General features: G+C 46.9%; 2 protein-coding genes and 1 long non-coding RNA gene across 10 annotated transcripts; 2 read left to right on the top strand and 1 right to left on the bottom strand.

Annotated features, from left to right (window-relative positions):
- Nucleotides 1-56,206: 56,206 nt before the first annotated feature.
- On the top strand, nucleotides 56,207-91,781 carry PITRM1 (pitrilysin metallopeptidase 1). Of its 2 annotated transcripts, XR_010159734.1 has the most exons (28): nucleotides 56,207-56,413; nucleotides 58,925-59,027; nucleotides 62,420-62,526; nucleotides 63,148-63,299; nucleotides 64,009-64,123; nucleotides 64,202-64,298; nucleotides 65,655-65,815; nucleotides 69,221-69,347; nucleotides 69,615-69,703; nucleotides 70,515-70,643; nucleotides 71,399-71,512; nucleotides 72,021-72,117; nucleotides 72,488-72,622; nucleotides 73,819-73,957; nucleotides 78,185-78,301; nucleotides 79,798-79,930; nucleotides 81,273-81,393; nucleotides 81,504-81,580; nucleotides 81,826-81,991; nucleotides 82,313-82,413; nucleotides 83,860-83,980; nucleotides 85,213-85,287; nucleotides 86,075-86,187; nucleotides 87,848-88,065; nucleotides 88,764-88,889; nucleotides 90,451-90,596; nucleotides 91,164-91,266; nucleotides 91,377-91,781. XR_010159734.1 is itself a non-coding variant. In NM_001280465.1 (27 exon segments), coding segments are annotated over 27 exon segments (3,114 nt in total). In that variant the 5' UTR covers nucleotides 56,351-56,357; the 3' UTR covers nucleotides 91,471-91,781.
- Nucleotides 91,782-92,720: 939 nt separating this feature from the next.
- Nucleotides 92,721-164,467, bottom strand: PFKP (phosphofructokinase, platelet). 6 transcript variants are annotated; one of them, XM_054660656.2, is made up of 23 exons: nucleotides 164,210-164,446; nucleotides 149,636-149,709; nucleotides 132,651-132,728; nucleotides 130,417-130,606; nucleotides 128,340-128,505; nucleotides 127,125-127,169; nucleotides 126,783-126,891; nucleotides 124,148-124,243; nucleotides 122,672-122,764; nucleotides 121,982-122,107; nucleotides 119,236-119,300; nucleotides 118,320-118,389; nucleotides 117,990-118,136; nucleotides 112,776-112,846; nucleotides 110,735-110,822; nucleotides 109,561-109,713; nucleotides 104,268-104,420; nucleotides 99,530-99,694; nucleotides 97,050-97,111; nucleotides 96,171-96,282; nucleotides 94,924-95,023; nucleotides 93,717-93,819; nucleotides 92,721-93,075 (listed from the first exon to the last, which is right to left on the bottom strand). In XM_054660656.2, exons 1-23 carry the CDS (start codon nucleotides 164,319-164,321, stop codon nucleotides 92,946-92,948), a joined length of 2,508 nt encoding a protein of 835 aa, XP_054516631.1. In that variant the 5' UTR covers nucleotides 164,322-164,446; the 3' UTR covers nucleotides 92,721-92,945. The 6 variants fall into 6 exon arrangements, with proteins under 6 accessions (XP_054516631.1, XP_063637370.1, XP_063637371.1 ...); XM_063781300.1 differs by lacking the exon at nucleotides 104,268-104,420 and adding an exon at nucleotides 162,544-162,659 and having other exon boundaries at nucleotides 164,210-164,443; XM_063781301.1 differs by lacking the exon at nucleotides 109,561-109,713 and adding an exon at nucleotides 162,544-162,659 and having other exon boundaries at nucleotides 164,210-164,410.
- LOC134807123 (uncharacterized) lies at nucleotides 163,763-180,874 on the top strand. Of its 2 annotated transcripts, none has more exons than XR_010146770.1 (3): nucleotides 163,763-164,000; nucleotides 179,461-179,597; nucleotides 180,236-180,874. It is a non-coding gene; the product is annotated as an uncharacterized LOC134807123 (long non-coding RNA). The 2 variants fall into 2 exon arrangements; XR_010146769.1 differs by lacking the exon at nucleotides 163,763-164,000 and adding an exon at nucleotides 164,990-165,170.
- The last annotated feature ends 83,032 nt before the right edge of the window (nucleotides 180,875-263,906 follow it).

The raw sequence follows: 263,906 nt of genomic DNA, 5'->3' as shown, positions 1-263,906 counted from the left end.
GCACAAATTCCCAGCCCCGGAGTTCCATGTGCTGAGGTGCAGGCAGAGACAGTGGGTTTGGAAGGATGTTTTTATCTGAGAAACCCAGTCTCCCCCCCACCTCCAGACTAACTGTGTTTCCCTAAATGGGAGGAAACAGAGAAAGAGTGTCCTAAGTGGGGAAAGGACACTCAATGCCACTGGGCTCCTGAGAAGGGACTTCGGCCCCGTTGCCCACCCCTGAGGACCAGAGAAAATGATGGGATCCCCGACAGGTGTGGGAATCCAGGCACAGAGAAAGCAAGGCTGCCATCCCAGGGAAGGCCCCGGGGAGGCCCTGCACAGCACAGAAGCACCCACATGGGTGGCTGGTCTGTCCAGACGCAGTCCCCAAGATATTCTGCGTGCCCAGGTGGAGAGGGAAGCTGTGGAGTCATTTCCTCCATACCCCAAATAGAGGCTAGACTGGGAAGGAGTCGAGAGAGAGATGTGGAAAAGCCTTTTGACAAGAACAAAAGATAGTGGTGTTGACCAATGGCCTGGCCAGAGAGGACCCCCATAGAGAAGATGCTTCCAGCAGAGGCCAGGTGACAAATGACAGGAAAGCACAGGCTGGCCCTTCCCGCAGGTGAGACACCCTGGAGACGAACCCAATTCCCAGAAAGGAGGGGAGGGGGAGACAGAGTCACCAGAGCATTGGCTGAAGTTTGTCTCTCCCGCCAGGCAGATGGCTCACACACCACAGACCTGGGTCACCTGTCAACGAGGCACCTGTTTCTCTGGCCTGAATTCTAACCAAATATGGCTTTAAAAGTGAACCTACTCTCATCCCAGGTGCCTCCCCCGTGATGGGGGCACACTTTGGTTGGGGTCCCACATCTGGCTGAGACAGAACTCCGAACAGACAGAACACCTGTGGGACGACAACAAGACCTCATCCCCATAGGCCTTCTTAACACTGTGTTTCTACCTCATGCCCACTTCTTATGCAAGTCAGAAAAGTGTCCCGCGTCTCCAGCAACCACACTGCACGTGGCTCGCCACTAGAACGGAAGCCCACGGGAACAGAGGCCCTCCTGGCCTTGTCTACCACGGTACCTGGAACAGAGTAGCTGTTCAATCACTGCTTTAGTCCATGAATGAATGACACACATGTGGATTCACGGCCTGATGTGTAGAAACCCATACGTACACGCAGGCAGGCATGAAGCTCGCTGTTGAAAGAGTTACGTAGGTCAGTACTTCTTAGGGAGACAAATATTCCCTGAGCCTCTAGATAGGCCCCTTAATTCTCATGACAGATATTCGTTTTGTTTGTTTGTTTTGTTTTGTTTTGAGACAGAGTCTTGCTCGGTCACCCAGGCTGGAGTGCCGTGGTACGAGCTCAGCTCACTGCAACCTCTACCTCCCTGATTCAAGTGATTCCCCTGCCTAAGCCTCCTGAGTAGCTGGGATTACAGGCATGTGCCACCACACCCAGCTAATTTTTGTACTTTTAGTAGAGGTGGGGTTTCTCCATGTTGGCCAGGCTGATCTTGAACTCCTGACCTCAGGTGATCTGCCTACTCCAGCTTCCCAAGGTGCTAGGATGACAGGCGTGAGCCACCACGCCTGGCCACAATAGATATTCTTAAATGTAGGCGACAAATGACAGAATTTTGCTTTTTGGAAACAATGTGCTACTTTCAAAAACCCTAGCACAAGAAACCTTGAGACGACAGCCTCTGGGGAAGATGAGTCATGCAGCCACAATGGGTCTTGTGGTTTCAGCAAAGCCAGGGCAGTGCTATAGGAAAACTCAAAATGAGCCATATAAATCATTGTATTGGGTGATCTTCTTATGCATCCTTGGCACACACACAAAAAAATCTTCCTGGGATTTTCTTTTAAATAATCACAGGGGAGAGAGGAGTTAGGACTAAGCCGAGCATGGATGAAAGAATTTCAGCCACGAATTGGTAGTTCAGAAGTCTGGGTGATACGAACACGGTGATAGAATTTGTCTACTTTTACATATGTCTGAAATTTTCCACCTAAAAAGTTTTTGTGTTTTCAATGCACATCTGTCTCTGGGGCTGGGCCAGCGACTCCCACCCTGGAGGGAATGACATATCCCATCTGTTTCCTTGTGGCTTGTCAGAAAGAATGTTCAGGCTGCTGTATTCTGTCTAAATTCCAGAAATAGTCAGGACACTGCGACTTCCAAGCCTCATACCTGAGATAATTAGAACAAGAAGTCTGTGTTCGTATGTCCAAGATCATTAAAGAATTCAAGAAGCAAGCCAAAGAAAAAAATTATTTTACTAAAATTAACAACTGTAATGATCCCAAATCCATGTTATTTGTATATATGAACTTTCTGAAATGAATGATATTTATAACCAGCAAAGAATGTCTTTTCTTAGCCCAAGAAAAATAAGAAGAGTGAAGTCAAGCTGGCCAGGAAACAGTGGAATGGGTCTGTGTGTTCACCCAGACAGCGTGAGTCAAGGAGGGTTCCACGCTGGGATGATTTCTGACCTACTCATCAATCAGACCTAAGATCAGTGGCCTCAGGTTACTGTTGTAAAAATGCTAGTAGCTACAGAGCAGAGCCTGCTCCAGGCTTTGGGAAAAAGCTGCTGGAACTGGCTGGCTTGTATTTCCTTCCAGAGCCCAGATGCCTCCTGGGTTGTTCCGGTCTGCTGAGCAGATCCCCGAATTTCTAGAAAAATTAGAAACATGGAATCAATGTCATTACCTTTGCAGGGATCAAAGTAAATGGTGAGGCAAAAAATGAATCTGGGAGAAGAAGGTTTTCCAGGTTAAGGAATGGCATTTCCAGATGACAGGGACGTGAGGACAGCACATTTGATCAGGGGCTGTGCTACTTCTGACTCGTCTTTTTCCTTGTCTTATGTTCCAGCACTGAAGTTAGTTTCCCATACTTTTTTTTTTTTTTTTTTTTGAGACGATGTCTCCCTCTGTCACCCAGGCTGGAGTGCAATGTTGTGATCTCGGCTCACTGCAACCTCCGCCTCCTGGATTCAAGTGATTCTCCTGCCTCAGCCTCTAGATTAGCTGGGATTACAGGCACCCTGCCACCACACCTGGCTAATTTTTGTATTTTTAAAAGAGACGGAGTTTCACCATGTTGGCCAGGCTGGTCTAGAACTCCTGACCTCAGGTGATCTGCCCGCCTTGGCCTCCCAAACTGCTGGGATTACAGGCGTGAGCCACTGCACCTGGCCAGGTTCCATACATTCTTTATCCTCTTATTCTTTGTCTTTTGCAAGAAGGGTTTAAAGAGGCTTATAACAATATATGGACTTTAGAAAAAAGTAAATGTTGGTAACTCAACAGTAAAATATCAAAAATATAAATTATTGATTTTGAATATGCTTATGCAATTTTAATGGCATAAGGACAATATCTGGAAGAGAATAGGTAAGAATGTTAGTAGTGTGTTAGGGTGGTAAAATTATACGTGAGTGTTTTTATTTTATTAATTAAAATATTTTTATAGTTAAATACAAAAGAAAATTAGAGGCTTGGAGTTACTTGCCATATTCTGCTGAATTCATCATAACAGGCCATCTATGAAAGAGGAAGACACATTCATCTTTTAAAGTGAGAAAAAATTTAAATATCCAAAGCTTATTTGTGTCCTTATAGTAATTTAGTGTTGAAACTTGAAATATAATATTTTTAAAGATCTACTTCATAATTTTCAGACAAATGCAGGCTGAGATCCTGCTCCTGCCATTTTGACAGGAAGAGCTACTGAAATGCTGGTGCTCCTTCTTACTTGTGATATGAGGATGATAATAAAAGCGACCTCACTGTCAAAAAAAATGAAGTGAATGGTGAAATCAGAACGCGAGGAAAGGTAGGGAAAACAAGAAGCAAATAAGAAATACTGCACATTCATTAGAGACGAGCCACAGATTGGGCTCTGAGCTGTCAAAAGATTCTCCAGCCAGGAAAGCATACCAGAGACAGGCCAGGAGTGTACATAAGATGAATCCAGACTTGCTTCTTGGGAGACACATTCCTGGAACAAGATCATAGAGAAATTCCTCTTGGAAGTCTGTTGTTAGAGTAAGGGGCCATCTTATCTTCCAAGGAGTCTGCTTTGCAGTGGAAGAACAGGGCACAAGATCGACAAAGTTAATGATACAATGTAAAAAATGCAAAGCAATTTTGAGTTACCATAACTATTTTTATGGAGAGGAATGCTTGTGAACAGTAGCACATAGAGCTAAGCATTGACTCTATCTTCTTTAGGAAATCAGTGTACCCAGTCTTCAGCCTTCTTCTGGGATATACCTTTTTTGATATGCTCATGGGCACCTGACCTTCTCTGTTCCTGGGTCCTGCTCTGTAAAAGGAGCCAAGTACCACCCATCACCAACACCATCATCCTCACCATCATTATAACCATCACCATCACAATCAGAAACACCATCACCACCATCACCAGCATCATAAGCATCACCAACACAATCAGAAACACAACACCATCAAAAATGCCACCAGAAACACTATCAACAACAGCAAAACTATCACCATAATCATCACCAACACCATCAGAAACACCACCAACACCATCATCACTGTGACCAATACCACCATGAACACCCACACCATCATGATCAACACCATCACCAACACCATCAAAAATGTTGTCAGAAATACCATTGCTAAGAGCAAAATGATCATTACCATCATCAACACAATCAGAAACACCATTATCATCACCACCAACACCGTTATTATTGTACTAGTCCATTTGTACACAGCTATAAAGAAATACCTGAGACTGGATAATTTATAAAGGAAATAGGATTAATTGATTCACAGTTCCACATGGCTGGGGAGGCCTCAGGAAACTTACAGTCATAGCAGAAGGCAAAGGGGAAGCAAGCCTCTTCTTCACAAGGTAGCAGGAGAGAGAAGAGCAAAGGAGGAACTTTCAGACACTTATAAAACCATCAGATCTCGTGAGACTTATTATCACGAGAAAAGCAGGGGAGAAACTGCCCCCATGATCCAATCACCTTCCTCCCTCAACACGTGGGGATTACAGGTCCCTCCCTAGACATGTGGGGATTACAGTTTGAAATGAGATTTGAGTGGGGACACAGAACCAAACCATATCCATCATCAACACCAATAACATCACCAATACCAACAACATCATAAACCCCATTAGAAACACCATCACCAGCAATGAAATCATCACCATCATCATCACCAACACCATCAGAAAAACACTATCAAAAACAATGGACCAATCACCAACACCATTATGGTATCATCACCATCACCAGTACCATCACCAGTGGCATTACTATCACCATCATCACCACCATCATCATCATCTCCATCATCATTACCAACACCATCACCACCAACACCATCACCATCACCACCCCCATATAACCACCCGCAGCAACACCATCACCATCACGAACACTATTTAAGGCACTTAAGTGGGGACTAAACATCTCAAAAATCAAGCCAGTGAGGAGTCAGACATTAGCTTATTTTGTTATAACGTTCTAGAAAATAAAGTCTCCTAAATTACCCAATACTGTATCTGAAGACAACCGTAAGAAGTTTTCTATTTTCTTTAGGAAATCTTCACCAACAAGGAAATTAGTAATGGCAATTTACTCAAAAGTAAGGTTGTTAATAATAAAGTTTTAATGTTAGCTCAAAGAGATATTGAGCCAAGGAGTAAGGTGAAAATGAAGATTCTTTGTCAGAGGATGAGAAAGAGCCCATTAAAGGCCAATAAGAGTGGCACTGACAGACAGGATCAGGCCACACAGATGAAGCTGTCACCTAAGTCGCCCGTTCACCTTGTTATTGGCAAAGGCAGGTCTTCCCGCATTTTATTTTGCACAAGAATAAGTTAAGAGAGAACAAACAATATAAGGCCTAAAAAAAAAAGAACAAAAAATGTGTGTGTGTTGCATGTCAGGGCTTGAGGGCAGTGCAAGGTCTCGTCTCTGGGAGTGATGTTCAATGGGACGCAAGAGAGGCACCGAAACCCCTCAGTAGAAGGTGACAAGGTCATGACCTCATGAAGGAGGAGCAGATCATCAGAAGGGAAAAGGGAGGGTCAAGAAGAAACTATGGAACATGAGAGTTAAAATAATTGTGTAGAATGGACTGAAAGAACCCTTTTTCCAGAAACATACCTGAACTTGAAAACAGACCACTGCATAACTGGACCGAGAATTGAATGTAGGGCCCAAAACATAAACAACATAAAGACAGAAGAGTTGAAATGTGTTTGGAGCCATAAATAACATAATTGCTGCTGCTGAATCATGAAACCAGTCACTGGGTGATAAGCTTGACAGTCAGAGGAAGAGGATGAAGAGATGAAGGGTGGGCAAAATGGCTCTGCACTAAATGACAGGGAGCAGAGGGAATACACGAATAAATAGCTTCCTGGAGTCGATTCCAAAATGAATAGGGAAAAAGCAAAGAAAATGTGAAAAGCAAACCTCACAGGGTACACAAGTTCCATGCCCACAATGTGTTAGGCAGATCATTCTGGCAACATTTTTAAACTAATGAATGAAAAATAATATTTAAACAAAAATTCCTGCAAGTATGCAGGTGGTTGGCATAGGGTAGAGGGGAGGACAGAAAATGTAGTAATAGAATATTAATTTCATTCATATACAAAGAAACATGCAATACCAGCTGCTGTAGATGAAGGGCAATGATGCTGAGTGTTTGGTCAAAATGACTATCTTCATGGTGAAGATGGCAGAGAGATGACCTCAGGGATGCAAGACATCTGAAAGTATGCCAGATGCTCTTTCTAAAAGAGAATACTTCAGGCTCCTTGTAACTGAAAAACTGACAGAAGGGAAAGAACTCTGCAGAGGAGGGCGGAGGACAGAGCCTGGAGGAGGAAATGCTCCCTGTCTGCAGGAATCCAGACACTGACACTCAGTTGAGCAAAAAGAAAACCATCTGAGTGGCTGTAGAGATCAGGGTTGTTTTTGTAAGCTCCTTTCCATTGTTTTATATTAGGAAGTTCAGTTTACCCAGCCAGCCTCGCCTACATCACAGGACAAGTCCATTTTTCAATCTCATCTCCAAAGAGCAAGGTTTATTTAAGTTGTTAGCAATGTGCAACTTAGTTTGAAGGAAAATGTCAAATGCAATTACAGTAGCACCGAAACTGACCTATTTTAAAGGTGATTTCATTTAAGAACGATCTACTGTTTCCCAAACTACTAGTATCTTAGCAAGAAATGTTGAAATAAGAAACACTTCGGAAGTGACATTAAAAAAAGCCAAAAGAGAAACCATAATTTTGGCCCACATTTCTAGACCCGGGGTTTACCTCAGCGATGACAACATCTGTGGGCTGAGAACAAGGGCAAAAATAAACAAGAAGAATCTCACAGAGCACCACAAGATCACGGAGAAATTATGAAGGGAAAGCTCGCTCTCCAAATAGAAGACACATGACAAGTTCAACAGGTTCAAATCATTTAATGATGACCCAACTCGGAGTTACTGAAAGATCAAGGGCGCCTCCTGCTGTTTATTAAAGTAGAATCTGACTTAAGTGTGTGCTGTCTTTGCTAGGGGCATGCTGGGGGAAGGCAGTGTCTTCCTCCCCGCCGAAGATGGTCCCAACCTTGGAAGGGGTTTCCTGAGGCCTCCCCAGCCATGTGGAACTGTGAACCAATTAATCCTATTTCCTTTATAAATTATCCAGTCTCAGGTATTTCTTTATAGCTGTGTACAAATGGACTAGTACAATAATAACGGTGTTGGTGGTGATGATAATGGTGTTTCTGATTGTGTTGATGATGGTAATGACCATTTTGCTCTTAGCAATGGTAATTCTGACAACATTTTTGATGGTGTTGGTGATGGTGTTGATCATGATGGTGTGGGTGTTCATGGTGGTATTGGTCACAGTGATGATGGTGTTGGTGGTGTTTCTGATGGTGTTGGTGATGATTATGGTGATAGTTTTGCTGTTGTTGATAGTGTTTCTGGTGGCATTTTTGATGGTGTTGTGTTTCTGATTGTGTTGGTGATGCTTATGATGCTGGTGATGGTGGTGATGGTGTTTCTGATTGTGATGGTGATGGTTATAATGATGGTGAGGATGATGGTGTTGGTGATGGGTGGTACTTGCTTTCTGCTTGCTTTAACCCTCTTTGCCTCCAATCTTACTTCAGGCCATCCTGCCGCCCATTTACTAAGCCCCTTTGCTCTCCCCCTATTAAGCCTATGCAGAGAGAACAGCTTGAGAGCTGCAGGGATCCCTTGCCTTGACTTCTTTTCTGCCCCATTATTATTAGGTCCTGTTATTCTAGTTATCACCACAGCCTAAAAATTAAGCATCTGCTCTCTGGAAGGGGTTGCTGTGGTTCACCTAATCAGGCCAGAGCCCCACATGGGATTCACATCAGGAAGAGGTAGATTCATGAGTCCTCCCTGGAGCCAATGTTAGTTACTCTGAAATCACAGCCCAATGACTATGGGCTGCAATAGGATCTTCTTCCTCTAAATACTCATCTTCCCTTTCCTACTCCTCCCCTTTCTCTCTTCCTGCATGCACACCCCCATCTATGCCTCTCTGATGACTCAAACCATACAAATGGTCCTTCCTGTGCTGAGCAGTCTCTGGGAGGTCTAGCTTCTATCTGCTGAGGTTGCATCTGATAGGCTCCCACAACATCTAGCACTCTGATTGACATGCATCAATCCCTGTGATTGACACACATCAATCCTTGTGATTGACACACATCAATCCTTGTGATTGACATGCATGTGATAGGCTCCCATAACATCTAGCACTGTGATGGATACACCATAAACATCCAACCAAATACATCCAACAAAATGCATTCACCTGAATGTGTGAGCTGAAATTAATTAAATTCCTGGAAGCTACTTTGCAGAGAAAGTTTATTAATTCATAATTAATATCACTTCTGGTCATTTGCATTTCATTTGATGTACCATTATTAATGAAAGACTGATTGAATGAGCATAATGTGATTGAAATCTGAATTAATATATTGTAATAATTTATTGTTTCCCTAATTCCAAGTCAATCGGAGTGGAATGGACCTACATTCTTAGACTGGTGACATTCAAAATGAAAAACCCATTTTACCTTCATATCCATTTAAGTCTCTTGGTGAAAATTTGATTGTCTGACTACAATAACTTTCCTTGATGGTGACAAATAGGTAAATTTTCTGGCTCTAGTCAAGGAAGCCATGCTTTTCTAAGTCCACATGCTTGTCCTTGGACATTATGAATGACCATACATGCACTGCAATGGGCTAGTGAAGCTCTAATTCGGTCTTGAGACTCTATTCCATGTGTGAAGTTTCTCATGGTTCACAACAGCAGCAAAATCTTTAACTGAATTATGCTTTCAATCTGGCCATTGCAGCTGTCCTATACATTTCTCCTGTGTAAACAGCATTAAGTGTATAATGTATGGGCTCACTACTATTTGCCGCTGCTGTACAATAAAACATCCATTTTGTTTTTTATTGTAAACAGATGGAAGCTGCACAGAATGAAATTAGAATAATAATTCTAAGTAAATCAAGTTTAATTATAATTTTCCTAATACACTGAGTGTTAGAAAATCCGTATTAATGTGTTGAGTCTCATGGACTAAGTTTGCACATGGACATTATTTTAGTCAAATGCACTTCAAGTTGTAAATTATCTGATTTGAGAATTTTTACATGTCATCAACTAATTTAATTCAACTAAAAAATGCATTAAGTTTGTGCAAAACCTAGTATGAGACTCTGCCTTAGGCATAGTGAAAAATGAAAAATTAAACTTCAAGCACCTTCACAAGGAGAAGGCTGGTATAGTTTCTCAAATGTATACATTTAAGACTTTGTCCACCATGTTTATGTTAAAAAAAAAACCTGCAACAATTGTTTTCACACTGAACCACCATCCAATCACTCAGCATGTGAGTTTGGCAACGTGATGCGAAATCACAAATCAGACTATTGACGCCTTTTATTGGTTGATTTAAATAGATTGGTTTTACTCTTTGACCAAAACGGTGACTAGAGGTGGTGAATATGTTAATTAGCTTTATTCTGGCAATCATTTCACAATGTATATGTATACCAGAACATCACATTGTACACCTTAAATATACACAATTTTTCTGTCTGGTAAACCTCAGTAAAGCTGGGAAGATAGATAGATAGATAGATAGATAGATAGATAGATAGATAGATAGACAGACAGACAGACAGACAGATAGATAATCAGATGGATAAATGGATGAAGAGATGGATAGATATATAGATGGATGGATGAGTAGATGGATGGATGGATGGATGGATGGATGGATGGATGGATGAATGGATGCATGGATGGATGGATAGATGGGTGGATGGATGGATGGAAGGATGGATGGATGGATGGATAAATGGATGGATGGATAAATGGATGGATGGATAGACGGGATAGATGGATGGATAGATGGGTGGATGGATGGATGGATGGATGGATGGATGGACAAACAGATGGATGGGTGGGTGGGTGGATGGATGGATGGATGGATGGATGGATGGATAGATGCATGGATGGATGGGTGGATGGATGGATGGATGGATAAATTGATAGATGGATGAATGGATGGATGGATGGATGGATAGATGGACAAACAGATGGATGGATGGATGGACAAACGGATGGATGGATGGATGGACAAACGGATGGATGGATGGATGGATGGATGGATAAATGGATGGATGGATGGATGGATGGATGGATGGACGGATGGACAGATACTTGCTTTAGGTCAACACAAAGACTATACCAGACCATATGCACAAGGTGTTCATAGTCACAGAAGTCTGAACTGCAAACCACAGAGAGCACATGGAACTTGGAAGTATACAAAGGAAAGTCAAAAACATAATGAATGGCCTTTAAACTGAGCCATAACAAAGGCATAAAGGAGCTAGAGGGCAAATACTTCCTGCTTTACGTTAAGAATCTATTATTAAGGCTCGGCCTGTAATCCCAACACTTTGGGAGGTTAAGGTGGGCAGATCACATGAGTTCAGTAGTTCGAGACCATCCTGGGCAAAATGGTGAAACCCCGTCTCTACCAAAAATACAATAAATAAATAAATAAATAATTAGCCGGGTGTCATGGTGCGCGCCTGTAGTTCCAGCTACTGAGGGGGCTGAGGTGGATCACTTGAGCCCAGGAGGTGGAGGTTGCAGGAAGCCAAGATCGCACCACTACAATCCAGCCTGGGTGACAGAATGAGATCCTGTCTCAAAAAAATAAAAATTAAAAATTAAAAGAGTTTATTATTAAGCTACAGTCGTCTATCACAGCAATAGTCAAAATTCTTGGTAAAAATTTAGATGCCTCATGATATTTTTACTATTAGCTATATTAATAGAAAGAAACTCTGTTAAAACTCTGTAGTTACTACTGTCACAGATTATCTTCAAAGCCAGTCAGAGCCACGCTCCGACATAACCCCTTCCTTGCTCGGGGTGGTGTTTACCGTTATGGGCGCTCCCTCCGGTGGCCGCTGCTGCATGTGGGGGTCACTCCGAGGGCGGCTCAGCTTGCCCACACGTCTAGGTGGACACTGCAGCAGTAGGCCTTCTGTAAAATGCTGCCTCTGCATTATCCCAGGAATCCATGGACTCCAAGGACACTGCCTTTTCAATCCTATCATTTTGGTTTTTTTTTTGGATAAAATGTTATTTTTGATCCTGTCGATAATAAGGAAAATTGGTAGAGAAAGCATATACCAGATGGTTAACAAAAACTAATTATTGATCAGCTTATGTTAGCTATGTAAGGACTATTCTTTCATAGTTATTTGTTTACTTTGGAATATTCAAGTATACTCAAATATACACACAGTACTTTGAATATATACACAGTACACAATTTCCATACATTAAAGCAGGGGTGTCCAACCTTTTGGCTTCCCTGGGCCACACTGGAAAAAAGAGGTATTGTCTTGGGCCACACATAAAACACACTAACACTAATGATAATGGATGAGCTAAGAAAAAGTCCATGCATACTTTTCAAGATACTCACCACCACAGATAAGCCAAAAAGTCCTCACATTCAAAGGACTTGACTTTGACATGACTGTATTACAGTATATTTGGGGAAGATTGAATCTTCTACTCACTCATGCTTAGCAGTTTCTGGTGTATCCCTCCAGATAATCTGGCTTATCTGCATTTATTTTTATTATTTATTTATTTAGAGACAGAGTCTCGCTCTGTTGCCCAGGCTGGAGTGCAGTGGCATGATCTCGGCTCACTGCAACCTCTGCCTCCCAGGTTCAAGCAATTCTCCCTGCCTCAGCCTCCCCAGTAGCTGGGATTACAGGTGTGCACCACCACGCTCAGCTACGTTTTGTATTTTTAGTAGAGATGAGGTTTCACCATGTTGGCCAGGCTGGTCTGGAATTCCTGACCTTAAGTGATCTGCCCACCTCGGCTTCCCAAAGTGCTGGGATTACAGGCATGAGCCACTGCGCCCAGTCTTATCTGCATTTATAATTTTTAGTTTTTACTCAGTGCTGTTGGACTGTTCTGGGCCTTGCCTCCATCATAGGTTATGCTTTCTGGAATTTTTAATTTATTTTATTTTATTGATTTACTGTTTTTTTGAGACAGAATCCCTCTGTGTCACCCAGGCTGGAGTGCAGTAGCTCATTCTCGGCTCACTGCAACCTCTGCCTCCTGGGTTCGAGCGATTATCCTGCCTCAGCCTCCCGAGTAGCTGGAACTGTAGGTGCCCGCCACCACGCCCAGCTAATTTTTATATTTTTAGTAGACACAGGGTTTCACCATCTTGGCCAGGATGGTCTCGATCTCTTGACCTTGTGATCTGCCCACCTCGGCCTCCCAAAGTGCTGAGATTACAGGCATGAACCACTGCGCCTGGCCTATACATTATTTTTAAACTGAGACTAGACAAGAAGAGAACACCGCATATTTATATCACCTCCAACCATGCCTCCCTCCCTCTCACTTCCATTTCTGTGTTATTTCATAGCATCTTATTTATAACATTTGTCATTATAATATCCTCTCATTTACCATAATCCTATAGGAGCTTTAGTCTTATTCCTACATTAAATGTCTTCAGTGCTCATGGCTCACTTTTTATCTGTGTCTCCATCTGTTTGGAGACATCCAAGTTTGTTCTAGAGTCATCTTCTAGAAATCTCTTTAGGATGGCTTCACCAGCCCTGCATCCCCTGGGTCTCACATGCTTTAAGAGACTTTACTCTTACAGTATTTTTAATAAAGCCCATGCTTTTTTCATTTCTCATTAAATTATCTCAATAAATTGAGTCTTTTCTGGATCAGCTATTTTACCCAAGGTACAAATTGGGGAGAGACTAGGTCAGAATTTCCCCAGCTCAAAATGAAGCTCCTTGTGACTCAGAGCCTGTGTGCATGTGTGTATACATGCAGGTGTGTGTATGAGTGTGAATGCATGTGTGTATGCATTAGTTGTCATTATGTCTCCCCAGCTAAAAGAACATGCATTAGTTGTCATTATGCATTAGTTGTCATTGTATGCATTAGTTGTCATTATTTCTCCCCAGCTAAAAGAACGTGAGGCTGTGCCTGCTTCAACCCCAGTCTCTTTCCCACCTTGCTTCCCTGGCAGCCACCTCCTGCAGGAGTCGCTCGCTAAAGTCACCTCTCACAGCCTCTGCACAACACCTGACACCTGGTAAGTGCTCAACACGTGCAGGGTTTCCTTTCCTCTGTGCAACGTCTCCTGTCCTTCAGTGACACCCTGGGTCATTTCTACAGTAGCCTTGCATCAGACCCCCTGCTCCAAGCAAGACACGTGGATTCTGCCTGAGGCTGTGGCGTCCCTTCAGGAGTCTTGGCAAGTTGGGCGCTGTGTCTGGGAGCTGCTCTGCTCTCCAAGCCGTCCCATGCCCCGGTTGGGTCTTCCCTCCTTCCACGCACTTTCACGCGCACTGTAGAATCCATGGTTACGCTGCGAGCTCCATGGAAGCTTGAGTTTGCTTTCTGGCTTTTGTTCTTATTCTCTGGGGACAACTTTAGAAAGAAGAAGAAAATAGAGACGTCTTTACCCTGCTGTCTTAAAATAGAGACAGAAAGTAGGAGAGTTGTTGCCAGGGGCTGACGGGAGGGGATCAGGAATGAGTGTTGAATGGGGCAGAGCATCAGTCTGGGACGATGAAAAGGCTCTGGAGGTGGATGGTGATGATGGTTACACAACAGGGCTCTAACGCCACAGAGCTGCACACTTAAAAATGGTAAATTTGGCCGGGTGTGATGGCTCATGCCTGTAATCCCAGAGCTTTGGGAGGCCAAGGTGGAAGGATCACTTGAGGCCAGAAGTTTGAGACCAGCCTAGGTAACGTAGACACACCCTGTTTCTACAAAAATTTTAAATTAAAATTAAATTTTCTAAATGGTAAATGTTATACGTATTTTACTACAATTAAAAATAAGCAAAAATAAGTTTAAAAAGATAGATAGATAGATAGATAGATGATAGCTAGATAACTACATGATTGACTGCTTGTATTTTGACTGTGTCAATTAAGCAGTTGATTGAGGGCCTCAAGGCCCTCAAACCAGGAAGCTGACTCCCAGGAAGCAGCTCTTGCTGCAGTGCCGACTCGGTGGCTCTGAGAAGCCCCTTGTCTTTTGAGAACCTCAATGTTTATGTCACTAAAGCAGAGGATGGTTCTCACAATCTCTAGGTTCTGTGACATCTAGGCTTTTTTAATCTTGCACCCTTAAAATGGCCATAAATATAACCAAGTCCCTATCACAAAACCCAGGACTTCTGATGCACAGCTCCCCTGCAAGCATGGAAAGCTTTGTGCATAAGACACAGCCCGAGATGAGAGGCAGTGGAGCTGTGGGGGGTGCCAGGGTCGCCCCGTAGCCTCACAGCCATGGCTGCAGGGGCCAGGATCATGTGGCCGGTTCCCAGCAGGCCTTAACCTCCAGTGGCCAGTGCTTTCTCAGGAGAAGGGTTCAACGCAATCGTACACGAGAGAACCCAGGCTTGATATTCAAAAGAATCCGGCCCCTGGGTTTGCTGTGAACACAGCCAGACCAGTGCTTGGAAAGACCGAGCGTGAGAGTGCACCAGGAGCCCATAAACCTGTCAGGAGACTCGGCCTCGGCCTGCTTTACCACATGGGAGCTCAGGGCAGAGAGTGGGATGAAGAATGAGTCTGGGAGTCGGTCTGCAAATGACCAAGCTTGTACTAATTTACATCACTTTTGGCCTAAGCACTTGGCTGTGACAAGAGGTTTTATTTCTGCTCCATGAACCCCTCCTCAAAAGGCTTTTTTCTCTGATCATGAATAGATTTTGGAAAAGAAAAAGGAGGAAAAGAGGGAGGTTAGGTGTCTCACTTCAGTCTGGCCCAGCTTTAGATGGTCATGACTCATTGAAAGTGACAATAAATAGTTCATCATCTGGAGAGTGAAGAAAATAAAAAATACAGCACCGTGTCCCTTGGACGCCGACTCCGGCCCCATGTGTGAACCCTAGAGTGCCTGGGCAGGAGCTCTGGAGCTGGGCTTTGAGGAATGAAAGAGGCTCCTCAGTAAAAAATGACCCGCCTGCACCCCGGGCACACGTCACCTGCCCACCACTCAGAACCTCGGCTCCTGACACAGAAAAATGGGGCCTGGGTCCATGACCCCCTCTGCCTCCAACAAACAAAGTGGGCTTGAAGGATCCCTGGATATCACAGCCTCAGTTCATTCAGGCACAAAATTGAACCACTCATCGCTGTTCTGTGCCATGCGTTGGCAGTTTACAAGAGTTCAACGCAATCATACATGAGAGAACCCAGGAAAATCATAGCTCCCATAGCTGAGCTGGCCCCAGGCATGCAGGCCACGTGCAGAGGACTAAGGACCACCACAGCGTGGACACTCACCAATCACAGCAGACACGTGCTGGGGCATATGAGCTGGGTCCCCAGATGGACTGGGAGTTAGCCTTTTAAAATCCGAGTTTGGGGGAGATGGGGATCCAGGGGAGGAATGTGTGGGGTTGGGCAAGTGGGGTTAGTGTAGGGGCCCTGGGACAGCTGCTATTTACTAACCAGTAGGAAAGTCTTTCCACATTCTAGAAAGCAGCTGCAGCCCTCGTGGGAACGGCTGATGTTGCCTGATTTGTGAGGCTCCGAGCCCTGACCTGGCGAAGTTCCCAGCCCCCACTTCCCACAGAGAGATTTGAAGCAGCTTGTAGCTCCCAGCGCACATCACACCGTTCCATTCCTGCTCCTCTTTGGGCCTCCCACCTTCTGTCAGGTTTGCCCTCCTTATCTCAGTGTGCAAATTGGCCTTACCTCAGTGGGGTGGGGGGAGGGGGGAGGGATAGCATTAGGAGATATACCTAATGTAAATGACGAGTTAATGGGTGCAGCACACCAACATGGCACATGTATACATATGTAACAAACCTGCACGTTGTGCACATGTACCCTAAAACTTAAGGTATAATAAAAACAAAGATGTAGAAGGAAATATCACTGAAGAGAAGTAGCCAGGGAAAAACACCCCAAAGTCCTTGCCCTTCCCTGCGTCCTGCAACATGTGAAAACAGACCATCCAAACACTTCATTTTAGTCAACATTAATTGGGTATTTCTTCCAGACAGGACTTGGAGGTTTTTAGTTTTAATTTTTTATTTTTGTGTAACTAGATTTGGTGCAGTGCCTGGCACACAGTAGGTGCTCAATAAATTATTTAAAATATTTTCAATAAGTTTTATTCACCTGTTAGTTAATAGGAGAATTCATGTTGGTATAATTATAATCAGATATCTTAGTGAAAAAAGTGAAAACTCAGGTGACAAATAAGCAAACCCTGAAGGGACTCTAACCAGCAACAAATCAGAAAGCAGGGTTTAGTGAGAGTAAGTTTCCTTGTGGACGACATGCCTGTGAACAAAGGTGCTAAGTGTGCACTTCTGTTTTTAAATGAGCAAAAATGCATACATGCAACTATTAGAAATTTAAAATGAGTTGAGGAACAAGAAAACTGATTAAAGAAAAAAAATTGTTATTGAATTCATAGATTGTATGCAACTACTAAAAGGAAACTGGGTATATCAGCCTGAAAGTTTACTTCAAAAATGAAATGTCAATCAGGCGCAGTGGCTCATGCCTGTAATCCCAGCACTTTGGAAGGCCAAGGCAGATGGATCACCTGAGGTCAGGAGTTCAAGACCAGCCTGGCCAACATGATGAAACCTCGTCTCTACTAAAAATACAAAAAAATTAGCTGGGCATGGTGGCGGGCACCTGTAATCCCAGCTACTTGGGAGACTGAGGCAGGAGAAATGCTTGAACCCAGGAGGCGGAGGTTGCAGTGAGCTGAGATCATGCCATTGCACTCTAGCCTGGGTAATAACAGCGAAACTCTGTTGCAAAAAAAAAAAAAAAAAAAAAAAAAAAGGTCTCCTAAAGGAAACAGGACCAGATGTGCTGGACACCTGATCAGGTATGGTAGACACTTAACTCAGTGTGGTAGACACCTGACCAGGTATGGTAAACACCTAACTAGGTATGGTAGACACCTGACCAGGTATGCCACACACCTGACTAGGTATGCTGGACACCTGACTGAGAATGCTTTATCCTGATGGACAAGAGTTCATTCCCCAGAGTCCATCTTCCTTCTCAGAGCTGATCCCCTGGTAAGGCATTTAAACTGTGTTTCTAAGTGGATAGGGTATCTTCCATGTGACTTCAGAAAAATCTAAAATGATAATAATGGCTGGTATTATTAAGCATTTGCTATGTGTCTTGCTATGTGCCAATGTCACAGACATTGTTTTGTTTAATGCTCACAATACTTGTATGAGATAATTTCTTACAAATGGGGAAACAGATTTGAAATGGGAAAACAACTGCTTAAATTCCCATGAACAATAATCAATTGATCTAAGCCCAGGTCTGTCCCAAGTCTGGCTGTCAGCCCTGTCACCTCCTGTCCCAAACAATATCACTGGTGTGAGCCCAAGGTTACACCTGTATAACAAGACCCTAAATAAGAATGTTGTGAGCTATACAACAGGAGGCAATTTGAGGGGCTGGTGTTAGCAGTTCTGCAGACACTTGGAGACAATAGTCATTGGTGGCATTGTGCCACAGGTAAGCATTTAAAGGTTTAGAGATGCGTTTGCTTGATTGATAAGGCAATATTCTCAAGCTTGATCTCATACACCATACTAATACATCTTTAGATCAGTATACCCGCACATCCATGGTACACATGTCCAAAGTGTGTTTTCATAAAATGCAAACACTGAATGTATTCTTGAGGCTGAAGTTGTATATGCCTCTTCATGAGAAAAACAGGATATTTTTTTCTCTTTAGTGCTTGAGGCAAGCTTGAAATACAAGTTAATAGGACCCAAAGTATCTCTATTTTATGTTATTAAAGGTAATCTTCTTTAATTAACATAATCAGAGGAAAATAGTATACTTTGGAGACCAAAAAAAAGTGTCATATCTTAGATCAAAGGTTTTTCCTGGTGATTGTGTTTGATTATCTTTTGAAACATGCATCCTAAGAGTTTCTAGAATGCAGCAGTTGGAATTTTTACTTTATTTACTTTACATACTTCTAATACTGACTTTTAAATCATAAGACAATTGGTGTGTCTGTTTATAATGCTGGGAATGTGGAAGGGGAAAACTGTATATTTTCTTAATTTTTCATGAATACATTTATCTCTAGCACTGTAATTACTGTTTTTGAACAGCTTCACTGAGAACATAGCATGCCACTGGCTGGCCCCCAAGTTTCTGGTGCCTTCTCAGCCTCATCTATGAGAGGATAAAATAAAAAGTCCTGGGCACCCAAGCGCATGATCCTGGTGTATGCGTGCTTTGAAGAACAGCAGAAGTCCAGTAGAAGTTGGACTTCGCATACAAATGTGCAAGGTCTGTCAAATGAGGCTTTTCTCTCAGTGGTGCAAAGAAAACCCTTGTGAAAATATGCATGATATGCACACAAAGGGCTTGGCGTGGGCCCAGCCTGTGGTGCACCTGGTAGGGAACAGTATTACTGCCAATACTGCACCTGAACAAAGCCATACACTTCCGTGCATGTCTCAGGAGAGCCGCTGTCATCTACAGAGAGCAGAACCTGAATGAAAATAAGGCAGAGGAATGGAGAAGTATTTGTGGGCATGGCTTGTGGGGTCCAAGGGCAGTGGGGTCTGGAGGATGACTGTAAAGACGACTGCCTGGGAGGCAGACTAACTGTTGAATAAGCTCACTGAGGCCGCCCACCCCCCCCCCCCCCCAACACACACACACATTGCAATGATTGGCTTGATTTTGAGCTGGAGGAACAGGAGGCTGCCATGATGAAATGCCACAGGCTGGGCGGCTCGAACGACAGAGGTTCATTTTCTCGCAGCACTAGAGGCTGGAAGTCCAAATCAAGGTGTCCTTAGGGTTGATTTCTGGTGATGACTGTCTTCCTGGCTGGCAGATGACAACCTTCTCACTGTGTGCTCACATGGCAGAGAGAGACAGAGATGGAGACAGAGCTGGAGAGAGACAAAGATGGAGACAGAGACAGAAACAGAAAGACAGAGACACAGAGATAAAAATAGAGACAGCTAGACAGAGACAGAGAGAGAGACAGAGAGAGGAGACAGAGAGAGGAACACAGAGACAGAGATACATAGACAAAAATAGACAGAGACAGCTAGACAGAGACAGAGAGAGGAGACAGAGATAGAGAGAGGAGACAGAGACAGAGAGGAACACAGAGACAGAAATACAGAGACAAAAATAGAGAGACAGAGACAGCTAGATAGAGACAGAGACAGGGAGAAAAACAGAGAGACAGAGACAGGGAGAATAACAGAGAGACAGAGACAGGGAGAATAACAGAGAGACAGAGACAGAGAGACACAAAAATGGAGAGAGACAGCAAGGAAGAGATGAGACAGAGAGCGTTACGTAACCTCTTCCTCTTTTTTTTTTTTTTTTTTTTTTTGAGACAGAGTCTCACTCTCTCCCCAGGCTGGAGTGCAGTGGCGCAATCTTGGCTCACTGCAGCCTCCACCTCCCGGATTCAAGCAATTCTCCTGCCTCAGCCTCCCGAGTAGCTGGGACTACAGGCACGTGCCACCACACCTGGCAATTTTTTTTATTGTTAGTAGAGAGGGGGTTTTACTATGTTGGCCAGGATGGTCTCGATCTCTTGACCAAAGACTGCAGTCCTATGAGAATTAGAGCCCCACTCCTAGGACCTCATTTACCCTTTATGACCTATTTAAAGATCCTGTCTCAAAATAAAACCCCACTGGGGTTAGGGCTTTCACTTATGAGTCAGGGGACACAGTTCAGCCCACAACCAGGTGCCAGGGACACAGCCATCCACATGGAATTTGTTGTTCTTCAGTTCTGCTTCTGCTCCCAATCTTTTGATAGACGGAGGACCCCTCCTCAAAATAAAACCACCTTGACTGTCACGGAGAAACTCTGTGCTGCATTATCTTTACTAAACGGTAGCTCCTTTTGAAAGGAGAAGTGATCCCCTCTCTCTGTGGGAACCCACCCTAAATACACGAGGGGCACGGCGAGGAAGGCCGGCGCCAGCTTCCTGTGTATCCGTGTGCACGGCGGCCACTCAGGCTCCAGCCAGCTCGTCAGAATTGGGGCCGTAGCTTCAGAAAGGCGAGAGGTGATTGTCCCCGCCTCTGCAGCTGACCTCGGGGTCCTCGGGCCCAAGCCTGCCAGCTGTTGCTCTGCCCCAGCAGAACCACGCAAAGGGGTGTCGTCTACACGCTCACCACACACACAGAGGATGTGGGGGTGCTCAGGGTGAGGCACAACCAGGAAAGTCACGCCCTCGGAGGACACTGAGTCGTGAGACCTCGAAGGGACCCAGGGCACCCGTCAGAGGCTGATGCCCTGAGAGAGGAAGCAGCGCACCCGCAGAACAAGGCCGAAGCGCCAAGCCTTGCACTCAGCCATCAGGCCCCTCTCACCAGGGAAAAGGAAGACCTGTCACAGAGCAGTGTAGGGCAGCGATGCTGTTTCCAAAACAAGTTCCGGCCGGGCACGGTGGCTCTTGCCTGTTATCTCAGCACTTTGGGAGGTTGAAGTGGGAGGATCCCTTGAGGCCAGGAGTTTGAGACCAGCCTGGACCACATAGCAAGACCTCATCTCTACAAGAAAATTTAAAAATTAGCCAGGCCTGGTGGTGCATGTCTATGGTCCCAGCTACTGGGGAGGTTGAGGCAGGAGGATCACTTGAGCTTGGGAATCGAAGGCTGCAGTGAAGATGATTGTGCCACTGCACTCCAGCCTGGGTGACACAGCAAGACCCTATCTCAAAAAACAAAACAAAAAGTAACTTTTGAGATTTGGTCTTATATTCAGCAGCCAGGTGGGCACGTTGCTGTGGCGTCACGCACAGTCTTACCGTGTGTGTTACTGACCTGCCTGGCCACATAGGACCATGTGAGAGATTTTGCTGGAACACAGAAACCCGGCCTCAATCTTGGAATTCAATCCTGTGAAGTGGGGCAGGAGGAACAATGACACGTGAAAATGGATTTCAGCAAGGATCTATTTTACACTGGAAATACTGGGTACGCACAGACGCACTCTCCGGAGGGCACCTGAGGGCAGTTTCTGAACCACGGCAAGGCGTTCCTTATGGACTTCCCGACCCTGGTGCTGCTCGCAAAGGTGAGGGACTCAGGGAAAGAGCAAGGCTTGGGCAAAATCATCACAGGGAGAGAAACACAGGCTTTGAAGCTGTGCCTCTCCCTGACTGTCCACCTTGGCAGTGCTTTCTCCAGCAGACTGACTCAGAGTAGCGTTTTATGGCAAAATGAAGTTGAATGGCAAACCAAGTCAACAAAGTGACCTTAGGAGGCAGCAGCAAGTGACAACAACACAAAACGGGCTGTCACTCTGACAAAGGCCCGGGGAGCTGTCAGGGAATCCCAGGTGCCCCTGCAGCATCCGTCTCAGGCAGGCAGAGAACGCCGGCAGGGGCCAAGGCCAGGATGAACTGACCGGGGGAGGGATGCATTTCCCAGGGCCAGGGGCAGGGTTAGGACCCATCCCTCAGAAAGATAAACCGATGGAAAAGCACATGAAGGAAGTCTCTGGGTTGGCCAGAGTGCAAATGTGGTAAAGGAGGGAATTTTAGATTTAAAGGGGGTGGTGGGGAAATATATTTCTATCCCATAGAAAAATGGTAAAAATTCATTACTACAGATATAAGCTAAAAGTACAGATGTTCTTAAAGCGTGTTTGTATAAAATAATGCCAGATTACTCCATAACAGACTCTTATGACAATGTTTGGGATTTCAGAAACGCAGGAGAAAGAAAATGGAATCAGTACAGACAGTTCCTGATTTATGGTGGTTCAACTTACATCAATGAATGACTTGAGACGTTCAACACCTTATTATAAAGCAGGCTGTGTGTTAGATGACTATACCCAACCGTATGCTAATGTAAGTGTTTTGAGAATGTCTAAGGCAAGCGAGGTGGACCCATGGCATTCTATAGATTAGGTGTATTGAGCACATTTTCAATTTACCATATTTTTAGGATGCAATGTGCTTATCAGGACGTAACCCCATCATAGCTCGCGGAGCAACTGTTCTGGACGAGACTACCCATTGGTTGGTTGCCATGACCGCCTCCCTCCACCCGCCCACTAGCATCACAGCAGAAAACAAACTTGTTTAACTGGACATTGTATCGAATACCACAGTAACATGTGCCCAGACTGATAGGGGCAAAACAATACATCCATTGCATAATCCCATATGCAGGACAGGAGTCAAAGAACAAGCTTCTATTTCATCCCTGACACATATGGTAGCCACACAGATGTGGATTTATGATCCACGGGGGATTTAGGAAATACTTCTTCTAGAGTCTTTTTTCTTCTGCAGTGAGCCTCTCTCACCTCTCATTCATCCTTGGCTTGTACATTCCTTTTTTCTCTCAAAGGAGTTCTAATATTTTCTTTGTTGTTTTCATAAAACTTTTAGTAGAACATGACCCCAGAGTTGAAAGCAGTAAAGGGTCGATCAACATCTGTCTTAGGGAGGAATAGCTGGATTTCCTTGTGCTGGAATTTCTGAAGAAAGGGCCCACCTGGAGAGCTCATCCTCTCCGCCCATGCCTTTGGTCGGTGGCAGTGCAGTGCCCTGTGACCTGGAGAGCGTGCTCATACTCTCCACCTGTGCCTTTGGTCGGTGGCAGTGCCCTGTGCATATGGACCTGCTCTTCAGTGCCTCTCCAACAAGCAACAAGGTCTCCAGGGCAGGGAAGTGCTTCTAACAAACACCGCTAACACCTTCCCAGGACTCCAACAACCTGCAGGTGAACATCGTTTGGGGCTGCCGCTGCTGCCCTAGGCATCCTTGCTGTTGTTTGCCTGGGATGAGTTGCAATCTACTTGGGAAGTTTGTTTTTCTCTCATTGTCTGAAATTCCCACCGGAATCCCCTATTGTTGGTCACACACCCTAGTGGGTCCTTACAGCACTGGTTTTTGATAAAAAAAAAAAAATAATGTGATTAAACCTATTTGACCCTCTTCTCAGAAAAAAATAAATGTACATTTATATATACATTTATATATATAAATATATATATACATATAGATCTATATAAATCTATATCTATATGTATATATAGATGTATATGTATATATACGTGCAAGAAAAATTTGCAGCTTGGGTTAGGAAGTTTAAAAGCAACTGAAGCTTGAATGATTCTCAAGATTTCCACATGGGAACAATTTGGGTAAATACATTATAACCCCCCACAAAAACGTTTGGAAATTTTTTTCTAAGGCGTTTGTGTGGACTAGCAATAGATTACAACAAGGTGATTGCTACTTATGTGTTTATCTTCACTCCCAACACTGTCTTGGGGGTATTAGAACCACCTCCTGTTAAGAATTCTATCCATGAGCAAAATGCACTACTATTGAAATATTGGCCGCAGCCGCCGTGGTTCATGCTATATCGCTCACAACATCGATTGGACGTTGGAACATGTTGGTGTCCCAGGAAATAGGTCTATGCCTCCTTTGGCTTTGGCTTTCTGCAGCCAAACCTGCATGGCTGTGAAGTTTTCAGTCCTCTATTTATGTCCTTAAGATAGTCTCAGGTTGAAAGCCAAAAAGCTTGTGGGGGACAGTTGGGTCATTAACTAGCAGGAGTTTTGAAAACAGTTCTCCCAGCCAGGCGCAGTGGCTCATGCCTGTAATCCCAGCACTTTGGGAGGCTGAGGCAGGTGCATCACAAGGTCAGGAGTTCAAGACCAGCCTGGCCAACATGGTGGAACCCTGTCTCTACTAAAAAATACAAAAAGTAGCCAGGCATGGTGGCGGGCGCCTGTAGTCCCAGCTGCTCAGGAGGCTGAGGCAGGAGAATTGCTTGAACCCAGGAGGCAGAGGTTACAATGAACCGAGATTGCACCACTGCACTCCAGCTTGGGTGACAGAGCGAGACTCTGTATCGAAAAAAAAGAAAAAAAAAGAAAAAAAATATTTCTCCCAACCTAAGTAAGCGTGATCATAAATAATATTCTAGTACAATGTACATGCCTGGATCCTGAGAGAGATTAGGCCTTTGTGTGTTTTTAAGACTATAGTAGTAGTCTCATTTAATGATATATTTATTTTTAATAAAACTCAATAAATATATTGTCTCAGCATCTCCAAGGATATTATTTTATAATTTGCTGCATTTGGATTCTTAATGTTCTTTTTATGGGCCAGAATGACAAAGAAAAATCTTTTATTAGCAGAGAGAAAATAAGACAGATAATCCCTGCCTTCCTGGAGGTTCTGTAAGTCGGACTGGGCTGCCCTGCGAAACAGCGTTGTTCACTCTGTTTATCTTCTTTAATTACTGCTCTGCTAATCACAGCTGACTTCTGCTATCAATCCTGCGGTTGTATCTTCTCAGGGTTTTTAATGTGGTCAGAGGCTTCCATACTCTATTCTTATTATGAGAAAGAAACATTCTCTTTATCAGACCTAACGTGGGACATAGAACAATGAAGAATTTTTAGAAAGGAAGGAATCTAAAAGATATTCAGCTCTTGTATCTTTTTACTTTGCAGACTTTTTAGTAGCAATCCTGAGAAATGGTACCTACCTAGGTGACAGGAATTAAAGGGAAAAACAAAACAAAACCAAACCGAAAACAGACAGAGTCTTCGGGACACAGAGAGGTTGGCCACTGTGTGTCTTCCGTGAAGCTTGGAAATGTGCCACACCAGGACTCTTGCCTCCTTCGGGGACCATGTGGATGTCACCTAATTATCTGCAAGGATCGAGGTCGTCACTTGGGCTTCTTGCTTGCGATCTTTTGAAGAGCAGGGCATTATTGCATGTCAGCCTTCCTGGCAAATATTTTCAAAAGCAATGTGTCGGCTCATCTGTGCTTACGCATCAGACACTTTATTCACATATGGGTTGAAAGCGCGTTGTGTACCAGTTAAATATGAATTCCATGAGGGATCTATTCAGGACATTGAGAAGCTTGGTAAATGGTAATGCACTCTGCAATGCTTGCTCTGCTGCTCTCTAACACAAGGCCACTCCTGGCTTTTTATGGAGAACAGTGTAGAGGTGGCTTTCTCTGAAGCAGCGTGCAGGTATTGCCATGGCTGTGTGAATGACAGCCATCGTCACAAGCAGGAGGTTCATGAGCACACGCGCTTTCTCTAGGAGATTCAGCTTTGAGTTCTTTTCTCTGTATTAATCACAACCTTCTCTGGGCTTTCACAGCACTTGACATGCACACTAATGCAGCAGCAGTCACAGTTTCCCAGTGATTATCACCTTTTTACAAAGCGACTCTTGCTCTCCTGCTGGAATGAAAGCTACTTCAGGGAAGAAACTGACTGATTTATGTCTGCATTTTCAGAGCTTAGCACATGGCCTGGTCCCATTCCATGCCCTAAATAAATGTTTATGGAATGAATTAACACAGAAACAGAAAACCAAGTATCCCATGTTCTCATGTATAAGTGGGAGCTAAACACTGGGTGCACAGGACATACAGAGGGCAACAGTAGACACTGAGGACTCCAAGAGAAAGGAGAGAGGGAGCAGCCAGGATGGAGAGACTTCCCATCGGGTACCGTGCTCACTGTGTAGGTGATGGGATCAACAGAAACCCAAACCTCAGCGTCACAAAATAGACCTAGGAAACAAACCTGTGCGTGGACCTCCTGAATCTAAAATAAAAATATTTTTTAATTAAATACAATTAAATTTTTTAAAAAAGCATTCTAGGCCGGGCACGGTGACTCATGCCTATAATCCCAGCACTTTGGGAGGCTGAGAGGGAAGGATCACTTGAGTCCAGGAGTTCGAGGACAGCCTGGCCAACATGGTGAAACCCCTTCTCTACTAAAAATACAAAAATTAGTTGGGCATGGTGTCACATGCCTGTAGTCTCAGCTACTCCGGAGGCTGAGACAAGAGAATGGCTGGAGCCCAGGAGGCAGTGGTTGCAGTGAGCTGAGATCACACCATTGCACTCCAGCCTGAGCGACAGAGGGAGAACTTGCCTCAAAAGATAAATAAGTAAGCCAACAAACAAACATTCTAAAGCATAAACATCTTCAAGCAGAACATTCTTGAGGCAAGCAGAGAAAGTTCCCAGAAACAAAAGGCTTTCATTAAAGAAAAACAATCTATTGAACTAATGAACCAACGAATGAATGAATGAAATGTAAAATGTTATTTAAGTGTGAGAGGTGGGCACACCCACCAGGGCAGCTCATCCATGTGTACCTCGCTGCAAACCGTGCCACAGATCAGGCTGGCATCCAGCAACAGCCCGCCCACCCTTGGGTTCCTTCTCACCTGCTGCCGCTCTGATTTTCCAGTTCTTTGTTTATTCGAATGTTTCTGGGATGCTGTGTCTCCCTCATGGCCCCCGCCCTCCCTCCCCTGACCCGAATTTGCCTCCCCCAGTCGCTGGGATCCCAGCACAGCTCTGACTTCCAAGTTGTGCTGGAAAATTCCAGTAGAGAACTCAGACTGAGCTGTTCCCTGTGACCTGATCTTCACGGCCCAGTGATTCTAGTGTTGCCCGGCTGTGGGGGCTCCAGGTATTTGCCTGTCAGGCAAATCATGATGGGGACGCCTGCCTTTAGACCCCAAGTCTGCAGCCACTGACCCGCCTGCTCTGCGCCTCCCTCTGACACCAGTTCTCAAAGGCAGTCACCCTCCCCCAGCCCCTCAGAAAGAAAGTCCCGCTGAAGAAGTGAAGGGACTGCAGGTCACAGCAAAGAGAAAATCCCTAAACTTCTTCTGGCTTCTCAACGCAAACACGTTGCACATGGCATGGCTCAGCGTGTCGCGTTCCATCCCAGAACTGCTCATCCTCACTCAGCATCACCGTGAACTTCCCTCCAGGCCCAACCCAGGACCCCACGGCCCCCAGTGCCCGCCATGTGCTCCCACATTCACAATCGGGAAGTGTAAGCCAAAAGGAAAATTCTAAGTCCCTCAAGCCTCATTACACCCCACTCTTTTGGGGTTTAGGCACAACTGACCAGCATTTACGTTAGAACAGAGACCACAAGACTGACAGAGAGAACTCTGTGGCAATATAATACCAAATTTTACACAGGCCCTAAGGCAGTACCAGGCAAGGGTTAAGTCACACACCCCACACTTAAAGAATAAACTGTGTTGTAACTCTCATAAGGTGTTTCTTTTTCTCTGGCAGCTAAATAAGCCCTGGCCCCGAGATGAGCAATGTCGCAGCAGTTAGAGCTCACCAACCATCAGACACCGCCCAACGGAACCCTATTCCAGCAGCCACCACTACTGCTTTGATTAGGCCAGAGACTGATTTCAGTAACTTTCTCCTAATTAAAAGATCCCCAAGCATGGACTGGTTCCAGCTGCTTTATAAAGGCTGAGCACTTGAGTGCCTCTGTGTCCTGAAAAGAACATTTGATGTATATGGCCCAACCGTAACTCATTTAAATGTTGGGTTTACACCCCAAGGTGAACTTGGGTCATATGTAACAGGCATGTTTGTGCATTATGCATGTGCCAGCCCCCTTCATGAATATTCATAGCTGCTCCTATAATCTGTTGAATATGCATGCTTGGCCAATCCATTCAGCATGGACCCCTGTTCCATCCTCCTCTCCCTCGCAGGTGCCTGCCTCCCAGGCTCCAGGCTGGGCAATGCTTCCCAGCCTGTTGGGATGGCCACCTTGCAGCCTGTAACCCTTTGGAAGGAAGTTTCCTTTCTAAATGTGTAGGTTGTGTGATTTTGAGTTAACAAAGTTCTTGAAATCTCTCTTTCATTCTTTAACAAATATGAGGGGGTCATCTATCCCGTGCCAGGCGCTAGAAGAAGTGAACCAGACAGAGTTTATCTCAAACTTTAAGGAACTCTCAATCCAGTGAGGTTAAACAGGCAGGGAAAGTGGCAAGTTCACAGGCAGGGCTAAGTGCCTCATAGGAAAGCCCTCCCCAGGTCAGTGATAGGGTTTGGCTGTGTCCCCACCCAAATCTCATCTTGAACTGTAGCTCCCACGATTCCCATGCATCATGGGAGGAACCCAGTGGGAGGTAATTGAATCATGGGGGTGGGTTTTTTTCTGTGCTGTTCTCTTGATCGTGAGTGAGTCTCATGAGATATGATGGTTTTATAAAGGGGAGTTCCCCTACACAAGCTCTCTCTTGCCTGCTGCCATGTAAGACGTCCCTTGCTCTTCCACCATGATTGTGAGGCCGCCCCAGCCCTGTGGAACTGCGAGTCCATTAAAGCTCTTTCCTTTATAAATTACCCAGTCTCCAGTATGTCTTTATTAGCAGCGTGAGAGCAGACCAATATAGTCAGAGTCCTCAGTAATGAGCAGGGCAAGTTCGACAGCTGGGCCGAGCACTACGCCGGGAGCAGTGCGTCTGGCTTCCTGGAAAGGTGGGCTTTATGTCTTGGCCATCTACAAGGATCCCCTGCACAACCAGCTACCTGGAACCCCTTCCCTCCAGAAGAATCCACCCTTCTGGCTGATGAAGGATGTCTTGTTCATGTGGATGCTTTCAACCCCAAACAGACCACCGGGCACACAGTAAGTGCTCAGTGTTTACTTGTTTTATAAGACTTGCAAGCATCAGTTATGATCAGATGGGACAGGGCTCCAATCGTTTGCCTCATTCGCAGGATGGTGGCCTTGAGCCTAGGGAATGAGCCTGCAGCCATGAGTCCTGACACCTGGGGACCTGCTTGCCGCCAGGTCTGGAGAGTTTCCAGCGGGCTCTTAGAAGGCTGTAAGGCAGCCAGGAGCAGCCAGCAGCACCTGAGCCAGGGCGAGCAGCTTTGACTCAGTGGGTTTCCTGAGGCATGGTTGAGACCACACACACGACTCATCCATCCTCAGCCTTCCAGAAACAAGCCCGCAGATACCTCTGTGTGCTGCGATTTGCTTCCTCATTTACTTCTCTGTGTCCGAAGTTCCCCTTCTGCCTTACCTGCTGGTCCCTGCAAGCTGCCCTCCTCACCTCCCTGTTCACCTGCTGACACCACAACCTGAATTCTCACTCTGGTCCCGGCCCAGACACACAAATGGGCCTCACCTGCCTTGGCAGTGGAGGAGACCCTAAGCAGCTGGGGACCCTAACCAGCCAGGGACCCTAACCAGACTGGGGACGCTGGGGCTGCGCTGGGCAGGTGAGGCCCGTGTATGTTTGTGCTTCACTTTGCCCCGCGACATCCGTGCATGTGACCGTCTGTTCTGTGTTTGTTCTGCCTGAATGTCTGTGAGAAAGCTGCCCCGATTTCTACTAAAACTAAACCCAGGCTGAGAGAGACCTCCAGGTCAGCAGGAGCTAAGGGGGTGCAGAAAAGCTGAGGCCAGTGGCTGGATCCCTTCCCCACATCTGTCTCCATCTGTGTGATCTCTCTGCTGCTTCTTCAAGGCTGAGCCACGCTTCCCCAGCCTGGTGACTCTGTGCACGAAGGCTGTCGCCACAAAGCACCTCAGACTGGGGGTTTAAGTCCCAGCAAGGTATTTCTCACAGTCCTAGAGGCTGCAAGTCTGAGATGATGGTATGGGCAGGGCCAGTTCATCCTGAGTCCTCTCCATGGCTTGCAGACGGCGTCTTCTCCCTGTGTCCTCACAGGGTCGTCCCTCTGTGTGCACCTGCATCCGAATCTCCTCCTCTTATCAGGACATCAACCCTGTGGTTTAGAGACTACCCCGATGGCCTCATTTTACATTAATTACCTCTTTAAAGACCCTATCTCCAAATACAGTCATAATCTGAGGTCCCAGGGGTTGGGGCTTCCACGTAGGATTTCCTGGGAGACACAATTCGGCCATCACATGACCACCAGTGTCCCCTTGGGCATGCATTGAATGCTTGTGTTCACCCCAAAAATTCATGTCAAAGCCCAAGCCCCTCATATGGCAGTATTTAGAGGCAGGAACTTGGGGAGACAATGAGGGTTGGATGAGGCTATGACTTGGGGCCCCATGATGGGACCAGCGCTGTAAAAAGAAGAGGAAGGGGGCAGAGCTCTCCCTCCCTCTCCTCTCTCTCTCCCCCCCACCCCCATGTGAGGATACAGTGAGAAGGTGCCCTCTCTCAACCAGGAAAAGGCCCTCATCAGCGAGTGAATCTGCCAGTGCCTTGACCTTAGACTTCAGTCTCCAGAACTGTGAGGAATCCCTGTTTGCTGCTGAAGTCACTCAGTCTTCGGTATTTTGTCACGGCCCGAGCTGGCTAAGACAACCAAGCACTTCTTAAGTAACGAATGGGCCCTTCTCAGAGCCCAAATTAGCCCTAAACACGATTCACCTGAAACACTGGGCATTCCAATCCTAAATCATGAGAATCAGCTGAGCTTCAGACTGGTTTAAATGCCAAAGAATAAACAGGAGAATGCAATATTCAAAAAGACATTAAAGTTTGAATTATCTCAATCACCTGCATATATCCAATTGGCTAGATTTTCACATTTTCAAATAAATATTGACTGCATTTGCACTCAGTGGAACTATATTCCTAAGTAATATTCTGGGAGTTGTATACAAGACAATTTTATGAAGCCTCTTTAACATCACCTCGTTTTAGAGTCTGTGTCACATAATTGACACCTGCCGTGCTGGGGGCAGTGTGGTTTGCCACAGTCGCAATCACTAGTGAATGAGCTAATCCCGAAAGTTGTTTTATGAGCTTCTTTTCACCAGTGACACCGAAGCACTGATCCCTGTCCCTGATAAGCCTCGTGTAATGACTCAACCCTAAGAAATCCACAAACAGGCAGCTATTCCTTAAGTGAAAGCATTTTTGAGAGATCCCAGCGAAAATTCTGAGCCGCCGTTGCTGGAAGACCTGATGGGGACGTCTCCTTTCGCTGCTCCATGTGGTAATGCAATGATCAGAGGTCACTCCCTCCTGATGGAAGGAACCAGCACCTGCCTGCTACCAGCTGTAGAATGAGGGAGACTGAGTGGGAGACGTTCCCAGAGTCTCTCGGCAGCGCCCGGCCCGGTTCAGCCAGGCCTCTGCTGCCCTCCAGTGGCCTTCGGCTGGAAGCAGCGGACAGAGAGTCCCGCTGCGGGAGCCTGGGGCGCAGAGCATTCCTGGAATTAATCCCTGGACTGCTGGGAAAGCGGCCGGGGTGTCTGGGGTGTGCAGGACTAAAGCAAACCACTCAGCCCTCGGCCTGTAACTCTTTGCTTCCCCCAGTGCATTTTTCTCCTTGGTAAAATCCAGATGAAATGAACCAAAAGAAAAAGCAGCCTCCACGATGAGAGGTCCCGGAAGGAAGCCTTGGAAGGAAGCGAGGGGACGCCCCTGGCCTCGGCCTCATTGCCTGTTCCTTCTCCTCGGCAGCTCTGCATGGCCCCCCAGCAGGACAGCTCATCCAAGGACACCCCTGCCTGGGGCCTGAGGACCCACCTGCAGGGCCAGACCCCCCTCCCCACCCCGGGGTGAACACAGCCCCCACAGGCCCCAGTGGGCGGGAATGTTCCCCGTGGTGGCCATTCACATAACAGGACAAAAGAGCCCCCACGTTTGCTGGGATGACTCTTGGGAGACCGCCAGCAAGTTGCAGACCACGGCAGAGGCCGAGCTGAGACGGGAATTCCATGCCCAGGTCTCCCTGGACTGAGGGAACGTGATAGAAAGCTGAAATAGAAACAGAAACAATAGCGACACCTCTTTAGAAAGGCTACAACTGAAAACTGGTTCCCAGTCTAGCCTGATGGACACACGATCTGAAGAGATCCAAGACCCGTTTCTGAGAGGAGAGAGAAGACCGTGGCCGGCAGACAGGGGTGATGCTCTCAGCTGCCCTTTTCCAGCCAAGGCCAGAAATGTGGTGTTGCTTTGGCTGGCTTTACGCCCAGGACCCCAAGCGAGCTTCCTCCCCAAAGTGGGCTGTCCTCCGGACTCTGGGTTGGGGACATCTCTGAGCCAGCTGGGAGGTCAGAGACAGGTTTACAACCAGGAACCCCCTCCCAGGCCCGGCATGAAGCATGGGCTGTGTACCTTAAAAATGTGGCTTTAGGAAGTGAAATGTTGGCCGGGCGCAGTGGCTCACACCAGTAATCCCAGCACTTTGGGAGACCGAGATGGGCGGATCACCTGAGGTCAGGAGTTCAAGACCACCCTGGCCAACATGGTGAAACCCCATCTCTGCTAAAAATACAAAACTTGGCTGAATGTGGTGGCGGGCGCCTGTAGTCCCAGCTACTTGGGAGGCTGAGGCTTGAGAATTGCTTGAACCCTGGGAGGCAGAGGCTGCAGTGAGCTGAGATCGTGCCACTGCACTCCAGCCTGGGTGACAGAGTGAGACTCCATCTCAAAAAAAAAAAAAAAAGAAAGAAAAGAAAAAAGAAAACAAAGTGAAGCAGCGTCAACACCAGCCAGGCTCAGTACCCTGGAATTACATATTCAGTTTGTGGCCTGATGTGGGGTACGTTGGTTTCAAAGAAACAATAAACCTGTAATTTTAACAAATTGATGTTTGGCCAACTAGACATTCTAGAAGGCAGTCGTTCAGAGGGCAGCTGCTGGTGGCTGGACACCTTCTGAACGGGCAGCCAGTGTCCATGGCCAGGTAGGCAGTATTTGCTTCTCAGTTCCAACTGGAATCATGACTCCAAAGCGACAGCTGCCACGAGCAACAGAGAATGGAGAGAGACACACCCAAGCGTGGCCACACAGCAATTCACAGTCAGGAAGGAGAAGCCGGAGAGGGACTCAGCCGATGACCCCAGGAGTCACAGAACTCCCACTCACTGCAGGCGAATCTACCCGGGAGAGAGGGGAAAAGAGGTTCCCCGAACACCACGGGGGAATAGGATGATATTCATAGCAACAAGCATTTATATGATACTCTGTGCTGGGTGCTTTACCTGTATGTACTCATGAATCTTGATAACGCTTGAGCCAGGAGCTCTTCCATGAACATTGTCGTTTTGTAGAAGAAGAAACAGAGTCACAGGGCCCCCAAGGGACCTGCCCGGGTCCTACAGCTTTAAGAAGTAGAGCTGAACTTACACCCAGGGCCCTGGCTCCAAAGCCCACCCTGGTAATCCATGATGAATCACCCACCTCTGCGTTGGCCTCACCAATAAAGCTCTGATCCAAAGGTCCAGGCTCGGTCCCCGTGGTGGGCTGGTGGCATAACCGGACAAAAATGCCCCAGCGTTTGTTGGGATGGCTCTTGGAAGACCGCCAGCAAGTGGGAGAATACGAGAGAGACCGTGCTGAGATGGAAATTCTAGGCCCGTATTCCAATGAACTGAGAAAAACAACGGGAAGCTGAAATAGAAACAGGGGTGATAGTGACATTTTTTTCAGAAGGACCTCCTGGGAAGATGGAAGTGAGGCAGGCATGGCCCTTCTCCCGGACACTAGAGCCTGCACAGGCCTTCTCGATGGGTGAAGGGAAGCTGCTCCCCCGGCCTGAGGCCAGCGGGGGAAAGTTCTGGAACCTGAGCCCCTGAGTGTCTCCTGTGATGGGCAGAGCCCTGTGTGGTGACAAAGACAGGTGCTAAGTGTCTGCTGGCTCCTGAGCTTCCATCTGACTCTTCAGGACACAAACTCTCAGGTTTCCACTCCATTTCCCAAAGGGGTCTGTGCACACAGGGGGCCCTAGCCCAGCCCAGGAGCCACCAGGGCCTCCAGTCAGAGGACAGAGTAACAAATTTCAGTGAGGACAAATAGAAAAAACAGTAAGAGGGTAGAAGTGGAGTTAATCAGTTCATTGTTCCCTGTTTCCCTGAACAGAATTTTTTTTTAAGAGGGAGCCTTGCTCTGCCACCCAGGCTGGAGTGCAGTGGCGCAGAGCAGCCTTGAGCTCCCGGCTTCAATCCATCTTCCCGTCTCAGCCTCCCGAGTAGCTGGGACCACAGGCATGTGCCATCACACCCAGCTAATGTTTTGTATTTTTTGTAGAGACAGGGTTTCGCTCTGTTGTCCAAACTCATCTCAGACCCCTGAGCAGAAGCAATCTGCCTGCCTCAGCCTTTCAAAGTGCTGGGACTACAGGCATGAGCCGCCGTGCCCAGCCAGGATACTTGAAATTCTCAATATCATGAATTCCTTGCATATTATTTTGAATTCGTGTTAAACTGAACTATAGTTATTCAGAAGATATTTTCGTTTTTCTCTTTTTTCTTTATTTTTAAACTTCTCTTGTTTCCTAATAAGGCTTTATCTCTCAATACTAAACATTGGCAATGCACTTTGTGGGTGGAAACAAGATTCCTGTTCCCTGGAAATTGGAAGGCAGACAGTGGCTTTCCAATGTCCATCAACTGCCAGGAGTTAAAGTGAGGGAGACACAGACAGGTGACCCCAGAAGCCATGTTTCTCCACATGTAAAGGACATATTTTCGGCTTCCCTACTCCCCTTTCTCTTGATGTGTCTCGCTGCTATTTGTGGGGTTCGGGGTTGTCTGGTGATGCAAAGCCGCATTGCATAAACCTCTGTGCAGTAACACACCTTTGGGTGGACATGAGAGGTCCCTTAGTTTACTCTGTGGTGCTCATGGACACCATGTCCATGGCGTCCACTAAGAAAGCATCATTCAAACCAGCTGCTGTCACTCTTCTCTTACCCAGGACACACCAGGCACCTGAAAACTACAAAGTGAGGGAAGGTTACTGGAGGGGTAGCCCTTCTACACAAAAAGTGGTTTGTCAAAACTATAGCTAGAAGGTAGTCCAGTCAAATGGCATTTGCCTTTTGACTTTATATCTTCAGGAGTTTGGGCAGCAAGTGAAAGAAAGCAGCTTAAAGCTATAAAACTGGAAAATCCAGGAGTAAAGATGGCGTAAGGCAGGGTGAGTAGAGGGTGCAGAGCGTGGGACCATCGTCCTTCCCTCTCCTGCCCTGCCTGGCTTTCCACGGCTTCATTTCGGGGATGCTTAGTCTGTCTCTCAGAAACCCAAGTGAAAAATAAAAGTAACTTTCCTAAGAGCCCCCCAAAATTCTAGAATTGAGTTTTTGCTGACTTAGTCATTTGTTCATTCCTTATCCAATCACTGTAGCCTGAGGCAGGGAAACGCTCTGATGGGCCAGGCCTCGAGCTCAGAGGTGCGTCCACGCCACGTGCTATGAATGGAGAGCTATTGTCTGGGGCAGGAGGCAGAGGCAGGAGGGCTCGCGCCAAGTGAAACGAAGAGGGGAAATGAATGAATGTCTCGGAAGCAAAAGCAGCACACACCCACTCCAGACGCCACGCCCAGAGCTCCAATTCCCAACAGGGGCGCCGCGCATTTCTTTACAAATTATTTACAACAGGGCACCGCACAAGCTCCCTGTCCTTTTAGAGAGCACCGTGACGTTCCGTCCATTTCCAGCGACAGTTGCTCTGTTTCACTCTTCCTGTTTAAAATGCCAGCCTAGCAGTATGAATTGGTTGTGAGTTTGAATAACTGTCATGAAAGCAATTTTAGTAAAAATAAATAAACCATGTAAAGGACATATTTACTCAACGCAGAGCCCTTGCCAAGGAAATTGTCAAAGTTAGAAGAAAGGCAGCCATCTAGTGGCAGCATCCTGTCATAACACTGCTAGAGTTGGGGAATTCAACTCTATTTAGGGGGAAACTATTGTATCAGTGAGATGAAATACAATTATTTTAAAAATATATTATTTGCCCCATTTTTGAGACTGGGTCTTGCTCTGTAGCCCAGGCTGGAGTGCAGTGGTACGATCATGGCTCATTGCAGCCTCTACCTCCTGGACTCAAGTGGCTTCCAGAGCAGCTGGGACCACACGTGCGCACAACCACACCCAGCTAATTTTTTAAATTTTCTGTAGAGACGAGGTCTCACTATGTAGTCAGAGCTGCTTTTGAACTGCTGAGCTCAAGTTTAGAGGAAGGCTTTCAGTGCAGTGAGAGACTTTTGTGGGGGGGGTCCCTCAGCCACCTGGAAATGACTGTCATCCAGGAAGTTATTTTCTACCCACCTCAGCCTCCCAAAGTGCTGAGATTACAGGTGTGAGCCACTGCACCGGGCTTTATTTGCCCCTTTTAAAACAAAGCCAGCCGGGCACGGTGGCTCACGCCTGTAATCCCAGCACTTTGGGAGGCCGAGGCGGGCAGATCACGAGGTCAAGAGATCGAGACCATCCTGGCTAACACGGTGAAACCCCGCCTCTACTAAAAATACAAAAAATTAGCCGGGCGTGTTGGCGGACGCCTGTAGTCCCAGCTACTCGAGAGGCTGAGGCAGGAGAATGGAGTGAACCCGGGAGGCGGAGCTTGCAGTGAGCCAAGATCGCGCCACTGCACTCCAGCCTGGGCGACAGAGCAAGACTCCGTCTCAAAAAAAAAAAAGCCAAATTCCATCTATAAATTCACTTATGGAATAGTTATACAGAAACTATTTTCATTTCATTTCATTATGCCTATGTCACGTTAAACCCTGCTCCTGGCTTACTCCCTGAACCTGGGATTTCTAATACATGTGGTAAGATTTTCAACTGCTGTATTTCACTGATTCTAATACATATGCTTTCTCTTCACATTCGTATGACCCAATAACAACACTATTGGTTTGGCATCCAACGATGTGAATTCATCTTAGTAATGGATCATACTATTAAGTGGAGAGAGCAAGTCCCAAACATTTACCCAACATATGCTATTATTTTATAAGGTGAAAATCAAGGAAAATAATAAATACATGTATTTTAAGAGAGCATGCACATATAATAAACATATATGAAAAGTAAAGCAAGGGCCAGGTGTGGTGGCTCACGCCTGTAATCTCAGCATTTTGGGAGGCTGAGGCGGGCAGATCACCAGAAATCAGGAGTTCGAGACCAGCCTGTCCAACACGGTGAAACCCCGTTTCTGCTGAAAATACAAAAATTAGCCAGGCACGGTGGTGCGCACCTGTAAAGCCAGCTACTCGGGCAACTGAGGCAGGAGAATTCCTTGAACCCAGGAGGCGGAGGTCGCAGTGAGCTGAGATCATGTACTGCACTCTATCCTGGGCAACAGAGCAAGACTCCATCTCAAAGGAAAAAAAAAAAGTAAAGGAAGAAAATAGTTAACTTGGGTCAGGAGGGCGGGGTGTAGTTTGGGAGAACTAAATTATTATTTTCAGTATTTCAAAATAATATAAAATATACAAATATAAATATATCAAATATATTTCTTTAAGTCCTACCATCAAAACTCTGTAATCTACTCAGTAGTCTATTCATCAAGTCTATTTCTCAGCAGAAGTTTTATTGCATCTGATGTTAAACCAGGTTTCAATGGCTGCAGGAGAGATATTGGCAAATAGGGGGTCAGAGGGAAAGAGAGAGAGGAGGGATGAGGGCTGCATTCTCCACGAATGCTTACAAGTTTCAAAGAAAGGTAGTGATGCTTGATTATAAGTGGGTGTTGTTCCTTGTGTCATCATTACTGTATAACTAACTCATGGAATAACAGAATGTTAGAACAGAAAAGGAATGTTGAGGTCGGCCTGAAGCTCTTTGTTCTGCAGAGAGGGAAATTGAAGCCCAGAGAAGTTGTGTGAGTTTCCCAGAGCCACACAGCCCAGCAGCAGCACAGCATGGAGTTGAACTCCCAGCACTCCAGCACCGTACTCAGTGAAGCGCACCTTGCTGCTGGCTTCCCACTACAAGCCAAGATTGGAATTGTGACCATAGTTTCATATGGGATTACTTTGTTAACATCCAATTCACACACGCAAAATACCTGCCAAAAACCTGGAGAAGAGTTTACCTATGAAATCACAGAAAAGACAGATGCTGTTTGTGGTGTAGCCTTAATATTTAAGGAAACTAAGTGAAATCTATGGTGCATAAATTGTTAAATTTTTCGTTAAAATATTTCCACTTATAAATCAAGCCATGTTAGATGGCCTATATTTTTAGATAAATGAATGTTTATCAATAATGTGATATGTTTAAATATTCATTATTGAACTAGGACAAACACGCCTCTTTAGAAAAGAGATAAAACAGCCTATCATAGCATTCAGGAAAAACAAAAGAATATGATACCAAACCTAAGGAGCCCTGTAGTATGTGATCACTATTAATATAGACCTGCCATTTACATTTTTAAAAAGCATGAGACTAAACGTTTTCTTGTAAAAGGCATGCAAAGATTTCATAAAGTAGCAAGCATTGATGATTTGCATTGCCTTTGTCTCGCTAATCCTGCAACCCTTTTTATTCAAAATGCAGATGATCTAAGCTCCGCGTTCCATCTGCTGATACAGCACTGACCTTTGATAGTTGGTTCAATTTGCCAACGTGGAGTGCAGGGAATGCAGAGCCACTCACGCTAGATCAGGCGCAGAGGGGTCTGTTCTTTTTTCCTTTATTTTACTTTACTTTTCTCACAAGCAGACAGAGGGGTCCATTCTAAGCATATGTGTGAGGTGATGAGGAAATGGAATCTCAGGAAAATGTTTTAAAATCACAAGAGGGTCAGTTTTTATGGAAGTGAAGGGTATAGTGCATCTAAGACCGCTCTGAGGTGCTGAAAGGGGGGCCCTAGGACCCCACTATTAACAGACTTTAGCTACACTATGTTCTGATATGCTTCTTCCCACTTCCTATGCCGAGTCTTTCTTTGATTTGCAATTTAAGTTATTTAGAGAGAGGGCTTTTGATTGGCTCGGCTAAAAACTATTGATGAGTACATCAAGTCAGTCATAGACTTTGGCCACCTGTGAACAGAATGCTGGTGGTTCCAGGGGCCCATTTCTAAATCAGTGGGAGCCACAGGCTGTGTCCTGCAGCCCATAGTGTTGGTGACCGAGGCTGGAGATGCCAGCAGGGAATGTGAATGGAAGCCGATTTGGGGGAAGGGGCTGTGGATACATCAAGCACTGTGATTGATTTGTCTAACATGTGCATTAATGTAAAGAAATACATTCTGCAGACATGATCTAAATGCAGAAATAAGCCGTGTCAATCAGCACTTAATACAGGGCAGGGCTTTTCTGTTCTTTTCACTCTGAGCCCTGGCAGGGTAGTTGTCTTGTTCAATCAGTGTCTCTGCAGTTTAGAAATATTTCTATATAATGGCACTTTAAATGGTGTGTAGTAAAGAACTAACCTTTGATTGGGCACAGTAGCTGATGCCTGTAATCCCGACACTTTGTTCTATGGAGTTCTATGGAGGCCAAGGTGGGAGGATTGAGCCCAGGAGCTTGAGAGCAGCCTGGGTAGCCTAGCAAGACCCCATCTCTACAAAAAATATCTGGGCGTGGTGATGCACACCTGTGGTGCACACCTGTGGTCCCAGCTCCTCTGGGGGGAAATCACTTGAGCCTGGGACATGGAGGCTGCCATGAGGTATAATCACACCACTGCACTCCAGCCTGGGCAACAGAGAGAGGCCCTGTCAGGAGAAAAAGAAAAAAGAAAAAACTAACCTTACCCAAGGAGCACTCTGGCCTTTGCCTTCAGCTCCTGGGAGGTCACGTCTAAGCCGCAGGCATGTCTTGTCTACTAAGAGTGTTTTTGTCTAGCTAGGGCCTTGGGCCATATGCAGAGCCTAACAGCGTGATTCACAGTGGGGGCTTTGGATGGTGCATATTGGCGTGACTTCATGAAGGACTGGTGCTATGGTCTGCATGCTGATGTCCCCCCAAAAACTCATGTTGAAACTTACTCCCCAGCGCAGCAGTATTAAAAGGTGTGGCCTTGGGGAGCTCGTTAGGTCATGAAGGCCCCACTCCTGTGAATGGAATCAGTGCCTTATGAAAGGGCTGGAGTTTGAAGCCAGCACCCTCTTGCCCTTCTTTCCCTTCCATCCTATGAGGATACAGCATTCGTACCCCCCTCCGGAGGACGCAGCCACAAGGCACCAACCGGAAGTGGAGCTCAGCCCTCTCCAGCCCCTAAACCTGCAGGCTCCTTGATCTTGGACTTCCCAGCCCCAAGAACTTGAGAAATACATTTCTGTTTTTTATAAACTACCCAGTCCGAGGTATTTTGTGATAGCAGCACAAACAGACTAAGGCAGCTGGGGCCTACAGGTCAGCCAAGTGCAGTCAACCATGTCTCTGTGACCAGGTCCAAGGGAAGCCTCTGGACGCAGGCTTGTGGAGCATCCCAGCTGCCTGTGCTCCATGTGAGCTGCCACACATTGTTTCTGGAAGCAGCAGACTCAGCCACGATTCCACCAGGACAGGAGGTGGCAGCTCTGTGGATCTCTCCAGGGCTCTGCCTTCAGAACCTCTCCACTTGACTGATTTTACTCTGCACCCTTTCACTGTAATAAATGCTTCTGCTGAGTTCTATGGGTCCTTCTAGTGCATTATTCAACCTGCAGGTAGTCTTAGAGATGCCCTAACTCAGCAAAGAATCATTATTCTTTATTGACCTTTTATCATTTAAGCACTTAACTGAAAATAACTTCAAGAAAGAAGCATATACAATGTAGCAGGATGACTTATACAGGACCACTGGTGCACAAAACACCACAAACATGTATTACTGGAATTATCTTCCAGCTTTACATCTTGGAAGTACTGCTGAGCGTTTCTTCAAGATGATTCTGGGAGAAGGCTGGAGAAACATCCTAGACTTTGCCCAGTCCTCTCAACATTCCTTTGCCCTCGTTCTGGCTTGCCTAAGTCCTTCTCTCTGTGCCCCACTCTTCTGCATGGACACAGTTAGGTCCTTGCATTTGTCTCTCTGTCTGCAGTCTCTCTGAACATTTACCATGACCCGGGGGTGTGCTATGCTGGCTTACGCTGGATCCAAAGCCAGTTATTAGCATCTCTGCTTTGCAGGACCTCACACTAGTCCCCGGATCCATCCACAGTGGGAGTATTTACACCAAGGGGATTTGCAAATGAGAAACATCAGCATTTTCCCTCTCCTGTCCATACTCCAGGCCAGTATTTACCTGCTGAACATGATTCTTTAACAACTCAACTTCCACATCTCTTTGCTATATTTTGTCAGCAGCTGTAAAACACTGGCTATGGTTGCCTTCTAGACTAAAATCCCTGCCTCTGCTCAACCCACCCTCATCTGGGTCTTTGCATTTTTCTGCTCCAAGCTGTGCCTCTCGGCTCACATGATATAGAAAGGGGATCTGTAGCCCCTGTCTTTCAGTGGAAAGAAAATAACAACCCAAATGTCCATCAGTGATAGACTGGATTAAGAAAATGTGGCACATATACACCATGGAATACTATGCAGCCATAAAAAAGGATGAGTTCATGTCCTTTGTAGGGACATGGATGAAGCTGGAAACCATCATTCTGAGCAAACTATCGCAAGGACAGAAAACTAAACAGCACATGTTCTCACTCATAGGTGGGAATTGAACACTGAGAACACTTGGACACAGAGTGGGGAACATCACACACCGGGGCCTGTCGTGGGGTGGGGTGTAGGGGGAGGGATAGCATTAGGAGATATACCTAATGTAAATGATGAGTTAATGGGTGCAGCACACCAGCATGGCACATGTATACATATGTAACAAACCTGCACGTTGTGCACCTGTACCCTAGAACTTAAAGTATAATTTAAAAAAAAAGAAAAGAAAATAACTTCCTGGATGAGAGTCATTTCCAGGTGGCTGAGGGACCCCCACAAAAGTCTCTCACTGCGCTGAAAGCCTTTCTCTAAATCAGTTCTTCCCACACTATTTGTGAGGAAGAAACAGCTTTGTTTTGTTTTAAATCTCCAATCCTGGTGGACTGATACTTTTCTAAAATACAATATAAATTAATTACTAGGAAAAGAAAATACAACAAATATTAAATAAGAACTCCACATTTTATCTTAAATGTAAATAAATAACATTTTTGCTAAAATGTAGTAAAAGTTGCTACACTTTCTAAATTCAGTTTCTACACTCAATTTCCTCAATTTCTGAACTTCTAAACTCTTAGTTTCAGAACTTTAACCTCTTCTCAGCTCTCGGGTTTCAACCTCACCTCATGGTAGATCAGAAACAAACTGTTCTGAGACCATGTTGAGTAGCAGAGATCTGAGACACTACTCCGCCACAACAAAAGCATGACCGTATCTGCAGGAGCGTGATCGTTATTCACTTCCGTGAAGGTGACACATTTCTACTTCATGACACTGGATAGCAAGTCTTGTGAGTGAAAATAAATCGAAATTCTAAAACTCAATTTCATTTCATATATGAATGATTTGGAACAAGCAGTTGAATCCTAGCCAGGTTTTCCAATGAAGTGAGTTTGTCAACAAATCCCCTACACACTGATTTGGAAGCTAAATCTTTCCGATGCAATGAATGGACTTTGTTGGGATTCATTTGGAAGATGATGAGGCAATTAATCAGATCACCAATTAGTTGGTCCAAGTCAATTATACTGACTGCCAAGACAGCGCAACTGAAACGGGATAGGCCGGGCGTGGTGGCTCACGCCTGTAATTCCAGCACTTTGGGAGGCCGAGGCGGGCGGATCACAAGGTCAGGAGATCGAGACCATCCTGGCTAACATGGTGAAACCCCATCTCTACTAAAAATACAAAAAATTAGCCGGGCTTGGTGGCGGGCGCCTGTAGTCCCAGCTACTCGGGTGGCTGAGGCAGGAGAATGGCGTGAACCTGGGAGGCGGAGATTGCGGTGAGCCGAGATCATGCCACTGCACTCCAGCCTGGGAGACAGAGCAAGACTCCATCTCAAAAAAAAAAAAAAAAAAGGGATAATTAATTCCCTTGACCCCTTCACGGGACTCAGAAAGGGGCTGGCTCATTTACTAAGCTTGCAGCTCTCAACCTCTTGCAGGATGGGGAGCACACAGGTGAGCAGGTACAGAGGCCAGGATGTGTGCTTCTGGGCAACTGGCAGGAGCGGAACTCTGTGTGGGCCCACGGCAGCATCTAAGGGTTGCCCAAGACCCCCAGAGCCTCAGAGGATGTGTGTTACACTGTGCTCTTTTAGCTTTGCGTCCGTGGGTGGCTTAAGTCTTAAACAGCTCAGTGAAGGGGCAGTGTGACAGCCTCTTGCACCCATACACAGGTTGTTGTGTGGGCTCCAGGAAGAAGTGGGTCACACAAACCAATTGAAGGGTGGTGAGTGTGCAGGATTTTATTGAGCAGTGGAAGGGGCTTTCAATGGGATGGGGAGCTGGAAAGGGAATGGAGTGGGAAGGTGGTCTTCCCCTGGAGTTTGGCCATCCCCAGTGGAACTTCTCTTCAAGGTCCCACCGTCAAGCCGGCCCTCTGAAGTCAAGCTATTTTCTCCAATGTCTGGCTGCTTCTTCTCTTCTCTCCTTCTCTGCTGCTCTGCCAGTGAGGCCTGGTGATTTTATGGGTACAGGATAGGGGGCAGGGCGGGCCAAAAAGCAACATTCAAGCAGGAAAACAAGAATGCATGTTCTCACTTTGGGCCATGGTTCCAGGTTTGACGGTGTGGCCCTCCCTGGGGACCACCCTTTTCCACCCAGTATTTTCCTGCCTTCTGTCCATATCACAGCTAGGTTCATGGATGAGATGTATGTTTTCTCTAAGTATTAGGTTTAATGTTCCTCTTCATAGTACTCTAAGAACCTGAATATTCAAAATGCCTTCTAAAAACCAGAATCTGTGTTTAAATAGTTTATGTATAGTTTATGCTGAAAAAGAAGAAAATCGAAATGATATATATTAATTCAACAGTTAGTTTCTCTAATACAAATTAACATATAGACGCACAAGAACAAGCATGATGAGATCATTATACTGACTATATATTTATTCTTAAATATGTAGTGGAATAAATATGTAGTGGAAAAATATTCATTGAAGCAGGATACTTTTCTAAATACAACTTTCTATGGTATCATCATAACTAAAGTGGCAGTTTATGTTACCATCATAACTAAAGTGGCAGCAAAGAATTCAGAAGTGCTGATAAAGGTGAACTGCATCTGGGCCGGGTACGGTGGCTCACGCCTGTAATCCCAGCACTCTGGGAGGCCAAGGCGGGCAGATCACGAGGTCAGGAGATCGAGACCATCTTGGCTAACAGGGTGAAACCCCATCTCTACTAAAAATGCAAAAAATTAGCCGGGCATGGTGGCGGGCACCTGTAGTCCCAGCTACTCAGGAGGCTGAGGCAGGAGAATGGCGTGAACCCATGAAGCAGAGCTTGCAGTGAGCCGAGATCGCACCACTGCACTCCAGCCTGGGCGACAGAGCGAGACTCCTCCTCAAAGAAAAAAAAAAAAAGTGAACTGCATCTGTTGAGTGGGTACCTCCTAGAGAGACTAAGATGCTGTCAGTGAGGAGGAATGCGATAGCCCATGGGCAGCTCTCCTCTCTTTATTGTTGCAAAAGCTGCCTGTAGGGCACTGGGAGGAGCACTTCCAATGCATTACTGCCTTCACTGTTAGCAACATCCTGTGTCACGAGCGCTATGATTATTATCCCCCATTTCATTTTGCAAACGAGATAGTAATTTCTTATAACGCGATTTAAGGGTCCTGAGAAGTCTATAGCTATCTCTTCCTTTGGGTTAATTGAAACTATCCCCATTCATTTCAAATTTAAGTATTTCTAAGAGAATAAATGTTTTTAGTGTTTATTAATACTGTGAAGAAACAACAGATTATAAGTAGGTTAAATAAATGTGTGTTCATATGTACTTCAAAGTGGCATTGCTCAAATAAGGGATAGCAGAGCAATCTTTAAGAACCCTTTAAGAAATCTGTTTGCAGTAAGGCGATTGTTAGAATAACTATTATTATTATGATGGTAGTAATTGGTAATATCAGCTTTAAAGCTTTTAAAGTACCATTTTTTCAGTTTCTATTAATGTCAAAGATACTACACTAAATAGTTTATATATTCTATGAGATAAGAAATATTACTCCTATGTTACAGGAAACTAAAATTTAAAGAATTTAGGTAAAGTGCTGAAAGTCAAATAGCCCAAAAGTGCTGAAACTGAGATCCAAACCCAAATCTTTCTGACGACAAAACTAGTTCAATACGACCACTTCTTTTCGATTCAAAGGATAACCCTAAGCAATCTGGTAGAAATCATATTTTACACATATCATACAAAGAGCAGTAGAGTCAGATGAGGAAATCCTGTAGGAATTAAGACCAATTGAAGGATTTTAGGCAGGAGGATGCAGAGCATCTGATAGCTTCTTTTCTGTCTTGAAGGATGCAATAGAGGAGCCGGGGGAGAGGAGTCGGGGGAAGAAGGAGGAAGGAGGAAGGGGGTGGAGAAGGAGGACAAGGAGGAGGAGGAGAAAAGGGGAAAGAAATTGTCATCTGAGAGACCAAAATAGGTATCCCTTTACCAACTAAGATGGACTCTAAGGTTAGGGAAATAAAATTTACCTTAAGTCTAGGGTTCAGGACTTGGCTGGCATGACAACTTCCTAAATTCCTAAGGCTGCAAGAAAAGCACACTCTAGCTAAACTTCCTAAGAATAGGAGTTATGAGAGCCCTCCTAATTCTGATTTAAAAGCCAGAGCACAACAACTCTGACTGGGCAGAGGGCTGGCCTTACAAACACCTTTTTCTGATAAGCAACTGCAGACCTTAAGCCAGTTTCAGCAACTCATAGAGGCTGTGCAAAAACCGTCTTTGTGTAGTTCACCTTTTGATGTAGAGAGCCACATGCCACCTCATTTTAATGCTAAAACCCACTCCAACATGAACATGAGAGGTATGTTACATATATGGTATCCATTGCACGTGTGCTCAAACCCCTCGTTAATATGTATAGCTTTCTCCCGACACCTGCTGAGTATGCAGGACTCTATTGTATGATGCGGACCCTGTGAGGCAGAAAACCCAACCTTCTCTCCCCCTCTTCCAAGAGAGGGCACCCACAGCGCACACCAGAAACTGTCTCTTCCCAATTTGCAAAATGGAATCGCAATACAGTTCTCCTTCCCACTCTTCAGTCCTCCTGGTGATCTTTTCAATGATGAAGAAAAAGAAAAAGAAAGAGATTAAGATTGAGGAGAGAAACGTAATTATCTTTTCTGCAAAGCAAAGCGTGTAGAGTTGGGGAACCGATGAACTGACTCCAGCTCCAGGTGACATTTTCAGGGACTGGCAAGAACAGTCAACAAAAAAGACAACACAAAATGCTCTCTACACACTAGAAATGGTGCCAGGAGTGGGAGATACACTCTTAGGGCTTAGAAAATCGTAGTATGATACTTTTTAAAAGATGATTATTTTATTTATGTACTTATTTATTGTTTTTTATTTATTTATTTATTTTTTGTAGAGACAGGGTCTCTGTGTCACCCAGGCTGGAGTACAATGGGCAATCATAGCTCACTACAGCCTCCAACTCCTGGGCTCAAGTGATCCTCCAACCTCAGCCTCCCAAGTAGCTAGCGCTACAGGCACGCGCCACCATGCTTGGCTAATTTTTTTTTTTTCAATTTTTGTAGAGACAGAGTCTCCCTAAGTTATCCAAGCTGGTCTTAAACTTCTGGCCTCAAGTGAATACAAATACCATAAACTGGGCAGCTTAAACAACAGAAACGAATTGTCTTGTAATTTTGGAGGCTCGAAGTTTGAGATGAAGGTGTCAGCAGGGTTGGTTCCCTCTGAGTCCTCTCTCCTTGTTGTGTAACTGGCCTTTTCCCCTCTGTGTCTCAAAAAAAAAAAAAAAACAAAAAAAACCTCCTTCCTCTTCCCACTTCAGACAGCCTGTGGCACATAATAAACCTGGATTCTTACCCACCGGGACCCATCCTTTGGCACAAATTTGTTTGTCTCATACCCAAAAGATCCTCACTGTTCCCCAAGAAGGGGGTCTCATTATCAAGGAACAGTAATTTTCACGATTAGAATGTCGGGAGGTGTGTTACAATAAACCAACTTTTGGTGATGATGTTGTCTGAATCAGAAAAGATGAACTGAGGAGTGGAAAAGCAGTGTTTCTCCCACTGAGCTTTCTATTTTACAAATGTGACATTACCTCTGGCTTGCTTCCACTGAAAAGACATTTCAGGAAGGAACATTTATTTCACTGCCACAAACAATACCGCACAAAAGTGGTGCATAAATGCTGTCATGGGCACCCTTTTCCTTCCTCCATCCCCTGATATGGACCCATTCATTCTTTCTATAACTGACAGGAATTTCTCTCAAAGCTCCAAAAAGTGATGCCTGAAAATTAAATTATAATATGCAGTTTCTATCATTCTATTTCAGGCATATCAAAATTTCTCATTCATACAAATGAGCTAGAATATTGTAGAATGCTTTGCTGAAAATACCAACAATTTACAATAAAGCCTTCACATTTAATCTGTACAATAATGATTTGACCATTAATGAAACTGAAAAAAGAAGCTGAAGAAAAAATGTGGGAAAAAAAGGGGCTTATGTCAATAGACTACCTCTTTTTAGGAATATAAATCTGATAATTTTATTTTAAAATATTAACAGGTTGGTAAAACATTTTGTTTTATAAGCAACTAAATATTTTATTTTTAAAAGTTCTTCTATTTTACAATACAGAATGGAGATTTTATTTATTTTATTTATTTATTTTTTTTTTGGAGACAAGAGTCAATTGAGTCTCCTGCCTCAGCCTCCTGAGTAGCTGGGACTACAGGCATGCATCACCATGCATGGCTAATTTTTTTTATTTTTTAATAAAGTCGGAGTTCCGCCATGTTGGCCAGGCTGGTGAAAAAAATTCCTGATCTCAAGTGATACACCTGCCTCAGCCTTTCAAAGTGCTGGGATTACAGTTGTGAGCCACTGTACTTGGCCAGGAGATTTTATTTAAACATTGTAGTATGCGGAATAATGGCCCCCAAATATGTACATATTCTAATCTCCAGAATTTGTGAATATGCTATGAGAGGTGGAAGGAGGAATTAAGATTGCAGATGGCATTAAAGTTGCTAATCAGATTACCTTAAAATAAAATTATCCTGGATTATTGGGGCGGGCCTGAGGTAACTACAGGGGGTCCTTAAACAGAGAGGAGGAGAGCAAGGCAGAGGCACCAGAACCAGAGACTGGCATCAGGGAAAATGGGCCAGCCACTGCCAGCTTCAAAGATGGAGGGAGGGCCCCCAGCCAAGGAGTGTGAGCATGCTCCAAAGGCAGGAAAAGGCAAGAAGCAGATTCTCCAGCAGAGCTTCCAGAAGGGAATGCAGCCCGGCCCACACCTTGATTTTAGCACAGTGAGATCAGTATCGAACATCTGACCTCCACAACAGCAAGTTAATAAATCTGAGGCCAGGCACAGTGGCTCACCCCTATAGTCCCAGTGCTTTAGGAGGCAGAGGCAGAGGCAGAAGGAGCACTTGAGATCAGGAGTTTCAGGCCAGCCTGAGCAACATAGCTATAGTCTGTCTCTACTTAGTTAATTAGTTGATTTGTGTTGCTTTAAGCTACTGGGTTTGTAGCAACTTGTTACAGCCGCAATAAGGAACTCCTACACACAAATTAAACTGTTGGGAACTCATAATTTTTGGAAAGCCTCATCTGATCTTCTCCAAGAAGTCTTCTCCTGAACCACAATTTTGTGATAAGATCTTCACCCCTGCCCTCCCACAGCATACTGTGTGTTTATCTGTTACAGAATGTGTTAGACTGCACAGTGATTTTTCATTTATTTTTCTGTAATCTCTGCTAGACCAACAGTTCCATAAAGGTAGGGACAATGTCTTTAATTTCCACCTGAAGTTCTCGTCCCAAAACATTTATCCCTGGCCAGGCGCAGTGGCTCACACCTGTAATCCCAGCACTTTGGGAGGCCAAGGCAGGTGGATCACGAGGTCAGGAGTTCGAGACCAGCCTGGCCAACATGGTGAAACCCTGTCTCTACTAAAAATATAAAAATTAGCTGGGCGTGGTGGCACACACCTGTAATCCCAGCTACTCTGGAGGCTGAGGCAGGAGAATCGCTTGAACCCAGGAGATGGAGGTTGCAGTGAGCCAAGATCAAGCCACTGCACTCTGGCCTGGGTGACAGAGCAAGGCTCTATCTTGAAAAAAAAAAAAAAAAAGAAACACACACACACACAGACACACACACACACACACACACACACACACACACACACACTTATCCAAAACTTAGCAGCAGCAAACTATATAGCTTATCCTGGGAGCTTAATATTTTTTCAAACAAAGAGTGATGATTACAAACCCACCTGCACTCTCACCCATGAAACCAATGATAAAAGTATTTTAAAGCATCACAACTATTACAAAATGGCTTGTCTCATAAAGAATGCAATCCATGACCACAAAACAGATAACAGGGCAAACACAGAGCTTAACTACAATTGTTCTGTGTTGTAGCAGAGTGGACTGGCCTGTCCTTCTCCAAGCTGTCAAGTCATTTACAGTGAAAACAGTGGCACCTTCGGTTACTGTTAAAAAGTCTAAACGTACTAAACAATTGGAATTTGCCCAATGGCTAGCCTTAGAAAATAAACAGTTGGAGAAATACATTTTGTCTTTGGAAGTTCCCAACATTTGTTTTTCTCTCCCCGTTTAATCATTTCCATTGGTGATGATGCTCTTTTCTGAGGTCCTCAGATACTTGCCAGCTCTTTCCTTACAATAATTTCCCTTGGAACATTATTCACTCTTAGTGTGAATTGAAGTAAGTGGGTCTTTGCATTTTAAGCATTTTGATCAATTTGGAACACAAGATATTGCCTCCTATTAAAGTATTTTCAGTGTTAGCAAATACATGTTAAGGATGCCATGTGATTAACACATGTTTAGAGTGACGCACATGTTAAGGGTAAAACACACATTAAGGATAGCATGTGATTAATCAGTGTTAAGGATGACAAACATATTAAGGCAGGCAGAGGTTTTTTTCTCTGCTTAAACTCCATTCTAAGCATTGCGCTGTGAGTTAAGGTCCAATCTAACAACTTATTCCGAGGTCATTTTTGTTTTGTTTTGTTTTTTTGAGATGGAGTCTCCCTCTGTGGCTCAGGCTGGAGTGCGGTGGCGTGATCTCGGCTCACTGCAACCTCTGCCTCTCAGGCTCAAGCGATTCTCCTGCCTCAGCCTCCTGAGTAGCTGGGAATACAGGTGCCCACCACCGCGCCCTGCTAATTTTTGTATTTTTTTAGTAGAGACAGGGTTTCACCATGTTGGACAGAATAGTTTCGACCCTCCTGACCTCAGGTGATCTGCCCTCCTCAGTCTCTCAAAGTGCTGGGATTATAGGTGTGAGCCACCGCGCTTGGCATATTCTGAGGTCATTTTAAACTTCATGACTTTTTCTATTACAGAAAGCAGAAATAAAGTTCACACCATGTATATTAAAAGCATGGGTAAGAGAAGTAAAACTTGCAAACCCTTAGAAGAAATAGAAGATAGTGTCACTGTGGCCTTAAGGTGGGTGGGGGGAATTGAAGCAGCAGTTTCATTTCCTCCCATATGCATTATGGCATTGATTGAACCTGTTCTCCAGTGACCTGCCTCAGTCATACCTCGCACCTCTCCATACAAGTGTCTCCCCTACATGGGAGCGTGTGTACTGCTGACTGTTCCTATTCTTCCTTTTGACCTCTTTGCCTCTCTCGGTGCCAATACCACACTGTCGTATGTAAGATAGTTTTGTAAGACTTTCTAAGTCTTTAAAAACATGTCCTTAGTAAGAAGGCTTGCCTTAATAGCAGGGAGAAGAAGTCCTCTACCCGGATCTTCTTCAAAGCTGACTTGCCCGTTCCTGAATCTTTTCTCCTTCGTATGTATTTTAGGCTCACTTCATGCATGCTTCTGCTCTTCTGGGCTCTTTACTGGAATCATATTGCATTTTTAGTAAGGACTGACCACTTTATCATATTGAGTTTCTCATTTATGAACGTAGTATGTTTTGCCGTTTATTTAGATTTTTGTAAATGTCCTTCATTAAAGTGTTTTTGCTAAATTCACAATTAGATACTCCCATGGATTCTTCCCATTCAAAAGGGAATTGATTTTTTCCCACTCAGGTGAGAGCTGCAGCTTGCATGTAGAATGGAGTTGCTGCTACCTGTTTTGCTTACCAATTTATAGTATGTGTGTGATATACGAAAAATGATGCATATGAGTATTTTAGTATATGCGTAGCATTGAATTATATAAATATGTTAAATTTTATTTAAGAAAACTCTTCCTGATAGGCTTTTATGTTGTTCTATATTTGTTTGTAGTCAAAAAATGCTGCAGGGAACATTTATACTTTTATATCACTGTGCCCTTGTGAGAATGCAACTGTGGGAGAAATTTCATGAAGTGAAATGTCTGGTAAAAAAGTGCATGCATTTACAATTTATGTAGATAATGCTGAAGTGCTTTAAAAAAAAAAGGCAAGAAAAATATAGTGCTACACAGTACCCAGAGGATGAAAATACATAATTACCATCACTTCACAAACCTCACTAGCCTGTGTTTTATGAAACAGTCTTATCCGATAGATAAAATAATAACTATCCCATCATTACTGTGACTTTTCTTTAGTTATAAGTAACCCTGGGTTTTTTCCTTACATGTGTATATACATTTGTAAAGTTTTAAAAAATTATTAAGGGTCTGAGCCAAGAGAAAGTTAACACTTTAGGCTTTCTATAACAACTTAAAACACCCAAAGTTAAACTAAATTTAAGGAAAGAGCTGATCTCCCTCAAAGGTGGAAATCAGGGAACATACCTAGAAGCAAAAGTTAAATCACAATCAGCCTAACTAATTTGAATTTCTCAATGGGTGATTTTAAACAGAAAACACGTTGAAAGCTGAACTCAATGCTGTGGCTGCTGTCACAAGTAAGACCTGAGATGATAAAATTATGGAATTTTAGGGTGGAAAGTAAACTTGAAGAAAATCTGGCCTCATCTTTTTTGACAGGTGAGTCTGTCTTTGTAAGTTCAACAGAAATATGAAATGTTTTATTCAAACTCATAAGTAGCAAAGTTCAGTGGCTAGCAAATAGGTAACACTATAATCATTTGTGGAGTGAACAAGAATGAAGGAATGAATGAATGAATGAACGGTACTAGGATTGGCACCTGGGTTTCCAGAAAGTAGGATGCTCTTTCTCCTTATGCTTTGCCATTAATAGTCAGTGTGCTGACATTCCATACATTTCTATAATCCTACATTTAGAGGCACTGAGCTAATCCCTTGTTTTTAATTTCCGACAATCATCACTTTTAATTTATGATGAATTCAGAAAGAAAGGGTTTCCAAAAGCATGTATTATGTTCATGACATGTAACCTTGGAAAACACCATATTTGGTTAAATCACTGCATATTTTTCTTTCAGAGGTAAAAGTGCTTTGACATCTCTGTATTTGTTTGCTAAGGCCAGGGTAACAAAGTACTGCAAACTGGGTAGATTAGAAAAAAAGAAATTTATTATGTCACCGTTGTGGAAGTTAGAAGTCCAGGATCCAGATATCGCAGGATTGCTTTCTTCTGAGCTTGAAGGCTGAGTCTGTTCCATGCTGCGTCCTGAAGTTATGGTTATTGACTGGTGACCCTTAGCATTCCTTGGCTTGTAAAGGTTTCACCCCCAATATTTGCCTTTATCTTCACATGGCATTTTCCCTGTGTGTGCATGTCTGTCTCTGCATCCAAATTTTCCCTTTTTATAAGGACATGAACCATCCTGGAGTGAGGCCCACCCAATGATGTCATTTTAGCTTAATTATTTCTGTAAAGACCATCTCCAAACAAAGTCACACTCTGAGATACTGGGGGTTAGGACCCCAACATATCTTTTTGGGTAGGCACAATTAAACCTTTAACACTCAATATTCACTTGATTGCCCTTCTAAGTTCCAGTCACAATCTATTCTGATTTTTTTAAAAATTGCTTTCTAATTTCACTAAAACAATGAATCTCACTATAACATAGGATATGTTTTTGTAACATAGCAAATTGCATAGACAAGTTCAGATTTTTAATTTCTGTGTTGGAGTCATTTGTGTTAATATAAACTGAGACTACCTGTAGGTGTTAACATTAGGTTGAATGCTACTCGAAATAATTATTTGTAAATGTTTGGGCGTTTGTTTATCTAGGTTATCCATCAGTGACATTTGAATGCTATGGGAACACACTCTGAAGCCTTAATTATTAGACTTACACAACATCTATTTTCAAAGAAATAAAAACACTATAACCTTCCAGTGTTTCATTTTCCTGGCCACTCACAATAGGGTTAATGATACCCAACTGTCTCCCCCAAGATCAGAGATGTTATGATGACCTACTAATATGTATGACCCATGAAAGGAAAATATCTCGGGAACCCAAATCAGTAAGCTAAAGGGAAAAATCAAGCTGGGAACTGTCAAACCTGCCTCCCATTTTATTTCTAAGTAAGACAGCTAAAAGGATTTTAAAAGCCACATACTTTTCTCACAATTTGTCCACAAGGAAATTCCTTGTGGACCAAGGACAGGAAGAACTCAAAGTCATCCTCCTGAGGCTCACGGGTGAGACAAACGCATATCTGATCACTTCCTCTGCCCCATTGTTTCACTGAGTCAGACTAAGGCATCAGTGACTGTTTCTCTACCCTCCTCTCAAATGTAAGTTGTGTGTTCAGTGAAAGTCTAATCAGAGACTCAAAATAATGCAACCATTTCCTTCTTATCTACCTACAACCTGGAAGCCCCCACTTGGAGTTGCCCTGCCATTTCGGACCCAACCAATCTACATTTTACATATATTGGTGGATGTCTCATATCTCCCTAAAATGTATAAAAGCAAGTTGTGGCCAGGCACGGTGGCTCACGCCTGTAATCCCAATACTTTGGGAGGCGGAGGCGGGCAAATCACGAGGTCAGGAGTTCGAGACCAGCCTGACCAACATGGTGACACCCCGTCTCTACTAAAAATACAAAAAAAAAAAAAAAAAAAAAATTAGCTGGGCATAGTGGTGGGTGCCTGTAATCCCAGCTACTCGGGAAGCTGAAGCAGGAGACTCGCTTGAACCCGGGAGGCTGAGGTTGCACTGAGCCAAGATTGCGCCACTGCAATCCAGCCAGGGCGACAGAGTGAGACACCGTATTAAAAAAAAAAAAAAGTTGTGCCACGACCATGTTGGCCACATGTCATCTGGACCTCCTGGGGCTGTGTCATGGGCATGCCCTTAACCTTGGCAAAATTAACTTTCTAAATTGATTGAGACCTAGATCGGATATTTTGTGTGCGCACACCCAAATTCTCCCTAGAAGATGGGTGATGCCCAGAGCGTGTTTGTGTCTGTCGCTCCTATTATTGCCTGTGTTCTGGTTCCTTTGGGCTCTTCAATAAGGAGGTACGTGTTTACCTGCAGCCCAGAACTGGCTGCCCTATGGAGAGTTTGGGGTAGACACATTGGGACTTTTTCCCACAGTATTACCTTCCACATTGCTTCCAAAGTTTTAGCTTGTTCAAGCCGACTGCAGCCATCTACTTACCATTTATTATTTTTATTTTTTTTTTCAGAGCCCATTAGGAGACAGAGGGAGATTTGAGCCTGTTTGTATTCGTGATACAAGGGGAAGAAAAGAGGGCGAAGGTGAAGGGAGGAAGGAAGAGAGGCTCTGAGAAACCCAGAAGGTCAGACTTGGTGCGGACTTCCTCCAAGGGCTACCCCACCCTCTCCAAGCGTGGCTAATCCCAGGGCCCCTTCTGGCCCACAGTGCAGAGCCACCCACTCCTACGCGGGCCTCCTTCAGCCTCTCTGGGGGTTCCCAGAAGGGCCCTTGGGCACTTGGGCAATGTCAGGGGGCTCAGGTGCATCTTCCTAGACACGAAACGAAGAGGAAAGCGGAGGCAGCAGCGGGGGCCACAGGTTCCCATGCAGCAGCTCGGAGCTGTGCTGTGCTTCGCTGGCGGCCATCCGTGATACGTGTGACACCGTGGGGCCCTAGCCCTGGGACCTGCCATGCAGCCTTGAGATCTCATCCAAGAAGCACCCAGACCCCAAGGTTCAGGCCTGGCGGGGCAGCAGAACGCCTTTGGAGCTCAGCACAGCCCCACAAACAGGACCAACGCCCACACCAAGGCCAGAGAGGGCTACCAAGTTTCACCTGGCCCAGCTTCCGGCAGCCCCCAACCAGGCCACTACCCTCACCTGAACACCCCGGTCCATCACCAAGCCCCACCCACTTCTGCCAGCCCTGCCCCCACAAGGCCCCACCTCTCGCATGCAAGCCCCGCCCCCAAGGCGCAGCTCACCTGCAGCCCCGCCCCACCAGGCTCCACCCCATCGCCTGCAAGCCCCATCCCCAAGGCCCAGCTCACTTGCATCCCCGCCCACTAGGCTCCACCCTATCACCTGCAAGCCCCGCCCCCAAGGCCCAGCTCACTTGCAATCCCCTCTCCCACTGGTCTCCACTCCTCACCTGCAAAGAACCACCCCTCGCTAAGCCCCTCCCCTCACTTGCACAGCCCCGCCCAACACAGCACGCCCTCCCAGGAGCCCCTCTTTTCACCAGCGCAGCCCCGCCCTTCACCAGGCCCCACACCATCTGCATAGACACTCCTCTCGCCACGCCCCACTTCTCGCCTGCCCACTTCCCCCTCCTATCATCTGTCCACATCCTGCTGCTGGCCGAACCCCGCCCCTTTCGGCAAGCCAGCCCCGCCCCTTTCTACCAGTGACCACGCCCCTCGCCTTGCCCGCCTCCTTTGGCACGTCGGCCCCGCCCCTCCCGCCCATCTCCGTCCGCACCGCCCTCCCGCCCGTCCCAGAGCAGTGGAGGCCTACCCTTTTCACCTGCAGCCTATCGCAGAGGACGTCGCTGTTCGCGTTGACCAATAGGAGTGGTAGCCGTCACGGCAAGCCCCGCCCCGCGCCCTGCGTCGGGTTAAGAGGGGTTCCTCGCCAGCCAGGTGCTCGTCATACGCCATGTGGCGCTGCGGCGGGCGGCAGGGCCTGTGTGTGCTGAGGCGACTGAGCGGCGGGTGAGACGCTGCGACGGGGGGCGCTCGGCGCGCTGGTACCCGGGAGGGGAGGGTCCAGGGCAGGCCGGAGGCGTAGGGGTCCTCGTCCCTGCGCCCGGGGCTGGCAGCTCCCCCAGCTGTGGGCGTCCCGCACCCCGAGCCCTTCCTGGAGCTCCCGCATCCGAGGCTCCGAGGCCGGAGGACCTCGGAGCTCCTTCCCACTCCCAGGGGCGATGCCCCGGGCTGGGGGCCGGGCCTGCCCGCTGCGCTCCCGGCGGGGCCCTCCATTAGCGTGGGCTTTAACGGGGGTAGTAAATGGGGTCGGCAGTTGCGGTTCTCGCTGACAGCTTTGCTCCTAGTTCATTTTTGTTGGGAGGCCGAGTCCTTAAGAGAACCGAGGCGCCCACAGCCCACACTTAAAGTCTCGCTGTGTTCAGAGAACTGAAGCCTCCCGGAATTGAACTGTTTTTTTTAATGACTCAATTTATGGGAAAAAAAAATGACGAAGCGGTTTAGTGTTCATGGTAATCCATGAGCCCGTGTTTAATATAAGGTAACAGTTCAGCGCTGCCGGCCCAGGCCGGGAGGCACGGGGCGTCCGTGGCGTGAGTTTGGCCTGGCCTTACCGCTCAGGAGTTTCCTATCATGTCCTTGATAAGTAGCTTCTTAAAACGCTTCTGTCCCATAATTCTGAAATTTGCTAAATCAGTGAGCAAATGTTGGTTATAGCATATCTTCATAATATTGCCAGTGACTGAATAGGTTTTTTTTTCCTGTACATATTATCTTTAAAATAAATATTTCGGTGGGATACATTAATGTAGAAAATCCCATAAGACATATAATACAATTGGAGAGAATAATAATTACGTGTTTTTTAAGAGTAGGGATCTTGCTCTGTTTCCCAGGCTGGTTTGATCCCCCTCCTCAGCCTCTCGCATTGCTGGGGTTACAGGTGTGAGCCATCTCATTCAGGTGAGAATAATTATTAGAAATAAGTAGGTTGGGCGCGGTGGCTCACACCTGTAATCCCAGCATGTTGGGAGGCCAAGGCGGGCAGACCACTTGAGGTCAGGAGTTCAGGACCAGCCTGGCCGACATGGTGAAACTGTCTCTACTAAAAATACAAAAATTAGCTGGGCGTAGTAGTGAGCACTTGTAGTCCCAGCCACTCAGGAGGCTGAGACAGAATTGCTTGAACCCGGGAGGTGGAGGTTGCAGTGAGTCGAGATTGCACCACTGCACTCCAGCCTGGGCAACAGAGTGAGATCTCTCTCAAAAAAGAAAATTAGTGTCCCTGTGGCCAAGTTGAAGATTCCCCTGACTGCTCGTAACCCTCTCCCTCCCTCTTAGATTATCACCGTCATGACATACAGAAATGTCCTTGCTTTTTTTTTTTTTTTAATATTTTACCATTTTTATGCGTTCTGACAATATCTTGTTACCTATTTGAATAATACCTGTTTAGGATAATACTGTATCATGTGTATCTTTTGTTTCACGTTATGTGACCCATATCTTTGTTACATGCCTCTGTAGGCCCTTTTATTGGTAAGGTTTTTTGTTTTTTTTTTGTTTTTTATTTTTTTATTATTGAACGATTAGTCCGCACCTTATCCATTCTCTGTCGATACGCCTCCGGGTCAGTTGAGTTTGGGACTGTCAGGGTTCGTGCTGACATTTTTGTCTGTGAGTGCTGGGGCAGCAGCGTAAGGTGTGGACGATATAGACCAAGAGGTGAATGGATTTCCAATCTTCAGCTTTTTTTTCTTTTTTTTCCGACAGTCTTGCTCTGTCACCCAGGCTGGAGTGCAGTGGCGTGATCTCGGCCCACTGCAACCTCCACTTCCTGGGTTCAAGCGATTCTCTTGCCTCAGCCTCCCAAGTATCTGGGACTACAGGCGCCTGCCACCAGGTCAGGCTAATTTTTGGCCAGGCTGGTCTCGAACTCCTGACCTCAGGTGATCCGCCCACCCAGGCCTCCCAAAGTGCTGGGATTACAGACGTAAGCCACCACTCCCGGCTTCTTCAGCCTTTCTAAAGAATGCCAAGTGCTTTTCCAAAGTTATTCCACTTTGTACTCCCTGTAGCAGTGTATGAGAGTTCCCTGTAATATTAGGCTTTTTAAGTTTTCACCAATTCAGTAGGCATGTAATGGGATTTAACTGTAGTGTGAATTTCTTGCTATACTGTGAAGGCTTTTGAGGATTCTGTGAGGGAAAGAAGCCCTTTTGTTTAAGAGTTGTTTCTTAAACAAGGGGAATTTAAACTGTAATTGTATTATAGTTATTTGTGAACATGTATAAAGAAAAGATTTCCAACATTGAAGCTTTAGTTAAGATAAAGATCATTAAAATGGAAAGGACCTTACCAGAAATCAGTTTTCTGGAATGTGCAAGACTTTGGAAGATGCAGTATTTAATTTTTCTTTAATAATCTTTATTACATGAGAGTATTTTCACTATGTGGCTGAATAATGTTAGCCAGATAATTTTCCTGCAACTCATCTAACTTAGATGACTTTTAATCTAGACATGCACACCACAGAGCGTGGCGATGGAACAGTAACCGGGCTTGTGAGAGGGCTCTGCAGTATAAACTAGGAGACAAGATCCATGGATTCACCGTAAACCAGGTATGGGTCGTCCTTGGCACCTCCTTTTAAATCCACATACGTTGCAGGTGTGGCTTCTGGCCTATGTACGGAGCCCTTCAGGGCGGAGACTAGCGTTTTTGTCCTTGTGTCCCAAGGCCCTGGCCCAGCTCCTGTTGTGTGGCGGCTACTCGGCTGAACAGAGCTTGTGAGTGAAATGACCCCCAGTCCCTTCCTGGAATCCCGCAAAGCCTGATTCTTGTGAGATTTTAGAGAGTAACTCTTCCAGCTGGGTCTCTGTAATCAGACACACTAGCGTTTCTGCAGCCAAACCTGATGTTTCACTGAGTATGAGCATGAAGACTCACTGCCCTGATCTGTTCAGTCAGGTTTTGCCATCAGATAGCTTGCTCTAAACTTCTGCAGAACCTTTCAGTTTTCTGAGCCATTCGGGTTTCAGAATGATAAAGAAGAAATTGTGGACCTGTACTTACTTGGGTCTATATTAAAATAGGTTCATTTGTTTTTTGTTTTGTTATTTTGCCTAAACCTTTTGCATTGTTTCTATTTAGCATGGTAACTGAAAATGACACGCTTCATGTATTTGGCCAGCTGTTGGCTTTGTGCTGTGCTTGATGTTACAGCAAACGTGAAAGACAAACAGCTTACTGTCTAGAAAGACTGCTGCGGCTGTGACCGGAGGCACATGGTGGACGCCACGAGGAGGGCCAAGGACAAGGGCAGGAGGAGGAGTGGGAGCTGCTGCTGCTGGGGGCAGAGGGAAGAGCTCCTGGAGAGGGTGCTGTGAGAACGTGGCTGCCTTCGGGCAGGGCTCCAGCAAGGGAGCCAGGGCAGTGACTAGGGTGCGCCAGACAAGGTCCAGGCATGGGAGTCATGAAGACAGACTTGGAGCGTTTGTGAAATCCTGCGAAGGCCAGGCAAAGACAGGTGTATAGTGCAGGTTACTGTTAATAAGGGCCTCACCCACAGTGGTAGATTCTCCTCCTTTATTTCTCAAATTTTATAGAAACGTATTTTTGAGACTGGGACTCACCCTGTCGCCCAGGCTGGAGTGTGGTGGCATAATCTTGGCTCACTGCAGCCTGGAACTCCTGGGCTCAAGCGATCCTCTCGCCAAGTAGCTGGGACAAGGTGCCACCACGCCTGGCTAATTTTGTGTGTGTGTGTGTGTGTGTGTGTGTGTGTGTGTGTGTATGTAGATGGAAACTTTGTTGCCTAGACTGGTCTCAAACTCCTGGGTTCAAGCAATCCTCTTGTCTCGTGTATTAGTCTAGTCTCACACTGCTATGAAGAAATACCCAAGACTGGGTAATTTATAAAGTATGAGCTAAAAAGTGAAGAGGTTTAATTGACTCACAGTTCTGCATGGCTGGGGAGGCCTCAGGAAACACAATCATGGTGGAAGGCATCTCTTCACAGGGCGGCAGGGGAGCGAATGGGGATCAAGTGAAGGGGGAAGCCCCTTATAAAACTGTCAGATCTCATGAGAATGTGCTCACTGTCATGAGAATAACATGGAGGAAACCGCCCTCTTGATTCAATTACCTCCCACCAGGTCCCTCCCACAACATGTGGGGATTATGGAAACTACAATTCAAGATGAGATTTGGGTGGGGACACAGCCAAACCATATCACTTTGGCCTTCCAAAGTGCTGGGATTATAGGTGTGAGCCACTGTGTCCAGCCATAGAAACTTAAGTCATGATTCTTGTTTGAGAAATAGCTACCATGAAAGCTATTATTATTAAAGCTATATATTATTAGAAAGCAGGCATCTCACTGTATCTGCTGATTTTAAAAGCATTGATCGTCTGTTACAAAGTACAGTAAGCTTGGAAACAGAAGTAAGTTAGCAGCGGTAGATGATGCAGGTCGTAGTGGTCCGCTTTGTGCATGACTGTTGCGTGGCAGGCTCCCTAGATTGGGCTGAGGAGACCCGAGGTCTGACCTCGGCCAGCGACTTGCTGTGTGCGCTTGGCCAGGTGACTCATGGCACCTGGAAGGAGGGGGTGGTGAGTGGTGTGGTGATCACAGGGACGTGGTGTGTGATTGAGGGAGAGGGCCGGCTGGCATGACTGGAAGAGAAGACAGTTTCTTTCATACCGAGGAGTATGGTCACTTACCAGGAGGCTTACCTAAAGTAGGAGATGACCTTCCACGCCGCCCCAGGAGTGGGGAGTCTTTCGTCTTTCTTTTGGGCATTTCTATCCTCCCGGCCCCTCCAGCTGTTCTGGAAGCCACAGCTTTTTGCTTCTAGCTACCACTGAGAACCCATCCTAAACTAAGAGAAGCAAAGGCCGATCCTAGAGCCTCTCCCCGCTGTCGCAGGCTAGCCCACTCTAGCATTTCCCCTCCCTGCAGGCCTGTTCTGCGCACTACAGGAGATGATATGCACAGAAACAGACACACAGCCAACGTTGGAAGGGGTGCTGTGTTACTGAGGCACAGCACACAAAAGCAGGACAGGAGGCACTCAGCAGACATTGGAAGGGGCGCTGTGTTACTGAGGCACAGCACACAAAAGCAGGAGGCACTCAGCAGACATTGGAAGGGGCGCTGTGTTACTGAGACACAGCACACAAAAGCAGGAGGCACTCAGCAGACATTGGAAGGGGCGCTGTGTTACTGAGGCACAGCACACAAAAGCAGGACAGGAGGCACTCAGCAGACATTGGAAGGGGCACTGTATTACTGAGACACAGCACACAAAAGCAGGACAGGAGGCACTCAGCAGACATTGGAAGGGGCGCTGTGTTAAGTGCAGCACACAAAAGCAGGAGACACTCAGCAGATTGTGGAAAGGGCGCTGTGTTACTTAGGTGCAGCACGGTACCATGGGAAGGGCAGACACCAGGGTGAATCCTGGCTCTGTGATTTAGGCAGCTTATTTCATCACCCTGAGCCTCGGTTTTTTCTTCTGTAAATGAGGATGAGAATACCTCCCTCACAGGATTATATGTGACATGATTAGAAAATGCCTAGCCAAAAAAAGAATAAAAAATTAAAAAAATAAAAAAATCTAAAATACCTAGCCAGTAGTAAGCGCGTGCGCGCTCGCTCGCGCTCTCTCGCGCGCTCTCTCTGGCTCTCGCGCGCGCGCGCGCTCTCTCTCTCTCTCTCTCTCTCTCTCTCTCTCTCTCTCTCTCTCTCTCCCTCTCCCCCTCTCCCTCTCCCCCCCCCCCCCCCCCCCCCACACACACACATTCTCATCTGCTTTTTTAGGTCTGTGTTTCCTCCTTTGTAGGATAAGGGACCTGGACAACATGGATCTCCTCTCCAGCTCTGAAATACTGCCTTCCCGGCATCATCTAATTTCAGGCAGAAAAGCCAGTTTTCTCAGTGTGTCGAACATAACCATTTCAAAGGCCATTTTGTCTAAGTTTAACTGGTCGTGTTTTTCTTGTTAACTCAGGTGACATCTGTTCCTGAGCTGTTCCTGACTGCAGTGAAGCTCAGCCATGATGACACAGGAGCCAGGTATTTACACCTGGCCAGAGAAGACACGAATAATCTGTTCAGGTGTGTGGTGCATTGTAAGAACATGGTCTTGAATGTTTTTATTTAAATCAGGAATGTCCATTCTTTTGGCTTCCCTGTGCCACAGTGGAAGAAGAACAACTGTCTTAGGCCACTCATAAAATACACTAACACTAAGGACAGCTGATGAGCTAAAAATAATAAAGGACCTCAATGTTTTAAGAAAGTGTATGAATTTGTGTTGGGCTGCATTTCAAGCCATCCTGATCATGCGGGCTGCAGGCTGCGGGTTGGACAAGCTTGATTTAAAACATGGCTATACATTACGTGGTTTAAAATATCATCTCTCTAGTATTTTTATTGACAGAGCATCTTGAAAAATAAGGAAAAGCTTACACGGACTTATAATCTCAACAAAATACAATTTTACAGTCTGAATCGATGATTTACATTATAGTTGGAAAACCCTGTGCTGGAGGATTGTGGTGTCAGAATGATGATTTCTAGTAGCCTGAGGTGATGGCGCATCTGGGAACTGTGTCCGCAGCACTAAGCTGAACCTTTTGCGTTCTGGTCATTCTCCTTCCCTAGCGTGCCATTCCTCCCCCTTCCCTAATGTGCAGTTCCTCCCGCTTCCCTAGCATGCCGTTCCTTCTTCCCTAGCGTGCAGTTCCGTACCACTCCCATGGACAGTACTGGTGTTCCTCACATTCTTGAGCATACCGTCCTTTGTGGGTCTCAGAAATATCCGTGCAGAGACCCTTTCTTCAAAATGTTGAACCGGTCCCTCTCCACGTTCATGAACGCCTTCACAGGTAAGACCAGCATCCTGAACAGAAACTGCTTTTGGGTTTGCCAGGCACACCCGCTGGAATTCAGTTAGTTTCTGAGAAGGAATGAGGGGAGTGGGCAATTCATGTTCTAGAATAATTTTTACCTCTCTCTAGTTGAAGGACATTAGAAATTTAATCCTTCAGGAAAGCCACATGGTAGCGAGATTGTAAAAACTAGCGTTTTAAGAAAACGTATGTGAACTTTTCCCAGAAAAGTTCAAAACAATTTTCTCTTGGAGATATCGCTACAATGCCAGGCCTCCAGAGTTACCACTAATGTTGATGTTTGACTTTTAGTAAGACTGACGATAGTGGATAGGGTGACGATGAACAGTGCATTCTGTGGGGGAGTGACATTGAAGAGCGGGTTAAATCCATGCTGTTACAGAATGAGGTCATCTTTGTAGATGTATGAAAGTCTCTGGAGAAACTTGAGAGAGTTTAGATGTTCGCTGAAGAAAGCCCTGGTGCCCGTCGAGTGCAGATCCTGAGATGGGATGGGAAAGCTGGCACTTGGTGTTATGAGCTGGGACAGCTGCTGAGGCCAGGGACCAGAGCATGGGGCCACTGCCCCATCCCAAGAATAGCTACAGCTTACTGTCCTAGGACAAAGGGGAAATGAGTCTTGAGAGTCAATAATTTTAGTAGAAATCTGTTATATTTTACAATTTCACTTTTCATTTGTACCCAGCTAGTGATTATACTCTGTATCCATTTTCCACACAAAATCCCAAGGACTTTCAGAATCTCCTCTCGGTGTATTTGGATGCCACCTTTTTCCCATGTTTACGCGAGCTGGATTTCTGGTATGTCATGAATGATTAACTAGTTGATACAGACTTTAGTATTTGAGTCACTATCAGCTTATAATGATTTGTCCTCAGGCAGGAAGGATGGCGGCTAGAACATGAGAATCCGAGCGACCCCCAGACGCCCTTGGTCTTTAAAGGAGTCGTCTTTAATGAGATGAAGGGAGCGTTTGTAAGTTTTCTTCCTTTTTTATGTTGTGTTCAGCTTACCTTTCCCATGTACAATATCATGATATAGACACATCTGGAAGATTTTATTTAATATTCTCATTATAGGTGATATGTTCTTGAATTAGCTGGGGTCAGTGCTGTGAGCAGAAGTCGGGGTAGCAGGGCCAGGCTGCTGTTCTTCCCAGCAGGTCTCAGACCATGTCTGGGGACCCCGGTGTATGATCTGCAGCAAGTCTGTGAGATAAAAGCTATTTTCATACCACTACCAAGACATTGTCTTTTTACTCATTCTTGCCCAAGTACACGGTGTACTTTCTAGAGGCTGCATGGCAAGGTGTGTGACACACAGCGAGCTGGACACAGAGCAAATGGGGGAGTCCAGCTTCACCTCTGAGCCAGACGCTACAGAGATTTGCAAAAAAGGCAACACAGCACCACTCTAAGTAATCAGTTTTTTACTTTGTTATGAGAAGTATTTTTCAAAAATATTTATATCAACATGTAATGATGGCTTACCTTAATGAATAAGTATTTTTTAAATGTCTCAGCTTTAATTTAGAATATAGAAAAATTATATAAACACACACAGGCACCTACACAGGCAAAAACGCCCACATAATCAAAAGCTGTTTGGGTCCTCATTAAAACGCATTTATGCCTAGTGTTCCATTATTGGAACCCTAAGCTTGTGGGAGTTATTTATGTCCTACAGCTCAAGGTCATCGCCAAGGTCAGATTTTTTACAAAAAAATTGCAACCTCAGGCATAAATGGGTTACTTTTTCAGAGTGTAAAGGATTCTTGAGACCATTTTGGATTAAGAGCTGCTGTCCTGGACCCGTGTCTTCATGTCCCCTTGTGACTTGGACAACCTGCCTGTCCTGGTGTCCCTGAGGCTCATGGGTGGCCTGCTCTCGATTCCCGTAGCTCCTCTCGGCTGGTGAACTATTTCTTACGTTTTCATTCTCAATTTGGTGGTCTTTTCTTCCAAGGAGTCTTCTTGAACTCAAGTTGGGGTGACAGCTTCTCCCCACTTCCCTCACGGCTGGTGGGCAGACCTACTGATCCGTCCCGATTTACAGCCCTCAGCTATGCGTTTGTTGCACCACACATCCAAAAGACCATTGTTCTTCTCAATCCTTGGGTCCTGTGTGTGGGTGATGAATGATTGAATACCGTGTTAAACAACGCCTGCGTGGGTGTTTTTTTTTTTTTTTTAAACCATTAGAACAGCTTTATTTGCAAAGTATTACAGGTGTATGCACCAGAATGTGATCAGTTGGCTATATTGTAAGTAATGTAACGTGTGTGTATTATTTTACGTGTATACTTATGATTTATTTATTTTACGTTTCAAGACAGACAATGAGAGGATATTCTCCCAGCACCTTCAGAACAGACTTCTTCCCGACCACACGTACTCAGTGGTCTCCGGGGGCGACCCACTGTGCATCCCAGAGCTTACATGGGAGCAGCTTAAGCAGTTTCATGCCACTCACTATCACCCAAGCAATGCTAGGTAATATTTTGTTGGAAAAGTTTGATGGTGGATTGTGAAAAGTTGACTTGTTTGTGTTCTTAACACTTTATGGCATTGGCTTCTCTCACATTTAGCAATGCTTAAGAAACATCTAAGTCTACGTGAGATTCTTGGCCTAAGTTTGCCTAGCTTACTTGGACGTTGATTTTGGACATTTACAATAATAACCTTCAGGAGGCTCAGCATGGTGGTTACAAACACAGCGTTTAGAGTCCCCCACAGGAGGGTCCTGGCCCCGCAGCCTCTTGCCTCACATCTAGCAGCCTCTTGCCTCACATCTAGCTTGGTTGCGTGGAAAGTGGGGGTGCATGGATGGTGCCCACCTTGACACGGGGTGTGAAGCTTCAAGCCCTCTCCTTGGCACGGAGAAGAGCTCTTCCAATAGTGGATGCAGTTACTGAACCTTAATTACATCCTCACTTTCTGATACATTGCTTGTTCTTATGTCACTAATACAAGGTCATTATAATAATAATATAGTCATATATCTTATATAAAACACTAATTGTTTTTACATATAAATGCTAATGTAAAAACATATTTGCAAGATTATTTTATGTAAAAATAATTATGAAAACTTGAAGCATACAGAAAAATAGACTAGAATAATGAGCCCCTAAACACTTATCATGTAATAGATATCCTTTCCCTTGCCGAAGTTTTTGGAAGTAAATTATAGACGTCATGATCATTTGCACGTAAATGTTTGAATTTGTGACCCTAAAACATGAAGATTTTTTCTTACATGAGCTAATGCCATTTTCAGTTTTAATAGAATAAAACATACTTTCTTAAAACTGCCTATTTCTTATTCCATATTCAGATTTTCTAGTTGGCCCCAAAGTGTTTGTTGCACGGGGTCCCACAGATCACACCTGGTCGGCCCGGGTTTCTCCTGGGCACCCTCTAGGGGACGGCAGAGGAGTGTGCAGGCCCGGTTTCTTTCCGGCGCACTCACTTTCCAGGTGGCCTGGCTGTTCCCGCGTGGTGTTGGGTGCCATGTTCCTGTGTTTCCTGAGCACTGGAACTTAGATCCAAAGACTTAGTTTGAGTCAGGCTGTGCCTTTGTAAGCAGAGTCCCTCATGGGGAGCTCTCCATAGACGGCCACATCCTACCGTCATGTGAGGTCTGCTCGCCTCCACTGGGGGTCTCACACCAGCGGGGTCCATGCTGAGAGTCAGCCACTGCCTTGGGAAGATCTGCTTTTTCCCTTCAGCCACAGGCCATCTGGCGGGCTTGAGTTTCTGGTGTCCTGTGATAATGAGTTCCTCATCAGCCTATTAATGGTTTTCATATTCATTGAGGATTATTGCCTGAATCAATTACTTTATTAGAGTTTGCGAAGTTTTCTAATTCTGTAATTTCTTCTTCTTTTGTTTGCTGGACTTCTTCAAAGAAGAGCTCCACATCAGCTGGGCTGTCGGGTTATCTTGAAATATGGTTCTGTGGAAAAGGCAGGGCCGGCTGCTCTCCCTGGGAAGTCCAGTTTGAGGAGGAGGGGTGGTGCAGGAACTACTTCTAATGGTGACAGAAGAGGCTGTCTTGTTTTGTTCTGTTTTGTTTTTAAGACAGGGTCTGGTTCTGTCCCCCAGGCTGGAGTACAGTGGCATGATCTTGTCTTACTGCAGCCTCAGCCTCCTGGGCCACCTCAGCCTCCTGAGTAGCTGGGACTACAGGCGCACGCCACCATGCCCAGCTAGCGCTTATATTTTTTTGTAGAGACAGAGTCTCGCCATGTTGCCCAGGCTGGTCTCGAACTTCTGAGTTCAGTCTGCCCACCTTGACCTCCCAAAGTGCTGGGATTACAGGTGTGAGCCACTGCGCCCAACATGGAGAAGAGAGTTCTTCTTTTTTTTTTTTCCCCCAGTCTTTTGTTTTTTAGTACCACTCTGACCTCACAGAAATATTTCTGTATATGTATATATTTGAGATTATGTGATCAGATGGAATTTATTCATTTTTATGCCCACATTTGCCCCAGCTGTGGGCCCGTTTTGGTCTAACTTCTTTGGTTTCTATGCCCCCACCCCCACCTCCCTAACGCACGCACAGCCAGGCCCTCCCTGCTGCAGAGGTTCAACTGTCTGTTTCCCCAGGGAGCTCTGATTTCTATGGCTAATGGGGAAGGGCCTTTGGAGAGCAGCATCTGGACACTAGGGGTGGTGATTGCTCCTGGATTCTCTCAACCCCGAGTGTGTAAAATTTGTTTCTAAATTCTAGAGTGAGAAATTTCTGAAGGTTCTGTAAGATACCAGTTTCCCAAACCTTAACCATAGCTCAGGCTATATAGTAAAGAAAAAGATAAATTCTGTCATTGTAGCCTTTTTCCTCTGGTTGAATAAATGTGTTATCTTTATAAACGTGTATAACCTTGAATTTGTTGCCAAAAATTGAGTTTTGTGAAATTGTCAGTTGGATTACTATATTACTGTACCTAGGGTTATAAAGTATTTTAACAAATAACCTCATTTGGTTTTTGTCACATCTCTAGATGAAGTTTAAAATGAAAGATCGATTTTTGGCTAGGTGTGGTGGCTCATGCCTGCAAATCCAAGCACTTAGGTAGGCAAAGATGGGAGGATTGCTTGAGGCCAGGAGTTTGAGACCAGCATGGGTAACATAGTGAGAACCCACCTCTAAAACTTAAAAATTAGCCGGCCAGGTGCGGTGGCTCACGCCTGTAATTCCAGCACTTTGGAAGGCTGAGAGGGGTGGATCACCTGAGGTCAGGAGTTCGAGACCAGCCTAACCAACATGGTGAAACCCTATCTCTACTAAAAATACAAAAATTAGCTGGGCATGGTGGTGGGCACCTGTAATCCCAGCAACTTGGGACGCTGAGGCAGGAGAATCTTTTAAACCCGGGAGGCGGAGGTTGCAGTGAGCTGAGATTGTGCCATTGCACTCCAGCCTGGGGGGACGGGGCGAGACTCCGTCTCAAAAAAAAACCCACCAAAACCAAGTGTGGTGGTGTAGTCCTGGTAGTCCCGGCTACTGAGGAGGCTGAGGCTGGAGGATTGCTTGAGGCTGCAGTGAGCTGTGATGGTGCCACTGCACTCCAGCAGATGCCCGAAGCCAGGAATAGCACCATGCCCTGTGAATGAACGTTGAATTTATAAATTAGGCACAGTGAGAGGTTAACAACAATAACTAATAATAAAATAGAACAATTATAACAATACACTGTAACAAGTTACATGAATTTTGGTCTCTCGAAGTACCGTGATATTTTTGGACCTTGGTTGAGTAAGGGTGACTGAAACCGAAAGGCGAGACCTTGGGTAAGGGGCACTCCTGTGCACTGTGTTTCAGTGAAACAGACAGCACTTGATCTCAGATCTTTTAAACTAAAACAGACTAATTGTATTCCCTCAAAATTTTAGGTTCTTCACGTACGGTAATTTTCCATTAGAACAGCATCTGAAACAAATTCACGAGGAAGCACTGAGCAAATTCCAGAAAATTGAACCAAGCACCGTGGTGCCAGCTCAGACACCCTGGGACAAGCCTGTGAGTGCCCCACCGTGTTTGTGTCCTTCCTGGTAAATATGTTGACATGAGGACTTGGACTGGGTGTTCACGATGGGATTTCAGATGCTGTCATGTTTGGTACAGAGTATGGGAGAGCTTTTCAAGCTAAAAGAATGGTAATTTGTTTGAAAGGAAAGTTAACTTAGTGGAAAGCATGTTTCGCTCCATTTTATGTATCCAGATAACCTAGAGTAGTTGACAACCGTCAGACACTGTGCCTACTCACAACGTCACGTCATTTTACAGAGGGAATTCCAGATAACATGTGGCCCGGATTCATTTGCTACAGATCCCTCTAAACAAACAACCGTCAGTGTTAGCTTCCTCTTACCGGAGTAAGTATATGCTGTCAAAGCTCATACAAGACAAAAACATGAGGAAAATGTTCCTATTAGAAGGTTCAGAAGTGAGTTCTACAATTGAATGTTAATTAATATACGGTTAGGATTCAGGGGTTAAGTGGACTTTAGGAATAGAGAACAAAATGTCGAAGTTTTTAATAACATCCAAAATGGTTTTTGAGGAAAATCGTTTTTGATAGCCCTCTGGAAGAAAAGTAATTTACTTATTGTATTTCAAAGCTTTATCCCTACAGAGAAAAGACTGCCTCAGACCAGCAGTTGCTCACATTTTGAGGTCACAGGTCCCTTCGAGTGTGAGAATGGTACTATGAACATGCACCTTGGCAAAATATACCACATACAAAACTTTGTAATTCCGGTGGTTTCACGAGACTAGGTCGGAACCGTGCCAGGGGGTGTTCAGGAAGGGAAGGCTTGGGCTCTGGGCCCTCCCGTGCTCAGCCTGCAGCTCCGTGGCTGGCACCTCTCCTGGCTTGTTCCTTGTCTCCTTAATGGTGCTGCCACTGTGCCTGTGATTTAAATCACGTGTGAAAAGTGCTTGGCAGGCTGTCCCATGGTGAGCATTTCCTGTGCAGTGAAGTTAATTTTATGGTTTGTGCCCCGCTTCAAAAATCCCGATATTTAAGGAAAATTCTCTTTTGCTCATAAAATTGTTAAATGTTGAAATGCAAGAATTTCTAGAAAGATGTGTAGTGGTTTTAAGTAAAATGTGCATAAGGGCCAATAATTTTCCCTTTACTCTTTTCTTACCTCCCCTTTCCTTTTTTTTTTTTTTTCAATGCAGCATCACCGACACATTTGAAGCCTTCACATTAAGTCTTCTGTCTTCACTCTTGACTTCTGGGCCCAATTCTCCCTTTTACAAAGCCTTGATTGAATCTGGCCTTGGCACAGACTTTTCTCCTGATGTTGGGTGAGTTTATGATTAGATTAGATCAGTAGTTCTCATTGGTTGGGGGCAGTTTTGCTCGTCCACCTCCACACCCTGTCCCGGCCCCAACACTTGACAATGTCTGGAACATTTTTGAATTTTTGATTGCTATAATCGGAAGATGGCAGACCAGGAAGTTGCTGAGTGTCTCATGGTACACAGGATGGCCGCCCCCATCAGGGAACTCTAGATGAGATCCTGGATCCAATGCCAGCCATTTGTGTCCCCCCAAGGGGGCATTTGTCCAAAAGAAAAACACCCAGCACAAAGACAGCTTTTCCAGGGCCTCAGAATGTCATGCTGTTGTCTCTTACAGGTCAGGTCATTAAGTATTAGAATTTTTTTTTTAGATGGAGTCTCTGTCGCCCAGGCTGGAGTGCAGTGATGCGATCTCGGCTCACTGCAAGCTCCGCCTCCCGGGTTCACACCATTCTCCTGCCTCAGCCTCCAGAGTAGCTGGGACTACAGGAATTTTTAAAATTTTGTAAATCTCAGCAGTTCTGTTTTGATATTTATCCTGCCATAACTCAAAAGTTTAAATTTTATTTTTAAAAAATGATGTAAAAATGACATGGATGTACACAGAACCAGTTACTTGAGAACACTGCTTTTATGAGCTTTTCAGTTGGGGGGCTGGAGTTTAAGGCGCTTCGTTCTGATCTTTAAATCAAGCATATTACGAGGGCATGATGAACGTGCCCGGATTCCAGTGCATCATTTCTGGTTTTGTCTTCTAGATATAATGGCTACACGAGGGAGGCCTACTTCAGTGTCGGCCTCCAAGGGATTGCGGAGAAAGATATTGAGACCGTCAGAAGCCTCGTAGACAGAACGATTGATGAAGTAGTTGAGTGAGTGTAGCTTGTTTATAACAATCTGCTTTCGCTCCTCATTCCTGCGTGCTTTTTGGGAGGAGCTGAGCCTGATCCATTGCTTCGGCCTTCCTTCTCTGTCATATAACATGCTTTTGTTCATATTTAGTTGTTTAAATATTATCTCTGCTACCTTCTGTTACTAAAACTCTTCAACATCTTAGGTTTTTGTTTTGTTTTGAGACAGGGTCTCGCTTTGTCACCCAGCCTGCTGTGCAGTGGCGTGATCTCAGCTCACTGCATTTTCCTCCCCTACCAGGCTCAGGTGATCCTTCCACCTCAGCCTCCCAAGTAGCTGGACCTAGGGTGCACACCACCATGCCCAGCTAATTTTTGTGTAGTAGAGATGAGCTTTCTCTATGTTGCCCAAGCTGGTCTTAAACTCCTGGCCTCAAGCAGTCCTCCTGCCTTGGCCTCCCAAAGTGCTGGGATTACAAGCATGAGCCATTGTGTCTGGCCCATCTTTGTTCTTCATTGTATTCTTTAGGAAAGGATTTGAAGATGATCGAATTGAGGCTTTACTTCATAAAATTGAAATACAGATGAAACATCAGTCTACCAGCTTTGGGCTGATGCTGACATCAGTAAGTGATTTCTCAACAACTTTGTTTTTGTTTTATAATAGACATTTTGTCTTGTTACTAGCTTAACTGGCTTTTTGATATTTTTATGTGAAATAGATTACTTTAAATGGGTAAGGGTTTATAACTAGTAATCTGTTGGTTATTTCCTAAACATTATTTCAGCCTGTGCTTTTTATTTTATTAGAACAAAACCGGGCTAAAGTAAGTTTTTTTGTTTCTCCATCCAAAGAATTACATGACTTTTGTTATAAACAATCATCTGTGGTATATTTAAATATAGAAACTAGGATCTTAATATCAAGTCTGGGCTGTTTGTGGAGGTTGTACTGTGGTACCAGCTGCATTGTGGATGTGGAAATCTTCCTTCCAGTACATAGCTTCTTGCTGGAACCACGATGGGGACCCTGTGGAGCTCTTGAAGTTGGGAAATCAGTTAGCTAAATTCAGACAGTGCCTGCAGGAAAATCCAAAATTTTTGCAAGAAAAAGTAAAACAGTATTTTAAGGTAAGAAAGTTGGATAATTCATTTCTCTAATTTTGAAGTTGAATTTTATACTAATGAAAGGAATATTAGGAACATAATCTATACATATAAGTAATTTCTGTTAATGGGTGACTTAATTCTAATTAAAAATTTAAATGCTTACATTAACGTAATTATTTTCCAGATTGTAATGCAAGTTGAGTTTTTTTAGATGAATGTATATGTGCATTTTTAGTATGTGAATATATGTATGTTTGTGTGTATGAACAAAACATCTGCATATATTGTTCTTTTATTAGTAGAAGAATATAAAATATGTGAACAGTCACCCAAATGTAATGAATCTTCTGGTTTTCATGAGTGAATTCTTCTGATGCTTGCAGGTTTGTTTTCTCAGATTTTTAGGCAGTTGTGCTTGGTTGCCTGTTCTTTGCTTTGTACTCATTACTGTGGTAGAACTTTTAAAAAGGGTTCCCGTGGTGGGAGAGACTGTTGTCTGCTGTGAAGGGAAACTCTCCAGTAGGTTCCATTGTTTTAGACATGAGATATGATTTAATAATTTGACCTGCAGTTTCTCTCAGCTGTTGTAAGTTATTTTCCATGAACTGATGTCTTCTAGTTATCTCACCTGTTTGTAGTATTTTATATGGGAGCATTTTGTGCATGTGTAGTTTTTTAATTGTTGAAACAAGGAAAGGACATGAAATCACCTAATGTTCATTTTTATATTACGTCAACATGTATTTTGTTCTAATAATTTATGAAGTATTGAATGGGAAATGTAGTTCTAGCCTTTTAGAGGTTAATAGTAGAATGAACGCTAGACAAAAAATAGAATTCTATATTATCTTCAATTAGACTAAAATCCAAGATCTGTAGTACTTGAAAGTGCAAACCTTCTTACAACTAAGATGTAATGAAAATGTTTAGTATTGATATGTTTAAGACCTAATGACCATAATAATAATAGTAGAATAACAGCATATGTGAATTCTGTGCTTACTACATAGGCAGGTATGTATGGTGGTAAGCATTTTATAAGGCTTGGGTACTTGCATCAGCAAAGCAACTCTTGAGGTGCGTTCTATTATTACTATTTTTAAAGTGGGAAAGCGGAACCACAGGACCAAGAACACACCAGCAGAAGCTTGTTGAGTGTTAGGATGTAGTAAGATCTTGTTTTCACTTGGCTTTTGTTGTTGCTGTGGTTGCTGCAGAATAACCAGCATAAGCTGACTTTATCGATGAGGCCAGATGACAAGTATCACGAGAAGCAGGCACAGGTGGAAGCCACGAAGCTCCAGCAGAAGGTCGAGGCTCTGTCCCCAGGAGACAGGCAGCAGATCTACGAGAAAGGTCAGAGGCTTCCTTCTGAGCTGGCGAGTCCCTAACCTGCACTCGGGCCTAGTGGACTTGTTAGTGAGTTAGTAGTTGGAGGCAGGTATTATTTCAACCAACAGGTGTCCGCTGGGCGCCAACAGAGCTCACGTTCGATGCATTGAGTTCAGATATTCTCAGAAAATCGCCCGTGTAGCTCAGTAGGAAACTCAGAAGTCATTGAAAAGAAGTAGCTTGAAAAGATGTATTTATTTTACAGATTTTGTAAATACTTTTATCAGGTGCCGTAATATGCCAGTACCATTGTACTGTTGCAGTGCGTGTTGCCTGGCCTGTGAGCAGAGTGGACAGTGAGAGCTGTGTGTTGGGAAGAGGCCTGTCTCAGGCATACAGGGTTTGTGCCAGCCGCAGAGCGGCACCAGGATTCTGTGGGACAGGCGTGGGGCACACAGGGATGGTGGAGCGGTGGGCATGGAGGGAGGACAGCGTGAGTGGGGGAGACAGGTGTGCCCTGTGGCTCTGGGGAGGGCCTGTATGGAAGACGGGGAGCACACAGGTGCTTAATGTATTAAGGCAGGAGAACTGCCGGGTCAGTGAGCAGTGTAGCTGCAGCCTCATTCAGGATAGTTTTGCAGAAAAATAGAGAAATTGGATGGAGAAAACTGCTGAGAGGCAATTAGACACCTAAGCATGACATGACGACCTAGGCCAGGATGGTGGGAGTGAAAAGAAAAGTGAGACGGGGATTGGCAGCCGCTGGGGGAGCAGCCGGGTGGAATGAAGGAAGGGACGAGGCCACGGGAGAGAAGGGGACCCAAATGGATTCTCAAAGGTATTTTGGCCTCTGGGAAAAAACATTTGCAAAAATGTCTGATAAAGGCCTGTATTCAGAATATACGAAAAACGAACAATTCAGTAATGAGAACACACAACCCCATTAACACATGGGTAAAAGATTTTGACAGATATCATCTAAGAGTTCCTAATGGCAAATAGGCACATAAATCATTACATGGGAAATAATCTCATTACTTTCTTAGGGAAATGTATCATAATTATTAGAAAAATGCAGATTAAAACTACAGTGATATACAATTATACACCTACTAGAATGACTAACATTTTAAAAATTACTGCCAGCACCAAATGTCATCAATCCTGAGAGGCAGGGGGAATGCTCACATGCTGCCAAAGGAGCCAAAATGGTGTGGCCACCTAGGAAACAGGGTCACAGTTCTCACAGTGCCAGCCAACATGCACGGACCAGGAAGGCCCCGCTCCTAACGTCCCTTCAAGAGAAATGAAAACAGGTGTCCGCACAAAGCTTGAAACAACCCAGATTTCCATCAACATATACATCGTTACAAAGAAATGCCACTAGCTGTGAAGGAGCGCAACAATGATGCACGCTTGGTATTGGTGCATCTCGAAGCTTCCCACAAAGGGAAAGAAGCCGGGTGCAAGATGACATCCCGAGGCCATTCATGGGAAGCCTAGATGTGGCAAAGCTGCAGGGACAGAGAGCAGATGAGAAGCTGCTGGAGGCCCAGTCGGGGTGTGGTTGACTGCAGTGGGGATGGGAGAGTTTTGGGGTGCTAGAAAGGCCCAGTACTATGATGTGGTGGCTTCATAACTTGCCACAGTTTTCAGAACTCAGTTGAGTCTTTAAAATTGTAAACATTATTGCTTGTAAGTTATGTATTAACTCTTTTAAAAATAGATGCAACACATACACACATGCACTTACTTTTCCTGTTAAAAAAAAAAAAGCTAATTGGGCTGGGATTCTGTGAGAAATTGTCAGGTTTGTCAGGAGGGTAAGAGTGGACGTTAGATGGAAAGTAAGCAACTCCATTTTGATCATGCTAAGTTTGAAGTTACATCATGTAAAAAAAAAATTAATGTCAGTTTGTAACCTGCTCTTACTCTTGCTATCTGAATTCTTGTTTAGAGACAACTGTTTTTTTTTTGTTTTTTTTTTTGAGACGGAGTCTCGCCCTGTCACCCAGGCTGGAGTGCAGTGGCACAATCTCGGCTCACTGCAAGCTCCCCCTCCCGGATTCGCGTCATTTTCTCGCCTCAGCTTCCCGAGTAGCTGAGAGTACAGGCGCCCACCACCACGCCCAGCTAATTTTTTGTATTTTTAGTGGAGACTAGAGACAACTGTTTTAAGCTCTATTTTTTTAACCTTACTCTTTTTTTCCCCCTTATTAAGCTCTGTTTTGTGACAAGCTCCAATCTTCCCGCTTTTAATTGAAATTATTCATGAGTACACAAGATGATTCCATGAGTAGGCAACAGGTTGTACGTTTCCTAAATTACTTCATATTCGTGGCCTGGCCTCAGAGCTGTGCTTTAAGAAAACCCCGTATACTGTAGTCCAAACCAGTAGGTTAATGAGCAGTGCTCACACTACAGATTTCTCCTTTACACACACACTGTGTAGCTCTTTGAAAGGAGGGCACAGTGCTAGTGCATTGAATGGTTATTTCAGGTCAGTAAGTCTTCAAGTGTGCACGGCAGTGTTAGGGTTCTGTGAATTAAAAGCCAATCTGTAGAGAACAACAATGCAGAAAAGGGGAATGGGAAACTGTGTAGTAAAAGCTTGAATCTTCCGATTTCTGGTCTTGTGTGTGTCTTAAGCACTGTGAAGAGGTAAAGCCTCCACCATCAGGGAGTGTGTGATGTGCTGAAAGAAAACAGAGAAGAGAAAGTGCCAGAGGCTTTTTCTACCAACTGTGAGTGAGTGCATTCAGAGAAGGAGCCCTGGATGTCAGGGTAGCTGTGGCGTGCTCTAGCGCAGGTGGGCCCAGGGACCATGGGGGAAACCGGGTCAGGGAAGAGGCAGGAGGGAGCTTTGTGGCAAAGCCACAGATTAGAAAATCTCTGCGTGGCGTGAGGTCGGGAAAGTCAGGATGTTAGGTAGGCGGCGAGCAGGCAGGGGAAGCCTGCAGAGCCCAGGTCTGAGCTCTGTGCCATTGGGAGCCTGGGCTCCACATGCTGCTGGGAGCAGGGGTGGTTATTGATGGCAGTTGCGGCTCCAGAGGTGGACAGAAGGGCTGGAGCCCACAGTGGGGCACCTGTGGAGGGATGACACTGCCTGAGATGCTCACTGCACCCCAAGATCCCGTGTCTAAGTGCGCGGCACGCTCTCGGGGAACTTCAGAAGGTGGAAATGGAACATGGGGGAGGTCAGCCCAGCAGACACCAGGAGTGCTGTCTGCGGGGACTGAGTTAAAGTGGGAACTGGGCACAGCCCTCCCCGGGAGTCGTGGAATCAGGCATTTGTATACTTGCTTGGCTCGCTGTAGCACTGTGAAGCCGCTTCACTGATGGCCATCAGGGCGGGGAGCACGCCTGGGTCTTCTGGATTCTCCACATAGGCTGTGGCTCAGTGGAGGAGTCTACTGTGAAGGTGCTGCCTCCCTCATTGATGCATGGACTGTCAGGCCCAGGAAGTGTCTTTCTAAGCACCACTGTAATTTGTGTGATTTATGCGCTTGTGTAAGTCTTTTGCTGAAATTAGTGAAAATGAAACAATAGAAAACAAGTATAGGGCCAGGTGCAGTGACTCATGCCTGGAATCCCAGCACTTTGGGAGGCCAAGGTGGGAGGATCACTTGAGGTCAGGAGTTTGAGACAGCCTGGGCAACATGGCAAAACCTCGTCTCTACAAAAAAAAAATAAAAATAAACAGAAACAGAAATCAGCCAGGTATGGTGGTCTGCACCCCTAGTCCCGGTCACGTAGGAGGCTAAGGCAGAAGGATCACTTGAGCCCAGGAGGCAGAGGCTGCAGTGAGCTGAGATGGTGCCACTGTACTCCAGCCTGGGTGACAGAGCCAGACCCTGTCTCAAAACAAAAAGAAGATAAGTATAAAGATCACTAAATTTCAGTCCAACAAGAAATGGTTTGAAAACTCTAAAAACAAGTTGAATCTATTTAATGTAAACTTTGGAGGGGTGCAGGAGAAGCTGCTTGAGCAAACCACCACTCCCCAGCAGAATTGCTCAATAATTGAAAATGAGAATTAGGAAAAGGGCTACCCACTAAGCAGGTTATTAGTGCGTCTAAATCTGGTCAGCCTGGGAATAGGAGATACTTTGCAAACCACAGTGCTCCTGTACTCCCCACACTTGGCGTGGACGGCTAATTCTGGATGTTAAGATAATAACATAGGAGATAAGTTGCATCAAACCTTTTAATTAGGGCCCTGAATATTCCTTTTTCTTGTTTCTTTTTTAGGTTTAGAATTACGGACTCAACAAAGCAAACCTCAAGATGCCTCCTGTCTGCCAGCGTTGAAAGTTTCCGATATTGAACCCACCATACCTGTCACAGAGTTGGACGTGGTCCTGACAGGTCACTGTGAATGCTACGCTTTTCCTGGGTCTCGGGTTCCTTGGGGAATTAAATCTCACTCCTCACAGAAGCAGTAGAGTCACGTCTTGGAGGTTTTCCCTGAAACATTTGAGCAGCCCTGTGCGTTCATAGTCTCGCTCTACACGTGTCTTCTGCCTTGTTCTTAACTCTCGGTGGTGATAGCCTCGTTCACTCAGTAAGAGCCTGTGTGTGTGTGTGTTCCTGAGAGGGGTTTGATAGGGCGCTCTGATTTCCTGCTTCTAGAATCAAATGAGGATTTGGGTTACGCTGTGACTGTGTGAAGTGCAGTTTTAAAAATAGAGGCATCCTCAGAGCCCTTTTTCCCAACTGTTTACCCTGCCATCAGCATAGAGGAAGCAGAGGGACAAGAGCCCCTGGAAAGGTGAGTGCTGAGTTGAAAGGAAGTTGGAGACCAGGTTTATCCCCCTGCTGTGTCCTGGCATTTTGTTCCGTGACATGTTTCGTTCCGTGGCACGTTTCGTTCCGTGGCACCTTTCGTTCCGTGGTACTTTTTGTCCCGTGGTCTGTCACTGCTTTTGAATTCTCAGGGTACCCCCTTTCTCTCTGGCTCCTGGCTGGTAGCAGGAGAGGCACCTTTGGGGTAACCTCACCTATGACAGTGTTGATGCTGAGCTTACCAGCGGGTGTGGCTGGACGTGACTGAGCTGAGGGCAGCATGGCTCTCACTTGCACCTCGAGGACGGGGATGGGATTTCACCCTGGGCATCCCTGTGTCCTGTGAAGCGTCTCCAGCCCACCTTTTGTCTTCTGACAGCGCTTGTCGTGTTTGTATCTCGTTTATTTTCATGTGTGTGTGTGTGTGGGCGCATGTGAGTGGAAATCGAGGCTGACGTCCCTCTGATCTGTTAACCCTGGCAGTTTTTGTCCGTGAATCTCATTAAGTGTTTGCTAAGAGTGAGAATAAATCAGTCATCCTTCCGCACCTTGGTCCCTCCGCTGGTATAAGGCGCTCTGCTAGGTAGGGACATGCGAAGCTGAATGCCCAGCCCTCCCCTTGAGGTCAGGACGGGTGGGTGGGGGACACCAGGAGCCTTGTTTGGGGCCCTGGGGCAGCCTTCTGTTGTGGGGCCAGAGGGTGGCAGGAGGGCCTGTTGGGGAAGATGAGCAGCGCTGAGGACGGGTGCGATGTGGGCCCAGGGGTCTCGGGGGCACCTGGTCGGAGTTCCCTCTGGTTGACGGGGAGAGGTTGGGTAACTGGAACTCGCAGTTATGAGACCAGAAGGTCGTGGTTCCGTCCTTCCTTTCCCATTCCTTGGAGAGCACGGGTTGCTTTGCTATTGAAGACAGTTCCAGTTTTTAGTCATGAAAATACAATAGGGAAATTTATATAAACTCTAGTATAAGTCTTAAACCTCCATTCTTGAAAAAACAATAAATAGCATTGTTTTTAAACATTATAAGTGGTTAAAATTTTACTGGCAACAATCAAAATTAAATCCCTTTTGTTTTTCTAGCTGGAGATATCCCTGTTCAGTACTGCGCCCAGCCCACCAATGGCATGGTGTATTTCCGGGCCTTCTCCAGCCTGAACACACTCCCCGAGGAGCTGAGGCCCTATGTGCCCCTCTTCTGCAGCGTCCTCACCAAGTATGAGTCGCAACACACCCTTGTGTGTCTTACTAACATCTGCTTTGTGTGCGTATCTGTATTGTTCTAATGCATCAGTAGGAATTACCTTCAGTGAATCACAACTTACAATGTTAGTGTGTAAGTATGGTGTACAATATATTGGTTTAGAATTTTTTATGAAAGTAACATTTTCTTACTATATTACATTGAAATAGTTATGAATCTACGGTATAATATAAGGAGATACTTTTAGATCTCTATCTCAGCCTATGAATCTATGAAGCTTTAGAAAGGATTGATGGTTTAATCCGAAAGTGTAAGTAATTGGATGTGCAGTGTGGCCCGGGGCTGCCTTAGGAACAGGTGTGCCTGCTGCCTGCGTGGCTCCTCCTCCAAGCCGACCCTGCAGTTGCCGGCGTCCTCCGTAGGTGGGGTATGCACAGATCTGGAAACACACACACGAGTGCACACATCAACACTTGACTTTTTGCCCAGCTCTGCCGTGGCCGAGGTTGCAGGGCAAGCAGTAGACAGGGCTGTGGGCTCCCGTTCCCATCCAGAATTAATAGGGCGACAGGGAACCCTGCAGCCAGCTTCAGGGACCACTGCCCAACCTGACATGCAGCTGGGGTCTTCCCTTTGTGGAGATGAAGTTGTCTGCGTGCTGCAGAAAGCTATGTGGCTGTGACACCTTCTGCACCCTGGCTGAGGGTCCACTCATATGGAAAAATGTCTTCAGGGTTTTGAAAGTTCCCTGCCTTTCTTTTTAAATAGAGCTGCCACTGTTCATCCTTTTGTAGCAGTTTAGAAAACACCTCATGGTCATTCCCTTGACTCAATTATTGCTGGCATTAGCAGTGTCACTGTGAATGTTTCTTTCAAAAGCATGAGTGCTGAGAGGAAACTGCTTTTCTTAAAAACTTAAAAAACCTTTAGTCTTCGGACTCCCCCGCCCAGGCTACCAGACATTTGAGCAAAACAAAGGAAGTATGTATCACGGTGATCTGGGTGAAGAGAGTAGGGAGTACTCATAAAACATTTATTGAAAAGCTTACAACTGGAAATGCCTATTTTAGAATGGTGTTTTAAGTGCAGACACTGGCTGCCCAAGTGTCTTGTGCCTCTGGACACTGACTTCCTAGGCGAGAGAAACTGGGGTCTCCCTGGGGAAGGGGGCACATGAACTCTCGAGGGCGAAGGCCAGAGTGCACCTGCTTGATGACTTTCGAAGTGTAGAGAGGTTGGCAAAGCCGCAGTTACTGAATTAATGAAAGCAACTTGTAACTCAAGATGCACGATTTTAAAAATGATTCAGTAAAGACTGCCTTGTAATCGGGGTGATGCTTCTCTGCTGTGTCAGGCTGGGCTGCGGCCTTCTTGACTACCGGGAGCAGGCTCAGCAGATAGAATTGAAGACCGGAGGGATGAGTGCTTCTCCCCACGTGCTCCCTGACGACTCGCACATGGACACCTACGAGCAGGTAGCCTGGTACCATCAGACGACTGCTGCGGTGGGAAGCTTTTCTCCAGTGTCTGTCACTGTTCGATTCGGCCCTAATTCCTTTCTTCTTCTGTGTTTTCTTTGGTTCAGGGTGTGCTTTTCTCCTCTCTCTGCCTGGATCGAAACCTGCCAGACATGATGCAGCTATGGAGTGAAATATTTAACAAGTAACTTTATTTGCAAGAGTTGTCCATTCTTGGGGTGTACTAGAGATCTTTGAAGTACTTTAAAGGAGACAGTTTTACTCGTGTGTGTTGTTGACTTCCAAGTCTGACTTTTACTTGTAGTTCATATGGACTTGTAAAATTTCTTTGGTTGCTAAAGTACTCTGAAAACTTAATCAACTTTCCATGATACTGAAGGGATGTGAGGAATGGGTCTCCAGGAATTTTTTCTTCTCCTTTTTCCATAGCCCGTGCTTTGAAGAAGAGGAGCACTTCAAGGTGCTGGTGAAGATGACCGCCCAGGAGCTCGCCAATGGAATTCCTGACTCTGGGCACCTGTACGCGTCCATCAGGGCAGGCCGGACCCTCACGCCCGCAGGGGACCTGCAGGAGACCTTCAGCGGGATGGATCAGGTGGGAAGCTTGGAAGGAACCTCTATTACTCCGGTTTAGCCACATATTCCAGAGTTACTGATTTCTTTGGGAATACATTAATTTATGTCCCAGAAATGCTAACTTTCTAACTGACTAAATATGGGGAAGAATTGGTTGGTTGGTTTTGACTCATCTTCCTCTTTGTACCACCCTGCACCCCAGTTCCAGCCCTGCTCAAGCCGTGCACTCGCACACATAACCCCTGCCCAAGCAGGGTTCTGATGTCACAGGTGCTTGGTTCAGACTGAGCGGGTCTGTTGTAGCCTCTGCCTCTCTCTGAGCGAGTTTCCTCTGGCTTAGGTGCGGCTGATGAAGAGGATTGCAGAAATGACAGATATCAAACCCATCCTGAGGAAGCTCCCGCGTATCAAGAAACACTTGTTAAATGGTGATAATATGAGGTGCATTTGTGATTTGTTTCTAAATATTTTATGATTCATTCTATTAAGTATAGTTTTTAGGTATTTCTTACTTGTAGAAACTTCAAGATAGAGTGCTTGGTAAAGGTAAAGGTTATAGAATTTATTGTAAATGTCAAGTGTTCTAACAAACTAAGAAAATATTTTAAGCCTATTAAAAGTTGTAGGAGATGGGGAAGAAAGCAGGCTAATTTTGTTCTAGAAGTGCAAATAGGTTGAGGGCAAGTAGTTATATTGCTTCCAAAAGCACATAGTCCGTAACTGAGGTATCTGTAAAGGTGAGCTTGCTGAAGACCAGAGTAAAAGTGCAGTTTCTTATAAAATTATGTGATGCTTTGAGGAAACATCTGGCAGCTCAGTCCTATACCTTCAGTTGGCCTTAGGCCCTCAGATGTGTGAGCATGAATAAAGTTTAAAAATGATTAAGTTTATTTTCAGCATCTTATTGTCAGTGACATTGATGTATTCGTCAGTACTTAACAAGAAAATGTTTGCTGAAGTCAGTTGTCCTTCTTCACAGAGAGTCCTGATGCCTTTCCCCAGTCATGTCCTGAGAATCCCTGGCAGATTCTACAGGGCGGTCTGTGGGTGGCCAGAGGTGAAGCCTGGCGATCAGGGTCTCTTGGCATTGGGCTCAGGCAGGCCTGGCTTCTGGTACCGCCGGGTCAGCACTCACGCTCGCTCCCAGGCGGTCCTGGGCAGCTGACCCACTTGCGTCTTCTGCTTCCTCCTCCATAAAACCTTCCTTCGCAGGTTTATCATACGGAATAAAAGAAAGAATATCTGCAAGGCAGCATACATGCCTGGGATATAGTTAGTATTAATATAATGGTACGTGCTGTTACTTTAACTAGAATAAGTTTAGGATTTACAGCCAAAAGGAAAAAATATACACTCTGTCAATATACTGTAGAGTTCAAGTAGCTTTTATATGATAGTAGTATTTGCAATTCTGTGGAATTTGGAAGAGTTCTATTTTCATGTAACTTTGAGAGCATGGTAATTTTTTGCAATTTATAATGTTCTGCTTTAACAACCAGTTCACATTTTCAAATTGATGACTTCTGGACAGTAATTTTAAAAGTTGTCAGTGTTTTGATAGTGTAATTCTGAAGGCATGGTTAGCAGATCTTAATAGTCTCTGTATTTTCTTTGCTCTTCGGAAGAACTAGAGTTTAGAGTCTCAGGCTCCGCATCTGGACGGCTTCATTAGCTGCCACATTGAACTGTGCGGAAATCTCTTGATAACCTGAAGCACTGCAGAGCAGGGAGGCGGCCGTGGCATTTCCACATTTGGCTACTGTTTCTTTTAACACTCTGAACAGTATTTTCTATAAAAACAACATTATTGAGTTATACAAAATGTGATGAATTACTAAAACTGTTTTTTCTAACAGTGGTTTTATGTATACGTAATTTTTCAAACAGGTGTTCAGTGAATGCGACTCCTCAGCAGATGCCTCAGACAGAAAAAGCGGTCGAAGACTTCCTTAGAAGCATCGGTCGGAGTAAGAAGGAACGGAGGCCTGTGCGCCCACACACGGTCGAGGTATGCACTGGTGGTGCTGGCGCCCGGTGAGCGCCTGGCAGGTGCCAGAGCAGCTCTCATGTTTTACACACATTAACTCAATTCTCAGAGCAGTCCAGCATGTGGGGGTTCATATCCCCTGTACGCAGATGAAGAAACTGAGGTTTCTTCAGGAGGATTAAGTATCTTGCCCAGTGTTGGCCCAGTTAAGTGAGTTCAGACCCTGCAGTGTGGCCTTGGATCCTGCGCTCACTTCTGTGCCTTGCAGTGAGTAGTCTGATAGGAAAACAGACTTTGGCTGGAATACGCTGGCAGAGGAATGGCCCAAACCGTAGCCTGAAGGCTGTTCACTGCTGTTTCTATGACTCATGAATCCATGGATCTGACATGGAACAGTGATGTCGGTGATAACTAACTTAGTAAATTTGATTAACTTAGAGAGTTGTAGTTTAGTTCATGGATGTCAGTAGAGAAGCCGTGCTGCTCCGTGGAGGAGGTTGACGCTCATGTCTTCTCCATTGGTGTCTGCGTATCCCTGGTTCAATTCTGGATGTGGTCTCTCTGTTGGCCCCTGGGAGTGGAGCCTTTGGGAGGTGGCCTCCTGCTGCTCCAGGCCCCTCTGCCTGCAACCCTTTCACCTTAAATGTCCTCTTGATTTGACAGATTAATGACAAGAAAGTGCAGAAAGAAAGGTTAAAATATTTTCTTTGTACCATATAACAAGGCTACCTTTTCCTTGACTGTCTGAAAATTTATTTTAAAATTTTCTTAATTTCTTTTACTCACTTTATTTCTTTTTTTAGTTTTTGTTATTTTGAGACAGGGTCTGTCTCTGGCACTCAGGCTGGAGTGCAGTGGTGCCATTACAACTAGCTGCAGCCGTGACCTGGGCTCAAGTGATCCTCCAATCTCAGCCTCCCAAGTAGCAGGGGCTACAGGTGTGCACCACCATGCCCAGCTAATTTTTAAAAATTTTTTGTTGAGATGGGAGCTCACTACATTGCCCAGGCTGGTCTCAAACTCCTGGACCCAAGCAATCCTCCCACCTCAGCCTCCAAAGTGCTGGCATAGGCATGAGCCACTCTGCCCAGCCTATTTTTATTTTATTTTTTTTAAGCGTTTATTATTTAAAACACTTACATCTGCCCTAACACTTGTTGTTAGCTGTGTGAATTTTATAAACTCTGTTACTTCTTATATATTTCAAGTGAGTTCTGGATTTTTCTGTTTTCTCTTGGAAACTTGATTTTCAGAAACCTGTGCCCAGCAGCTCTGGTGGAGATGCCTACGTTCCCCATGGCTCCCAGGTCATTAGGAAGCTGGTCATGGTAAGAACCACAGCCCATCCAGGTTCCCAGCGGGTGGGTGCTTCCCTCCATGGCTGTGTCTGCCGCTGATGTTCGAATGTTCCTCCGTCCGCCTGTCCGTGGGGCTGGCGTGTCCCTAGAGTTGCGAGTTCAGTGCATCCTTTGTCACTGCCACCCTGAGCCTTTTCTCTCTCAGTGCTGAGTGAAGGCCCTGGCGGGGGTGTGTCCTCCTGTGCCGAGGAGGGCCCTAGTATGGGGTGCGTCTTCCCTGTGCCCAGGAAGAGGGCTACTGCTCTGGGTGGTCTCCTCCCGGGCAACTCACCCTCCTTTGAACGTAGCTCCCGAGCTGAGTTGATGCCAGTGGAGCGGTCTGACAGATCCTTTCCGCGACTCAGCCTGGTGCTGATGCTGTTTGGTTTGGTTCCTTGTGGAGTAGAGTGATTTAACACATTCCTATGATATCATATGATATGAAATATAAATATGTAACTATGATATAAACGGCGTAGAATGAAATGTTTTTAATTGAACAGTATACGTTAAAGCATCACGTCAAGATTGGAGGACTTCATGTCAGTTTTACAGTGAGAAATTCTGTGGAGTGACGGAACTGCAGTGCCTTGCTCTCGCGCCCCAGCACCTGGCTGCGGAGTGTCACGGAGATGGGACCCCTGAGATGGGTCCAGTCCCAGTGCCGTGGGCGGTGCGTGGCAGCACAGCCGCCTCTGACCCCTGAGATGGGTCCAGTCCCAGTGCCGTGGGCGGTGCGTGGCAGCACAGCCGCCTCTGACCATACCTTGTCCCTCAGGAACCCACCTTCAAGCCCTGGCAGATGAAGACTCACTTCCTGATGCCCTTCCCGGTGAATTACGTGGGTGAATGCATCCGAACTGTCCCCTACACGGACCCAGATCATGCCAGGTAGGAGGGTGGAGGTCGGGACCTCTCAGGCCTGAGCCTTACGGAAGAGCTTGTCAAGGCTGTTCGAGTTCACAGGGCATGTTTTAGCACAGGAAAAGTCTGTGCTGACTCTGAGTGTTGGACCTGGAGCTGTGTGAGTCTACGAGTGCTCCTCTTTAAACAGCAGTCTTCGTGAACAGAGACCCAGCTTTAGAGCCAGTCATTTTTGTAAACAATTTCTATTATTGAGGAGTCCTATGAACAAAACAGATACCTATGACCTTAAACACAGACTCCTTTCAACATGCCCCATGTACTCACCTCATCTCTAGGTAAAAATCGAATGAATTTAGGCTGAGACTTCTGATAGACATGGTAGGTTAAGCCTTCATGAGGGGACAGATGCGTGAACGACAGCAAAGGCAGATCAAGACAGGAAGCTACAAGGGAAAGAGTGGGAGGTGACCCGGAGAGCCATGGGGGCTGCAGGAGAACCTCGTGAGCCAGACTGTGGGTGGGTGGGGGGTGCCTGACCTGGGGCCACAGAGGGACAGGGCAGTGGGGAGAAACCAGGTGGTCCTGCAGAGCCCTGCAGATGGCAGGGCCGGAGGCCGCCTCACAGTCCCTCTAAGGAGTTTGTCTCCCCTGTCTCCCCACCAAGTCAGAAGCTCAGGGAAGGAGGCCCTGGGTTGAGCAGCCGAAGCCACAGCCAAGAGTCAGGGTCAGGCCTGTTCCCAAAGTGGTGTGGGGCGAGGGAGTTTGCCGCCTACAGACTGGCCCTCCAGCCCCTTCTTCCGAACTGTGGCTGCCCCTTGGCTGTGTTCATCCCATCTGGGGAAACTGGCCAGACCAGGACAGACTCACAGACGTGCACCTTTGGGGACCCGTCAGTTGGGTGTGTATGACACAGATATGTGCAAACATGTTATATCCTGGAAATTCACTTCCTGTGTCCTTGTCCCAGGCAGCTACCCCCATGAGGGACTAAACCAAGGAGTGAGCCTGGTAGAGAGGTGGAAGGCAGGCTTAGGCCTGGGCAGCCTGTCCTGATTGGAGAAGGAGCCAGGCCTCCGGGGTGCACGTGTGTCACAGAGGGCCACAGATGGGGAGTTGTGTAGGAGGCAGGCGGGAAGAAACGTGGGGCTGCAGTGGGGGCCCAGAAAGAGCTGGCTGTAGAAAAGAAGTATGTGGTCAGCTGTTTTATTTATTTATTTCCATATTTGTAGAAGATGAACAGATCTGTCTGCTATGCCGGCAGAAGAGTGGTGTCTGTTTCCACTATCCAATAGGAAAATGTAGACAGAAAACACTAAAAATGTGGAGGTTCCCCCTGGGCAGTGGGATTCCAGATCTTTTTTTCCTTGTGTTTTGTATTTTATAATCTTTCAGCAGTGAGCATGTGTTTTTAATATACAAGTAATAGAAATTTCTCAAGAAGGATAATGCACGGACGGATGGAACGCCATCCCTGCCGGTGCTTGTGGAGACTCCGTCCCCCAGGGTTGGGCTCCAGCCTCACTAGTCCCAGCTGACGGCGCCCCAGCCACGCGAGAGGCGCTGGGTTTCTCCTGGAGGACCTACACGAGATGGTCGTGACTTCTCCCACCACAGCCCCTGGGAACACGCCCACTCCTTCCTTGATTTCCCACCTGGCCTATTTGACTCCCTTCATCCACTTTAGGAAAAGGCCCGTCTGTGGAAGCGGCGACCTGGGGCTGATCTCGCCACGGGCGTCTTCAAGGAGCCTGTGTCTTTGCTGCAGACTCTACCATCATTGTCTGCCCTGCCTTCTGTCGGAGGTGGATGTGTTCTAGAATCAGCTTGAATGTGATGTTACCGTTCACAGTGGAAGGCAGAGGAAATTGGCCCTGTTCCTAGAAACGCGCTTTATCGGAGAGTGTGTGTTTTCTTAAGGGATTCTTATAAAACTCCTTTTTTTCCATATTCTGATGTGAGACATTTAAATAAATGTTCATTTGCACATTTGCCTTTATAATAGAAATAACCTCTTTCTACTTCACGAGATTTTAAAAATGCCATATGTGCATTGGAACAAGTTAAGCACTGTGGTGCTGGAAGTGTTAAGATTCCCTCCCCACCACCTCTCCCTTCAACCCTGTAATCTAAGCCAACTGTTTGAAAATTGTGCTTCCTTGTGCTTTTTAGTTTTGGTTAATTGAAAAAATCTCATGCCTGTAAGCCCAGCACTTTGAAGGCAGGAGGATCACTTGAAGCCAGGTGTTTGAGACCAGCCTGGGCAACAAAGCTAGACTCTGCCTCTACAAAAACTGTAAAAATAGTCAGGCGTGGTGGCCCACACCTGTAGGCCCAGCTACTCAGGAGGCTGTGGTGGGAGGATCCCTTGAGCCCAGGAGTTCAAAGCTGCAGTGAGCTGTGATTACACTAATGCACTCCAGCCTGGCGACAGAGCGAGACCCCATCTCTTAAAAAACAAGACCAAAATATGGGAAGATAATTTATGCAGCATTATTTTACAACTTGATTTTATTTTCATTTTCACTTAATCCAACAATTACTTCATTGTCTATGCTTTTTTATCAGCCATGGTGTTAACTTGCATTTTTTAATCATTTCAGTCTTAAAATCCTTGCACGTTTGATGACTGCCAAATTCTTGCATACAGAAATTCGAGAAAAAGGCGGTGCTTATGGTGGAGGCGCAAAACTCAGCCACAATGGGATTTTCACCCTTTACTCTTACAGGTGAGTTTTGCTCTAGTTCACACATTGGGATGCACATGTCGTTTTAGTCTTCTACTCATGATTATCAGTGTCATTTTCTTCTACTGCAGTGAACCTTTAGACAAAAGTTGTTCTGTGTGCTTCTTTTCACTTCTTGGGCACTTAGCCACACCCAGCAATGTCCTTTCTGGCGCCAGGATTAGGGCCAGCAGCCTAAACAGGAAGCATTCTGCCTTCAGTAAACCCTGGCTTCAGCCAGCATATTTTGGCAGAACACGGTAGTGCCTCCATCCGTGGGTTTGCCTTCCACGGTTTATTACCCACAGTCACCCTCGGTCTGAAAATATTAAATGGAAAATTCCAGACATAAACACTTCCTAAGTTTTAAATTGTACACCATTCTTCTAAGCAGTGGGATGAAAGCTGACGCTGTCTACAGTACCTGCCTGTTGGTCACTCAGTAGCCGTCTAGGTATCAGATATGCTGTGGGTATCCAAGAGCTTCTGTTCACAGAACCTTTGTTTTACTTAATAGTAGCCCATCAGCGTAACTTTTATTACAGTATAATTGTTGTATTTTGTTAATATCTTGCTGCACCTAATCTATAAACTTTATGGGCCCCAGGTGAGGGGGCTGCGATACAGCCTGAGAGCGTTCTTAGCTCATTTCAGTTGGAGGTGCCTGATGTGGATGCAGTTCTGTTAGCTTTCATAAACATAACACCGTTACTCTAAAGCAATATTCTTGATTTTCTATGGCTTTGCTGCCTAAGAGAACATGTATTCCAACAGTTTTTAAGAAGGAGCCGGCCGGCTGCGGTGGCAAGTGCCTGTGGTCCTAGCTACAGGAGGCTAAGGCGGGAGGATCCCTTGAGCCTGGGGAGGTTGAAACTGCAGTGAGCAGATTGCGCCACTGCACGCCAGCCTGGGCGACAGTGAGACCCTGTCTCGTGGATGCATAGCTAGATTAGGTAGGTAGGCAGGCATGTAGGTAGATACGTAGGTAGCCATTGCCACTCTGATGAGTTCTCCCCCTTGCTGGGCTGGAAGCCATGCTTCTAGACAAGGATGGGGAAGCAGCTCACAGCCCCTCTGCAGCTCAGGGTGGAGGGAGGGCTGGGCTCTTTGCATTTACACGAAGGGAAGTCTGGATTGGCCCCCTCAGGCTGATTCCTGTACTACCCTGGGTGTGTCTTCAGGGAGATGAAAGGAAAACCTTTGTTTGCTTAATTTTTCCGTGTAAGTCTTCTGTAATTTCCCTGTAATCCTGACCTGCCCCTACCCTCCACTGACTTTCCTCTCTTGATGAGGTCACAGAGAGGTGTATTTAAATAATCTAGGGAGGACTTTGTGCAGACAGACCTTGTCTAAGAGGGAGAACGTGTTGAAAGGCTTATGTGATCGGATTTAAATTTCCATTGAGAGTAATTGAGCGATTTGTCAGTGGGCTGTTTGGACTAAATCAGATGTAAAATAGAGCTGTTAACCCATAGAAGATGTTGAATTGTTAAGTCGACAGAGGTTTATCATAAACTCGTCCATTGGTAAAATGCTTGCCCGTTTATTTCTCTGGGTTTCCTAGGGACCCAAATACAATAGAGACGCTCCAGTCTTTTGGGAAGGCTGTCAACTGGGCTAAGTCTGGAAAATTCACACAGCAAGACATCGACGAAGCCAAACTTTCTGTCTTCTCAACCGTAGATGCTCCTGTCGCTCCTTCAGACAAAGGTATTTTAAGTATAACAGTGAGAATCTCAACCCACAGCCTCACAGATGACGTTGCTGTTTTCCAAGTTCCCGGCATGTATGGGCAGGAGCACCAGCTTCTGGTGCCTCCATCCTTGCTTGTGATATGATTTCCACGTCTGACACCCTAAACACGCTTCCTGACATCCGGGCGAGAAGAGTGCATCCTGTCATTTTGTTTTACTGACCTGAGACCCAGTGGGGCCAACCCATGGCAGTGTCCAGGCTCATTAGGGTGGAAGGAGGACGTGGGCACGGCCCGGGCATGGCCACGTTAATCTCTAGAGCCACTTTTGCTCACAGCATCATCAGCCTCACGCGGCGCTGACTGCATCCATGCTGCAGAAGCAGGCGTTGGTAGGGGTCAGCGTGGCACGTGGGAGCTGGAGGTCGGGGTGTGATCTCTGGGTTGTTAGACACATCCCTGTGGTTGAAACATGCACGTGAAATGACAGTGAGATGCCTGTGTCCCCTCCGGGACATGAGTGCACAGCCCACAATGCGAGCTCCCGGGCAGCGGCTCCATCGTGCCTGTGGATTGTCTTCTAGGAATGGATCACTTCTTGTACGGCCTCTCAGATGAGATGAAGCAGGCCCACAGAGAGCAGCTCTTTGCTGTCAGCCACGACAAGCTCCTGGCCGTGAGCGATAGGTGAGTGGGGAGCGGGGGAGACAGCGTTTGGGACTGGAAGTCTGCGTGCTGACTTTAACAGCGCTGACGCAGAAGCCAGTCCCCGCTGACCACGCCTGCCTTCCTCTCAGGTACCTCGGCACTGGGAAGAGCACACATGGCCTGGCCATCCTCGGACCCGAGAACCCGAAAATTGCCAAGGACCCATCCTGGATCATCCGATGAGCAGCCGTGGCACTCGACTGCACAGGAGCCTGAGACAATACACCTCTGAGCTGAATATGAAAAGTCAGAAATGCTACTGCTTTTTCCAAGAATATTATGTCATTAAGTGTCGCCAAAGCCCTTGACTGGCGAGTCAAAAACTCAGATCTGTCTTAAGAGTGACCAGGAAGAGGTTCATTGAAATAATCATGCATGAAGCGCCAAAGATGCACCATGTAGAATTTTTACTTTCTACTGGCAGGCTCCTTTTACCTCATTAATTCTAGAATATTTACTTAAGAATCTAAAAATAAAGGGCAACTCTGACTTAACCTCTGCTTGAGTCATTATTTTAAGCAGCATTTAGGGCCTTTATTTAAAAACAGAAGTAAAATGAAAAGATGCGCAAGGGTGTCCCACGTCAGCCTGCGCTGATTCAGGAAACTCCATCACACCGAGGCCCTGGGGGAGTGTCCTCCTAACAGACGGGAGTTCACCGCGGCGGCTGGATGGAAACCGTCCTGAGAAGCAGGTGGGTTGGGGTGAGTAAGCGCTTGCTTCATCTTTACAGAGCCAGAAAGGAAAGCCTCCGCGCTAGCTCTTCCTTGGGAAATCAGAGTCCAACAGCCAAACAGCTTGTTTTTGGCATCTCCTCTCCCTCCACCCAGCTCTCTGCCCCCGTTTCTGAGGCACAGCTGTTGTCTCTTGCAGACTAGAGCTAAGAGGCAGAAACGCTGTCCCTACAGGAGGGGGGCCCACCAGGGCAGCAGGGCTGTCATCCCAGCAGCCGTGTCTACTCTGGCAAGACTCTTCCGGAGAGTTCCAACCTAGGTCCCAGTGAGGACTGTAGCTTGGCCTGGAGGAGAAGCTGGCTATCAGAGTTTTGAACCTACCACCACCCCACCCACCCCTTGGTGGTTTTAACATGCAGCTAGGATTGCAATCAAGAGAACAAGTAAATAAGATTCATGTTTTACTTTCTATTTTACTTTCAAAGGAGAGCAGGAGCCTGGGGTCGAGGCCCAGGGTCCCGGCCTGCTGCTGTGGATGGAAACTGACACATGGCAAATATGTAACGGTAAGTAAACGTGGCCTTCCCCTTGGCCTGTGTAAACTACTGGCTTTGTTCTCCTTTTATGACTTGTGCATAGTTCAGTGATCCCTATAAAAATATTTTGCTAATCTTTGCCCACAAAACTGAGAAAACCTTTAGTAGCCACCCATAGATTGAGGTATTAATCTCCTACTTAAAAAACTAAAACAGAGGACTGTTGGAGTTGTAGGCAAATGTTTAATTCTGCTCATGTGCACATCTGAAAGCATGAGACACAGTCCACAGACAGCACGCACTGGAGCTGGTGGGGCAGACGGGCACTCACCAATTAGGTATTAATGTCAATAATACGTGCATAAAGTGCTGATAAATAACTTAAGTGTTACAAACACAGACGGTCCACGGTGAGTCCAGGCTGCAGGCACATGCAGGCGGGACTGGGTCAGACACTCCAGGGCTGCACGTGCTCCAGCTGGCCTGAGTCTGACACGTCATAGCTGGCCTTGTACTTGGCCAGGATCTTCATGAGGGGCCGTAGCTTGAGCCACCACTGTTCTTTGGGAATCCTGTGCCTGTGGAGGGAAGAGGAGACAGCAGTGAGGCCTGCAGTCACCCCCAGGAGATGCCTCCGCCTGCCCTGCACACCATGGCCAGCACAGCGAGCAGTCTTGCCAGAAACACAGGGTTTGTAGGGTCAGCTGAATCAAAGCCAATTTCAGGATCAAATGAAACCATTGTTTAAAATTATTCCCGAAGACCTAGTGGTGTTTTCTGTGTGTACATTTTCTTTTTTGAGATGGAGTCTCTCTCTCTTGCCAGGCTTGAGTACAGTGGTGCAATCTCAGCTCACTGCAACCTCTGCCTCCCGGGTTCAAGCGATTTCTCCTGCCTCAGCCTCCTGGGTAGCTGGGACTACAGGTGTGCATCACCATGCCTCGCTAATTTTTGTATTTTTAGTAGAGATGGGGTTTCACCATATGAGCCAGGTTGGTCTCGATCTCTTGACCTTGTGATCCACCTGCCTCGGCCTCCCAAAGTGCTGGGATTATAGGCATAAGCCGCTGCACCCGGCCAAGACCTAGTATTTTTTTTAACTGAGCTTCAGAAAAGCCAGTTCCTCAAACCCCTGAATGAGTTGCCAACAGCAACAGCCATTCCCCTGGCCCGTACTCACATTGGCTGGGTTCACTGAGGCAATAAGAGCCCAACTTACTCAAAATCCGTTTGCTTCTTCAGCTCTGCCACAGGTTGAAAAATAACGTTTCTTTTGCTTATTCCCAGCACACAAACGGAATCATCGGTGGTAAATTTTTTTCCTATAAAAGATTTAAAAAAAGATTAATAACACCCTGTCACATGGGCAGGTGGGGGAGCAGAATCATGGTGCGAGTTGAGAACTGAGATTCCTCGGAACCATGCTGAACCTGGCCTGGAAGCCCAGGTGAGACTGAGAACAGCCGCGCAGTGGGGCCAGTGCCTGGCCTCCTGCAGCTCTGCTCTTGTGGGACCACCCCGATGGCTTCCTGGAAAGCAGCTTTTGTTTTTTCCTCCCAGTGGAGAGAATTTTTCACTAAATAGTGGAATAGGGAAATTAGCTTAAATTACAGCAAAACACTAATTTATGCTCACAGATACACACACTGAGAGGCAAAAAGCATCCATAGCTAAATTAGCAAAAGAAAATCGCTGTAGAAAGAATCAAAGCCAAAGTCAGTTCTTCAAAAAGACAAACCCATTGAAACTATTCACATCACTGTTTTTTATAGACTCTCATTTTTCTAAGTCGGACACTGAGAGTGATACGTGGTTTGCCATAATAAAAGCATACATCTGCTATGACTGATGAAGAAAGCTGAGGGGGTGGGGGTGAGAAAGATGCTGGCACAAAGAGCCACTCAGGAATGAGCGGGGAGCAGCCATGTTGGAACCATTAAAGTTTATAGATTTCTTAGAATATGTAACTTACAAAACTGATTTAAGGGAAAACATGCACAGTTCTACAAACATGAACAATTCATTCAGCAGTCAATTCTTCCTCAAAACTGGAAGTTTTGATGGATAGAGTCACAAGGAGGTTGTCCTACCAAATATCCAAAAAATGAAAGGCCCCACTTAAACTGTGAGGGGAAATTGCTGGCCAACGTTCAGGACCTCCAGAGCAAAAAGCCTGCACAAAAGAACTGCAGACTGCATCTAGCAGTGATAAAAGATAACATGTCATGCCCAAGCTGATCTTATCCCAGGAATCCAAGGTTGGTTAAATAGCAACACTCAGAGATCAGGAGTAAAACATCACGTGCAGCTCAGTACTGAATTGAAGAAGGAACCAGCACCCTACTTCTCCCCGACAGGACAGCATTTTCACCAAGGCCGGACAGCCTGCATCACGAGGCTGTGGCCTCCCTTCCCAGACCCCTTACCTCTGCCCCGGGCCTCCTTGAGTTTCACAGTGATCCACTCCATAGCTCTGGCAGAGATTTTGGTTCCAAAGTTTCTATCAAATGGAGAGGGTGCCCCACCCTGTTGGTGGTTAGAGTTATATGAAATATCAGTTATACAGTAATACTTTGCTGTTAAATAGAAATGACAATTTCTATGTTGCAGAATTCATGTTTTTATTTCTAGGTCCTTATAGTTGGAACAGAACAAAACAAAACCTGTGATTCCCATAGCCTGAACTCGGCCTGTTAAGCAAAAGTATCAAGTGTTCCCCCCGCTCAGTAAGATGAGGATTTTAATAAACTCAACAAGTCAACTAACAATCTTCATTATTTTAATATCTTAAATCAGGATTTCATAAACTCATCTGAGGTGGGGATGGGTCACAGCTTTAATCAAAAAACCGTTGTGGATTCTTTGACAAGAACACACATACACCTACTATTTCATCATCATTGCAGGGGATTCATGGACTCTGGCTTAAAAGTATAAGAATAGGAGGTGGTGAGGAAGGAGTGTGTGCAAGTTAGGAGGCCTGGACCCCTGTGTCCCAGGCGCGTGCAGCTCATTCCAGGTCATTCTGATTTGGGGTGTCAAGTATACTACATGTCTGATAATCCATTTTAAATCTTAGGGAAGCTCCAGTTTTTAACTTGATGAAGTGTTTAATTTGAATAAGCATTTCCAAGTAATGGGGGTATCACTGTTTTCATGAAAGTGACAGTTCCCTTAAAATCCCCATTACTCAAACCTCACCAACAAAAGAATCCTAAAGCTGGTGATGTTTGGCATGACTTAAAAGTTCAGATGTTTTGGCTGGGCACGGTGGCTCACGCCTGTAATCCCACCACTTTGGGAGGCTGAGGTGGGTGAATCACCTGAGGTCAGGAGTTTGAGACCAGCCTGGCCAACGTGGTGAAACCCCATCTCTACTAAAAATACAAAAATTAGCTGGGCGTGGTGGTGGGTGCCTGTACTGCCATCTCCTCGGGAGGCTGAGGCAGGAGAATCACTTGAACCTGGAAGGTGGAGGTTGCAGTGAGCCAAGCTTGTACCACTGCACTCCAGCCTGGGCAACAGAGCAAGACTCTGTCTCAAAAAGTTCAGATGTTTTTTATCATCTTGGAATTTACTTATACATTTTTCCCCAAAATGGCTAAAATAAGACAATCTTTTAAAAGTCACACGACAGTGGCTTTGTGGGCCCCTCATGCAGTCTCGGGCCTACCTGCTGCATGTGGCCCAGCACGTTCTTCCTGCAGTCAAACACGCCTTTGCCTTCTTCCGAATAGAGCTGGTAAATGAAGTCGGTGGTGTAGTTTTCACTGCAGCTCTCATTTCTGAAACGAGCGAGAAGGAGTCACTTTGTTTAGCGTGCAGTGGGCACGTGGCTCCCTGCTTGGGGAGATGGCCCTGGGAGGCTGGCCTCCCGCATCCTCCGACCCTATGGTGATTCTACATCAACACCAGTCCCTCCAGTTCACGGTTTTGCTTTCTGCAGTTTGTTACCCATGGTCCAGTGGTCAACTGAGGCCCACAAATATTAAATGGAAAATTCCAGAAATATGTAAGTTTTAAATTGCACACCATTCTGAGTAGCGTGATGAAATCTCGTGCTGTCTGTCTTGCTCTGTCCCACCCAGAACGTGAATCATCCCTGTGCCCTGCGTCTCCATGCTGTCTGTGCCTCCTGCCCGAGTCACTCAGTAGCCGCCCTGGTTATCAGATGGAAGCAACCTCGTGTATACAGGGGGTGGGTACTATCCCCAGGTTCAGACACCCACTGCAGTCTTGGGACACAGTCCCTGAGGCTAAGAGGGATGACTGTTTCCTTCTTTCTTCATAAACATCAGGTGCTAATTAGGGAAATGATTGCGAGATATCTAAAAGAATAAGAGACCATAAAGCAAAAATGTTAGTTGTCTAAATGCAGGCAAGCCTTTAGAGCAGCGCACCACAGCTGTCTTCTGCACCTGCTCAGTGTGTGTAGTGCACTCTAGTGGCAAAGAAGTGACCACTCATCCAGCCCAAGTCACAGACTAGAATCTAAGAACCAGGGTGTGGCGGTGAGGGTAAGATCAGCCCCTGGTCTCTCTCTCTCACTCACCTGAGCACAAGGCCTCTCTGGATGGTGGTCTTCATTTTCTCCGTCAGGTGCTCCACATTGGACTGGAAGAGAGTATTTTGTTAATCAGACAATAAACTTCTACTAAGTACCTACTGTGTGTCAGGCACTGCAGGCCGGGAAGTGCCAACCAAGTGTGGCGGTGAGCATGGCCAAGGAGGCTGCAGCTCTCGCGGCTTGGGTCTTGGGGAGCCTCCTCCCAGATGGGGAGGACACGTCTGCAGCGATGAACGCTGAGGACAGGGCACAGTGAGCAGCCCTCACGGCGGCCACTAGCAACACCTTCCGGAGTCAACAGGGTCCCTCTGAAAACGGTAATTCCGTGATTTGCCCAGTGCTCATTCATGGCTCTATTGCTCGTTGTTTATTTGCATGACGATGTTCTCTCGGTGCTCTCAGAGGAAAAGAGTGACCTGCGGCCTTTCTATGGAATCTCATGTGATGGCCTGATGAGCAGTGTCTGACCAAAGAATTTGTAGACTCACATTCATACACAGATTTCTTAAGGAAAAGATGGTCTTAGAAGAGAGTAAGAACATCCCTTTTCAGATCACGTTGGGAGGATTACAAGAGGGAGGTAATTCCCTAATGATTCATCCTAAGAAAGTGGAGGTTTTTACATCTAATCAAATCTGTCACTGGGCGCAATGGCAGAATTTCACAAAGTAGGAGGCCAGGCATGGTGGCTCATGCCCGTAATCCCAGCACTTTGGGAGGCCAAGGCGGATAGATCGCCTGAGGTCAGGAGTTTGAGAGCAGCCTGGCCAACATGGTGAAACCCCCGTCTCTACTAAAAATACAAAAAATTAGCCGGGTGTGGTGGCAGGTGCCTGTAGTCTCACCTACTTGGGAGGCTGAGGCAGGAGAATTGCTTAAACCCAGGAGGCAGAAGTTGCAGTGAGCTGAGATTGTGCTACTACACTCCAGCCTGGGTGACAGAGCGAGACTCCATCTCAAAAATTTAAAAAAAAAAAAAGCAAAAAATAAAAATCTGTCATAATTTCTCCTCTTAAGCCCTTGCCATGTTGAGTGCTGGTAAGGCAGGATCTTTGGACAGATTTCTGAAATACGTTCATGAGTCACGTAACAGGGGGATATGTTCCTTGAGAAATGCATTGCTAGGTGACTTAAGCCTTGTGCAAACATCCTACAGTGAACTCACACAAACCCAGGAGGCAGGGCCTGCTGCACACCTGTTGTTCCTGGCTACAAACCTGAATGTCTGGGACTGTTGAATACTGCAGGCAATTGTGTATCTAAACATGTCTAGACGTAGAAAAGCACAGTAAAAGATACATATTTTTTGATAAAAAATATATATCTTTTTATAAAATATATATTATAAAAATATATGTAAAAAGATATAAAAGATAAAAAACTGCACCTGTTTGGGGCATCTCCATTATAATCTTATGGGACCCACTGTTGACAGAAACATCATGATGCAGTGAATGACTCCACAAATATTTGACATGGTAAAGAAATTCGTGATTCACATGTCACATAATTAGTGCCAAGGCCCTTTTTACTTGATCTATTTGGCTCAGAAACAAGTAACATCCTAACTTTTTAAAAGACAAGGGTGCTGGGCGCGGTGGCTCATGCCTGTAATCCCAGCACTTTGGGAGGCCAAGGTGGGCAGATCACGAGGTCAGAAGTTCGAGACCAGCCTGACCAACATGGTGAAACCTCATCTCTACTAAAAATACAAAATTAGCTGGGCGTGGTGGCACGTGCCTGTAATCCCAGCTACTTGGGAGGCTAAGGCAGGTGAATCGCTTGAACCTGGGAGTCGGAGGTTGCAGTAAGCTGAGACCACGCCACTGCACTCCAGCCTGGGTGACAGAGCAAGACTCCCTCTCTAAATAAATAAAGACAATTGTTCAAGTTGCATTTTATCTGCCAAGGCCTGTCATCTTGCATGAAGTTTAGCAACTTTGAACGTTGCAGGGTCCAGGCCTGGATTCTGTTGTGTCGTTCAAGCAGGGGCAGACCGCAGGGTCAGCGACACCCTTCCCTAAAAGAGCCACAGATGCCGAGAAACCACGGTCATGTCTGTGTCAGTTTAGAGGCAGATGCAGCATCAGGGGCCTCAGGATTTAAAAGAAGCTGCAGCAACCTTCAGAGCCTGTCACAGACGTGGGTGGTGACTGTCAGCAGAGGTTCTCAAATCATTGGTGACATAAGTGAGACAACATTAACTACACAACAGACTACGTCAAACAAACAAGCTTGTGTTTCACACATGAGACTAGAAGGTGTCCTCAACAAGGCACACCCGCCGTCACCTGACACGCAGTAGGGGCACCTGGGCGATGCGAAGTGTATCAAGCGTGGCGTGTTCCGTAGCACCTCCGTCTCCATGCCCCTCGGAAAGCAAACCACCCTAGACACGATGATTCACTCCGCAGCACCCAGTGGATCCCAAGGGGACGGGCCCTGAGGCCAGCCCCATCACATACCTGCAGATCCCTGATGTCGAAGGGCTCTTCGAAAATGTAGGCGGCATCAGCTCCCGCCGCGAGCCCCCCCATGTTGGCCAGGTAGCCACAGTAGCCGCCCATGGTCTCGATGATGAACACGCGCCGCTTGGTTCCGCTGGCGGACTGCTTGATGCGGTCGCAGGTCTGGTCACAGAGAAGAGATCAGTCACTCCAGCCCAGGCCCGGGGCGTGCCCACCATCCCAGAGCTCCCCCAAGAGTGAGTGCAACAAGGCCCCCCCACCGCGCCCAAACATGCGGTCCCAGCATCCCGCAGAGGTGAAGGGTGTGCAGCAGCCGGGATGTGCCCTCGGAGTGGGTGTGAACGTGGTCCCCCGCAACCCCACCGTGACAGCCACCTGGAGGTGACCTCGATGTCCCGTTTTGGGGGCCTGGCCACCTGCCGCTCCCTTCTCCCAGGCCCCATAGAAGGGGACGGAAAAGACGACCCCACAAGCCAGCTCACTCCACGCTGCTCTGTGACTGTCCCTGCTGAAGCCGCTTTCACCGGACACGGACACCATTAGGTGTTAGCTGAGATGTTAGGGGACTGTCCCCTGCCAGCTTAGTCCGTGGGAACTGCTGTGCTGTTCTATTTTCTTCTGAAAAGCTCCCTGTGATTTTAGAGGTGCGGCCATCTTCCATCCATTGGTGAATGTTACATTTATGGAAACTCTACTCAAAGGCAGATGGTGGTTCTTAGACCTAGGCGCCTGGGGAAGTCTTCCAGATGCACAGGCACCGGGTCCCAGAGTGAAATGTCTGCCATCCGCCCTCCATGAGGACCCAAGCTCGGGGGGGGAGAAAAACGGCAAAGAAATGCATCGGCCGCCTTCCCACCCATACATCAGTCCGGCTGCAACGCCCTCTTCCTGGGCCTCAGCTCCCACCCCGGGACCCTCCAATCCGTTCACACAGAAAGGACCCCATCTATAAAAAACATAAATCTGATCCAGTTCTTGGTTTATTCAAAACCCTTTGCTCACTTCAAGTACACATCAAGCCTTTGTCGGGAATCCCCGGCCCCGCCTGCTCCCGGCACCAGGTCCTGTTCCAGCCACCCCAGGTCCTCCTGGGGCCTTTGGATATGCTGGCCGCTGTGTGCATCACATTCCGGCACAGTGGTGGGCGGGAGAGCAGCCCCCAAAGGAATCCCAGTCCTATCCCTAATCCCTGGGATTAGGGAACCTGGGAACGTTCCCTCATGCGGTGATAAAGGTGAATCCTAGGAGTACCCAGGTGGGCCCTAAATGCCATCACCTGCATCAGCAGATGAGGGGCGCAGAGGCTGAAGGCCCTGGAGCGGGATGCTGCACACCCACATGGAAGGAGGAGGCGCCAGGGAACAAGGCGTGCAAGGCCCGCAGCTCTGGGCACCTGAACGGGCCACGAGGGACGCTCCTGGAGCAAACATTCTGGCCTCAGCCCATGGCTCCTGCCCTCCAGATCTCTGGGACAGTGAGTATTATTTTCCAGCCCCAGGTGTGTGGTCAGTGTCACAGCGGCCACGGGACACACAGAAGCACCTTCCTCAGCTCTGATCCAGAGGAAAACGTCATTTCCTCAGGAAAACACCACCTGGTTTCTAGGACCACAAAGTTCCCTCTGTCAGGGGCTCTCGGAGCCACCCCATGTCCTCTCTTCATAGAAATTATCCCGGTGTCTCTCCCTGCAGTTACCTTGTGGTTATTTGACTTGGGAGGATCTTCCTCACTAGGCTGCAAATTCCATGAGGACAGGAACTGTGGGCTGGGCTTACACCAGTACACCATCAGCAGCACCCGGCCGAGCCCCCACAGCAGGCGCTCAAGAAATGCTTGTCTCTGAATGACATAAGCACGGTATTCCCCAGCCAGCCGTCCATCCGTCCGTCCTGTTCAACGGCTGATCCTGCAGGATTCACTAACGGGCCTCCATGGGACTCAGCCAAGAGTAAGAGCATGAAGTGGGGGAGTGGACTTCAGACTAGGAGCCACGTGAGAGTCTGTGCACCCAAGTTTAACACCCACTGGGAAATTTTCACTTGAGTACTTGGGATGAAATCTAAAAGTGCACTTTGATTAATAAATGCAGGCTTGATTAAACGATTCCAAACTATACTTCCAGTTTCTTTGGCAGATTCTTTTCTTCCCAAAATAATTGGTTGATGTATTCAAAACTGAACATGGACTCTAGTTAGCGGGCCACTTTGCATTGTGTAGAAGCCGAGATGGGGAGAGAAACAGGCACTGGGAAGAATTCCCATCTTTGTGCTTAGGAGGACAGAGGACAGAACCCCGTCAAGGGTCCAAAGAGCCCACAACTGCCTTCTTGAAGGGCCAGTGCAGAATTCTGAGGGTTTCACTGTTCCACCTGTACTGGGTCTCTCTCTCAACGTGATCTAAGACTTAAGATGCTGTAAGGCTTTAAGACTTGTCCTTTGTCTTAGAGAATCCTGGGTGCGGAGTGGGGCCTCAGGACCCCAAGAGGCACAAAACCTCATGGGTTACTTTTCCAACTGAATCTCCCCCGCAGCCCACCCTGAGGTGGGGAATTACTGTCACTCATTCAGAGAATGACATCAACCGCTTAATGGCAAAAGAATTCTGCGGGCAAAGCAGCTCTCCCAAGAGGCTGATTTGTGCCCAAGCATGTCTGAGTTCTGGTCCCTCCAGGCTGCCCCAGGGGCCTGTGGAACAGCGCAGCCCTGACACCTGAGCCACACCCCCGACTGTGTGCTCGTCTCAGTGTAAACGCAGCGACAGCTGGGACGGAAGAGGCCGCCTTTGCTGGAGCTTAGAGATACAGCTTTCCTGAACTCTCTCCTCATTACCTAGATGGCATCTGAAGCCTGAATTAGCTTCTAAAAATAGCAAGTCACTCCGGCCGTGCCTCAGGCAATTAGTCAAAGTAGCACTGACAAGAAGGCGGCAGATCCCAATCGCGGCCCTGCCTGCCTGCAGTGTCGCACGGAGGCGCCTCCCTGGCCTCTGAGTGGGTGGAAGGATGGCAGAGGGCTGTGTCCCAGGGCTGGCACGTGGACAGCAGCCGTGAGTGGCACTTGTCAGGCAAAGCCTGTGACCTCAGCCGTTCCCCCTGCACGATGGGATGTGCCCCCAGCAGACACCACCCCCTGCAAGGACACACAGGCGATCCTGCTGGGAAATTCCCCGAGGAGTCCCATGGGAGCGAGAGCCCCAGGCTACAGTTCAAACATCACCACACTTTGCTCCATGGGTGTTAAGAAATATAAATTGGTGGTGAAAGAAAAGGTGGCGTTTGCTACAGCGTTAAGGTAGAAAAATGCCACTGACTTCTCTGTGAGAACCACCTTGCTCTGTGAATCTGCAGGGAGGCCAGTTTTCCCATGACTGGTATCCCTCACAGCAGCCGAGCCTCTGCTGAAGTCGGTGGCCAGACGGGACAGGGGGTGGGGGTCCCGTCCCTGCTACAGCAAGGAACCCGCAGCAAAGCACAGCTGCTGGCCAGGGTAGGGCTGCGTCGCATGTGGGGCACGAGGGTGGAAGTGTGCATGGACATCTACAAGGTGCTAAAGGAGAGTGAAGCCAGCGATGGCCGGACCCTAATGGCATTCACCCAACAGGGGTCACATGCGGGGCCCAAGGAAGTCCTGGGAATGAGCCGGGGCCAGCCTCTGCAAGACCACCACAGCACTGGGGAACACAGGGAGAAGCCCAGGAGAGAGACGGCCAGGACACGCCCCTCAGCTCGAGTGGGAGGCTGAGGCTCGGACGCACAGGAAGCTGCAGCCGACCTCGTGACTCCTCTGTGCTCCCTTCCCTGCACTGTAACTCAGCTCTGAAGGAAGTACCCGGAATAGAACTGCTGTTTTCCGAGGTTGTGTGCTAAGCTGAACTAAGGAGTCTCCAGCAGGGCTGGGAGTTTTCACTGCAAACTCCGGAGCTGGCTTGGATGTCAAGATGTAAGGTAAAGGCCAGTGGCTGCTGTCCCTGCACGCGATGCAGGCTGACTCCAGCCAGCAGCTGTGCTTTGCTGTGGGTCCCTCGCACCAGGTGGCCAAGTCACGGACGTGACCCTACATGCCACGGTGGCCACCGTCCTGTCTGCAGCTGAGTGAGGACCCTCTCTGCAGCAAAGGCCTGTGGAACTACCATAGGTCCTCATGTCCAGCTTATGACCATAGAGGTGGGTCAGAGTATCAGGGACCGGAGGGGCCACCATGCGGGTGTCAGCACCACACCCACGACTGGCAGAATCCACCCCTCCCAAGGCACATGTTGGTGAAACCGCCTGCCCAGGAGGGCGTGACTTCGGCTCTCTAAAGAGCCTCTTGTCTCACCAGGAAGGCTGTTTTCCAGGCAGCAGCCCCCAGTGGGTACGGCTGTCCTGGAGCTCGTACTTACCGGGCATTTACACCCCTTCCTGCAGGCTCCTACAGCTGGCCCTGCAGCCTCACTACTCAGCGTGGGCAGGAGAGGCAACCTCCAGAGAAATGGTGCCTGCGGCTCCCCTAGTCTAGGTGGGATAGAAACACGATCCCAAGGACTGGATATATCATCTCACTGTTAATCAATAAAGACAGGCTCTCCCTAAGGCAGAGAAGCTAAAAAAATTTTACCCTGTTCTGGCCAGTGTGACATAAAGCCAAGCTAACAAAGGGGGGAAAAGAAGAATAAATCCGGCTCATCCTTAGCACAGAAGAAACAAGTTGCTAAAATAAATGAAGGGAAGCAACGGGAGGAAACAGGGTTCTCTTACCTCAACGACAGCATTCAGGCCAGTGTCGGAGCCCAGGCTTATTTCTGTGCCTGGGACATTGTTGCTAATCGTGGCCGGCACCACACACAGGGGGATGCAAAGCTCCTGGTGGCGGCCTCGTGCCTCGGCCATGTCGCACGCACTCTTGTAAGCCTGAAGCAGCAGGGCCAAGCGGTTAGCGGGGGTGCCGGGTGCTCACCTGCCAGCCCCAGGGCCTGTGCTGAGGTCCAGGAAGGGACAGGAGGGGACTGAGTCCCCAGGGGAAGCCGGTTCATGCGGGTCAAGGGGCCGAGGGGAGCTCTGGAGGCCGTGCGAGAGCAGGACAGGCCTCGGCGACACAGGGGGCCGCCTGGGCATAGCCCAGGTCCTCATGAAAGGGGGCGCCTGCAGGCAGCACAGCGGGGTGGGTGCGAGGCAGGCAACGGAGCAGGTTGCAGGCAACGGCGAGTTAGTCACGAGTGAGACAGCTCAGCTCTCGGCATGTCATGGTGGGTAAGGGAGGCCAGGGCAGTCAGGACACTTAAAGGCAAAGCCGATCCTGTAGCTTTCTGCAGGCAGGCAAGGATCAGTGGGATGGGGCACACGGCTGTGAGGACCACACCAAGTGCCCGCCTTCATCGTGCAGAGGCGGCGCCCAGGTGCAGGCAGGGAAGGGGGCATGCAGCTGGATTACCGGTGGGCCACACTCAGCCCCACGCCACATCTCTGCTCTCTGGGCGGAAGCTGCCGTTTCTGCCCTCGGCAAGCCGCACACAAAGCCGCACAGGCGAGCAAGAACCTGAGTTGCTGCTCTGGGGTTCCACTGGGAAATGCGCTCCGGTATCAGAAAGGGGAGCGGTTCTTGAGCCCGTGTACACCGGGGTTTTTCAGACTCCACCTCAGGGTGTTAACCAAAGTCACAGCAGGACAGGTCCGCACGCCCACTGTTCCCACCTCCAAGTGGCCCCACACAGCAAGGTGTTTTTGACATCCACGTGGTGGCAAAACCAACTGTTTATGGTCTTGGACATGTCTGTCTTACTGTCAATATCCCCACATCTGCTGCAGAAATGCTACTGGTGGGACACAGGGCAGCGCCCACACCTCCCTGGGAGAGTCGCACAGTGAGTGATCTGGGCTCTGCAGCCCTGGGGCAACGCAAAGCATCCCAAGGCCTGGAGCCCGTGTGGGCCGAGGGCTTCGGACAGTGGGTGTAGACCCGTGGCAGGTGAGTTCACAGCACGGTGGATAGGAGGGTGGGGCGGGTGGGTCAGTGCTGGGTGACCACAAGGCGAGCTGTGAGCAGGGTCAGTGCTGGGTGACCACAAGGTGAGCTGTGAGCAGGGTCCCCCGCGCCCCATGGCACGGCCTCCACGTCCACCCAGGCCCAGCACGTGCCCAGCTCTTAGGCCGCTCTGTGCAGGCTCTGCCTGGCAGGCTCTGGCCATGGCAGTTTTTGCAGGACTTCAATCCAAATGCCAGCTGCTTCCCAGCCAGCAACACTCATGTCGGGGCACTGGCTGGCCTGGTGCCCAGGATGTGGCCCCTCAGCACCGCCACGTGGGAGGCTCCTTATGCTTTTCAGACAGGTGATGTTGCTCACTTTACTGTGGAATACCCGAGCTCAGGACTGACCAAGACTGGCTGCGGGGAGCTGGCTGTTTCTCCGAGAAGCCCTCGCTGGAAGCCAGGCAGTGTGGGTGACCTGAGACCAGGAGGGGTCTGAGGCACACAGGAGGGCAGGTGGGGGTCTCGGCACCTTAACTCCACATTGAAATCTGTGGGGACAGCCACAATGCTGCAAATCCTCTCTCCCCTCTTCCCTATCACTCCTCTTTTCCTTCCTTCAGTCTCCAAAAAAGGGAAGGGAAGCTTCAATACGGGGGAGACCCTGCCCAGCAAAACATAAAATTCTCAAGACCAAGCACAGCCAGGCTGTGAATCAGTCACGAGGCTGTGGTCACTGCCACCTTCACGGCAGCTGACGGCAGCGTGGCAGCAGCTTACTGTGCTTCTGATGTGACCTGATCGAGCTTACAGGACGGAGTAATGGGCCAGCGCTAAGGAATGAAAGCGTCCGCCCGAAACTCCCTGCAGCCGTATCCTGAGAACGTGTCACACCGGCCCTGAGGTATTTCATTCCTTCTGCTCTGCCCGGAGGACCACTCACCAGCACCGCATAGATTCTGAGGGGCTAAGCATCAATGCTGGCAAGAAGGAAATCATGAGAGGGGACGAGGACGCACGTGTCCAAAGAAGATGAGGCTTCACCACATCAGCCCCACCCAGGGCTTCCGAAGCACAACACGGTGACGTCCTGAGCCAGACTCCTATTATGGAGCCCACCCTGTGCTCTGAGGGACGTTCCGCAGTGTCCCTTGTCTCCAGCCCCAGATGCTGGGAGCATCCCTTTTCCCAGTGCTAACCAGAAACCTCCCTGGACGTTGCAAACATCCCCTGGGGCAAAATCACCACCCCTGCCCCCATGAGAATCACCAAATTTTCTGAACAATAGAAGCCGGTATACTGGAGCCATCTACAGACCGCAAACCTAAATGCTGCCCAGGGCCACGCCATGAGTCACCAGTCACAGAGGGTGTGGCCGGACAGGGAAGAGACGCTCACTCCCATGCGTCCTCAGCCTCCGGCGGCTTCAGGACAGTGGCCGGGGGAACCCGGAGCCATCCACGTCCAGTTGCCTCACACCCTGATTTCCTGAGGACGCCACCAGCTTATGTTCTTCTATGGCCAGACGAGCCCAGTTCAGACCCAAATCCAAACCTTCTCAGGATTCACACTGTTCGGCCGTCAGTAAACAGGGCTCTGGAGAAAACAGCTGCCATGTTCACATATCGGTCCCTCTCCCTTCAGGGTCCACAGAGGGACCCTCAGCGGCTTTCTCTTCTCTGCCCCAGCTCCCGAGCAGCCACAGCATTCGCCAGGGTGACCTCGGTCAGACGGCGCCACTCACCCATCACGAGACTAGAACCACCGCACTCCCAAGACAGCCTTGTTCCTTGGAGCTCAGGATCAGAAGGGCAACAAGGACACACACATGCACTTACCAATGTGGCTGTACCTGGCCAACGGGAGGCTCAACTAACTACACGCTCCAGTTCTTTCTCAGACATTGTAATCAGTTAACTTCAGGCCCGGCGCGGTGGCTCATCCCTGTAACCCCTGTGCTTTGAGAGCCTAAGACAGGGGGATTGCTTGAGCCCAGACGTTTTGAGACCAGCCTGGGCAACACAGGGAGACCCCGTCTCTATAGAAATACAAAAAATTAGCTGGGCACGGTGGCACCCACCTGTAGTCCCAGCTACTCAGGAGGCTGAGGTGGGAGGATCACCTAAGCCTGGGAGGTCGAGGCTGCAGTGAATAGCGATTGCAGCACTGCATTCCAGCCTGGGAAACAGAGTGAGGCCCTGTCTCCAAAAAAAAAGAGAAAAAAGAAAAAGAAATTGTTTAACCTAGCTTCGAGAAACTCGAATGAATGAAAAACTGCATTTAAAACAATCGCATAATAAATCACACAATCCCTCCAAGGGAAGTAAAGGCGGGTGGAAATGATCATTTGTGGGGTGTTTTTGCCCCACGTATTTTGGTTTTCATAAATTTGACCCTATGCATTTGTTACATATTTACAATCTGAAAAAAAAAAAGTTATTTATAGCAGAGGACCCTGGAATTAAAAAGAGAGATTTTCTTCATGCCTGAAAGTGCACATCACATACCACAAGGATCTATGCTTTGTGTGGAAACTTGAAAATAAGAACAGTCACAGGGAGATCAACGCCAGCTTTGTCCCACATCTTCAGATGCTCAGCTAACTGCAGTGACCGCTCTCAAATTCTCCACCCGTTCCCTCTGGGCGAGTTCCAATTAGGTAACAATTAGGGAAAAAAGAAGCTTCAGTCCCTCTCATTGCACACCCAACTTTCACAGACCCAAAAATCTAGCTAAAGCAGGCGAAAGAGCAGTGAAAGCAATGACGGAATCCAGTCTGTGAAAGATGCTCATCTTCACATTCACAGCGCGAAGGTCGGCCCAGAGCCGGGCCAGCCCTGCAGCAGCAAAGCCGTGACACCCACCACCAGGAGAACAGAAGCAACGTCTAGGTCAGAGATTAGCAACTGCCAAAAATAAGGTGAAAGTTGCCCCCAAAGCCAGTGAACACAGGAAAACCTGGGCAGGTTTCCTTCGCAAAGAAAGTGAAGAAAGTTTAAAACGCTCAGAAAAGCAAGAAACGAGTGCTAAGCATTACTTACCATATGAGCTGTATGTTAAAAGCTTGTTTTTTTATTTACCAGTGCTAGAAATAAGTTTCATGCCAAGGGTTTACAAGAAAAAATATCTTTGAAAAATATTCATGAGAACCAAGTCTCACAAGAAAAATTAAAACTTGAGAATTACTAAAAACTTTTAGACATCAAATTTTAAAAAAATGAAATGCTTTCTGTGTTAGGTACAGATCTTCAAACTCCCACGTCAATTACCAAGCGTGACACATAAACATGGGAATAGGTGTATATTTCTTTTAGCCGGGAATGGTGGCACATGCCTGTGGTCCCAAGTACTCGGGAGGCTGAGGTGAGAGGATCACCTGAGCCCGGGAGGTCGAGGCTGCAGTGAGCTGAGATCACACCACCGCACTCAAGCCTGGGTGACAGAGTAAGACCCCGTCCCACAAAGAAAAAAAGAAGAATATATTTCTATGTTTTATTATTGTCTCTTGGCAAAAAAACTAAGGTAGCACCAATTATTGCCTTAGACGTAATTTAACATCCCCAGTTTACAAAGGGGAAAACGAGGTCAACAGCCAAGACCACAGAGATAACAAATGCAATGGTGCATTCAGGGCAATGAATAAAATTATAAAATATTCGGTTCAATTTCTACCCTCAGCATCAAGGCAGGGGTTCATCATAATGGGTATTGGAGGCTCAAAGAAAATTTAGGCTCAGCACAAAAAAAAAAAAAAAAAAAAAAGCGATTTTTAATGCTGGTGCAATCACGGGAGACTGCGACCCAGCCCTCCTCAGCGCCTCAGGTGCTCACGGGGACTCCTGGAGTCTCGGCCACACTACGTCCCCCTGGTGGCCACACAGAAGAAGACGTGGTAAAACTTTCTGGGAGTGAGATCAAACATTTTCAGAGTCTTAAAACATACTTTTCTGGGGGAAAAAAAGAACGAGAAGCTCTCATTCAGGGTATTCGTACAAGGCTGTTTCTAGCGCACTGGTAGATAAAAAGGGCCGGGGCCCTGGGGTTAGCGTCGGCCGGCGTCCGCCTGGCGGGGCGCGCACGGACTTACGTCGGTGATAGTGTTCAGGGCCGTGTCTGCCCCGATGCTGAAATCGGAACCCGGCACATTGTTGGACACAGTAGCGGGAACCATGACCATGGGGACACAGAACTCCTCGTGCTTCTCCCGGGCGGCTGACAGCTCCAGGAGTCCCAGGTAGGCCTGTCAGACAAGCGTGGGAGTTGTGGGGCGAGAGGGAAGCTGGGGAGGAGGGGGTCTCACTGGGAGAGACTGGGAGAGCCACCTCCACCGCAGCACGCAGGGAGCACACTGGGGCGTCACGAAAACACTACGAGATCAACACACAGACCTTAAGACCACAGACCACAGACAAGGATCGGCAGGTTCTAAGCACAAAGGGCGCAGGACAGACATGATCAGTTAGATGACTAAACCTCTCATGGGTAAGAGTCTCATTTCTGAGGTTCTTTGTTTTTGTTTTTGTTTTTTGAGACGAAGTCTCGCTTTGTGGCCCAGGCTGGAGTGCGGTGGCGCAATCTCGTCTCACTGCAACCTCTGCCTCCCGGGTTCAAGCGATTCTCCTGCCTCAGCCTCCCAGGTAGCTGGGACTACAGGCGCCCGCCACCATGCCCGGCTAATTTTTGTATTCTTAGTAGAGACGGGGGTTTCACCATGTTGGTCAGGCTGGTCTTGAACTCCTGACCTCAGGTGATCTGCCTGCCTCGGCCTCCCAAAGTGCTGGGATTACAGGCGTGAGCCACTGCGCCCGGCCAGTTTTTACTTTTTCTAAAAGTAAATGGAAAGGTTACCATGGGACTAATCTTCATGAATAGAAAAAATATTAGGGTCTACAGTCCAATATGTGATTTTAAACAAAATTCTAGGTATAACTACCTTAGTCTCTAAGTAGCCACTGGACTCTGGACTCAAGAGATAGAATTACTTCCACAGACCTGAAATAGAAGAGCTCACTGAATAGGTGAGGCCCGGTTAAGGAGTCAAGCTTTTGCTTCTCGGTTAAGTTGCTTTACTGGAACTGGGCCACTCGTAGGCCACGTCTTACCACCTGCTATTCTGCTGTTCTACAATTCTCCAGTGGCCGCTGGGTCTGGGAACCTATCATCTCGGATCGTGGCCAGTAGCCAACAAGTAACTTAATGTTTAGCCAACACAGGGCGCGGCTCACACTGGCAAGACCGGCAAGAGAGAAACGGTAACGTACCTCGAATCCACCGATGATCAGCAGCGCGTTGATGCTGTGTGTGCGCATCTGTGTGGCGATCTCTTCCAAGTACTTCCCCGGGAGAACGCTGAAAACAGCCACATGGAGAACGATGTCAGACACCCCAAACTCCACACGGTCCGCGGGACGCCACGCCGGGAATCCCCGAGAAACCACGCCGGTCCCCACCCGGCCGCCTTCCCCAGTCTGTGGTTTTAAGGAGCGGTAAACGTTTGCCTTTTCACTCATGCCGTCGTGGCTGGCAGATGGCAGAATGACCAGGAATCTCATCTCAAAACAGTGTTTTCATGAGAAAATGGAATAAAGCATTTCAGCTCATACCTTGACCTAAAAAGAACTCTACTGCCCCATTAGAAAAAATAAAATTAAGAAGTTATAATTAATAACAATTTTTTTTTTCAAGATGGAGTCTCACTTTGTTACCAGGCTGGAGTGCAGTGGCATAATCTCAGCTCACTGCAAGCTCCGCCTCCCGGGTTCAAGTGATTCTCGTGCCTCAGCCTCCCGAGTAGCTGGGACTACAGGCGCCCGCCACCACGCCCGGCTAATTTTTTACATTTTTAGTAGAGACAGCGTTTCACCATGTTGGCCAGGATGGTCTCCATCTCTTGACCTCCTGATCCACCTGCCTCAGCCTACCAGAGTGCTGGGGTTACAGGTGTGAGCCGCCGTGCCCAATAATTGTTTAAATGGAAATTTCCAGTTTCCAAATAACTTACATATGCATTATCCACTATTGATCTCATTTAAAATCCCATCTGCTCATACCTGCTCTCCCTCCCCCGTGCTCTCACCAATGTCACATGACAGGGCTAACAAGTGCAACACCAGACTGTGCCCCTCCCTGGCTCCCATCCCAAGCCCACCCAAAGGTTTCATGTTGATTGGAAGAAGTGAAGTACTTGTACTCTTGGTAGATTTATAAGACACCGTAGGGCAAAAACGTTCAGGCCAGGCAATCAGAGCAGACAAGTGAATGCAGCTAAGTGCAAACCTGTGCTGGCCCCTAAGGTGAGGTTTCTTAAGCCTCTTCAGGACCAGCCCACAACAGCCAGCGAGTCCTCTCTACGTTCGAGAGCAACACCCTGGCCCTATCAAGCACCTGTGCCCGGGGTGTCAGCAGACAGTCCTCAGCCCCAGAACGCACACCGAGGGATGCATCTGCCTCTACCTAGAGCTTTACTGTCCAGGGCACCCACACACAGAGCTCATGAGAACAGCCGGGAGGCAGCTGTAGAGCTAACCCAGTTCTGAGGCTCCCACCAGTGGCTGGGAGTACCAGGGTCCTGGCTGTAAAGCAAAGCAAAGCAAAGGGTGCAGCTAACTCCCTTGGAACAATAAGCCGGAATTACATGGAATCCATCATTTATTATATTTGCCAAAAACTACCTTCCTTCCATATGAAATTGTAATGTGTAGTGATGACAGAGATTAATATTCGCACCCCTGACATGATCAAAGGTGAGAATTACTCAGGCTTCATCTACATTAGGAAATCCCATTGTCCCCAGCGATGCAGGGACGCGAGGCTTACTGTAGGTCTGAAAAAGAGATTTTTAGACTAGAATTCCTTGGGTCCTTTCCTTGGCTGTGGAAATCTGAGCCTCGAGTCACAGCTGCTCAGGGCTACGCTTCCCACCAATGCTACCTGCTATTATCCAGGCTGCTTTAGGGTTTGCTTAGAGTGCCGTCTCCACGGCTCCGTGACACCACTCATCTTTATGACCTCCAAGTGGAGGCTTTAGGCTCGCCAGCTGGCTTTTCAAATGAATGGAAATATGAATTAGAGGAAGGCATTCACAAGTTACCTCCTCATCTCTCTTACGCCCTGGGACGCATCCCCAGCTCCCTGGAACACGGGCAGTTCCACTGGAGGGAGGACCAGTAACTGCCTGCACCCCTCCCTTAGGGACGCCTTTCCAGGAATCCAACTGGCGTCGGCACCCAGTGATTCTCTCCCAGAACACGGCTCTTCCTTCTTCCTTAAAAGCAGGTCATAGAGTTGAGATTTGGAAGTTACCGTTTTGTCCCAAGAATGGAGCCTCCTTGGCCGGTCCAGCCCCCGACATCTGTCCAGCCGATTTCTTTGATCTAATGTGCAAACACAGAACGAAACAGCTAAAGTGAACAATGAAAGGCAAGTTACAAAGTGCTAAAAATAGCTTTCTGTACTTTTCAACAAGCTGCATTCCGGTAAAGATTTGAGAGGTGTATGAGACAGCATTTATCACGATGCCCGGATGAATCAAGGTGAGAAGCAGAAGTCCAAGGTTAACAACTCATGAAGAGCAGCAGAGGGGCTGCGTTCTCCCTGCCTGTCGGGGCCTCTGCGTCTCATCCTGAGCCACGTGTGAGATACGTCAGCTCCCCGTATCCCGCCACCGGCAACTAAAAGAAAAGTAACATGATGGTTTCTAAGTTGGTAAAAGATTAAGGGAAAATTTCTTTTCTTACAAACTAGGGAGAAAAAAGGAAAACAGATTACTAAGCAAACTAAGGTAATCGCAGAAAGAGGATGCCACTGCGAGGACGGCAGGACTGCGGGAGGAGAACCCGTGGGGCTCGAACCCCAGCTCCACAGCTTCCGGTCACAAGATTCTGGGTAAGTTCACGGATGTGGTGGACACACTGCCATGCTGCAGGGGGATCTCCAGGTAAATTACATTAGAAAAAAGATCATTCTACATCAAAAGGTAAATACTGTACAAGGTGTGTATGTATATATATATATTTGACAGAACCATATAAATCAGGCTTTTTTTCCCCACATAAATCAGTTTTGAAGGCAATATTTTTTAAATAAAGCAAATACCAGTTTTAAGCCAATTAATCTTCACAAGTCTGAACAAGAAAGACGGGGAAAGCAAGATCCACCCAGGACAGAACGGTTCCTAATCCGGTTCCTGCTGCTGAGATGCGGGTGGATGGGCCAACACAGAAAGGGGGCCAGCGGTGGTAGAAGGTGGATCATCTGTGTTCCCAGGGATGCCACAGGGCATCTCCACCCCACCTCTCTGCCACTCCTCAGTCTCCTGGGCTGGGGTTTCCTCTTCCCACCCTACTCTTAACAATGGCACCCTGAGGACTCAGTCCTGGACCTTCTTCTCTCTCCTGCCTGCACTCAGGCCCTCAGGGAAGCTCTGTGAGTTCTGCACCTTTAACTACGTGGGGACGGTGAAGACTCCTAAACCCACGAGCTGAGCCAAACCCTCCTGAAGATGCCGGGACACAGCGGCTTACTGCACATTCTTGGCCGCGGGACACAAACCTTCACCCCAGCATCCCCAGTCCTGTCCTCAGCCATGGGACACACACCTTCACCCCAGCATCCCCAGTCCTGCCCTCCGCCGCGGGACACACACCTTCACCCCGGCATCCCCAGTCCTGCCCTCCGCCGCGAGACACACACCTTCACCCCGGCATCCCCAGTCCTGTCCTCCGCGGCGGGACACACACCTTCACCCCGGCATCCCCAGTCCTGTCCTCTGCGGGACACACACCTTCACCCCGGCATCCCCAGTCCTGTCCTCAGCTGCGGGACACACACCTTCACCCTGGCATCCCCAGTCCTGCCCTCCACCGCGGGACACACACCTTCACCCCCGCATCCCCAGTCCTGTCCTCCACCGTGGGACACACACTTTCACTCCGGCATCCCCAGTCCTGTCCTCGGCCGTGGGACACACAACTTCACCCTGGTATCCCCAATCCTATCCTCAGCTGTGGGACACACACCTTCACCCCAGCATCCCCAGTCCTGTAATCAGCTGAGGGACACACACTTTCACCCCGGCATCCCCAGTCCTGTCCTCAGCTGTGGGACACACACCTTCACCTAGGCATCCCCAGTCCTGTCCTCAGCCGTGGGACACACACCTTCACCCCGGCATCCCCAGTCCTGTCCTCAGCCGTGGGACACACACCTTCACCCCGGCATCCCCAGTCCTGTCCTCAGCCGTGGGACACACACCTTCACCCCGGCATCCCCAGTCCTGTCCTCAGCCGTGGGACACACACCTTCACCCTGGCATCCCCAGTCCTGTCCTCAGCCGTGGGACACACACCTTCACCTAGGCATCCCCAGTCCTGTCCTCAGCTGTGGGACACACACCTTCACCCCGGCATCCCCAGTCCTGTCCTCCACCGCGGGACACACACCTTCACCCCGGCATCCCCAGTCCTGTCCTCCACCGCGGGACACACACCTTCACCCCAGCATCCCCAGTCCTGTCCTCCACCGCGGGACACACACCTTCACCTAGGCATCCCCAGTCCTGTTCTCAGCCATGGGACACACACCTTCACCTAGGCATCCCCAGTCCTGTCCTGTCCTCAGCCGTGGGACACACACTTTCACCCCGGCATCCCCAGTCCTGTCCTCCGCCATGGGACACACACTTTCACCCCGGCATCCCCAGTCCTGTCCTCCACCGCGGGACACACACCTTCACCCCGGCATCCCCAGTCCTGTTCTCAGCTGCGGGACACACACCTTCACCTAGGCATCCCCAGTCCTGTCCTCAGCCGTGGGACACACACTTTCACCCCGGCATCCCCAGTCCTGTCCTCCACCGCGGGACACACACCTTCATCCCGGCATCCCCAGTCCTGTCCTCCACCGCGGGACACACACCTTCACCCCGGCATCCCCAGTCCTGTTCTCAGCTGCGGGACACACACCTTCACTCCAGCATCCCCAGTCCTGTCCTCCACGGCGGGACACACACCTTCACCCCGGCATCCCCAGTCCTGTCCTCCACTGCGGGACACACACCTTCACCCCGGCATCCCCAGTCCTGTCCTCCGCCGTGGGACACACACTTTCACCCCAGCATCCCCAGTCCTGTCCTCCGCCGTGGGACACACACTTTCACCCCAGCATCCCCAGTCCTGTCCTCCGCCGTGGGACACACACTTTCACCCCGGCATCCCCAGTCCTGTCCTCGGCCGTGGGACACACACTTTCACCCCGGCATCCCCAGTCCTGTCCTCCGCCGTGGGACACACACTTTCACCCCGGCATCCCCAGTCCTGTCCTCGGCCGTGGGACACACACTTTCACCCCGGCATCCCCAGTCCTGTCCTCCGCCGTGGGACACACACTTTCACCCCGGCATCCCCAGTCCTGTCCTCCGCCGTGGGACACACACTTTCACCCCGGCATCCCCAGTCCTGTCCTCGGCCGTGGGACACACACTTTCACCCCGGCATCCCCAGTCCTGTCCTCGGCCGTGGGACACACACTTTCACCCCGGCATCCCCAGTCCTGTCCTCGGCCGTGGGACACACACTTTCACCCCGGCATCCCCAGTCCTGTCCTCCGCCGTGGGACACACACTTTCACCCCGGCATCCCCAGTCCTGTCCTCCGCCATGGGACACACACTTTCACCCCGGCATCCCCAGTCCTGTCCTCGGCCGTGGGACACACACTTTCACCCTGGCCTCATGAGTCTCCGCTCCTCATCCTACCTGTAAGAAGTGTGTCTCAGGGCTTCCTAGTCCTCATAAATTGCAACTGTACCCTTTCCATGTGCTCAGGCCAGGAGTGGAGTGATCCTTGCCTCCTCTGTTTACGCCTGCGTGTACTTAGCAAGCAAACCCCATCTGCCCTCCGTGCCCTCCATACCTCCAGACCCTTGGAGGTTTCTCGCCATCTGCACAGTAGCCAGTCTGGACCCACCATCTCTTGCTAGGTGACTGCAAAGTCCCGGCTGGGAGCCCTGCCTCCTGCCTCTGCCTTGGTGAACAGCAGAGGGTCCCTTTAGAAAGCTCTTGGTGTGGGCCAGTCCCTGCTCAGGACCTTCGAATCTCACATAACATAAAAGCCAACCTCCTCAGGCTGCCCACAAAGAAGCCGGCCCTGCCCCTGCAGTTCCCATCCTCACTGCCCTGAGCAGACTCAGAGCCCACAAACAAGCCCGGCCTGCCCCTGCAGTTCCCATCCTCACTGCCCTGTGCGGGCTCGGAGCCCCCGCCCCTGTGAGCATCAGCTCCAGAGCATCCTTTCCCTCCGCCTGGGATGAGTGTCCCCTGAGGGCCCCATGAACCACCAGCAGCCTGGGAGCACCTTCCCCAGCATTGCTGTCTGGGGGATCTCCAGCAGGCCCTCCTCGGCATGCCTCTGAGCACTGCTCACCATCCAGAGAGCAGGAGGATCCTCAGCCACTGTCCTCTCTCCCCATCTATAAACGCAGTCTCCACGGAACCAGAGAGTTGTGTCTGCTTTGCTCACTCATTTAATTCCTCAGCATAAGAATTCCACAAAGTAGGAGGCTGGGCACAGTGGGTCATGCCTGTAATCCCAGCACTTTGGGAGGCCAAGGTGGGTGGGTCACCTGAGGTCAGGAGGTCAAGACCAGCCTGGCCAACATGATGAAACCCCATCTCTACTAAAAATACAAAAATGAGCTGGGCGTGGTGGTGCGTGCCTGTAATTTCAGCTACTCAGGAGGCTGAGGCAGGAGAATCGCTTGAACCCAGGAGGCAGAGGCTGCAGTGGGCCAAGATCGTGCCATTGCACTCCAGCTTGGGCAACAGAGCGAGACTTCATCTCAAAAAAAAAAAAAAGAATTTCACAAAGTAGGTATTTGTTGGCTAATCAGATAAACAAATAGCCACAAGTTCAACCCCTGGTCAGGAGCTCAGAATCCTGTTTCCAGTCCTCCCTCGTGCACCCAGCCCAGTTGGCATCCCTATGCCTCGGTTTTCTTGTAAGGAAAATGGGGATAACATCTTAGATTTAGTGTGAGGCTTAAATGGGTGAACACATGTCAATCCCACAGAACAACTGGATACAGCACACATCAAGGGGTGTTACCTGTGTTCACTAAAGTTTGTATTTCAGTGGGTGCTTGTGCACACCAGACACCGCCTGCTTTCCCTCCAGTGCCTGGTTTAAACCAACCACAGCCTCCGAGACAACGCCACCTTCCTTCTCACCTAATGTCAGGGCCATCAGACCCCAGAGGCACTGCCATCCCCCAGCACCTTTTCAGAAAATTCAAAAGCACATCATACCCTGGGCTCCATTTGAGGGCCTGAAACCTACCTTAGGGTGAGATTTTACTCCAGAAGCAATGCCTTAAATAAGTAGTCATTCAGTCACAATATCACAGGATCCCGGACTGAGGCATGAAAAGGTATGAGGGCCATGGAGGGCACCCCCCCACCACCACGTCCACTGTGCTCAGAGCCAGGTTGTCTGCCTGCCTACGGCATCCTGGGTGACTCACCTGGCCCTTGGCGAAGCCGTCAAAGCCATCATAGATGGCGAGCATCCTGTGGCCGTCGGCAATGCCCACGCGCACAGCTGAGCGTACGGCTGCGTTCATCCCAGCCGCGGGTGCCCCCACGTTGATGACAGCTACGTTGCAATTGGTCTGCAAAACAGAAGGCAGGCGAGCGCTGGGTCACGGGCACACGTGAGCTCCATTTGCTGCACACTTTGGCAGTGGCCCATGCCGTGCCAGGCCTGAAAACGGGTGGCCTCATTCAGCGAGGCAGAGGCCACGAGGGGAGGCCCGCAGGAGAGGTCGGGGCATCGCGGGAGGCCGGCCACCTACCTTTGGGATCTGATCATCCGGCAGCTTGATGGCAAGTCGCTTGTAGGTGTTCAGGTTGCCCGCAAAGCTCCTAAAGGAAAAGGGTGTCGTTGGACCAGAGTCGAGAATACCGGACACAATTCGGGGCTCATGTGGAGAAAAGGCGGCTTATCTGCCAGCACTCGATGTGTCTGCCCGACTATCTGGGCAGAAGGAGGAGGCCCCAGGATTCCATGTGCATGGCAGAGCCCTTAGCCGCGACCCGCGGTGCTGTCCGTGTCTGGTGGAAATGGACTAAGAGAAAAGGGCATGCTTCTACACTTCATAACTTTCTCTTGCAAAACATGAGCCACAGCTGGGTGTGGTGGCTCAAGCCTGTAATCCCAGCACTTTGGGAGGCTGAGGCGGGTGGATCATTTGAGGTCAGGAGTTTGAGACCAGCCTGGCCAACATGGTGAAACCCCGTCTGTACTAAAAATACAAAAATTAGCTGGATGTGGTGACACGCACTGGTACGAGCTGGTAATCGCAGCTACTCGGGAGGCTGAGGCATGAGAATTGCTTGAACATGGGAGGCAGAGATTGCAGGGAGCTGAGATGGCACCACTGCACTCTAGCCTAGGCAACAGAAGGAGACTCCTTTTTTTGTTTTGGTTTGTTGTTAAAGGGCCACAAGTCACCTTGTGCCTTAATCTCATTAGCTCCTATAACAACCATCACCTTACCAAAAAGGACCAATGGCAAATTTAGAAAATGATTTCTCTCTAACCAGTCACCAGGGCCTGCTACTGCAAAAGCGGTGCTGTGAGTACTGCCTGACTTTCCGATTTTTCACAGTGACATGGAATAAGCACAACCCCCCTAAGCACATTTGTAGTGGCCAGGCCTGAGGGGTGTGTGTTCCTGACAGGGCAGAGCTTTCTCCAAAGCACCTCACCTCCCTCGGAGTCGAACCGCATCTTGAAATCTCCTCTCGTCCATCGCCTTCTGCACATCCTGAGTCTTTTAAAACAATGATGAAAAGAAGAAAGAATGTGTCAGGACCTGGTGCATCATGGATGGGGTAGGTAGAGACTGGCTCGGTCCTTCCCACCAGCCCCCTCCAGTCTGACCCGGGCAGCCGGCAGCCCCAGGGTTAATGGTCTAGACGACCGGCCGCCAAGTGTGTCCTAATGCTGGTTGGCAGCCAGCCCCACACGGCCCGGCTGTGAGGTCAGAGCCCTGGGACTGCTTAGCTCAGGAGGCTTCTGAGGAAAAAGAGAAGGTGTCGCCTGCTGTTTGTGGACACAACACTGTGAAGATTTAACTCCAAGAGAACAAAGCCAGAGGAAATGAAATCTCTCAGGCATGGTTCTAAGGAATTCTCAATTTGATTATGGTGGGGAAAAACAAAACAAAACACACCAGCTAACTGGGGGATGTGGGATGGGAGCGAGGTCACAGCGGGCGGGGGAGCAGAGGGGCCCGGATGGAGGCCCTGGGACACGGGGCTGGGACTGATGAACGCCAGGCAGCCCTGGGCAACGTCAGGATCTTGGGCAAGTTCTTTCTCCCTCCGAAGTTCAATTTCCTCATCTGTAAGATGAGAAAAATACTCCTACTTCCAGCTATCTCTAAGGTTATTCAAGCATGTCAGACCCTCAGGAAGATGCCTGACAAACAGCAGGTGCACAGTAGTGGTCCCTCAGCTTTAAAAACAAAGCCACACAAGGGTGGTTTCAAGGTCAGGGCAAGTGACACCTACCACGGTCGTCTCTAGACAAGCAGAGACACGAGACAGGCTTAAAATACACATACTGCATGTCGTTCAGTGCTCTGAGCCTTTTAAGCCTACTGCCTCTCACATGCACACAGGCACACACTAACGTGCAGACACACACTACCTCACACTCCAACATGCACACATATGCATATAAGCATACCTGCACACACAAACATGCAGACACACGCTACCTCACACTCATGCCAACATGCACACATCTGCATAGAAACATACCTGCACACACACAAACATGCCGACACATACTACCTCACATACACACACATGCATATAAACACATGCACACAGACATGCACACACTATCTCAAACATGCTCACATGCATATAAGCCTACATGCACACACATGCAGATACATTACCTCACACATACATACACATGCATATAAACATACATGCACACACTAACATGCAGAAACATACTACCTCACACTCAAATGTACACATATGCATATACACACATGCACACACACTAACATGCACACACACTACCTACCTCACAAAAACATGCACACATACATGCAGACATACTACCACACACAAACATGCATACTCATGCATATAAACATACACATACATGCAGACCCAAACTACCTCACTCACAAACACGCACACACATGCATAAATATATGCATAAACCTGCATGTATATGCATATAGAGACACACATGCACACACATATACATACATACACACAGAGACACAAGCCTGCACACACACTCACACACATACACACAAATACTATTTTCTCCCTTGGGCTTTTGGAAATTATGTTTACAAGGTGACTTTCAACAAGTCCCTGACTTGATTGCTTCAAGACTTTTGTGTGGGTTAAGAGGCAACAAAACAGGAGTCATGAATCATGAATGAACTCTGAAAAATAAAACAACAGCTGGGCGCGGTGGCTCACGCCTGTAATCCCAGCATTTTGGGAGGCCCGAGGTGGATGGATCACAAGGTCAGGAGATCCAGACCATCCTGGCTAACACGGTGAAACCCCACCTCTACTAAAAATACAAAAAAAAAAAAAAAAAATTAGCCAGGCACCTGTAGTCCCAGCTACTCGGGAGGCTGAGGCAGGAGAATGGCGTGAACCCAGGAGGTGGAGCTTGCAGTGAGCCAAGATCACGCCATTGCACTCTAGCCTGGGCAACAGTGAGACTCTGTCTCTAAATTAATTAATTAATTAATTAAATAACTTCAAATGCAGCTAACTCCACAGCCACCTCCACTACTGAACCAATGCCTGAAAAGCTGGAACTGCTTTTCCCTTTGTTCATTTGCAGGCAGGCAGTTCCCTGTCACAAGAAGGGTGGGTGTATCTTCGGGTGACCAGAGCTATCCCTGTGTCCCATCACAGACCTGAATGTCCTTGCGGATAGGAGGACAGGAAATGGCTGTAACTGGAGAAGTTTGGGAAGGTCCCACCTTCCCCTACGAAATACCAACCTGCATATCTCTCTCACGCCCACCTCCCTGCCTCCCTGCCCCCTCTGCCCCATGGGTCTCTCTCACGCCCGCCTCCCTGCACTCTGTCCACGGATCTCTCTCTCTCGGCTGCCTCCCTGCACTCTGTCCTTCTGCAGCACCTGGTGCACTGGGGCCACCTGGATCCTCGACTGCTGAGGATCCCGATGCTCTAGACACCCCTCAGGGGAGGTTACGACTATGTGCCACACAGATGGATGGTAACTTAGAAAACCAAAGAGCGAAGACGGCGCAGGCTCTTCAGGTGTGGGTGAGAACACAAGCCTTCTCCCTCCCCACGGGCAGCTCACCTCCTTCTCAGAAAGGCCGTGTAATGCAGCCTGCACCGACGAGACACCCAAGGTGCCCAGCCTGGCCCGACAAGCAGCGTCTGTCCCAGCCGTCCCCGCCCTGCCCTTGGCCATGGGCTGCCCACTCACCATCTGCACACACTCCATCAGCGGCAGGCGCACGGCGTGGTTCCCGTTCAGTGACACGACGCAAGCTGGGGTGTCTGGGGTGGCCTCTAGCAAGGCGATGACCGCCTCCACTCCCATGCGGCTGGCCTGGAAACCAGGTCCATGTGGGTCAGGGGCAGCCTCCCGTCCTGCCCTGTCCCTGTCACCTCCTATCTTTCCATGACGTCCAATGACCTCAGTCAGGTGCTCACAGCCCCTCCCACTTCCAGCCCAACTCTTTAGAGCAAAGCTATTTCCACTTCTTTAGAACTGGCAAGACGGGAACAGAGGGGAGGGTCAGGGCACATGGAGAGCAGGAGTGTTAAGAGCTGAGGGTTTGTACTTGGGATTCCTGCTGCCCTGAGTCAGTTTCCAGAAACTCACACTAGAAACACAGCCTTTCTGCCCTGGGGTTGTGCCCTCTGGGGTCCACGTTGTGCCAACACCAAGCACTGCCTTCCCACATTAGGGAGCTCTCCCCGCATCTGAATGGCTGCAGGCCTAGAGACTGGTCTACACCAAAGGTCTCAAGGATCGTTAAGATGAGGGCCGGGCCGCGGGCATCTCTCGGGGAGCACCTTGCCAGCCTCCGTGGCCGGCTGGTGCCTGTGCCTCTCCAGAAACGCTTCCTCCTAGAGACCTTGTGAAGATGCCCAACCTTTCCCAACTCACCAAGATCCTGTCGAACGCCGAAGGGGTCCCTCCTCTCTGCACGTGCCCGAGGATGGTCACACGTGTGTCATAGCCCAGCTGCGTGACAACGAGCTGCAAGGAAACATCTCGTTAGGACGCGGAACTGTGATGCGGACACAGCAGCCCAGATCTGGAAGGAGGTACTGGGCACTGGAAAAGGTTTTTCGCTCTTTCTTCAGATCTAAATGGGAAAAGTTATTTCTAAATTTTGTTTCCTAGCAGAACGTTTAGTGTATATAACAGGCAGCTGAAACTTGGTTTTAAAAATAATACTGTTGTTACCAGACAAGATCTTGGCTCGCACCTAGAAAATGAATACAAGTAACATGTTCGTTGCTTTAAAAAAGAAAAATAAAAAAATAACGTTTTAGTAGCTTGCATTTAAACTATTACTTATATTTTACAAAAAATGTAAACATCTTCCTTGAACCAGCTTAAATTTGTTCAGCTGTGATTTGAACAGCACAAGCCAGCCCAATCAAGGCGCTCCCCTCGCCCCAGCCCATGGGCACGCCGGCCCGGTGATCTGGAGAGGCCACTGACTGTCTCTGGAACTCAGCTTATTCCTCTGTAAGGACAGTGGGGCTGGGCTACGTAAATTCCTTGGTTCCTTCTCGGTCCATTGTCCTATAATTTAATTACAGCTAAGTGGGAAATAAAATCTTTGCCTGGACTTTATGGATGACCACTTATAAATATTGGCAGATGTCTTTCCCAGGTGTCCATCACTGTTTTCATATCCAGAGATATGCTTTGCTCCTTAACTGACCATAACAAAGCACAATAAAGAAGCCGACTTGCAAAGCCAGGTGGGGACGTCTTCTGCCCCGTGGCTGCTGGAGCCACAGCCCATCCCCAGCCCCAGCAGCCTGCAGCCCCGTCTACAGCAGGGGCGCAGCCCATGGTATCAGAGTCCTCTCCAGACAGGCAGGCACTGGCCTGAGCAAGTCCCAGGGCACGAAGCCTGCCAAAGCCTGTTCCCAGGCAGGGCCACGAGGACACAGCGGCTTTGTGAGTAAGAATGTGCTCAGCTGATGCTCTGGGTTATGGGAGGGCACAGGGAATAGCAAGATGCCGCCTTTTCCCACTGTGGCAAACAGAAGCCCGGGTCGGCTGCCAAGTGGTCAGTCCTCATTCTCAGAGCAGCTCATGTTTAAGAGCCGGAATATTCTAATCCAAAGAACACGCGTGGCCACTCGAGCTGACCCCCTGTCTGCTGGGGAGTCCCGGAACCTCTACGGGCTCGGCAAGAGGGGACGTAAGCGGAATGGGCTCCCAGGAGCGGGAGCTGCGTGTTTCCCCTGCCATCCAACTTCTGAGTCATTATGAAAATGTTTTAAATATCAAGGATAAAAAGTTAATAATTCAACGTTCTAAACCAAGCCTGCCCATGACGCTAGCCTCCCCTGCTTCCAGGCAGAAACCGAGAGAAAGTGAGCAGCTACACGCACTCACCTCTTTGATTTTCTCAGAGGTGATGGGTTTATTTTGGGTATCAATTGCTCCTTCAGCCACAATAATAATATTCAGCCTTTTTTTCCGGGCACGGTTCTGTGGAGACAGAAAATTAAAGCTCTCAAATTCCTAATCCTGTTCTTAGCAACAAATGCAACAAAACCACAGAAGTCTGTCTCAAACTGAACTGGCCTCTTTCTGGGCAGGAATCTTTGCCTAACTTCCTAAGAGCTGCTTCCCAATGACATCAGAAGGTGGTGAAAGGTGTGCTGGGTGACAGCAGGGAGGGACAGGGGTGAGAGGAGGGACAGGGGTGAGAGGAGGGGCAGGGGCGAGGAGAGGGGCAGGGTGAGGAGAGGGGCAGGGGTGAAGGGGCAGTGCAGGGGAGAGGAGAGGGGCAGGGGCGAAGGGGCGGGGCGAGGAGAGGGGCAGGGGTGAAGGGGCAGGGCAGGGGCGAGGAGAGGGGCGGGGTGAAGGGGCAGGGGCGAGGAGAGGGGCAGGGGTGAAGGGGCAGGGGCGAGGAGAGGGGCAGGGGTGAAGGGGCAGGGGCGAGGAGAGGGGCAGGGGTGAAGGGGCAGGGGCGAGGAGAGGGGCAGGGGCAGGGGCGAGGAGAGGGGCAGGGGCGAGGAGAGGGGCAGGGGCGAGGAGAGGGGCAGGGGCGAGGAGAGGGGCAGGGGCGAGGAGAGGGGCAGGGGCGAGGAGAGGGGCAGGGGCGAGGAGAGGGGCAGGGGCGAGGAGAGGGGCAGGGGCAGGGGCGAGGAGAGGGGCAGGGGCAGGGGCGAGGAGAGGGGCAGGGGCAGGGGCGAGGAGAGGGGCAGGGGCGAGGAGAGGGGCAGGGGCAGGGGCGAGGAGAGGGGCAGGGGCAGGGGCGAGGAGAGGGGCAGGGGCAGGGGCGAGGAGAGGGGCAGGGGCAGGGGCGAGGAGAGGGGCAGGGGCAGGGGCGAGGAGAGGGGCAGGGGCAGGGGCGAGGAGAGGGGCAGGGGCAGGGGCGAGGAGAGGGGCAGGGGCGAGGAGAGGGGCAGGGGCAGGGGCGAGGAGAGGGGCAGGGGCAGGGGCGAGGAGAGGGGCAGGGGCGAGGAGAGGGGCAGGGGCGAGGAGAGGGGCAGGGGCGAGGAGAGGGGCAGGGGTGAAGGGGCAGGGGTGAAGGGGCAGGGGTGAAGGGGCAGGGGCAGGGGTGAAGGGGCAGGGGTGAAGGGGCAGGGGCAGGGGTGAAGGGGCAGGGGCAGGGGTGAAGGGGCAGGGGTGAAGGGGCAGGGGTGAAGGGGCAGGGGTGAAGGGGCAGGGGCAGGGGTGAAGGGGCAGGGGTGAGGAGAGGGGCAGGTGTGAAGGGGCAGGGGTGAGGAGAGGGGCAGGTGTGAAGGGGCAGGGGTGAGGAGAGGGGCAGGTGTGAAGGGGCAGGGGTGAGGAGAGGGGCAGGGGTGAGGAGAGGGGCAGGGGTGAGGAGAGGGGCAGGGGCAGGGGTGAGGAGAGGGGCAGGGGTGAGGAGAGGGGCAGGGGTGAGGAGAGGGGCAGGGGCAGGGGTGAGGAGAGGGGCAGGGGTGAGGAGAGGGGCAGGGGTGAGGAGAGGGGCAGGGGTGAGGAGAGGGGCAGGGGTGAGGAGAGGGGCAGGGGTGAGGAGAGGGGCAGGGGTGAGGAGAGGGGCAGGGGTGAGGAGAGGGGCAGGGGCGAGGAGAGGGGCAGGGGTGAAGGAGCAGGGCGGCTGTGGCTCACTGGAAGAGAGCTCTTTGGGACTGGGAGCTCACATCACCACCGCAGATAGAAATGTGGCCCCCAGTCAGCCCCAGGTGGAGGGTGCTGGTGTGATTGACAGGGGTTCCCATGGGGAAGGACACACAGGTGGACGCCCCACAGGCGCCCCGTGCACGCCATGCTTTCTGCCTCCCATGGGGAAGGACACACAGGTGGACGCCCCACAGGCGCCCCGTGCACGCCATGCTTTCTGCCTCCCTCCAGAGTTTCCTGCCATCTCCCTGTGAACCACTCCTCCCCGGCCCCTCCCAGGGGAGGCCCCGAATCCTGGCCACTGGGATGAGGTTCCAGGCTCCAGCAGCAGAGAGTCGGGAGAGAAAACACGGCGTGAGCGGACACAGGGCCCAGACAGTGGGTTTCTGGCAGCTGCAGCTGCACCCGAAAGGCCTCACACTGCTGGGCCACCGTGGCTGCTGTCCCCGTCGTCCTTCCTATGCTCACGGCAGTCACGTGAGCCTAAAGAGGTCATGAAAGGAACATAGCGACCACTCCATGATGTGGATTAACTCATCCTCAATGGACTCGCTTTCTATTAAGCCCCAAATTAAAGACCCACCCATAGAAAATGGTAGGGGTGGCTGTGTGGAGCCTGGAGCCAACAGTGCCTGAAGTCCGCCTGCCAGAGTTAGGCACGCATGGGGCATTCTAACCAGGCTCACTCTGTCTCAGCCTCAGGTCTTAAATGAAACCTCTTCTGCCTTGAGTCTCAGCCTTCATAGAGGAAAACATGCCCCACGCTCACAGTCCATAGAGTGAAATACAAAGTGTGACAAACTGGAGACAGAGAAATTTTTTCACTTGCTTAAAATGCCGTCCCACTTGGGATCCTGATTAAAGCAATGCAGCCAGCATCGCCCGCTATCAACGGCCACGGGACCCGCATTACCTCCGAGAGTTTGACACACATCTGCTCCTCCCAGCCTTCCTCTGGTGGAGATTCTGGAAGGAACACCCAGTCTGCACCGCAGGCCAAGGCACTCACCAGGGCCAGGTACCTATGTGGACAAGGCAACAGCATCAACACCCCAGAAGGATCCTTCCCACGAGGGCAGCCCAGGCACCCCGCTCAGCGACAGACGTGCAGAGCTAACGCCAGGTATGAAGCGGGATGCCGGCCCCTTCAGGACTTTCCACAGGAGCATTCAGGATGTGGGGCGCAGCCTCAGGGAGATGATGCTAAGGGTCACCCACCTGAACCGCGTCCACCGGACCCACCGCAGGTACGTACCCACAGTGTCGTCCCATCACCTCCAGAACAAAGGTCCTCTGGTGGCTGGAAGAGAAACAGAGGGAGCCCCGGACACAGCTCAGAAAGCAGAGAAACAGAGGGAGCACCCACTCAGTCCTGGAAACAGCTCAGAAAGCAGAGAAAAGGGGCTTTGACAGCCGAGTTAGCCAGGAGGCCTGCAGGGACCTAGGCTTCAAAAATGGTCCATTATCTACTAAGGCAAACGCTATGCAGTAGCCTTCCAGACTTCTGCGAGGAAGGGGACTTGAGCCACCTCTGCGCTCTCCAGTTGCACGTTGGACACCTTCTGCCTGCCTGTGCCAGGACACACTCACACTCCCAGGCCCCGTGCTGGGCTCTTTCCCAGATACCTTCTCTATTGGGCACAGTCAGCAGCTGCTGTCGACAGCCACGGCTGGATCTCTCCCACGGAAACAAGTGAGTGCCAGACTCACTAAGTGCTTAATGCCCAGAGACTGTGGGTCTTCCCAGGGAATGGAAAAATCCAACTGCTCCGAGCAGCCTTCCAACTCGGTGATTTTCCACCAACTGTGGGGTTCACGCCCACGCACTGAGAATGTCCAGTGAGGCATCACTGGGAACAGGACACGCACACAGAGGACTGGGAGGCGCCATGCTGGGGACTGGATTCGGGCACTCTCCCAGTCTCGAGCACCTCGTCCTTAAAGGGGAGACACTTATTCTATTTACCATTTCACATGGTTTTCATGCAAATTGCTTCAGAAATTGTACGGTGCGCCCCACAGTCATTAGTGACAACCTGCTGAGCCTAGAGCACCTCGGATCAAACGCTGGGGCCCCCACGACACTTCGTGAATCCGTAGGTTACACAGGGCAGGACATCGCTGGCTGTGTTTCTAATGAGTGGTGTGGAAAATCCACACGACAGTTTCCTGCTTGCCGCTCCTTCCGGAGATGTTTGGGTAGGACATTTAGAGGATAATTACTTTGTTTCTTCCTTCCAAATTCTAATAAACTGTTTTCTATCATCAGGTTAAAAACAAGAAATGTTTTAAAATTAAAAATGAAAAGTAGACCAGAGAACAATGTTCTAGCAATAGCTCCTAAAAGTCAAGTTACGAGACCAGCACCAGGACACCCAATCTGCAGAATGTTCTAGAGCCCGTGGTAACGTCTGAGCTGGGCACACATCGGGCCCCACTGGCCTCCCGCCAGTTCCTCTGAGCGCTTTACCTCTGGGCCGTGGTCATGATGGCGTCGACGACCTCGATGATCCTGTGCAGGGCGGAGTCCGTGCCGATGGTCATGTCGGTGCCACAGAAGTCATTGTCGATGGAGCCCACCATGCCCACCACGTTGAGGTAGGCATACTTCTGCACGGCCTCCTTATCGATCTGGCCTGCGCGGGGAGCAAACAGCACGTCTCATCGCCGTAACCATGGCGCGTTCGGGGGGTGCCCCACTAGGGGTGAGGCAGAATGGCCGTGGGTAGAGAAATCAACCACTCTAAACTCTTTTGTTATTGGTATCATTTCTTTATTATCATTTTTTTGAGATAGGGTCTCACTCTGTTGACCAGGCTGGAGTGCAGTGGCACCATCATAGCCCACTGCAGCCTTGAACTCCTGGGCTCAGGTGATCCTTCTGCCTCAGTCTCCTAAGAAGCTAGAACTATGCCTGGCTGATTTCTTAATTTTTTTTGTAGAGCCATACTCTGTGTTGCCCAGGCTGGTCTTAAATTCCTGGGCTCAAGTGGCCCTTCTGCCTTGGCCTTCCAAAGTGCTGGGATTATAGGTGTGAGCCACTGCCCTGGCTGATTCTTTATTTTCTCAGAGCTCAAGGCAACCGGATTCTGCATAGTTAAGGAAAGAGAAGCCAGACAAAGCTGGCAGCAGTTACACACAATGGGCGCTGTCACCTGGCACTTAGACAAGAGCAGTGGATTAGAAAAATAAAAAAAAGGATCCACATTTGCAATCAGTAAACAAACATCACAGTACTTCCTGGCAACAGCTTCAGAGAATGACACGGCTTTGAACAAGGATACGTTACAATTACGGAATTAAGAATCTAAGACACTAGGCCATCTTCACACTGATTTCTCATGCATCTGTGGGAAGCTGGATCATGGGTGAGCATCTACCTCGCACTCAGGACAGACCTGGGCTGGGCAGTTCTGCATAAAGGGAATCAGAACCACTGAAGAGCCAGGGGCAAGCTTGGGCCCGGACTTGTGGCCACTGTCCCGGTCTGGGCACTCACTGTGCTGTGCCAGACAGGATGAGGTGGACAAGCGGGAACCGTGAGGCCTGGCTGCTTCCAACGGGCAGCCTTTTCCATCCCCTACGAGGATGTTCACAAACCTGGGGACAGCTGCTTTGCCTCAATGCCGCCTCTCATCGAGTTGCTGTTAAACAATATGCTTCCCTGGTCATATTTAATATTGCACTGAAATTACATAACAACCGCTTCAAGGGAGAAAAACTACACTTTGGGAGGCCGAAGCGGGTGGATGACCTGAGGTCAGGAGTTCGAGACCAGCCTGGCCAACATGGCGAAACCCTATCTCTACTAAAAATAAAAACTAAATAAAAAAATTTTTAAAAAGCTGGGTGTGGTGGCGCATGCCTGTAATCCCACCTACTTGGGAGGCTGAGGCAGGAGAATTGCTTGAACCCAGGAGGCAGATGTTGCAGTGAGCCGAGATCGTGCCACTGCACTCCAGCCTGGGCAATGGAGAGAGACTGTCTCAAAACAAACAAAATCAAACAATCAAACAAAACAAAAATAAACCACATACACACAGGGCTCTCAGAAACACTTTCCTAAGTAGTGCCAAAGTTGGTACCGGATGATGTATTGGCAGAGATTTATCGTCTAAATAAAGTCCTGTGGCAACTTCAGTTTTAAAGGACCCCAGCGAGCTGGAAGGATACAGTGTGAGGGCTGAAAGGTGGATGCTAGTGTCCCAGGCTGCTGGGGACCCGGCTCGCCCCACGGCTGAGTGGCCGTTTGATTCCTCATCTGTAAATGGGATGATCTAAAACCTGGCTTAGATGGCTGTCATGAGGATTCCATAAAACTATCTGTGTAAAAGGTTGAAGGGTGCCTGGCACATGGTAAGGTTAAATTACTAGTATTCTTACAATCATTGCTGTTGTTTTTTGAGATCCTAAAAAGTCCTGAGATGGTGACCTGTAAGATCTGTGAGAAGAGGTGCTTCTGCCACAGTGAAGAGGGAAACGTGTCGGTTCCAAAGCTCTGAAACAGGGCGAAAACCCGCAGGACAGAGGAGCAGGTGTCCACTCACCGTTCCTGGCCAGCTCCTCCAGCAGCCCACTCCACTCCTTCCGGAAGATGTTGGCCCCGGTGAGGCTCCCGTCCCCGCCGATCACACACAGGTTGGTGATGCCACGCTGCAGCAGGTTGCAAGCAGCCTTCAGGCGGCCTTCCCGCGTGCGGAAGGCCTGGCACCGCGCACTGCCAATGATCGTCCCGCCCTGGGAAAGACACCAGCTAATTTATCTCCTCTCAGTCTGAGAGAGAGCCAGGTGGATGGCACACACAGGCCGACTATAAACATGGGGTGCTGGAATTTACCTTTTTCTCATTTTCATCTTGTGAGTTAGTAACTAGCTATGAAAGACTGTGATTTTCCTGTTTTTAGTCCCAGACCAGCATTCCATGGACAAAGACAGACGCATGACACCCAGGAGGAGCCAGGGAGGCTGCAGAGCCAGACACACGGCAGCCATCACTTAAATACATGGAGCAGGAACCAGCCTGCGGTGTCACAGCAGCCGCCTCAGCACCGGCCAACGAGCTCAACCAGGTGCACGTGGAACCAAAGACAAGCCCACTGACCACCAGAGCATGCCGGCCAGGACAAGGGAAGCGGTGTGACCAGCAGCCAGGCTTCTCCCTCCAGTCACCCCTTACAGCACCTGCAAGTAAAACCAGCAGGAACCTGGGGCCAGGGGGATTTTTTTTTTTTTGCACCACATACCCGCTGCCCCTTTTAAAGAGCTACATCTTCAGGATCTTAAATTCTTTCATCCAAACTTCCAGGGGACATAGATCATGATTCGTCACACTTGGTTTTCCAAAAACTAAGAATTGTTGGTGGGATCCACAAATGCAGGATTTCTTTAAATAAAACCATGAATGCACCAACAAACTCCATCCGTACGGGATCCCTAAGCGTGTGCTGACTTTGTCAAGCAAGGTGCTCATAAGCACAGCAGGGGTTTTCTCTGCACTGGAGGCAAAGCTCTCCCTGACTTTGGTCTGCAGGCAGCTCCCAGGAGACCCCTGCAGTGATGTGAGTGCGTGTTTCGATACACCAATGCTGCACGCACACAGCTCATTTTCACATACAGAGACTAATATTCCAAATCCCAGAAAAGCTCCTATTTTTACATGAAACCTACCACCATTTAATTTATCAAAACATTATGAAAAGGTTACAAAAACTGAAATTCACTCCACACGATCCTATGTCACTGGCACCAAGTGTGACCGGGACCACTTACAACCCAACCCCCAAGGCAGGTGAGGGTGGGGGCGCAGAGCAGGGCAGGGGTGCTCTCTGGACTCTGCCTGGACAAAAACCTGGAGGGCAGCACGAGAGCCAGCACAATGGGAGCTAGAGCCAGCAACCCAGAAACTCCAACCAAAGAGACGAGGTGGCTGCAACTCAGGAACAAAACCAGGATAACTGGGCTGCAGGAGTGGGTGCCATTCCCATTCTCTCACTCAGTCTCTTTCACACACACACACACACACACACACACACCCCTACACATACAAGGACACCACATATACACACACACCCCACACACAGATACACATTCACTAGCCAGAAATTCAGTTAACACATACACACGGGCACACCACACATACACACTCAGACTCACACACCTACATACAGACACACACCTACATACAGACACACACCTACATACAGACACACACCTACATACAGACACACACCAAACTCACAGTTACACACACACCGAGATTCACACACCACATATACCACACACAGAAACACAGACTCACTGATACACATACACACTTCAACTCTCCGTTCACATCTTATCTTCCTCCGTCAATCACGACCGCAGAATGGAAACGCTCCCCTGTATGAATTCAGCCCACACTCTCCTGATGTTTTGCAAACATTGCTCCACCTAACTTCCATGGTTGTCAAAATTCCCTCCACCTCTCTTCTGATGTGTCAGAGCTCAGGAGGCGCCCAATGCAGAGAGAGCCTGGACCAGCACGAAGGTGTGGGCCCCATGAGCGTCTTCAGCGGGGAGGCACCGAGTTGGATTATTTCTATTAACAAGTACTCAAAGTGAGTCACAGATTAACACATGCATTTCTAAAAATCAAACCACAAGTAAAGAGCTGCTCACAAAGTCTGTTCTGTCCACATAATCTCTATTTCTCAACTGATCTGAGCTCAAGTGTTCTGGGAATTTGCTAGACATAGAAGAGTCTCTAACTCAGAGAACCCTGTGGACGCAGCCCAGTACCTACCACTTGCAGGATGCTGGAGACACTCTCCCAGTCGGCCTCTGCGATGTTTGAGCCTCCGTCCACCATGCCCTGGTAGCCCTAGGGGAGAAAGGGAGAATCTTTTAAAAATGAGATAAACTTCACCAAATGGGAAGTGATCCTTAAATTATATAAAACGGGAAAAATGACAGTGAATGTCAGTTCCTCAGCATCCACTGGTCAGAAGACAGGGCAGTTCCAGCGCTGGATAAAAGCAGTGAATTGTGGGAAAGTCCTCACCTTGAGTCCCTAGTAATGGGAACGTCTGCCTAGACTCAGCCTCACAGTGCAATGAGGAATCAAGCCATTCTCCTATGGCCCAGCATTTCCCGAGAGGCTGAAAGGGTCGCGTTTCCCTAGAGGTTGAAAGGGGTCACGTTCACCCAACGTGTTTATCATACTTCAGCACAAACTCACAGGCACACAGCATTGTCGAGCACGGGACATACACGGGAGCATTTTTTCAGGGGCTCCGCCTGCCAAGGCGACCTGCGCCACTTAGGATATATGTTAAATATTATTAAACAGCATAGCTGAATAATAATTGTCTGCCTTACCCTCCATTAATGACACGGTGCTGCATTAGGGAATCAGATATCAATATGTGAGGACACATTGATAGAAGAAGCCCAAGGACAATTACCTTTTTTTTTTTTTTTTTTTTTTGAGATGGAGTCTCACTCTGTCACCCAGGCTGGAGTGCAGTGGCGCGATCTCGACTCACTGCAACCTGCCTCCCGGGTTGAAGTGATTCTCCTGCCTCAGCCTCCTGAGCAGCTGGGATTACAGGTGCCTGCCACTGCACCTGGCTAATTTTTGTAGCTTTTAGTAGAGACGGGGCTTCACCTTGTTGGCCATGCTGGTCTCGAACTCCTGACCTCGTGATCCGCCTGCCTCAGCCTCCCAAAGTGCTGGAATTACAGGCATGAGCCACTGCGCCTGGCTGACAATTACCTTTCAATGCTAAATGCATCCCCATCTTTTTCTCCACGGAATATACAAGATCAGGAAATGCAGCAATGCCCACGGGTAACTTCATCTACATAACTCACTTTCCACAGCATTTAATCTTAAGAAGGAATAACATTAAGGATTTAGAAAAGTTCATGATAGATTATTGTTGGATCCATAAGCCCACCTTAGTGAGGGTCCGGAGGACAGAAAAAAAGGAAGAAAGGTTTTTAAAATTGAAATGACTCATAGATTATGGAGTTCTATATATAAATTAATCAATAGTGCAGGCACCTTAATAGCTGGCCAATTTGTATACTTATATTTATAAATATAAATTTCCACCAGAAATATTATATATACATGTGTGTTTATTTTATTTTATTTTATTTTATTTTGAGACAGAGTCTTGCTCTGTTGCCCAGGCTGGAGTGCAGTGGCACGATCTCGGCTCACTGCAACTTACATCTCCCGGGTTCAAGCAATTCTCCTGCCTCAGCCTCCGGAGTACTTGGGATTACAGGAACACACTACCACATCTGGCTAATTTTGTTTTTGTTTTTGTTTTAAAGTAGAGACAGGGTTTCACCATGTTGGCCAGGCTGGTTTCCAACTCCTGACCTCAAGTGATCTGCCTGCCTGGGCCTCCCAAAGTGCTGGGATTACAGGCATGAGCCACCATGCCTGGCCACATGTGTGTTTATAATTTAGTGTCATACATGTAATAAACAAGAAAGGAGAAAACAGTCTGGAATGCAACAGAACCCAAAACAGAGCTGGTTCATTTCAGCGCTGGCAGCCCCGTCTGCACCTCCCGAGACCCCCCAGGCACCCAGGCACTGGCTCACAGGCTGGTACAGGGACTGCCCATCACCAGGCCCCCTACCTCCATGGCAAAACAGTGGAACATCTTCTAAACACAGCCCAGTCTCACTCTAGGGATTATTATTGTCTCCCCTTGCTCTGAAAACAGATTTCCCTTGCAGTGCAGATGAGCCCAGTGTAGCCGTCCCCCGGAGGGCGACGGTGAGCAAGTGTGAGGTCGGATGCAGACCTCGCCTCTGCACAGGGCACCCTGGGAGGCACCGTTTATGTTCTGTCCTGCTGCGGATGCTCTGTCCACACAAGGACTCACTAGTAACAGATGGCCACGTGCAAAGCCATGAATGACTCTTGGAGGCCATAATCCTCAGAATATTGTAAGTACAGTAGGTAGGTAGGCGAGTGGGTGGATATGTAAATAAAGAGATAACCTAGCCTTGGGGTTGCATTTTTAGTGATCTCTACCACCCCAAACTCCCAGGTTTTTTTTTTTTTTTTTTTTTTTTTTTTTTTTTGAGATGGAGTCTCGCTGTGTCACCCAGGCTGGAGTGCAGTGGCGTGATCTCGGCTCACTGCAAGCTCCACCTCCCGGGTTCACGCCATTCTCCCACCTCAGCCTCCCGAGTAGCTGGAACTACAGGCGACTGCCACCACGCCCGGCTAATTTTTTGTATTTTTAGTAGAGACGGGGTTTCACCATGTTAGCCAGGATGGTCTCAATCTCCTGACCTCGTGATCCGCCCGCCTCGACCTCCCAAAGTGCTGGGATTACAGGCATGAGCCGCCGCGCCCGGCCTCCCAGGTTTCTGCTAAGAATTATGCTTCATTCTGCACACACAACAGAGCGCTCCATTCTTCAGGTCTGGGAGCAACACTGAACAAACTGCCATCTGCAGTGATCCTGACTTTCCAGATTGACTTCCATGAAGCTCGGGGGGCAAGGAAACAAGGAAGCAGGCATGTAGCCTGGGCCAAAGAGTCAGAGCCTGCACCACCATGAAACGGACCCTTCTTAGAGGCATGACCTCCCATCCTCCAAGCCCACATCTCAGGAGGAGAGAAACGATGACCCATGATGGGGCCTGAACTGCAGCAGAAACCGGGACCTCCCTGAGAGGACTGGGATGTAGAGCGGCCGTAAACCTGGGGCTCCGGCAAAACTGAAACAGACAGTTCCTAAATTCCCACACCCAGAGCTGCTGCGGTCATTTCTGTGCATGCAGTTTTTTGGTAAATAAAGAGACCGGGGGGAGCGCCAGTCCCGGCCGCCGCCCTGCTGAAGAGGATGCCAAGGCTGCTGCAGCATCGTGAGGCCGTCTCAGGCCCAGGAGTCAACCATGCACCCCTAATGGCATCAGCTTTCAGAGTATTCCTGGAGCACGCGCTATCCCGGACGCTGCTTCCAAGTCAACCGCCACCCAGCATTTTACTAGTTAATATGCCACAGTGGGAACCATACAATTTCCTTTCCCTGCATGAGTTCACAGAATTTAAATACGGATTTAATCAAACATGTTAACGAATCCTCTTGCTTCTAGAGTAGTAAGAAAACTGCTCTGCAAACCACAACATTTTGAAAAGTAAAATGTTCTCTGAAAGTAATTTCATTGTTTTGTGTTGCATAGATGCATGTGGCAAAGAAAGCCATTAAAAAATAGAAAGGGAGGGCTTTCTGAGTGCCACCTCCAATGCTCCCTGTCTAGTGCATACGTGAGCTAAGTTGCTAGGAAATGACTCATTCTTTAATTTGCAAAGTCACGACGCCCATGGAACATGTGAAAAGCAACTACCAACCACAGTTCTAAGCCGTCTTTCACCAACAAGGAAGATATCACTAAATTAGGAAGACTCATTTTGCCCAAACGTACTACAACGTAGAAATTCAGATGAGTTTTCTCTTTTGAAGTCTTCTTAGAAGGCTGAATATTTATCTTACTACAGTCAAAGCCCAGACGTTTCCTAAAACACCCTTTTGGAATTTGCCTTCCAAGCCAGTTTTATGACTCACATAGGAAAAACAGAGCATAAAACCTTTAACCTTATCTCAGTTTTTTGGCCAAAGTAACATTCTCTGTCTTGTTGACTCTGACTCACATGATGAACCTTAGATCTCCTCGTTGGCTGTGTCGGACCCATCGTCGGACAGAATTGTTTACGTTGAGTCATTCGATCACATCTAAGAACACGCCACAGGCTCTGAAGTCATTTAAACTTATTCGAAATTGTTTTGAGCTGTGTCAAAATAACCACAGCCTTCTAACCATGTAGGAGATCGTTCTATATGTAGAGGTGGTTTTGACTAGAATTTTTAGGCAATCGCCAAATCCATCATAAATGGAGTAAGCTAGTTCACCTATGCGCGTAGTTCACCTATGCGCGGCTTTCTCGGACATCTCATATGTAAGTTTTTTTTTTTTTTAAAGTTACAAAGGGAAATTATACCGTTGTGTTGCAGCAGTAGGCTTTTTCTTTCAGAATGCTTGTTGCATGGGTCCATGTGTCTTCTCAACTGGATAATGCTTTTTTCCAATCTGATTTCCTGAATTCTTCACTCAACTAACTCCAAATGGTGAACATTCCAACTACCAGAATAAAACAAGCTCCTAGAGATAACAGACTTTAAAAGTGCCTTCCAGATAGTGTTATCACCAGCTTCCTGCAGACGTAGTTACTGCATTCAGAGATGTAGGGGCTTTGCTGCTTCTGAGTAAATACTATTTTTTTTGTTTCCTACAGAATCAAGCTTTCCCTAGTTTAATCCTTTTCCCTCCCCCACAGAACCTAAAGCTACAACATTCCTTAATAAATTAAAGCATTTCACTTTTAGAATTCAGAGCAAGCATGCAGAGAGGTCAGCTCTGAACGGCTCTCTAGACTTAGACTCGGGAAACACCAGCGTTCCAAACTAGGTGTGCGAGAAAGAGAGGCGGCAGGAATTTCACTACGTCAATGGTTTTCAAAGGCCAGGAATCGTGGCTTTATCCTGTCTCTAGGAAATTCAGAGGCAGAGCCTGAGATTAAACAGCCCCGTGCCAACACACATCCCAAGCCCTGCTCACCTCCCACCAACACTCTGAAGGAACGCTATTGTCCAGAGACCCTACCAATCACCCCAGCAAAGCACCCTCACTGATTTCATTACTTGATAGAAAATTTCTATAGAGCAGCCTCAGGATTTCTTCTTGGGAGACTCAGTCAACTGTAAAATTCTAAAATAGGTTAGAACACAACACACCATCCTGTGGTCCTGCACTTGCTTCTTTGGAAGACCAATAATGCAACAGCATGGTGTATTTAGCCCTCTGGCATCACAGATTTCTTTAAGCCAAAGCTAAGAGTGCACAATTCCGGTAAGTTGTACAACCAACAGCCCCAGCAGGAGCGAGGCCGGTCGCCCTTCCTCCCCTGTAGAGACAGGGTCCCAAGCACTAGCCTGGCAGTGACCTTACAGCAAACCCCTGCATTGAGGCTCATTCAGCTGACCATAGTGGTGGGGAGGCGGTGGGGAAGGGAGATGGTGCTCTTCTGCAGTTTGAAATGTTCACTGAAACTAGATTGTCTGAAGCCACAGGCAATGGTGTAAATGGTGGTGGGATGAAGGCAGATCATACATGAAGAATTCAGCATGGGACCTGGCTGGCATATAAACATGTAATAAAAGATAATGCTAGGACAGACGCGGTGGCTCACGCCTGTAATCCCAGCACTTTGGGAGGCCAAGGCAGGCAGATCACAAGGTCAGGAGATGGAGACCATCCTGGCTAACATGGTGAAACCCCATCTCTACTAAAAATACAAAAAATTAGCCGGGTGTGGTGGCGGGCGCCTGTAGTCCCAGCTGCTCAGGAGGCTGAGGCGGGAGAATGGCGTGAACCCGGAAGGCGGAGCTTGCAGTGAGCTGAGATTGCGCCACTGCACTCCAGCCTGGGTGACAGAGCAAGACTCTGTCTCAAAAAAAAAAAAAAAAAAAAAAAAAAAACAGATAATGCTTGTTCCTGTGGTTATCGTCACCCTGGATGCGTCAATTTTGTTGGACAATGTTCCAACGATAGGCAGGGAGTGCAGAGCAGAACCAGGCCACCTCAACTGGTCTTCTAGGAGTCAGCCAGCTCGGTGAGCACGCACGCGTGTTAGTGGAAGGCATGGGCTCTGGTAAAGACCCTGTAGAGTCAGGTCGGGAACAGCTACACATAAACTGCACAGTGCTGTGCTCAAGCGTCACTTATTTTTAGACAGAAGTGGAGTGGTTAAGTAGTTTTCACTTCAAGGAAGTTAACGGGCAGAAATAGTTATGTTTAAAACATCAAAGAGATGTGACTGAACGGGATGTGGACAACCTTGCTTGGTCTTTCAACACTGTTGGGGGAAGGTGGGGGTGACAGTCAGGGATGGGAGGGGTGAGACAGAGATTTAAAAAAAACTCAGACACAGTCCCAGAAGTCAGGGCCAATGCTGTCACCTGCTCTTTGTCTTGCCAACTAGTTTCCAAGGCCAGCCCCTTCCACACATCCCAGGAGCGGGAGCTCGGGCTTCTGTGGTCACCCCCATGCACACATCCCAGGAGTTCAGGCTTCTGTGGCCACCCCCTTCCACACATCCCGGGAGCTCAGGCTTCCGTGGCCACCCCCCTACCCCCATCCACACATCCCAGGAGCTCAGGCTTCCGTGGCCACCCCCATCTACACATCCCAGGAGCTCAGGCATCCTCCAGATTAGCAGAGGTCCCCCACACCCCCTTCCTCAGACAGGGGAGCACCAGCACTTCTGGGGAAAAGGTGTTTATTTTGGGTCACAAGTGTGAGATTTCTCACTTTAAAAATTGTAAAAGCAGGAGCTTCATTTTATCCCAAAAGAAATATTTCCTATGGCAAATGAAGAATGAAGGGTTTCTATCAGGAAGGGAAAAGTTTTTTCCCCCACATTTTTTCAATTTTATTGACACATATAATTTTACATATTTGTGGGGTACATGTGAGTATCTGTTGCATGCACAGAACCTGTAATGACCAAATTAGGGTACTGGGGTGTCCGTCACCCTGGGTATTTTTAAACTTCAACCCATTCAGAACATTTCCAGTCCTCTCCCCCAGCTGCTCTGAAATACATTAATACAATACGCTGTTGCTAACACAGCCAGCCTACTCCGCTATCAACACTGGAACCTACTCCTTCTATCTAAGCATGTTTGCACCCATCCACCTCTCTGCATCCCCTCCTGTCCACACCCCCTTCCCAGCCTCTGCTATCTATCATCCTCCTCTCTACCTCCATGAGACCAACTAAGGAAGGTAAGCATGATGCCAATCAATTCATTGATAAGTTAATGGTTTGTTTATTGGTATAGTAAGTCAAGCTGTAATGCTCAGGGCTGAAACAAGGGAAGCTAAGATCACATGCTGATATTTCAAGCTCAGAAGGGTTGGCCAGTCTGGGTGCAGGAACAGGGCTGCTGACCGGGGGCCATGGGGAGATGGAGACCCTCGGGCACCTGAGCTAAGCTTGGGGGCCGGTGGCGGGGATCAGGTGGCACAGGCTCCATGGCAGCACATCTGGGAAGACCAGAGGCTGGATGCTGATGCTGTTCCAACACCCTTTATCCTTTCAACATAAAAGGGCATCACTTATCTGACACCTTTTGAATGTGTTGTTTTTAATCATGGAAAAAACTAGCGATAAAATGATCAGAATTATTCCTAGCCTTTCTTTAGGGTGTGGACTATGACAAAGACAGCTCTGATATTGTTTACAAACAGCTGTCCAGAGCAGAACCAAACTTTAAAACAAACAAAAAATTAAGATAAAAGACTTTTTTCTTTCTCTTTTTTGACACAGTCTCGCTCTGTCACCCAGGCTGGAATGCAGTGGCGCAATCTAGGTTCACTGCAACCTCCACCTCCTGAGTTCAAGCCTCAGCCTTCCAAGGATTACACCACGCCCAGCTACCTGTTGTGTTTTTAGTAGAGACGGAGTTTCGTCATGTTGGCCAGGCTGGTCTTTAACTCCTGACCTCAAATGATCCGTCCGCCTCAGCCTCCCAAAGTACTGGGACTACAAGTATGAGCCACGGTGCTCAGCAAGAATCTTAAGTGAGTCATATTTGAAGAGCTATAATAATATGAACAATTTTTTAAATCTGCAGAAGAATATTCAACAACAGGATATGAAATTCATGAATGAAACCAAATGCAAGGAGCCGACTGTTTTCTGCAGCCACAGTGGCAGCCCTGGATTAACCAACTGACTCGCCCCAGCTTGGTTTTGACCCACCAGAGCCAGGGTAGTTTACCCTGGGTACGGCCTTTGGGTCAAAGCATCTGATATACTTAGTATCATCATCTCCAAGAAGCTAAAGCCATTTGTAGGCTTCTAAGAAAAAACCTTAGCTTAAGAGAAAAAAGAAAGAAGCAACAATTGGTTCACCAGGTAGAAAGGAATGGGTTAACTGGCAAACCCTCCCCGAGTCTCCCTGGAATGCAGCCCAAGGCTTGGCATGCTTCACACGTAGGCTTGGCCCAGGTTTATAGGAGCGCAAGCAGTGGCCAGACAGCAGAGCTCTGTCGATGAAGGCCAGGCTTTCAGCAGAAACGCCACTGTTCCCAGGTTAATACTTTCTTCACGCATGCACTACTAAAGGAAAAAACAAACCCCTTTAATTAATAGTAACCTGTTTAACTGTCCTGGTCTGTTGGTAACCTAGAGAGCTCTAGGTTAGAAACTAGAGTATAGGTGAAAAAATCTGTTGGATAAACTACTGAATCATACTTAAAAAAAAAAAACATAATATCCCCTCAATTTGAGCCCAAATAAGTCTAGAACAGTGGTCCCCCAAAAGAGTGATTTTCCCCCCATAGGAAATTCGCCGATGTTGGAGATACTGTAAGGACATCTTTGACTGTCATGACTATGGGGTAGGTGGACACAGGGGTGCTGCTCAGCATCCTGAGATTCAAAGGACCCCCCACCAAGAATTGCCCACCCCAGATGCCATAGCCCTGACACTCAGAGAGAAGCCCAGCCTGTGGGTATGACGCAGAGACCAGGCCGGGGAGGGGGCTGGGCCTCTTCAGTGCAGAGCCATCTATGAATAGATGTGTTCAGGTGCAGACCCCGTTTCCCTACCTGGCCACACACCCATGGAGTCAAAGGCACGCGCGTCTCATCCCTGAAAAGCAGTCAAACAGCTCCTCTGCCCCGTTAGTCTCAAGACTTTTCCAAGTCCTTTCTACCAGGGAGACAGGAGGGCAAACACCATTTCTACTGCACAGATGAGCACACAGAAACGAAAGGTTGATTTATGCATCCACAGTCACTGGAGTACGTCCTGCAGGCCCACGATGGCTCACCCAAAACCCAGGACTGAGAGGCAGGCCAGGACTCAGAAGGCTTGGGATTTTAAAAAGCAGGTTTTCTAATGGCTTAAAAATATTCCATTGCATATATACGCCACATTTTATCCACGCACCCACTGATGGTCACTTAGACTGATTCCACATCTTGATATACAATGGAGTATTATTCAGCCAATAAAAAAGAATGAATCCTGTCATTCCGAGCAACATGGATGGAACAGGCAGAAATTAGGTGAAATAAGCCAGGCACAGAAAGACAAATACTGCAATCTCTTACTCATACATTTAAGCTTAAATAAAAAATTGATCTCATGAAGACAGAGTTAGGATTGATCTCATGGAGACAGAGAACAGAATGATGGTTACCAGAGGCTGGGAAAAGTAGAAGGAAGCAGGGGTGTAAAGAAGGATGGTTAATGGGTAAAATACAGTTTGAGATAGAAGGAATAAAATCCAGGGATGAGTGATACTATGGAGCGACTACAGTTAATAATGTATAATAATGTTTAATAATATATAATAATGTTATACATAATATATAACATTGTATACGATATGTATAATACATATATAATTCATATTATACATAATGTATAATAATATATACATAATATACATTCAAAATAATATTTCAAAATAACTAAAAGAGTAAAATTGGAGTGTTCCTAACACAAAGAGATGATTGTTCTTGAGATGATGGATATGCTACTTACCCTGATTTTATCATGATGCATTGCATGCTTGTATGAGACTATGACATGCATAGAACTCCCCCACAAGCCAGCAGCCCCACTGCTGGGCATATACCCCGAGAAAGGGAATAGGCAGAAAGAGACCTCCACACTCCTACATTCACTCCCCATCACAACAACCCAGTGTGGAATCAGCGCCCGTCAGCGGATAAATGGACAAAGAAAACGTGGTGCACGCCCACAACACAACACCGTTCACCCATAAAGGAGAAAACCCCATCATTTGTGGCAATGGGGATGCAAGTGCTTTACTGTTAAGTGAAATAAGCCAGGCATATGGGCGTGGTGGTTCATGCTTGTAATCCCGGCACTTTGGGAGGCCCAGGAGGGCAGGATCACCTGAGGTCAGGAGTTTGAGACCAGCCTGGCCAACATGGTGAAACCCCATCTCTACTAAAAATAAAAAAAATTAGCCAGGGGTGGTGGTGGGTGCCTGTAATCCCAGCTACTCAGGAGGCTGAGGCAGGAGAATCGCTTGAACCCGAGAGGCAGAGGTTGCAGTGAGCGAAGACTGGGCCATTGCACTTCAGCCTGGGCAACAGAGCAAAACTCTGTATTGAAAAAGAAATAAGAAATAAGCCAGGCATAAAAAGAGAAACATTGCCTGTTCTCACTCATACGTGGGAGCTAACAGAGTTGATCTCATAGAGACGAGAACTGCAATTATCAGAGGTATGGAAGGGGAGGGGTGGGGAAAAGAAAGGATAAAAGGGAAGAAGACTATAAATATATTTATTCCTGAACTCTATGCCCACAAATAGTAAAGATGGTAATGATATATGCATATTTTACTTCAATAAAATAAATTTTAAAAAATCACATGTACCCCATAAATAGGTACAACTATTATGTATCCATAATAATTAAAAATAGAAAATGTTTTAAAAAGCAGTGAGTGTTACTGCACCCATACTCTGGGCCCTTGGGAGTGCACGGCATCAAACCCACCCCTGCAGAGAGAGGTGGGAGCCGTCACCTCGGCTGGTTGACGGGATCACCCCCAGGCAACGTGCTCCAGATCAGCTGGGGCTTTGCTGCCCAGTTAGGAAAACACTCACATTTTAGTGTGTTTTCTATCTTAGAATTAAAGACTTGGAACCACCCCAAATGCCCATCAATGATAGACTGGATTAAGAAAATGTGGCACATATACACCATGGAATACTATGCAGCCATTAAAAAAGGATGAGTTCTTGTCCTTTGTAGGGACATGGATGAAGCTGGAAACCATCATTCTCAGCAAACTATCGCAAGGACAAAAAACCAAACACCGCATGTTCTCACTCATAGGTGGGAATTGAACAATGAGAACACTTGGACACAGGAAGGGGAACATCACACACAGGGGCCTGTTGTGGGGTGGGGGGAGGGGGGAGGGATAGCATTAGGAGATATACCTAATGTAAATGACGAGTTAATGGGTGCAGCACACCAACATGGTACATGTATACATATGTAACAAACCTGCACGTTGTGCACATGTACCCTAGAACTTAAAGCATAATGTAAAAAAAAAAAAAAAAAAAAAAAAAAAAGAATTAAAGATACAGGATTTTTACATCTGTAACAGCAAAATGATGATACCATAAATGGATTCAACATTTATTGCTACAGCTGGTTATAGAACCCACCACTCATACAAAGTCCTGGTGGTCTGAGGGTCCATGAGAATTTATGTTCCCAAGACACCCAGAGGTAGGCTGATGCCCAGACTACACTGGAGGAAGGTGAAGAAATGGACCCGTTCACTAGGATTTCCCACCTTCTGGGGCAGGTGGGGAGGATGCCAGAGAGGCAATTTGGGCTCAAATGAGCTGATCCCCAGGCTGCTCCTATCTCCCTCAGTAAGATAATTCCAAAAGCCTGATCATTCTTTGTGCCAAAATTCATAAACAGTCCATTCAGCTCTGCTCCTAGACAGCTTCGAAGGTGCCACTTACTATAAAAGTTATCATAAAAATTAGAATTCCCCCAAAACACCATTTGCACACAAGGATTCATTTTGGCCACATCTCAGCAGAATTGCAGAAATTCCTTGAATTTCCCTAAAGGAAATGAGATCTCAGAGTCAGAACCCCTCCTTCCCCACCGAGGGCAGGGGCAGGAAGAGGCAGTGTCCCCGCCGGACAAGGTTATCCAGACAGCACCTGCGGCCATGGAGTCACATGGATGAGCCTCAGAGCCCCAGCCCTCCCAGCTGAGACAGAGAGAACATATGGAGTTTACCTCCCAAGAAAGCCCAGGGCCTCCGAGCCAGGTGAGGTGCCTCACACCTGTAATCCCAGCACTTTGGGAGGCCAAGGCGGGTGAATCACTTGAGGTCAGCAGTTCAAGACCAGCCTGGCCAACATGGTGAAACCCCGTCTCTACCAAAAATACAAAAATTAGCCAGGCCCGTAATCCCAGCTACTCAGGAGGCTGAGGCAGGAGAATCACTTGAACCTGGGAGGTGAAGGTTGCAGTGAGCTGAGATCACACCACTGCACTCCAGCCTGGGCGACACAGGGCAAGACTCTGTCTCAAAAACAAACAAACATCAGAGAAAGCCCAGGGCCTCTGGGGTAGGCCTCCCAGTGTGTTCCATACCAACTCCTTAATTCTGGTACATACCACACAGACAGTAGGCACAGGTCTGAGGACATCTGAATCCCACCAGGAAACAGACGGGCGACTACAGCACACAGTGACCAATAAAAATCAGATACCCGACAATCGCCACAAAAACACAACCCTTACATCAAGAGAGATTAAAGTGGGCCAGGGACTGCATCCAAGATTAGGCGCTCACACTCCCCTCGGCCTCACTCCCCACCCCTCCCCAACTAACAACATTCAAACCAAACACAGTGTGCGCTTGGTTTAGTGCAGGGTCCCTCGGCCTTGTTTCTACCAACATTTGGGTCTGGACCATTCTTTGTGGGGTGTGGTCCTGTCCATCGTAGGATGTGCGGTGGCATCACTGGCCTCTCCCCAGTACATTCCAGGGGCAATCCTTTCAATAATGGCACAATCAAAAAATGCCTCCAAACACTGGTAAACGTCCTAAGGGGGTAAATCACTCCCTACTCCTGGCTAGAGGCCAGGAGTCGGGGACCGAACTCTGTTCCTGGCCCTGAACATGCTGAGTGGTGACGCGGAGAAAGTGAACTAAGATATGTCGGTTTATCTGTGAAATAATAGAAGTGATTTCCTTCCTTTCCTCTGCACCCAGAGTCCCTATGAGTGTTCAGGCCGCCACTTCTGTGAGGGAACTAACTTCCACTCAACACACAACAGCGTCAGGGCCGCGGGAACAGGAGCAGCCGTGAAAATCACAAGGCATCCTGGGAAACATTCTGTGAACTACAAGTCTTCATGAATTTAAAAACATTTTGCGAATTATAACAGAAAAACCACCTCTCAGGATACTCCATCCCCAAACAGCTTTTAAAACCACATTTCTGTATTAAGAGCAGCTCTCAGGACGGGTGTGGTACTGTCTCCCAAAGTCCAAGGCAGATCACACCCACCCTCTCCCCCGCCCACCCAAAAAAAGGCAGAGGGAACAAATTCAGTATGCACATGTATATGCTCCAGCAGCAGCGGAAACTAAGCTGGCCTTCGTCAGGTGCAGGTGACCACCACTTCTGGAAGTCTGTGTGCAAATTCCAGCGCTGGGGGCAGGGTGGAGGACTGTGCTGGGGAGTGGAGTGGGGGACTGTGCTGGGGAGGGGGTGGGGGACTGTGCTGGGGAGGGGGTGGGGGACTGTGCTGGAGAGTGGAGTGGGGGACTGTGCTGGGGAGGGGTTGGGGGACTGTGCTGGGGAGGGGGGTGGGGGACTGTGCTGGGGAGGGGGGTGGGGGACTGTGCTGGGGAGCGGGTGGGGGACTGCGCTGGGGAGCGGGTGGGGGACTGCGCTGGGGAGCGGGTGGGGGACTGTGCTGGGGAGCGGGTGGGGGACTGTGCTGGGGAGCGGGTGGGGGACTGTGCTGGGGAGCGGGTGGGGGACTGTGCTGGGGAGGGGTTGGGGGACTGTGCGGGAGAGTGGAGTGGGGGACTGTGCTGGGGAGGGGTTGGGGGACTCTGGTGGGCAGGGGGTAGGGGACTGTGCTGGGGAGGGGTTGGGGGACTGTGCTGGGGAGGGGTTGGGGGACTGTGCTGGGGAGGGGTTGGGGGACTGTGCTGGGGAGGGGTTGGGGGACTGTGCGGGAGAGTGGAGTGGGGGACTGTGCTGGGGAGGGGTTGGGGGACTCTGGTGGGGAGGGGTTGGGGGACTCTGGTGGGGAGGGGTTGGGGGACTGTGCGGGAGAGTGGAGTGGGGGACTGTGCTGGGGAGTGGGGTGGGGGACTGTGCTGGGGAGTGGGGTGGGGGACTGTGCTGGGGAGTGGGGTGGGGGACTGTGCTGGGGAGTGGGGTGGGGGACTGTGCTGGGGAGTGGGGTGGGGGACTGTGCTGGGGAGTGGGGTGGGGGACTGTGCTGGGGAGTGGGGTGGGGGACTGTGCTGGGGAGTGGGGTGGGGGACTGTGCTGGGGAGTGGGGTGGGGGACTGTGCTCGGGAGTGGGGTGGGGGACTCTCCCGGGGAGGGGGTGGGGGACTCTCCCGGGGAGGGGGTGGGGGACTCTCCCGGGGAGGGGGTGGGGGACTCTCCCGGGGAGGGGGTGGGGGACTCTCCCGGGGAGGGGGTGGGGGACTCTCCCGGGGAGGGGGTGGGGGACTCTCCCGGGGAGGGGGTGGGGGACTCTCCCGGGGAGGGGGTGGGGGACTCTCCCGGGGAGGGGGTGGGGGACTCTCCCGGGGAGGGGGTGGGGGACTCTCCCGGGGAGGGGGTGGGGGACTCTCCCGGGGAGGGGGTGGGGGACTCTCCCGGGGAGGGGGTGGAGGACTGTGCTGGAGACCGCGTCTACTGTGCTCATTCCACATCCCTCAGCAAGGGGCAGCCGCTGCCAGGGCCAGGGTCCAGGCAGGGAAACTCAGGAGGGCAATCTGACCTTAAAAACACCCAAATATAAAATGATAAAAACAACAGCCTGGGAATGCTACAGCTAGACCCTCTGTTAAAATTGCCCAAATCGCATAAATACAAACAATAACCACGTAACCAGTTTAATTGAATAAAAGCAAACAACAATAACGAGAACAACAGAACCTCTTTCCAGCAAATGATAAACAAATGGATACACAGATAAATGAGCAAAGAATAATAGTAGCAACCATTTCACCAAAGGGAAACATGGCTTAGAAAGCAGACAGGGGAATCCTGCCAGTGCTCAGAAGGCCGCCGCACACAGCGGCACACAGCATCGTCATGGGAGGTAGAGCACCGCCTTCCCTGCGCAGGGCTGGGACGAGGCTGGACAGGTTTCAGGAATTACTTAGGCAAGAAGCATCCCAAGCCATAATGATGACTGTCCCTTTTAGCTCAGTCAGTGCCTGATATTAGGACCAAGGTATTAAATAATACAAAACATCAAATCGCTTTGAATATTAACATAGATCTTGCAGTGTTACAATAGCTTAAAAAACGGGGAGAAAGCTAAATAGTGCAATACCACGAGAATGGTGGAATACAGGGTCCATCATAAATGATGAGACATCAATTCAACGAGACAGTATGTTGACATTCAAAGCAACAGTTGGCTGGGCGCGGCGGCTCACACCTGTAATCCCAGCACTTTGGGAGGCCAAGGCAGGCAGATCACCTGAGGTCAGGAGTTCGAGACCAGCCTGGCCAACATGGTGAAACCCCATCTCTACTAAAAAACACAAAAATTAGCTGGGCATGGTGGCAGGCACCTTAATCCCAGCTACATGGGAGGCAGATGCAGGAGAATCATTTGAACCCAGGAGGCGGAGGTTGCAGTGAGCCAAAATCAAGCCATTGCACTCAAGCCTGGGGGACAAAAGTGAAATTTTTCTCAAAAAATAAAATAAAATAAAGCAACAGTCGTGAAACCTACGTAGTGAAAAGTCATGACATAATCGTAAACAAAAAACACAGTATACAGAACGTGTTTGCTGTACTTTTCCTAATGTGTGTGTTTCTTTCTGGTGTTTTACATACGTCATACTGAAGGAAATCAGACTAAAACACTAATAGCCATTTTGGAGGCATTAAGTGATTTACAAAAATACCTTCTCATTTTTAAAGCTATGTTTTATAAATTTAAACATTAAATATTTTTCCTAATAATTTCTGAAATCAATACTGTGATCCAAACTCTATTGGTGCCTTCCTTTCAAATACTTTTTAGTCTTAAGTTGCCAGGACTTCAAAAGTGGCAGACAGGGAGTCACTCCTGCTATTTAACACATCAGCAGACACTAGGCATCGTTTCCACTTTACATGAATGATGAAAAGCTCAAAGTGGCTGTTTTTCCTCATTTCCCTAAATGTGTATTCAAATTCAGCCTACATTGGAAATTAATAAATCACTTCTACAGTAGTAAGAGCCTCAGACAAATACAACCAATCAACCAATACAACCAATTAGAGATCATTGGTTGATTTCTAATCCTATAAATCAACACCAGGAAGTTGATATCAACATGGCCTTTTGTGGCTGGGCACAGTGGCTCACACCTGTAATACCAAAACCTTGGGAGGCCAAGGCGGGTGGATAGCTTGAGGACAGGACTCAGACCAGCCTGGCCAACATGGTGAGACCCCTTCTCTACTAAAAATACAAAAAATTAGCTGGGTGTGGTGGTGGGCACCTGTAATTCCATCTACTCATGAGACTGAGGCAGAAAATTGCTTGAACCCAGCAGGTTGCAGTGAGCCAAGATCATGCCTCTGCACTCCAGCCTGGACAACAGAGCAAGACTCTGTCTAAAAAAGAAAAAAAAAGAAAAAAGAAAATGGCTTTTTGGGCTCCCTCTCATCTCCTTTCTCCTCTTGCCTAACAAAAAACTTGCAGACCAGGCATCAGTCCCTGCAGACCAGGGGCTTCTGTGGGCTGAGGAAGGGCCCTGGCTGGCAGGATCTTGCTCCCCTGCCCGCCTCTTCGGCTGTGCTCAGCACGGGGGAGGCAGGGGTGAGTGAGCACCGGTGACTGCAGGGCTCTGGGCAGGTGGAAGAAGGGCGACAGGGGATGAGGGGCAGACACTGACCTCGTAGATGAAGTACACCTTGGCCCCCACGTAGATACCCATGCGCACCACGGCACGGACAGCAGCGTTCATACCTGCAGTGGAAACAGGAGCAAGAGTCACTGAAGAGCCCGGGGCAATTCTGGCTCTGCCACTAATTACCCATGACAATGGGTCTGTTTCCTAACCTCTCAATGCCTCATCTCCTAATATGAGAAATGGGTACACACACTCCTCTGGGATTAGGGTAAGGACTAAAAGAAACAGCCAACGTAACGCAAGGTACCCACATGCCCAGGCTGAATCAAAGAGCCCAGGGTACTTTCTGTTCAAAACATCACTGCCTGGACTTGGTACGAATTTGTAGGCCACTCCATTCAACCGCAAAATGAAGTACAGAATAGGGGTTTATTTGCAGCTAGCCAAATTCTGTGTGTGTGTGATTTGAGAAGGAGATGAAAAATGGAGTATCGCATCACCAACTACCACTGTAAAAAAAAAAAAAAAAAAAAAAAAAAAAAAAAAAAAAAAAAGGCAGTGGGCTTCAACAGAAAACAAGTCATGCAATTCTATTATCAGTAAAGTTAAAATAAACCAGCATATTACAAATAACCATACCTCATGAAGATAAAGGGAGGCCCCCCTTGAGAAGAACAGTGTTATACAATGTATCATCATATAAGTCTTTTTACAATGTATCATCATGTAGGTCTGTTTACAATGTATCATATAAGTCTGCTTACAATGTATCATCATATAAGTCTGCTTACAATGTATCATAAGTCTGTTAGCCTCCACCTAGCTCTCCACTGCCGCTGGATTTGGGGGAGCTGAAGCCACTAGTGTCTCGGAACCACCTCTGGGCCTGGAGGGTCTGTCTTGCTGTCGTGGCTAACGAGCACAGGCCCATCAGGAGAGGAGTGAAAAGGCACGAGGGCCGCACCCACAGCCATGCAGCGCTGCTGCTTAAGGATGAGGAACACCTGAGCCTTCAGTGCCTTTGCTCCCAAACACACCTGAGAGCACCAAGCTTCCTCCTCTGCAAAGTTAAATTTCAGAAACAGCTGTCAGAACTAAAGATGCTGCAGTTCGTGGGCCATGAAGCCAGTGATGTTTCCAGTCAATAAAACACAAATGAAAGGACTGTGGTCCTGCAGGGCCATCTGTGACAGAGGCAGGCTATGTGCACTTGGACGGTGACCGGCTCAGAAGATGCTTAGAAAAATCTTCAATTACACTGGGCCAGGTCGGCGATGCTGGAGTCACCATTGCCTCTGAAAGTTGACAATTCTGAATGAGAATATCTATTTGGCTGAAAAACCTTGGGGATACATATTTTAGAGGTAAATGCATGTTTACTATGTATCTAACATATGTATGCATATATATATTACATAGTCTTATTTACTTTATATTCAAACCTAGCTTATAACACAAAGAATTCGAATGACCTGCTGATTAACTAGTGGCCATCTCTCAAGAACATCAAACTCAGCATTTCAAAATGCAGGTCATCTCACCCTGATCATTTCCTCCTCCTGCTGTAACCTCTCTCTTGCCGAACAGCACAACTTTCTTCTCTGTCGCTGGCGCTGAATGCCGCTAACACCCTCGCTGACTCCTGCCCATACAGCTAACACCTGCTCCCAATATTACCCCCGAATCCCTGACTCCCTCTGACATGAGCCACCTGTGGCCAGAAGGATTACAACAACTTTTTCTCTTTCATTTGCTTTTATGCAAATAATTTATGAATATATTGTTCTTGTTTAGAAAAAAAAACGAAGTAACAGCCACATGAGCCCCACCCCGTTGGAGAGCTGGGTATGGGGACAGTGCCTTGCTGTTGGGCTGTGCGAGTTTCACACTTGTTATTTCTTTCTACACTTTGACACTACGTCCGAGATGTTTTCCATACCAGTTTCAATATTCTCTCTTTTTTTTTTTTGAGACGGAGTCTCGCTCTGTCTCCCAGGCTGGAGTGCAGTGGTGCAATCTTGGCTCACTGCAAACTCCACCTCCCAGGTTCACGCCATTCTCCTGCCTCAGCCTCCGGAGCAGCTGGGACTACAGGCGTCCACCACCACGCCCGGCTAATTTTTTGTATTTTTAGTAGAGACGGGGTTTCACCGTGTTAGCCAGGATGGTCTCCATCTCCTGACCTTGTGATCCACCCGCCTCGGCCTCCCAAAGTGCTGGGATTACAGGCGTGAGCCACCGCACCCGGCAATGTTCTCCTCTAAAGCACAAATATGACCGCGTTCCTCCAGGTTCCCAGGGCTACTGGAAGAAAACCCAAGTTCCCCTGAGCTCCCAGCCATGCCTCAGGGACCTCTCACCTGTCTGGCAGCACTCGGAGGCTCCTGTTCCTGAACCTTGGTGGCAGTCCCACCAGCGCTCTTGCTCGGACGCTCTTCCTCCTCCAACTCCTCCTCGGCTCTGGCACCTCCCAGGAAAAGGGCCTGGCTTGCCTCCCACCTGATTCCATTTATTCCTGGCAGGGCAGAGCCTCCCACCTGATTCCATTTATTCCTGGCAGGACAGAGCCTCCTGCCCCCATGGCCTCACACCTGTGGAAGGTCCTCGCTCATCTCTCCCATGGCTGGGCTCAGCAGTGCCTGGACTCTTCAACTCGAAGGGTGGACGCACAGCTCTGGTTCCAGGACCTTACGCTATGGTCACTCTAATGGATGAATTACCCATCAAACACAGCCCGTACCAACACTAGGAAATAGGTGATGCAGGAGCACAACTAAGACCCAATGGCAGCCCCTCACCCCTGCTCCTCTTCCCCCCCTGCTCTCCGAAGACCTCGTTCCCACCGGTCTTTCATAAAGGAATGATGAAGAACTCGGGGATTTTAGGAAATGTTAAGTGGAAAGATATAGCAGAAGGAATAAAATTCTTAAAAGCTGGACATGAGGCTGGTCACGGTGGCTCACGCCTGTAATCCCAGCGCTTTGGGAGGCCAAGGTGGGCAGATCACGAGGTCAGGAGATCGAGACCATCCTGGCTAACATGGTGAAACCCCGTCTCTACTAAAAATACAAAAAATTAGCCAGGCGTGGTGGCGGGCGCCTGTAGTCCCAGCTACTCGGGAGGCTGAGGCAGGAGAATGGCATGAACCCGGGAGGTGGAGCTTGCAGTGAGCTGAGATCATGCCACTGCACTCCAGCCTGGGTGACAGAGCAAGACTCTGTCTCAAAAAAAAAAAAAAAAAAAAGCTGGACATGATACACAAGGTGACCCCAGGAGACTCCTGTGCAGAGTAAAAATGCACCCCAGCACTAAACTCACTCGCTGAAGTCCCTGCTGGATTCTCCCCACCCCCACTCCGGGTTCACCTGCACCCACCTGGAAAGAACAGTGACACCACCCCACAGCAGGAGCTCACCATCAGCGGCCACGGCACCCCCATGTAGCTGGGCTGCCCCCGGGTTTCACAGGTGGAGAGGGAGCCTGGGAACTTGCATTTCTAGCAATTTCCAGGTGATGGGGGCACCACACTTTTAAAGAGACACAATTCTAGGTCCTGAAAGGACTTCTATTCACTTATGCTTTGGTAGGATGGAGCCCTGCATTGCAAAGGGCTTTTATTCATGTGTCCTCCTTGAGCTCAGGGGCTGGCAGCACTCGGTGGGACCCAGTAGGACGTCCCTTGCTGACTGCAGACCCACAGCCAGAGCCCTGGCCTGGATGTTTCTCACAGGAAGCCCGCAGAGCTCCTGACACCTCCCTGGAGGGATGAGAAAGCTGAGGCTCTTAGGGGGATAAACTGATTACTGGAAGGTAACAACATTAGTAAGCGGTGAAGCTGTAGTGTAAACCCTAGTCTTATTTCATTTTAACTTTCAAGCCTTCCTAATTTCCTCTATTACAATGCCTGTGCCTCAGAGTCACCAATGGGAACTTGAAGGAAAATAATACCTGCTGAGGCCAGATGCTCATTTAATTGCCTGGGAGTGCAGACTGTTTAGTTCTAAGCCCTCCCTCTGAACTTCTGAACAGTGGGGACTGCAATTCAGCTGCCTCCTGCTGGGCCCTGCAAGGTGAAACCTGAGGAAGCCCCAGGGACATTCAGTGAGGGGTTTGGAGAGAGAAGAACACTGGTGGATGAAAAGCAAGGGGGAAATACACCAGCATTTACTGGAGGGCTGTCACCCACAGGACAGGGACAAAGACGTGCACACCCGCAATGAGGGTTTTCACAGCCTCACAACGTGGGCTTTTGGCCTCACAGGTAAACGTCACCTGTTTCACCATTTCCTTAGGGCTGTCCGTGGGCCCTGGCACACAGCCATTAAGGGACAAAGGGCAGTTTCAGAGTCTTTCACTCAACACTCAAGCCACAGATTGTCCAAATAGCTCAGGCATCCTGGGGCTAATCCATCTGGTTTTGTTTTGGTTTTGGGAGCCCAACCCAAGGATTTCCAGGAGAAAATAGCATCTTCCTACCAAAGAAGAACCTTAACATTTGGAAAAACACCGCTTTGTAGTTTGCAAAAACCCCAGTTTTCAGGGAAGTGAATATCTTGTCATGAGAACCAAAAATAAAGTTGGAGATAATGAGGGAGCGGTTTCATAGGAAAGATCTGGTCATTACTCTGACAAATTATTAAATCACTTTCTTCATATGCCGTACTTTTTAACAGCTTCTTACTAAACCACAGTGCAGGTAAGAGAGTCACAGGACGGTTTCTTCCTTGAGTCAGAGTCATCCCTGGCCCACACCAGGGCCTAGCAAGCATGACTTAGGTCACCCTTATTTCCTGGCTACTTGGAGGAGCTGGATTTCCCAGTTTACAAATCTCAGCTTCCTGGGATTCTGCTCTGATAAAATCTAAATTGTATTTTTTTTTTTTTTTTAAGTAAGGAATAGGCCGAGCACGATGGCTCATGCCTGTAATCCCAGCACTTTGGGAGGCCAAGGTGGGCAGATCACGAGGTCAGGAGATCGAGACCATCCTGGCTAACAGGGTGAAACCCCATCTTTACTAAAAATACAAAAAAAAAATTAGCCAGGCATGGTGGAGAGCGCCTGCAGTCCCAGCTACTTGGGAGGCTGAGGCAGGAGAATCGCTTGAACCCGGGAGGAGGAGGTTGCAGTGAGCCGAGATTGCGCCACTGCACTCCAGCCTGATGACAGAGTGAGATTCCATCTCAAAAAAAAAAAAAAAAAAAAAAAAGTGAAGAATAGATGAACTCTAACGAAATAATCTGGGTCTTTTACCTCCTCCGTTGTCTGGAGTAATAAAGCTCCCTGCCTCACCCTCTCTCACAGCACTCAGCCACTTTTCCTGAATTTTCCCACACTCCTGATCACTCACTTGTTAATTTCAATGCATAAATTCTTTTTGAGAAACAAAGTCAGTTTGCCGACTCCTCCCGCTGCTTTGTTAGAAAATGAGCTTACACCGTGCTGATCTCACTACTGCTGCCAAAGTTCCTTCTAGGGGTTTTTCCTTTGATAATGTAGGGATTATGTAGGCATGGGGAGGTGGGATGCCAAAGGCGGATTCTGTCAAGGTGCTGTTCCCTCCCCACCCCTGCCGGTTCAAAGTCATCGAACTGGGGGGCCTCTCTGACCTCCTGGACTGTGCAGACACCGTGTCTTCTAGTAGGGTCAGGGGAGGGCTGGAGATAAATCTGTAGGGCTCTTCACTCAACCACCGGCCCACTGTCCAGCTCGGGTGCCCCAAGTGCCACCTCTGCTGGGCGCCGTGTGGATGCATCGGTGACAAGACGGGAAGCCTCTGGCCCTGGCGGAGCTTGTTCCGATCAGGAGAGACCCGAAAGCATGAAACACAGTGAACAAATGCATGATGCCCATGGATGGATGGCCATAAGTGCTAAGGAGAAAAATAACAAGCGGGGTGGGGGGTGTTGAGGGTGTGGAGGACAGGGAGGGGCTGCCATTGACAATCGGAGAGCCTGCAGACCTGCCTGAGAGTGACGTTTGGAGAAAGAAGGAAAGGGAAGAAGGTGAGGGAGGTTAGCCAAATGGACATCTGGGAAAGAGCTCAGGTAGCAGAGGGGCTGGGGCGGGGGCGCGGTGGCAGCGTGCTACATTCCAGGGTCCTCTGCGTGGCTGGGACAGTGTCGGCCCTCCCCTGCACATCCCTCAGAGCCTTCGCAAAAACACCCACATGGGGACCTTCTAAATAGAGGCAGCACACGCCACCCATTGCCGTGACCACACTGTCCCTCAGAGGAGCCGCTGGCCACGTGCATCCCGTCCACATGGAGATGTGCTTTAAGCTTCTTTACACACTGGGTTTCAAAGATTTACTATGGAAAACAGTGTAAAATATTAATAATCTACAATAATTGATTGTTATCAAAATAGTGGGTTGAATATAAAACATAGTTTTTTGCTCTTACCAGTTTTTTACTTTTTTTTTTTTTTTTTTTTGAGATAGGGTCTCACTGTGTTGCCCAGGCTGGAGTGAACTGGTGCAGTCACAGCTCACTGCAGCCTCCAACTCCTGGGCTCAGGCAATCCTCCCACCTCAATCTCCCACGGGGCTGGGACGGTAGGTGTGCACCGCCACGCCTGACTAATTGTTTTGTATTTTTTGTAGAGACTAGGTCTTGCCATGTTGCCCAGACTGGCCTCAAACTCCTGGGCTCAAGTGATCCACCTGCCTTGGGCTCCTGAAGGGCTGGGATTACAGATGTTGAGTCTTGGCACCCAGTGTCCCCCACTCCCGGCCCCCTGCTCCGCCTTTCTTTAATGCGGCAACTAGATCATTTAAAATTGCATATATAACACAGGCCACCCACATGCAAGCCTCAATCCTGGGAGATTCTCCCATTGGAGAAACCTCCAAGAAGCTGATCTGCCTGGATTTGCAAACTGCCCCACTGGCTCCAGAGGGAAGCGGCTCTGGAATCGGCTCTTCAATACTGCCCTTGAGTATACTGTGTACCTCTTGACTTTCCACCAGCACAAAGCTCCTTATTAAACGCTGACAAAAATTCCTTCCGTTCTGTTGGGAGCAGGCCCCCCCAAATCTGGCCATAAACTGACCCCAAAACTGGCCATAAACAAAATCTCTGCAGCACTGTGACACGTTCATAATGGCCCTAACGCCCACGCTGGAAGGTTGTGGGTTTATGGGAATGAGGGCAAGGAGCACCTGGCCCAGCCAGGGTGGAAAACTGCTTAAAGGCATTCTTAAGCCACAAGCAGTAGCATGAGATATGTGCCTTGAGGACATGCTCCTGCTGCAGTTAACTAGCCCAACCTATTCCTTTAATTCGGCCCATCCCTTCGTTTCCCATAAGGGATACTTTTAGTTAATTTAATATCTATAGAAACAATGCTAATGACTGGCTTGCTGTTAATAAATATGTCGGTAAATCTCTGTTCTGGGCTCTCAGCTCTGAAGGCTGTGAGACCCCTGATTTCCCACTTCACACCTCTATTTCTGTGTGTATGTCTTTAATTCCTCTAGCACCGCTGGGTTACGGTCACCCCGACCGAGCTGGTCTCGGCACATTCCAGGTGCCATAATGGAATTAATTAATCTCCTATTGATAGTTTTTTGCTGGTTTTCCCACTTTTTGCTATTCTAAGCACTGCTATGAAGATTCTCCTTTAACCCCCACCTGCCTGTGTCTGTTGCAGCTCACATGCTCTGCCTTCCAGCTGTAACAGCTGAGTGCCCATTCACCCCAAGCCCTGACACACTCAAGTCTCTGGGTCCCCTTGGCGGGATGTGTCTGTGGGCACAGGGCTGCCCTGCCACGTGCCCCACCCCATAACCTTCCATCTGTGGCCTGCTCCTTGTGAGACCCTAAACTGGTGGCCTCCCCTCCCCTCCTCTCCTCTCCACAAAGCCACCCTTATCGGAGACAGTCAGTCTGCTTCCCTCCACCTGCTTCCCAGTTCACCCAAGGCAAAGCCAAAGTCCTCCACTGGGCCACTCTCCTCTACGGACTCCTCCCTCACTGTCAGGTCAGGTCAAAGGGCCCCAACCAGAGGTTCCCCTGGGCCCTTTCATAAGACAGGAGCTTTTCTTCTCAGGTCGGGCTACAGGCACGTCGTACCCGCACCTCACCGCAGGAGTGACAGCTCCAGGCAGAAAGGGCCTGGTTCTTTTGCCAAAATCCTGCCCTGACTCACCCAAGGCAGTCCGTTAACATGCACAATGATTACAGAAACACAGAAATAAGGCTGGGTGCAGTGGCTCAAGCCTGTAATACCAGCACTTTGGGAGGCCAAGGCAGGTGGATCACTTGAGGTCAGGAGTTCGAGACCAGCCTGACCAACACGGTGAAACCCATCTCTACTAACGATACAAAAAAGATCAGGTGAGCATGGTGGCACATGCCTGTAATCCCAGCTACTTGGGAGGCTGGGACAGGAAAATCGCTTGAACCCAGGAGGCGGAGGTTGCAGTGAGCCGAGATCAAGCCACTGCACTCCAGGCTGGGCAAGAGGGCAAGATCCCGTCTCGAAAAAAAAAATAAATAAATAAAACAAAAAAAAACACACACACAGAAATAAAATCTTAATCATAGTAAAACACAGCTGAAAAGATATGAAGGACTGACTCCCTGAGGCTACTGCATGCCACCCTTTCAATCATTTTCCATTCAGGAAACTTCGGATCAGATCATTTACATATGTACGTTTAGACAACGGGTCCTATATTAATGAATCTTCTCTGTCAAAATCCTGGTCAAAGTCAGAAAACAATCCCATGGGACTCCTGGGAGCATCTCACATTGGGGAAACCTGGAGAAGTGGAGAAGCTGATCTGCCCGATTTGCAAACCGCCCCACCGGCCCCAGGGGGTCCAGCAGCACCGGTGCCCTCCCCGTGAGAGTCGGAGCCTCACTCAGACCCACATAGTCAGGATCTATACCTCCGAAGGCTCCCCTAGGCGTCTCTGGGCACACGGAGGCTGGGAAAATAAATAGCACATGGGCCCTGGGGTTGGGGGTCCCAGCACAGTCAGGCCTATTCTCTTTTGCCTCCTGAACACTTTCACTGTGGATATGTGTTAGGGAAGAGGGGAGGGAAGACAGAGACAGGGAGAGGAGACAGAGACTGAGTGATGCCTCCATTCTGCAGAGGAAAACATCAAGACCCTATCTCAGCACTCAGCACTCAGCACCCTGCTGACCCAGACAGCAGGGCCAGGGCCAGGACCTATAAATGTCTCTGCCTCTCAGTGCTCTGGTCTGCCATGTGTCTGGCTGCCTCTTACATCCTGACAAGCACAATGACTGTAATTCCAAACACAGGACTGGGAGTTGGGGGTGAAGACGGAGAGAACCGAGGAGTGGGGAGGGAAACTGTAGCCTTTGGGCAGCTACTCTCTAATAAACAAAAACACAGCACCAGAAAGGGCTTGTGGAAAAGAAACACAAAACGGAACCCGATTACTGACATATGGCCCTCTGTTCTATATTCACCCGCACTTTCTTAGCCGAAATGCCACTGTGAACGTGCAATCTGGTATCCTTATGTTTGCCCTGACTACGTTACCGTATCTTCACCTTTCTAATTTTAATTGCTTCTGATGGCCCATCAGATTGGTAGAGCCCTAATTATTTAAAGAGCCTAATTCTCCCTGATAAAAGGTTGGAGTCCTGTATCAAAAGCTTTTAGCTTTCTGTAACCAAGGGGGAAAACATGCTTCTTTCGAAAGATGACAAAATGTCTAGCTTCGAAGGGTCATTCGAGTATGGCACACAAAACGGTCTGCATTCCCAGAAAATGATGCCATTACACAAATCTCCCACTGTGCCACAGGGTGACACCATCATTCCAACACACTGCCTCCCAGACCCAGTAATTTTTGCAAAATTAATTACTGCACTTTACACTGAAAAGATCCCATCAAATAATGTATGTGCACAGGAAGGTAAGGGGCCCAGAGCCGTGGGAGGCAAAATGGCGCTGTTCTCAGTATCCCCTTCCACCCTACTGGGCTCCGAAGCCAGCATTGCTTCAGACACCAAAGGTGCCCATGTGGGGCTCAAGCCTGGTGTCCAATAAATATGTGTGTCATTGACCTAATGCACGTCCAGCCAATGGAAACCTCACACTTCTGACTTCGGTTTTAAGGTTCTAATCTTGAAGTCTTAACAGTTTACACATATTGACCTGAGGATATTGAATACTTTTAATTATAAGAGAGGGTTGAATTCCTCTAAAGACTTCATGGACGAAGAAGACAGCTTGAACCCCTGGTTTCCTGCTCCTCAGTGGAGATTCCAGGCAGGAGGCAGGCAGCAAACACTTGCATTCCTGCCAAGCGCCAGGCATGGTGCTGGGCGCGGGAAAGACACCAGTGAAGACGCAGGTATGCGCAGCCCTGAACATCCCTGCTGCAGCCACAGGGCCCGGCCCCACCACGGAGCTCTGTGAACTCAGGGAAGCTGGTGCAACTCAGGCACCCCTTGCTCATGTGTAAAATGGGGATAAGTCATTGCCCAGGATCACTGAGGCCCTGCCACATAACAAAGAGTCATTAATGCTAGTTATTCTCACTAGGATTGGAAAGGTTTGTACTTACTCAATTTATGTGGACTTTCTATAAATACTGTATTGATATTCACCTCACCACAGGCAAAAAGGACGCAGCTTTCACATCCAGCCTACCCTAAGGATACACCTGGACTTCCCAGTACACTCAGCTCCACCAGGCACCAGGACCTGCAGAAGCCACAACCTGTGACTAAGACAATGAGTCACTCTTGGTGTGTGGCACAGTGTTCTGTGGCAGTGGCGACTTAGTCATGGTAAGTCCGCCATTCAGAGTTATGGAGCTTATTTTAGATTGAGTGAAAATCAATTTAAGTTTCCAGACATGTCTTGGGACAACAGAAGACACATAAAGAGGCAGAAGAAAAGAAAAAAAAAAAAAAAAAAAAAACAGCCTGAGACAGAAGATATCCAAACAAGTAGAGAAAACAAACAAACAAACAAAAACAGCCTGAGAAATACTTTCTTCATTCAAGGCCCGGGGAGTCAGGAATATAGAAAAGAGATTTTCAATTGTATCTTATAATTAAATAATATACACTCTACTGAGGGAAGAAAAAGCAGCCCATCACATAATATCATTCTTGCCACCTGGACTCCTATCACTATAAAAAGGCATTTTCCGTTCCCCTAACAAAACCACCCAAAGAATATCTGTGTAATTTTGGGCAAATCGGGTTTTGTTCACTTTTGAGCATTAACTAGATAAAGCAGCTTCACCAAGAAAGGCCCCTGAAAAACATGGTGGAGATGGTGGAGGCCTGACATGATGGCTCACGTCTGTAGTCCCAGCTCTTTGGGAGGCCAAGGCAGGAGGATCACTAGAGGAGGCCAGGAGTTCAAGGCCAGTCTCGGCAGCATAGTGAGATCCTGTCTCTACAATAATAATAATAATAATAATAATAATAATGATAATAATAATTAGCTGGTCATGATGGTGCATTCCTGTCTTCCCAGCTACTCAGAAGGTTGAGGCAGGAGGATCACTTCAGCCCAGGAGTTTGAGGCTGCAGTGAGCTATGATGGCACCACTACACTCCAGCCTGGGTGACACAGCCAGACATAAGTACTCTTCGTTGTCTACGGGAGAGTACAATATTTGGAATTAAGATCTGTTTTGCTCCTATCACAATCACGTATGCACCTCATGCCCTTACCTAACTTACTTTTCTTTCTGAGTCTTTCTCCCCACTTCCAAAATGAGGACATGCCTCTCTTGGGATCATGTATTTAGGCTTGGAGATAAGAAGTGTAAAGCTCTTAGAATACAAAATGTTTCCAACAAATGGTAGCTATGGTCATCTTAATATACGGAATTTTACCATAATTTCACATCTGACAGAAAATTCCTCTGAAATTAATACGTGAATGTGAATGTGTTCTCTCATCTCTAGCTACAAGCAATAGTCTTCTATGTCAGGGAAAATCAAGTATTAATATAGAATCAGAATAAAATGGTAAAAGAATGGGGACACTCAGATATTCTCGAGGAATAACCTACTTACTGTAAGGGTTTGTAAATCTGTGGCAGCTAAGACCAGGCCCTCTGAGTACATCTGGAGGTGAACTTCCTTACAAGAAATGCATCCAAATGCTCCAACAGGTTCAAGATCGTATCACCGAAGCGTAAAGCTCTTTACAGAGTCTACAAAAAAATTGTGACCTCAGCTCTACCGGGGAAAGAGTGCCCAGGCAACCCGCCATGGCGGGCTTCCCCAGGGACAGCCCAGGTGTGACCCATGTGGGCTCGAGGCCACCATATTTGATGCCACCTGCAGAGCTGAGGGCAGCTGTCTCCTATTAACCCGAGGTTGCAGCAACCAAGCCGCGTTCCCCACATAATATGGCTTCCAAAGTATCTTTTTCCCCAGAAAAGAAGAGGCGTGGACTTACTAACCTTCAATATGTCTAATTCCTCCCAGGTGGCAAAACCAGGGTAACAGAGAACACCGCGATTCTGCCAATGTATCCTAATCTCACGTGCCTGTACACAAACTCCTGCGCATTTTAGCAAGCTTTTGGACATGGAGCTCAAAGGAATGATCCATAAATATTTTCCAATACATACAGTATCTTAATTTTTTTTCTTTCTAATTTTTTTGTAGACACAGAGTCTCACTATGCCCAGGCTGCTCTGGAACTCCTCGGCTCAAGCGAGCCTCCTGCCTCGGCCTCCCAAAGCACTGGGATGACAAGCATGAGCCACCGTGCAGGGCCCACAGCACCTAAATTCCAAAATAACCTTGAATCTCTGACTTTCCACCCGCCCTGGTGGCTTCCAGAGATCAGTTCCTCTTCCTGTGCCAAAGGTTTCTTGTCTTTCGCGGCCCAGGTAAGGTCACTCAAGGTGCTCCCTCTGCTTCTGAAGGCCTTTGACTGAGAAGCCACTCTGGGTCCTATCCCGACCCCAAGGCGGCTCCATTCGTACCCGCACATCTCCGGGCCGGTTTAAGTCACGCGGGCCAGGCTATTTCCACTTCACTCTCCTGTTTCTTCAATCCCATCCTCTGCTGCATCACGTTTTCTTTCTCTGAGAACCCAGACCTGCAGGAGGAACGTTGATGCTGGAGTCCTTTTACTAGAATGCTAACGCCAGAGCACTTCCCAGGGGCGCTGCAGGGCGGGGCCTGGCGCTGCCACCCGGGTCTCCCGCGGCGGGCGCTGGGCCTGGGGAGGCTGCGCTGCGGGCCTGGGGAGCGCGCGGCGCACGGGTGTCGGGGCCGGGGCACGTGGAGACGACGGGCCGGGCATCACGTAGGCGCTCGTGGCGGGCGGGGCGGCGCCCACAGCGCCTCAACCTGCGGCACCCGCGCCCGCCCCGCGCGCTCAAGGGCGAAGGGAAGGTCACCCGCGCCGTGGGCGGGGGGTGCATCCCCGCTCCAACCCTGTGCAGTGCGCGGTCCCGAAACGGGAGGAAATCCGCCATCCGGGCCTTTCCACGCATCTGCGGCAGGAGGAACCGGGAAAACAAAAATCAAAACCCAGCTCGGGGCGCGCCGCGTCTCCAGCCTGCGCTATCGCTAAGGCTCCCAGGTTGCGTTCGCCTGGGAAGCGCCGATCTACCCGCCAGGGATTGCACGGATCGGGACGCTCCATCGTCCGGGCACCGGCGCCCCCACGTGCACCCGGGGCCTGGGGCGCGCCGAGTCTCCGCCACCTTCCGCTCTTCAATGTTAAATATCCTCCCGGCGCGCCCGCGTCCGTGGGCCCAGCCTCGGGCCCCTCCTACAGAGCAGCTTCCACATTGCAGGGGAGGGAGGCCCGGAGCCCGCGCCGCGGCGCCGCTGACATCCCGGAGTCCCCGCTTCCTGATCCTTCCCGTCTGCGGAGGCTGGCGGGGAGGGCCTGGGACCCATTTTGGTTTTCGTTTTTGTCACGAGCCGGAAGGCGACAGCACATGCGAGCGCAGGAAACCCTTTTTAAAAATCTCCCAGCGGAAACGCGAGGGGCTGCCGGACCGCCCTGGAGACGCCAGGCGGGAACCCCGCGCACCCCCGCCGCGTCCCGCATTGCAGCAGCCGGGACCCCGCCCACGCCGCGCGGGGCACGAGGCGACAGGAGGCGCGCGGGGACCCAGCCGTTTCTTCCTCGACATTCTAGGGGGTGGCGTGCGGCGGAGTTGGGGGGCGGGGGGGCACTTAGGAAGTGATCGCGCTGTACCCACGCTTCGGAGGGGACGCCCGGCCCCGTCCTACAGCTCAGAGGCAGAACGACCCCCGAGGGCGCTTCAGGCGACTCCCTCTGCCAGGTTCCATTTAAAACAAAACCGAAGGTGGAAAGCTCACTGATCTTCCGGATGGAGGTTCCTACCGCCATGTCCCTTCCTCCCCCGCCCCACCGGGCAAGGACCCCGGGGCTGCCTCGCCGGCTCATGCCGCCCCGCAGGTACCCCTGACGCTTCCGGGCGCGGGCTTCTTCCCGGTTCTCCCCATCGCTTCCCCGCTCTTCTCCGCGGTTCTCCCCATCGCTTCGCCACCTTTCCCCGGGTCCCCCCAATCGCTTCCCCCCTCTTCTCTCCGGTCCCCCCATCGCCTTCGCCCGGTTCTCCCCAGCTCCGTCCGTCCCTCCCTCGCCGCCGGGAGGGGGGCGCGCACCTTGAGCATCCCCGCCGCTGGTCAGCACGCCGATGGCCTTGCCGGCCCCGGAGAGGTGCTCCAGGAACTTCCGCAAGGAGCCCTTGGGGGCCCGGGAGTCGTCCGCGTCCATGGCGAGGAGGCCGAGGGGAGCCGCTCGTCCGGGTGCGCAGCAGGCAATGGGGACCCTGCCCGCGCGCGCCCGACTCGGAACCACCGCCCCGCCCGCGCCCCCGCCCGGCCCCAGCGCCAATGGGCGGTGACGGGCGGGGCCCGAGCGTATGGGAGGGGCTGCGGGGGAGGGGGCGCGGGCGCGGGCGCGGCTAGGCGCAGGGGCCGGGGCTGGGGCGGGTATGGGCAGGAGCATCTACGCGGGGGTCGTCGTAGGTGGGGGCCGCGCTAGCGGTGCGGGAGGCGGCAGAGGCAGGGGTAGCGCCACAGGTGGGCGGGTCCCTGCTACTGGGGCCGCATCGCAGGTGCGCGAGCCTCGCGGGTGGGCTGGAGGACTCTGGTTGGGGGCTCTAGAGATGACGGGAGCGCCACAGGTGGGGCAGGGGCAGCGTCCGGAGGAGGGGAGACCGCAGGGGGCCGGGGTCACATCGTTTGCGGGGCGCGCCAGGGCGGGGCGGGATAGAACGCCGGGAGCATCTCCCGGGGGGGCGAGGGAGACCGTGAGTGGGCGCGAGCGCCGGGGCGGGTGGAAACCCCGCAGTTGCGGGGAGCGCCGATGGCGGGGAGGGGTGGAATGGGCGCGCGGAGACCCCACCTGGACGCGGAGGCTCGCGGCAGGCCCGGCCGCTCGGGCCGTTGTGGGGGCCGAGCCCGGCCGCGCGCACAGCTTCTAGTGGCCCGCAAGATTCCTCCTGGGGCGGCGCTGGGAGCCTCGGGGCTCGGCTTCCTCGACCCCCGCCCCCAGGTTTCCTCTGCAGCCTGAGGTCGGGAAGGACGGACGGAGAGTGGATCCTCCAGGTGGTGGGAAAAGGTGAGCGCGGCGGGCTGGGCCATGACGAAGCTGCCATTTCCCGGGCCCATGGGGGCTGTGGTGCTCCTGGGCCCCCAGCCCCGCCCTTGGGGAGAAGAAGCCGTGGGGTGGAGGAAGGTATCGGGGCGCGACCCTCAGAGACGCCCTGGCGGCGCCCCGGCCTGGGCGCTGGAAAGTCAGAGTGGGGCAGGAGGAGGCGCAACAGGACTGGCCTGGCGGGGAGGCGGGGAGGCGGGACGACCCTCCCTCCCCACGGACACGCGCGCTGCTGTACGCTCTGCCTGACCTCGGCCGGCTCCACTGGCCAGCTCCACGTACTGAAATACTCACATCCAATGCGCTGTGCGGTTGCCCATACACAGCTTAACAGCCTGGCGCCAGTTACCCTGCGATGGGAAAGGGGGCAGCCCCCATAGAAGCACGGGCTTATGGGGCCCCGGTTCCTTCAGTGCTCACCCACAAAGAAGGGCTCCCAAACGGCCCCACTCGACGGCTCACCGGAGGATGGTCCTGCGCAGTGGGTGTTTGTTGAACAGATGAGAGACAACAAAACAGACTAAGAAGAGGCCTGTTCTATGAACCGGGGAAAGTGAAGGAATCACAAAGGAGCGGCTCGCCTTAGGGCAATCCTGGGGAAAAGATGGAGAGGCATGGATTTTTCTTGGATGTGTGCCTCATCCTGGGGCTCATCCCTCTGAGCATCAAATATTCATTGCAAAAGAGGGGGAAAAATCTGCTGCGGACAATGCTGGATGGTCTGATCTCTCCCTTGGCCAGAATTAACGGGGCAATTCCTAACCCCTGTTGGTCCTCAGAATCACTTGGCCTATGCACACTCCCGCTAAACCACTGAAGTCCAATTTCTGGGAGCTCAGCCAGGGAATGTGTATTTTTAAACAAGCCCCCTAGGTTACTCTGATAAGTGCAAAGTCAGAGAGCGCTGCTCTCATGCACTGAGCCTGAGCACTCTTCTATTAATAAAAAAGGAGAGGAGAATCCTGGGTGTCTTAAGGTGGCAGTTGGGTGCCCTTCGCCTTCTGGCGGCAGAAGAGCAGAGCCAGGCTCTAAGCACCTGCACCCACCGTTGGGCTCAGGATCTGCGCTGGAGAATAGAAGGGCTAATTTAGTCATTCATGCCTTTTTAGAGCAAATTACATGTGGAGAAGGTGGGGCACACTGAATTTTATTTTAGCCAAATGCCCCTTATCTCCTTATACAATTGATATTTTTATATTGAACATTAGAGGATTGGTCATTTGTCATCAAGTCGTCTGTAATACAGAAAACGATAAATACAACCTAACAGTTCAAACATGACGAGTTAAATAAATGATGGTTAAAAATATACGCTGCAATAATATTTAATTGCTGTTACCACTACGAAGATAAGTGTCGACTGACATGGAAATATGTTCAGGTCATACAAATAAATGAAAAGGCAGGCCTGGACACAGTGTGAGCCTGTGCTTGCATGTGCGCACGTGTGCGTGTGCGTGTGTGTGTGTGCACACATATGTCAATGTTTCTGAGCATTTTATTTCCTTTCTTTTGCTTAGTATAGGTAATGCCATTTTTCTCTCCAATGAACAGGTATTGTTTGGGGAATAGAAATAGTTAATTAAAAACAATAAAATTTAGTGTCCAGACCCCCAGGGTTATGGATTATGTTCAAAAGTTTGTCTGTATGTAAGGGCTGGGGTCAGGGTGGTCACTGACCATCCTCACACATCTATTCTCATGAGTTTGACCCATTGCTCAGTCAGTCAAGGAATTAACATATATTTATATATACCTGTAGCTAAGATGGAAAAGCATAGCTATGGCTCTTTTTTTTTTTTTTTTTTTTTTTTTTTTGCAAGTCGTGTATTTTAATGGTGCTACAACTAGAGAATTTTTTTTTGTTTGTTTAATCTTTGGCCTGAGCAATGAATCTTCTAATTCAAGAGGAAGATACTGCATGCCTTGTTGACTGTACGGCTTCCACTCAGTAGGACCTGACATGTGTGTTTGTTCTTTATTGTCCCTTGACAGATTACTGCAAACTGTGGCCCACACCAGCACACACTTATACCACAGGAATGATTACTCCTTGGACCAGGAGTTCAGACAGGCTTCACTGGGCCCTCTGCCCCAGGGGCCCTCTGTGGCTGCAACAGGTGTCTGCCCAGGGCTACAGTGTCTTCTGAAGGCTCAGGCTCATCATGGGAGGAGCTGCTTCCACGCTCACTCCTGTGTTGCTGGCAGGATTCTGTTGCTTGCAGGCTGTTGGACTGAAGGCCCCAGTCTGTCCCTGGCATCAGCTTCAGGCTGCCCTCTGCCCTGGGCAGGTGACTGGCTTTGCCAGAACTAGCACGTGTCAAGAGCCAGGGGGAGAATTCCAGTGGACGGAACCTGCAGCCCTTCCCAATCCAATCTCAGGAGAGACCGCCGTCTCTTTTGCCTGATTCTGTTCATTAGAAGTGAGCAACTGAGTCCAGCCCTCTTCGAGGATCTGGCTGTGAACACTAGGGGCAGGGGCCACGGGGAGCCACTTGGGAGGGGAGGTGCTGCCTGGGACCTGCCTAGGACAAGGTGAAGGAGAACATGCATAGGGACAGATGCCCTTCCCACTTCCCCTCTGCGGTGAGCGCAGGAGCTGCCCATGTGCCCTAAAGGAGTCCTGCCATCCCAGGAGGGAAGCAGCTCCTAGCCATGAGGGCACCATAACCCTGTGTTCCAGCATGTTGGGCTGCACATTCCACCACCAGGGCTACCTGAGCTGCAGCCTCTTCCCTTCCCCTGCTGTTTCTGCCTGTGCATGGAGTAGGCATCTCAAATCTGCAGGGGCCAAACTGAGCTTAGGCCTCTGCACCCCCATGCAACCCCCCACCCCTCGGTCTTCCTCACCTCAGCTCCTGGTGACCCCATCCTCCCGGGGTCTCAGGCTGAAGCCTTGCAGTGCTCCTCTACCCTGGCATCCAAGTCCCTCAGGAAGGTCCCTCCTGGCTCTTCATTGCATCTGGAGCCACTGGGGCCAAGCTACCACCTGTGACCTGGACTGACACAGGCTCCCTCCCCATCCCCTACTCTGCCCCCACCTCCACCCCACCTCCATGCCTCGGGTGTCCTCAGCTTCAAAGTCAGGGTGCACCTATCAGGATGTAATTCAGGCATCTCCTCTGCTGACTTGGGAGTCACAGGCCCCACACATGGCCCACTGGCCTGTCCACTGGTCCATCGGATCCTAGTGCTGCCCAGAGACCCATGCGGGCACCCGACAACCTCAGGCCCAGCCTGCTCTTTCCTCAGCCCGGGCCCTCCTCTCCCTACCCACTCTGCCCACCTTCCTCAGGTCTGTCCTGCAAGGTCTCCTGCATGGTGAGGTCTCCCCAGATCACCCTCTTAGAAATTCGGGCTCCACGCACACTCCTGTTCCCTCCCCGCTTCTCTTAAAACAGCCTCATGCGTGTCACACGTGGGGCACTTCACCTATCTGCTGGGCTTCTCGACAGGCCCCCATGCTGAACTCTGAATGCTGTGGATTCAGAGATCTTTGACTATTCCCTGTTGCAGGCCCAGGGCAACAGCAGAGCCCAGGACAGAGTGAACCTGCCATGGGTGCTGCTGAATGAATGGAGTGAGTGAGTGAAGGAGTAAATGAGTGAAGGAGCAAATGAGTGAGTAAATGAGTGAATGGGTGAGTGAGTGAGTCAGTGAATGAGTGAGTGAGTGGATGAGTGAAGGAGTAAGTGAGTGAGTGGGTAAATGAGTGAGTGAAATGAGTGGGTGAATGAGTGAACGTGAGTGAGTGAATGTGTGAGTGAGTGAATGGGTGAATGAATAAGTAAGTGAATGAACGAGTGACTTAGTGAATAAGTGAGTGAATAAGTGAATGAATCAATGACTTAGTGAATGGGTGAGTGAATAAGTGAGTAAGTGAATAAGTAAGTGAATAAATGAGTGAATGAGTGAGTGAGTGACCGAGGGAGTGAATGAGTGAGTGAGAGAATGAATGACTCAGTGAATGGGTGAGTGGGTGAATGAGTGAGCAAATGAGCCGGTGAGTGAGTGAATGGGTGAGTGAATGAGTGAGTGAACAAGTGAATGGGTGAGTCAACAAGTGAATGAGTGAGTGAACAAGTGAATGAGTGAGTGAACAAGTGAATGAGTGAATGAACGAATGAGTGAATGAGTCAATAAATGAGTGAGTGTATGAGTAAAGGGTGAGTGAATGAGTGAGAGAGTGAATGATTGAAGTGAATGAGTGAGTGAAGAGGTGAATGAGTGAGTGAATGAGTGAGTGAAGAGGTGAATGAGTGAGTGAATGAGTGAGTGAGTGAATGAGTGAGTGAATGAATGAATGAGTGAATGAGTGAATGAATGAGGGAATGAGTGAGTGAGTGAATAAGTCAGTGAATGAGTGAATGGATGAGTGAGTGAGAGGGTGAGTCAGTGAATGGCTGAGTGTGTGAATGAGGGAGTGAGTGAATGAGGGAGTGAATTGAAGGGATGGGTTGCCCCTCCACACCTGTGGGTGTTTCTCATTAGGTGGAACGAGAGACTTGGAAAAGAAAGAGACACAGAGACAAAGTATAGAGAAAGAAAAAGGGGCCCAGGGGACCGGCGTTCAGCATACAGAGGATCCACGCCGGCACTGGCCTTTGAGTTCCCTTAGTATTTATTGATCATTATTGGGCATGGCAGGATAATAGGATAATGGTGGAGAGAAAGTCAGAAGGTAAACACGTGAACAAATGTCTCTGCATCATAAACAAGGTAAAGAAAAAAGTGCTGTGCTTTTGATGTGCATATACATAAACATCTCAATGCCTTAAGGAGCAGTATTGCTGCCAGCATGTCCCACCTCCAGCCTTAAGGCAATTTTCCCCTATCTCAGTAGATGGAATATACAATCGGCTTTACACCGAGACATTCCATTGCCCAGAGAGGAGCAGGAGACAGAAGCCTTCCTCTCATCTCAACTGCAAAGAAGTGTTCCTTCCTCTTTTACTAATCCTCCTCAGCACAGACCATTTACGGGTGTCGGGCTGGGGGACGGTCAGGTCTTTCCCTTCCCACGAGGCCATATTTCAGACTATAACATGGGGAGAAACCTTGGACAATGCCTGCCTTTCCTAGGCAGAGGTCCCTGTGGCCTTCCGCAGTGTTTTATGTCTCTGGGTACTTGAGATTAGGGAGTGGTTTGAGATTAGGGCGTGGTGATGACTCTTAACAAGCAAGCTGCCTTCAAGTATGTGTTTAACAAAGCACACCCTGCACAGCCCTTAATCCATTTAACCCTGAGTTGACACAGCGTGTGTTTCAGGGAGCACAGGGTTGGGGGTAGGGTTACAGATTAACAGCATCTCAAGGCAGAAGAATTTTTCTTAGTACAGAACAAAATGGAGTCTCTTATGTCTACTTCTTTCTACACAGACACAGTAATAATCTGGTCTCTCTTTCTTTTCCCCACAGTGAATGAGTGAGTGAATGAGTGATTGAGTGAGTGAGTCAATGGGTTAGTGAATGAATGAGTGATTGAGTGAGTGAGTCAATGGGTTAGTGAGTTAATGAGTGATTGAGGGAGTCAATGGGTTAGTGAGTGAATGAGTGATTGCGTGAGTCAATGGGTTAGTGAGTGAATGAGTGATTGAGTGAGTGAGTCAATGGGTTAGTGAGTGAATGAGTGATTGAGGGAGTGAGTCAATGGGTTAGTGAGTGAATGAGTGATTGAGTGAGTCAATGGGTTAGTGTGTGAATGAGTGATTGAGTGAGTCAATGGGTTAGTGAGTGAATGAGTGATTGAGGGAGTGAGTCAATGGGTTAGTGAGTGAATGAGTGATTGAGTGAGTCGATGGGTTAGTGAGTGAATGAGTGATTGAGGGAGTGAGTCAATGGGTTAGTGAGTGAATGAGTGATTGAGGGAGTGAGTCAATGGGTTAGTGATGAATGAGTGATTGAGTGACTGAATGGGTTAGTGAATGAGTGAGTGAATTGGTTAATGAGTGAATGACTGAGTGAAAGTGAATGAATGAGTGATTGAGTAAAACGGTGTGAATGAGTAAATGAGTAATGAGTGAGTGAGTGAATGAGTGAGTGACCGAATGAGTGACTGAATGAGTGAGTGAATGAATGAATGAGTGAGTGAATGAGCGAGCGGGTCGCTCAGAGGAGGTGAGGACCGGAGCTGCCCTCTGACTGCTTCAGGAGACAGGAGCTGAGGGAGGAGCCTGAAGGGTGGGTGGGAGGTGCCCACTCAGTACGTATACCCTGCTCGACACATCCCCAGAGAAACCCAATCTCACCAGAGTGGTCTCTTGAGAATTATCAGTAACAACCTTTTTTCCCAATATTTCATATATTCAGGGTGATTTCTTACTTTCCTTTAAAATACCAATTGCTTTTCGGACTTGGAATTCTCCACTGCTGCTCCACGCCACTGTATCTCCCACAGGGGCATCCCCCGTCATTCCCAGGAATGGATAAAAGCCAGAAGGGCAGCATCAGGTGGGGCCCCTTCTCCTATCATCCTCCCCTTCCTGCTTGGGTTATCCTAAGTGACTTGTTTTGGAAGTCTACAAAACGCAGACACATCAAATTTGGATAAAAGCCTAAGCAATTTAAGAGGTTGCAGTGCTAGTGGGACGGTCTTTGGCTGCCCGCACCCTCCTCCCCTCCAGACCCTGCTGGACCCAGGACTCTGACTCTGCCTTCGGCCTTGGGGGTTTCATTCCTTCTTTCCTTGCCAGCCACTGAGCTGCCTTGGGCTAATCTGCAACCGCAGAGGGGCAACCATCCTCCTTTCCTCTTGCCTCTTCCTCCCTTCTTCTCACTTTCCTTCTGCTTCTTTCGGGACTTTGGAAAGTTCAAGAATAAGCAAAACTGTAGATCAGAAAACGCTGCCTTCAGCCTATTCTCCTCCCACCGGCTTCCCTGCAGATTCTTTGATCTTTAAAAAGTATTTTGCTTTGTATCTAGATGCTAAACTTTATATAGAAAACAGGTGGGGTTGGTTTCTTGGCCAGGTACAGTGGCTCACACCTATAATCCCAGCGCTTTGGAGGCCAAGGCAGGAGGATTGCTTGAGGTCAGATGTTTGAGACTAGCCTGGGCAACATAGGGAGACCTCGTCTCTACAAAATCCAAAAAAATTAGCCTGGAGCGATGGCACACCTGTAGTCCCAGCTACTTGGGAGGCTGAGGCAGGAGGATCACTTGGACTCAGGAGTTTGAGATTACAGTGAGCTATGATTACATCACTGCACTCCAGCTTGAGCAACAGAGTGAGATACTATCTCCCAAAAAAGTAAAAATAAAAAGTGCTGGAGTCCATATCGAAGCCCACAGCCAATTGTGACACCTGGATCTTTTATTTTTATAATCCGCCTCTCTTGTCTAAGTGCCAAATGATGCTCACATTGTGTGTAACTACTTCCACCTTTGTCTGGCTTCTTTTTCCTTAAGTATGCAGAATCAGGTTGCATAGAGTTCTGAGAAAATAAAATAAATCAGCTGTGTGCCGTGGCTCATGTCTATAACCTCAGCACTTTGGGAGGCTGACACAAGGATTGCTTGAGACCAGGAGTTTGAGGTCAGCCTCGGCCACATAACGAGATCCTGTCTCTATAATAAATAAATAAATAAATAAATAAAACATTAGCAGGACATGGTGGCACAGCTGTTGTCCCAGCTACTCAGGTGGTGGAGGCCTGAGGATTGCTTGAGCCTGGGAGGTTGAGACTGCAGTGAGCCGTGATCATACTACTACACTTTGGCCTAGGTGACACAGTGAGACTCTATTTCTAAAAAAAAAATAAAAATAAAAACAGCTGGAAGCTTCCCAAGACTTTGATGCAGAAACAGGTTGCCCTGAACCAATTAAAATTAATATCTAAAAACTGGAAAGAAAGGAAAGAAAGAAGTTTGCATTATTTCTGTAAAGTATGATGCCATTACAAGTTTTACTTTCTCTAGGACATTTTCTCAGTGGTGTCAACTGAAGTCCACTTCACAGAATGACTTCATCTCCTGAGCACTTTGGAGAATGACGATTAAAGAGACTTCCTGGCACTCCTGATACTTTTAGTGTCATATGGAAGCAGCAAGAGTCATATGTGTTAAATCGGTGGTATTAAAGCAGAAGACATTGGTTTGTTCTTTCATGAACATCATCAGAGCATTTCCCTAATGACTAGCGTTATGTCAGAAAATGGGGGGACAGAGATGGTTCTTTATTGGCAAATAAGTTACATAAATTTCCCAGTTAGAAAAACAATCATGATTTTAGCCATGTCAGATGAGGTCAGAGACGCCCTATGCCTCAGTTATGGAATGCTAAATCTGAATACTGATTGACAGGTATCTTCCACGGACCTGTGACCTGTCGCTGTGTACAAGCTTGAATTCCTAACTACGAGTCCTTGAAGCTCCCTTGCTGCCTGAGCTGAACTGAAATGGCTCCTGGCTGAGGCATTCAAGGGAAAACTCACTGAAATATTTGAAACTACCACCATGAACAAGAATGCTCTTCCAGTGTGCCAGGATGTACACCCAGAGCATTATCCTCGTTAGTTGTATATGCCAGCATCCGGCAGGCACTTTTATCTTCTTTGGGTGTCAACTTTGAGACTCTTATGTAAGCCGCGACCTCTTCCTCTGCCTGCAAGCACATCCACCCACAACCACGTGTTGCCTGGTTTAGAGCCTGCGGCCGGGTCCACCTGCAGGAGGAGGAGTGACTGGTGCAGTGAAGCTCAGACCAGGTACAGGATCAGAGCTGCGGTCACACGTCCGGGGCAGACAGTTCTGCATTCTTGGGAGGGCCCAGGTACCCTCTTCTCTTGGAAGGCCAAGCCCAGAGCCTAGGTGGTCTTTGAACCCAAATAGACTTTGTGGTCCAGGGAATGGGAGCCTCGCTCACCAGGGGAAGAAATTAGGGATCTTGGTCCTGAGTTTGTGGGGTAGACTTTGCCATTTTCCTCCCCCTTTCCCGGCCATGCCCTATTTGAAAAGAGGTCACTTCCATTTCAGTGAGCCAAGATCGAGCCACTGCACTCCAGCCTGGGCAACAGAGTAAGAACCTGTCTCAAGGAAAACAAAAAAAGAAAAGAAAAGAGGTCACTTCAAAACTTCCCTGTTCAAACAGTTGACCCTTGAACAGCAGGATTTGAACCGCATGGGTCACTTACTTACACATGGATTTTTTTCACTTCTGCCACCCCTTAGACAGCAAGACCAACCCCTCCTCCTTTCCTTCCACATCCTCCTCCTCTGCCTACTCAATGCAAAGGTGAGGAGAAGAAACTCTATGATGAGGCACTTAATGAATAGTCAACACATTTTCCTTAGGATTGCTTTATTTCCTCTAGCTTACTTTACTGTAAGAATACACTATACAAATGAGTAGGTTGCAAAAATTTTCTCCCATGTTGTAGGTTGCCTGTTCACTCTGATGGTAGTTTCTTTTGCTGTGCAGAAGCTCTTTAGTTTAATTAGATCCCATTTGTCAATTTTGGCTTTTGTTGCCATTGCTTTTGGTGTTTTGGCCATGAAGTCCTTGCCCACGCCTATGTCCTGAATGGTAATGCCTAGGTTTTCTTCTAGGGTTCTTATGGTTTTAGGTCTAACGTTTAAACCTTTAATCCATTTTGAATTGATTTTTGTATAAGGTGTAAGGAAGGGATCCAGTTTCAGCTTTCTACATATGGCTAGCCAGTTTTCCCAGCACCATTTATTAAATAGGGATCCTTTCCCCGTTGCTTGTTTTTCTCAGGTTTGTCAAAGATCAGATAGTTGTAGGTAAGCAGCATTATTTCTGAGGGCTCTGTTCTGTTCCATTGATCTATATCTCTGTTTTGGTACCAGTACCATGCTGTTTTGGTTACTGTAGCCTCGTAGTATAGTTTGAAGTCAGGTGGTGTGATGCTTTCAGCTTTGTTCTTTTGGCTTAGGATTGACTTGGCGATGCAGGCTCTTTTTTGGTTCCATATGAACTTTAAAGTAGTTTTTTCCAATTCAAGGGCTAATATCCAGAATCTACAATGAACTCAAACAAATTTACAAGAAAAAAACAAACAACCCCATCAAAAAGTGGGCAAAGGACATGAACAGACACTTGTCAAAAGAAGACATTTATGCAGCCAAAAAACACATGAAAAAATGCTCATCATCACTGGCCATCAGAGAAATGCAAATCAAAACCACTATGAGATATCATCTCACACCGGGTAGAATGGCAATCATTAAAAAGTCAGGAAACAACAGGTGCTGGAGAGGATGTGGAGAAATAGGAACACTTTTACACTGTTGGTGGGAGTGTAAACTAGTTCAACCATTGTGGAAGTCAGTGTGGCGATTCCTCAGGGATCTAGAACTAGAAATACCATTTGACCCAGCCATCCCATTACTGGGTATATACCCAAATGACTATAAATCATGCTGCTATAAAGACACATGCACACGTATGTTTATTGCAGCATTATTCACAATAGCAAAGACTTGGAACCAACCCAAATGTCCAACAATGATAGACTGGATTAAGAAAATGTGGCACATATACACCATGGAATACTATGCAGCCAAAAAAAGTGATGAGTTCATGTCCTTTGTAGGGACATGGATGAAATTGGAAACCATCATTCTCAGTAAACTATCGCAAGAACAAAAAACCAAACACCGCATATTCTCACTCATAGGTGGGAATTGAACAATGAGATCACATGGACACAGGAAGGGGAATATCATACTCTGGGGACTGTGGTGGGGAGGGGGGAGGGGGGAGGGATAGCATTGGGAGATACACCTAATGCTAGATGACGAGTTAGTGGGTGCAGCACACCAGCATGGCACATGTATACATATGTAACTAACCTGCACAATGTGCACATGTACCCTAAAACTTAAAGTATAATTAAAAAAATAAATTAAAAAAAATACACTATACAATACATATAACATACAAAATTTGTGTTAACCAATTATCTGCGTGATCACTGAGGCTTTTTCCCAAGAATAGGCTATTCTTGGGTAACGGTCAATCCATTTTTGGGTAGTCAAAAGTTATTGGCTGAATTTCGACTGTGTGGCGGGTTGGTGCCCCTAATCTCTGCATTGTTCATGGATCAATTGTATTGCTTAAGAGGTGGTCATTGGAACACTCCTTAGGGGCTGACTATTTTTTTGTTTAAAAAAGTTTTTGCCACAGTGGGCCGCTCGTTTAAGGCCCTAAGATTCCTCACCTCTGAGCTCCTGCTACCATAGACCAAGTGCTGATCATTTTTGTTGCTCAACATACTTGTCTCTTCCATCTGCCACAGAACCCACTCTCACCTTCCAGGAATTGCTCCTTCCACTGCCTGTGGACCTGAGGGTCAGCGTGTCCAGCCAGGCCAAGGAGGGAGATCAGTCCTCTCCTGTGCCCCAGTTCATGGATGGGCACAGGATGTGGGTGGTGGGGGTGGTCCACCCGGTTCCTGCTAATCCCACTGGATCATCAGGTGGGGAGAGTCAGCTTGTATAGTGAAACCAGAGAGCTGCGAGATGGAGAGTGGGAGTGAGAAACCAACAGAGTGAGACACACATACACACACACACACACACACACACACAGAGAAAGAGGGAGAGTGAGAGAGAGAGAGAGGGTCAGAGAAGCAGAGACACAGAGAGACATAGAAAGATGGAGTAAGAGATGAGGGGAAGAGAGAAACAGAGACAAACACAGAGTCTTAAAAAGAGACAGAGAGAGACAGAGCAACCAGGAGAGAGAGAGAGAGGGAGAAACAGAGACAGGCAAAGTGAGAGGCAGAGAGAGATGGAAAGAGAGATGCGGAGAAAGGCAGAGAGAAGCAAAAGCACAACATTCCTTGAATTGCTTCTCCCTCAAGTCACCATTCCATTTCTGCACTTCCAATCACCACCAGGAATCTTTCTAAGTCACCTGTCCTCCTTCCTTCCCCGTCTTCCCCACGCACTCTTACTAAAGCCTCCTGAAATCTGCCTTCCCAATGATAACTCCTCCTTGAAATGTCACCACTGACTTCCAAACAAGCAGCAAATAAAAAAGGTTTTTAAAACAATTACTTCTACCAGTTTCTAGTTTTTCTAAAGGTTATGGTGCTGTTTCTTAATACCTCTCTCGAACATCTTTCTCTTTGTTTTTTTTTTGCATGAATTAACATGAAAATAGAGCACAACATATTATAGTGAATATAGACTATAAATGATGTTTTGTGCATACTTTATTACTAGTGATAAACACTGTATAAGTAATTTATTTTTGCCATTTCTTACTTACTATGGTTTGAAAGTGTCCCCCAAATTTCACGTGTTGGAAACTGAACCCCTCATGCAGTAGTGCTGAGGGGAGGGATATTTAAGAGGTGATCAGGTCATGAGGGTTTCACCCTCATGAGTGGATTAATGTTTTTTGTTTGTTTGTTTGTTTGCTTTTTTTTTTTGAGATGGAGTCTCGCTCTGTTGCCCAGGCTGGAGTGCAGTGGTGCAATCTCAGCTCACTGCAAACTCCGCCTTCTGGGTTCACACCATTCTGCTGCCTCAGCCTCCGGAGGAGCTGGGACTACAAGTGCTCACCACCACACCCGGCTAATTTTGTTGTATTTTTAGTAAAGATGGGGTTTCACCGTGTTAGCCAGGATGGTCTTGATCTCCTGACCTCGTGATCTGCCCACCTCGGCCTTCCAAAGTGCTGGGATTACAGGCGTGAGCCACCACACCCGGCCGGATTAATGTTGTTATTGGGGGAGTGGGTTCATTATCACAAGAGTGGGTCTGTTACAAAAGTGAGTTTGACCCCTCTTACTCCCTCATGCTCTCTTGCCCTCCCACCTTCCCTTGGGATGACACAGCACAAAGGTCCTTGCCAGATCACCCTTTAACCTTGTACTTCCCACCTCCAGGACTGTGAGAAGTGAATCTCTGTTTTTGTAAATTACCCAGTCTCAGGTACTCTGTTAAGGGAAGCAGAAAACAGGCTAAGACAAAATGTTTTAGGATCCTCTTCTCTCACAGTTGCAGTGAGAAGTTTATACTTTGTTTTGCTTTGTGGCAGATGAAGTGCTAAATAATAGGCATAATTTTGAAGGTTTCTCCTTCTATCCTAATATTTGATCCATTTAAAAGTTTCTATTACACTGAGTTGTTGACCCTTGCTTCTGATGCCTCAGAGATGTCTGGAAGAAAATCACGGAGGAAACCTCAAGTGCCATGTAGTCTGTCTTATCTAAGTGCCCTCTGGACTTCGAGAAGGCTCTTTCTGAGAACCAGGGAGCTAACGATGTAGCCCAACTCAAGATACTTTCCTGGAAAAGCTTTCAGAACATAGCCATTCCCTGGGAGCATCACAGCTTTTAGACTTCACAACAGGCACCAGAGAGCAGTCAGAAGGCCATGGAATATTTCACCTGAATTCCTTCCAGCATGGTGTTCCAGGAAGCTAGAAACTTCCTCCCCCTCCATGTGGGTCTTAGGTTTCTCTTTCCAAACAAAAACAGACTTGTTTTTGAATTATCTCCAAGAAGACAAGGTCTTAGCATTATACATAATTGAATTGTAAATCTTCTAAATTTAGAAAGAAACAGTATGGAAATAATTCAGAAGCCCTTGAGTTTTTAGCTAGAAGACTCTGCAGTGGTGGGGGGACTCTTTGTATCCTGCAAATTCCCGGCATGCTTCTTCCACAACGATCCTTGCTTGTGTCTCTCTCCAAGCACGTCTGTGAATAACCCACTCATCCTTCCAAGCTCAACTAAAACACCATGTGACAGAAACAGTTGGTTCAACATCCATTTCCTCCTCCTCTTCTGACTGAGGCTCTGAGCTAAACGCTTCATTCCCCAGCTGTCTTTGTGCACGCATGTGGCCATGTGGGTCCATTCTGGCCCATGTGATTTAAGTAGAATTGTTGAGCACGACTTTCAAAAGGACTCCTTAAAAGGAGTTCAACTACTGAGTATGGCTTTTTTTTTTTTTTTTCTTTTTCCTGCTGCTTTGAATGCAGCTGTGATTGCAGGAACAAAGCTGCTATCTTGGGGCATGAGGTGATCTAGAAGATACAACCACCTTCAGTCAAAGTGCCTGAGGGAATGATAGGAGAAGCTGGGCTCTCTGATAAGATCACAGATCCAGTGCACAGGGGAGGATTGCCTCCCTTCAGATTCCTTTCATGTGAAAGGACAGACCTTTCTATGTGTAAGCCTCTGTTAGCTTGAGTCTTCCATTTTATGCAGCCAAACTTAACCCTAACTGACACACATCATCTGCTTATATTTTTGTGATGCTCTCTCTAATCTCTTAGGTAACTGTGTCCTCCCAGAAACCTATGGAGAGCTGAAGGGGTTTTAGGATTGTGGAATCCACCCTCCTCCTTTGGTAAAAGAGGACAAAGGCCAGAGAGCAGTGTGCTGGCTGAGGCATGCGACTGTAAACCAAAAGGTACCTGAGACCAATCTCAATCCATTTAAAAGTTAATTCTGCCAAGGTTAAGGACATGCTCGGAAGGAAAAAACATGGAATCACAGAAACAGTCTGTGGTCTGTGCCTTCCTCCCAGTATGATTTTGAGGGCTTCAGTATTTAAAGGGGACCGGTGGGCTGGAGGGGAAGGGTGGACTGGAGGGAAAAGGTGGGCTGGAGGGAAAAGGTGGACTGGAGGGGAAGGGTGGGCTGGAGGGAAAGGGTGGGCTGGAGGGGAAGGGTGGGCTGGAGGGGAAGGGTGGGCTGGAGGGGAAAGAGGGAACCTGTGGTCATCCTTAGGTTGCAAGAGAAACAGAGCAGATGGGGATGGTCAGCTATGTCTTCATCTCACATGTGGTAAATCAGCCCTGTACGTAAGATAAGGTGAACATAGACCAGCTTCCTGTGGAGATATGTAACCCTTTATCTGTAGCTATCTGCTTAGGAACAAAAGAAAAGGCAGTTTCTTGCATGATTCAGCTTCCAGCTTAATTTTTTTTTTCCTTTTTGGCTGTGAATTGGGGTCCCAAGGCTTTATTTTCCCCGCACACTATATTGTATCTGAAAACTGTTGTTTGGGACCTAAAATTGTTTACTTACTCCACCTACATCCCTTAGCTCAGTTTCCATTTGGAATGGCTTCCGGAAGGCTGGAATTGAAATCCACCAGTGCCCATTTCAAGGTGCTCCCAACACAGCCTGGAAAAAAGGAGCCCAGATACGCTTCCCTGTGGACGCAGGTCAGTCATCAGGATGCACAGAAACAGCGTTGCCCTCGGCCTGGAGCCATTGTCCTGAAAGGGGATCCTTCCCAACTGGGGCCTGAGACTGATCCCTGAGAAGTGGCCCCTCCATCCTGGAACCCCTCCTGCTTGTGTCTCCTTACTTCCTGGTGATCACCGCATTCAGGCTCAGAATGCCGCAGGCCTATCCCACTGGAAGCTGCCAAGGTGCCCAGCGCCCTGTTGCACTCTTGTCCCACAGGACGCCAGGCACAGCAGCAGCATCAAGGGACCAGCAGGGAAGAGGCTGCAGTGATTTGGGGAAACAGTGTGAAAATCACCTGGGGCCTGGCGACACGGGGTCCCGCCTCCTCCCCCATATTAGGTCCCAGAGAAAATGACAATATGAACAGCTCATGTCACCATTATTAGGCAGAGTCTTTATTCTTTCCTTAACCTTTGCCATTAAATTGAGCTCTATAGGCCCATTTTCTGCTTTTAATGCCAATAAATGAAATTCCAGAGCTGCTTCTGTAAAAAAAAAAAAAAGTTTCATTTTCATTATTTTACTATTTGTTACATTAATTCTATTATTTTATTCTCTTTTTTGTTAGAAGAACTTCAGCCTGAGAGGGGCTATCCCTGCTGCCTTGTGGCTGCAGAAGGGGAGAGAATGAGTCTCTCCAAAAAAGGGTTTCATGAAAGCACTGAGGCAAGATACTCATCTCAGAGGGTTCAGGACAAGGACACTCAGTTTGTTCTGTGCAGTGTGGGGACGGGGGTGGGCATTCCTCCGTGGCACTAACTGGTTCCCTCTTGCCTTCAGCTGCCAGTGCCCTTGGACATGTCATTTGGACAAAACACTTTACCATGTCCTGCCATCCATTCCACGGAGGCAGGAGAAAAGGGTCTGGAGGCAGGAACATAAGGCCGATTCACCCTGACTTCGGAGAACTAAATCAAATGGAAACTCTTGGGCCATGACAGGAAATATCCTCTCCATTTACACAGGGCGTACACCGAGTACATGACTTTGTAATTTTACTTCATCCTCTTTATTTAAATAGGGTATACACCAAGTAACCAATGGAAACCTCTAGAGGGTATTTAAACCCCAGAAACTTCAGTAACGGTCTCTCCATGCTCGGGCCCTCCCACCCTGTGGAGTGTGCTTTCATTTTCCATAAATATCTGCTTCTGTTGCTTCATTTTTTTCCTTGCTCCATTTGTGCGTTGTGTCCAATTCTTTGTTCAAGGTGCCAAGAACCTGGACACCTTCAACCAGTAACATTATCTTACTATCTTGTTTTATTTTTTTATTATTTTTTTTTATTTTTGAGACTGAGTCTTGCTCTGTCGCCCAGGCTGGAGTGCAGTGGCGCGATCTCGGCTCACTGGAAGCTCCGCCTCCTGGGTTCACGCCATTCTCCTGCCTCAGCCTCCCGAGTAGCTGGGACTACAGGCACCTGCCACCATGCCCGGCTAATTTTTTTTGTATTTTTAGCAGAGATGGGGTTTCACCGTGTTAGCCAGGATGGTCTCGATCTCCTGACCTCGTGATCCGCCAGCCTCAGCCTCCCAGAGTGCTGGGATTACAGGTGTGAGCCACCGCACCCGGCCTACGATCTTGTTTTAAAACTGAACTCAATTTTTCATCTGTTCACCTGGTTTTTAGATAATTACAATGAAATACGCTTGGAATTTACCACAGCTTAATATGAGGGTCACTATGAGCTATACGACAGGTTTTATGTTTAAAAGTTTGCAACATTTTTTATTGCTCTTTTGTTTACAAACTACAGTAAATACTTTTTTTATGTTTAATTATGAAATATATGACACATAAGAGTCTATAAAACTTGGCTAGTCATGGTGGCTCATGCCTGTAATCCCAGCACTTTGGGAGGCTGAGGTGGGTGGATCACCTGAGGTCAGGAATTCAAGACCAGCCTGGCCAACATGGTGAAACCTGTCTCTACTAAAAAAAATACAAAAAGTTAGCGAGCATCATGGCAGGCGCCTGTGATCCCAGCTACTCGGGAGGCTGAGGCGGGAGAGTCGTTTGAACCTGGGAGGCGGAAGTTGCAGTGAGCTGAGATCGCGCCATTGCACTCTAGCCTGGGCTACATGAGCGAAACTCCACCTCAAAAACAAACAAACAAAGAAACGAACAAAACTGAATGCATAATCCTATAGAGTAATAATTGCACTGTTGTCATCATCCTTTAGCATCGAGTGTCTTGAAAGGCTACAATATGCCCTTCCTTGATCACCTGGGTCTCCCTTCTTCACCCACACATAGGACTCATGTATTAATGTGTCTTGCTTTTCATAAGGTTTATCATTTCTGTGTATATTATTAAGCAAAGTCATATGGTTTGTGTACTGTATATGGAATAGCAGTGTATTTTTCAGTAATTTCCTTTGTTCACTGTAATTTTTCATTGTTGATGCTTTTAACTGCAGTTCATTTTCACTGTTGTATAATATTCCACAATGTGACTATGCCAACTTTTTTCCTTGATAGAGGTGTATTTGGATGGCTTTCAGGTGTTTTCTATTTCTACAATCACTGCCTAAATATTCTTGCCCCATATGTGTCTCTTGGACAAGACAGTGCAAGGGCATTTCTGGGGGGACATGCCTGAGAAGGCAAATGTGAAGCCACAGAGCTTTTTATGAAATACAGTCTCTTCACAGCTGCAACAGCAGTGGATACTTTGCCAGCAGTTGATCTTTTCCACCTTTTGGATTTTTGTGGCTCTGCTGAATTTGTTTCTTGAATTATTGGATGTATCCACAGTACTTTGTTTACTTACGTTTTGTAACTTTTTGCACCTGGACTTATCTTCCTTGTAATTTTATGTGGGGAGATATTTTGAGGACAGAGTTGCATTGTTTCAGCAAGGATTTTCCGCTCACATGGGGTAGAGGTGAAGCTAGCAGCCACCTGGTGCCACGTCAATTTGACCCATGCTCTTGATGTCTTCCAGCATGAACTCCTGGAGGACTGTTTCTCACTGGTTCTCAGGGTCAGTGGTTTTCCCTCCACCCAGCACCAGTGCAGGGACAGGTGCTCTCCTTGCTGCTCCTGCTCTAAGGTGGGCTTTTATTTTAAGTCTAAGATGTCAGATTTCCAACCTCATTTTGGAGAGGCATCCGGTTTTCTTTCTGATGCCCTGTCCTCTGTGCAACTGTCTAAACAGAAAAAAAATTCCACTTTGGTTCCTGCCAATTCTTTATTGACTGCTGTGGATTCCATCCTTCAATGCCAGCCCAGTCGTGCACTTACAAAGATGTATTTTTGTAGGTTTTATCCAACATCTCAGTTGTTTTATTGGGAAAGCTACTTAGTGTCCCTTCTGTTCGAAGTTGGAAGCTCCTGGCAACACCGTAGGTGAGACAGCTGCTCTTCCCCCTTTTCATCATCTTCGTGCTGGGTCCAGGCCTTCTTTGCTCTGTGATTAAGATGCCACAGTGGTCTGGGCACAGTGGCTCACGCCTGTAATCCCAGCACTTTAGGAGTCCAAAATGGGTGGATCACCCAAAGCCAGGGATTCAAGACCAGCCTGGCCAACAAGGTGAAGCCCCGTCTCTACTAAAAGTACAAAAAATTAGCCGGGCACGGTGGTGGGCACCTGTAATCCTAGCTACTGCAGAGGCTGAGGCAGGAGAGTCGCTTGAACCAAGGAGGCAGAGGTTGCAGTGAGCCGAGATCACGCCATTGCAGTCCAGCCTGGGCAACAGAGTAAGACTCCATCTCAAAAAAATGTATATAAATAAATAAAAATAAAAATAAATTGCTGCTATAGCCTCTGAACTGCTTGGTCTGCCTCTGGCATCCGTTCTCATGCCCCACATTGGCAGAGATGCGCTCACACCCAGTGGGAAGGCAGGGAGAGTGAAGGACTATTATTATTAACAAGAAAGACAAAATGATTCTGAGGACAATGTAGTTCTGTTTCCTAGAAATATTAAAATGCTTTGATAAATTATTAGAATTAACAAAATTCAGTTTAGCACTCATGTTCAAAATGATCACCAACTTTAATATGCCAACAGTAGCCAGACTAAGTAAGAAGAGGGAGTGAGGGGGCCCACTCACAAGGGCTGGGCCTCTGCATAGAGGGCAGGAAGGTCGACTCACTCTGCAGCCTCCTGGTCCATCAGCATTTTCTGTGGTGACAGCCTGAAACGGCCTGGCCCTCCCTCTCCTGCCTGGGGCCTCCAGCCCAGTCTCAGGGCTGGACAAGGAATAAGCCCCATTTAGGGCATTTCCTCACTTGACCTTCTTCTGGGCCGAAACGCATTTGCTTTCCAAGTGCTCATCAGGGAGCCGCACATAGAAGCTCTTGTTTTCTCCCCACTGCTGACTGGTTCTGGGTTCGGGGGTTTTCTCTCCACTGCTGACTGGTTCTGGGTTCGGGGGTTTTCTCCCCACTGCTGACTGATTCTGGGTTCGGGGGTTTTCTCCCCACTGGTGACTGATTCTGAGTTGGGGGGCGCCCCCCATTCCCCGGGCTTCTTGGCCGCTGCATCTTTGGCTTTCGCTCCAAGATTTTGACCTCAGTTAAGGATTCAGAAACTTTCTTTTTACAGTTTATTCTCAGATTGTTTTTTTAAAAGTCAGGCCAAAAAAAAAAAAAAAAAAAAAAGACACAGAAAGTGGAGTGAGTCAAGCGTGAGTGTAAAGTTCCGAGGATGAAGCTGAACACGCACGAGCCTCTGTCAGGGTGGTGTCTATGCTCAGGAGCCATGTTCATCCCAGAGCTTCCCAGGACTGAGACCCTAAAAAAAAAGAAAAAAAAAAAAAAAAGGAGCATAACAGAAGTAAATGCTAGGATTCTCCATAAGGTCCTTTTTTTTTTTGGTGAATGGGTTTTTCCCTTAATTTCTAGGCATTTGGCATCATGGAAATAGAACAGCAGCATCTTCTACCTGCAGGGCTGAGGTTTTTCGGGTGGACAGAATAAACCAGGGACCAGTATACAGATCAGAGGGTGGGTTGGCAGATGAGGATGGGCACAGAGGATGTGGGATGATACTAAGCGACGTTTCTACTATGATGTGTGTGGGATGCGGGGAGGGGAGAGAGAAGCAGGCAGGGAGACAGAGAGAGAGGGGGAGAGTGGGAGACGGAGAGAGAGAGAGAGAGGTAGAGGGAGATAGAAAGGGAGAAAGGGAGGGAGGGAGAGACAGAGAGAGAGGGAGAGAGAGAGAAAGGGATGGATAGAGGGAGGGAGGGAAGGACAGAGAGAGGGAGAAAGAGAGAGAGAGAGAGAGAGGACCAATTCACCACTTTTGTCCAAAGAACCAGGCCAACTGTCTGGAGCCCGAGCCTACCTTCTCTAAAGGGTTTTGGAGCATATTGTTTTTGTTTCCCTTATTCCTGCAGCTCTTCTAGAATATGACCATCTTCTGACTGTTATTCTATTTTTTTAAAAAATACACTCCTATGATTATAGCTTGTTTTTCTATCTTGTAAGCTATATCCTGGCAACATTCCAGGAATGACTCTAATTTTATTAACAGTGGGTCCTCAAGTTTCTTCCTACAAAATAGACTTCTGGAACCCTTCCCTGGAGATGGCTAATTTCAGATCATGTTTATGAATTCCTGAGATTCTCATTCAGAGTTAATGATTTTCCCCCGACTTCTGCTCGTGGCTTCATGAGGATTTGTCTTAATTCTCTGTGGGTTGAGGGAGCCATCTTCTCTGGAACCTGCAGACTTGTTTACAGGGGCTGGTGTGTGTGTGAGTGTGAGTGTGTGTACGTGCATATATTCACATACACACACACACTCACTTAGGAGGTTAAGGAAACTTCATTAGTATTCCTGTCTTTCAAACCGCAGTGGGAAGGCGAAGCCCTGGGCAACACGCTGGCCTCCCGGTTCAGTGACTCCAGGTTCCCAGCCCCGGAGACAGGCCCCGCCTCATGGACTTACCCCTAGCATCTCTCTGCCTCAAAGGACGCTGGCCAGCTCTGTGGTGGGAGCAGCCTGAAAGTCCCTGGGATCTGGGAACTTTTATCGTTCTGAGGAACAAGAAAAACAGAGACACCTGGAAAAGCTTTGCAGGAGGAGTGGCCACAGGTCACTGGTAGCATGTACATGTCTGCAGGGCCCAGCTGAGTTCTGGGGGATGGAAGGTGGCTCCAGGAAATGGTGACCTGAGGAACAGGTAGGGGCTGAGAACGTGGGGCCTCCTCTGGGAAGACCATCGAGGAAGCAGGACATGAGTGGGGAGGGGCAGTGTTGTGTGAGGGAGCTGGGCAGCACCGGGCAGTGTCCAAGAAGGGTGTGGGGGAGATGGATGGGTGGGGGCAGCCAGAGCAGAGAACAGGTGTAGACAGCAGGTGGGAGGAGCAGGTGGGAGGAGCAGGTGGAAGAAGCAGGTGAGAGAGCAGTTGGGGGGCACGAGTGTAGACAGCAGGTGAGAGAGCAGGTGGGGGGAGCAGGTGTAGACAGCAGGTGAGAGAGCAGGTGGGAGGAGCAGGTGGAAGAGGAAGGTGAGAGAGCAGGTGGGGGGAATGAGTGTAGACAGCAGGTGAGAGAGCAGGTTGGGGGAGCAGGTGGAGGAACAGGCTGACAGCTGGGCAGGTGCCTCTTCAGCAGGTCTCTGTGAGTTTCTACTATGGACTTTGCAGTGAGGTCAGTGGGAACCATGGAGGGTGTGAGAGAGAGTGTGTGTCCTAATGCTGGGAAGCTGGGGTTTCTCCACTGAGGCACGCATTGCTGGGAAGGCCAGGCCAGATCTCCCTGCCCCTGGGAGCCCCCGGGAGGCCAGGACAGCCCGGCTATCTCTGTGTAGAACTAGAGCTTAGGGCCTGATGTCAGTGCAAGGCCGTGCCTCCACCTCCAGACCTTGAGGTCCACTTCACTCCTCTCAGGGAGCAGAGAGGTCAGGTGCTGCCTGGGTGGAGGCCTGGGACTTTTCACCACAGGACAAGCCCACAGGGGCTGATGGCTGGCAGGAGAGGCCGGCCCTGCCTCCCGCTCCAGGGCTGCCCTCCCCCGCCCCGGGTCAGCTGCTTAGTCATCCCCACACTGGACTTCCTTGTATGGCCAGAAGAGGAGCTGGAGGGTGGTGCAGGGCTGACTGACCCCCGGGACCCCTCCAGCGTCTGGGGCTCAGCTGGGCAGATTCCAATTCTTGGTGGAGAAAGGAGAGCACTTAAAATAGCCTCAGGCAGCTTGCTTCCTAGAGAGGAGAGCCGGGTGGGCTGGGGACCAGGTGTCCAGGAATGACAAGTACCCCTGAGTTAGTCAGTGAGCTGTATGAGCCTCTTGGTAGGCAGTGACCAGCATTCTTTTTGTTTAATGCAATGAAATAGAACAAAAAATACCTGAATGCACCACATTGAGTAAGAGTAACAATCGCTTTGTGAAACTGATTTCAGCCCGCGTGTGGGTCAAATTAGATTCATTTCTTGGCGTGATTCATGGTTTTAAAAAAATAGTTTGAGTGAATCATATTTAAAAGAAGGTATTAAAATATTTTGAAAGTTTCTTACTGATTGGGGAAATGATCCATCTGTTTTCTCTCTGTCTCTCTAGCTCTTTCTCTCCCCGTCCCTCCCTCCCACCTTTCTTTGTTGTGAGGAGGACGCCTCCTTGTTACTTCGTTACTTCTTTAGACTGGGACCAGATCCCAAATGGTCCATTTGTAAGACAAACAGCAGCATGGACGTGGCACTGTGCTCGTAAGGGAAGTGCCAGATTCATCCACGAGGCATTTCGAATAGACTTTACCCCACCACGATGCCAGCCTTTTTGAGGATGGCGGCTGTGTTTCTTTGCACGATGTTCAGTAGGGACCCCATCACCCCTATAGCCTGCCTCAAACATGGGGCATCTTCAATCAGTGTTAGCTGAACTATGTGTCCTTTCCATGTTTATTGTATTGGAACAAATGGGGCTCTAGACACCTTTCTTTTGCTGCATTCCCTAGCTAGCTAGACAAATTTGGAATTTAGAAAATATATACCTATAGAGGCCAGGGGCAGTGGCTCACACTTGTTATCCCAGCCGTTTGGGAGGCCAAGGTGGGCAGATCACCTGAGGTCAGGAGTTTGAGACCAGCCTGGCCAACATGGCGAAACCCCATCTCTACTAAAAATACAAAAATTACCCAGGCATGATGGCGGGTGCCTATAATCCCAGCTACTTTGGAGGCTGAGGGAGGAGAATTGCTTGAACTTGGGAGGCGGAGGTTGCAGTGAGCTGAGATCACACCATTGCACTGTAGCCTGGGTGATACAGTGAGACTCCATCTCAAAAAAAAAAAAAAAAAAAAATATATATATATATATATATATATAAAATTCTTTTTAAAAAAAAATGTTTTGAGAGAGAATCTCACTCTGTTGCCCAGGCTGGAGTGCAGTGGCATAATTATAGCTCACTGCATCCTTGATCTCCTGGGTTCATGAGATCCTCCTTCCTCAGCCTCCTGAGTAGCTGGGACTGCAGGTGTGCGCCACCATACCTAGCTAATTGTTTTTTATTTTTAGTAGAGACGAGGTCTCACTATGTTGCCCAGGCTGGTCTTGAACTTCTGAGCTCAAAAGATCCTCCTGCCTCAGCCTCCCAAAGTGCTGGGATCACAGACATGAGCCACCATGCGTGGGTTGAAAAGCAATTTCAAATAAATGAGTTGTATATACCTGTTACCAAGACTCTAATATTGAGAAAAACAGAAATCCTGGCCTAGTTGACTTGGGACTTCTTTAGTTTTTGGAGCGTCTGGTAAGCTCCCTGCTATGAGAATGAGGAGTGCCTGGAGTCCCCACCCCGCTCAGCTTCTGTGGAAGCCTCAGCTGCCCTCATGCTCACAGGGACCCCGGAGTCTCCACCCAGCCCAGCTTCTGTGGAAGGCTCAGCCGCCCTCATGCTCACGGGGTCCCGTGTCTCACTCCAATCCAAAAGGCTGGGACTGTGCATGCATGGGACACAATGCTAGGAGGCTTGGGGTTCAGCTCAAGATACTAACTTCAACTCTTGGGAATTCGTGTCTGTCTCTCTTCCTCACCTTCTAAGCCCTGCCTGCTGCTCAGAGCCTGGCCTGCGATCTGCACTGGGCATTCTGAATGGGGCATGAGAGAGGCAGGAATGAAGCCTCCCCAAGAAATGCTGAATCACACACTTCATTTAAACAGGACTTGTTGGGTGATTCTTATGCGTAGTAAAATTTGAGAAAGACTTTAATCGCTTCTGTATTATCGATTACAAAGTAATTCAAGCTTTTTTAAAAGACCCTAATCTTTACATAACTGTACTCGCTGACAGCCTGTGATGCCTTTCTCCCCTTCTTTCTCTTCTTTCTCGTGCTCTATGCGCCTGCTCGTCACCACACGATGGCCCCAGAGCCCCATGAAACCTGTAAAGGAGTCTAGAGCCCTAAGTTGCTTCTCTCAAAGGTCCTGCTGATTTCCTGATTAAAAGATTAAAAGAGCCGGGCGCAGTGGCTCATGCCTGTACTCCCAGCTGTTTGCAAGGCCGAGGCAGGCAGATCACCTGAGGTCAGGAGTTCGAGACCAGCTTGGACAACATGGTGAAACCCCGTCTCTACTAAAAATACAAAAATTAGCTGGGCGTGGTGATGTGTGCCTGTAATCCCAGCTACTCCGGAGGCTGAGGCAGGAGAATCGCTTGAACCCAGGAGGCAGAGGTTGCAGTGAGGCGAGGTCGTGCCATCACACTCCAGCGTGGGAACAAGAGCGAGACTTTGTCACACACACACACACACACGAAGAGTAAAAGTGAATCATTCCCAAAAAGAATAGATTTGGATATTTTCTCAGAAATTTTCTCTTCCAAACCTGTAGCTGTTTACAGGTCCCCATTATATAAGGTGGCTTTTGATCACTTTCAATGCAATGTACTTTCTGATATGCGATATGGATTTAAAATAACTCACAACCAACTTATTATAAGAATGCACTCTCCTTTAGGACGTGGACATTTGAGGAACCACCTCTGAGCTCAGTATTTTAGCGTGAATCTGCCTTCAAATCTAAAAAGATTATCGTATATTTTTGAGCCCAAAATAGGATGAAAAGTGTTGGATTTCTTGCCAGTGTTTTAGTCTTCTTTTCGTCCTGGCTTAGAGCTTTACTGTGGCATAACTGGTGCACAGTAAACTGCACATCTTTAAAACTTACACGGTGAGGAGTTCTGACTTATCTCCACACCAGCGAGACTTAGACCACAGTCAGAAAAACGAGGCTTCTATCGCCCCAGAGTTCTCCGTTGCTCGCTCTCTGCGAGCCCCTCGCCAGGAAGAGCTGCTTCCTGGCATTATAGATGTGTCTGCATCTTCTTGAATTGTGCAACATGGAATCATACAGTGCCTGCTGTTCTGCTGCCAGCTCTTCTTGCTCAGTGTGATGTGTTCGAGATTCAGCAACACAGGACGCATCAGCAGCTGCTGCCTTTTCATTGCCGAGCCATCCTCCATTGCACCGATACATCCTGATTGGTCTAGCCATTGACTTGCTGGTGGATATCTAGGTCGTTTCTAGGTGTTAGTTGTCACAAATAAAGCTACAATAAATATTAGTGTGCACGTATGTTTATTGTGGCATTATTCACAATAGCAAAGATTTGGAACCAACCCAAATTCCAACAATGATAGACTGGATTAAGAAAATGTGGCACATACACACCATGGAATACTATGCAGCCATAAAAAATGATGAGTTCACGTTCTTTGTAGGGACATGGATGAAATTGGAAATCATCATTCTCAGTAAACAATCGCAAGAACAAAAAACCAAACACCGCATATTCTCACTCATAGGTGGGAACTGAACAATGAGAATACCTGGACACAGGAAGGGGAACATCACACTCTGGGGACTGTTGTGGGGTAGGGGGAGGGGGGAGGGATAGCATTGGGAGATATACCTAATGCTAAATGACGAGTTAGTGGGTGCAGTGCACCAGCATGGCACATGTATACATATGTAACTGACCTGCACATGGTGCACATGTACCCTAAAACTTAAAGTATGAAAATAATAAATTAAAAAATATATTATTGTGCAAATATTTGTGAAGAAATAGACCGTCATTTCTCTTTTCTTTTTTTCTTTTTTTTTTTTTTTTGAGACAGGATGTTGCTCTGTTGCTCAGGCTAGAATGCAGTGGTGCAATTATGGCTCACTGCAGCCTTGACCTCCTGGGCTCAAGCAGACCTCCCAGGCTCAAGTAGTCCTCCTACCTCCACCTCCCTAGTAACTGGGACTACAGACACATGCCACCTTGCCTGGCTAATTGTTTTTTCATTTTTTTTTTCGTAGAGACAGGATCTCCCTCTGTTGCCCAGGCTGGTCTCGAACTCCTGGGCTCAAGCAGACCTCTTGGTTTGGTCTCCCAAAGCACTGGGATTACAGGCATGCACCACTATGCCCAGGTGCTGTCATTTCTTTTACAGAAATACCTAGGAGGGAAATGATGGGGTTATATGGAAGGTATATTTTTAATTTTTAAAGAAATGGTCAAACTGTTTTCCAAGCTAGTTGTACCATTTTTCATTTCCAACAGCAGTATCTGAGAGTTCCAGGTGTTTTACATTCTCACCAACACTTGGTAGGGTCACCTCTTGAGATGTGTGCGTGTGTAGTGGTATCTCACACTGTCTTTCAATTGTGTCTCCCTAATTACTCTGATATTCAGCACCTTTCCATGTGCTTATTGCCATCTGTGTGTCATCTTTAGAGAAGCGTCTGTCCAAATCATTGGCCCATTTTTTACTTGGAATATTTGTTTTCTTATGATTGAAAGTAAGACTAGTTTGTAAACTGTAGACAAGATTCCTTTGTCAGATGTATGTTTTGCAAATAATTTCTCGCAGTCATTAGACCGAAGATTTAAAGCACTTTTGAAATTTGATGAAATTTAATTTAACATAAAAAATTTATGATGGTGTTTTGGGCATCATATTTAAGAAGTTTTTGCCTAACCCAATTCCATAGTTAATTTTTGTATATAGTGTGAGGTAATGGTTAGTTTCTATCTTCTTTCCTTCCTCCCTCCCTCCCTCCCTTTCTTCCTTCCTCCCTTTCTTCTTTCTTTTCTTTTCTTTTCTTTTTTCCCTTCCTTCCTTCCTTTTTTTTTTTTTGATGGAGTCTCGCTTTGTCGCCCAGGCTGGATCGTGCAGTGGCACGATCTTTGCTCACTGCAACCTCCGCCTCCCGGGTTCATGCCATTCTCCTGCCTCAGCCTCCGGAGTAGCTGGGACTACAGGAGCCCGCCTCCTCGCCTGGCTAATTTTCTGTATTTTTAGTAGAGACAGGGTTTCACCATGTTAGCCAGGATGGTCTCGATTTCCTGACCTCGTGATCCGCCTGCCTCGGCCTCCCAAAGTGCTGGGATTACAGGCGTGAGCCACCAAGCCCAGCTTGCTTGCCCGCTCTTTCTTTCTTTCTTTCTTTCTTTCTTTCTTTCTTTCTTTCTTTTCTTTCTTTTCTTTCTTTCTTTCTTTCTTTCTTTCTTTCTTTCTTTCTTTCTTTCTTTCTTCTTTCTTTCTTTCTCTTTCTTTCTATATGCAATGCACATGCTGCCATGTTCTAGAACCATTTGTTGAAATGACTATCCTTTTTCTATCAAATGCCTTTGCATCTGTGTTAAAAATTGACTGTTTTAAGTGTGAGTCTATTTTTGTACTGTCTACCATTGATCAATGTGTCCATCCTTTCTCCAATACCACATCCCCTTGGTTATTTTAGTGTTTGTAATATGTCTTGACATAAGTTCTCCTATCTTCTTCCTCTTTCTTTTTGACTGGATCATGTTCTTTTTAAACCTATGATAATAATAGCTTTCTAAGGAAATTTGGCTGCAGTTTCAATTTATTTTGCATTACTTTTCTTTTCTTTTTTCCTTTTTTTTTTTTTGAGACGAAGTTTCACTCTTGTTGCCCAGGCTGGAGTGCAATGACATGATCTTAGCCCACCACAACCTCCGCCTCCTGAGTTCAAGCAATTCTCCTGCTTCAGCCTCCCAAGTAGCTGGTAGTACAGGCATGTGCCACCACTCCTGGCTAATTTTGTATTTTTAGTAGAGACAGGGTTTCTCCATGTTGGTCAGGCTGGTCTCGAACTCCCGACCTCGGGTGATCCACCAGCTTCAGCCTCCCAAAGTGCTGGGATTATAGGTGTGAGCCACCGCACCCAGCCCTACTTGGCATTACTGTTCATTTGTCTTTCTTCATTTATGGGTTATGCCAGTAAAACAGCTTTTAATTGAATCTTAAATTCTATCTACTTTGACACACCACTATTTTATGTATCAGTCAGAAAGAAAGAAGTCTCTGATTGTAAGTTGCATCCTGAGATGGAGATGTTAAAATGTTAAACATGTATTTTATATTAATATAAAATGGCCAATGTTAGAAAATTATCACAAAAAGGAAAAATTCATCCAGATTTCACGGTCCTCAGAGAACTGGATAATTTCTTTGACTTCATGAATGAGCAGAATTTCTTTTAGCTAATTTGAATTTGTTTCTGCCTCTCTATAAAGTCTAGTACATATATCTTTACATTTAGGCAGCTCTATTAGTCCATTTTCACACTGCTAATAAAGACACACCTTTATCAGGCTGGGTAACATAAAGAAGAAGAGGATTAACGGACTCACAGTTCCATGTGGCTGGGGAGGCCTCTCAATCATGGTGGAAGGCTAAAGGCACATCTTACATGGTGGCAGACAAGAGAAAATGAGAGCCAAATGAAAGGGGAAACCCCTTATCAAACCATCAGATCTCATGAGACATATTCACTACCACGAGAATATTATGGGGGAAACCTCCCCACCGTGATTCAATCATCTCCCACCAGTTCCTCACATAACACATGGAAATTATGAGAGCTACATAATTCATGAGATTTGGGTGGGGACACAGCCAAACCATATCAGCAGCAAAATACATGGATGATTTCTGGTGCCGTCTTTCACATTTTATTTATGTTCGTTTTTTTGGTTTTTAGAAGCATCTCGATTTCCTTCCACAGTAACCAATTTGTTGAGTTTGCTATGTGTAAAATGACTTGCACAGAGGCACACACATTGTAACTGCTCTTCTCCTTAGGGGTTCATTCTTGTAGCTCCACTGGCTTTGACTTTGGGCTGTTCCATTAACCTTTACTGTGACCCCTTTTTTGCTAGGTTATTCTGCTTATCCCCTGAGAAATGTATCAGGTTTATAGTTAAGAAGACATGGGTAATTTTGTGAGGATTATAGGATTATGTTTTTGTCATATGAACAGAGCTGAAGTGTGTGGAGGCACACTCTGGGTGCAAGGCATGGTCTGCAGGATTTATGTGTGTGATTTCATTTAAGCCTCATAAGGGTCTTAAAAGGTTGGAGTTCCGGGCCCACGTGCTGAGGATCAGGGAGGTAAGTGCCTTTCAAGTGGTCATATGGTGGTGCTGGAGGGGACAGGATGGAAGCCTGCATGCTCTCTGGTTCCAGGGCCAGGTCCTCATGCCCCCTCCATCCGCCAGGCAGGTTCATCGTGGACTCTGGACACAAATTATGAATCTAAGCTGGCAATTCTAGAAGAGTCATTCTGCAGCATCTCAATTCTGATAAATGAAGCTTTTATAATAAACCACAATTTCAGGCTTATCTCTATTTAAACAGAAGGTATTTGGCTGCCAATCTTTTATTCATGATCTAACTTTACTTCTTTTTTTTTTTTTTTTTTTGAGATGGAGTTTCACTCTGTCACCCAGGCTGGAGTGCAGTGGCACGATCTTGGCTCACTGCAACCTCTGCCTCCCAGGTTCAGGCGATTCTCCTGCCTTAGCCTCCTGAGTAGCTAGGATTACAGGTGTGCACCACCATGCGTGGCTAATTTTTTAATTTTTTAATTTTTTTTTTTTTAGTAGAGATGAGGTTTCACCATGTTGGTCAGGCTGGTCTCAAACTCCTGACCTCGTGATCTGCCCACCTTGGCCTCCCAAAGTGCCGGGAATACAGGCATGAGCCACAGCGCCCGGCCCCTTCTCTTATTCTTATGGAATGGCTAAGAAAAGTATATATTTTTAATTTCTCAATATTTGGTACTTGTGGCTACTGTTATCAGCCTCAGTTCTGAAGCCAGGTGGATATTCCAGAGCCGGAAATATCCTAGCCTGTCACATCATTAGGGACACTTCCACTCTCCTGAACTGCTGTTTTCCCACGTTTTCCTCCTCCTGTGTTTCCCTAGCCATGAGCTAGTGTATTGTTCACGCATATTTACCATTCCCTGAAGTCCATTTTCTCCTCCTTTCTTGGAGACTTGTTATCCAATGCTCCGAAGGGATATGACCACCATAGATGCCAGCTCATGTGCTCATCCTTCTTGTATTAAATGCACCTTCTTATTGTGATGCTTTGACATCTTGGGGTCTGTGGACTCTGGAGGAACAACCCTCCCAGGGTTACTCATTCCTGGAGAGCAAACAACTCACCTTTCAGATGCAAACCAACCAATCCAGAGGCAATACCCCCAACCATCTCTTTCACTGGACTCTTATGCTCCAGGGCTGCCATCCACCTGCTCTGCACCCCAATGCCAGGTGCCAGACAAATAGGGATAGCTACTGTGTCCGGAGCTTCTGAACTGATTCAAATCAGCCAACCCCAAGCCTGTCACTCTGCCTCTCCGTTCCTTCCCAGGGAAACCACAAGGGAGGCTCTGGCCCATGTTTCTCCCCAACCCCTTCTGCCTCCTGACCTACCCTGGTGCCTCCCCAGGTACCCTCATGCCAAGCTTGGTGTACACCCTCCTCTTAGACACTGAAAGTAACAAACTACCTTTTAAATGATGGTTGTCTCCTGACATATTGGCTTCACCATGCCTAAATAAGAATAAAACGTTCATTATAAGACACTTCTCCAACAATTTTTCCTTTCTTTTAGTAGGGAAATATGTGCAAACCAAACTAGAAGCGTATATGTCGCACATTCTGTATGCTGTGGAAACATGGGTACCCTACGAACTATCAAATTCAAACAGAAACATTTAAGGCTAGAGACTGTGTGCCTCTGTATCTTATGCATCGAAATATTTGCTTTGGGAACAAAATGGGTCCTTCTTGTTTAAGGGTTTATAAGATAACATATTCATACAAAATATTCTCCTTTAGCAGGAAGGACCTTACACAGCCACGGCTTCATTATAATGAATGCACAGTATGAGTAATTTGTAAATGCAGAACAATGTTTTTCTTCAGAATCTTACATTTCAAATTTGCTGAAAAATCTCTCTCTGAAGTGGACCATTTCCCTGCACAGATGGTGTTGCACTATGAAGACACAAGTAGCTATCCATCATGGTGTAGGTTGAAACTCTCTTTTATGATGCTAAGGCAATCATGTCACATAAAATCCTCCACTGAATGCTTCCCATTATACATCTGGTCAGCCAATATGTAAAGGTAATCATGGAGTCTTAGACGTTTTCTCATAATGTTTAACCCGTGTGACATTGAGCTTGAAATGATTAAATGTTCCTGGTAGTACTGGTGTGTGTGTGTATGAGTGTATATGTGTGTGTGAAAGAGAGAGACAGAGAGAGGAGTCTAATGTTATCACAGAAGTCACATCATGGTGCTACTCAAACGAAGGATTCATTTTCAGTTCCTCTTCTCACTAGAAAGTGATTTCCTGGTAAAAGTGAGCCTAAAACACCACCCTCATTGCCATGGTAGAGAGATGAAAACAAACCGCCTACGGGGAACACAGGACAAGTATGCCCGGGTTAGAGAAGCATAATTCCAAAACTACTCAGGGCCTGCAGGGGAGTTACACAGCTCAGCATTCATCCCTGGATATGCAGACCATACCTTGAATAAGTTTATAAGCAACAATTAAATGTTGAAATAAAGATCTTGAAAGGAGAAGCAGATATTTCAGGGTGGACGAGGTCTGAGAATTGAGTGGGGTTTAGACAAAAATGTCATCAGCAGAGAGCATTCCTGGCTGATCCAAAGAGAAAGGTTCTCACTGATCTTTTTCTGAGAGAAACAGAGTGAATGGGATCAGAATCTACTTAATATCTTTATAGCTCAGATTCTATTGACTACTAGGAAACAATTGTTCCGTTATAGTTGTTGTTTTCATGAAGCTTGACTTAAATTAATTGCTTTGAAAATACTGGGTTGACATTATCTAGCAGTGAAGGATGTGGTGTCAAGGAACATAAAACATCAGGTTAAAAACTACCTTAAGAAATTGGTCTTGAAGATTTCTGACTAAGGGTGTTGTGGTACATGAGGTGATATGGTTTGGCTCTGTGTCCCCACCCAAATCTCACCTGGAATTGCAATAATCCCCATGTGTCATGGGAGGGACCTTGTGGGAGGTAATTGAAAAATGGCGGCGGGTTCTTTCCCGTGCTGTTCTCGTGACAGTAAGTCTCACGAGATCTGATGGTTTTACAAAGGGGCATGCTCTCTTGCCTGCCGCCACATAAGACATGACTTTGCTCCTCATTCACCTTCCACCATGATTCTGAGGCCTCCCCAGCCACGTGGAACTGTGAGTCCATTAAACCTCTTTGCTTTATACATTACCCAGTCTTGGGTCTGTCTTTGTTAGCAGTGTGAGAGCGGACGAATACATAAGGATACTGCTTTATTTTTCATAACCATCATTACTCAGTCCTAAGTGTTTCTCTTCATCGAATGAAGACAACGTTTGCTTTGGAGAGGAAATGAATTAATGACGACTCCGAGCTCTTGGAATGAGCTCCGTAAGATGATGCTGAATCCTGATGAATATCTTTTGGTGCTGGGAGTTCTCTCTGGATAAGAGGTCCCTATCTTTATAGATAAATTAGGCCCATAAATACTGAGGTGGAAGGAAAGGAAAAGTCCCCCTACAGATGTGTAAATGAATGACTTGACTCAAACTTTTTTTTAAAATGTTTTTAAAAAAAAGACGTTCCAAGACATAGGAGCAATCAATGTTACTGTTAAAGGAGGGGGCAGGCTTCAATGTTATCGTGAAGGACACTGCAGTGCTGCTGTTTATTAATTTTGGGTTGTTTTACTTTTGTAGAAGGGGAAGTCGAGATTGTTGGCATGCAAAGCACATGTCGTCAGCTTTAGCTATTTTAATCGCAGTGAGAAATGGAATTAACTGCTGAACCAAAACCACTGGAGAATAATCAGGGTCACTATTTTTCCTGAATCATGGATTTCCTAATCTTCAGAAGACTCGGGCATTTTGACTCATTTGACAGCTTCAGTTTCCTCAAATTTTCTTATTAAAACTATTTAAAATAATATAGCAAAAAAGAGGAACTTCCAACAATACCTCTTCGCTGTATCTCAGCGTCTACTTTGTTGAACAAGAATACCATGAATGTCTGACCTTTACATCATTGAAACTTTTTTCTAAAAATCAGTCATGCTTGATCCAGAAGATAATTTATATCCTTAAAGTCTCCTTTCACAAGAGTTCTGTGGGTGCACTGAGGAACACAAGGCTTTATCTATTATAGAAGATAAAAGAATGTCGACGAACAACCTTTTGTTCTCCCAAGTTGGTCACCTTTACTAATTACATCCAGCAAGTCCTGGGCAGATCCTAATATGACATAACTTAGAATCCTATTGGTCAGTCTGGGGATCTTCTCCTAAAGAAGTTTGGTACTGGCAAATACTAGGTCTCAGTAACATGATCCCAATGTGAGCATTGTCTCTTGTACTGACATTTCTATTTTACTGATTTTTTTTTTTGTAAGTGTTGTGCTGTGTGCCAGGCACCACGCCAAGCCCTTTAGCATTTCTAATTTACGTAATCATCCTAATAACCTCATGAGGAAAGTGCCATAGTGTTCCCACTCACTGGACAAGGACACTGAGAGAGACGCCATCTGCCTATTTGTCCATGGTCCCAAGGCCAGGGGCTGGCAGGGCTGTGCCTCCCTGGGCTCGTGGGCCATGGGCTGCAGCACAGCCTCTGCTGTTATTCTTAAGGACCTCTTGATATGCAGTCAGTTTTCTATTTCTTTCTTTTTTTTTTTTTGGTTTGTTTGTTTTTGAGACGGAGTCTCACTCTGTCGCCCAGGCTGGAGTGTAGTGACATGATCATGGCTCACTGCAACCTCCACCTCCTGGGCTCAAGCGATTCTCCTGTCTCAGCCTCCCGGGTAGCTGGAACTACAGGCACACACCACCACACCTGGCTAATTTTTGCATTTTTAATAGAGACGGGGTTTCAGCATGTTGGCCAGGCTGGTCTCGAACTCCTGACCTCAAGTGATGCGCCTGCCTCGGCCTCCCAGAGTGCCAGGATTACAGGTGTGAGCCACCTGCCTGATCTGGTTTTATATTTCTAAATGTAATAGAACGTAATTTCTGGATAAAGAGTTTGGGCTGTTGAGCCAGATTTGGGTTTGAATTGAGCTCAGCTGCTTATTAGCTGGGCGAAGTTCAGAAACATGGTCACTTTCCTTTGAGTCTTTGTCTTATCTGTGACATAAAAATAAGTCAACCTGTAGGGATAATGACATAATTAGAAAAAAATACACCAAACACTACAGATGGCACCTGACTCTTAGTAGCACTTGGTAGGACCTATTTAATAATGATCGATTAAATATTAATAATAAGGCAAAAAGGGATAGAAAAAGTGTGGCTACAAACAAGAGATCTGGAAATCACCACCCCATCCACAAATAATTGGGTCAATAATTGAATGCTGTTTTGTTTTCCAATCCTACCAGCTTCAATAAATATAGACTGCCGTATCTCTATGCATCAGACATGTCCATCCTTTGGTTGAGCGAGACACAGGGTGAGTGAGTCTTACTGCATTTACTTTTCCCCCCTATAACATGTAATCGGTCTCTTGTTTTCTCGAATTGATCAGTTTCAGAATGGCTTCCAAGATATTCATGGAATAACAAACTATTTATTGGTGGCAGAAATATCGTATCCTCACCCTTCAATGGGCTCAAAGGAAAAAACACCTGCTCCTTAAGTCTCCATGGGCTTAGCTCTTGATCACCGGCTTCTTGAACAACAGTCCCATCTGTGTGGCGGTCCTGATGTTGTATTTTATATTTTATTAAAATACACAGGTGATACGCACTCGCAGGTGCATACATGTCCTATCCTGGTTTGTGATTTTTCTGTACAAGATGGTGGCTGTTGTACCCTTGATTTTCTGAAGTCACCAGCACACAGCCTCAGTGCCAGTGGTCATCAGCCGTGTTATCAGCTTTCAGGTATGAATTGCCATCACTTTATTGTTTTCTTACTTGGCATGCTTTTTTTTTCAATAGTTTTTGGGGTAGAAGTAGTTTTGTTTACACATTTTTTAGTGGAGATTCCTGAGATTTTAGTGCACCTGTCACCCAAGCAGTATACACTGTACCCAATGTGTAGTCTTTTATCCCTCAGACCCCAACCTTCCCCCCCGCCGAGTCCCCAAAGTCCATCATATCATTCTTATGTCTTTGCATCCTCATAGCTTAGCTCCCACTTATAAGGGAGAGCATACGATATTTGGTTTTCCATTCCTGAGTTACTTCACTTAGAATAATGGCTTCCAGCTCCATCTGAGTTGCTGCAAAAGACATTATTTTATTCCATTTAATGGCTGATACTATTCCACAATGTATATATACCACATTTTCTGCATCCACTCATTGGTCGATGGGCACTTAGGTTGGTTCTGTATCTTTGCTATTGTGAATTGTGCTGCCATAAACATGCATGTGCAAGAGTCTTTTTCATAGAATGACTTCTTTTCCTTTGGGTAGATACCGAGCAGTAGGATTGCTGGATAGAATGGTAGTTCTACTTTTAGTTCTTTAAGAAATCTCCATACTGTTTTCCATAGTAGTTGTATTAATTTACATTCCCACCAGCATGTAAAGGTGTTCCTTCTTCACCATATCCATGACGACATCCATTGTTTTTTGACATTTTAATCATGGCCATTCTTGCGGGAGTAACATGGTATCTCACTGTGATTTTGATTTTCATTTTCCTGATGATTAGGGATGTTGAGCATTTTTAATGTGTTTATTGGCTGTATATCTTCTTTTGAGAAATGTCTATTCACGTCTTTTGCCCACTTTTTGATGGAATTATTTGTTTTTTTCTTATTTGTTTGAGTACCTTGTAGATTCTGGATACTAGTCCTTCGTTGGATGCTTAGTTTGTGAATATTTTGTGGGTTTATTCTGCTGATGATGTCTTTTGCTGTGCAGAAGCTTTTTAGTTTAATTAGGTTTCATTTGTTTACTTGTGTTTTTGTTACATTTGCTTTTGGGGTCTTAGTCATGAATTCTTAGCCTAAGCCAATGTCCAGAAGAGTTTTATGATGTTATCGTCTAGAATTTTTGTGGTTTCAGATCTTAGATTTAAGTCTTTGATAAACGTTGAGCTGATTTTTGTAGAATTGGAGAGATGGGGACCCAGTTTCATTCTTCCACGTGTTTGCTGTCACTTCTGATATGCATCCAGCAATTTGAATTGACACTGTACATTAACCAGTAAGGTAAGTGTTTCTGTTTCTATTTATTCTAAAACTTCACATTGATGGTTAAGAAGGGAAGCAATAGGTCACACTTTAAGCCAAAAAGCCTTTTTTTCATATTTTAAAATAATTAAATAGCATGATCACTGTTGAAAACAATCACTTAGGTTTTAATTTATTTAAAATACTGATAAGAATGTGCAATACCTCTTCACTGTTCTGTATTTGGACATAAAAGCAAAGCCTAGTAAACTTGACATGTTTGTCCTAATGGGAAACATGACATTCTTTTAGGATCAACTATAACAATCTATAATTTAAATATTGTTAATGTAATATAATGGGCATGTACAGCCAACTAAAATCTGGCAGCAAGAAGGAAATCTCTCTCTCTCTCTCTCTCTCTGTGCTCCTTTATTTCAATTGTTTTTAATATTTAAAAACCAGCTTGAAGGAGAGATTCTCAAACAGTTTAGATTCTGGAAACAGAACTCAGGATAAACATGACATTCCTAAGATAACTAGTTTGTCTTGAATGAACATCTCCCAAACTATTTCTGAGGCCTTCGCTTAACGTGATAACAGCAGTGGATCCCACCCTGACTAATGCAGGCACCCCTCACTCTGCATCATGCAGGGGATTGAACTAAAAGCAGTCAATGTTTGTTTTTTTAAATGAATTAAACCTTGGCCTATCATTTCTCGAAACTGCTGGGTTATATGGATAATGTGTTGATAATTTGCTCTACAATCACAAGTAAATATTTTTTTCTAGAAGAAACAGAGCAGAAATATGATTGCATGTTTCAAATCTAAGATTAAAGCAGCTTGAGAGTTTTAAGAATGGTATTTAATTATTTGTGGCATTCTGTTGACATTTAAAAAAATAAATTTAAAGCAGTTGATGTTGGGGGCAGCTAAATGCAGACTGTGACAATTATTTTCAGGTTACATGGCCTTTTTGATATTGTATTTCTAACGGACATTGACAGACATCTTTGCCTGCACATGTTTTAGAGGTGAATAAATATTTAGTTCAATCTGATCACTGCCAGTTTTGTGATTTTGAGCCTCTTAAAATGAGGATTTATTTATACTAAATCCAATATTGTCCTTGGGAAGCAATATTTTACAAGCAAATAGATTAATGAACAGACTATGAGTTAGTACCTAGCTGAGTATAATCAAGCCAGTTTGAAGACATTAGTCTCCAAACTCTGGCAATCCCATTTGGTTTACCATTTAAATTAATACATTGTACCAATGGTGGGACTGAGGGTCTGTCTCAACGGGGGCATGCACAGGAGAGTAAGGAGATGGCATGGATTAATGTTTCTGTTTTTTCTTTTTTTCCAAAACATACTTTCAAGACGAGCTCTGATTTTGCTCTGACAGCCTGGGGATGAGGAGCAAGTTGACAAAATGCTGCAACTTCTGAGGAGGAAAAATAAATCTTACCTAGGAAAGCCTTAGCTTCCCTTAAATAAGGCAGAAGAATTGAGAGTGATCCGCAACACTGGTTGTGGTATGGTGGTCATTGCATGGCATTAATTATCATAGGTAGATGAGTTATTTTATTTGTTAAGTTGAATTTATTTGTGTAGTCCAGTCTAAATGAGCGAAAATGCTCAATGTGTCATTTTACTCTGAGCTATACCAGTTCTTTCTTTAACTGGACCTTTGAGTATTACATCTGCTCTCCTATTAAGTTGGTGCAAAAGTAATTGCAGTTTTGCAGTTATTTTTACACCAACCTAATATCTACTCTCCAATCGCAAGTGCCACCGCAGGGGTGTGCTGTGTATATCCTCACTGGGATGAGTGAGACCCCGGAGCAGCATCTTACAAGGAACCCTTTTAGGATCCTCACATGAAATCCTCCCCTTTTTCCTTCTCCCTCTATTCTCTGCGGCCCCGGTCACCATCTGTTACACTACACATTTATTTCCTGATTGTCTCCTCTCACCCCTACAGCCTGCACTGTCCAGTAGGGCTGGGATGGTTGTTTTGTTTTGTATTTTTTCCACTGGTTTTTAACGAATACCTTGGACAGTGCCTGACACCTGGCATGAATTCTATATGTATTTTTGGAATGAAGTTCATGAATTACTCAGCATAAAAAGCAGGAGTGGAGACACTGGTTCCCTGCAGAGGACTTGCAGAATAGTGAGTTTCTTGACTATTTTTGAATTTCACAGACCAGTAACATTTTCAACATTTTGGAGAGTGACAGAGGCTCATAAATTTCAATTTGGCTAATAAGGATTTTAAAGCAAACAAACAAAGCTATTATCTGATATTACCATAATTTCATAAAAGAGTTTTAAAATCGGTGCCAGGAAATGCCCATATTTCTGGAATCGGGTGGTGTGCTTGTGTGTGTGTGAGGTGCATGCATGGTGTATCTGCTTAAGCAAAGGCAACGTCTTACTTTTGAACACTCTGATTCCATTATTCTGGATGTTGCTCTGAGGGTGTTTGTAGATGAGATTTACATATAAATCCCTGCACTTTGAGTAAAGCAGGTCTCCCTTCCTAATGTGGGCAGGCCTCATCCAAGCAGTTGAGGGCCAGAAGAGAACAAAGGCTGGCCTCCCCTGAACTGCCAGTATTCTGTGGCAGATGGCACTTGGATTTGAACCTCAGTCTCCTCTGGGTCTGTGGCTTGCCACCCACCCCGCAGGTTTTGGACCTGCTAAGCATCCAGGATCTCCTGATACAATTCCTTAATATCTCTCTCTCCATCCCTCCCTCTCTGTAGGCATCTTGTTCGCCTGTTTCTCTGCAGAAGACTGACTAGTGCATTGGCCTGGGCAGTACTTAGCGGGTTGGGAGTGGGCGGGAATGGTGTGCGTTTTGAGTGTGGTCGTGTGGGTGTGATGATACAGTTGAAGCGGAGGGGAACTTACGATCCAGCTGCCTGGGATTCAAGTGTCCACCTCCTGTTTATTAGCTGGGTGAGCGTGGGCGGCTCACATAACCAGCCTGGAGGCAGGCTGTGTAAAATGGCACAGACCTGCCACATCAGTGGGAAAAGATGACTGAATAGAAACACCATTGTTAGGGTGACTGGGGAAAGGCCTGCCTGATTTTGTTCTTGAGAAATCAGGAGAGATGACTGAAGTCATGATATCATTCTTATGTCATGACTATGTCACAAATGTGAGCATTTATGGTCCCAAACACTGCTTTCACAAATTTAACCTTATATACAAGGGCTTCATAGACTGAACGCTAAATTACGTCATTTGAACTTGCCTGAACTCACATAACTCTCACTGGATAAAAGTAAGTTTCATAATTCATATCTAAGATATTTTTGATAGCTTTTAAAATAAAAATCTTTTATGACTGAGTGTGTTTGTCTGTTCTTGCATTGGTACAAGGAAATACCTAAGATTGAGTGATTCATAAAGAAAAGAAGTTTAATTGGCTCAGGGCTCTGCAGGCTGTACAGGTAGGATGGCACCAGCATCTGCTTAGTGTCTGCGGAGGCTCAGGGAGCTTTCAATCATGGCAGAAGGTGAAGTGGGAGTCGGCTTCTCACCTGGCCAGAGCGGGAACAAGAGAGGAAGAGTAGGGGAGGTGCCACACTCTTAAACAACCAGATCTCACATGAACTCAGACTGAGAACTCACTTATTACTGTGAGGAGGGCACCAAGCCATTCATGGGGGATCTGTCCCCATGACCCAGACACCTCCTCCCTAGTTTCATCTCCAACATTAGGAATTGCATTTCAACATGAGACTTGGAGGGGACAAACAGCCAACCCATATCAGTGAGTGCTTGAAATGTTACAATATATTCTTTTTTCTTTTCCTGTTTTTTTTTTTTTTTTTGGCAGGATCTTGTTCTGTCACCCAGGCTGGAGTGTAGTGGTGTGAATCTGGTTCACTGCAGCCTTGACCTCCTAGGCTTAAGCAATTCCCCCAACAAGTAGCTAAAACTACAGCCATGCATCACCATGCCCAGCTAATTTTTTATTTTTTTGTAGAGATGGGATCTTGCTATGTTGTCCAGGCTGGTCTCAAGCTCCCGGCCTCAAGCAATTCTCTCTTCTTGGCCTCCCAAAGTCCTGGGATTATAAGCGTGAGCCACCACACCGAGCCTTAGATTATTGATGTATGTTAAGAAATTAGTATTATTGACATAAAAAACCAAGCAACCTGATTAAAAATGAGCAAAGGATCTGAGTGGACATTTCTCCAAGGAAGATATACAAATGTCCAACAAGCACATGCTCAATAAGAAAACGCAAATCAAAATCACAGTAAGATACCACTCTGCACCCGTCAGGAAGGCTACTATAAAAGCAAACAGAAACTCACTCTAGGAAATACCAAGTGTTGGAGCCCTTGTACGTTGCCAGTGAGGATGTAAAATGGTGCGGCCACTATGGAAAACACTATGGTGGCCTTTCAAGAAATTAAACGTAGTCCAACCACATGGTCCAGCAGCTCTTCTAGGCATACACTCAAAAAAGGGTAAAATCAGGGCCTCAAACAGGCATCTGTATATCCATGTTCATATCAGCATTATTCACAGTAGCTAAAATGTGGAAACTACCCAACTGTCTGTTGAAGGATGAATGGTTCCATGCAACATATACACACGACGGAATATTACTCAGCATTGAAAAGAAGGAAACTCTGGGCCAGGCGCAGTGGCTCATGCCTGTAATCCCAGCACTTTGGAAGGCCGAGGTGGGTGGATCGTGAGGTCAGGAGATCTAGACCATCCTGGCTAACACGGTGAAACCCCGTCTCTACTAAAAATACAAAAAAATTAGCTGGGCGTGGTGGTGGGCGACTGTAGTCTCAGCTAATCGGGAGGCTGAGGCAGGAGAATGGCGTGAACCTGGGAGGCGGAGCTTGCAGTGAGCCGAGATCGCGCCACTGCGCTCCAGCCTGGGGGACAGAGCAAGACTCCGTCTCAAAAAAAAAAAAAAAGAAAAAAAAGAAGGAAACTCTGACTCATGCCATGCTATGGATGAACCCTGGCGGGGGGGGTGGGGGTGGGGGGTGGGGTGTGTGCTAGATAAAATAAACCACACACAAAAACGCACTGTATGAGTCCACTTATATGAGGTATCCAGAGTAGCCAAAATCATAGAGACAGAAAGCAGAATGGTGGCTGCCAGGGGCCAGTGGGAGGAGGAATGGGGAGGGAGTTAGTCTTTAATGGGTAGAAATTTTTGCAAGATGAAAAGAGTTATGGAGATAGATGGTAGTGGCTACACAGCAGAGTGAATGCACCTGTTGCCATAGAAACAAACACTTAAATATGGTAACATGGGAAATTTTATGTTATGTATATGTTACCACTATAAAAAATAAATTAGCGTTGTTTCTTTCCATCTTTGCTTTCTTGTCCTGGTTTGGTAAAATTTTTTTTTTTTCCTAGGATACGTCAACTTTATAATTTTGGTTCCTGAAAGCAAGTATCATTTTTACATAAATTCACTGCACAATACTATTTCCTAATTTAGTAGATAATCATCTCTGCTAATATTACAAATATTTATTTGGGACATCTTTCTGGAAGTTTCAAAATCACAGATTGAAGTTGGGTTCATAGCCACTGAAAGATAATTGGCTTGGTCAAAGTTTGAGGAAGGAGAAGTTTCACATGTTAGCACTCTATGGAATTAGGGTTTGAACAGGAAATTTTAGGCTCTGCACGAACCCCAAATGTCCCTAAATGGTGAGATACATGAGGGTTCTCTGATTTAATCTCATACGCCAAGTGATGGCCTCTGGTACTTCAAAATTAATATTTGGCAAATAAATAATTGACTGTCCTTACAAAGTCACTTCTAGGTGGATTAATCATGAAGACACATTCAATTTATTCTTCAAAAGATTGGCTGAACTCATGTGAAGCCAGGTTCTGTGCTACAAATTGGTGTTACAAAGGCAATTAACGCACACTTGGACTCTAACTTAGTTTGACACATGGTGCAGACAGACTCAGGACAGAAACTCTTCCTCTTTTTCAGAGAGGAGCAGCAAAGATTCAGACAGGATCTCTCGCAGAAGGCACAGGCACAGAAGGGCTAGAATCGTTCTGCAACTTGCTTCCCTTTGGTCTCCTTTCTGGTGGCTTTAGCTAAAAGAGCTTTGTGTCCTTAGCTGTAAATCAGCTCCAGGAAGCTCTGAGTCTTGTTTAAGAACAGCATTGTGAACCGTTGTTCTCTGAGAGTTATATGTAATTTAAAGTAAATTTACACAGAAGCTTAAATGTCACTGTTTGAATTAAGAGATAGGCATTTAAAAGAAAGTCAAATTGAAATCATGGCTCAACAAATGGTTGAAATACAGTCACTGACAAGCCATTGTGTCCATTACTGTGAACTCCAATCCAAGTAGACAATGGAAAATTACCTCTTTTTGAAAACTTACATAAGGACACTTTTAACTCTAATGAGTTCATGAATTTCTTTGACATTCTAACCTGCTGGCACCCTTCTTCTAGCCTCAGAAGGGTTGCTCTGTCAATGAGAATCCTCAACTGGGAGAAGAAAAAGTGCAGCTTCTCTGTCTTAAGAAGAAATAGCAGGCCAGGTGCAGTGGCTCATGCTTGTAATCCCGGCACTTTGGGAGGCTGAGGTGGGTGGATCACGAGGTCAGGAGATCGAGACCATCCTGGCTAACACCGTGAAACCCCGTCTTTACTAAAAATACAAAAAATTAGCCGGGTGTGGTGGCAGGCGCCTGTAGTCCCAGCTACTTGGGAGGCTGAGGCAGGAGAATGGTGTGAACCCGGGAGGCGGAGCTTGCAGTGAGCCAAGATCACGCCACTGGACTCAAGCCTGGGCAACAGAGCGAGACTCCGTCTCAAAAAAAAAAAAAAAAAAAAAAGGAAGAAGAAATAGTAAATAAATGACATAAGTAAATGATGTCCAGTCTACTGGGTTTCAGGAGCTCTGTTGTCAAAAGCTCAGTTCCTGCCTCATGGAAATGATGAAGGTAGAACTTTCTCTTCTGTAGTCCTTTCAACTGTGGGTAATGAGATGTTTAGCATTTAGTGTGTTCCAGATGTGGATGATGCTGCACAAAGTTGAAGAGTTCTGGGTCTGCTTTGATTGGATCAGGAGCACGTGCAGCAGGTGTTGTTGGCTGCATGTCTACAAGCCATCTCCCCGCAACTCCTTTCTTTCTATTGGTACCATTGTTTTGCGCCAATATGGGGAGGGAGACAACGCATTTAAAGATAATGAGTCTCCAGTCCCAGGGAGTGAGCTATGACTAGTCAATGACAGTTCTACTAATTTTGTTCCCCTTTGCCACGTCTTTGAAAAGGGCAAACGACCTGATTCTGGCCAGTGGTCCCTGAGGGAAGTCTAACAAGAAAGGCTTTCTCCATGAAAAAGAAGAAAATTTGGGAACTCTTGGCCTCTTTTCCTGCCTTGGAGATATTGCTTGAGGGTGTGATGTCTGGAGCTATGGCTGTTGCTTTGTGACCATGAGGCAAAAGCCAAGAGCATCTAAGAACATTGATAGCATTCAGCTGCTGTTTCAGCTGCCCACCTCGGCTCTGAGCATTTTGTTATATGAAACAGTTATGTGCCTTTAGTGTTTAAGCCACATTAAGTCAGGCATTTTGTTACTTACAACACAACAAAAGTAAATGTTACCTACTTGGCATAGAACGTAAATGATTACCATTTAATAAATAAACAAATCTCAGGTTTAATTTGACCAGGAAAACCAAGAGCATAAGATTTGGAATAAGTAAAGAATAGCCTCAATACTGTTAGTGTGTTTACAGCACCCACACAGCTCTTTCCAAAGAGCAACGTGCCGTCAATTATCCAGATATGTTGTGTATAAGATGAAGAATAGGTGAGGATGTAAATTAGTTCAATCACTGTGGAAGACAGTGTGGCCATTCTTGAAAGACCTAGAATCAGAAATACCATTTGACCCAGCAATCCCATTACTGGGTATATACCCAAAGGAGTGTAAGTCATTCTATTATAAAGATACACACACACGTATGTTTATTGAAGCACTATTCACAATAGCAAAGACATGGAATCAACCTAAATGCCCATCAATGAAAGACTGAATAAAGACAATGTGGTACATGTACATCATGGAATATTATGCAGCCATAAAAAGAAACAAGATCATGTTCTTTGCAGGGAAATGGAAGAAACTGGAAGCCATTATCCTCAGCAAACTAACACAGGAACAGAAAACGGAACACCGCATCTTCTCACTTATAAATGGCAGCTGAAAGTGAGAACACATGGACACAGGGAGGAGAACAACACACACTGGGGCCTGTCAGGAGGTCGGGTAGGGGAAGGGAAAGCATCAAGATAAATAGCTAATGCATGTGGGGCTTAATACCTAGATGATGGGTTGATAGGTGCGGCAAACCATCATGGCACACGTTTACCTATGTAACAAACCTGCACGTCCTGCACATGTATCCCAGAACTTAAAATAAAATTCCATGCCATTTTACTGAACAACAAAACAAAACAAAAACAAACAAATAAACAAAAGATGCAGAACAAGAACAATGATTTCATGTCATCATTCTTATGATTTGGAATTCTTTTTTTTGAGACTGAGTTTTGCTCTGTCACCCAAGCTGGAGTGCAGTGGCATGATCTCGGCTCACTGCAACCTCCACCTCCTAGGTTCAATCAATTCTTGTGCCTCAGCCTGCTGAGTAGCTGGGATTATAGGCCTGCACTGCTATGCCTGGCTAATTTTTGTATTTTCAATGGAGATGGGGTTTTGCCATGTTGGCCAGGCTGCTCTTGAACTCCTGACATCAGGTGATCTGCCCACCTTGACCTCCCAAAGTGCTGGAATTCCTGCTTCCACTTTCCAGGCTTAGAATTAATGCCTGCTCTTCCACTTCTTGCTTTTGAAAACCGTACCACTTGTTAAAATTGGTCAACAATGGAGTAAGTGAGGAGTGCTGTGGTTCACGATCGATGAATCAGAGCTTCCCATCACAATGGTTCCATCTTCAACTCCTCTTTTTGCTTGAGAATCTGCCACGTGCTTCAAACTGTGCACTGCTCTTGAGACCTGGTCTCCATCTCAAGGAATGTGGAATTGCTGGAGAGATCAGAAAAAGACACACAAAGCTACAGGAAAAACACCAGGGCGTGGTGCTGACATCCTGAGCTGTGGGGCACAAGCCTGTGGGGACTTGGTAGTGAAGGTGGGCAGCAGGAGGGTGTGAATGGGAGGAGGGTCTATGAGGTGGATTTCCACATGCGTTAGGATTGGGAGGAAAGCGTGGGGCAGCCAGTAGATCTGAGCCTGTTAGCTCCAGCTGGCAAGGGTGATGGGAGGAGAGGTCAGGAACAGAGACTGGATTACAGGAAACTCTGCATATGAACTAATTAAAAAACCAGGTTGATAAGAACACATGTTAATGGTTATGATAGTTACTAAAGTAAGCTGAATTCTTGCAAAGCATGGACAGCATGATCTCCTGTCCTCAGAGGTGCACTGCTTTGGACAAATCTTTCCCCTCTCTTTGTTTGGATTTCATGTAGGAAACAGCCCTCTCTTCAGGACACGAAGCTAGTGGGTTGGACCAAGTATCTAGTAATTCTTGCTGAAGATCTTTGGAATGTTCTATGCTTTCGTGGTTTCATGTAGCAGTGGAATACTTTGCCATGAGTGGCAGCTCCCGGAAATGCCTCTGAATGTATTTCTGTAAATTTACAGAATCAAAGCTGGCCATGGCATGCTGCTTTTGCATTATATTAGATTGACGGCGATGATGGCCTGTTTTGGGCAATAGTGAAGGAATACGATTTTAACGTTTGACTTTAAAGAATTAATGATAAATTGGCTTAACCACTTTACCGTTTCTTCTTTTCATTTAAGTAACCATGAATAAAGGTTTTATACAAAATTCATAAGCTTTGTTTATATTCTGTTATGAGTTACCCGTTAATTCAATTGAAAAAAAAAAAGTGTTATTGATTGCTTGAATTTCACACCTTCTAAGCAAATCTTACTGTCACATAGAAGAGAACGATAGATGCATTTTTCATTTAAAAAGCATTTTAGACATTCAGCACTCCGCCTAACTGGCCACCAATCTTCCCATGCCTCATTTTCCTGCATGTAGAGTGGGGATAATCATGGCTCCTGTGACTTTTACAGATGTGTCTTCTGCTGCTCGGGTTCCCCCTGAGAGCACTAAGACAGGTGAAAAATCTGTCCCTTCTGGGTGCTGGGGAGGGGGGCAGGAGAAGTCATGGGGGTTAAAGCAGAAGACTGGAGATGGGGAAAGAAGGGAAGAGAGGGACAGAGTGCATGGCAGCGAGTCCAAGCCACAGTCTGGCGGGAAAGAATGATTATGGGCGTGCAGGCCAAGGGAGTAGAGCGGCATTGGAAGAGGTGCGCTGAGACCACTCAATTGCGGTCCCCTCGGCTTCGCGCCGAGGCATGGAGGAGGGAAACCAACAATCAGGGGCTTGCTCAGAGCAAGAGACAGAAAGCAAGCATTCACCAGCAGACCGGGGATCACTTTATCAGTGAGACGTCTGACCCCTCCATCTCTATTTCCAGACCTATTACCCCACCCCGTAGACAACCACATTCGTGCGTAATCTGTTTCTCCAACGCACCATACAGAACTCTCTTACTTCGAATTCTCCTGGAAAAAGACCCTGAGGCAAGGATTTGGGTTCGAGTCACCTCTTTGGAAGGTGATCCTGGGACACGCTGGAAGGGAAGAGGAAAAATGAGAAAGAAGACCAGGAAGATGCGGCTGTGCCGGCGAGTCACCTGGTTCCCAGAGGAGCAGCTGCAGGGAGTCCCACTGGGGCCTCTGGCGAGCAGCGTGAACACACCTCACAGACAGCGATGGGGTGAAGGAGGCGGTCACTGCTCCTCAAATCCATTACTGAGGCCTCAGGAAGGGATGAGAACAGAAGAGGGCTGCAGATACCCAGCGCTAGCCGGCTTTGCTGTGCAGAAGTGAGCGCTGTGGGGAAGCGGGCGGCACCGGCAGAGGTATCTGTAGTACAGCCTGGCTCCACTGAGTCCCCTCACACTCTGGTTGGCTCTGTCCTGTCCCTCCTTGTCAAGGTGAAGGCTTGTCATAGCTTCTGGGGTCAGACATCACGGGACGGCTGGCAGGATATGCTGCACTCCCCAAACCCCCGTCTGTGGTCCCTCTCCCCCAGCCACTGCCTTGGCGTCTCTGCTGGGTATAGCAGGTATTTATCCTGGAAGGGTCTAAGCCCCTGGTCACCATGTCACTGTGAGCCCTGGTGGCTGCCATTCATTGTCCACTGATGGAAATCATCGGGCAGGGCTGCCCCCTGAGGCACCTAGTAAGCCCCATGAATGTGAGGCAAGCCTTTCCCTGGCTCGGTGATGTGGCAGCAGCTCTATGTCCTCCAGATAATCAGGGGTAATTACCCCTGCCTGTTCGTTTCTTTTTCTGTGCCTTGTTGTCAATTGGCACAAGGAATCCAGAGTTACTAGGCAGCGCCCATAACTTTAGATTTAGTAAAACCCTTCCTGGTTTCCTGGTGAGAAGTTCTCCTGCCCCACCCCTAAAGAAAGGACCTAAATAAAACTGACCCGAAAGTCCTCATCCTAGTGGGGAACATGACTGTCCATCTGAGAGTCTTCTCAGGCACAGCAGAATTACCCTCCCAGATGGTAGTGGAGGGGCTACTGCTGCTGGCTAAGACTCAGCAGAATTTAGGGGCTCAACATCTCCCCTTCATCAGCATCTTCCTGAATGTCCCCATTCTAATGTTCCAATTCCCATTCTTTCCCAGTCAGTGCCCTCACTTTAACAGCAGATGCCCTGGGAGGTTGGGAATTCCATTTGTGTTATCTTTCAGCCACTCAAGTGATGAGACTCTGGGTTTGATTATCAGCAATCTCAGCTCTCAGGTGACAGGAGAGAAGAGTTTCTTTCATGGCAGGCAAAGAAGTGTGTAATCCCAGCACTTTGGGAGGCTGAGGTGGGCGGATCACGAGGTCAGGAGATTGAGACCATCCTGGCTAACACAGTGAAACCCCGTCTCTACTAAAAATACAAAAAAATTAGCCGGGCATGGTGGCAGGTGCCTGTAGTCCCAGCTACTCGGGAGGCTGAGGCCGGAGAATGGCATGAACCCGGGAGGCGGAGCTTGCAGTGAGCCGAGATCGTACCACTGCACTCCAGCCTGGGTGACAGAGCGAGACACTGTCTCAAAAAAAAAAAAAAAAAAAAATTCTTCAGGTCACTTAAGCTGGAAATTTGAAGCCCAGAACTCATGGTTTTCTTTCCCTACTTCATCCAGCACAGATTGGAACAACCAGTCAATGTTATTACACTTATTAGTTTGACAGAAATGTTCTATAGTATCAAATATAGGGTCACCCAGGGAACCTGACTTGATACATATATCAGAGTCTCATTTCATGAGTGGTTGAATGATAACAGAAATGGAATTTTCAATCTCTGGGTGTCTGCTGTTAAAGTGAAGGCATTGATTGGGAAGGAAAAGGGTCCTAAAAATTGGAATGGGAATATATGAGAAGATATTGATGATGCTGGGGATATTGAACAACTAAGTTGAATAGATAGATAGATGATAGAGAGATAAATAGATAGATAGACAGACAGATAGATAGATTTCTTGTGAGGAATTAGCTCATGCTATGGTGAAGGCTGGAAAGCCCGAAGTCTGAAATTTGTAGGACAGGGTGATAGGCTGGTGACTCAGGCAGAATTTCTATGTTATGAAGTTTAGGCAGAATTCCTTCTTTTCTAGGAATCCTCCATTTTTACTCTTAAGGCTCTTACTTAATGTTGACTGACTGTAGGTGTTAATCACATCTACAAAATACTGTCACAGCAACATCTAGATCAATATTGGACCCAAAAACTGAACATCGTAGTCTAACCAGATTGATACCTAAAATTTAACCATCCCATCCACCTTCATCCACTGTGATGCACACCAGGGTCAGTACTTGCCCCGCTGGGTGAGCCTTGATCTTAGCTATTGCTCCAGCAGCAACCAAAGCAGGAGGGCAAATCTCTCCATGGTGAGAATCACCTTGGAGACTTCAGGGGAGGTCTTTGCATGAGTCCTGGGAAGGGAGGCTTCTCTCCTCTAGCAAGGTGGGGGCATGACTGCAGGCCCTGGGGGTTCAGGGAAGTCTGGCACTGGAGGTTCTCAACTTCATAAACCTTAACATCCCTACCCAAGGTTGTAAGGTTCTACCCCTTCCCTCTCAGGGTGCTGGTTTCAGCATGGGAATCTTGCCATAGCTGTCAATTCAGTACCTCAAACACTCTTACAATCAGACCCCAGGCCTGATATTTGGAAAAGCCAGCCCTTGGGATAAGGCCAGTGGTCTCTAGACCGCTAGACCATTTCTAGAAATGTCTTCTAGAAATTTCCAGAAAGTGTTCTTGCTTTTTTTTTTTTTTTTTTTTTTTTGACGGAGTCTCACTCTGTTACCAGGCTGGAGTGCAGTGGTGCGATCTCGGCTCACTGCAACTTCTGACTCCCTGGTTCAAGTGATTCTCCTGCCTCAGCCTCATGAGTAGCTGGGATTATAGGCATGTGCCACCACACCCAGCTAATTTTTGTATTTTTAGCAGAGACGGGGTTTCACCATGTTGGCCAGGATGGTTTTTATCTCCTGACCTCGTGATCCACCTGCCTTGGCTTCCCAAAGTGCTGGGATTACAGGTGTAAGCCACTGCACCCGGCCCACCTTCTTGCTTACATACCACCCTCAGTTCATAGTTGACTGACATGAGGGTGCCGTTTTCTCCCTTCGGTGCTTTGAGCATGATAACCTCCACCAGTGAGCTCCAGAAGCATCGTTACCCAGGTCCTCACACCTGTCAAGCTTCAGGGGTCATGCTTAAGTTGGTGCACCCCTTCCTCCTGCCTCTGCTCCCAGCCCACTCCGGGTGAGAGTCGTAAGAATGGCCAGGCTGCAGGGGCCCGGGCTTATCCCCATCTGTCCGTCCTCCAGAAATGAAATCCTGTTGCTATCTGTCAGGTGGGTGACCAAATCCTGTAACCCAGCTCTGGAGACCTGCTTTCTGGGACCAGGCCTGGTGCAAATGGTCTTCAGTGGGTTTCATCTCAAGGTTTTGTTTTGTTCTGTTTCCAAACAGAGTCTCACTCTGCTGCCCAGGCTGGAGTGCAGTGATGCCGTCTCAGCTCACGGCAGCCTCCACCTTCCTGGCTCAAATGATTCTCCTGCCTCAGTCTCCTGAGTAGCTAGGATTACAGGCACATGCCACCATGCCCAGCTAATTTTTGTAATTTTAGTAGAGATGCGTATTCACCACGTTCGTCAGGCCTCGAACTCCTGGCCTCAAGTGATCTACCTGCCTCGGCCTCCCAAAGTGCTGGGATTACAGGCGTGAGCCACTGCGCCCAGCCTACTTTCAAGGATTTTAAGGTTAATTCATATTACCATGGCAGTGGGAATGAACACACATAGAATTTCCAATGTGTGGCAATTGGGAATGGCAAGATTCCCATGCTGAAACCAGGGCCCCGAGAGGGAAGGGGTAGAATCTTACAGCCTTGGATGCAGATGTTAAGGTACATGAAGTTGAGAACCTCCAATGCCAGACTTCCCTGAACCCTGCTGAGACTTCTTTCAGATTGCTCTGTGATAGATTTCATATGCTCATACCAAATTTTATTTTTCTTTATTTTATTGAGGGATATTTGTTTCCACTTCTTACCATCATAAAAAATGCTTCATGGAATAATCTTACATGTATCTCCTTTTGTATCTATATACATTTTGTCTGTCATGTATATTGGAACCGAATTGCTGGGTCAATGGATACATAGAGAGATAATTTTCTTAAATACTGCCAGAGTAAACCACATCAGTCTTGAATGGGAACAAATCTCATGTGTTATTACTTTTATACTATAAGACACTAGCATTTAATATATATCTATATTAAATATATAGATATTAAATATATATAGATTGCACAGCCATGAAAGAAATGATTTAATCCAGACCTCTCCTGTTCTCAATTCTTCCTAAAGTCTCTTAGTGATTTTCTCAGGGAAACATCGTAAATTTGTACTTACAGAGAACGTTGGAATGTTCGTCTTGGTGTGGTATTGTGTATGTGGGTGTGGAACATGTATGGGTTATGAGAAAACTAAGCAAGATGTGTGTAAGCTGCAAATTGTCATTAGGAAAATGAAACATTATTTCTAAGGAGAAAAATAAAACTCAGGAAAAAGGAGCCATTCAGTTCTCAGAGAGCCAGGAGAATTGGAAATGAAAGCTGGGAACCAGAGGAACAAAAGAGAAATTGCCACGTCGCCCGCTCTAACTTGCAGAAGCAGAATGTTCCGTGGAGAGTACGGTAATGGGAATGAAGGATGAGAAGCCGGCAAATACAATTTCACTTTATTTTAATGTGCTCTACACCTACGAGTGAATGCAAAGACTTGCATGACCTCTGGGAAGCCATCTAAGCCTCTCCGTCCCTCAATTTCTCCACTTGCCACATTTAGAAAATTGCCTTGGCTCCTAGACGCGGGGCAGGCGCGGGTCCGGCGCGGGTCCTTCTGTTTTTCTAAATGTGGTTTGCAGGGACAGATGCTTCTTGAGCCGACAGCTCTGTCCTTGGTGCAATGAACACAGACTTTATCAGTGTAATCACATTAGCAATGAGTTAGGTCTGACCTTACTGCCACGCATAATTATGACTGGGCCTAGAAGTCAGGCGCAGTGGTCATGGGCAGTTCACAACAATGACTTAAACCAGAGTGCTCTCGCCGTCACAGCTACGTGCCAGTTTGTCACTTTTCAATTTTTTGGTTTTCTGCAAGCTTTCACTTGAATTGTCACCCAACCGTACCCCAAATAATTTGTTACTCTTTTATTAAAAAGGTAAATGTCTAGTATGTGCCTCTTACCGACTGTGGTATCCTCTTTTTAATCCTCACACCCTTGTGATCTGAGGCCGAGCTGTAGAACTGAACTTCGTTTTCTGTGAGGATGACTGTCTTCCTGCGTCAGGCAAGGGCGAGGGAGGATCCAGCAGCCCAACTCAAGGGCAATCCCGCAGTTAGAAAGTGCAGTTCAGGGATGGCTACTGGGGAGATTGGGGGTACAGGGGCAAACTGAACAGGGCTGAGGTTGGGCACAGAGGAGCTGGCCCAGATGTCACAGATATGACAGCTGTGTTGTAAATTACAGCTTCAAGAACCCAGTAGCATGAAGGAATAGGGTCCGGTCTTCACTGGTTGGAAGAAACACACGTTCCACAGCTGTAGCCTGAATTCTTCTTCCCCTGGGAAAATGGGAACGTTTCCAGGCATAAAAGGGAAAGGATTGAATTCTGTGAATTCTGTATTCGCAAATTTGCATATTCACTAAAGTTAATTTGCAATCTTCAAATCAATACTTACAGTACTTCTGCAGGTGTTCTCGGATATCCACAGGTCAGCAAACATTTGTGTCACCTGAAACGCATGATGTTCTGTGTTCTTGTTTCAGCTCTCATACTATGAACAAGTCTCCTTTACATCATCTATTTAGTGCCATGTGGGTTTTTTTTTTTTTTTTTTTACAGAGTCTTGCTCTCTCACCCAGGCTGGAGTGCAGTGGCGCAATCTCAGCTCACTGCAACCTCTGCCTCCCTGGTTCAAGTAATTCTGCCACAGCCTCCAGAGTAGCTGGGATTACCGGCATGCACCATCTCATCTGGCTGATTTTTATATTTTTAACAGAGATGGGGTTTCACCACATTGGCCAGGCTGGTCTCAAACTCCTGACCTCAAGTGATCCACCTGCCTCAGCCTCCCAAAGTGCTGGGATTACAGGCGTGATCCACCGCGCCCGGCCTGTGTTTCGTTTGTTTGTTTTGCATTTTTATGCTTTTTTTTGGTGATTTTGCTGTTTTCACTGTGGCCACTGGACATAATGGTGAAGTGCTGTCCAGTACTCCTAAGCACAGAGGCCGGGATGTGTCTCATGGAGAAAGGACAAGGGTTTGAGAAGCTTTGTTCAGGCATGAGTTATATTACAGTGCGGTTGGCTGTAAGTTCAATGTGAATATATGCTCAATAAGGTGTCTTTAAACAGAAAAACACACAAAGTGCAGTACTGATTGCTTGATGAAAATGTTGTGACCTGAGTCTCACAGCCCTGGATTTCCCCTAGGAGCGGGGGTTCCGGGTTTGCCAATTCTGTGCTTGCAGTGACTTTATAAAACATGACTACCATGGATAGCGAGAATGGACTGTGTGTCACACCTCCTCTTAAGCCTTTTAAATGAAAGGCAACTGTGCCCAAATGCCAGGAAGCTTAGTGGGTTCTGGTTCTGTATATATTGGTGCTAGACCATGTTTCAGTGTGGAGAGTGGAGTTGGAGAAATGCTTAGGTAAGAGAAATGGCAAAGTAATTAACTTGTCAAGTCCTTCGTCACATGTAGCTGAATACAAAGGATTCTTGTAATGAAAAATGTAATTTCCCAGCAGGGTACCTTGTCCATTTTCTTGCTTCTCTTCCTGTTGCCTTTGCACATGGTGACTGTCCTTACAGTGCAATTGCAAACAATCCATACTATTGCTAAGTTTACAGATATGTAGGTCTAAACATGACATAGGTGAGACATGGGAGTCTCTACACTGCCAACGAGGTGGACCTGAACACTAGAATAGTTTTACTTTTATAAAATTATTTACTAAGATTTTTTTTAATGAAAGAAAATTTAAAAATTAGCACTGCTTAATTTTATTTTTAAATTCTGTATTCATTGATTGGAGTTGGTATTTTCTTTTTAATAATAATAATTTTAAATGTTTAAAAGAAAAGTAACTTTTTAAAAAGCATATTTAAAAATAATTTCAACTCTTTTCATATATTTATGCTTGAATTTTCATTTTGATAAGAGTACAATCAACTTGGCATACTCTGCATATGAAGTCGTTTTATCTTTAATCTTTCACATGACTACTGGCAAATAGAACATGAATTATATTAAAAGTTGGTTATAATGAGATAATTGGCTATTTTGCTGAAATGAAGGGAAGAATAACTTTTTCAAAAAGCATGCAAACATTTATAAATTATTTGTATATTTTATTATGCATCCAAACATTGATGGACCTTTAACAGAACACCTAGGTTTGTACACAAATAGACTGCCTTTAGTAATTTGTCAACCTCCAGTTATAGAAAAGTCACAGCTTTGAGATATATCTCAAAAAGTATCCATCTAGGGCACTCCATTCTTTGTGGTATATTAGCTATATTAGCTAAAGTTTGTTTTTGGGTATCTGACACACAGTGCATGAGCCCCTCTTTCTCCTCTCACTCAGGGTCCCCTGAATGCAGGGACAGGAGGATTGATCCAGAAACACCTGCTCACCTCCTCAGCACCAGCCTACTTTCCTCTCTTCCATTTTTGGAGTTTTTAAACTTGCTTTCTGATGATATGTTGTAAAATCTAAAAAGCTCCCATCAGCTAGGAAAAGACTGGTTGTTCAATACCTTGATAAGAAACAGCTGCAGCACAAGTTTTAAACCCAGCCCACTGGCCAATGAGAATGGTGGCTGTGAGCACATACCTGCAAGCCAGCCAATTAGTGTCAGCCCTCGCTCTGGACATCAGCCAATCAGGGCTAAGCACTTCTGCAACTGTGCTCCTGAGAGCCAATCACAGTGCTGTGCCGGCAGACGGTGTCAGCAGATGATCTTACTCTCCTGCCTCTAAGAGTCCCCAGCCTTGAGCTCCAGGTGCCCCAATCCCTATCTGAGATCAATACCTTACTCTCTTCAGGGATGCTGTGGCTGCTAGGAGAGCCATCTCCTTTAGTGCAGGAAGCAGTGAATCCAGCTCTGTCTGTGTATTCTGGGTAGTGTGTTGGTCATCATCCTTGAGTGTGCCCTGCCTCAGTCTCCACACCTCCACTTGTGCCCCACAAACACTGAGTGGGCTCCTGCTGCTGCCTCTGTAGAAAACGGGGGTATAGGATCTAGAAGTTGCTCAGTACAATCTTCCAACTGAAAGCTTGAAGAAACCCAAGGCTTTTCAAAGGCAGTCCTTACATATCATCCATGGGATGGTGAGTGAGGGGGACCAGCACCTCCCTTGGGGACTTAGATTCTATCGGGCAGAGACAGTGAGGAAGTGTGAGGAGGACCCAGGGTCACCTTCCAAGGGACCTGGAGGGTGGCAGAATCCAGCAGGCACCAGGGACTGGGATCAGAGAGGAATGTCCTGGCTGGAGGACAAGGTCAGGAGCCTTTGTGATGGCCCCAGTGATGTCTTCTCTTGACATCCACACTCTCATTTAGTCCCTGCCCCCGTCACCAGTGAGGGTTGGTCTGTGCAGCCAATAGAGTATGGGAGGAAAGACAGTGTGTTTCCAGAGAGGTGCTGCCAGGGCTGTGGTCCGTTCTGGCTCTTCCTGGCTGTCTGCTACTCTCTCTCTCCCTCTCTTTTTGTGTCTGTCTCTCTCTCAGGATGTGTTTGCCTCTCTCTCAGGATGTCTCTGTCTCTCTCTGTCTTTCTGTTTCTGTCTCTCAGGATGTCTCTATCTCTCTCTCAGTCTTTCTGTCTCTGTCTCTCTCTCAGTCTTTCTGTCTCTGTCAATCTCTCAGTCTCTCCCTTCTAGTTGTGCCTCTCCATCTTTTTCTATCCATATCCCTCCACCTCCATAACTTGCTCTGGGGAGAACCAGCTGCCCTGTCCAGCGGCCCCATGGAGTGCCCTGCAGAGAGGCTGACGCCTGGTCCCCAGCCTCCTCCCCATCACTGGAACTCTCCTTCTGCTTCTTCTTCCCTCGAGCAATGTGCTCTTTGGCTTGGTTTTAAAGACAGAATATTTGTAGAAGATAATTTTGGAGGATGAAAAACTGTCAACCAAACATTTAAAACTGTTGTCCTGATGGCGGCTGCACACGGGGCTCTGCAGTTTGACAGACTGGAACCTACTGCAGCACTGGGAAGGCCTTGCGGAGGGAGCACTGTGCCAGGAGCATGGCTGGGACACTGCTCTGTCATTCTAAGTGGACTGGGAGTGGCAGGGAAGAGGAGGACAGAGTGAAAGACTTGCACACGTAGAGAAAGCACCCACTGACTGAAGGTTTGATTAGATGGGCAGCAGTCAGGTTTTTGACTAAATTCTCTCCAAGGGAATGGCTGTCAGGCTGGAAGATTGGTGTCAAATAAGCAAGGAAAGCCCACTGAGAATGAAATGATAATGAAGTAAAGATAGCCATCGAACGCTACTAGGGCCAGGGTGTCACAGAGCCTCTTTCGATGGCTTTTCCCAAGTGGAGGGAAAAGGAACATTTCCAGGGATGCTGCCTCCAGCCCTGCTGACTCCCCTGTCACCAGACCGAGTCATAGCATCGCCCAGCCTCCAAGGCCAGATGCAGATTGAAGCTGCACTCTGCAGAGCTCGGGAGGGACATGGGGGCCCAGGACACATGGACTAGATGGCCTGCGGTCAAATGAAAAAGAGGGAGGCATGGGGGGCACAGGGAGGGAGGTTCTGTTGGGCCTGCTGACCCTCGTCCTGGCCTGTGGCATCTGTGAGCCAGGAGCAGGGAGGGTCCTAGCACTGGCCCGTGTGCCCGCATCAGGGACAGTTGGTCCTGCAGTTCAGTGCAGGCAAGGAGCTCATACCTCAGCACACACAACCAGAAAGAAGGGTGGGGGAGAGAGAGAGAGAAAGAGAGAATAGAGAGAGAAAGAGAGACAGAGAGAGAGAGGAACAGAGAGAGAGAGGAAGAGAGAAAGAGAGAGAGAGACAGACACAGAGAGAGGCACATGGGAACAGAGAGAGAGGGGAAGAGAGAGAGGGAGAGAGAGAAAAAAGAGAAAGGAAGAGAGAGAGGGAGAGAGAGGAAGAGAGAAAGGAAATGAGAGAGAGAAAGGAAGGAAAGAAGGAATGGAGGCAGGGAATAAAGGAAGGAGGGAAGGGAGGAGGAGGAAAGAGGGAAGGAAGGAATGAGGGAGAATGAGAGGAAGAGACAGGAAGGAAGGAGGGAGGGAAGGGAGGGAGAGAAGGAAGGAAGGAGGAAGGATGGAGGGAGGGAGGGAAGAAAGAAGAGAGAGAGAAAAAGAAGAGAGGAAGAAAGGAAGGAAAAGAGGGAGGGAAGGTGGGAGGGCGGGAAAGAAAAGCTCCCTTCTCTCTCAGCCCCTCCCACCCCTGGTCCTGCCTTCATCCTGCTTGATTGGAGAGCAGGAGCCGCACCACCTTTGGAAAGCATTTGCCCTCCTTCCAGTCACCTTCCAGCCACAATCTGGGAGCAGAAAGGAGAAGGAAAATGCCCAGAGTCTGGGGAACAAACAACAGAATTATGCGGATTGCAGAGGATTTTTTTGCAGGGGGTAGTGGATGGTCCTGGTGGGCTACAGAATTAGAGAAAGGGAAGAGTTTACTGTGTTCGGAATCTTCCAGTAAATAGAAAAACTCAACTCTCATTTAAGGAACCATCTGTCTTTCTGGTGGAAAGGGATTTACCCTTGAAAGTACAGATGAGCTTCACAGGAGGGGACACAGAATACTGCACAACTAAAGCAAATGAAGTCCCAGGCGAGCGGTAAAACAGGAGGAAAAGCAGCGTCAGGGCCGTGAAGCCGTGAGGACACCAGGCTTCCAAGAACGGTTTACATTCCCCCAAAACAAGCCAGATAGGCAATGCCCGCGTGGAGCGGGGAGGAGGAGGAGGAGCAGGTGGGGACCTGGGGTGTTCCTGGCTATGTTTTGCGGTCTAGTGACCTTCCTCCTCCTCTATTACTCTTCCGCATTTCAATTCCCTTTAAAAGAACACTAAACACTTTTAGACACGATCTGTTCTGGGTCAATATTTGTTTCACCTTGGCAAAGCTTCCTATACAAACCTGTGATCATATGCCTTTGTTTTCTCACTTCAGGTACAAGATAAGGCCCTAGCAATAGTAAATGATAGCATGAGGGTTTCATGACGATGTAATTTTATTTTTTACGACCACTGCTGGTTAGACTTTTTATTATCGTGATATGACTCATTTTTACAGAGAGGTGAGCACAAGATGGGCCAAATATGAGATGTGGAGTCATCCATCCTCCACAGAAAAAGTGGAAGAAATGGCAAACGTGGATGTGAGAGCAGCTGGGTTTTCTAGCCCTGGGCGCCTGCAGGAATCACGTTCCAGGAAGGGCTGGGAGAAGCTGCGGGGAAAAGGAAGGGGTGCAGGGGAGTGTGCCCCACCCTTGCCCTGTGCCTGCAGGTGGGCCGGACTTGGACCCTGCCTGGATGATCTGCGAAGAAATAGGGTTCCAAAAGGACAGATCCCAAGACAATGCCTTATAAAGGTCCTGGCTAACGTTTCCATGGAAGCTTGCTGAGTGGCCGAGCTGATCTCAGCCCTTCCAGGGGTGACTCATTGACTCCTCCCAAGCTGGAGAGGTGAGAGTTCTTCTTTTCCGGTTTACATATCAGGAAGCTGAGGCATGGAAAGGTGAGGTGATTTGTCCCGGGTTACACCTTCAGGAGTTGGTAGAGGCAAGGTTTTATTCATTTATTAGGATAATCCACGTTTTTAACCACCTGCCAGTCATCCCGGGGTAGAAAGCTCAGACTTCCTCTTAGCAGCAGACTTTTCTAGCCTTGTTTTCTCACTGGCAAAGGGGGGATCACAGGGCTTAACTCACTGTGATGATGGAAGGACTCACATGAGCTATTTTATGAAAGCTGTTAGGAAGCCTGGGACGTGGTGAGCACTTGATACCTGGTGGGCGCAGGACTGGACGAGGGAAAACTTGGGCTGAGAGCCCTGTGCTCAGGACACCGTGAGGACACCCGGCAGGTTCATGGATGCACTTGGCGAGGCTGGGAGAGGTGTGATGTTTCACTAAAGACCACTCCCCTTCTTTTCCCTCCACTCACATCTTCCGGGTAGCTGGAGACCACCCTGGCTGAGCCGTGATCAGTTGCATCTAGACTAGTTTGGTGTTTCAGAGCAAGTCTCTAAAACGCCCTGTGCCTCAATGTTCTCATCTGCACGTTGGAAGAAAGAATTCCTGCTTCCCAGAGCCGTTGGGAGGAGTAACAGAGGTGATGTGTGTAAAGTACACACGAAAGGAACTCAGCTGACAGCAGCATCTTCACTGGTACCCTTATCATTGTTTTAATTATTGCATTGTCGTCCAAGCTGATGGACTGAGGGGGGTCATTCCAGCGGACACGGGGGAGCTGAGCTGTGAGGGTCCTGGATTGCGTGGGGCCATGTCTGACCTGCAGATGCTGCAGAGTTTGGGTCGAGTTACACGTGGAATCGGGGAAGCCCCACTGAAGGGCGCTCTCTGGCCTTTTAGTGGCCACGGTTTGCAATTTCTTGAGCCAGGGTTACCCTGAACATTCATTTCAAGAAACAGGCTGATTTCACGTAGCTTCTTTCTGACTAAAAAATTCAAACCATCCCTCTCCTGAATCCACCTCAGCCTGGGCCTGAGCAATGTGTGGCATGCTGGGTTTGCTCTGAGCACCTGCTCTGGAGACCCAGAGCCTTTGTTGACCTTCTGCTGCTCAATGGAAGCCCTGCAGTGGAGGCTCCAGGGAGTGCGCACACCGCGCCTTCACCAGCGCTGGGACCCCAGACCCAAAACTCTGAGGGAATTCCAGCTTGCATGAGGTTGGGGCACTCAGGAGACAGACCTCCTGGGCTCCAGGGGCTTTGCAGGCTGCTGGCCAGTGGAAGACCAGCTGTGACCCACTCTCTGCCAGGCTGGGGCTGCACAGATGCCCAAGGACAGGGCTTCATGCCTCACACAACTTTCTGATTAAAAGGCAATCAATTAAAATAAATCCCTTCGTTTCTAGGGAAGCCCCATCACACAGGCATCATCTGGGCTTGCGTTCTGACATCAGGGGAAGCTGTGAAATCACACAGCAATAAATAATAAAGGCCTGAGATGAAAGTGCTGATCCTTATTCCCAAATTGATTTTAAATATAATGAGGGTTATTATTTATACAATGATCCAGTAAAACTTAAGGTTCATTAAATGTCTCTCTGAGTCTTTGATTATTTTTTAACTGATTTGGCCAATATCTGTAAGTGGTATCTATTATCCAAACCATATTTATACCTATATATCTATATCTATCTATGTATATCCCATACAAATATAAATTCAGGCAAATTCAGTTAAAAGATAAATAAATAACAATATCTCATATATATGATATATATAATCCATATATATGATATATATAATCCATATATATTATATATAATCCATATATATGATATATATAATCCATATATATTATATATAATCCATATATATGATATATATAATCCATATATATATATAAAATGTATACCCCATGTAGACATGGGGTATATATTTTAACCTAAATGCATTGCTTTAACTTCACTCATGACTTCATGCAACCAACAGCTCCTGTCATCATGTACCTAGGAACGATTGGGTAACTGGCAAAAGCCAGTTATTTCATGTCATTTCTGCGGACTGAAATTCAGAATAAATATTGCTAACATTTTCCTGTGTGGAGGTTCAACTTTAATATTTTGTGAATCCGGCCAGGCACAGTGGCTCATGCCTGTAATCCTGGCACTTTGGGAGGCCGAGGAGGGTGGATCATGAGGTCAGGAGATCGAGACCATCCTGGCTAACACGGTGAAACCCCGGCTCTACTAAAAATACAAAAAAATTAGCCGGGCGTGGTGGCGGGCGCCTTTAGTCCCAGCTACTCGGGAGGCTGAGGCAGGAGAATGGCGTGAACCCGGTAGGCAGAGCTTGCAGTGAGCCGAGATCGCACCACTGCACTCCAGCCTGGGTGACAGAGCAAGACTCCATCTCAAAAAAAAAAAAAAAAAATTTGTGAATCCCCCCAACTCTCTGACAAATTCAGTGGTTGTTAATTTCTTTAATAACAATCCATCCTGTCTTCAAACACTAAGCCTCTTTCTAACCTCAAAGAAACCCCAGCAGATGTTTAGTTCTTCAAACCATCAGAATGCTCAGTGCTGTGAACGTTATTTACTCAACAACTACTTCCGGGGCACTTACTTTGTAAGATCACAGGAAATCCTGCAGCAAAGCCGCCATTAATGTCCAGGTTTCCATTGTGCCCTAAAGGATCCTTTCTGGCCAGGCACGGTGGCTCACATCTGTAATCGCAGCACTTTGGGAGGCTGAGGTGGGTGGATCATGAGGTCAGGAGTTCGAGACCAGCCTGGTCAATATGGTGAAACCCCATCTCTACTAAAAATACAAAAGTTAGTTGGGTGTGGTGGCGTGTACCTGTAATCTCAGCTACTTGGGAGGCTGAGGCAGGAGAATCACTTGAACCCTGGAGGCTGAGGTTGCAGCGAGTGAAATTGTGCCACTGCACCCCAGCCTGGGTGACAGAGCCAGACTCCGTTTGAAAAAAAAAAAAAAAAAAAGGATCCTTTCTATGGATAGGAGGGGAGGGAAGAGGCTGCATCAACAGGCCAAGTGGATGTTCTCCCTGCAGACACTGTTGAGCCAATGTGGGGCATTAATCAAAGCTCACCAGTGCCTCAGACCAGCCTCCAGGGTACATGGTGCCTGGGGCTGGTGGGCAGCTGCTGTCCATGTCTGCCTTGACCAGCTGTGTTAAGGGTTTCTGAAAGGTAGCTTGTTCCCAAATCTGTGCCTTCTGTGTTTGTTAGTGTAATTTCATAATTTAACAAAATGTTTGATAAACCCATGAAATACAAGATCCAAAAGGATGGATGAGATGTGTTATTGCTGTACAGTTAACTGAATGCTCTGGAAAGATTAAATACAAACTAAAAATGCTGTTGAATTAGACATGTGCAAGAAAACTAAGAATCGTTGAGAAACATTAAAAAATCGAGATAGATTCTCAGATATCTTTAAAGATAAGTTCTTGATCTGTTTTAAGAAACAGTTGCATTCTTTCATGCTCGGTGGCTGCATTTTGAGGAACGAGGCACTGGGAGTGGCTTTCTAGGGGCTGGGGGCTAAGCAGAGGCCTGGCACCTGCGAAAGCGTCAAAGAACAACTCCCATTGTGTCGTTTAGGCTAACAAGCAATATTTGTTGTCATTATTTTCTCTGCTTAACCCATTTTTTAAAATGGGCTTTTTTTTTTTTTTTTAAAGCAGTTGTGGTTTTGTCGCACAATTGAGTAGGAGGTACAGAGATTTTCCAAAAAACTCCCCTGCCCCCACACATAGCCTCCCTCACTACCGACACCCCCACTAGAGCGGTCCATTTGTTACCATCCATGCATCTATGTCTCCTACACACCCTTGTCACCCAGCATTCAGAGTTTACGTCAGGGCTCAGCTTTTTACCTGTTAGGAGGGAGTGGCCACCTCCAAGCCCCTTACATCCTAGGTGGGAAGCTGGAAGCTCTTCTTCACCAACTTTTAAATTTAACCGACCTCCTACTAATACAACTTTTGCTGCATGGGAGCTTTGGAAGGTTAAAAAAAAGAAAGAAAGAAAGAAAGAAAGCAAAAAAGAACTGATCCCTCCAAAAAGGAACACTGAAGTGCTGAGGTTCCCAGATGAAATCACAGCCCACAGCGTCATCACAGGAATTTCTGGATAGAAGCAAGCAAGTGCTTTGGGGGCAACTGAAGTTCATTCTTTGACCACTGTCTGCTCTCCGCTGTGCCCGTGAGCACAGCTGGCCAAGCCGATGGCAGAAACGGGCAAGGATGTCCTGATCCTCTAGCTTCCGGCGGGGTGTAAGCAACCCCGGCACGTTTATCCAAAACCAACCACGCCCATCCCGCCACCCTGCAACGCCTTGTGAATGAATCATGGACCTCCAGCGCCAATCACTGTTCAGGGGGCTTCCTGCCTGCTCTGCGCTGTGCCCCTCTGGTGCCTCGGCTTTTGGCGAGAGTTGAAAGACTCTTCACTTATCATGCACTGGTCCCACAGTAGAGGACCTAGCGATGGACACGGGACACTGGGCAGGATTCAATTATGTTTCTCAGTTTGATCGAATGCTGCTGAGTCATTTTCTTTTTTTCTTTTTTTTTTTTTTTTTTTTTGCTTTGTCACCCAGACAGTGGGGTGACCACGACTCACCACAAACCTTGACCACCCAGGCTCAAGCAGATCTCCCCGTCTAGCCTCCTGAGTAGCCGGGGCAACAGTTGCATGCTATCACGCCTGGCTAGTTTTTTATTGTTTGTTTTTTGTACAGATGAGGTCTCACTATGTGGCCCAGGCTGGTGTTGAAATCCTGGGCTCAAGAAATCCTCCCACCTCAGCCTCCCAAGTGCTGGGATTACAGGCATGAGCCCCCATGCCCAGCCTCTGAATCATTTTCTTTAGGTTAGCAAACTATTCGGCCAGATCTTTTAAATATATGAATGCTTTATTGTTTTGTTTTCTTTTAACCCATTCTGTTCTCCACACTCATTTAAGGAGAGAAGTCTGTTCATTTCTCCACCAGATAGATTTTACTGTAGGATTTGGGAGTGACAAAGCCGTGAGTCATTTAAACAGTGGGGTTGCATGGCTCAGAAGAGTTGACTACTCACATAAGTCAGTGTATTGGCGGAGGAGGAAAAATACTCCTTTAAATACGAGTAATAAAACAATATTAAAAGTAGACCAGGCTGGACGCAGTGGCTCATGTCTGTAATCCCAGCACTTTGGGAGGCTGAGATGGGTAGATCACAAGGTCAGGAGTTTGAGACTAGCCTGATCAACATGGTGAAACCCCACGTCTACTAAAAATACAAAAATAGCCAGGCACGATGGCACGTGCCTGTAATCCCAGCTACTCAGGAGGCTGAGGCAGGAGAATCGCTTGAACCGAGGAGGCGGACGTTGCAGTAAGCTGAGATCGCGCCATTGTACTCCAGCCTGGGTGACAGAGCAAGACTCCATCTCAGAAAAAAAAAAAAAAAAAAAAAAGTAGACCAAGATTCCCCTCAAGCAACTGCTTTCATTCAAGTGTGTTTTTCTTTCTCCTCGGAATGCTCCCTTAGTCACTCACTGGCTGTGCGAATCTGGGCAAACTGATTTTCCTGTCTGTGCCTCAGGTTCCTCTCTGTGACACAGGGAACCTGATCATGCCAACAACATCCTTTGCTGTGAACACCAAACAAACAAACACATGTGATGAAGTTACAACAGTCCCTAGCCCATAGGAGGAACTCAGATGTAAGTATTATTGTTTCAGCGTTCCCTTTGAAGATAAAAGACAAGCCCCAATACTCTGCAAGTTGTCTTGCTCTGTGCTGGACTTTCCACAAACCAGAGGATGTCAGAACAGTTTCCAGAATTTTCCATGCTAAAAAAGAATCATATGAAATTGTGGCAGGCCAGGTCTCACTAATGCAGGCCTCCGTAACAACAGTTTCAGTAGGCCTTTCCTGGGCCTTAAAGCATGACAAAATAATGAAGGAATTCTTAACAGGGCCCATTTAGGATTAAACAAGTTTTATTGGGGCCTGAAGGAACTGCCCAAACCTCCATGATTTCGCAGGAGACAAGATAAGGGTAATCACCCCGGAACCTGGACCATTTGGTGAAGTAAACTTACTGAGGCTCCAGAGGAAGGTCTTCAGGACTCAGATATTAGTTATAGACTAGAAGAAGTTTATCACCTGTGTCTTTAGATGAATGCTTAGAAGGTAGATAAGCTCTGGAAAACTTTGTAATTTTGAGTTAGTCTGCCAATAATTTCCAGGTCTTCTCCCTGTAGCCGGTGGCAGAAAATAAAATCTCTCTTCCTCCCCAGTTCGTCTGCATCTCATTATTGGGCTGAGAGAAATAGCCGCCCGCCTCTCAGTTTGGTCTGAGAACAAAACATCTGAAGCGTGCGATTATTTTCGCAACACTTGTCTTCCGTTTCTGCCATAGCCTGTCAAAGGGGTTCTGCAATGTGTGGGGCCAAACTGCAGCTCAGAGAGTCTCCAGTCAAGAAGGAAGCTGGCCAGGAACTACTGGACGCTTGGAAATGTCCAGCCCGTCCCCAGCTCCTGTTCCCCTGGGCAGCTGCCCCCGCCTTGCTGAGGGCTTGAGTCTCCTTTCTCCGACAGTAACATTTACCAATGCTAACATGTTTGTTTTCTCCTCTTTGGAGAAATGTTTGTGATAAATATGCAATATTGATTGCAGAGGTACTGATTGTGACGGCTTATTTAATATGTATTGTTCTGGAATGTAGATCAACTTCTATATTGAAAGGCGGAAATGTCTGAAGTGGTTTAATATTTACCCTGCTTTGCTGCTTTCAGATTGAACGCTTACATTTTTGGTTTCTTTTTTCTTTTTTGAGGCAGAGTCTCGCTCTGTTGCCCAGGCTGGAGGGCAGTGGCGCCATCTTGGTTCACTGCAACCTCCACCTCCCAGGTTCAAGTGATTCTCGTGTCTCAGCCTTCTGAGCAGCTGGGACCACAGGGGGGCGCCACCACACCCGGCTCATGTTTGTATTTTTAGTAGAGACGGGGTTTCGCCATGTTGACCAGGCTGGTCTCCAACTCCTGGGCCTCAATCAACCCACCTGCCTCGGCCTCTCAAAGTGCTGAGATTACAGGAGTGAGCCACCACACCCAGCCCTGAACTTTTACTTGTAATTATTCCAGAGACAGTAACAATCAAGATATACCAATTGTGGCTCAAAGTGAGAAGTGAGAATTCTAGCTAAAATTGTAAAAAAAAAAAAAAAAACCAAACTGTAACAACCAACCTACCAGATAAAGAAGAGAGCCAGGATTTTTAATTTTAAAATTTCTCAGAAATGTTATAGAAATGTATCATTGTATTAAATGCAAGCTGTATTGATCAGATTTGTGAAAATTCAGTTTTCTTTCCTAGTTTTCTTACAGCCCTGGGATTTAAATGACTTTTCCAGAAAAAAAAAAACCAAACCAGAATAATCCATAATTTGTAAGGAGAAAATCAAGACTGGATAATTATTTTACTTTTGAAAGTTTTTTCTTGATTATAGTTTAAAAGGTAGATTGGAGTCTGCAGGTACCATTAGACTGAATTTACAAGGATTTGTTCATTGTTTTCAGAGAATGAAATCTGTATTCAGCATTTCAGACACTAGAGGGAAGCGTTTGACTGACTTAAGGCTCCTCCAGTCCAAGAGGAGAGAGAGAGGGAGAGAGAAACTCAAATGCTCCTCTGCGATAATGTCCATTTTTTTTGTTGTTGTTTTCCCTGATTTTCTCTCCCTTTTTTCTTTCCCTCCCTCCTTCCTCACTTCCTTCTTTTATTTTGTCTTTCTGTTTTCTTATAAAGGCAATCTTCTTAAGAGCTCAAATGAACATTCATATTTTATGCATTTAGAGAACAAAGAGGCCATGAGGTGCGTTCTCACTGTAATGGACACCAATCACAGTGTGAAATCATGGCACCTGGTTTTGGTCCTTAAACACCATTTGAAACCTTTGTTAGGTTAGTGGATATTAATTTCTGGGGCTATGTTTCCTCTCCATTTTTCCTGTGTTCTTTATTCCACCTGGAAGACGTTTCCCTCTGAAGTTGCTGGAGAGCAGAAGCAGGCCTGAAGCTCATCCTTCTAGGGAGCCTGCTGAGACTGTGACCGAAGTGTGAGTTCGTCACGGTCCTCACAGTCTTCATGGTCCTCACAGTCCTCCCTGGCTGCAGTGCGGTAACCGCACCCTGGCCCTTGGTGGACCAGGCAAAAAGGCGCCCTAGTCGACAGGGAGGAAGGCTATGGGCTCCTGCACTTTTATTCTTTTCTTTTCTTTCTTTTTTCTTTCTTTCTTTCTTTTTTTTTTTTTTAAGACAGGATCTCACTCTGTTTCCCAGTCTGGAGTGCAGTGGTGCAATCATGGATCACTGCAACCTTGAGCTCCTGGGCTCAAGCAATCCTCCTGTCTCAGCCTCCCGAGTAGCTAGGACTATAGGCAAACATTACCATCTGTAGATAATTTTTAAAATGGTTTTTTGTAGAGACAGGGTCTTCATATGTTGCCCAGCTTGGTCTCGAGCTCCTGGCCTCAAGGGACCCTCCCACCCCAGCCTCCCAAAGCATGGGTATCATAGACATGAACCATCAAGCCCAGCCTCCAGCACTTTTTAAAAACTTTAAAATAGAATTAATAACAGTGGTTACTTTATGGGGTTTTGAGGATCCTATGATCATGGCATCTGGCATACAGGAAGTACTCAACGTTTATTACTTATTCTTGTTTTAAATTCTAGTTATTTTAAAATCTCTTATTTCTTGTTAAAAACAGGTTGCAATTATTGCACTATATTGCACTATAATAATAATGATAATAATAATATTGTAACTGGTAATCCTTAAAATCTTCCTCCTAGACCATATAAACTGCTAAATGTTGAGAACTATGATTCTTGTTTGACATGTAGGGGAGTCACCTAATCCATACATTAAGGAATAAGAAATATCTTTTCAAGTATTCTTGTATTCAACTTAAAATAATATCTCCATCCCACACAATTGTATTTTCACCTTCTTGATTGCCAACAAAAGAATGCTATAGCATAGAATATATTTTGTAATATTCTTTGATTTAGAGTTTCAGATTTCTGACCCACGGAAAGGCAAGATATTCTAATTCTGCACTGCCCAGTAGGGTGGCCTCTGGCCACATGTGGCCACTGAGATCCTGCAGTGTGGCCTGTCCAAGCTGAACCGAACTCTTGGTGGGAAATGCTCACCAGATTTGAAGACTTTGTATGACAGAATGAACAGAAATATCTTGACATTTTTGTCTCAGGTATATGTTAAAATAATATTTCACATATTGGGCTTAAAATATATTATTATTATTATTATTATTATTATTTTGAGACCAAGTCTTACTCTGTTGACAGGCTGGAGTGCTGTGGTGCAATCTCGGCTCACTGAAACCTCTGACTCCCTGGTTCAAGCAATTCTCCCTCCTCAGCCTCCTGAGTAGCTAGGACTACAGGCATGTGCCACTATGCCCAGATAATTTTTGTATTTTTAGTAGAGACAGAGTTTCACCATGTTGGCCAGGATGATCTTGATTTCCTGACCTCGTGATCTACCCACCTCAGCCTTGCAAAGTGCTGGGATTACAGGCGTGAGCCACTGTGCCCGGCCTTAAAAATATATTATTAAAATTGCTTCTATCTGTTTCTACTTAATATGCTTTAGAAAATTTAAAATGGCATCTGTGGCTTGCATTGTATTTCCATTGCAGTGTTCTCCTAACTAATTTTGTACATCAGAAAATTCAAACTATTACTTATTATAGCCTAATATTTTATTTTATTTTATTTTTTGGTTACAGGATCTTGCTCTATCACCTGGGCTGGAGTGCAGTGGCATGATCGCGGCTCACTGAAGCCTCATCCCCCTGGGCTCAGGTGATCCTCCTACCTCAGCCTCCCAAGTAGCTGAGACCACAGGCATGTGACACCACACCCAGCTAAGTTTTGCATTTTTTGTAGAGATGGGTTTTCACCACGTTGCCCAGGCTGGTCTTGAACTCCAAAGCTCAAGCCATCCTTCTGCCTCAGCCTCCCAAAGTTTTGGAATTACAGGTGTGAGCCACAGCATCTGGCCAATCTTAATATTTTAAAAAGTCAAACAAACTGATGGAGAAAAACGGGTTGAGGATGCTTTCACTTGAGAGTTATTTATTAATTATCAATTATTATTATTATTATTATTATTATTTTTTGAGATGGAATTTTGCACTTGTTGCCCAGGCTGGAGTGCAATGGCGCCATCTTGGTTCACCACAACCTCAGCCTCCTGAGTTCAAGCAATTCGCCTGCCTCAGCCTCCCGAGTAGCTGGGATTACAGGCGCCCACCACCACACCCAGCTAATTTTGTATTTTTAGTAGAGACGAGGTCTCTCCATGTTGGTCAGGCTGGTCTTGAACTCCCGACCTCAAGTGATCCACCCCCCTCGGCCTTCCAAAGTGCTGGGATTACAGGCATGAGACACCGCGCCTGGCGAGAGGTATTTAAAAGGGGTCCACCCAGCAGGCGCTACCCATCCCTTCTCATTTGCTATTCCTATAGGTTTGATGACCTCTGAATAATTTGTCTTTTCAGAAAAGTGGCAAGTAGAGCTCTTTTTTTCCTTCTTCTTTACTTTCTTGGAAAGGCCGAGTGTGAATATGAATTATCAGCAAACCCATCAAACTTGGATGAAGGAAGGTGCTGGATTCTATCTGCGAGGGTTCCTGGGGTCTGATTTCGTGGCGTGGTTCTGGTCGGTGCAGGAGCGTGTGCTCTGCTGAGGGATCACGGAGGCCTCCTTGTAGTCAGGGCTCTCTGCTCCCGCATGAGCTCATTGAGGCCCATCTCCCTAAAACATTTCTGCATTTACTCCTTAAATAAACACATTGCATTGCAGGCTGGGGAATGCCACGCCATATTCTTCCCTTAAAATGTCAGAAAATGTCTGTGCTTTATAAAAATTCATTCTCATGTTAGCAAGCTTTACCCCTCATTCTCAGGGTGATGAAATCAGTGGAGATGGATGATATTATCCTGAGTTTTTTCTTCTTCTTGTATTTTAATGAGCTTCGTTGCTCTGCTCTCTCAGTTTATTAGAGATCACCCACTGCCGTGAGCCCAGGAGTTCAGCCGCCTTCTGTGGCTACCCAAGGACCCCCATTTCCATGTGATTCTAATCTTGCAATTCTCTTCTTCATTACATTCTTGCCATGCTGGCTTTTGTAAGATTCTAGAAAGCATTTTACAATACACAGGGCAGGAAAGGCATCATTTATAATACATGGTAGTTACTCGTCTTTTATTTATAAATCATTTTGCTTGGAAGGCTTTTATTTCTATGCAGGCAGTGAATCCCCAAGTTTGTTTAAACAAATTCACTGCGTCCTCTTTATTCCTACTTTTTTTTTTAACATAACTCCAATATCTTCATAATAAATAATAAAATAATTACTTCTGTCTCGGGTGTCTGCACAACCTCCAAATACATTCTCAGCCTGGGCTCATATGACATTGGCTGTGATGTGGTCAATTAATCTTGGGGGTCTACAGAGTGCTGGTCATTCTGTCCTGATTGTATCCAAACTGACTATGAAGATGACCAAAATAACTGAGTGATCCTGCCCGCTTAAGAATGCTTCAATTACTGGGCACATTTTGGACCTAAAAAAAACAAAGTAATTACTATTTTCAAAGAGCTGGATTTCCAAGGCCTGCTGCCTATCTGTAGATTAAAAGAAAATGGCCCCAGGTCGCTGGGTGCTGTAACCGGAGGACACTGGAATTGGAATCTGAGGCCTCCTACATTGACCTTGACCACTTTACTCGGTTTTTCTGAGCCTCAACCCTCAAATATAAAACAGGGGTAATAATAGTACTTAAGGGCTCACATGGTCAAGAGGATTCGATGCAGTTATGTTGGAAAATATCAATTTGAAAATGGCACAGCAGTGTGCAATATCATTTCTCTTTTATTATTTACATTGCTTTACAAGCAATTGCGATCTTAACCCTGGCCATCCTTCCATAACACTTTGTCAGGGAAACTTCAGCTTTGTTAATCAAAGAATGAAAGGAAGGGAAGTGGCTGAATCATGCCGACAGATCAGTAAGCCCAGGTATTTCTCTCCCTGGGTCCTACCAGGGTATGATTCTTCAACAAATTTTCAAAGCACATTCAAATTTCCCAGGCCGGCACAGAGACAGCAGTGTGTTTGCTGGCTTGCAGATTTCCTGGTGCTTTGCTACTGGCACTGTGGCTTGTTAGTCCAGGGGGCTCCTCCTTCCACCCCAGGATTTAATTCTGGGTGGCTTTCCCGGGCAGGGGTGGGGAGCGTCCGGGGAGGGATGGGCGTCCATGTGGCCCTGGGGACACCTTTCGGGGAAGGAGAGGCCAGAACCCTGATGGCTGCTCTGGCCCGGTTGGGTGTGCAGATCTTGGGGGTGACCCAGAACCTCCCCCTTGCCCCTGCCTCAGGCTGCTTATCTTCTTAAGCTCTCTGTCTTGGCTTTAGAGATTATGGAGTTTCAGGCAGCCAGCCTCAGACAAGTCACACCCACACTGGAAAATCAGCCCTCCCGTTCAATTTAGAGTGAAATTTAATGGCATCGATGAACAATTTGCTATAGATTTTTAAATAGACATTATTTTTTAGGCCAGTCTTAGCTTCACGGCAGAATTGATCAGAAAGTAGAGAATTATCGTACTGCTCCCCACTTGCACACACCCTCCAGAGGGCCCATGTGTCGCAATCGATGAACCTACATGGACAAATCATTACCACCCAGAGTCCACAGTTCACACCAGGGCTGACTCTCGGTGCTGGGCATTCTGTGAATTGGACAGATTTCTCACCTCTGCCACTGCAGCACACACAGGGTAGTTTCACCTCCCTGCAAACCCTCTGTGCTGGGCTGATTCATCTCTCGATAATTTGCTATAGGTTTTTTTTTAAATCCTAAATTTTACCTTTCAATTGGACATTTTTTTTATTGAAACCTGAAGGTAATTTGGTCTCGGTGACTTTGTTCTGTTAATTACTATCAGCAAATGAATTAAAGCTGTGCATTGGAATGTTTAAACATTTTATTTGAACACAGTGATGCTTTGAAGACACTTGTGGTGCACTGCATAGCAGATATATTCTGATAAAACTTTTTCTGTTGTGGCAGGCAGTTTCTGTTAGTTGGTCGGTGGAATTTAAGAAGCAATTTCCAAGAGTACAGTACCTTGAGTGGGGTGATTTGATATTACATTAAATTCTACTCTCCAGAAATAAAAACAAATGTCGCCAAGCCTCAGATGGCATTTCGAGTCACTAAAGCAGCCAGCTGTGTGAACTCATCTCCGCGGCCTCCCAGCCCTGTCGGGGAGGTGGAAGGGCCTGACCTTGTAATCTTGCAGGAATTGGCTGTCCAGGGAGCTGCTTTCCTCATCGAGACTTTAGGTTTGAAGAAAATCAATACGTAAGCAGTGAGCATTTATCGTACAGGCAACTGTTTCTAGCTGATCTGATTAGGCCTTCCTTATATTACACAAGAACACCCTTCAGATGATGCTCAAGATGATTCTGTTATCCTAGAAGTTTTACCTCCACCTTTTTTTTTCTTTCTCAGCCTGTCTTCAAAGGAATTAAAAGTTCTGATTTATTTCCAGGCCGTTATAAAAAGCTCCCTGAAAAGCAAATACTATTTGTAGTGGTGACAAGCAATTAGCAAAGCATTTAGATTTATTCTGAGGCACTCGTGAAAGTGGTGTTTTATTTTTCTTTTGCAGGAGTTTTAAAAATTCACTTGAAGGTAATGGACTGAGATTGCTTCTGTCCCAAGGACCAGCGGGATCCTGGCGAGGTGTGGGGTTCCAAGTTCCAGTTGCCACAGTATCAAAGTCTTAGCCATCTCCTCATTTCCAGATCTTTTTCTAATAAAAGCACTGTTTAAATGTCTCACTTTAACTTTATTTACTCCCTTAAATTCCTCCAATGTGTAAAATCGATCTCGAATAATAGCTAACATGTTGAATCACAGCATGGTATTGGGCATCACGGTGACTTTGTATCTTATTGAATATGGCTTCTTATTGAATATAGCTTCTTACTGAATATGGCTTCGTGAGAGTACTTGGGGGAAGATATTATGACCTTCCTTTCAAGGGGAAGAAGGAGCAGTTCAGAATAAATGCAATGATAGTGGAAACTGTCAGGGGAGACTGGGATTCCAGGCCCAGTTTGTGCTGTGCAGGTGCCCAGGTCATTCCTGAGGGTGGCCTCATATCCCATTCTGAGATTGCTTGCTTTCTACTAATGAAATTAATTTCTTCTGATTCCCTTCCAAGTATTCTCCTCCCTCCTCATCTGTACTTTTCTTTAAAACATCACTTGGAATCTTTGATTCTCAGACCATTTAGGATTGAAATAATCTCTCTGTGAGATATTTCCTGCATTTGTTGTCCTGACATTGACTTCATATCAACTTACAGTCAATATTAAAATAAAACCCACAATTACAATTTCCAAGTCATCATTTCTTGAGTTAAAAAAATAATCCTGGGCCGGGCATGGCAGCTCATGCCTGTAATCCCAGCACTTTGGGAGGAAGCTGAGGTGGGAAGATCACTTGAGCCAGGAAGATTACTTGAGCCCAGGGGTTTGAGATCAGCCTGGGCAATATAGGGAGAACTCATCTCTTAAAAAAAAAAAATTAGCAGGGCATGGCGGTATGTGCCTGTGGTCCCAGCTACTCGAGAGGCTGAGGTAGGAGGATCACTGAAGTGGAGGCTGCAGTAAGCTGTAATTGTGCCACCGCTCTCGAGTTTGGATGAGAGTGAGACTCCATCTCAAAAAAAATACTCCCATGCTCTTTCAAAACTAATTTTCTTCTAAGGGATCTATTTTTATACACACACACACGCACAATCTTCTATACATACACATATATCACACACACATATATACATATGCACATACATGCAAACACATGTATAGGTATATAAGGAAATAAACTGGTATAATCAAGCCTTTAGCATGTGTCATTTTATTTCCTGTACAATACCATTAACAATTTGATATCATATGTTATCACTTTTTAATATTAAAAATATTGCTCATACCGATAATATGTAACATAGCATATTATTAATAGCTATATACTATTAATCATTAATTATTAATTTATGATTAATTAACAATTAATGATTAATGAATAATTATTATAACTGTTAACAACCACCTTTAATAACTATATTCTTATAATAACTATATTATTAATGACAACCATATTATTAATAACTCTGTTGATGCAGGACATGGTGGTGTGGTCTATGTTGGAGTACACTATGAATAGCCACAGCGAGGAGCAACCGCAGGACACATGGGGTGGTGGAGGGGCAACCCCGTGCCTGGTGCCTCCCACACCAGCGGCCCCCTTGGGAGACTTGTTCGCACTGCAGGGCAGCTTTGATCACCCCACACTCCACCCGTTGTGATGTTTCTTGCTTTTCCCACAGAAGGCCTATTTCTTTTTGCAGATACAAAGATAAGTGTCATAGGTGACTTACTAAAATCCCTGCAAATGTGCTATGGGAAAGTGATCAGATATTCCCAAATATTTAGTGAAGATTTAATTTCTGGTATCTGGCCCTGTTTTCCTCAAGAGCCACTGTAAATTATCATAAGTTCCAATATTTTGGCATCTAATCAACAACTTCTTAATTGCCTCTGATATGAAGAAATGGTATATACATTTTTAATCAATATGTGTTCTGATATTTCATTAATACAGCAAATGTGTAGAACTTGACCTAAGTATTTTCATGGAGGAGAAGATGAATTAGAAATGCAATCATTAAAACATGGTACCACTATAGATGGAAAGCACTGGAGATACTCATATATTTTTAAGATTCAAGAAAGATTTTTACAAAGAACCTTTAATGGCACTGGAGGATGTGTAGCATATAAGATTTAGTCAAAAGGAGATTATTAAATTTATAAGCAGCACAATCTCCAATCTGTTAGAATATGAATATATATATTTTTTATTTTAAAAAGTATAGGAAATACCAAAATGGTAATAGCCATTTACAGCTATTATCTCTGGGCCTGGAGATTTAGAATGATTATTACCTTCTGTTTTATACTTTTGTGCATTTTCAAAATTTTCTACAGTGAGCCTGTGTTTCATTTATAATTAAAGAAAGATGTGTCTAAACTAACAAAGATCACAAAGGTTATTAAGTGAAGTTTTTCCATGTGCATTTTATCAGTAGGAATGTTCTGGAAGGTACTGCGCCCCCATTAAAGCCCTTTTTATGTCGCTATTTGTACTCATTGCCTCGCAAACCTTCTTTAAGGAAATCACACAGCATACCTGGCTCCAGCCTTATCAAAAATCTCTGCTCTCTTTTTCAATTCTGGTTTAAAATCATTGTGAAGAAAGACACTTGCAGGGAACTTTTTCTGGAGGTGTTTTTTTCACGTTCATTAATTTTCCACTTGCCTCAAATTTTCCTTTGACTTTAGGAAATTTGATTTTTATTGTCCTCTTAGGAGGCGTGAGGGCGTAGGGTTTGAATACCCTAGCATTTTCCCCTGTAGACTCTTATTTAAATTTAGATTATGACCACATGAAAAATTTGTTGGGAAAAGTAATCAGTAGGGCCATATGTTAGAGTTTCAAAAATCACCCTAATTTCCATTTAACTCACATCATAAAAATCACCCTCCCATTCAATCAGACTATTATAAGGTGTTTTAGATGAGTGATGAGCAGATGCCTGCCAAACGCAAGCTAATAAGAAGGCCTTGATCTTCCCAAGAGCTATTCATCTTTGTCTTTCACACATTTCACTCTCTCTGCTCTCTCTCTCTCTCTCATACTGCCCAAAGCAAACCATAAAAAAGAAAGCTCTTAAGAGTCCATAAAAGTGTGAGTAAGACTTTAAATTTTATTTTTATTTACTAGAAATTTATGGAACAGGAGCCGAGGCACCGTCATGATTCATCACCCGCATCCCACTTCTGCGTTCCATTTCTGCCCACGGCTCCGACACACACATGCTCCGTATGGACTGACTCTTACTCCAGAAAAACTAGAGCTCTGTGGGAGAACAGCGAGCTCTCGGCTGTGTCTGCAATGACCCCCAACCAGTGTGTGTTCTGATGGCTTTCATTTCTACTGCGTACTGCCATAATAGTTAACAGTTCCTTATATGATTCACCCAGGTTGGTTAGAGGAAGCCTTCGTTGCTGGTTAGATAACAATGAGATGCAATTCATTTAGCTTGCCCAATCATTCATGGTTAATCTTAGCATTGCATGCCGGTTCGAATGACCTGTGTGTGGTGTTGCGGTATTTTTGAAGAGATAGCTCATTGCGTGACACTCATGTGTTTGGAAAAGCCATCAGTACTACCACGGATTTGTTTCAACAGCCACGTTACTTTCCATCTTGCTGTTTAGTTTAATGATGCTCACAACACTAAATCTGTTGGGGTGACCAACCTCCTCCCGTAGACATCTGATTTTTTTTTTTTTTCAATTTTTATGCTGGATTCAGGGGGTAATCTGCAGGGTTGTTACATAGATATATTGCATGACACTTAGGTGTGAAGTACGAACGATCCCATCACCCAGGTAGTGAGCATAGCAGCCAATTAGTAGTTTTTCAGCCCCTGCCACTCTCGTCCCTCTAGTAGTCCTCACTGTTCTTTGCTCCCCTCTTTATGTCCGTATTTATCCAATGTTTAGCTCCTACTTGTAAGTGAAAATATGTGATATTTGGTATTCTGTTCCTACGTTAATTGGCTTAGCATGATGGTGTCAACAGAGCCCAGATGTTTGGCCATAGAAATGACATCTAGGAACCACTTAACTTGTGGAATTTGGCTTTCTGGAGAACACAGGGACACACACACACACACACACACACACACACACACACACACACGCTTTTTTCCCCACTAAGGAGTTTAGTTTTCATTTTTGAGGCAGAAGCTTTCTCTGTCACCCAGGCTTGAGTGCAGAGGTGCAATCATGGCTCACTGCAGCTTTGACCTCCCAGGCTCAAGCAATCCTCCCACCTCAGTCTCCCGAGCAGCTGGAACTACAGCTGTGTGTCTCCATGCCCGGCTAATTTTTGTATTTTTTTTTTTTTGTAGAGACAGGGTTTCACCATGTTGCCTAGGCTGGTCTCGAACTCCTGAGGTCAAGTGATCTGCCCTCCTTGGCCTCCCGAAGTACTGCGATTACAGGTGTGAGCCACCATGCCTGGCCTCCATTATGGAATTTTTATTCCTTTAATTATTATTTGCAGAAAACGTGGGCAATCCTCATTTCAATAAGATAAAATAAACAACCTGTTTCAGCAGTTTCAATTATTTAAAAGGAGAAATCTTACTGAGTTCTCAAGTAAAAATTTATTACTGAAAAAAGACTCAATTTTAAATAAAGAAAATCCATTTCTAATTCTTTTAAAGCCATTAGAAAATATTTAAAACATACATAAATAAATTAGGGATTTGTGGAAAATACATACACCCCTCATTTCAAATCTCATTTGCACATATGCTGTTTAGAAACATTAAAAAGAAGGACATGCATGTCCCTCCAGTAAACATTTGCTATGTTCAGAGCTCCCTGTGAAATCGTGGAAGTGTTGCTTTCCTTTTAAGATTGCCAAAATAACGGTGCATTCAGGGAAAGTATGAAGCTTTCTGGGATTTACATGCTATTGCCATCGTTCTGTGAGTTCTGAATAAAATATAAATTAAGATAAAAATAGCCGTGGAACATCTTTCAACCAAACTAACCCATTGTGCACAAGCCTACCATGAACGCAGTTTCAAAACCCTTGGCATGCAGTCCGCTGCCACCTAATGTTTTACTAATATTTAGAAATACTCTCACAGTGGGAGTTTGCAAATTTTCTCCCTAGAACTTGGGTAAACTGTATTAACATAATTCCAAATCCGATTGCTTTGATGTGGTGAAGGATAGAAGGCAGCTTTGCTATTTGCAGTCATGAATTTGAGAAGAAATAAAGAACATTGGGAGGATCCATGAAGATATCTTAAGAATAATGATTGTTTTGCAAATATATTTATTCTCAGCATAGTATTTTATAGCCACAATATATGCACTGTCTGCACAATGCCCAAATGACACTGTTATGAATAATCTGAGGCAGAAAGAAGAGTATAACACATTCTCATATTCTCATCACCGAATTTCGGCAAATACCAAGACTTTGCTACGTTGCTCCTCTTTCCTTTCCTTTCCTTCCCTTCCCTTTCTTTTCTTTTCCCTTCTCTTCTCTTTCCTTTCCTTTCCTTTTCTCTTTTCTCTTCTCTCCCCTCCTCTCCTGTCCTCTTCTCTTTTCTTTTTTTTTTCTCTCTCTTTCTTTGTCTGTCTTGTCTTGTCTTACTCTGTCACCCAGCCTGGAGTGCAGTGGCATGATCTCAGCTCACTGCCAGCTCGGCCACCCCAGTTCAAGTGATTCTCCTGCCTCAGCCTCCCGAGTAGCTGGGAATACATGCATGTGCCACCATACCCAGCTAACTTTTGTATTTTTAGTAGAGATGGGGTTTCACCATGTTGGCCAGTCTGGTCTTGAACTCTTGATCTCAAGTAATCTTCCTGCCTTGGCCTCCCAAAGTGCTAGGATTACAGGTGCAAGCTACTGTGCCCAGCCTCTTTTTTCCTTTTCTTATGAGATTATTTTAATGCAATCCTCATTAAATTTCATTTCATCCCTGCACACTTCACCATGCATCTCTAAACAGTATGGATATTCTCTTACTATGGCATTACCAAATGTAACACAATTAAGGGTATGCTTTTTGGTATTATCTAATGTCCAATCTACAATAAAATTTCCCCAGTTGTCTCAGCAACATCTTTTTGCAGTTGATTTCTTTGAGTTAGGATCTAAATAAGGTCCATGCATAGGGAAGAGTTCTAGATGACCCCCCGTTTTCTGTATCTCCCCTCACTTCTGCCTTTTTATCCCTGTCATTGACTTGACGAATGTCTCCTGTGATGGTGAATTTTATGTGTCAACTTGGCTGGGCCAGGGTGTTCAGATGTTTGATCAGGTGCTGTTCTGGATGTTTCTATAAGGTGTTTTGGGATGAGGTTAACATTTAAATCGGTGAACTTCAAAGAATGTAGATTGTCCTCTCTAATGTGGGTGGGCTCATCCAATCAGCTGAAGGCCTGAATAGAGCAGAAGACTGGCCTCCCCTCAGAGAAGGAATCTGGCAGCAGGCAGCCCTCAGATGTCCTCTGCAGCCCCAGTTCTTCCCTGGGTCTCCAGCCTGCTGGCTGCCCTGCAGGTTTTGGATTTATCAGCCTCCATAACTGTGTGAGCAGAGACTGCTGAGTGTTCAAATAAGGCAAGCACCAACCTGTAACCAAAATTCAGCTGTTCTGTACCTCACTGCCGATTCCTGTACGTCACTTTACCTTTTTTGTCTACAAATTTGTTATGACCATGAGGCATCCCAGGAGTCTCTCTGAACCTGCTGTGATTCTGGGGGCTGCCCGATTCATGAATTGTTCATTGCTCAATTAAACTCCTTTAAATTTAATTTGGCTGAAGGTTTTCTTTTACCAGGATGGATCAAACCAAGTGCAGACTGCATTTGGACATCAAGATGGAATCACATCTCAGCCACTTCCCAGGCAATTTGTCCTTAAGAATTTGTGGAGTTGTCAAACCAGTTTAAATTCTACACTTGGTGGATTATCTTTAATTACACATGCATTGTGCTAAATTCCCAGATGGAAGCAATACCACCTTTTAAGGTAGCATACTGATTTTGCCCAGAGTGAACATTTCTGTTTACTTCTATAAACCGAAAAGTATCTGAGACAGATCTCAATCAATTTAGAGATTTATTGTGGCAAGTTTCAGGACCATGGCCAGTTACACAGCCTCGGGAGGTCCTGAGAACATGTGCCCAAGGTGGTTGGGTTACAGATTATACATTTTTGGGAGAAGGAAGTTACAGGCAAAGGCATACATCAATACATAGAAGGTACACGTTGATTCGGCCCCTGAAAGGCAGGACGTCTTGAAGCAGGAGGGGGCTTCCTGGTCATAGGTGGATTCTGATTTCCTGATTGGCAGTTGGTTGAAAGTGATAAGCTCTGCCTTAAGAGTTGAAGGCAGCTTGAGTTAAGGTAAGAAGAGAGGTGTGGGAGCCAAGGTTCTTGTCATGCAGATGAAGACTCCAGGTAGCAGGCTTCAGAGACAATAGATTTGAATGTCTCTCATCAGAACTAAAAAGGCACCAGATTCTTGGTTAACCTCTTTTGGATCAGGAAAATACCTGGAAAGGGAAGGGGGTTCTCTGCAGGATGTAAATTTCCTCCACAAGAGACGACCTTGTAGGGTCATTTCAAAATATGTCAAATAACTATATTTTAGGATAAAATACTTTTATTTCTTCAGGGCTGGCTACCTGTCATGTTGGTATCTTATTGCTATAAAGAGTCTGTTCTGTCAGTCTTAGGATCTCTATGTTAATGTCAGTACTGTTCATTGTACCTGAACTCCAAAAGGAAGAGTTATAACAAGGCCTGTCCCACCGCCTCTTCCCATCAGGGCCTGAATGAGTTTTTCAGGTTTACTTTGGAGTCCCTGAGATGGGAGTTCATTCAGTCAGTTGGGAGGCTTAGAATTTTAATTTTGGTCTACACTTCCCACTTGGGCAGGAGGCTGTTCATGTTAACACTCTGTATTCAGAATTTTGTCTCTAACTGAAAACTGGTTCCAACACAGGTGTTCCCAAGGCCTCCCATGCCTCACTTTCCTGCTCTGTGGCTTGCTGCTTAGCTATTCTCTCATTGAAGGCCACCCTCTCTCCTTTGCCTATGCTTATCACCCTATGCCAATGTCACCATGGGCATAACCACTGACTAAGTGGAATATGCCCTCCTGCGGTGGAGGCCTGAGATTTAGAACCAGGCCATTATTATCCAGAGAGAGAATTGGAGTGGACAAAGCTATGCTGCTGCAAAGGAACTGAGAGGGGTCATTCAGGCTCTGAGGTGGGGACATGGGAGGGCTGCATGCATCCAGGCCATTGCCGGCTGCTGACGGAAGCCCTTAATCCCTCAGCGGTGGCCTCACTGCTGTCTGATTTTGGATGAGAAAGGCATAGTATCTTGTGACGTGTGTGAACATTTGACTTGCTGTAACTCATGGTCAAGAATCAGAGCCTAGGAGGAAGAAGCCCCAAACCCACTAAGTGATGACAGCAGCTGTGGCTGCTGTCCTGTCCCCACCCCACCAGGTGTGTGGCCAGGTGTGCAGCCAGGTGTGTGACCAGGTGTGTGGCCAGGTGTGTGGTGAGGTGTGCTCTAAGCAGCAGGCCCAGGAGATGGAGGGTGGGCAGTTACCTTGCAAAAGTTTTGAGAGAACTACTACTCGTGCCTGTCTGTAAGCCATGGACACAAAGAGATAACTTTATGCCCTGAAAAGAACTGAATGCCCGCTCAGGTAATCACCTTACAAAACTTTCACATAGTGACCCTATAGTAATGCCTAAAAGCGGCATTTGCTCACTTCATACACTACAATGTGTCTCAGGAGTGAGGAGCCTGCCCATCCAGAGGCCTGAGGACGACCGCCTTTCCCATGAGAAAGTGGACGGAGGGAACCGGGATGGTCCCTGGACTGTTGGTTTGGAATCAGAGGGTCTTCCCCATGCTGGATTCTCATCCTAACCCCAGCCATCAGGGGAGCCCTGCCCACGGCTGAGGCCCTGCCTCCCTCTGGTGAGGGGTGGTGGACATGGAAGACTTCTTGGTTCACTGGTGGAGATGGAAGATCGAGGCTGCTTCCATTGGGTTCCAACAAGGATGGATGTGCATCACTCAGGCTGCCAGATATGTGGGAGGAACTCTGTCCCCAAAAGATATGTCCATCTGGAAACTCAGAAGGTGCCCTCATTTGGGAGAAGGGCCAGTGCAGATGCAACTAAGGCATAAGGATCTCAAGACGAGATCATTCTGGATTACGGTGGGCCCTAAATCTAATGTCGGGCTTCCTTAAAAGAGACAGAAAAGGAGAAGACAGAGAGAAACAGAGGGGAGAAGGCCACATTGGGATAGAGACAGAGTTTGGGGTGATGGGTCTGCAAGCCAAGGCCAGGATTCTCCCCAGAGCCTCCAGAAGGAACTGACCCTGAGGATGCCTTGACCTCAGACTCTGGCCTCTAGGACTGTGGAGTATAAATTGCTGTTATTTTAAGCCACTCAGTCCATTACACCAGCCCTATGGAGATAAACACAGCAGCTTGAACTAATGCCCTTCCTAGCCCTTAGCTAATGTGTCCCAGATTAGTCAGCATCTTTTTCCTTCATTAATTTATAAGGCATTAGACTCAAGAAATATTCCAGAAAACACTCTCTTTTACTCATGGGTCATAGAGTGTAAAATTACACCATTAGAGATTCATTCCTTAGGTTTGAAAGCCCTTAATTCTGTCTGGGAGGGATAGCGCACCAAGTTTCCAACACTGTAGGGAGAATTAGGTTAAGCTTTAGTCACTGGTAAGAGGGTCTTGTGTTATGTGGGAACCTGTGGTGCACAGGGACATTAGAACCAGAGGGTAGGACATAGTAGGTAGTGACCCTTGCAGGAGGCCATCCTCTGCAGGCCTCCAGAACTCCCACATGTCTTGCTGGCTGTGCCAAGACACTGAGGCCCCAAGCTCTCTGCTCTCCAGCCCACTTCTCAGCACCGTTTATGCAGCTTGTCATCTTGACAGATGAGGTCATCACTCTTGCCTCCCCACGACGGCAGCAGGCTTGCTTACTGCTTGCTACAAAAACAGTGGGTTCCCACTTCTACACTGCTGGTGGGAATGTAAACTAGTACAACCACTATGGAAGACAGTGTGGAGATTCCTTAAAGAACTAAAAGCAGAATGACAATTTGATCCAGTAATCCCACTACTGGGTATCTACCCAGAGGAAAAGAAGTCATTATACAAAAAGGTTACCTGCACATGCATGCTTTTAGCAGCACAATCACAACTGCAAAAATGTCAAATCAACCCAAGTGCCCACCAATCAACCAGTGGATTAAGAAACTGTGGTATATTTATATGATGGAACACTATATAGCCATACAAATGAATGAATTAATGGCATTTGCAGCTACCTGGATGAGATTGAAGACTGTTTTAAGTGTGCATGCATCTGTGTTTACTAAACCCCTCTAGTGACCCTGGGAGGCAGGGATTGATGTGGGAACCCGGGAATACAGGCTAAGCTGCTCACCAGGTCCACAGAGCAGGAAGTGGCTCATGAGACATGAGGTCGAGAGGCTGGCCCTCCAATCTCTGCTCTTCTAAGAGTCTAAGATGGAACTCAGAGGAAATGAGGTGGTTTCTGCCTCCACTTCCTCCTCACTTATTTCCTAGTACTGCTTTGAGATTTGAAGGATGATGGGGTAAAAGAGAGGCTCAGAGAGAGAGGGAGAGAGGGAGAGAGAAGAGAGGCGTGAACAGCAGGAGCAGATCCTGACAGCTCAGCTCCTTGGTGGGGGCTTCAGAGAGAACAGGGGCATTGGTTTGTGCACTGAAAAGTCCAGTTGTCATCTGGGACTTGGACGTTCATGTCCCTGAGGACGGTGATGGTATTATGCAGAGCTGTCCTGCACCTGAGGCAGCAGCAGGGAGAATGTGTGCCCCTGTGTGCCTCATCTCTCAGCTTTCTGTGGCTCATTCATCTCTCAGTTATCTGTGGCTCAAGCAGATAAACAAATGTTGAAAATTAAAAAGTAGGAGTACTAAAGCTCATAATCTTACTTTAAATGGAAATATTTTACCTATACTTAAATCAGAATTTATTATAATTTTACCTATTGGCTTTAAACAATGCAAAGCCATCAGTAATCTTTTTAAAAGTTCTTTCCATCTTTCCATCATTTTCAACTGAGTGTTGTAAATGAAATCAAATAAGAGAAAGAGTATGTGAGATAGATTTAAAATGTTAGCAAAAGGTAGGAATATTCTTCCTGAATTTGAAAACGAATGAAAAGGAAAGGTAAAAAATTAGAAATGTATGAATCACCACACAAGAGTGTCAATTCTTCTGGAAAAGGGGAAATCAAATAGAAATTTAGATTATAGATGCCTTAATTTAACATTTGAAGTGGAGAAATGCAAAATTAAAAAACTGTCTTCAGATTTTGAATTTTTACTAAAGAAAGTTATTCTGCATGAATACATTTGATTTTCAAAAAGCAGCCACTGACTCAACTCTAAAACATTCTGATGATTTAAGTTCTGGACACGTTTCCTCTTAAATAGGTGATTTTGAGAAGCCTGTTATGTCAAGAGTTTGTAATATAAAATCAGCATCATGTTGATATCTTTTTAAAATTCTATTATGTGTCAGGGTGGTGAGTATGTTTTTATTGTTATTATTTATTTTTCTTTAAGTTCTGGGATACATGTGCAGAACTTGCAGGTTTGTTACATAGGTATACATGTAGCATGGTGGTTTGCTGCACCTGTCAACCTGTCATCTAGGTTTTAAGCCCCGCATGCATTACGTATTTGTCCTAATGCTCTCCCTCCCCTTGCCCCCCATCCCCTGACAGGCCCCAGTGTGTGATGTTCCCCTCCCTGTGTCCATGTGTTCTGATTGCTCAATTCCCACTTATGAGTAAGAACATATGGTGTTTGGTTTTCTGTTCCTGTGTTAGTTTGCTGAGAATGATGGCTTCTAGCTTCATCCATGTTCTTGCAAAGGACATTAATTCATTCTTTTTTATGGCTGCATAGTATTCCATGGTGTACTATAAAGACATATGCACATGTATGTTTACTGCAGCACTATTTACTATAGCAAAGACTTGGAACAAACCCAAATGCCCATCAATGATAGACTGGATAAAGAAAATGTGGTACATATACACTATGGATATCTTCTAAAAGTCATTGTGAGTTTTGCTTAGTAAAATTTTATCTCAGTTTGGAAGAGGTCTTGGGAATTTTTAACAATATAAGTCACAGTAGTATCCTGTAAAAGGAGTTTTGGGGCTGGGAAACTAAAATTTTAATACATTTTGTTCTTGGTATAAATACAATACTTAAAATAATGCTGTGAGTTTTAACACATCCACTTTTAAATTATTTTCCATATTTTTTTTTTTTTTGAGATGGAGTTTTGCTCTTGTTGCCCAGGCTGGAGTGTAATGGCGTGATCTCGGCTCACTGCAACCTCCGCCTCTCGGGTTCTAGCTATTCTCCTACCTCAGCCTCTCGAGTAGCTGGGGTTGCAGGCATGCGCAACCATGCCCAACTAATTTTGTATTTTTAGTAGACACAGGGTTTCTCCATGTTGGCCAGGCTGGTCTTGAACTCTAGACCTCAGGTGTTCCCCTCTCCTCGGCCTCCCAAAGTACCGGGATTACAGGCGTGAGCCACTGCTCTCGGCCCTGTTTTCCATATTTTCAACTAGTCCTGGATAAAAATCAACTATTAAAGAAATTCATAAAAACATGCATATGGGGCTGGGGGACACATCTCGCCTGCCTCAGGCTCTGAACTGACTGAGCACAACCCCGTCTGATCCAGTCTTTATGGCAAATTTTGATATTTTGTTTATTGTGGACTATTTTTTGCACTCATTTTGATTTTTAAAAAATATTGCATGAAACAGGATTCTTCTTGATGGCCGAGGCCCCGGAACAACTTTCTTCACCCTGAACTCGACCCCTGTAGGGGCCTTTCTGCATGTCTGTCACCAGGCCGCCCCTGTGCGGGCACGTTTTTTGGCACAACTGTGTCCCCAGCTCCTCCTTCCCAGAAGCTGAGGCTTTTGAAATCGCAATGTGAGACGTCACAAAAGGTCTCTGCCTAACCCCCTCATGGACACCGATCTCTGGGAAGAACAGTTTTGTCTTGACCAGTTAAGATATCCGTTTTGAAATGTTTCAAATATTGGGGAATGTTGAGTATTTGAGGAATTAGGAGATTATCCAGCTGGAATGAGGTTCACATGGGTTCTGGCCTTTTCTTCCCTGTTTTTATAGTTCCTTTTCTTTAGCATTCGTGATGTTAAAAAACAGGCCGAAAGCCCCACTGGTCACATTGCAGGGAGTCCACCTCTTTCCACAAACACTTCTCAGTCTCAACATTTTCTAGAGGAGCAGATGAAGCTTGTGTGCTCAGAAATAAAGCATTAGAAGCAGCGTTCACAAGAGGCTGTCTCCTTAGGCAGTGGTGAGGGGGTGCAGGTCTCATCTCTTCTTCCAAGGATATGGAAACTTCCTGACGGGCAAATGCAAGAGATCAAGTCAGTGTCAGTAACCTGCCCTGGGCCTTTCTTGGTTTTTTAAGGTTAACAGACTTATTATAAACTGTGTTGAACAAGGCAAGGTAGAAGTTTGCCTAGTGGCTGAGAGATAGAAATTGTTAGACCCAGTATAGAATGGAAGACATTTCGTGATCCCTTGAATTTCTTCTTCACCCTTCACACCTGACATGAGGCATTCTAGCTTGTGGATTCACTAGGGAATAATTTGGCCTTTGCCCCATGGAAGACGCACTTGCCTCTGGGGGGCTGCCTTTCCTATTTCTCTTTGTGAAGTTGTCCCTCATTTACCTTGAGCTGAGAGCCTTGTGTTCTTTAGCTTTCTGGTGGATAATGTTAAATATTAACAGGGTCTTGCTCTGTCACCCAGCTTGGAGTGCAGGGATGCAATCATGGCTCACTGCAGCCTTGACCTCTTGGGCTCAAGTGATCCTCCTATCTCAGCCTCCCAAATAGCTGGGACCACAGATATGTGCCACCACACCAAGCTAACCTTTTTATTTTTTGTAGAGATGAGGTCTCACTTTGTTGCCCAGACTGGTCTCAAACTCCTGAGCTCAAGTGATTCTTCTATCTTGGCCTCCCAAAGTGCTGAGATTACAGGCATGAGCCACCCTGCCCAGCCTGTGAATAGTGTAAAATTAGAAAAATATGAAGATGAGTAACAACCACAACTCTTTTCAGGATCTTAGTTCAGTAACATTATCTTAAGAAAACCAATGTTCTGTTGCTAGTAAAAACAAATAACAACAAGAAAGATACAGTTTCTCTAAGTTTGTCTGGAAAGGCACAGATATTGCATAGGCAATTTACCCCAAATTAAGAAGACACACAGAACACACAGCATGAGATTTCGGCATAACTTTATGCCATTTTTTCTTCTTTATTGTGTTTATTGAAAGATGCTCTTATTCCAAGTTTCTGGAATCTAGTTTAGGGTAATTATTTTCTTTCTCACCTATAATCTGCCAACCATTTTCTGTAGAGAAAAACATGGACTCCCATGAGTAAGAAGACAGGCCAGATAGATTTTATTTTATTTTAAAAAATATTTATTTATTTAGAGTCAGGGTCTCACTCACTCACCTAGGCTGGAGTGCAGTGGCGCCATCACGGCTTACCGCAGCATCAACCTCCTGGACTCAAGGGGTTTTCCCACCTCATTCCCCTGAGTAGCTGAGACTGCAGGTGCGTGCCACCATGCCCAACTAATTTTTGTATTTTTTGTAAAAATGGGTGTATCAATCTGTTCTCACACTGCTATGAAGAAAATACCTGACACTGGGTAATTTTTAAAGAAAAGATTTAATTGACTCAAAGTTCTGTATGGCTGGGCAGGCCTCAGGGAACTTACAATCATGGTGGAAGGCAACTCTTCACAAGGCAGCAGGAGAGAGAATGAGTGCAAGCAGGGGAAATGCCAGATGCTTATAGAACCATCAGATCTCATGAGACTCACTCATTATGAGAACAGCATAGGGGAAATTACCCTTATGATTAAATTACCTCCGCCTAGGCTGACCTTGACATGTAGGGATTATTACAATTCAAGGTGAGATTTGGGTGGGGACACAGAGCCAAACTATATCAATGTGCCATGTTGCCCAGGCTGGTCTTCAACTCCTGAGCTCAAGAAATCCGCCCCGCCTTGGTCTCTCAAAGTGCTGGGATTACAAGGTGTGAGCCACCATGCCCAACTGCCTGATAGATTTTAAATGCACAAATAAAGGTGATGATGGAAAGAATCTTTAGAGGAATTGGGAAAAGTCTGCAAAACAGTCACTGTCCAAAAATGAGAGGCCTTGTTTATTCACATAGACTGTGATATGGTTTTGTTGTGTCCCCACCCAAATCTCATCTTGAATTATAGTTCTCATAATCCATATGTGTCGTGGGAGGGACCAGGTGGAGATAATTGAATCATGAGGGTGGTTTCCCCCATCCTGTTCTCATGATGTGAATTAGTTCTCATGAGATCTGATGGTTTTATAAGGGGCTTCCCCCTTTGCTGGGCACTCATTCTTTTCTTTCCTGATGCCATGCGAAGAAGGAAGTGCTTGCTTCTCCTTCTGCCATGATTGTAAGTTTCCTGAGGTCTCTCCAGCCTTGCAGAATTGTGAGTCAATCAAACCTCCTTTTAAAATAAATTACCCAGTCTTGGGTATGTCTTTATTAGTAGCATGAGAACACATGAATACAGACTGTCTTAAATAGTGCTTTCTGGTGATTGTTTTCCTTTAGCAGCAAATCTGCCTAACACAGCAACACAAATATGCTAGTTATAACCACATCTCATTAACGTTTAAGGCATGAGGTTTAGGGATAAGCTGTATTTCCTCATTAGACAGAAGCTCCTTTTTATTTCAACTTAAGTTGTGAAAGTTTCTAAAAATGATTCAGTTCACTGTGAACCTGCTGAACTTTGTTGTTATTGTTATAATTTTAATGAGAGTCTGACCTCATTTCTCATTGTCTGGTAGAAATGTAGGAGATTGACCAAGAAGGATTCATGCTGTTAGTCTAGATGTTTAAAAAGTATGATTCCTTTTTTATAGCCATTTGCTTTTTTCTCCTAAAGGAGAAGTGCAGAAAAATCACAACTAATAAATGATTCTGGTCCAGAGTGTTTTTTACACTGTAGAGCTATGTGACATTTTTCTTCTTTTCTCATTTAGCTGATGTTGGTATGGTGTCTAATAGTTTGCAAAGCATCTTCATATATATTCCATTTGATTGATCCTCACAGGAAGCCTATGGGGCAGACAAAGGATGTAGTGGCACTTTTGACCAATCCTCAGAGGTATTAAATAATGTGCCTGAGATCACACAGCTAATATGTGGTTATGACTGAATGTATATATCACCCCCAAGTCATACATTGAAACCCTCCCCTCCCCTCACCATGTGGCTGTATTTGGAGTAGAAGGGTAATTAAGGTTAATAAGGTCATAGATTGGGATCCTAATCTAATGTCATTCATGCCCTTATAAGAACACATCAGAGAGAGTTCTCTGGCTCTCTCTGCCCCATGTAAGGATACAGTGAGAAGACAGCCACCTGCAAACCAGGAAGAGAGTCCTCACCGAACACTGACTGTGCCACCACCTGACCTTGAAATTCCAGCCCCCAGGACTGAAAAATCAATGTTTGTTTTATTAATAAAACACCTTCTTTGTGGTATTTCCTATGGAAGCTTGAGCAGGCTAAGAGATTTTGGTGCTGGGGGGCAGGGGTGCTGCTGTAACAAATACCTAAAAATGTGGAAGTGGCCTTGAACCTGGGTAATAGGTAAAAAGGCTAGATGGCTGTGAAGTGCTTGTTGGTAGAAATATGGTTGTTCAAGGTGACTCTGGGGAAGGCTCAGAGAGGAAAGGGGAGAGCTGGAGAGAAAGCTTCTAGTATCTTAGAGCATGCAGGTATCATAGAATGTTATGGAGAAGCTGGTTTTGAAAAGAACACACAGGGTTTGCCTGAATAACCATTTGATAAGGAGATGAGTATGGGTGGGAACCATGGCTGTAATCACCCACCTCAGAAGGATCCAGGAATAGAGATTGGATTACTTCCAGAGACCCTGTCAGCTTGAACCGGAGGGGACACGGTGGGGAAAAAATAAAGGAAGGAATCAGACTGCTGAGATTCCACAGGATGTGACCACAGAGCTATTCTGCTGCATGTGTGTTTTATCTTTCAGAAAAATGGAAGCATCACCCTGATGGTGATTCAGAGATAATCAGGTCTGCCTCCTTGGTTTCTGTTTTAATGGGCCAGAACTCCACGGCTCAGAACGTGGGGAGTGGGGCCACCCAGTAGATCCCTGGGGTGAAGCTGCCACCCCCTTGGGCTGGAAGGAGGAACATTAGCCAAACAAAATGTTTCTCAAGCCTTAAGCTTTAATAAAATTTGCCTTACTAGATTTTGGGCTTGCCTGGAACCTGCTGCCCCTTTCTTCTTTCCTGTTTCTCTCTTTCAGAATGAGAATGTGTATCCCTACTATTGTACTTTTGGAATGAGAATGTGTATCCCTACTATTGTACTTTGGAAGGGCATATTTGTCCAGTTTTAATGGTTCACAGCTGTAGGAGAAGTGTAGCTCAGGATGAATTGTGCCTTGAACCTCACCTGTATCAGATTCAGATGACATTGAGATAAGACTCTAGACTTTAAGCTTCAGCACTGATGCTGGAATGAGTGAAGATGTTTGAGGATGTTGGGCTGGAATGAACGTATTTTGCATGCTAGGAGGTCAAGAGTTTTTGGAGGTCGTAAATTTTTAGGTGGAATTTTATCAACTGAATGTTTGTGTCACCCCAACATTTATATGTCAAGGTCTTAACATCCAATATGGCTGTATTTGGAGATGGGGTCTTTTTAGAAGTAATTCAGGTTATATGTGGTCATGAGGATGGGACCCTAATCAGATAGAGCTGGTGTCCTTATTGCAAGAGACATGGGAGGGCTAAGCTCTAGCTCCTTTCTCTCTGCCATGTGAGGACACAGGGAGAAGGGGTTGTTTGCAAGTCAGGACAACTGCTGGCACCTTGATCTTGAACTTCTAGTATCTGGAATGATGACAAATATATGTCTGCTGTTGAAACTACCCAGTTCATGGTATTTTGTCATAGCAGCCTGAGCTGACTCATACACATGGTAATGTAGTTGACATGTGGCCTCCTAATAGGATACAGATTCCAGTCCACAAGTCCGCTTTTAGTGTGTTTCTATGAAAATATAAACAGATGATGTATTCTTGATCTCAAGATCTATAAACCTCTACCAGATTCACTCCGAGAGAGTTAAGTAGATATTTATACCAGGACCTAGCATCGACATCAGTGATCCTAAGAGGAGCTGAGGCATCGCTACTGAGTCTTGACTCAAGCCAGGCTTGAGTTTGAGTGATGATTTTACTACCTGCTAAAGGCATGGCCTTGGTGAAGCTGCTTACCTTCTTCACACCTCACCTATTCCATTGCTAATCAAAATAACAGATAAGGCAGAAGGACACTGAGTATTTACAGCTTGCATGGGGACAGCTGCATGGTGAGCACATAGAAAACATTAGTTACTGGGAGGAATTCCATCACAACTATGAATTGCCACCAGCAATACCGCAGCGTACCTGCCATAGTTGGCCATGGCAATGACAGAAAAGGGAAATGTGAAGTGGCTTGAATACATCTTTGGCTGTGAGTTATTAATTTGTATCTGGTTTTGTTCTGCTTGTAGAGAAAGACTGGGGAGAGCATGGAAATTAAGCACAGCAGCCTGTGACCAGGCGAAGAGGCGGGGATGGGTGCTGATGAGGACTGAGGGCCATCACCTGGCTTTCCCTGCTGGGATGTGTCAAAGACCCCCTCTTCTTGTGGGGATGCGTCAAGGACCCCCTCTCCCTGCCGGGGTGCATTGAAGACCCCCTCTCCCTTCCGGGATGCATCGAGTACCCCCTCTCCCTGCCAGGATGAATCGAAGACCCCGTCTTCCTGCTGGGATGCGTCAAGGAGCCCCTCTCCCTATGGGGATGTGTCAAGGACCCCCTTCCCTGTGGGGATGCATCGAGGACCCCCCCCATGGCGATGCATTGAGGACCCCCCCTCCCTGTGGGGATGTGTTGAGGACCCCCTCTCCCTGCCAGGATGCCTTGAAGACTGGCTCAGGCTGCTGTATCCTCCCACCTTTCTCTTACTTTCTGTGCAAAATACAACGCTCGTGAGAACCTGAAAGGGGAAACAGCAAAATCCAAAAATCTTCTTTCTGGGACAGGATGAAGATAGCTCTTTTCACTGAGGATTTTAGATTTTAAAAAATCTCTCTGCATGCTGGCTGACTTAAAAATGTAAATCTTCTACTGACTTCATTCTCTAGTATTAAGGAATTAAACCCAACAGAGTTCTCAAATGCTTCTTAGCTAGAGATAAGAAAGAGAAAGAACTTGGCTAGTTTCATTTAGGTGAGAGTAAGTCATCATATTTCAGCTCTGTTTCCCTAATAATTAAGCCTAAAGACATAGCTAGACTAAATTGCTATTTATTTATTTCTTTATTTTTATTATACTTTTGTGGAGATTCCTCAAGGATCTAGAACTAGAAATACCATTTGATCCAGCCATCCCATTACTGGGTATATACCCAAAGGATTATAAATCATGCTGCTATAAAGAGACATGCACACATATGTTTATAGCTAAAGTAAATATTTAAAAGAATCTTTTTCAAAGTACTTACAATGTATGGAAAAATGCATGTCTCAGTAAAGGTAAATATATCAATGTTGTAAATATTACTAATAAAAAATTCTAACAGCAAGGCATCCTTGCTGTTTAAATCAGGGTTAGGGTTAGGGTTAAATATCGGTTCCAAGTTACCCCAGTGTGGGCAGGAGCAGAGGAAGCTGCCCACACATGTGGTGTCCCCTTCTGAAGCTCTTGGTGAGCCCGGTGTGGGTTTCCAGTGAGGGTTCACACCTGCGCACACGCGTGACCTGCAGATGAGACCGACTCCTTTACTAGAAAATTGCAGGTATTATGTTCACATCTTGTTTTCTTTTTAAGCTTGGATTATTAGACTCTGTCTATATCCATGATCAGAGGATGGTTCTAAATGCTTCCTCCAAACCCAGCAGTGGCTCAGTCATAATGAAAGCTTCTGTATTTTCCAGCCTCTGCTGCTCATTCTGACAGACCGCAGACCTTGAGTCGTGTCGAGTGTAATATCAGCTGTCAGGATAGTGGCACATTTTCTCTATTAGAGGCAAACTTAGAGTCACATTTTCATCAGCCTGCTTTTGGCTCGTGATTATTAGGGAGACAGTCTAATTGATCTACGTCCCCAGCAGCCTTCTATGTGGAAGGAGTCAGAACTGCAAAGTCACGTTGGTGACTGGCTGTCGCAGGTGGGGTTCTTCTGAAGCAGATGCTGAGTTTGGGACCAACACCCATGGGAGGCCGGTGGGAAGAGGAGGGCAGAGAGGAAGGGTGACGAGGCCTCACCAAGGCTTAGCTCATCCCTGGGGAGGCCTGGGGGATGCTGTGCGCCAGAGCTTCCTCCGTGTGACTGGGATGCTCATAACCTTGTGTGGGCTCCCCAGACACCCCCATCCTGAGGGAGCTCATCGCTGGAGGCTCCCGCCAACCTCACTCTGCAGCTGGGCACAGTCCTTTCTGAAGGGCGCATGGGAGGCACATCTCCACGTCAATCACACGGGCAAACATGGCGCCCCTGTCCAGCCAGACAGTGGTTCCCATCACTCACGACAGAGCCTGCCTGAAGAGCAGGACACCACCTGAACCACTGTGGGGACTGCTAACCTTCCTCCTAGCCCAGGACCCAGCCTCCTGCCAGACAGCCCAGGCGATAAGGGGGACAGGCAGGTAATCAGCTCAATCGATTCTCCTCCCAGGATGCCTGCTGTCCTTTTAGGGGTCTCCTGAAGGTAATGAGGGAGCTGGAGAAATGCTGCAGTCCCAGAGCTGCTGCTGCTGCCATGGACCCACGTCAGGGTGAGGTTCTGTGGCTCACAATCCTGTCCTGCCTCAGATCAGAGCCCAGAGGCACCACGTCCCCTGCCCCTGGCATGGCTGACCTTGGTGGAGGTGAAAATGCTGAAGTGATGAGTAAATCATACAGGAAGCCGGCAAGGAGGAGGGCCAAGCATATGGGGGTTCCATCAATGGAAAGGTGAAATGAGGAGCCACTTGGTCTTCCTGCTGGCGTATTTGTGTCTAATTTTTAAAGAGAAAAAGGATCATATGTTTGCTGAGCATCTCCACTTTGTGTTTCTTTCTCAACACCTTACACAGTCTCATTGGATCTTGACAAAAAGTGAAATGAGGGAATCTGCCCAGGTCTGCAAGGACAGGAAGTGACAGGGCCGTGGCTTGAACCTTCGCTCTGCCGGGTGCTGGTCGCTGGGTCTTCTCCTGACGCTGCATCCTGTAGCAGGTGGGAGTGCCTGGAAAGGCTCCAGGTGCACGGATGGATGAGGTGGCTTCCTGGTGGCTTTGCCCCCGTCTGGGCATCCACACGTGCCGAGCCACCGGGGCTTTCTCCTCCTTTGTCTACGTGGCCACTTTGATCGCACGTGGGGCAATTTTCTTTTACTCTCATGATGAACAAAAGCTTGTTTATGTGTCATTTTCTTCTCACTCCTTTGCTTCTTGAGCGACTCGGGGAGCTTTGAGCGTGCTGACGGCAATAGGTGCAATCAGAGTCACAATTAGACAGTGATTCACATTATGTAAAAGATTCATCACGCCAGTGGATGCAAAATGACTCACCGGCTGCCTGGCAGTGATTGCTGCACATGTCAGCCTCACTGGCTGGGCTGCAATCACGGTCAGGCAATGCCCTTCCAGGGCATCCTTATGGGCAATCTCACAAGGTGTGTGTGAGCGCACGCGTGTGTTGTGATGGAATTCCAATTCCTCCGTGTCCTGGTATCAGTGGGAAATTACCCGTCTGCCTCCTTCCTTGATTTGATTTGAGAGTCCCAGCCCATTTTAACCCATGCCTATGGGATACATCTGGATACGCACCTGGCGGTAACAGTCAACTCATTCCCAGAGGGGCTGCCAGCTCGGACCTGCTTTTGCCTCTGTCCTCCCTACCCCATTAGACAGGACCGCCTGGCATCGCTCCCCGTGGGGCCGAGTCCCAGGTTGATGAGCTGTGCCTGCCTCAGAGGAGAAAGTTCTGGCCCTGGTGCTGCACAAATGGCTTTATAACTTGCTATTAAAAATATACAGGACAAACAATCATTTATAGATTCCAGCAGGAGAGCGACATTCTCATTGCAGAGATTGAGCATGTGCAACTGCGTTTGCTATAAACTCAGCAGCTGTGCTTCAGGACTTTTGAGAGTTTTCTTTCTTTGTTTCCCTCCCTCTCTCCCTCCCTCCCTCCTTCCTCCTTGCTTTCTTGCTTCTTCCTTCCTTCCTTCCTTTCTTTCTTTTCTTTCTCTTTCTTTCTTTTTCTTTCTTCCTTTCTTTCCTTCCTTCCTTCCTTCCTTCCTTCTTTCTTTCTTTCTTTCTTTCTTTCTTTCTTTCCTTCTTTCTTTTTTTTTTTTCAATACAGCCCAAAATTCTTAATTTTAGAGACTGGAGTTCTATTCTTGTTACTTCAGAGAAAGCAGCAAACTCAGTTGCTTACCAGCATGAAAAAGGAATTTATTTTCATCAGAGAAAAGCTCTCTGCCTACTGGCTAGACAAGTTAGGAATCCTAGGCGAGGCCGTGTTGAGTTTCACAGCTTGAAAGGAGAATTAAAGGTGGAAAATCCACCTTCAAAGAATCCAATATGGGTAAATATTAGAGGTTTTTAGTAAAATTTGCTTTGGAATTGTATATAATTTGGAAAGAAAATACAAATAGTGTTGTGAATTTTTACTTTATTGAACTTTGGCATAGGTAGCCCTTCAAAGGCTTCAAAATGGATATTAGCAAAAGCAAACAGTTCATGAAGTTCATGAGTAACCAAATCATCAGATCATGGAAGCAATTGTGGGTGGAAACAGAAAGCCCCTGTCCTGTGTGTGTTTCAGTTTGACTCAATGAGCTATACTGTATTTCATGAAAATAGACCTGAGTTCTAGAACTAAATGAAAACTCAAATATATACATAGTTTTTCTCTGTTTTTTTCACCAAGATTTCAATTTTAAAATGCCACCATATTTTTATATGTCTAGTTGGGAAAGATGACTTTTCTCAAAGTTCTGTGTTTTTAAATAAGATGCTGAGGCTTGGGTCCCAAAGGTTTAAGATAATTCTATAGGCAGCAGCTGTGGGCTCATTTTGAAAAGACAAAATGTAGCTTTACTTTCTGTCAGTGAGGTTTTCGGTCCCAAGTGCTGAGTTAACACAAATGAACAATTTAGCTTTCTTCTAGAATATGAATCTTACTAATTGTGGGTATGAAAATGAAGTCTGAGCTCTGAACCATTCAGTGAAGGAAGGAGGAGGCAGACATTTTCAGCAACTGAGACAGAAGCCCAAACCTGGGCTCATCTTCAGGGAATTTGAAGAGTGTCTGGTAAGTGCTAATATGTGTAGCGAAATCAAAGGATATCTTAGGAAGTCTGTTGCCCACTAAGTGTTTTCTCTCTTTATTTAGGTGAAGCATTAACAAGTCAATAGGCTTAACTTAGATATTCAGAATATGAAACCAGTCACTTAAAAAAAAAGCTTTATTTTATTCAATAGAAAGATTGACAGATAATTATTACATCTACCATGTGGTAGGCACTGAATTAGAGGCCTGTGCATATTGGTGAACCTTTAGACATGGCCACTGCTTTTACGGGGCTTGGATTCTAGTGGGAAAGATGTGTACTAAATAAACCAACCCAATAAACATGGGGTGCGGCATTGTTCAGAACGGTAAAGTTACGGAATCAACCCAAGTGTCCATCAATGAGAACTTAGATTAAAAAATAGATAAAAGTGTGGTATATAAACCCAATAAAATATTATGCAGCCATAAAAAGAATGAAATCCTGCCATTTGCAGCGACATGGATGGAACTGGAGGGAATTATGTTCAGTAAGATAAGCCAGGAACAGAAAGACAAATTTGGCTTCTTCACACTGATGTGTTGAAGAGATAGGAGTTGATCACATGGAGGAAGAGAGTAGAATGATGGTTATCAGAGGGGATAAAGACAGCTTGGTTTATTGGCAATATATTTGGATGTGTGTTCCTGCCCAAATCTCATGGTGAATTGTAATCACCAGTGTTGAAGGTGGGGCCTGGTGAGAGGTGATGGGATCACTGGGGCGGATTCTCGTGAATGCTTTGGCACACTCCCCTTGGAGCTGTTCTCACAATAGTGAGTTCTTTTGAGATCTGGTCATTTAAAAGTGGGTAGCACCTTCTCTCTCTCTCTTGCTCCTGTTTTTGCCATGTGATGTGCCTGCGCCCCCTTCACCTTCCACCATGATTGTAAGTTTCCTGACGTCTCCCCAGAAGCTGAGCAGATGCCAGCATCGTGCTTTCTGGAAAACCTGTAGAACCATGAACCCATTAAACCTCTTTTCTTTATAAATTACTCAGTCTCAGGTATTTCTTTATAGCAACGCAACAACAGCCCGAATATAATTGGTATGAAAATACAGTTAGATAGAAGGAATAATTTCCAGTGTTTGAAAGCACAGTAGGGTGATGATAGTTAAAAATAATTTATTGTATGTTTCAAGATAGATAGAAGAAAAGATTTAAAATGTTCCCAACACAAAGAAATGATAAATATTTAAGATGATGGATATTCTGATTACCCTTTTTGATTATTATGCATTGTAGGCGTGTATCAAAATATGACATGTACCCCGTAAACATGTACAATTATTATGTATCAATATAATTTTTTTTGAGATGGTGTCTTGTTCTGTCACCCAGGCTGGAGTGCAGTGGTACCATTTCTGCTCACTGCAACCTCTGCGTCCTGGGTTCAACTGATTCTGGTGCCTCAGCCTCCCTAGTAGCTGAGATTACAGGTGCGTGCCACGACACGCAGCTAATTTTTGTATTTTTTGTAGAGAGGGTATTTCACCATATTGGCTAGGCTGGGTCTTGAACCCTTGGCCTCAGGTGATCCTCCTGCCTCGTCCTCCCAAAGTGCTGGGAATTACAGGCATGAACCACTGCACCCAGCTCAATAGAAAAATTTTAAAAGCAGAGAAGAAGGCACCTCAACTAGAAGGAAAGGAAAGGTTTGCTGTTGGAATGGGACTGGGGGTGGCTGGCCTGTTTTGGAAGTCACATCCTGTACTTGGAAATAGAATATAACCAGTGCCTAGGTATATAATCCCCCCGATGAAATGTCACACAATAACATGGAGGACAGGCTGAAAGCGAACTAGCTACTGTTCCTGAGATGAAAATACAGTGGTGGGTCCCTCGGGGCTTCACAGTCCTTCCTCTCGTGCCCCCTCAGTGTCTGCTCAGAGATGTGTGGGGCTCTCTTCACCAGCAGCGACTCCTCTAACTTTGGCCACATACTGGTCATCCAGGGGCCTCCTAAAATCCAGGAGCATAAAAACAAGTGGAATTTCTGAGAACCAAAGATGGCGCATGTCTGTGCTTGGGCTGCCACAGGCAGTTTTGTGAAAAAACAGATGTATTTCTCATAGTCCTGGGGTCTGGAGGTCCAAGGCCAAGGTGTGTTCAGGGCTGACTCCTCCTAAGGCCTCTCTCCTTGGCTTTCAGATGGCTTCTTCTCTTGTGTCCTCACAGGGTTGTCCCTCTATGGGTGTCTGTGTCCTGATTTCTTCTTACAAGGACATCAGTCCTAATGACTTCATGTTACCTTAAT

The sequence above is a fragment of the Pan troglodytes genome, chromosome 8 (genome assembly GCF_028858775.2).
Source record: "Pan troglodytes isolate AG18354 chromosome 8, NHGRI_mPanTro3-v2.0_pri, whole genome shotgun sequence".
Lineage (NCBI taxonomy): Eukaryota > Metazoa > Chordata > Mammalia > Primates > Hominidae > Pan > Pan troglodytes.
Note: the sequence above shows the minus strand (reverse complement) of the source record. Positions and strands in the feature narration are given on the sequence as shown.

Excerpts from the sequence above, each read along its gene's own strand:
- PFKP (XM_054660656.2), bottom strand. The coding sequence starts at position 164,321 with ATGGACGCGGACGACTCCCGGGCCCCCAAGGGCTCCTTGCGGAAGTTC. Across the intron at positions 118,137-118,319 it reads CGGATGATCAGATCCCAAAG|ACCAATTGCAACGTAGCTGT; the intron begins GTAGGTGGCCGG and ends TCTGTTTTGCAG. Across the intron at positions 97,112-99,529 it reads TCGACATCAGGGATCTGCAG|TCCAATGTGGAGCACCTGAC; the intron begins GTATGTGATGGG and ends ACTCTCTTCCAG.